This window comes from Hippichthys cyanospilos, chromosome 7 (genome assembly GCF_059441005.1).
Source record: "Hippichthys cyanospilos isolate Australia breed blue-spotted pipefish chromosome 7, RoL_Hcya_1.0, whole genome shotgun sequence".
NCBI lineage: Eukaryota > Metazoa > Chordata > Actinopteri > Syngnathiformes > Syngnathidae > Hippichthys > Hippichthys cyanospilos.
In genome coordinates, this window is record NC_142375.1 from 3836161 (window position 1) to 4079953 (window position 243793).

At 38.8% G+C, this 243793-nt stretch overlaps 6 protein-coding genes, 1 long non-coding RNA gene and 1 pseudogene across 14 annotated transcripts; 5 read left to right on the forward strand and 3 right to left on the reverse strand.

Moving 5' to 3' along the window:
* Positions 1-31500: 31500 nt before the first annotated feature.
* LOC148420725 (teneurin-3-like) lies at positions 31501-41298 on the forward strand. Its single transcript, XM_088419112.1, has 4 exons — positions 31501-31558; positions 31661-31772; positions 32916-32986; positions 41042-41298. The coding sequence occupies exons 1-4, from the start codon at positions 31501-31503 to the stop codon at positions 41296-41298; spliced, it is 498 nt and encodes a 165-aa protein (XP_088275238.1).
* A 14610-nt stretch (positions 41299-55908) lies between these two features.
* LOC148420726 (teneurin-3-like) lies at positions 55909-170590 on the forward strand. The gene is made up of 50 exons (XM_088418626.1): positions 55909-56046; positions 81281-81548; positions 88367-88540; positions 90046-90110; positions 93076-93195; positions 93822-93902; positions 94011-94135; positions 96603-96858; positions 98419-98520; positions 100128-100322; positions 103609-103809; positions 104850-105035; positions 113300-113446; positions 114990-115120; positions 115262-115350; positions 116937-117056; positions 117384-117516; positions 118648-118776; positions 119895-120026; positions 121239-121374; positions 122641-122784; positions 126886-126957; positions 128472-128649; positions 134248-134268; positions 135840-135964; positions 136148-136255; positions 137182-137336; positions 138046-138147; positions 138278-138451; positions 139380-139439; positions 139558-139720; positions 139869-140007; positions 140099-140204; positions 140337-140479; positions 140997-141175; positions 142459-142563; positions 147790-147920; positions 149461-149630; positions 151218-151344; positions 152685-152882; positions 153846-153905; positions 154024-154368; positions 154516-154760; positions 154840-155021; positions 156423-156625; positions 158392-158502; positions 158905-159047; positions 159163-159287; positions 162336-162466; positions 165176-170590. The coding sequence occupies exons 1-50, from the start codon at positions 55950-55952 to the stop codon at positions 165929-165931; spliced, it is 7788 nt and encodes a 2595-aa protein (XP_088274752.1). The 5' UTR covers positions 55909-55949; the 3' UTR covers positions 165932-170590.
* Positions 143693-144487, reverse strand: LOC148420727 (uncharacterized; annotated as a pseudogene).
* Positions 170591-173215: 2625 nt separating the features above from the next.
* Positions 173216-177264, forward strand: LOC148420728 (protein phosphatase 1 regulatory subunit 15B-like). Its single transcript, XM_088420589.1, has 3 exons — positions 173216-173656; positions 174711-175489; positions 176642-177264. The coding sequence occupies exons 1-3, from the start codon at positions 173500-173502 to the stop codon at positions 176867-176869; spliced, it is 1164 nt and encodes a 387-aa protein (XP_088276715.1). The 5' UTR covers positions 173216-173499; the 3' UTR covers positions 176870-177264.
* Positions 177265-180098: 2834 nt separating this feature from the next.
* On the reverse strand, positions 180099-193492 carry dctd (dCMP deaminase). 2 transcript variants are annotated; one of them, XM_088419029.1, is made up of 6 exons: positions 193201-193472; positions 192906-193002; positions 189751-189886; positions 187583-187699; positions 185331-185427; positions 180099-181054 (listed from the first exon to the last, which is right to left on the reverse strand). In XM_088419029.1, the coding sequence occupies exons 1-6, from the start codon at positions 193239-193241 to the stop codon at positions 180970-180972; spliced, it is 573 nt and encodes a 190-aa protein (XP_088275155.1). In that variant the 5' UTR covers positions 193242-193472; the 3' UTR covers positions 180099-180969. The 2 variants fall into 2 exon arrangements, with proteins under 2 accessions (XP_088275155.1, XP_088275156.1); XM_088419030.1 differs by lacking the exons at positions 180099-181054; positions 185331-185427 and adding an exon at positions 185455-186627 and having other exon boundaries at positions 187636-187699; positions 193201-193492.
* A 3156-nt stretch (positions 193493-196648) lies between these two features.
* Positions 196649-208799, reverse strand: cep44 (centrosomal protein 44). 6 transcript variants are annotated; one of them, XM_088419021.1, is made up of 12 exons: positions 208682-208793; positions 208464-208575; positions 205717-205783; positions 204427-204574; positions 204077-204214; positions 203439-203513; positions 202608-202784; positions 200453-200581; positions 200077-200175; positions 198989-199057; positions 198720-198757; positions 196649-197544 (listed from the first exon to the last, which is right to left on the reverse strand). In XM_088419021.1, the coding sequence occupies exons 2-12, from the start codon at positions 208537-208539 to the stop codon at positions 197484-197486; spliced, it is 1077 nt and encodes a 358-aa protein (XP_088275147.1). In that variant the 5' UTR covers positions 208540-208575; positions 208682-208793; the 3' UTR covers positions 196649-197483. The 6 variants fall into 6 exon arrangements, with proteins under 6 accessions (XP_088275147.1, XP_088275149.1, XP_088275148.1 ...); XM_088419023.1 differs by having other exon boundaries at positions 208464-208562; positions 208682-208778; XM_088419022.1 differs by having other exon boundaries at positions 208464-208602; positions 208682-208759.
* LOC148420731 (uncharacterized) lies at positions 204191-208574 on the forward strand. The gene is made up of 3 exons (XR_015866096.1): positions 204191-204520; positions 205701-205790; positions 208486-208574. It is a non-coding gene; the product is annotated as an uncharacterized LOC148420731 (long non-coding RNA).
* Positions 208800-209014: 215 nt separating the features above from the next.
* Positions 209015-231545, forward strand: fbxo8 (F-box protein 8). 2 transcript variants are annotated; one of them, XM_088419028.1, is made up of 8 exons: positions 209015-209220; positions 215576-215678; positions 216212-216295; positions 220083-220227; positions 220351-220477; positions 220654-220772; positions 224617-224813; positions 225768-231545. In XM_088419028.1, exons 2-8 carry the CDS (start codon positions 215576-215578, stop codon positions 225953-225955), a joined length of 963 nt encoding a protein of 320 aa, XP_088275154.1. In that variant the 5' UTR covers positions 209015-209220; the 3' UTR covers positions 225956-231545. The 2 variants fall into 2 exon arrangements, with proteins under 2 accessions (XP_088275154.1, XP_088275153.1); XM_088419027.1 differs by lacking the exon at positions 209015-209220 and adding an exon at positions 209520-209654.
* Positions 231546-243793: the final 12248 nt, after the last annotated feature.

Genomic DNA, 243793 nt, shown 5'->3' on the forward strand with positions numbered 1-243793 from the left:
ACATTATATTGCTCAAACGGTCCTCTCTTCGACTCCTGCAGTTTGTTTCTCTCCTGAGATATTTGCAAGTGAACCCCCCCCCCCCCCCCCCCCCCACACACACACACACACACACCAATTCAATTACATTCGAAAAGGTGATCATGGTAGCCAGCGTTTGTAAATTACAATACACAGACCTGTAGTCCTGTAAAAAATGTTATTTTTTCACATTTACCTGATTTAGCTCCAACTTTCTGATTTCTGCATGCAGATTATATTAAAAAAAGAGTAGAGCAATTTGTTTTCTTTGTAAGACAGAACTTGCTTTACCCCAGACACATCTCAAGTTTAGCCTACAAAATACATGCATAACACCCAAAGGGCGACGGACACCAGCCAGAGCTCACATTAGCAACAATGATGTTAACGTAGTAATCCATCGCAAATTTCTTTGTCAGTCTAAACTCGAGAACACTCCACCTTTCAGCAAGTCTGCGACAGACAACATGGGCAATGTTTTATTTTAATGTTATCATTAATTCAGCGATTGACAAAAGAAAACAGCACCTTTCCTCCTGATGGTTCAAACTAAGATTGCAGCCAGCACTTGGAACTATTTCCAAATACAGCAAAATAAAAAACTGAACCCATTTTTACGTTGTTGTACCATATCGATATTTTCATCTGCTCCATGCAATATTTTTAAATAAAAAAAGACCAACTAGATTAATTAATTAAAGCGCTAAATCTAAATTTTTCATACCTTGAAATCACCGTGCTCAGTAACTGGTTTTCTACCTACTGTATGCTGATAATCGATAACTTCCTTCTTCTCCATATCAATACCAATATTTTGTGTGTGTGTGTGTGTGTGTGTGCATGTGTGTGTGTGTGTGTGTGTGTGTGTGTGTGTGTGTGTGTGTGTGTGTGTGTGTGTGTGCACTAATGTTGTAGCATGAAAGAAAAAAAAAATCAATCCTGCTTCCTTTTTATGTTGCGGGGCCAGAGGACGACAAAAAGGTGATTAGCATGACAGCACTCATATATTTTGCTCATTTCTGAGTGGTTGTAACTTCAAACAGTGAAGCAATACGCTCCACTATGCGCTTCACCATTAGCTCTGATGCTATATATATATATATATATATATATATATATATATATATATATATATATATATATATATATATATATATATATATATATATATATATATATATGTCGAAAGCCGACAGTAAATAATAAATGATTAATTATATTGGGGGAATTGCGGTATGTCAAATAATACACCTACAATATGTAATGACATACTTCAACAACGGTTCACGAAAGAAGGGACTGGTGACATTGAGGAAAATTTAAATGTGAATCCCAGCCAGAAGGAGAGCTTTATTGGTTTATCTACTTCATCCACTCACAAGAATGTCACCATTGCCAGATGACACTTGTGAGTTTCAGACATCTCGAGAAACCACACCTCTGCCTTCTGCACTGAGGTGTCTACATAGTTGTTCCTCTGCAAGAATGCGAAGAGCCTCTGGGCCACATGACTGAAGAATATTTTTCCTTCCACATTCAGATGACTGTTCTGTCGGAACTGATCGATGGTTGAGCAAGTCTTCTCTTTGGGGATCAGGATTCCCCCTGCCCACCCGCCGCCACGCCTTTGGTATAGTGCATTTTTCCCATGCTGCTTTCATGAGGCTCCAGAGGTACTTCAGGACACCTGCCATGTTATTCAAGCTGTATGGAACGCCGTTGGGCCCAGGGGCTGAGGTAGTCCTTGCCCATTTTGCTCTGCTTTCAACTTCGCTACATGTCGGGCTAGGTGTCGAACTGCAGTCCTCGAGGACTGGCATCCAGTATGTTGTCCGGTTTTCGCTCCCCAACACACCTGATTCAAATGATTAGCTTATTATCAAGCTCGTCGGGGGCTTGAAATGGATCATATTCATTTGAATCAGATGTGTTTGAGAGAGAGAGGGTTTGAAAACATGCAGGATACCGGCTCTCGATGTAGGGGGTCTTGTTTCCATCTGATGCTCTGGTGGGTGGATCGGTGGCATGTCATCAGGAATGCTGGCTGGCACATGCCTTTGGTTGTCGGTTGTCGGGAGAGGTCTTTCTCAGGTGCTCCTCTGGTTCCCTTATGGGTGCTTTGAGGGTCCCAGTTTTCTCCTTGACAAAGACGTCTTTGACAAATTTATAGGGGTGTCTGTAGAAGGCAGTCCTTGTTCGTTAATTCTTCTTGTGTTATTTTCTTCGGCATTCCGCTCTTCGCAGTGTTCCAAGGTGTTCCAAGGTCCATGCAGTGCATCCATAATAACTCAATGTCTATATGAGCAACCTTGTTCAACTGTGAACACACAAAAGAAACAGGTAAAGCTTACTTTATCAGTTCATTCCCCATCTACGAATCCCAATCTCAATATTGATCCATATATATCCTATAAGGCGCATCATCAGCTTTTTAAAAAAACAGATTTTTAGTTGTGTCTTACAGTGCGGAAAATACGATGTATATATATATATATATATATATATATATATATATATATATATATATATATATATATATATATATATATATATATATATATATAGCTAATAGCTACAGTACACTTCGCCTCTAAAGCCATCAGGCAAAGCTAACACCTTGTAGCTTGGTTATTGAGCATTGCACTGCCTTCCTGCAGTGAGCATCCACTCACGTCACGTTCAACGTGGGGCCTCTAGTTGGCAATCTTATGACTCGATTGGCTTTTAAAGCTGTCTTTTAAGCTATACGGGCCTCTCAAATATCCATCTGTGCTTGTGAAGAAGCCCGCACCATGTTGATGTGATTGCCCTAGTGCCTCTGTGAGCAGGCAGATTACATGCAGCCTGCATAAGTTAGCTGAATTCTAATTGGCTTAAAACTACAACACTAGAAGGAGTGTAACCAAATGGATATAATATGACACAAAAAGAAAAGAATAATTTTATGAATTAAAAAACATATGTAATATATATATTTAGTAAACATGAATTTGAAATTAAATTGACTTTCATTATAGTTATTATCATTATTATAGTTTATTATGATAATGATGTCAGGCTATTTTATGCGAGCAGAGAAGGCTTTGCTGGCCCTGACGGCCAATCACTGTAGATACCATATGCTTCTTTTGAGCAACAATTTTAACTTGTTCAATCAGTTTGTGGTTGTTTCTACCAAATTAATCACATTACATAGGGCTTTAAGGAAAAATTAAAAATTAATATTGAAAAAAACTTAAAATATTTGAATTCATTTACATAGAATAATAATTTATTAATATCAGTAGATCATTATCACATTAATATCATAATTTGCTAGCAGAAACAAGGTAGTTTGACCTAGTCATAGAAATAGACAGCATGCCTTGAGCTGTCTTGTGATGTGCAAATCTTAACATAATGGAACTGTCTTCAGACGTCTCAAGACAAAAAAATCTGTTAGGGGGGCATCACATGTTCTGCTCTCTCATGTCATAAGAAATGGGTCGCAACCACACCCTGTGGCCTACCAGCCAATTGAAGCATCAAATATATATATATATATATATATATATATATATATATATATATATATATATATATATATATATATATATATATATATATATATATATATATATATATATTAAAGATAACCTCCGGAAAAGCATTCAAGTCCATCATTAAGTTAGGGTTCTACAGTTATACAATGAATTCAAGTTGCATTCCTATGAACACATTTGCGATGGTATTGAATAAAATAAGTGGCTCTCAACTACTAGGACAATCATCCCCGCATCTTCAACCGCTCTTCTTTTCCCTTTATCACAAAAAGATTGCCTGGTGGGTGGAGTGATGCCATAGAACAAGGTTGGACAGTAGACATCTTAAGGCTACAGGAGGCCAAAGCCTCAAACCTCATTGAGTGACCTGAGCACAATGTACCCCCTGCAGTATGATCTTAGGCTGGAAAATAATACGTGACGAGAGAAGCGCTGCAGAACTACCTCTTTGACACAAAATGGCTGTCTGCAGATGGGCTCTGGCATGAAATAGCAGTTGTCAGAAAGACACTGGCAGTGTTGAAGGGGAGCGGAGCTATGGAATGTTCAAACTGGATAGAATACTCAAAAGCAGAAATGTTTCTCCATATAGAAAGGACTGTCATATGTGAAGGTTATTTACAGTTACACTCAAATAAATGTCTTAAGACAGTAGTTTGCAGGGTCTCTTCAAATATTACACTGATTGACCTGCTCCATGAAAAGTGCACTACAAAAAAAACCCCTCTCTAATTCAATAATAAAAACCTATTAATCTTTTTTAAGTATAAAATTTGCTTTTTGAAAGGGAAAATGTTATTTAGATGAGTACATTCTATTAACAATATAGGTGGTGTTTTTTGTTTTTGTTTTTTTTTGTACCAAAGATGCAATACTTCTAAATACAAAATAAAAATCTAGAACATTTTATTGTGCAGAGTAAACAGCAGTTCCAATGTCTCAGGTTTAATATACTGTTAAAGAACACAACCAGACAGCGACACTATTCACTGAAGAGGGCTCTAGCAGAGGTGGGAATCCCTGTGGATTCTTGGGTACAGCCTACTGAGTTTCCCATGACCGTTTGTTAAGTAAAAGGTCAGAATTTTTTTTTTTAAGGCCAGGACCTAACACACATGGAAAAGCATATAGTGTACCGGTACAGTGCAACAGAGCTTGGAATTCATTTTTGTCATTGCCGAATATTTTGTGCAAGGGATGCATTTTGTATTGTTAAAATCCAGATTAATTTTTACAGGAATTATAGGCAAATACTTGTTTTGTATGATTCAGAATGAGGGACACAGGCAGAATCTATGCTTATGGAGTGTACAAAAAATATAATTTGGATGTTGTTGTTGTTTTTTTTACAGTAACTAATGTAACATACTGCTCCTCACTGTGCCTTGTACTGACATGGTAACATACTTACCCATGCAGTTAACATTTATATCAAGGCTGGATGTCTTTTGAGTGCAGACAGAAGTCCAACAGAATCAACGGTTGGCAACAGTGTCCATATTCTGTTCTCTTCATGTCATATTTTAACATTTTGGCTGCACTACTTCCAATATTGTAGTTCAAGTTTTGAGCTTATCAGAATTCAGCTTACTTGTGTCGTCAGGCTGTATGAAATATGCGCAAGCCTTCACAATCAACAGTTGCGGGCGTCTGTGCACTGTGGGTGAATGGGCACTTAGAGCTAATAGACATTTGCAATAGCCAATCAGATCACAACGTGGCAACAGTGAGGCCAGCTTGAAAGCCTCACGTTGAACGTGCATGTACACACTCTGTGATCGGAAACTCAGCTTGGGCGACAGTGCTTTGCAGGTCAAGCAAGCTTGGCCATTTGGCTGTGACAATCCATGTGTCCTGTGCGTCTGCAGAGTGGTCATTCCCGGGCTTCTTTAAAAAAGAAAAAAATTAAGTGAATTAGAACATACGATAAAAAAGTTTCTTGTTGGAACTGAAATGCAAAGACAAACTGTCCAAGCAAGTCATTGAAGTTTCCTTGAGGAAAGACAGAAGAATGGATTTTGTGTTGAATAAAATGTTTTGGGAGTGCAAGCATTTTATTTATGTATTTTTTTCATTTTTAATATGTTTTTGTCATTTTATTTTGTTCATATTCTGTTGTATATTCCTCATTGCAGCTAAATTGGGAGTGTAAGGGGTAGATTTTGTTTGTGCGTGTGTACTGTATGCTGGGGGGAAGGGGGGGTCATTTTTGCTCACTGGTTGTGGCAGGCATGTTGCTGGGCATCTAAACGGCTCCTATGAGGGGGCGTGTATTAGACTTGTTCACATTGTATTGGCGGGACGCATTGAGTTCAGGTGAGTTCACTGGAGTTGCCACGTTCGGCAGTGGAGTTTGTAAGAGGAATAAACGTGACATTGCTGAGTCATACGTATATGTCTGACAGCTCATTTATCTGAGCTGCTGTGTGGATGAAGTGCTCCAATGCAGACTCCTTGGCTACGCTGTAGTTCTTTTTCTTCTCAACATATTCAAGTAATGGTAAATAAATAAAGTGATATTCTTATATAAAAATGTGATTTGTAATTTAGCATACAATCTTGTTAAAGCTTGCTTGCTCTTGGTGGACTAAAACTTTGTGGAAAAGTAATTTTAAATTCCCTTTTAAACTTTTGACAATATCACATATAGTGAGAAGGTTTAATTACTGATGCGGGTTTAATGATGTTTAAATGCTCCGGAAATTAGCCTGTGTTGTACGATTAAGGTGATGCAATGCACAGTAATGCTTACGTGTACTTTTGAGGGGTATTTATTTGAGTCGGACATCACTGAAGGTATAAGTGTGAAATGCATAGACCACCACTTATTAAAAAACATTATTTTCTCTTCATTTACTGACATATGACTTGCCTGCGCAGCATACCATCATTTACAGGTTGTCATTATTATTATGTCAGCTTCTTTGTGTCGCTGTTGAAGTGTGGCATGTGGCATGGTGTTCCAAATATTTTTCGTTAAATGGGAAGGAAATACGGAGCTTCTACTTTTCTATTCAATTCACAGTCCACGTCGCCTCCTCTTACGTCCCAACACCTCCCTTCCAGCAATTACATGCATACAGCCTCACAGGGAGAAATGTCTCCATTTCCATACATTAACAGAAAAACAAGGTTGACAAAAGAACAGCAAAGTCACCAAGTAGAACACTATTGGAGTAAAAAAAAATTCCAACACAAACAATCCAGCAGTCAGATGAAAAGGAAACAAAATTAAACTTTTTTTCTTTTTTGTTTGTGTGTGGTTATTTGTGTGCATGCATGTATGAGTGACAACAGCAACACAAGGAAACATCAACCCCTCAAAGCACAGAGCAGTCACCCCCAAACATAATCCTTGAAGAGGGCAGGAAATCGCAAAATACTGCCCACCTGAAAAGTAATAGTGGTATCATTTATTGTGACAGGGGGCAGACTCGAACACGAACTCTGTGTCTTCGCATGGTCCAAGTAATCCTGACCTTTTCAATGCTGAGCTAACTTAACGATGGCTCTCTGTGGAGTCATTCAGACAAACAAAATCACCAACAGCATATGGGTCATGTCTTACTTTGGCATCAGAGAAGGATTTTTGTCTCTTGCTCACCACCTCGTTATTTTCCTTTGCTTGGTTAAATGCAATTCCCAAATGCCGGAGGACAGAATACGCGAATTCCATCAAGGGTTCACTGTCCAGGATCTCGTGCACTACTGAGCCCAGTAGCACCTCGACAGGTATCCGGGCCTCCCTGCCATGGGAATGAAAACAAGGTGTGAATCTAGTGCTGCAATATTGTAAGCAAAGGTAACTTGTGAAAGGAAAGAGTCCCACTCCCCTTCACATGACAAGAGTATTTTAGCTAACTCATCAAAAATATCCTTCCATCCATCCATTTTCTAGAGACGCTTATCCTCACAAGAGTCGCAGGCTTGCTGGCGCCTATCTCAGCTGGCTTCGGGCAGTAGGCCGGGGACACCCTGAACTGTTTGCCAGCCAATTGCAGGGCATACGGAGACGAACAACCATTCACGCACCCAGTCACACCTAAGGACAATTTAGTATGTCCAGTTCACCTGCCATGCATGTTTTTGGAGTGTGGGAGTTAGCCGGAGCACCCGGAGAGAACCCACGCAGGCTTAGGGAGAACATGCAAACTCCACACAGGAAGGCTGAAGCCAGGTGGATTTGAACCGGGACCAAAAATAAATAACATTTATTTTCCATGAATGATCATAACACCCCCATATATCACTGTGCATAGAAGGCCAGTAACACACTACCCGGAAACGTGCCAAAACCCGATCGTAGGCAAGGTGAGCCATCAGTGCCATTCCATGCAATTGTGACAGAACCTCAGGCACCAGCAGAAGCAGGCGACCGCGCTTTCACCAACTTGTAGCCAACACTGTTGATTAGCTGCACACTGTGGCGATCTGCAGGCAGCTGCCGTCTCGTCGGGAAAGAAAAATGGAAAACATGCAGAATACCGTTGAGGACCAAGTTTGGACATCCCTGATGTAAACCAAAATTCAAGCGTCGTCATAAACCACCATCCAGTCCGTCTGATATCTCAGGTTCAAAACCTCTTTCCTAAGAGCTTACGCGGGCACAGTTGTTCCGTTTTCTTGCCGTGGTTTAAACTTTACTGCCATTGTTCTAGGCCCTGTTTCTGAAATTTGTCAGTCCACTGGTATGTGTTTCGTGTGTATGTGTGTGTGTGTTACATATAGTCAGATGGGAACACACACACACACACACACACACACACGTGCTGACAGTGACATGGAGAAAGGTTTTGCTTGAATACACACCTTTGTGGCGCACAGCACACCACAGGCCGTGCTTTGGCGTGCATGTGTTTCACAGAGCTCCAGGGTATTCATATATACAGACTATTCCTCCAAGGCTAAAAGTCCTGTATTACAACCTTCAGCCCTTTCTCTCCCCATATGACTTATTTTTGTAGTTTTCAGAATTAAATCACATTTCAAATTCAATTTCATCCACTCAATTTTTCCATTCTCACTTTCACACCAGACTTGATGTTATGCTGTAGTAGTTCTTTTCCTCTGGGGTTTCCTTCTTTGACCCAGAAGAAGAATAACTCTGCATGATTTTACTTTGGCAATGTCCCCAGATGTGATGTGTCAGCATGTGACTGGATCAGATTAAGGACTGTCAATGAGTGTGTCAAGGTTAACACTAGATTGGATTCACTTGAGTGTACAAGAAGTACATTGGTATTTATGTTTAGTCAAGTGTTCATTGTGTAAAGGGTAATATGTTTTTGTATTGGTTGAAAATGTGTCACTACACTGGAAGTATCCCTCATACACACTATTTGCATGGACATAACATTTAAAGAACAGTTGTTTCAAGTGATAGAGAGTTGTTGTTGACTTGCAATGTTGAAATTGTGTTTTTTTTTTCCCTTTTTCTTTTCCCCTTCCATTGATTTTGTCAAAGTCTTGATAATTAGGTCAAGCAGGTGATGCCGTATCATGATGTGAATAGAAAATTCTATGAATCCTTCCATCATAATAACACTGTCGTTCATTACTCATTGTGCTTTTGAGTAAATTAGGTGACTTTGTAATGAATTGTTTTGGCATTAAAGTACAATATATGGTAGGCAAAACACATTTTCACCACCAAGCCTAAAACTATGCATACATTCTATAAAAAAAAAAAAAAAATCAGTTTTTGTGTATGGGCAGGGCACACGCAGTTGGTGAATTTTAGAGGTGCAAATCTCAAAGGATTCCTTCCTGGTTAAATAAAGGTCAAAAAAATTAAATAAATAAAAGATAATGGGTCAATGCAAAGTCTGCCGCCACGACAACAGGCCCTAGTGTTGCTCTTTTGGCTTTTTGAGCAGTGGGGTTTCAAAGCTACTTGGTACATGCCTGAATGACTTTATAGCTTACTTCAACACTTGTGTGCGCGTGTGCAGGAAGGTATTTCCACAAATGAGCTACTTAGGTTAAGGTACCGACTGTATTTAACTCAATACAATTCTTAAAGTGGAAATTCTACACACAATTCCTTTTTGTCATATTCATGTAAAAAATACATACATTCCAGTTAAATGGTAAATGGGCTTTCACTTACTGTATATAGCGCTTTTCTACCTTTGGAAATAAAATACATGTATTAGGCCCGAGCACTCTCAAGCCAGTTTTGACTAAAAAATAATAATGTTTAGCACACATGTTCTTGTGAGATTATGTGCCAATGTTTCAAACGTAATTAATTCTATAAAGTGTAGTTTCAATTTTTTTTCCCCAGCTGACTTTCATTACCCTAATATGTCATTCATGATCCTGTACTGTGATGCTCCCATAACAAACTAGAATAGAATAATAGTATAGTATAGTCAGGATGCTTTCTGTTGTTGACCTGTTAAAAAATCATTACAGTACTGTCATTATGAACATGCTCTAGTTTTTGAGACATCTGAAATAATAACACTCTGTTTAATTCTGTAGCATATCACACAGATAACCAGATCTCACACACATACAGACACGTCTGGAGAAATGTCAGGATGAAAGGGATACGCAAACACTGCTGCATCTCTTGAACCGAAAGCTTGGGGTCACATCATCAGGAGGAATAATACGTCCTTCAACACAGACCTGACATTTTATTTTGCCCGTAGAAGGACTAAAACAGCGACCCTTCAGTTTTCAAGCCCAAGGCTTTCCAGATGAGATATGCAGCCCAAGGTTGAGTCTTGTGGTTATAGGGGTTACTGTTTAGGAAACAAAATATCCACTTCTCAGAACAAAGGCGTGAAAGGTATTGCTTACTAAAAATGAAAAATTGAGGCAGCGGTGTACTCGTTTTTGATGGTGTTAAGAACACAGACCTACTACATTTTGTCCATTTTCATAGACCTCTTATCCTCATTAGTATCAAAGGTGAGCTAAGAAGACTCTGGGTATGAGGCAGGGTCAACCGTGGACTGGAAACATGTCAGTCACATGCCAGACAAAGACGAACAACTACTTATATCCACAGCCATGATGAAAATTCATTGTGCTACCTAAACTTTTTTGGCTGATCTAAATCGTAGTCAGTCTATGTCTATTTAATAGCTTTTTTTGTTTGTTTATAACTACTTAAAGACTATATAGACATTTTAAGAACAAATCAACTGCCTCCATATAAGCCTGTCTCTTGCATCCTCTTCCCTCACTCCAATTACAATACTTTCATGTCCTCTTTCACTACTTCTATAAACCTCCTCTTTGTTCCTCCTCTTCCCCTAGACCAGAGGTCGGCAACCTTTAATATCCAAGAGCCATTTTGACTCGCTTTCCATGGAAAAGACACCACTGGGAGCCACAAACACATTTTTTACATCTGAAATGAAGAATATATATACAGTGATCCCTCCTACTTTGCGGTCTCAGATATCGCGGTCTCAGTAGGCTACTTCGGGTTTTTTCCAGGAAAAAATAAAAATATTTCAAAATAAAAAAATCATTTAAAAAATGTGCAAAAATGTAAAAAAAATGAAAAAAGCAAAAAAAGTACAATATAAAGTACTGCATTCATCAAATAACGAAGTAATATTAGTTAATAACTATGTTAAGAATTATTCAGGCGTTAGAGTTCGTGGCGTTTTTTATCTTGTTTTGAAATGTATGCTTTTCATTTGTTGGGTCACGTTGCATTTCCGTTTCCTGTTTTACGTTCTCTGCGTCATTCGGCTCGGTACGGTGACGTAGTGAATGACAACGTAAGCTCAAATTTATAGTTTATTATCATTTATGTTGATAACGCACGCTTCTGCCTATGTTTAGTAAGCGATGAGTGTTTATTCTGTTTGTGTGTCGTTTGTGTAGAGGTTGCACTTTATAGTTAGTACTTGTTAGTTGTTGCTAACCCGCTAATGTCGGCTAAAAATACAGTAAATTCATAGATTAAGTGTTTATATGTTATTTGACTGACTTTAAGACTGTTGTTGGTTTATTATTCAACAGATACTACATGATACACCATACATGAGCCAAAATAAATATGAAGTTCAACGTGATGACTTGCGTACTCTTTCACCGGAGTCTCGGTGCAGATAACCAGTCCTGAGAACAAATTCTCAACAAACAAAGTAATATTAGTTATTTAATGAATATACAATAATGTTAATAAAGATAATGCAATGTTAAATAAAAGGAGAAAGGAAATAAAATACGCAAAAAATACCCCCCCCCCCAAAAAAAAAAAAAAAAAAAGGATTGTTTATGGTTACTGCGCCATACTGGGGTGTACATAGAAATCTAGGAACTGATACCCTACTTCGCGGGGGGGTTGACAGCCCCCATTAACCGCGAAGTATAAATATATATATATATATATATATATATATATATATATATATATATATATATATATATATATATATATATATATATATACTCACGTTAAGTATGGTAATGGGGTGAGTGGGAGGGTGGAAGCGAACAGAATAATTTGAGTGTCAACCGCAGCTTGTGTTAACCAAGGTTGTACCACATTAGTTTCATGAAAAGAATCAAGCAGACCAAACCAACATCTGAATACATCTGTGTTCACAAACAGGGACATTAAGATGAGATTTACTGTGTTAGAATTCTGCAACCGCTCCAGTTTGTATTGTTTACTTACCTATATTATCTTATTTTGAAATATGCTTTTTATGGTTCTGGAAGCCCGCATTGTATTTCCTGTTCGTCATTAGCGGTGTTCATTTTAACCAAGGTTGATACCTTCTTGGTTTCAAAAAAAGAACAAGCAGAATGAGACATTTAGCAGGCAGTTGTTTTTTTTAACTTGTTGGCTCAGAAATTAAACGAAACGTGCGGAGAATCTGCTGCATGTCAAGCCACTGTAAGAGAGGCCAAACGTTCTTTGGAAGCTAGACATTGCTTCAAAATAAAATGTGGGATATCAAGTAATGTATGAAAAGCATGGCCTTGCAACACTTCAAGATGGAGTTCAAGTATGTTTTTGTTAATGACAAGGCAAAGCTCTCTATTTATCAGCTGAAAGAATGAGATCCCGGATACAAACGGACGAAATGATTTTCCACTGCAGGGTGTCCGGGCTTTCCCATAGAGATAGGGTGAGAAACTGCTTGAACCGCTGCTTCGCCACGTTTAGAGGAGTCGGTTGAGGTGGTTCGGGCATCTGGTTACGATGCCTCCCAGAAGCCTCCCAGATGAGGATTTCCGGGCATGTCCCACCAAAAGGACAACCCAGGACACGCTGGAGAGACTATGTCTCTGGTCCGGCAGGGGAACGCCTAGGGATCTTCCCAGGGGAGCTGAACCAAGTGGCCGGGAGAGGGAAGTCTGGGCTTGTCTGCTGAGCTTGTACCAAGAAGATTCGGAGAACATCTACATTATTTGAATCAAACGGAGATCCTACTAATTGGGGTTAGAGTTTTGCCAGACACACTAAATCAACCCACCCGTACTGCATTTTGACCACGTAACATGACCTGCAGCAGATGCGCCAAAATCTGGCTGCTAGTTAATGTGGTTTGCGCCATGCCCTCCCCCCCCCTTTACAGCCCATGCCGTTTTGACTTTCGCCTGAGTCTTGTCCGCCATATTGTCTCCAGTAGCCTACCAGTGTAACGTGTCTAAGCGCCATAATTTTCTCAGCATCCCCGTTGTTTTTACCCTCCTTTTACACATCATGGCCCCAAAAAAGAAAGCATAATCTTCGAGCAATGCTGGTCCTTCCAGGAGGACAGTCATTACAATGAAAACGAAGCTGAACATCATCAAAAGGTCAAAGAAAGGCAAGACACCTGTATGCATGTACTTGGATAATTATTTGGATATTTAGGGGGGGCCTTTAGGCCATTTAAGGTGTTAATTCTGAAACACGTGGAAATTCAGGTTACGTTGCCAGGATGGGAGAGGAGCTCATACTCACATCGCATGTAGATGTCCTGGGTTCACCCCTCTGTGTGGAGTTGGCTTGTTCTCCAGGGCAAAAAATATACTCTCCTCCCAAATTCCAAAAACATGGACATTTGGACACTCTGAATTGCCCTCAGATGTGATTGTGAGTGTGTTTGTTTGTCTTTGTGTGCTCTCTTATTGGCTTACAGCCAGTTCACCCCACCGACCTGTACCCCACCTTCTGCCCCTGTTGGGATAGGCTCCAGCACGCCCACGGCTTAGATAATAATACAGTACAAGGAAATGTTTGCGCGCATGTGTGTGTGTGTGTGTGTGTGTGTGTAGGTAGTTTGTTTTACATGTTAACATATATACATAAAAAACTGTTTTTTTTTCTTCAAGATCATTTGTACGTGTATTATTCAGATATCAAAGTCAACAATTATGAGGAGTGAAAAGGAGAAACTGCAATACTAACATTCATCTCAATGTTGTGACTTAACGGTGTCTCTATTTCCCAAATATGGTCTTCTGTAGCACCTCTCAATTTAAGTTCATGTTAAACCTGATCCAGATCGTAAATATGTACATTACTGTGCGTCCTTTGAGAATTGTAAGTTTGAGTATGGAGAATTATTCGAAAGGATTTGTCATTGTTTTGAATGTGTAATATGAATTATTGTGGGGTTTATTCCATCGCAAGTACAGGCTGTTTATGTTTCATGAATAAAAATATTGTCTTAGTATACTAGTGAATTCTGATAAATTGTTCAAAGTAAAAACAGATTATATTATTTTCCAATCACCAACGATTTTACTGTGAAAAGGGACTATATTTGATCACAGTCGTAATAAAGTAAATTTACAAGAATAAAATATTTCATACAGTATCTCCTCGGAGTAGTGGATTAATTGTCCTCCAGATGGTCAAACTAAAGGTTTTTTTGTTGAGAACATACCTTCCACATTTCACCACTGAGAGCTGCTCTCAAAAGGCACTCCTGCTCTCGAGGCAATGGTACTCCAAAATGTTTAAATTCAATTCACTTGGAAGGAAAATAATGTAATTTTGTAAAAATGACCAATTTTACACTCAAAACATTTAGTTTGTAAAATAACAGTACATTTCTGGCAGCTGATAATTTACTGTTATTTTTACATTATATCTATCGTAATTTAATTCAACAGTACTGTATTTACAAATGCAGTACCATGTAGTAATTTAGCATCACCTTATACTGTCGTTTATTTTAACAGCACAACATTATACTTTCAATGACGGTATGGTGTTGTAATTTTACATCTCATCAAATGTCACTTTTTTAGCTGTACACTCCTTAAATTTTGAGTAAATTATGGTGTGCTTATTTTACACCAAATATATTACATAATATGCCTGTATTTTGGATATAATACACAATATTAGGATAACCATTCTGGTAACTTTACTGTATACACAAAACTATTAATGTTGAATGTGCTTTTTTTTTTTGCATTTAATTCATATAAAACCCCATTTAAAAAAAATGTAGCACAAGCGTTTGAGGGGAATTGCTACTCTTGAAATTCTAGCCTTAAGAGCAAGTTATTCTGGACCCATGTATTCATCCCATGCAGACAGTAGTTAAGTCTTGCAAGGCATGACTTTACATTTATTTTCCTTAAATTGTGAGCCGATCGCAAACACATCCAGCAACATTGCATCTGTGCACCACTGTTTACCGATCTGATTTTTTTTGCATAGTTTTCTTGGTACATGAATCATATCCAAATCATGCTTTGTTCTTATATTCATTAATCTAATTTGAAATAAGAACCAGTATTGATTTTCATTTTTCATGCTAAATAAAAAAGAGCAGGATAAGCCAGCAGACTATCAATTTTGAAAGGCTGAAAACAGAATCAGTTAGCGATAATCACATTTTTGACTGTAACTCTCCTCAGAGTAGAAAACGCTCACACAGACAATTTTGCAATTTCCAATAATAATCATCAATAAACTGATGTTGATTAAATGTTATTGCAGCTCTAACACTGAATAAAAATCAGATCAGACATTTAAACGGCAGATTTATGAGCCCCTGGTATAAGATGCAAGAAGATATACATGGCTGTATTTTAATTTGATATGATCTCTCTAATAGAACACCTTTGCTTTTGCAGACACAGATTTCATTGAAAAACCAGTTTAAATCAGGAAAAGAGAATGAAAATGAGTCGAGAGGAAGAAGACAGTGAGAGGAGTACTTGAACATAGAATTTGGCTGATTTCCTTGGTCACCCATGTGCCTGTAAAACAAAGAGACAAAAATATAGCGCCAAAACTTTGCTGGTGCAATGTGAAAATTTGGATCAATCCCAAGTATGGATGGAAAGAAACATAAGTATGAGAGCAGAGTACAGTGGCCGTTAAGTGTGAAGAACAAAAACAAAAGCAAAAAAAAAAAAAAAAAAAGAAAATGAAAAAACAAAACAAAACAGAAAAAAACAACAGCCTTGAATTTGCTGTGTATTGTAAAAGATCCCAAAAAACACAAGAAACACACTTCCACCCTAATCCTAGCAAAGGTCAACAATAACATTGATTGCAAACGTTAGCTGAGTTCAAGATCGCTATGTTACAAAGCTGACTTAGCACACATACAGTAAGCTTACTTAGCCCATTTCATCAACCAGGTCAAGAGAAACACTAATTAAGGAAACTGTTATTTATAGTCAACAGTTTAATAATCATGCAGAGAAAAAACAAAAAAAACTAACTTTACCTCTGTGCTAAACTGACTAGCTGAAGAAACATGCTGCTCTGCCAACATAAAAGATGTTATAATACTGTTATCTCATAGGGTGTGGGTTACAATTTTTTTTTAAAAATAGTAAGAAGCTTTTCTAATAGAATTATAACATGGCAACATGCTGTTAAAATGCAATTTTCAACTGATATGTTTAACAGACTAATTTTACTGTTTATTTCGATGCAATGGATACTCTTAACAGTATTTTACAATTATTGGGGTAAATCTGTAAGATACAGTTATAAATTCACCAATAAATGCTGTTAAATCACAGTTATCTCCTATTCTTCTGAACTGACAGGACTAATTGTTAATTTACATACTGTGAAAATATATTTAACAGTATTTTACAATTAAAATGAAAAACTGTGAGATACTATTGTAAATTCACCGGCAAATGCTATTAAATCATAGCTATCTACAGTTCTTTTGAACTGACACTGCTAATTGTTAATTTAAGTGCAGTGGACAGATGTTTGACAGTATTTTACAATTATAATATAAACAGTAAGATAATGTTGTAAATTCACCAGTAAATGCTGTTAAGTCACAGTAATCTACTGTTCTTTTGAACTGACAGTACTAATTGCTAATTTACGTGCAGTGGACAGATATTTAACAGTATTTTACAATTATAATAAAGAAAAACAGGACGACATTGTAGTAAATTCACCGGTGTTTTGCAGAAATAGGTTACAGCTTACTGTATTAAAGAAAGGGTTCTGACATTGTCCTTCAAAACCGAGAAAGAGTCCACTGCTTGATGCATTGCTTGTAGTTAATGACTTTAGGAGTGTAACTGTTTTGGATGTAGTGTCCTACAGGACATAGACTGACAGGGGCCCTAGGAAATAGTATACAAAAGTTCCTAAATTAAAAAAAAAAAGATGAATCAAAATGCTTCATCATCACTGAGCCATTGTATTCAATGGAATACAGTTTAGGAGCATTTCCAGGCCAAGAGTTTAACAGTTCATCAATTGCAAATGTATATCTCTTTTAAAACGACAACAGTAGTATATAACATAATTTGCAAGGGGGATGGACCCGAAGTGGTCGTCCTTTTTGTTTTTCTTTTTTTCCAGTGCACCCCTCACTGATTTGGGGCCCCAAATCCCCCAGAGGCCTCCTGAATATGCGCTGCATATCAATACGATGTTGGGTCAATTTACTCTTTCTCCACAACTTTTTCTGCGAGCAGGCTGTCCTCGACAGGCGGCTGCAACCAGATCAAATCTCGCAGGGAGCGTAAAATTGACCGGGGCCGGTTAAGCACATGTAGGTTCAATCCCGCTGCTGACCCCACCCCACTTGTATCTACCGCGAGCGTCATTCATAGACAGTCACGCACGCACACGCGGTAGTTCCCCGCGCACACGCCACCGCGGCTGGGGACGTCAGGATTGGACGCAGCAGGGAGTCCTCGGCGGTTCGTTTCTGCCTCGCTTGGCATACCGTCAACTGGAGGAGATGCGATTGTGCCGTCTCTTACTTGCAGAGGGCAGCACTCGCGCTCAGACTTTACTCAGGTATTCATCGCCCACTAAAGAGAAAAGAGGAAAAGTGGAACGTTTCGTTCACCTTATGAAACAAGACGCCCACATTATGCCCTTGACTCTTTCTTTGCGGTGTGGTTTAAATTGACAGCCGTTGGGACAGCGGATCAGCGCCAGCCACACATCATTGTTGATTCCATGTTTTGACAACCCCGCGCATCGCGCTGCTTTGGACGTGAATAATCACGCTCCGGCACATCTTTGATTTCTAGTAAGCAACATACTCATTCAAACAGCATTCAACGAAGACAACACAACGCGTTTTCCTCTATTTCATTAAAACAGCGAGGATGAATTACCTGGATCGGATTCATTAGTGTTGAAAACGCGGGCTCGCATTCACCTAGGCTGTTTACACGTGTCTTTTTTTTTTTTTTGTAATTAGCGAGGCAGATAATGACCCTGCTTACCTGAATGGAAGAGGTTTCTTGCTTTTTTTTCTTGCTTTTTTTGTCGGAGGAACCGGCCTCATTGCATCCAAGAAGAAGAGACCGCGTTGGGACCGACAGGTATGCCGACACTTGATCATGTAATTAAGAAATTGGCTTTTCAAGTTTTTGTATTGAGCTACGGCTAAACTACTTCGTTTGTTGGAAATTTCACAGGCTGTATCTAGGGAGGATGAGATGTCTAACCTCTCGGGGGAAAAAAGACGGCATTTCCCATTTATAATTACGAAAACCTGGTGCAAAGTGTATTCTACGCTACAATCATTCGCTCAGTCTGCCAAACATTTAGCACAGGTTTTCACGTCATATTTTCCAAAATATATTAAAACTGTTTCGTCGTTTCCCTCAAGGTCTTCCTTCCAACGGCGTTATTATTATTATTATTATTATTATTATTATTATTATTATTATTATTATTATTATTAGTAGTAGTAGTAGTAGTAGTAGTAGTAGTAGTAGTAGTAGTAGTAGTAGTAGTGGTGGTGGTGGTGGTGGTGGTGGTGGCCTATATAGTTAAAATGTGTTCTTGAGTGTACATTATTTCAAACTACAATCCAATAAAAACTAACTCAGTTGCAGACTTATTTTGAAATTTTAAATCAGATATCGTTCTTCTGTAAATCCGTTACTACAGACGCAGTACTAGTACACTACTGATAAATGAAAAGAACACACAGGGAACATGGATATATATATATATATATATATATATATATATATATATATATATATATATATATATATATATATATATATATATATATATATATATATATATATATATATATATATATATTGTATTTTCATATAATTGTGGAGAAAGCTAAAATGGTGTTGAAGTTTGTGAGTACGCACGTGCGTGGGTGCGCGCGTGTGATTATGTAATATCGAAAAGAAATTTTGAGCAGCAAAGAAAAAGATCGCTATCATTGTATTCTACTGTATTATAGCCTTTTTTTTCTCAAATTTTATATGAATTTCACGGACCTTCAGAAACTTAACTAAACGTGTACTGCTGCTGTGTTTTATTTTTTTTGTACATGAAATGCGCAATATAGCTCTTTGTGCACTATGCTGCATGAACCCTGGTGTTCTTAGTTTCTAATTGTGTATTTACAAAGTGTTTTGACCTGATATTGCGGACAAAATGGTTGAGATGCGGCCTACATCCACTATTTTAAAATAAACACACATACGCACACACACACACACGCACATCAAAGGGATGTGTCCTTGGTCTATTCTCATGGTGCTGCCGAAAATATTTTCTATTAAATGGTTATCATTCTTTCTGCCCCTCACGCTACCCTCATATAACCTTAAGACACGATTTCAGATCTTCAACACACACGCACGCACGCGCGCACGCACAAGCGCACACAGACACCCACATAGATAGATAGATAGATAGATAGATAGATAGATAGATAGATAGATAGATAGATAGATAGATAGATAGATAGATAGATAGATAGATAGATAGATAGATAGATCATTTGAAAGTGTGATACACATTCCCACACAGCTGCACACACACACACACACACACACACACACACACACACACACACACACACACACACACACACACACGCACACACAAACATTCCAGACCCTGTCGAGGTAAACTCAAGTATAGCATAGTTTTCAGTTTGCAGCATCTGGTTCCACTTTTTTAAAAAAAAAATAAGTTATGAATCCAAATGTATACAATAATCAGAGCATATAATTCTGAAGCGGGCATAAAATTAAGTTTGTACAAAATATAGGCATGATCAAATCGGCATAAAGACATGTAACTCATAAAAAACACAGCATGGTGGCATACTTATTAGCAATATACTGCTTGATGCAGTAAAGTGACAATAACCAAAAGACACAGTGTTCAATTATTTAATGTTTATTTCAATGTTATATCCAAAGCTTCCAACTTCACTTCCACTGAGATGATACTGAGATGTGCTTTGAAATATGAAACCACAATTGGAACTTTTACCTACATAATAAATGAATGTGCTGTCCATTCATACAGTATGAATTCAATTACAACTATGAAAGAAGTGCATCAGCTGTCATATTCAAATGATTATTTCTGTTCACATTGCTCGTAGTTCTGCTTTGGTCAAGGCATTTTTTTTTTTTAATTAGTAAGATTGATAATGAGAGTTGATCGAAAATTAGAGAACCGTTTTTAAATGGGGGAGAGGCTTGGTTGTTCATACTTCCATTCATTCACAAATTATTTTGCGGCTCAAAATTTCAAGAGGAAAAGCATTCCTCATTTTGGTCATGCTGACATTAAGCCAGGGCAGGAACTGACTTGTATCAATTAAAAACATAAAAACAACAAACAAAGTCATGACCGTTTGTTGTTGTGGTGATGTACAGTTGATGTTGACTCCTGTGTACTTCCTATACTGTGCTCAAAATAGTATGTTTCACAGATTGTGGTCACTATAAAATGATAATAACAATAAGAAGAACGTTTGAATTGGTGGTGAGTTTGTATGTACATTCATGAGCGATTCTTGTTTGGGTACTCTGGCTTTGGACGGTTGAATGGTTGACATTTGCGGACAAAAAAATGGTAATGGCATAGTAACCTTTTTCAAATATCAGGATTCTAACAAAGATTTTATGCTGACCGTTATTGGAAGATATTCGACTGTAATGCCATAGTACGCCGAGCAATTGATGACATAATTGATCGGTTTCACAAATGATATGTTTTCTGGCTTGGTCGAGGGGAAACATTTCACCTTTTATCTGCACAAGTGTGAGTGTTCATTTTCTGTATTTATAGCAATGTTTTTATTTTTATTTATAGGATTTAGTAATTGTAGTCTGTGAAGTAATTTGATTACGATATATTATAGACAATTTTTGCATCCGTTATTCACTCTCATTGGGGTATCCTATCCCCAACGTGCGTGAGGCAGGGTCTCAGCCATTTGCAGGACACTCTTCGTCTTGGTGAGGAAGGATAACAGCAAATGTTAATCAGATGGCTGTATGTGTGTGCGTGTGTTAAACATATTTTTGATGCTAATTAAAAATGTCCTTAGGCGTATGAGGTATTTTAATTTTTTGTACGATTTACAAAAGCCGTCAAAGGATAGATCGGGTGTAGCTGTGATGTTTCAGAAAACATTCCACCTCTTGCTGAACCTTACTCTTAATTCATAAATATTAATACATATTTTGCTACGTTACATATTCTATTTTTTGTTGTTGTTTGGCTTTTGGCTCCGTCACTCTGGGGGGCCTATTATTATTATTATTATGAAAAACTGATGAAGTGAAAAACAAGCAGAGATCCGGAATTGGCACTGAAAATGACTCTAGAAATGATTATAAAATGTAAACCTTTATTGGCTAGTATGTTTAGATAGCTTTGTTTTTTGGGGGGCAGGGAGGGTGTTAGGGTAAAAGTCTCATTTAATGTTCTTTCAACAAACTTAGGTGGAGTCAAGTGGTAGAAAACTAGTTTTAATTTGCTGGGATACTCTGCGGGGTGATTTTGGATTTTCTTTTTTTTTTTTAAACAAAAACTTTCTCTTTCTCCACTTCAGTGTCTTCTCTGCTCTCTTTGTCCTTACTTGACACGGGGTTATGACTACCATTGTCCCTAGCAGACTCACACTTTATGGAATACCAATGCATCCTTACGTCCGTCTGTCCATCCATCTCCGATAGCCGCTCATCCTCACTTGGGTCACCGGTGCCGATCCCAGCTGTCTTGAGGGAAGCAGGCGAATGGAGGGCACACAGATACAAATGATCATTCACACTCACAATCACACTCAAAGGCAATTGGAAATGAGCAATATAGCTACCATGTATGTTTTTGGAATGTAGGAGGGGATCGGAGTGCTCAGAAAAGACACACATGGGCACGGGGAGAAGATACATGCTCCTCACAGAAAGGCTGGGCGAGCTGGAAATGAACCCGGGACCTCTGAACTGTGAGGCAGATGTACGAAACAGTCTTGCACCGTAATACCCAATCATGAAATAGCTTGAATTTATTGTTCACTGTTGGCAGCATGATGGCATTCCAGCCAATTTCCCAAGATAACGCTGCATCATCACTGACTGATACAATTCATACATCCACCTCCAATTACGGAGTGATCATCTCACTGGCCACCGCTTTGTCTTTTCACAGCTCCCATCTTCATTTCATGCATTGACGTCAAGGCCAGGCTCCGACCCCACTTCGCTGTCGCACATCATGTTCCTGTTTCATGGGTAGGAGCTTGTGGCCGATTCCTGCTTTGACCGGGCATACCATCCATATTCAGATTCAGCATATGTGTGTGTGTGTGTGTGTGTATACAGTATATATATATATATATATATATATATATATATATATATATATATATATATATATATATATATATATATATATATATATGTGTACGTAATACGTACAATACTTACACTTATCTCTGCCATTAGTTATACAATAGTATGATGCGGAACAAAATTTATGTATTTGTCTGAAGATCCCCGAAAATGGCATCTGCGAAGAGACATGCTTATCACAGATTGTGGGCTATCAACCACTCGACATTCGGTGTAAACCGAGCATTCAAAGTGAAGTTGCGAGTGGCATGACAGTGATGGATGAAAAGTGGAATACACACGTTTACTAAGACTTGACATATATGTTATCTAGGCTAACGTATAGTCTTTCACTGTTCTGTGAGCTTTCACAAAAGCCGGCATACGTACTTTCTGAACAGCCAGCTGGGAACAAGAGTGACTCCCAGCAATTATGAGAGATAACCTGAGATGTGTGATGGCGAAATTGCTGAGCTCTTCAAGTTTGATATAGATGATGAAAACCTGGATGGATTTCTGAGAGAAGACTGATTACAAATAAAATTTTAAAAATTGCTATTGTGAAATAGTTATATTCCCCCCCACCGACCCCCCCCGTTAAACATGTGTATGGGTTAAGTCCAAAGATAGACCCCTTGAGACTGTACTTAGATCCGCTTAGTCAATATTTGCCATTTTATGCAGGATTGGTGAACTGCAGTATTGTCATTATTTGCTGAGCAATCAATGACTTAATTGATCGGTTTGGAAAATAATAAGTTGTATGAATGTTTTCAGGGGCAATATTTGCACCTTTATTTGCATGTCCTGGGTTCATTATACTTTATAGAGTTAGTGTATGCTCTAGCATCAGTTGCTTATTTGCAGTATTTAATTAGTGGTGTAAAGTGATTTATTCACAATACAGAAATAATGACAGTAAGTTTTTGATTCCATTATTTTCATCTTAGTTTGTTTTAATTTTACCTGATAATGTTTTATCTGTCCAGTTCTTTAATTGCTTTTCAGTGTTGTTTATGTGTTTAGTTTGATTTAATGATACAGGAACTAGAATGGAGTTTATAAAGAAAAGGATTCTGACAAAGCATATGAGGAATTTAAAACCATATTTAACGTGTTCTATAATAAAAACTGTCCCTTAAAGAAATACGGCAATATAGGTAAACTCCACGGGTCACCAAGGGGCTGCAAATGGCCTGCAAAAAGAAAATAATATAAAAAATATACATAAAAAAATAAATTGACTTATATTATCAGTATTTGTAGTAATATTATGAATATTATAATAAATTAGTTCATAATAAAATACAAATAAAAACAACACTAAAGGCTCACGGACTGTACTAAACAGTATCGTGAGAAATGGATACAAGACTACAATTCACCCGGAGTACTACACAGAAAAGGATAAGACCGTAAATAATGTGCAAGATGTAGTGAACAGTGTTAACCGATTATTTGTAAATGTGGCACCGGATTTACCAGAAAAATAAAGACACTAGTGACAACACAATATGGGGATGCGGAAGATTCGTGGTTCTGAAATCCACATTTTACCAAGTACACCTTTTCTAGGTGCGATTGATGAGGAAGAATGTTTGGGGAACTGTAATAAAGTGTGAAAAGAAAATCTCAACAGACTGGAATGACATAGACATATCAACCGTAAAGAAAGTGATTGAAGGAGCTGCAAAACCACATCTGCAACTTGTCTTGTCAAACTGGTACATTTCTAGACAAAAATGAAAATTGCAAAAACATTTTGATTGTGTAAGACTGGTGATAGACACAATTTTATAAACTATAGGTCTGTTTCTTTACTCTTTCAATCCTCCAAAATACTTGCAATTTTCGGCTTAAAACAGATACTGGCGTAGAACTAATAATCGACAATACTAAAACACAAAGAGTACAAGAAACTAAATTTCTTGGTGCGAGTCTGGATCATAAAGTCAACTGGAAACCTCATGGTAAATACATTTGAGCTAAATTGGAAAAGTGCGCTGCAATTCTGTGGAAATCAAAACATTTTCTCGAGTGGAAATCTTTGCACAGATATTGCCATATCTGAGTGATTGTGTCGAGGTTAGGGGAAATACCTAAAAAAAAAACACTCAGCAGCCGATATGTGCAATACAGAAAAGAGCAATAAGCACAATAAACATTACAGAGTGCAGAAATATATCTGGATGTGGTCAAATTCAAAACAACGCGAATAATGTACACTAAAAATTATTGCCAAAAAAATACACGGAATGTTTGCTAAAAAGATGGAGGTATATCCTCCATCTTTTCAGCAAACATTAAAAACATTAAAAACTTTAATTATTTTGAATGTTTGTGACCAGGGGTGGGACAATATCAGAATCTGACATTGTGATAACCTTGAACAAAAATATCACGGTATTGAAATGACAGCTCTAAAATGTATAAATTCCAAATCTTTTGGTAACTAGCAATTTTTGTAGATTACATAAACACTTTTGTTTATAGTGTTGTCCGTTCCCGTTCGTCTCGGCGTCGTGGCCATGGACAAAGGATACAGGGGAATTTTCCCTTCCAGGGCCAGAGTTGCCCTTCGGGATGAACAACAAATGAGACTGTCATGATTGTTTTAACTTTGAGTCCAATAATAAATAATGTATTAATACGTCATTATTGCCCTTTCATTTGAGATTCAAGAGTTTTATTGCCATGTGCACAGTAATACCACACACTGAAACTCTTATTCTGTTCGCTTTTCCGAGCGGACTACATTCCATAATCGAGCAAATAATGGGGTAGGCAATAAAACAAAAACAAACAAACAACAAAAAACAGTAAAAGAGCAAAAAGGGGAGTACTAATGAACCATTAATAAGTGAATGGAATTACGTTCTGAGCATACTATGGAGTAGGAGTGGAAGAAACTTATACATATTAGGATGATAGTACAAAATATCACATAGAGCAAAATATGATGTATTTAGCAGCTTTCCCGCACTGTGCAGGTCTTCTACGGTAAATGTGTGCATGTGGTAAAGTGACTGGTGATGAGGCGAGGGATTCGTTCAGAATCCTGAGAGTCTGTGGGTAGAAGCTGTCAAAGCTGGCAAAAACCCAAAGCTGGCAAATACACAAAGCTGCGCACCATCCGTGTTCCACCAAGTTTATGAATTTGTGATTAGTATATGCCAAAAGACCACAATTAATTAATGAGTCAAAAGGAATAACTTTCCATGTTTTCTCACTGATACACTCACTGATACTCAGCTCCTTGCCTTGCCACTCTTAACTGGATGAGCTGGAGAATAGATGTAGTGCCACCTAGTGGTTTAATGATTTTTTTTCAAAGTTTTTGTACAAATTAAAAAATGCATTTGTTAACAGTACATATCAAACATAAACCTAGCTAAAGTATTCATGTAATATCATATACTTTTGATTGAGAACAGTGTTATTGATGACCCATTTCAGCCACTGCATCAAAGTCTAGAGGTAATGTTGTTGTGGCAATTTTCAGGACAGATCGGAGGTCTTCATCACTCATAACACTCATTACACACAAAGCCAATCTGTGTCATTCAGCTCTGTAAAATTGTCCGTTTTCAAGTAGCTCCAAAAATGAAATAATCTCCTGTTTGAATCCCAAACATGTTGACATACTTTTCTTGAATTTAACCAGCGGACATTAAAATGGTACAGTAAATTTGTTCGATCAGCATTAGTTTCTTTGTGAAAAAGAATAAAGGAGTGACGGCGAACTCCCCTCGCTCAAATAAAGTTAACAGGTTTTGCAATGTGGTCAACCTGCAATACGGTTTTACACAATGCTTCCAAGTGAATTGTGCATTGCAGGAATATTACCTCTTGGCATTTTTCCTGTCATATTTGGAGATCCGCCTGTGGTAACGTTGACGAGTGTACTCCAAGTTAACTTGTACCTCTGTATGACCGTTAGTACACTCTTAAACAAGTCCTGTTTTTCTTTTCAGGGATTCCAAATCCAAAAAGTCCTCCATTATCTCGAAATGAGCACTGTCCTTTATATCAGTCATTGCTTTTGTCCAGTGCCAAAGAATATAATGAAAATGATGCCGCTTTATTGGTGAGCATGCGAGTTAAGTGCTTGCCAATTACGTCAATGCGGCAAGTCATTGACCTGCATGATAAGTTATTTTTTTCAAATGTGTTATGGCTCTGAGGACATAAAATACTTAGTCACTTGAATAAAGGTGTTTTGCTAAGCCTGAACGCTAGCTACTGTTGGAAGGCAAGCTTTCGTGTGTTCGTCCAATTCCAGGTTTGGTCAATAACTGGATTCCAATAGGCATGGAATCTGACAAACGAAGTTTTAATGCAGAATATTCTGGGCACAAATGTGATGCAGGCAAAGGAGCACATTCATAGCAAGTTCTTTTATATTCTTAGCGGGGAGGTACCGTAACTTATCGAAACAAAACTTAGGGTTAGGGTTAACGAAACTGAAACTTAGCAACTGCTTGGGTATTTTTCCACCTGGACATAAATCAGAGCAAAATTGGATACAGCTGGTTTGAGTGCACTCTTACTAAACCAAGGTTATACAATGTTATAAAGCAGCACACCAGAATAGCTAAATATGTTATGAGACAGTCTTCAATACCAACCTGTCAGTGGTTGCTCTACATTCTTGTGTTAAATAGTTGCTGGGACAATTAGACGTGTTGGTGGACAAGTGATGGCTGCTATTATATTCTTTTAAAACAACCACGGTTTGTTGCCAAATAAGATATACAGCCTTGAACCGGACTGTACTAAAAAATATGTTTATGTGTCCATTCTGTCTTAAACTCCAAGCACTCACTGTCAACTCTTTTTTCTTTGACATTGCTGCAGATGGGGTCAGATATGACCAGTAGAAGAGTGATAATTGCTTTCACTCTAGGTGTCTCTCATTCTTCCTCGAGGCTCTGCAAAATCATGTCATTGCGCCTACTGTGACACCTGGTGTTGGTAGTCTGTCATAAAACAAAATGAAATGAATGGAATCATGCAAACCAAACCTTAATTCTGTGCTGTCATGGGCGGGCCGGATTAAAAAAAACAATGGGCCGGATCCGGCCTGCGGGCCATAGTTTGCACATCCCTGTCTTGGGACATGGAATATCACCTCTCTGACAGGGAAAGAGGCTGAGCTGGTGTGTGAGGTGGAAAAGTTCAGACCAGATATAGTCGGACTCGCCTTCACACACAGCTCTTGAGGGAGGATGGACCCTCTTCCACTCTGGAGTTGCAGAGAGAGGTGTAGAGCGGGTTTGGGTATTCTTATGGCTCAGCGCCTGTACATCGGGGTTCAAAACAGTGGACGAGAGGGTATCCTCCCCCCGCCTTCGGGTGGGGTGGGGGGATGGGTCCTGATGATGGTTTGTGCTTGTGTACCAAACAGTTCAGAGTACCCAACCATTTTGGAGTCCGTGGAGGGTGTGCTGGACAGTGCTCTCCCTGGGGACTCACTCGTTTTGCTGGGGGAACTTCAATGCTCACGTGGGCAATGACATTGAGACCTGCAGGGCCGCGATTGGGAGGAACACTCCCCCCCATCCCCCGATCTGAACCTCAGCGGTGCTTTGCTATTGAACATCTGTGCTCGTTATGGATTGTCCATAAAAAACTCAATGTTCAAACATAGAGGTGTCCATATGTGCGCTTGGCACCAGGACACCCTAAGCCGCAGTCTGATGCTCGACTTCTGGTCTTGCCATCGGATTTGCAGCTGCATGTTTTGGACACTAAGGTGAAGAGAGGGGTGTAGCTGTCAATTGATCAGCACCTGGCAGTGAGTTGGATCCCATGGTTTGGGAGGATGCCAGTCATACCTGGCAGATACAAGCGTCTTGTGAGGGTGTGCCGGGATTATCTGGTGGAATCCCACGTCAGAAGGAGTTTCAACTCCTACCTCCGGCAGAATTTTTTCCTCGTCCCGAGGGAGGAGGGGGACATTGAGTCCAAGTGGACCAAGTTCCGTGCCTCCATTGACCAGAGTTGTGGCTGTAAGTTGACTGGTGCCTACGGGAGCGGCAATCTTTCAACCTGCTGGTGTACACCAATGGCAAGGGATACCGTCAAACTAACTGAGGATCCTGCCAATCCTCAGGCCTGTGGGACTCAGGAAGCAGCTGACAGGAACCCGCTGGCCGAGCAGAGTGCAGCTTCGCTGGTTACCGGGGCAGAAACTCAGGTGTGGGATGAGTTCAGTGAGGCTATGGAAAATAACGTCGAGATGGCTTCGAAGAAATTTTGGTCCACCAGCTAACGTCTCAGGAGGGGGAAGCAGTGCACCATTAACACTGTGTATAGTGGATATAGGGTGCTGCTGACCTCAACTCAGGAGGTTGTGTGCTCGTGGGCAGAATATTTTGAAGACCTCCTCAATTGTAGCGTCATGTCTTCCTTTGAGGAAGTAGAGTCTGGACACTCAGAGGGGGGCATTTCTATCTGTCACGTTGAAGTCACCGAAGTGGTCCAAAAAAACCTTGGTGGCAAGGCCCCAGGGGTGGAAGAGATTCGCCCAGAGTTCCTTAAAGCTCTGAATGTTGTAGAGCTGTCCTGGTTGACACATTTCTACAACATCCCATGGATATCAGGGACAGTGCCCCTGGGTTGGCAGACTGGGGTGGTAGTCCCCCTCTTTAAGAATGGGGACCTGAGGGTGTTTGCAACCACAGACGGATCAAACTCCTCAGCCTCCCGGGTAAGGTCTATTCAAGGGTGCTGCAGAGGAGAGCCCATCAGGAAGTTGAACCTTGGATTCAGGAGAAGCGGCGTGGTTTTCATCCAGGCCATGGAACAGTGAACCAGCTCTACCATCAGAAGGATCCTCGAGGGTGCATAGGTGTTCGCACAATGTCTACATGTGTTTTGTAGACTTGGATAAAGCGTTTAACAATGTCTCTCTGGGAGTCCTTTGGGAAGTGCTTCAAGGGTACGGCAAACCGAACCCCTTGATATGGGCTATTTGGTCGCCGTGCCACCTATGTTAGAGTTTGATCTGCATTGCCTGCGGTAAGTCAAATTCGTTTCAGGTGAGGGTTGCACTCTGCCAAGGCTGCCCTTTTTCACCGATTCTGTTCATTAATTTTATGGACAGAATTTCTAGGCACACCTGAAGTTTTGAAGGGGTCCGGTTTGGGGATCTCAGCATTGCATTTCTGCTCTTTGGGGATGATGTAGTGCTGTTGGCTTCTTCAGGCCGTGACCTCCAACTCTAACTGGAGCGGTTCGCAGGAGAGTGTGAAGTGGCTGGGATGAAGATCAGCACTTCCAAATCTCAGACCATGAGCCATAAAAGAGTGGATTGCCCTCTTTTGTTCGGGGATTGAGATCCTGCCCCAAGTGGAGGTGTTCAAGTATCTCGGGGTCTTGTTCACAAGTGAAGGCAGAATGGAACAGGAGATTGACAGGCGGATCGTTGCAGCATCTACGGTTATGCATACGTGTACCAGTTTGTTGGGATGAAGAGAGAGCTGAGCCGAAAGCTAAAGCTCTCAAATTAACCAGTCCATCTATGTCCCTGTTTCACCTATGGTCATGAGCTGTGGTTCATGACTGAAAGAACAAGATCCCGGATACAAGTGGCCAAAATGAGTTTCCGCTGCAGAGTGTTCGGTTTTTCCCTTTCAGATAGGGTGAGAAGTTTGGTCATCCAGGAGGGGCTCAGAGTCAGAGGGGCCAATTGAGGTGGTTCGAATTTCTGGTTAGGATGCCTCCTAGACGCCTCCCTGGTGAGGTGTTCCGGGCATGTCCGAGGTTCTGGGGACAACCCAGGACTCGTTGGAGTGACTTTGTCTCTCAGCTGGCCTGGGAACGTCCCGGAGGAGCTGGACAAAGTGGTCTTTGCTCAAGCTGTTCCCCCGTGACCTGACCCCGGATAAAATGGCAGTTAATGGATGGATGGAAGGAGTTTTTCTCCAGTAGTCATTTAACATTTTGATTCTTTTTCCCTAGGTACTTGTTGCTCGACTGTGCCAAAACCTTTTAAGTGTTTTTTTTTTTGTCTGTAACTGTCAAATTTTAAGCTATCGTCATGTTTTCTATCTCATTTTAAATGGAATTTTGAATGGATTTGAATATTTCAAAATGTCAATTTTCATTTTCGCGGACGGAAGGCTGTTTTTTTGAAAACCCATTATGTATATAAAGAACTGCCACACCAATGATTTCTTTCTCTTCAAATCAGACAAATAACACCTGATCTATACTTCCCAGAACATGATACATACATACAGTCCGTCTTTGCCGATGCAAACATAAAAATGAACACAACCAAACATGTTAGAGGCCAAAACCGTTATGTCTAACTCCTTTAAAAAGAAAAGAATTCTTTTCACAATCCACACTTTTCAAAATTTTTCCTAAACTTGTTTTTAAATGGACCACATTTTTACTTTCTGTAATGTCCACTATTGATGATTTTGCATTCTTTGTTTATTTCATTGATAATCTGTACTGTACTCACATTTTAGGGTGGTGCAAAAACTGAAAATGCTTTCTCCCTCTTACGTCCTGTCCGCCCTCTTTACCCTTAAATGTTTTTTTAAATTATTTTCTGGCAAAATGACAACAAAAAGCCTCTTGGGACACATAAAGTGTAGTTGTGATTATTCAGAGGTAGACATTTTATATCAACATTCATACACACTTTATACATATATTATTTCGTTATGGTTGATTGTGATTATGGTTGCACAGCAATACTGAATGATGATGATCCATTAGTAAGACATTAATAGTCATGAAGCCTTTTTTGTGTACTGTGTTCACAGGACAAGCTCTGCACTTTGCCTTCTGCACAGCATCTTCTTCCTTTACATCCCTTTTTATTCTTCTGTCTATCTTTCCTCCTGTCAAATTAGCTGCTAGACAGCATGCCTCAATGTTTGACAGCAACCCCAGAAAAAGCATTATGGAAGTGAAAGAACGCCGTCCATACTGTAAACGACTATTACAGTAACAACTAAATATCAACTAATGACTTTCCTCATTAAGAATCTTACCTTCTACTAATATGATATATCGACTTTTGAATTTTTCAGGTGACAGTGAAGATTGTGCTATTAGCCACCAAGAAGTTCGTGTCCCAACTCAGAAGTCTTACTCCTCTAGTGACACACTCAAAGGCTTTGACAAGCACCAAGACCAGACCAGGTGAGAAAAAATTTATAGTCAAAAGTCTCTCTTCTACTAGACATTTGTTAGTTGCCTTGTTACATTTGTACTTGTTTATCAAGTGAAGAATGATGCGTTCACAAGAATAATATTCCACACTTTCACTTTTAGCATTATTGTGAAAAGGCTGAGGCTTTCACACGTTATTCTACACCAACTTTCTTCCTTATCTTCTTTTATTTATGATTTGTTATTCACAGGGGCAGATTATATTGATGAACATTTCTGTAAATGCAGCAGAATTAGCAGCCAGAAGGCTAGTAGTCATCTGCCGTCCCCGGACAGATTTCACATTTTCTCAGGAGCAACATGTTCAGGGTCTTGCTTAAAGACGTTTAGACATGGTCACAGTGGTCGGGGTATCAAAACCACAATCTCTCGGTTGGGAGACAATCACTTTACCGCTGAACCATGCGGCCCCCTCTTATTCTTTGTCTTCCGTTTGATTATGAACCTGTAACAGGTGTGCATCTTGTGATTCCAAACATTTTTGTTTTACGACTTTTTCAATCCCAATTCAGTATTACGCATATACATCATTTAGGACACATACTGGTTGGGATGCCTGCCAGACGCCTACTTGGTGAGGTGTTTTGGGCATGTCCCACAGGGAGGAAGCCCTGGGACAACCCAGGACACCCTTTTATCTGGCCTAGGAATGACTTGGGGATCCTCCTGGAGTAGCTGGACCAAGTGGTCAGGGAGTGGGAAGTCTGGGCTTCCCCTCTCAAGCTGCTGTCCTCATGAGCCAACCCCTGATAAAGAAAATTCGGTGGATGGATGGAAAGTTCTAAAATTTCATGACTTCATTCATCTTTATCCTGTTTTTTTTGTTTTGTTTCTCAAAAGGTTTGTAGTCTTGTAAAGCTTGTACAACTCACTACCTGTAAAGTCAGTAGTAAAAGCTTTGGATGTGTGGTCAACACCTTGCCTGAAATGATCAGAATAGAGAAAATAGATCGTAACTAAAAAGAAAGACAAAATAAGGAGATGATAGTTGTGTGTGCATAAAAATAAAATGTGTTTTTTTGTAACATCATGCGGACTTGCACATCAGTTCAAAATTATCACAGAGTCACAAAGTCTTTATTTCTTAAACAAAATAAACTATTGTTTTGGCAGGTTATTTTATGGGACATTGAAAGGACATCAGGACATGGTTAATTTCGAAGAGGACAATTACAACATAGAGGGTAAGTTTGAATGTATTTGCTTACAGTACACATAACCTGTATTAGCTTCAATAATTGTATGAGGTTTGTAGCAAAATCAGTGACTATGTTTACATGCGATCAATATAAGAGTTAAGAACAATATTCTGATTTCTGAAACATTTAGAATAACTCAGTTAACATCAATTGGGACCGGACACCCCCCCATTTTAATATACACCCACAGAATTTTAAAAATATATATTTTTTAATTTTAAAAAACCTTTTTTTTAAATGCAAAATTTCTTCATTCTATGCATTTTATACACACACACACACACACACACACACACACACACACATATATATATATATATATATATATATATATATATATATATATATATATATATATACTTAAATCTTTGATTATTAAACCTTCTACAGTAACTGAACAGTTCCCTCTTTCCATCCTTTGAAGTCTCACGGCAGCTGCTTTCATATATCTTATAGAAGACCTTATAGTGACCTGCAAGACACTTAAACATGATTTCAAGAGGGAGATTGGCACTTCTGTACGACACTCCATTGGCTCCCAGCGCGACCTTTGACCAATGAGGACAGGAGTTGTCATCTAGTTCAGCCCCAACTCCCGTCTCAACAGCACGCAATCACAATCTCAACATCTCCGCAATATACATGTTTTTTTCCCCCCAAAAAATCTGCGATGCACTGAGAGTATGACAGGCGAGGCACGACAAGGGATCAATGTACTTATATATATGAAAAGATCCAGAACACTAACATTTGTTGTGTTCAATGGAGGTAACATCAAAGCGTATACATGAACAAGTATTTGAGTTAGAAAAGGCATAACAAAGGGGTCTTGTTTAGGTTTTTAAAAACCGGAAGATGAGCATCTTTTGCTCGTTCACTAGGACTTGCAAAACCTCTATATATTTGGATTATAAAATGGCAATCACTTGCATGAAATGTTGTCATTCTTGCATGGATGAACATTTTATTTGATTTTGTGATTTGAAAGTAAATAGCAATTTTATTTCTGGGTTAGGGTCAGGTCTGTGCATATCTTGAAAATGTATGAGAAAACTATCTACATTCCCTGACTGAAATACTTACATTCCATTCCTAAGTATAACACTATTTGACTGCATATTTAAGTGAACAGTTGTAATGGGGGTTGCAAAATAACACTTGTGAAAATATGCTAAACCTTAGAATTATTCTCCACTACTAATCAACACAACATTAGTTTGGAGAATTACCCGCGTCTTTATCATACTTTTTCTTTTTGGGGAAATATTCGAGCTGCTCGCTCCAAGTGAGCAAGAGAGAGAGAGACAGACAGAAAGATAAAATACACCTTGTTCTTCCTCGATTGATTTGTATACGCCTCGTGCGCTACTCGTTTTAGTTTTTCAAACCCGCTCCCACATTTTTGAGCACAGAATTGTGCCATTTGTCCACTTGTTGAGCACGTGCGGGTTGGATGAATGCGATCTGACCATTCAGACAAAAGATCGGATCTGGATCTGTTTCAGGACCACATACACGGATATGGATCTGTTTCAGTTGGAAAATACAGCACACCATACATAGTGACATTTTTTACATCCCTTGATTCGAAGCTCATTTTCATGTTGACATTTCCAATCCCGAGGGCGTCAACCAGACTGCCATCACCCAGTTTAACTCACTGTGTTGGGGCACCATTAAAGGGACAGTGTGTAAGATTTATACTGTGTTTCATTACGGACAGTTGGAGGTGCTGCAGGTGCTGCATTTCCCATTGTTCGTAGCTATAACAAACATGGCCGCCTCCGGAGAAGTGCCATCCCGCCATGTAATATAGTTTAATGATAACTAGACCTGTGATTATGTTTCAAACATACTGTTGGTCATTAAGAACACATTCATTTGCAAGTTTTTGACATTTACAATCATTTACTTCATTCATTTTTACTGAAAAACGATTTAAATCCTACACGCTGTCTCTTTAATTAACAGAAATGTACTTTCTCGAAAAAATACATTTTTTCCATACGTAAAACACATTTTTTACCTGTAAGATTTGGGTCTATTTTCATGTTATTTTAACATTTATTCAACAACACTTTCACATTTTAAAACAAATCACCCACACGTGAAAATGGTAAGTAAACATTCTATTACGAGTAATAATGTGTACGTTTACAAAAACATTCTGTTATTAGTTGGTTTTATTACATTATACTACACCTTTACCTTTTAAAACAAATCACCCATACGTAAATATGGTAAGTAAACGTTCTATTATGATTAGTAATGTGTACATTCCCAAAAACATTCTGAACTGGTTTTATTGACGTTATTTTACTGAGGTTCACAAAATAAAGTGACTAGTATATTAATATTCACAAATCCATCCATTTTCTATAGCTGCCTTTCCTCACAAGGGTCGTTGCCTTGCTGTTGCCTAGGTCAGCCGCCTTGGGGCAAAATTCCAGGCAAAAGCAACATTTAAAAAAACTAAAAAGTTAAAACAATGTTAATAAATCTGAATTTTAAAATTTTGTAGTTATTTTCAACAAAAATATCAGTCATTTAACATCTTATTCATACTGAAATTACTCTAATATTTCAGTACATTTGAAAAAAAAAATCCGTTTTTTTTTTTTATTGTTTTGGAATTTAATTTTACAGGTGTTACCCTTAAATACCTGACAAACATTTCTGAAATACATTTTATTAAAGAATTAATGTAGAGTATTTCTATTGTATTCATCTGTAAAATTATGGAAATCTGTTGTGTTGCCACAGTTAGTGATTTTACATTTGAAATATAAAATTGCTATCTTTTTTGGAAATTAAATGAGATTTTAAAAATACTGAAATAAAGTAAAATATGCAATAGATTTCTGTTATTTTACCACCTTTTTGTTTTTTTTAAAGTGTAGTCTTAAAGAATTTCTTTCTCCCATGTTTTGACGCTCCAGAATCAATCAACCATTCAACTTGTTGCGTGTCACTGTTTGCCTCTTGGATCACAAAGGCACTTTCACATGAGGAATCAACATTAACCTCACACATCATATGCTTGACTTTGTGGATTTCATTTTTTTGTTTGCTTGCTTTTCAAGCTTGGACAGTCACATTTTTATTCATCTTTTCAATTTTGCCATCAGGGCAGTGACGATTGTAGCATAACTTGGTGGCAAACTACCCAGCAGAGTGTTACGATCTGATCTTTCTCTTCAATTACAGATCCAATTGCTGATAGCTGATCAGTCAGCTCCTTCATTTGTATCAGCGTATAATCAATGAAAGCATCTCCTTCTTTCATTTCACATCCGGAATATCTCTTCTTCAGGAACAGTTTATTTGCCAAAATACACCAAAATGGACCCTCGCTACTTCGGGGTTCCACTATTGAGGATTCGCCTCATCACGGATTTTTTTTTCCGCATGACGTGGATTCACAATATCGTAGATTTTTTTTCAGCTACACATTCGATTCCCAGTTACGATTCACGACTTCAAGGAATTTTTTTCATTACAAATTGAACTTTTGCAATAGCTCCCAAGCGTGCTGCAGACGTTGGATTAAAGTCTAATCTGTATCAAAGATGATTACAATGGGGAGTTTACAATTGAAATACCATTTTGTTGTTAAAGAAATCCAAGGAAGAGGTTTCCAACAGTCTGGTGAACTTCGTCTTTGCTCCTCGAATGTCTCTGCGTCTATGGCGTTATATTTGTGCCACAATTACGAGCGCGCGAAAAAAAAATTTGAGTGGAGAAAATCAAACTGAGCGAGCGAAAACAGATTTTGAGAGCAAGAAAAAAACTATTGAGCGCGTAATTATAAGAGTTTGAGCATGCGCCGATGGAGTTTGAACACAGAAAAAGAAATTGCTCACTCAAAATTCCTTTTTGCTCGCTCGGCATAGCCCTCTCTCGCTCAACATCTCGCTCTCGCTCGCGATACTCCTCCCTCCCTCGCTCAACATCGCGTTTGCTCAACATTGGGCTCTCGCTCGCTCGAGTCGTCCTCTGCGCTCGCTCAGTTCTGCTCACGCGTTACGTTTGTGCCACAAAACCAGCCAATCAGAGCTTGTAAAAGCACTTTGATTGACACAGCTTAGTATCCAATGAGATTGCTTGTACATTATCAGTTGACGCACTCTCGTTTGCCCTGTGTTCAACCGAAAAGGGCAAACGAGAGTGCCCTCAACACAGACTTGGGCTGGAGAATTACTTTTAATATTATTATTATTACTATATTGTATCATTTGACAGAAATACCTTGTTAGTTTTTGTACTTTAATAATATAAGCCCACCCCTCCCGCCTATGTCGATGTGACGCACTCTCGTTTGCTCGTTTCCGGGTGAACACAACAAGCAATCTCATTGGATACCAAGCTGTCAATCAATGTGCTTTTACAAGCTCTGATTGGCTGGTTTTGTGGCACAAACGTAACGCGTGAACAGAACTGAGCGAGCGCAGAGGACGACTCGAGCGAGCGAGAGCGAGATGTTGAGCGCGAGAATGCTATTGCGAGCGAGCAAAAAGGAATTTTGAGCGAGAAACTTCTTTTCAAGAACTTTTTTTCTGCGCTCAAAATCTGTTTTCGCTCGCTCAGTTTTATTTTGAACGCTCAATTTTTTTTTTCCGCGCGTGCGTAACTGTGGCACAAATATAACGCCATATGCGTCCTGCTTGTGTGTTGACATCAACAGCGCAGGGGTGCGCTTCATGAGCTATACCGCGCGTGCCTGTGGAGTTTTAATCTACTTCCACCCCACCACCCACCCCACAGGCACATTGGTGTCAGTCATGAAGCGCACCCACAGCAAAAGGCACACGCACACACACGCACACACACACACACACACACACATTTTCCGGGCAGAGAGAGTAAGGAGCAAAGGTTCGCCAGACCGTTGGAAATGTCTTACCTAGATTTCTTTTATAATATAATGGGATTTCAAGTGTAAACTCTCCAACGACATCCTAATGACGTTGAGCGGGAGGGGGGGGGGGGGGGGGGCAGCTACGCAGTTTCTCTCTCTCTCTCGCTCTCTCACTCGCTCTCTCTCTCTCTCTCTCTCTCTCTCTCTCTCTCTCTCTCTCTCTCTCCCCATCAATTTCACTACTGTATAGTGTATTTAATAATTTAAGATTTAAGTCACTATGTGTACTGTAGTAATATTTGTCTTCAATCATATGTATAGCATGAAGACTTTTCAGATTTTAAAAAAATTCAAACTTTTTTTTTAAAGTGAAAAGTGGGGGCCCTACTTTGCGGATTTTCAGCTTCACTGTATCTCTCTCAAAATGAGCTTTCAACATAGTCCATGCCTCTTTGGGCGTCTAACAACTTGTTATCAGATATAGGCTATCCCTGATACACTGCAGCCATACTGTATAGCTGGGGTGTACTTACATTCAGTACTAAAACGGAGAATGCCATCTCTCTCTGTTGAGTTAATTCAACCTGCGCTGCTGCATTAGCATCTGCAGCTAGCATCTCCATCTTCTTTAGCATGCCTGATAGTCCTTTCGCAAGTGTTCCATCAAAACATCGATGTTGCCCCCTTTTCTGGTCTGCTCAGCCAGTCAATAAACAGCTTATCCTCCATTGTGAAATCCCACTGTTCATCTTCACAAAAAAAAAAAGACTTGCACAACAGCTTTTTAGTGACGATCTGGGCCCATAACCTAATATTTGACAGTTTTATTAACCAACTTGCACACACAGAGCTATCCAACACAATAGACACAGGAAGTTGTTCTTTTCTTCTTTTAAGGCAAACTGCAGCCATAGAATGAAACAGTGATGAAACAGTGCCATCGATTGGACAAACTATTGAAAACTACTGCATTACGACAGTAGTCACCAAATGACGCAGAGTTCCTGGTCTCTAACGTCATTTCACAACCAAGCTGTGTAACAGTAAACAATCATGCGACCAACAAAAGTAAAAAACACCATGATGTGATCCTTTTGCACAAGACTCACCAACCTTTTGTAAACGAAGAGCTACTTCTTTGGTACTGAGTAATGCGAAGAGCGACGAGTTTATGTGAAGATGGGATCATGTTAATTATTTCTTATAATAATTAAGGAAGAGCTATAGTAAATATGTAAATCGAGCATAATATGTAATCTAAATGTAACACATATAGAATTGTTTGTAATTGCTAGAAAATCACAATGTAAGTTTTTTATAGAATAGGCCTGCAGGCTACTCTCGGGGGCTACTTGGTGCCTGTGGGCACCACGTTGGTGACCCCTGCTTTATCACAACTTTGAACAGAACCCAGATGGATGTACAGCGGTACCAACCCCGTCCCAACACAAATACATTGCCGGACAAACATGCTGTTCCTCACCTTTCGGAAGGCAGATCATCATGTCATCCTAACATCAATGAATAATCCAAATGTAATTCATCGTCAGTTCTTGGGTGTCTTTCTTTAACAGGTCCATTTCTACTTTTAGTTTATTGCTTTATTTTGTGCATTAAATGAAAATGACTGAAACTGAAAACGTGAAGAAGCGAAACATGAGTTGTGTGGAAAAGGACTTGTTGGCTTTTAACGATACCCCATGTTTTATAATCCACGTGTGGACGCTTTCAAGGACACTCAGAGCAAAAATGAAGGAAAAAAAATAGTTGCTGAAGTTATAATTATGAAGGCAAGGGTCGGCATGGAATGACCTGAACGTTTTTATTACATTTTATAAATTTACACACAACGTAAGCAGCAATGTTTTTTTCTTTTTTAATTACTATTGTGTCGGTCAGTCAAGCCAACAAACAGGCTGATTAAAAAAGGATACACTAGTCATCAAGCAATATTTGAAAAATGAGAAATTATAAAAAATAAAGCTTAGAGATGTTTTGAACACATTTTTGAGTTTTGGTTTTTCCACGTTTTAGAAGTGCTTAATGTGCCCACCACTGGCAGCACGCACAACATCAAGCTCGTGAGTGAATTAGAATGCTGATTGCAGTTGTTATTTGAACTTTCCTATCGCCCATATTTGCTGCAAGTGATGGAACATAAACTTTGTCCTAAAGACAATTTTTAAAACTATCCCAAAACAAAAAGACACACTGTGTGGTCCAGAGATCTGGCAGGCCAAGGGCAGAGAGCGAGCTCCTCTCACTGCTGAGTCCTCATTTCATTCAGATAAGATTATTTCTTCCCATGGTCCTGGCAGAAGTTGAGGTTCCACCTCTTCCAATCTTGACATGAAAGATAGAAAAACAACTGCAACCAAAACAGTGGGGCTCCACATCCTGAAGCCTGTTTTGGAGAAATTCTAATTGGATATATGCTGTCCACACTGTCAGTGATCGCTGCACTCAACACTAGAAAAAACATAAAATACAAATTGGAAAATATTTTCCAAGCGTGACTTTTATATTGTGTCTTATGTTTTGCAAAATATCATGTGAGTTTGTTGGTGTGATCTTTTTAGCTCTTTGATAAATTTGTTCAGAAAAGATTAATTATTTCTTTTCATATAAATGAAACAAGAAATACAAATTTTCATTTGTTGTTTTTACACTCTGGGAGAAAAAGAACCAAATTGATTCAAATTAGGGCCGGCCCACTTTGGTGAATTCGTCCAAAATTTCAGGTTAAGTTTCCAAGAAAACTAACCAAGTTTCGGTTATATCCCTTACTCACAAAAGACTCTCAAAGGCCCGCTTCCGTGGTCAAAACGCTCCGATGAACGCTGAGTGGAAATAGATAACACATAATGAGGTCCTGTACAATGCAAACTGGAATAGAGTGAGAGTCCCTTTAAAATGATAACGCGCTCTCGGAAGACGCCTGAGACTTAGATACTAGGCAAAACAAGGCCGGGTTGTTAAACCTCCTTAGCAGTGATCGAGGAGATGGCCCTACTATATATGTTGCCTTGACTAATTCTACAAGTGTTCAAACTTGCCAAAATATATTTTAGGTCATCATTTAAGTCTTCATCAGGCAGGCAACAGTGATCCACCCTCATGTCATGGCCTAGTACACAGCTCTGAGATGGGCCTCCCCAACCGTGGGTTCTCTCTTACTACAGCACTGGACCGAGAAGTGGGCAGTCAAGCTGTGATATCGCCAGAGACAGATATGCAACTATGGGACCGCGGGGTCTTGGGCAAGTCATCTCTGAGGAGTTCCTGTTTGTCCAGCCGCTCCAACTCAGTGCTGACTCTTACTGATACAGATCATGAAAACAAGTCTGACAGTGACAACGGTAAGACTGGTCATTTGTCTTCTCTCATTATGCCTCTTACCCATCATCTTGAATATGTCCACAGTATGTCTATAGTATAGGTAATAGAGTTATCAGTCCTCATCCTGTAGGTCCCGGTTTGATACTGAAACCCCTATGTAACCCACCCGCAAGTCCCTGCTTCAGATAATGTGTCATCAGAATGCGAATGAATTGCGATTTGGTGAAAGAGGGAAGGTGAGATGCGTAAGCATTTGTAGTACTTCACTGAAGCACCTTCACTGAAGTTATAAATGTTTGCACCAAGTTAGGAATTGCAATACATAGTTCTTTGGAAAATACAAAGCATCATATAGAGATGCTCAAAAATTTCACTCTGGAAAAATTTGTGAGGTTAACGAAACCAAGAACTGAGTATTCCGTATACCGCTTGGTTTAAATGTATGTGTTTCCATGGGTATGCCTGTGGTTACGCGGATGCCTGTTCCGTATGCTCAAGGCGGTTTATTACGACAGTTGTGATTGTCATAATTAATAATACAACTGCTTTTTTTCCGTCACATGAATGCATTTTCATTTAGATATACAGTACTGACACACTGCTGAGTGGATCTTCATTAAGACATTGCAGCATTTTAACTCAAGTAGTGCATTCCTGGGGTGCGCCTCAAAAAATGTTTGGATCCTAACATGTACCTGTAGATGTATTCCAAAAGTAACAACAGAATATATGGTAGGAGCTGTATTTAAAAGATTGCTTTTCCCCAATCGTACTATATGACAATAAAACTTAAATTTAACAATGTCAAAACTTTGTTTTTAAGTAAAAAAGCAGTTTATTGAAAATGTTAAAGTCTGGTTGTCATTCTTAAAAAAACCTTTCAGAATTAATAAAAGATGAAAGCAGTTTTTTTGTTTGTTTTGTTTTTTACTTTTGTAAAAAGTACTACTTCCTGTAGACACTGCACCAAGCTAAAAGGGACTTCTCAACACACCATTGTTTTGTAAGTGCCACCCTTGTTAGGTTAATAAACATGATGGTTAGTTATAGCCCAGGGTTAAAACTCTTAGCTGGCTTTGTTCTCTTGTTACATTTATATTACTGTGTTGGGTTTCAATTGCAGAACCACAAACATGGTGTTCACTTTAAGTTTAAGTCCAAAAACAGAAAAAAGAATTAGTGCGAGTGCAGACAGAAGTAATACCAGCGTCTGACGAACGACGGACCGGAAAGAACATTGCTAAACATCAACCTCTGGTTGGTGGTGACAGAAGGCTGTGCAAAAATTAACTGACGGGCTGATTACAATTTCATTTGGCTTGAAAAAATGACGTACCGAAGATGACGGAAAGGGGGTAGGGCTCCGACGAATGTCGGACCAGCAAAAAATTGTAAGTTGACCACCCCTGTGATATAGACGTGCCTCTGCCGTGGAAGCAATCGCATCCATTGCCATGTTCAGATTTGTGCTGCTTTTTCCTTGGCTTCTGCATTTTTATCCAAACTATCCACAGTAAAATCTCTTTTTCTTCAAGAACCTTTGATTGTTTTTCATTCAAAAGAGCACTTGTCATTTGGTTTTGTCCAACTTTTGCATTTTTCTCAGAAGCATGGTGAAAATGTAAGACTAACCCCTCACTCTCTCACTGCAGCGTGAAAAATGAGCAGATGGCCTGTTGCCGTTTGGTCGATTTTAATAAGGCTAAATAATGCATGAAATCTTGTGATGATGGTGATTTCCAGGTATGAAAATTAAGTGGAGAAATTAATAATAATTGAACATTTTTAGTTGAAAGGAAGTGCATTTTATTTCTAAATTATATGGTTAAAAAATAGCGTTGATTTGTAGGTATTTAAAGCTTGCTCCCCAGAAAAGCACAGTCATCAGTCAACGTGGGTCAAAATAAGAGATTAGTCACTGCATTTTCTATTACGTTAGATCACGTTTTTATTAAATGACAGTATAGTGTGTATATGAGAGCTTTAGCGAATACCCCCACCCCAAAAAAAGTGAGTAGTCATCGAGTTTTTAATTGCTAATTGACAAAAATGCAGCTGATTCATCCACTTCACCCAGCTCCTCTGAGGGGATCCCCAAGAATTACCAAGCTACTGCTCTGCTCTGTTATTTACATTTTGTCAGCACAAAACACATCACTTCCATCTTCGTTGGTCTGTGATCCTATATATTAACTGCACTTCTGCCTTTGCGCTGTCATCCAACTAATGACTGCATTTTGGCCTAGTGAAGGTTACGCTGGTATATCAACACACTGAAGCTAAAATCTAATCGCTATCAACTGATAACCAGCTGACAGCACATTGGGTAAATGAGTTATTACACGAGTCCCCAGCATAGTCTACCGACTTTTCAAACCCCGGTCACGTGCCTACGTGCTGATCTGACATTTAAAGGGAGCACTTTGCTAATCTGCTTTGTTCCTATCATTAAAGTCTCAGAAAACGCAACAGAAATTCAAACCAAGTCTTTAATTAACACATCAACATGGCGTCCCCCTATATCGAACGTGTTTTCACAATAAAAAGGTCGTCTTTTTCTTCTTTGTTGCACGTTTTTTGCTTTCCTTTCACCACACAGTTGTCATGCACTGCTACCATACAGGTGGTAAGCACTAATGAACATTCGCTTGTAAGTTCGAGTTACCATTGGACTTACAACTCATTGTGACCCCTCCATCACAAAGAAGGCCCCGACACACCGAGTGAGCCAATGGACTCGAGGAGAGTGCTTAGGAGGCAGCGTCCGAAGAGGCACAAGAGTGGAGGGCTCCATGCTCAGATAACTGATGTTTGTGGCCAACATAAAATGAAAACTTTTAGTCCATTTTCTTCAATTTTATCCACTAGAAGTTGGTATTGGCGACAGAAGTGATTGGGCCGACGGACCAACACGTTTGGGTAAACTTCCAAAAACGACTGACCGATCACGACGGAAAGGGGTCCACATACCGATGGGACTGTAAATGACGGATTGACAAAAAAATGTAAATGCCCACCTCTGAGTACTATTAAGTAAGCCACTGAACCATTGTTTAACCCCTTTAATTATTGATTGCAACGTTCGCATGGTTTTGTATTGACATAATAAGATGTCCCTTGGCAAGTGAGAACTCTAACAATGCACAGTTTTATTCAAGCAGTGATCTGACTAGAAGATGAAAGCCTTTATAATATCATGCAGAAAGCTGGGTCTAGTTTCCAAAGTTTTCCATGTACATGAAATACAAATCACATAATGTTATGTTCTATTTTTCTCTTGACGTTTCCTCGTGTACTGGTTAGGGATTGTGAAGTACTTAAGGTGTGAACTTATGTTGAATCTCAAGCGAATGGAGTTTAGATAAGATTTCATGTGGTCGGATAATGGGAGTATTGATGAACTATCATGCCAGGACTGACAAAACCAACACCATAACATTTATTTCATTGTGTTATTCCTCCTTGTAAAGACACACTGTAAATCTGTATTGGTATACAGTGCTCTCTTGGTCTCTCACTCACATGCCACACATTCGCATAATCATTATTTTGTGGTGTGGTGTAATGGCTGGATCAATAGCGCTACTGTTCTTACAGGATCATTTGGCCTCTGAAGCAAGTGCTTTGACAGCCACTACATCATTTGGACATTGCTACCTCTCTTATAGTAACCCCACCCCCTAATGCTCCTTTTTCATTTGTTGTATATTTCCATATATCCTATGTCATGTTTACTCTAACACTAGCCAATTATTCATTTAAATCATGTAAATATGTAACAATACAAGATGCAAAAAACACAATGAATGAAAAAACAAAACAAAAAAATCATCAGTGGACATCACAGTTCAGTATAGTTTACATGTTCAAAGTGTGTAGGAAAAAGTAATAACACCCAGGTGTTCAATACTTTACTCATATCATGTTAATATACCTGTGGCTTATCTATAGACAAAAACACAATACAAAACAAAACATGCTCATTTCAACAAATGTACACATTATTTTGTTAGGAGTGTGCCATATAAACGTATTTAAAAAAATGACCTGTGCATACAGTGTATACCTTATTTTCTGTAGCTAATTTGTATATATTTGTAACACTGTTTCACATCTCTTTGAACACAGTGAGTGATTCACAACTTTTCAGTTCTATTTTATAGTTATTCCATAAATTAACACTTTTAACACACATTTGCTTTATGTTAGTTCTTAACTTCAATTATATTAAGCCACGCGTGCCCCTTAAACTATTACGCTAACCCTCTCTGATTTGGAACGCCTGAAAAATATTACAAAGTTGATTATGGTATGCTTTTGTACATTATTTATGTCGTTTTACATTTGACTAAGTCAAAGAATCTGGGAGTATTGTAGTTAGTAAACAATGGAAAGGTTGGTTCTGCATAATCTGTCTTTTTTTTTGTTTACAGACGGACTGGGTTTTTGTTATATATGTATCATATCTCCACAAAGCAGGTCAAGTATGATAATCATAATGAACAATATAATGTGTATATTGATTATTTATCTCAAAGATCTTTGGTTTTAAAGCGGATACCTTTTCAATGTGAGAATTTCAGCATGTCACGAATAAACTCCGAGCCAGAATGGGATAAGGACACCGACCAGACACACAAGGAGTTGAGTCAAAAAGAGTTTATTTGAACAAAAGGCGCTTGCCAGACGTGGAAAACAAAAGTATCCAAAAAAACGGGAATATACAAACAAAACTCACAAAGTACCAAATGAAAGAGAGACGAGAACGTCTGGGCAGGTCAGTCCGACTGGGAAGGAGGCAACGAGGGAGCCGAGTCTGCAGGAGAGCGACTGAGCAAAGTTACAACGGAAAACATCAGATGAGCAAAATTACAACCAGATCAAAAGTACAAAGCAAAGAATCACTAGGAAGAAGGACACAGAGCGGGAGCGCAGGTGAATTCACTTGGCGACGAGAGCATGGCGAAGGAATAACCCAGCAGCGCTCTCCTGCACTGGCCAGCCTTAAAAAGCCCTTGATGACAATAGGGAAAAGGTGCGCTAGGCAGGTGACTCGCCAAAGGTATAACAGGAAACCTAACAAACAGAAACATGACACAGTATGGTTTTGTGTCAATTACATAGCCAATAGATTTTTTCATTTCCATCTCTATTGTCAATAGAAATTTTGACTTGGTGTCTAGTTTTTCTCGTGTCAAATATTATAAACTTTAAAATTCAAGGTGCTCGACATTTTCCCAAAGAGTTGTGTCAGCAAAAACAACTTTAAAAAAAATAAACAGACACAGCAGATATCATTGATATATAAATATACAGTAAGAGGAGATAAGTATTATCGGATTATAAGGCGAATCCTCAATTAATGACATATTTGAAAACTTTTTCCATATCTAAGATATGGGGCATATACATAATAAGGGGCAACAGTAGAAGCAGTCAAACTTTATTAGTAGATTAGAAACCAGCTTTCTGACAACTCCATTCACTCCCAAAACGAATAAACGACTGTCTTATGTTTTATTTTATTAGTGTTTCCGTGACATGTACAGTAGTGCAACATTTATATCAGGGAACCTTTCCTCCAGTGCAATCACAATATAGTAATACTCAAAGTAATAACAATAATCACTCAAATAATAACTCTAAACTCACAATAGCATAATAACTCAATGTCAATATGACCAACCATGTTCAACTGTAAACACGCAAAAGAAACAGGTAAAGCTTACTTTATCAGTTCATTCCCCATCTATGAATCCCAATCTCAATATTGATCCATATTCAGTATAAGGCACACCGAATTATAAGGCACACCATCAGCTTTTTAAAAAAATTAAGGCGTTAAGGTACACCTTATAGTGCCAGTGCCGGGCCCATTGTCAACAAAGTAGCTTGCATTGAACAATTTCTGCTCAATGAACCAGCTAGTATTGCAGAAATATATTGATAATGTGCACTATATAAGCGTGTTACTATAGATCACACTGATTACTATGTATTGTAGGCGTTTGGTGATCATTTTCCCTGGCACGTTTATATTATTATTGTTGTTATAAAATACCGATTGGAAAAAAAAAAAAACAGGGCCTGTAACCTATAGAAGTGGGATTTAAAAAAAAAAAAAAAAAATTCCAAGTATCCATATAGTATCTACATATAAAAGTAATATATGCAAAGTATAAAAGTTATATATGCAGTATAAAAGTAATATATGCAATAAGTTTTATTTTTTTGGAGAAAAAAAAAAGAAGAATCGATAGTAAAAGGGCTAAAAGATTATGCTACTCTATAAATGTAGCAAATCTTTGAGAAAAAAAAAATCTTAGATTTTTGCAAAGTGTGGCAGCAATAACATTGGTCTGTAATTTGTAAATAGATGTTTCTCACCACTTTCATAAATCAGAATAAATTTAGCTGTTTTTGCTTTTAATGGGAAAACACCAATTTTGAAGGAGAAGTTACAAATATATGTGAATGGTTGTACTAACATTTTTAATAGTATTACTGTATATCAATGTTAAAGCAGTCAATTGACTTTAAATTGTTTAAAACAACATTTAATATTTGTAATATTACTTGAAGCCCTGAGCAAGATAGTGGAGGAAGATTTCTTCAGTTTATGTTTCTTTATTGTCTCAAAAAATTAATTCGCCAATTTACTACCTACATGTTTATTTTTTAATCCAGTTTTTATTTTTAGTCTTTTAAAAATATTCTGGAAGTTGCTATTTTCTATATAATTTAATTTATTCTTCATTTTCTGCATATTTTTCTTGTTTTGCTCTAATAATGGGTGATAATATCCTTGTTCTTGTTTTGTATATTTATCAGTGTATTTTTTTATAGTTTTTATAATTTAGCTCAGCATCCTGAGTCCCTCCTTTTTTAAATGTGTATTTCAACTGTCATCTATAGCGCAAGTCAAACTTATTTGTATTGCATACTATTACACTGGTTTGTTGTATTAGTTGTAATATCTCATTTATCTGAACACAAGAATGAAAATCTATATGTTCTTGATAGTACTTTACAGAAGTTGGTTTTCTTGTGACTAATAATAACTCTTAATCACTCACCACCAGCTCGAGGGAGTTATGTAGTAACTTCATTCATCAGCAATTACTGTGGCATAAGAATATCAAGTGTGCTCATCCTACAAAGATAATTAAATACACTGCTGAGGGAGTTGAAAAGTATGGTTGCTAATATATAGGGGCAGTGTGTGTGGGGGAGGGATGTGTGCATGCGAGTGTGTGTGTGCATGCATGCGGGTGTGGGTGTGTGTGGTCGTGCTTACACGCGAATGTGTATGTTGGGGATCTTGGTGACAGAATGGAAGATTGAGACGGCATACACAGCGATACTGGCACCGTCTATATTGGAGAATCCACTCACACACCGGGGCAAAGCCCACAGTGAGTTACAGCGTAGAAAGAGGCTGAACATGTATAAGAGGATTACAAAAAGCTTAAGTGTGCAATATGAAAGAGATAATACCTGAAGGGTGCAAGAATGGATAGAGAAATGGAGAAAACTCAATTTTTCACCTTTGTTTCACACAGACACAAAAAAAAATAGTTTCTCTCCTTTTCTGTTATTAAAATGTATTATCCACCACTTATAACCATAAAGGTCAAAGATCAATTTCTACTACAGTATTTTCCAAACTATAAGGTGCACCTTCATTGAATGGCCTATTTTAAAACAGTTACACGAGGCGCACCGCATTATAAGACACATAGAAGAGAAGCTACTGTAGTGGCTGAGCTTGCCTTACGCATCCACTAGAGAGCGCTGTTCTAAAGGGAATTTTAGCAAAACAAGATAAGTCAGTCAAACTTTTTAATCAGAAATGAAGAACAAAGATGATTTGTGGAAAGTACTATCTGAAAAAACGGAAAAAAAATACCGCTTTTTGGTCTGAAGAGTCGTTTCATGACATAAAATACCAAGACCAATCAAAAGTTGAGAATGTAACTATCATTCAATTAAACATTAAACTTATTTTTTTAATCAGAACCTTAACATATAGGTTTCGTGGATTTTAAAATCACACTCTCTTTGACAAAAAGTCCCATTTTTGCGCCGTCTCCATATAAATTGCTTCAAAATCGGAGCATATACAGCATATCAAAATTTCAAAGAAGGTGTTATAAAAAAAATTTGTTGTGAAAAAATACATTAACAGATGAAATGCAGAGGTAAAAATTGAATTATTACATGGCGATTAAGTTATTTTTTTTTATTTCCCCCCCCCCAAAATGAAAAATCGCAGTTTATGTGCTATATAAGGCGCACTGTCAGGTTTTGACAAAATTGAAGGCTTTTATGGTATGGAAAATACGGTAATACTCGTAAAAAAGTTAATTCCTTCCCTGCCATTGACAATTTCAATGGCAAATTTGATTTGGCAAATTTTCAATTCCATTTGATCACAAATCCATTTTATCCGGGCCGGCAGTGCATGATTCAAAAATGTCACTATTGTAATCTCACCTTTAAGATGATGTGATTAGTTGAAAGCATACATCTGCTCATCACACTAATGGATATGAAAATAGATCAGGTTATCCATGCATACCCTCAAGTGGGTGTGCATGTGTGTCTTACAGGAAAGGTGTCATTCAAAAACCACCTACTCATCTTCTGCTGCTCAAAGTGATAACCTGTTCGATTTCACAGTCAAACACACAACATTTTGTGGAATCGTTTTGTGAGGGCAACATTTAACCACACAACTCAATTCCAAATCTATTATAATGCTCTTCTGTGTGTGGGGCTGAAGTCACCGAGGTGGTCAAAACACTCCTTGGTGGCAAGGCCCCGGGGGTGGATGAGATCCGCTCGGAGTTCCTAAAGGCTCTGGGTGTTGTCGGGCTGTCCGGGTTGACACACCTCCACAACATCGGGTGGATATCTGGGACAGTGTCCGTGGATTGGCAAACCGGGGTGGTGCTGCCCCCTCTTAAAAAAGGGGGTACGCAGGGTGTGTAAAGAATTAGGGCTCCACGATTATGCGCAAAACAATATTTAATTGGTCAATATTGAAATCACATTTATTAATCGTGATTATTCATCATGTTTGATCAAACATGTCTATTCATTGCCTATTTTTCAACAATAAGTTCATAAACAAGGCTTCAAGGCTTGACATTGACAAATAATAATAAACTAAAATAAATAAAGTAAATCATATTTAAAACAAATTGAGCCAAAACCTGTCACACAGGGCAACACAGCTAACTCACTTGCTGAGTGCAAACCAATGAAAATAAATGAAGCCCACTTAGAACCAAGCACACTTTTTACTTTTAAGCAAATTTTAATCAATTAGCAGTCAAAATGTCATTTTTGGGGATTTCGAACCAAATGGATTCCAGTTTTTTGCCAATCCGATTTTTCGACATGGGTCTCATTCGACAGCTAGCATTGTATGTATTAGGAATCAGGTGAGAAACTCAACGTCCTTTCACACTGGTAAATAATATATTAGGGTAAGCAGAGGCTTTTTTCATGCAAACATGAGGGAAATATTGCCCCCTAATGGTATGATGACAAAGTGCTTGATTTGACATGTACTGTAGCTGGCTTTTTAAATGTTAATATCACAGAGGGTCAGCTTAATTAATCGAGACAGCCAATCTCGTGATCGCGATTAAAATTCTATTAATAGTGCAGCCCTACTGGGAATTCACCAAAATTTCAAACATGATTTTTTTTAGACCTTTTGTGGATGAAGTGCATGGGCCATTTCGAAAAGCACAAGCAGCTTTGGAGTATGTGTTAAGACTAGAGAGAGACTGTTGATTAAACTTGCATAGAAAAAAAAGACAGCACATAATTTTAGATGTGTGTGAACATGAGAGCTCTTAAAGTCCAAGTATGGGGCAAGTTCACATTCTTATCGAAAGCCAAAAGAGAACAAGAACACACAAAAAAAGAGAAAGTGGAAAAACAGGCTGATTAACTAAACTAAGGGATGAATTAGGAAAAAGAAGAAAAGTAATGAGCTGAGCATCCCCAAGAAGAGGGTAAGAACTCAAAGAGACCTTTCTATTTTGTTTTAATCCCCTTTTCGGCGTGTGGAGATTTGAGGTGAAAGAGATAATTCATTGTAACTGCCACCCCTCCGAACAAGCACGCACGGGTGTGTGTGTTAAAGGCTGGATTTTATGTGGCGTGATTAGTCAAATGCTTCACCATTTGTTGCATTGTCACCAGCCTGAAATTTAGAGCAATTTATCTTTCAACAATTTACTTTCTAGGCGTTTCAATTTTTCTACCCATCACTTTTTCCTCCCTTCTCACAAACATACACACATATTCACTGGCACAGAGGTGTTGGGAAGCTAGTGATATCGCGGCTGACCTCAGCATACGGCAACTTTCACATTATTTTTCATCTTTAGTTTGAATACAAACTCACAAGTTCTCACATTGCCTGCTTGTCCTTGCCAGCCATTTTAGTGCCTCCACTCAATGTGATGATGACAAAAAGGCTCTTTAGCTGTGTGTGGGTGTGAATGTGTATATGCATGTGTGTGTGTGTGTAACATTTGGTGAGACAAACACACCAACCCACTCAACAGGCACACACAACGGGTTGAATAGATAGATAGGTGGCAGGGAGGCCATATGGTTAGTGGTTTGACTGGGCTATCGCTCAAGTGCTGCTAAAGTACTGATGTAACTTTGAGCAAGACAGTATACAGGTCGCACAATGCACACAAGCCAGTGGTTCTCAAAGTAGGTCCCTGAAATAATTTGGGTTATTCATAAAAAAACAAACACACAACATACATTTGTGTTTATTTCATGTTATTTTATTAAATTGTAAATATTCATGTAAGTATTAATGACTCTTCAATAAAGCATTCAATTTAACCAGTTTAACTCATTCAATGCCCGGGACGTATTTTCAGTTTTTTTTTTGTTTTTTTTTTAAAGAGTCCAGACATTCAATTCTACATACTTAAGTATCAATTTAATACTTAATTATCTGGAAATTAAAGCACTTAATGTACTTAAGAATCGATTGTCTGGACTCATTAAAAACATGAAAATAGGTTCCTGGCATTGAATGAGTTTATTTTAAAAAGTATAATAATTTGTGTAAATGCATTTTGCTTCTTCAGTTGCTTGCTGAGGCCATGAAGCCAGCAAAGCTAAAGCGGCTTTTTTTTTTAAATGCTCTTTTTGTATCTGCAAATTGACCCAGTTTGTTAAAAGGAGGCATGCAATTTGCAATTTTTATTTTCTAAAGTTTAGTCCAGCTGAAAAATAACAAATAAATTTGTTGTTAAATTGAATACATTGGTGAATAAAAAAGCCACTTTATAAATTTAACAGCGCAAATACATCTTAAATGATATATATTCAAAATGTTTGAGAAGCCCTGCGTTAAGTAACCTGCAGTCATTATAATTAGACATAAATAATACCCCATGTACCAATTCAACACATGCATACTCGCACACACACACGCACACACACACACACACACACACACACACAGGTCTGAACAAGTGAGGACCAGCCTAAATGTCCTTCAAAATGTCCGCAATATGTTAGTAGAAAACTAAAATCGGTGCTCGCGTTGCCAGATAGGAACTCTCAGTGAGTGGGGGTGCGGCAAGCATGAGATGTTTGCTGACAGGAATTGCTGAACATAAAACACAGATGCACAAAGCATCTCCCATTTGACCATGCACACACCCAGTGAAAGGTGGAAGAAAAGCCTGAAAATTTGTTGGAATGATTGCGATGGAGATAAAGAAAATAAAGGCTGTCCACTGAGTCCAAACCATGTTCCCAAGCGCACTCATACAATCAGAGTGCACAGAATGTAAAATAATTAAATCCAAGGCTATATCTTTCTCTCTGCAGTCAGCATTTAATGTGGGTAAATAGCCCCTCGTCTCCTTGAAATAAAAATGAATGGTTTTTGGGCAGGGGGCAGGTTACCTCTGCATTTTAACATTTTACTTGTCTGCAATTGGCTGGAAAGCAGTTCAGGGTGTCGCCCACCTACTGCCCCAAGTAAGCTGGGATAGACACCAGCAAGTCTGCAATCCTTGTGAGGATAAGCGGCTATAGAAAATGGACGACGGATAGAAAAACGGAATTCACAACTAGAGTCTACGTGCAAAAAAGGAACAAGCAAAAATCTACATTGGAAACACCAATGTGAACCACTGCTGGGGAATCAACAATCCCGGGGAGCAGAGCCAGCAGAGGGATGCCATCAGAAGCGTAAACTAAGAAAAAGAAAAGAAAATACCATATTTTCCGCACTCTAAGGCCCACCTTCAATGAATGGCCAATCAAAAAAAAAAAAAAAATCGTACACTGTTTAAGGCGCACATTTGCATTCTGTTATGTATCCACTGCATGGAGCCGCTCAAAGCAATGTCAACTCAATGATCAGATAAGTCTTTCAAACTTTATTAATAGAATATAAGCTTTATCACAGCTCTGTTCACTCCAAATATGAATAAACAACAGATTTTTTTCTTTTTCCAGAAGTAATTTCAATGAGGTGGTGTTTTCATGACACAAATTGAAGGCTTTTAGGTGCGCATGGAATCAAAGCTACAGTGGTGGCTGGGGCTGCATTTGCATTCTGTTATGTATCCACTAGATGGAGCTGCGCTCAAGGGAATGGCTACTCAATCATCAGAAAAGTCAGCGGTTTATGCAGTCAGCGCATGATATGATCCTTATATAAGGCGCATTGGATTATAAAGCACACCGTCAGCTTTAAAAACATTTTTTAAAGGCTTTTAGGTGCGCCTTATAGTGCGAAAAATACGGGACTCACCAAGGAACCGAGGCTCGGAACAAGAGGTAAAGGAGGCGAGAATAACGTTAGCAAACTAAGATTATAATCCGACACACAATTGACATGATACTTATTTCTTAGGTTGTGAGCCATTGACCAGAATTCTCGTCACAAGGTTTATTTTTTTTTTTTTATAAAAAGGGTATCTGACACCCTTGACTAGTGCTTAATACCACTGTGGTGATAAACTGGGACCATCGGGTGGCAGTGTTGCTCACGTTAAGGAAGAAAGCAACACATGCTACACATACATGGAAATCAATCTTTCTTTGTCATGTATGACAGTTGTTCTCAAGCTTAAATAAATGAAAAATTGAAATATGGTTTCAGCCAAGTAACCCTTAATCAGTGTGCAGCATTTTGCTTTATATATAAAGTGTGAACTCTCTCTCAAAAAGAAATAATTATAAATAAATATTTGTCCACAGAAAAACGTTCAACTTAAAGTGTACTCCTTTGGGATCATTGTAGAGATCTGTTCCAAAAAATTAAATCATTACCTTGATAGGTAACAAGAGGTGGCACATGACAAGTGGAGCCATGCTAGTAAGGGGGGAGAATCTGTTTGGTTTTTTTTTTAAATGAAATTGAATAACCAACTGTCCATATAATTTGTTTTGTGAACGTATATTTTCCTGACATATTTAATTAATTAAATAATTATTTTAAAATGATTTTGTCATGTTTGTTGGAAATCTCGAGTCCCCCTGGAGTTCCTTCAAGTACCCGTACCCCCATTTGAGTGTACGTCATTAGGTGGGTGCCGCACAGTGTCTACAATGAGACAGTAGCGACATTAGCCTGTTCAATTCTTTGTCACGAGGTTGTACAGCCACAGCTTTTGACTACTACAGCATACAGTACTTGCATTTCAATTCAATCATTTATTTATTTTTAGTTAATCTTATATGTTCTTTTTATAAGCGAGTAGAAAAAAGCTCAAGGGATTTTTTTTTTGCATTTCATACAATTTAAGAACAAATGTTAAATTTGGTTACACATGGAGCCAAAAAGGATGTTATTTTACTTTTTTAAATTTACTTCACAGAAATATACCCCCCCCCCCCCCCCACACACACACACACACTCCGCAAATATCTACATATAACTGCTTCTGCGCTGAAATTAGATTGACACTGCTGCTCTAACCATGAACGCGGGCGTGCACGAACCCTGATACAGAAAAATCTGCGGAGGATAGACTTGCTAATGCACGTGATAAATTACTTACGTGCATTCTTGGATATCACTCCCACAAACACACCCACACACTCGCAAAGCAAATGCAAAGCGTATCCCACAAAGTGTGTGTACAAGTGCGTACGAGAGTTGGTGTGTGGAAAAAACGGAGGAGAGGGAGCAAAGAATGGAGGAGTTAAATCTCCCACTCGTTGCCTCGAAATGCAAAAAGCAAACTCCGACCCAGTGGTTCGGCAGCCAATCACTGTACCTCGTCAGCTCGCGTCTGTGGCTTTGGCTCCACCCCCAGAGCAGGAGAGCTCCACTATTTACCAAGGCAACTAGGGAGTGAGTGAGGGAGCGCAGCGGGTGCGCGTGCACACACACAGCTGGACTAGTAGGAGCAGGCGAGGCAAAACGCAAACACACACGCGCACACACCATTCTAATCTCTACGAAAGGTTGCGGCGGCCATGAGTAAAAATGAAGCGCGTGCTGAGATTTTTTCTGCAAACTGATAAAAGACGACAAAGCCGAGAGGAACGACGTCATCATTCCGAAATGTTCTCCCTCTCTCTCTCTTTTTGTGGGCTGATTTTTCAATAGCCATCTCTGGCAAGAAGTGAGATCTGGACACACCGAAGACACAAAGACAAGGAGATCCTGAACAAAAATCCACGCAGGCTTTACATTTGTTTCTGTCTTGACAGAAAGACAAAATAAGAGACTGCATGTTTTTTCCTGGCGGCTCATGGTCATGCGTTTCTGAAAGGATCCTATGTGTTTTGAAGAGCTCGAACCCCGAAACTGGAGTATTCACCATACAAGGTAAAGCAGTTTCTTCAATCTGTGCAATAAGTAGCAACACGCAAGGCGAGCGTGTCGTTCCGCGTGCACGGGGGCGACGGTCTCGTAAATTGTCTCTTGCTGTGTGACTTCACCGAAATTCAACTCACTAATAAAGCGAAACATTTATATATGTGGTTACAGTAAGTGTGAGTGAGTGTATTCGCCTGTGCTTGTCTTATAAAACAGTTAGGTCGACTCGTTCGAATTTGGTTATTGAGCTTCACAAAATACAGGCTGAGAAGTAAAATGTTTTTTTTTCGCAGAAAAGATTTGCATATGTAATCTTCTGCCATAAAATCTTCTACACAAACATACAGCATTTCATTATCTATTTTTTTTATTATCATTTTATTCTTTTGAAACATTCGCATTTAAAAAAACAGTCTCCATCCTTTCGCGATTTGTTTTTGGCTCTGATACAGGTTTTAGTTACTGCTTTCACGCAACAGGTTACAGCTGATAAATGAGCAAAGATGCAGCAAAGCCTGCAGTTGACCCCATGTCAAACAGCCTCGCACCATCTCATCTTACAGTATATTGATCAACATTTTTATTTGCTCAGTCAAAAGTCAGTACAAATGAACCCGAGGCCAGTTAAATTAACTTTCAGCAAAGCTCCTAATTACTTAATGTCATACTAACAATAGTAATACTAATAAAAATAATACAACATATTAATCAAATACATAATTGCATATATAACACATTTGATGCGTTTGGAATAAATTCAATCTTCAAGATATGCTTTCGATTATGTGGTTATTTTATTTGAGCAACAGTCAAAATGTCAATGGATAATGTAAATCATATTTGGGTACCAACCATCGTAGACAGCACAGAGATAATTCTGGACAAACTGCTTGCAGATGTCAAAGTGGTGTCAAAGTGACCAAGATGTATTTTATTGGCTTTTCTAGTTTGTGTGTGTGTGTGTGTGTGTGAGTGTGTATATGTGTTCATATATATGTATATATACATACATATACATGTGTGTGTGTGTGTGTATATATATATATATATATATATATATATATATATATATATATATATATATATATATATATATATATATATTTTTTTTTTTTTTTTTTTTTTTGTGGAGCATTTTTTTGCAAGTTAATAGCAGGGACCTGAAGCAAGGGTTTTTAAACAATAACTATCAATTGTTTTTCGTGTTTATTTTCTCAGCAATTTATATTTCTTAAATTCACAAGGTGTGCCGCTCGAAGGGGTATATGGACATTATGCGGCTCCTCCTCGTTCGAATACACCAACTGAATGGTGCACATAACCAGCCATTGCAGTAGGGATGGGCATCTTGTTGAGAACCGGCTCCTGATGTTTCAGTTCCTTGGTATCGTTTCGCATCACTAAGAATTGTCTTTTCGATATCTCGACGTGCGTGTTAACAACATGTGTGTTAAGTGTGTAACACAGTTAGTAGCACAGCATGGCTTCTCGCTGCATAAACCCCCAAAAGTTTGGTCACACTTTAAAGGGTGGTTGACAACAGAGCAAGTCGATATGCATATGCACACTCACAGAAGGCTGTTAAACTTATATTGGGTTATTATATTATTATTATATTAGATTGTCACTCTTTTAATCCCTTCTGGAGCGCTTGGCTTAGCTGCAACATTACCACGTCTTTCTTGTTAATACTTACAGTAGGTAATAGTTAAGGCTGTTTCGCCTTGTTATAAAATGTGCTCCTCTAACTATTCAACTAGTTTGAGCCTTGAATCAAATATAACGGTGTGTGCTTTTTATGGATGAGACGAGACACAAATTCCACCTGCTGATTTCACGTATATTGGTAGAACAAATCACTTGATCTGCATTGTATTGTAAAACTTTAAAGACAAAATTCAAACTCTGTTTTTTTGTATTTTAATCCCTTTCTAACTTAGCTTCAAAGCATAGTGATGCATTGTTTATGTTGTAGGCAAAAACAGTGCATTTTACAGTTTCAATGTTAATATTCAAATTCAAGATCAGTTGACTCGGTTAGAGACGTATGTTTAAAAAATAGATGGTTCCAGCGAGCCTACATCATTGTTATTGTGTATCATCTTGATACTTATTGATCAGAACTGTTTATAGACTTAATAATTGCAAATGTACAGTGAAAATTTGCATTAGCTTACCTTGTCATTATTGCTAGTTGCAACAGGGATCTTGCTGACAAGGTTTCCAAATACAGTCGGCCCCCGGCTTACGAGCACCCTGATTTACGAACAATTCGCCTTACGAGCGTGGATCAGGGAGATTTTTGTCCTCCGCTTACGAACAAACCTCTCGCCTTACGAGCAATTTGACATGCCGGCCATTGAGTATGTAGAAATGTTCTCGTTTAATTGCGTCAATAAAATCAACAGTAGCGACATCATCAATCATCAGTGGATACTTGTGGCAGTAACGTGAACGCTATTGGTCTTACAACGTCACACTGACTGTCTCACTCACGGTGTCTAAATATATTACCATTTAAGTGTAGTGTTTGTACAGCTAAAGGGAAAAACAGCTGACATGAAATTAAATGTGCCGATTGCAGGACAAAGAATTGTCATTGGTTTAAATGTGTGTTTTTTTTTAAATTAATTGTCAATACATTCCAACCGTTTAAAAAAAAAAGTGCGAATAATTATCAGTCAGTCACGGAGATGCGAATATGCTATTGGTCGATTAAGGTCACCCGGTCTCACTCACGGAGATGCTATTGGCCGGCGTCACATGTCAATCACAGAAATGCCGATATGCTATTGGCCGAACGCCTTTATCTAGCTTGAAGGGACAGGATGGAAGGAAGCAGAGAAAATTAGTGAAAAACGGAATGTTGTGAAGACTTTGCAAACTTTATCTGTTAGACATAGCTTCTAAAATTACTAGCAGCGGTAAAGAAAGAAATAAGAGGATGATGTTTTAGTATCTGCGTGATTTGCACCCTGACTGAAAGAGTTACTGTAACACTGTAAGACCAATAGCATATCTATCGCCGTGTTAACTTTGAGCGTTGGACTCTGCCCCCTATGCTTACACCCAGCTCAAGTCTCGTCGTTTCAAAGGTAAAAGCTATTTATCCAATGTATTTATCATAAAATGCAAGTGTACAGCAGATTATGTCACTCAATTTTAATATATGTATACAGTGTGTCGTTTTTACCTAAGGCTTCTGCGCGCGATGCACGCATTCACGAATTAACATGGGTTTGGATTGCCCGCTATACGAGCAATTCGAGACACGAGCGTAGCCGCTGAACGGATTAAGTTCGTAACCCGGGGGCCCACTGTACTGGTGAATCTACTGTAGAAAGCGGAAGCATATCTCCCAACGAATCTTCTAACCTCTTGATGTCGAAGTGTCTTCTATTCGCTAACTTCACGTTACTGTGGCCCCGCTTTAAATAGTTTGTCAAATTACTGGTCCTGTTTCGCAAATTGGAGAGCTTATTAGCTGTTTCGCACAAAGTGCACCCAACGATGATATTTTTCTTGTCTTTACTCCCAACACTGTATATACGGCAGAGTGGCGGCTATGTGATATGTGCACATGATCTTCTTCATTCAGCTAACGACGATTTGAAATTTAATACCGACATTTTGACATATACCGTAATACCCCAGCTGTAAGACACACTTGTGTATAGGACACACCCTTAATTTTGGGGTCAAATTATGGTATTTTCTATGATACAGTGTATACTGTAGATGCACCAACACTTTGGCAACAATGTAAAAACTATAGCAAAACAGAAAAAATATCATCTTTTGTTAACGCTTCATATATTCTAGAGTTCATATCTGTAAGTTATGTATTTGTTGTGGGTTAAGTTAACCGTTATTTAAGTTCAGCAGGCTCGCACTGTATTTTAGCTGACCGAAATTGTTCAGCACCCATGTTCCACCAAGTTTATGATTGTGTATATGCCAAAAGACCGCAATTAATAAACAAGTCAAATGGAATAGCTTTCCGTATTCTGTAACCTGTGCACACAGGGTCCATACCTTGCCTCTCTACATCAGTGCTCCCCAACTTTTTTATCACCACAGACCAGTCAACACTTGGGATTTATATTGCGGACTGGGGGAGGGGTTCTGGCTGCTCTCAAAACCACATCATCCTTCTCACTATGTATGTTCTCAATATGTAATATCGACAGCGGCCAGAGGCAGGACCAAAAAACAAATATCAAGCCCAAATAAAGGAACTGTTTAACTAAATCAGTTCCAAAACATTATTTTGGGTGCGGTTCACGCGGCTCGGTATAAGTTGATCCATGGACCGATACCGGTCAGGAGGTGGTTGGGGACCCCTGCTCTACATTGAATCAGCTGGAGACATCATAACTTTTACATGCTCCTCTCCATGTTAGTAATAGTCCTGTCCGTGAACGAGGATGGACTCGGCTGGTGGTTCAGTGTGCTTGCTTCTTGTTGAAGAGAATGCTGTAACGCGAGCTGCTTTTAGCTTGCAACAGGCACTTGTCTGATAACAGCCAACTGACATCCGCCCTATAGCTCGTCCCGTTATGGTAGTTATTGTAAGTAAGAATACGGCCAATATAAAAATGCACATCTCTGCGTCAAAACACCGATCAACGAATCAATCTTAATATTTTAAAGTGACTGTTTATAGGACGCACCCATACTTTTGGCCATAATTTTTTGGGAAAAAAAACCTGTGTCTTGTATTTGGGGAATTACGGTACATGATTTTTGGAACAACCGGAATTATAGTCTTGGTTCCTCTCGATTCCAGAATCTTGGTGCCCAGCCCTACTGTTGTCCAAAGGTGGGTTGTGGTCACAACCCAACACCGTGAAGGACCTTTGGCATTTGCCAGTCAACACACCAGGATGGGCAAATTTGCCACTGGCACCCTGTGCGCTTCACGGATGAGAGCAGGCTCACATTGAGTACATGTGACAGACATGACAGAGTCTTGAGAACATCCTTCGGCATGACTGGTTTGGCAGCGGGTCAGTCATGGTGTAGGGGTGGCATTTTTTGAAGGGTTGCACAGCCCTCCATTTGCTTGCCTGGGGTAAATTTACTGGACATTTGGTACCAAAATGAGCTACTCGGATCCCTTGTGAGACCATGTGCTTGCACAGTTGGCTTTGGGTTCCTCTTAATGCAGGATGATGCTAGTGACTAGCAGGGGGGTCACCAGGGGTCACCAACGTGTTGCCCGCGGGCACTAGGTAGCCCCTGAGGATCACATGAAAAGTCCGCAGACCTGTTCCGCAAATAGTTTACAAGTCATCAAACAATGTGATTTTGTCAGTTTTACTAACGATTATGCACATATGACATCCACATTACATATTACACTCGATTCAAACATTTACTCCAGATTTTTCTTAATTATTGTGAGAAATCAATAACATAATCTGTGTTTTCCCATAAACTGGTCGTCGTTGGTATTACTCAGTACCAAAGAAGTAGCTTTCGGTTTCAAAAAGGTTGGTGACACCTTGCAGTGTGTCAGATGTTCCTGGAAGGCATTGATGGGAGGCATTGAAGCGATGGACCGACGTGCCCATTATCCAGACCTGAGTTGGATTGAGCTCATCTGGGACATCATGTCTCACTCCATCCACCAATGCCCCATTGCACAACAGACTGTCCAGGAGCTTGCGATGCTTTAGTCCAGGCATGGGAGGGGATTGCTCCAATTCTTATTTTTCTTTTTTTTTTCAGTAGATTAAAATCTTTGAGGACTCATCATTTAAAGAAAACAACTTTTTAAAGATTTGCATGCAAAATTAAACACTGTTAAACACTATTTAAGCTATTACCGCATGGCTAATATCAGACCTATTGTTAGGGCAGTTCTTTCACCACATTAAGGTTCTTTTTATGAAAAATACTCATTTGCAATTTACAAAAGTAACTTTGCTCTGCCTATCTTTCGAACTTTCTTCCACTTGCTCTCAGTTCTCATCCTCTCTCCATCTCTCCGACCCTTCTGCCTGTCTGACCACTGATGGATCAGATCGTTTTTTATATTTTACATTGAGATTCTGGTATTGCGGCTTTACTGTATCGCATATACTCTTTTATTCATTTATAACCTTTTCCTGAACCGCAGGTTTACGTCGCTCTCTTTCTTGCAATTTTTCTTCCTCGAGGGCAGTAGACTGTATTTTCTAGGTTCCTCTCCCTAGATCACATGATTCAAATGATTAGCTCATCCACCAGCTCAGCAGGAGCTTGAAAATGATCGTAATTATTTGAACTAGTTGTGTTTGGAGGGAAGCATTGAAAATGTGCAGTATACCGGCCTTCAAAACCTGAGTCTATATTTTCTAGAACTTTGACACCTCCGGCCCCCAATAAGGTCTCATTGCCAAGGCGTGCATAAACACACGTTACACATGAGTAACGGCAAGGAGCTGTCTCAAGACCAGTGTAAACTTATTGTTGCAAAGCATAACAATGGCATTGGTACAGGGGCCTATTTGAGCTTCTGAATGTTCCTCAGAACATAGTTGGGCCCATAATTTGTTAGTGAAAGCAAAGCAGAGCACCGTAAATTTGCCTTGATCATGTGCTCCTCGCAAGATTTCTGACAGAGGAGTTCTTGGTAGTTGCGACATGTTTAATACTTATTTCAGCCGCTGTATAAGTAGTAGTTCTGTGCCAAATAGACCCAGAATCATTGCCGACAGAACAGATGCATAATGTTCTATTCAAAAGAGGCATACATATTTGAGTTAGGAAAACGGTAACCCCAGGGGTCATCTTTGGGTTTTCAAAAGGATGAATATGATAATATTCATATTTTTCCACATTTTTATATGGCCTTTTAAAACCTCAATACAGTATAACTCCTCTACAGAAAACTCATATTTGAAGCCAGAAATTTTTCTCAACAGGGGACTTGTCACTATATCACTATAGCAAATCTATGTCTCAGACATAAACATAAAAAAACGTGTTGCACAATCTACAATCTGATTGAAGTTAAAAGCGAAACCATCCAACCTTTAACAAAAGAAAGAAAGAAAGAAAGAAAGAAAGAAAGAAAGAAAGAAAGAAAGAAAGAAAGAATTGAAATAAGCATTCATTTTCACAGTTACAGTGATCCCTCATTTATCGGGGGTGACGTTCCAAAAATAGCACGCACAAATGAAATCCGTGAAGTAGTAAGCTTAATTTTTTTTATTATTTTACAATGCAATATACAATCTATTTCAAAGCTCCAAATGTATTTAAAACAATCAGTTGAATATAGTAATACAAGGTTGGAAACATTGTCACTCACATATTTCACAGTCCAAGCTGTGCCGCTCCGCTTTAGTGTCTGTTTCTACTGAAGGCGCAGGAGTCTTTCTCCGAGAGAAGAACATTGTCATGGGTCGTTGTTGGCGCTCTTTGTTTTTCTGAGCCAGAAGTGTTTTATAAACGGATATGCCCGGACATCGAATTAAAGTGAAGCCTCTTATACTATGATAACAATACACTTGAAATTTCAAATTATGACAAAAGAAATCCAGGTAAAAGTCCGATTTCCAAAGCTGTGCATTTCTCCATTGCTCTCTATGTAGGCACACAGACCGGGTGTGTGCGTTTGCTCTCGGCACGCCTACGAGTCACGTGATCGGCTCCCAGAGACCAAGGTGTCAATCAATGTGCTTACGAGCACGTTCTTAAAGTGTGCGCACACAGGCGGTTACAGGAGAGACACAGGAGAGACGAAAGCAAGCTTTTGGATCCTCTTGCCTTTTGTAATAAATTGAGTGAAAATTAAGTGAAAAACCAATACAGTACAGTGTCAATATTTTATTTCGAGACAACAGTAAAGCCCCTGAGCCAATCAGGATTTAAAGCACAATGCACTGTAAAAAATATCCACACTGTAAAAAATCCGCAAAGCCGTGAAAGATAGAGCGAGGGATCACTGTACATCAATTCTCGCATAATGTCTTTCACTTCATCCATCTTTCATCTTTCTTACTTTTGTTCTATCTTCAAGTGTTACACTTGGTTTAAGCTTGATGTGTGAGCTTGCAAAGGTGTCAAATGACGTTATTTCGGCTACCACGCCACTCCGCTCGTTGTCGGCGCGGAACAGATTTTCCACAACGCTTGTCTTCCGTAGTTTCTTTATGATTTACAACATGATGGACTTACTATTGCTTATGGAAGCTCGCCGGTAAAAAAAAGCCTTTATGATTCGTCTGAAAAGGATACCGTAATCTAAATAGTCTAAACAATTCCTGGCGAGCACCACGCTGGGGAGAAATGAGGAGTCTGTTTTAAAACGCTTGGAAGAATTTAGATCGTTTGAATTTACTAGGATTCTCTCCCTCTGTTATAGAGTATTGATGTTTTTATGCTGTAGAGTCCACCCAGAGCATGGGAAAATATCGTCTGACTGCGGGGGGAAAGCCGCTAAGAGTATAAAGTGGTGCAAAACGCGCGCCGGCACATCAAGTATAAAACAAACTAGACTTTTGCTGCAGGCTCGTTTTCGCCATAGTGAATTTCAGTGCAACGCAAATCCAGAAAAAAACATTTCATATTATGCAACAGGTTTTGTTTCCTTGTATGAGGACGTAAGAAAGAGGGAAAGGCTTCAATCCATGGACTCTTTATTTCACATCGGGGTGTATTTTTGCACATGCAAGATTCGAAGTAGAGTTTTACTGTATTCCCAATATTCTGGTGTAGTTAGAGTTATTGACTGCATGTCATACATGCCATTTTCGTTGTCTATTCTATTTTATTCTATTCTCTGTAAAGTCAGTCACCGTTTGTATTCTCTTCATTATAACGACTGATGTTAAACACACACAATTCCACACGACTTGCTTCTGCGTTATCATTTCATTCATTTTATTAACTTCACATTCGATATTACGAAAAACATATTCATGCGATAAATTGATAACCCTTATGAAAAACAGATCGTTGGCAATAAACCGATAACACTATCCAAATTAAATAAATGCATGAACTAATACCGGAACTCACGTCTAAATATGCTGTCCATCAGCATGCTATGGAAACGTGGATTAAATAAGAAAGAAAGTGAATAGAGGTTTTGGGAACATCTACTGCAGATCTGTCTTTAGCTGTTTTGAAAGGCGCACTGATGTATGTGGTGAAATGAGGGTAAGGGTGGACTGTGCTCCGCTGATCATACAGTGGGAGAGGAGATGGGCTTTTCTGCTTGCTTAATGACTTCCAGACCCAGATTTGCATTCCATTGCCATGGGTGGGTGTATGTCAGGCTCTCCCTCTCCATTCCCAACACTTACCTTTTCAATGAGAAACATAGATTTTGAGGCACTCCCCAAAAACATGTATGTGAATAACAAAGTCAAAAGAAGAGGTATGTCATGGATTAAAGGAATTAAATTGTCACTGTGAGAGGACGCATGCTTTTAAGAGAAGATCTTAAAAAGAGGAAGGCAGAGACAGCGCCGGAGACGTGAACATGTGCAAATGATCAAGGTTCGAGGGGCCTGTTAAAAATGATAAGATGCCTTCGAAAAATAAATATTAAGATGACATATATTCTTCCTGTGAATTGGAATCCTTGCTTTTCAAAGCTTTCATTCCTCATATCAAAGTAGTTGATAAACAGCTTTAGTGGGAAAGAATAAAAAAAGACTTGTTTGTATTTGTATTTTGAGTTGAAGTATTACAAAACAACTAACAACACCTATAATTATGCACTGTCAACAAAAAAAGTCTCATGCGCGTGACAAGATAAATTTCGTATGTCTGTCAAATCGATTTATATCGGCCTTTTATTTTTTTCCTTGTCTGGATTGTTTTAGTGGATTAGGATTTTCACACTATTTGAGAGGCAATAGAGGCAAGCACAGAAAGTGGTTGCATTCCACTGCCATGTACAATTAAAAATAATAAACAAGAGAATAAGCATTTTGAAAAGTCGTTATTTCTTACATTTTGAATGGAACAACGCATTGTAATTGAACCCAGATGAAGATACACGTATACAGTGCCTACCTTTTATGCTTGCACATTGTATTAAATGTAACACTTTAATCACAGTTTGATGGAAGAAGCAACGTAAATAGGCAGCAGTTAAGTCGATTAAAAGATGGTCCCAACCACCCGTCCATGGCCACGTACCGGTCTGTGTATCAACTGGTACCGAGCCGCGTGGGCCGGTCCCGAAATAATGTTTCGGAACTGATTTAGTTTGACCGTTCATTCATTTGTGCTGTTTGGCTCAATTTGTTTTTTGGCGCCGCCTCTCGCCGCTGTTGATATTACATTTTGTAGTGAAATTAATAGCTTTTGTAATTCAGTTTTATGAGTGACTTATGTACATTTTTGTACAACAAAATTAGCTTACTTCCTGTAATCATTTGTGTGTTCACTATGCTCAACCATCTATTAAATCTGACATATTTCCTAAAATGTTGTGCTCAATCTTACTATCGGTGCATGTGTAAATTATAGTATTACTAGAAAAGGGCAAGTTAGTGGCATTTACATTCTTCTATGCTATATTTGAAATTGAGTGTACAACTTTCAACCGCGCACAAATTTAAACAAACTTTATTGCCATTGAGTGGCAACTGCTGTCACATCTAATAACCATTTATTTGCATTGTCTCCGAAAGTATACTGAAAGTCATCATTTGCAATAAGCAGGACATGGGAAAATGGAACTATTTTTTTCCGAGATCAAAATGTGGAATGAAAGCGAATCCATTGTTGTTTTAGTCACTGTCTCACCCCCCTCCAACCCAGCGCCACCACAGCACCCCCCTGCAGGCATTTGCAGATCATACGAGATGCATTTGCGGATTAAGGTGACAGGTTGTGTGAAAGACTGACTGGTGGGGCAGACAGTGTGGCCAGCCAACCAGTAAGTGACCTGCTGGATGGTACCGCCGCTTCGTGCACAGTCTGTTTCATGGGAGTGTACACGTTCACGAGCGATCATTTCTTAGCTTTAGGAACAAAACGATCCACCGACACATGAAACCCCGCACCACTGTACGTGCGCTTTCGTTATCAGTGCTACATTTCTCATCCTAGTTTGCAGGCTGCATTTGTTGTTAGTATGTGACAGCACGTTAAGACATTTCTGGAGATCAAGATTTGCAGAAACCTGACTAACCTGTTGAAACTATTTATCATTTCAGTATTGTTTTTTAAACATTGAAGACAAATTTCCTCAAAATATACACAACTCAAAGAAAAAATTAATGTAGATTAATGACCTTTAGTACAGTTATATTCACAACTATCTAGTCCTACCCCTTTGTTTTCTATTAAAAGAAAAAAAAAAAAAAAAAATATATATATATATATATATATATATATATATATATATATATATATGATAATAAAATTGGAAAATCATGTTACCCACTAATTATAGAAAATAAAAGAAATATCTGTTAGTGGTGGAATGAGAATGAGCATGACATTATTGTATGATTATTAATGTTTACATTTGTCATGTCTTTGTAATATTACATTTTTTAACATCTTTTTAAACATCATAAAAGATTCACACTCTTTCATTTGTTTTCATAATTATTCCATAGTTGAACATCTTTTACTGAAACACACATTCGCTTTATATTGGTTCTTGTCTTTGTTTTTATAAATACACCATGGCCTCTTCAGGCGTAATAACTCACCCAAATTGTGAATAGCTTTTAGACAGGCTTTGTCTTGACCCATCTTCCAAAACACACATGTACGTACTCACTAAACACACACGCACGCATAGAGTTACACTTCTATATTTTACAGACATCTCTCATCTCATACTTTTGCAGGCCTTGTTGCTAGGAGATGGGAGTTTGTCTGGTGACAATATCAGAGAAACGTGTCTTACTGTATGTATGTATCTGTGTTCCATCCATCCGTTCATCCATCCATCCATCCATCCATCCATCCATCCATCCATCCATCCATCCATCCATCCATCCATCCATCCATCCTACCCTCACAAGGGTCACAGTCACGCTAGGGAGCCCTGATCTGTTTGCCAACAGCAGATCTGTGTTTCATACTTGGAAAAAGGTTAAAGTTAGAAAGGTTGAGGCTTGCTTCGAAATGTGTGTTTGGCTAATTTAGAGTTAGGGATTTTTTTAAAAATATAAGCACTTAAGGATTTACACACATGTAGATGCACCGCAAAAGTATCGTTTTCAAAATAATGTACAGTATTTTTCAATATTTTATCGTTGAAATCTGCGTGCATTTTGGAGTGTGTGCAATGGACTGTTGTGTATGCGCGCGCACCAGTGTAGAGTATATTACCAACTCTTTTCTCTAAAGTGCTGTAGGATATGTGCATCTCTGCAGAGTATGATGTGTTCATGAGATAGCTCTTCAGGTAAAAGTGTAGCACTATCCTTTCTCATCATTAATTCAAAAGGAAGACTGACTTGTCTATGACTCATCAAAATGTGGTCTCAATATTTCTTTGACTCATTCTGCAAAGTAAAATATGTTAATATCAGCATCCATTCATACATTGTATGTACTGAAGGACAGCTTGTCAATCGGTGGTTTTTCAGCCGTTTCAGGCCTCGGGTAGAGTGCCGCTGTTGCTGCCTCGCTGTTGGATATAAACCGTCTATAGGAGGAATGGGGGAACACAATGAGAACAGCTCCAATTCAATGTCTGTGTAAATTGGACAGGCAGAACAGCAGGCCAGATCATTAGAAGCACAAATGGTGTCATCACACCTTTATTATGGATTACTGGAACACATTTTAAATGATACACTAGGTCAGTATCACACATACGCTGCTACATTTTGAGTAAATAAGAAAAGCAGTGTGATAATGAAGTCAAGTTTAACCCTTTTATTGTTTTGGTGCCATTTTCTGGAGTTTGCAACTTTTTTGTGTTACATCGAAGATAAACCATTGGAAAAAAAAACCTACAGAGCTGAAATTTCTGTCGGAATGTCAAAGGAGGACAAAATTCAAAAGGGCACCAAGATCCAGTGTCTGTTTCACATTGGTGCTCAGAAAATGATACCTTGGAATGTGATTTAAATCAATTGTTGGCCCCATTGACACCCATTATAAATAGCCATTTTCCATATGTTGTCATGCATTTCTAATGATTACTGTATGAATCCCTTCAATGGGCCCTCGACTGTCGGTCAAAAATGAATTTGATGCGTTGAAACGTGCTATTATTCGTGCTATTATTTGAAATATAATAGCCGCCAATGAGTGCTTCTGTGTCCGTGTTTGTCTTGCTAATGCAAAGGTCCATGTCCGTGTTAGTTTTGCATGTGGAAAAGCGGGTCACCTGCCTGAGTCTTGATTTGGACTGAAATGGTTTGAAGTTGGGCCTGCAAGTCTTGAAAGCGGTTCGCAATGTCTGTAAAAGTGTTGCTCGAGAGCATGTCTGCTCCGCTCTTTTTAGTACTTTTAGAAGACGATATTACAGACTGTGTGCATGATGTGACGTGTCAGTCTGCTGACAAAAAGTGCCTAGTGACTGAAGCGTAAGCATCAACTATTCGTCAATTTGTTTGAATATTAATCCTATTGAATGAGGGTGTTTTCAAGCGACCAATAAAAACTTTGTGCACGACTGTAGTCTGCAGGTAAGAGGGCAGGCCTTTAGAAAAACTTGCCTAATGACTGGTGGGCAGGGCTGATAAACATAAATAAATAAATAAATAAATAAATAAATAAATAAATTGCCTAGTGATTTTTGTGTCAGCATCAACTATTATTGGTCCTCTCATTGAAAATGGGGCGACTCGTTGGTGCCGTGAATAGCACTTGCACCTCACAGTTCAAAGAGTTCATGAGTTCAAATCCACCTCGCTCCTGCCTTCCTGTGTAGCGATTGTATGTTCTCCCCGAGTTTGCGTGGTTTCACTCCGGCTTCCTCCCACATTCCAAAAACATGCATGTCAAGTGTATAGGACATACTAAATTGTCCTTAGGTGTGATTGGGTGCATGAACAGTTGTTCGTCTCTGTGTGCCCTACAATTGGCTGGCACCCAGTTCAGGGTGTCCTCTTCCTACTGCCCTAAACCAGCTGGGATAGGCACCAGCAAGCCTGTGAGGTTAAGCGGCTCTAGATAATGGGTGGATGGATGGATGGATTATTGATGGATAAATGAATGATGATTGATGAATGATTGAAAATAAATGTTATTGAATGCAAATGTTTGTAGTGCTTAGAAAAACTTTATTTTAAAATTTTCAAATGTATTTTTCAATTTTATTTTATTTTGGTATTAGCATAATTCTGCTATTATTGTCCATAAAGGCTATGCATTTTTTTTAATATCTAGATTTGTATAGATATGTTTAATGGCAGAAAATATTTTGAGTAGTTGAAAGTAAGAAAAAAAATCATCAGTGCCTTTGTTATGACATCTCAAAAGCAGAGCCATTTGATGGTGATGTGTTGTACTCTAGATATAAACTGCCCTTGTCAAAAACTGGGCATGCATAAACAAATTCTGTTGCTATGACTTATTGACGTATTCAGTGCTCTAATTATGTCATGTAAAAAAAAAAAAAGTTTACTATGTTTTTCACAAGCCCCCAAGGGTTAAGAAAGCATTGTGCAGTTTCAAAAAATGTTATTTTTTTTTTTTATCTTTTCACAATTACAATTGGCTTTAAACAGTTAATCTCAAGAGTGGGATCGGCCAACCCAACGTTGGGCCGTGTGGTCCCCTGCAGCGTCAGCCTATTACTTAGGCAGGTCAGCTCAGAAAAATCACTATGAACACACTGCAGCGACGTTAACTACTACGTACCTTTTGCGCATGTGTTTGATGTAGTGCTCGTCCGTGCCATCTGTGGTGATGATCACTGTTCCTACTGCGTGGTGTACATTTGGTGCAATGCAATGTGTGATGCCTGATGTCACGTCTGTAGCTGTATTTATTCACAAATAAACAGACTGCTTTTATTTTCACTAACGAAGGATCTCCTTATGCTCTTCTGTCCAGGTAGCCTTTATGTCAAACGCCAAAAACAAGATAAGAAAATGTGTATTGTAAAGGTTTTGACTATTGCAACACTTTTTTTCAGGATTCATCACTTAAACTTGGTTCATCCCTGACACATCCGCGAGCTCCACTCGTCAAAATGACATAATTTCGGCAACCACTTCCTTCCGGAATTTATTCTGCGCGGAAAACATGGCGAACAAAATATTGCTTACGGAAGTTCGCCGGAACAATCACCTTTGGAATTTGACTGAAAGACGACCATGACCTAAATATTTCTAAATAACTCCTGGCGAGCATGCACGCTGGGGATAGATGAAGAGTCTGTTAAAAAAAACCTTTGAAGGATTTAGATTATTTGAATCTGCTAGGATTCTCTACCTTTGTTATAGAGTAGTGTTGCTTGTATGCTGTAGACTCAGTTTACTGCCACCTATAGTATGGTAAGAATATCAGCTGACTGCCTGGGAAAGCTGCACCGAGTATAAAGTGCTGCAAAATAAACCTAGCTCGTCTTGCGCGCTATTTCACTAGCTAAGTGAAGGTTGTTCCGACGAAACCGACTCGATTCAACATGATGAATCGTCCCGAACCTCTTTTCAGACGCCCCAATGAACTCCGACGTTCTGACAGTGTTTAACCACACCAAGCTGACAGTATATGACAAGTTCTGACCATCTTAGTGTGTTGACGGCCTCACACTATCGTACTCACAACAGGCCTACAGGTAGTGGGTGTTCATGGAGACAATAAATGTCTCCAGTTGGCCCTACGGTCCCAGGTTTTTTTTTTATAAACAAAAAAAGTCTCTAAAAACTCAAAGTGGACATTTGTCAAATTCTCCGGATCCTTGCTTGCATCCCTCATCCCTCATCATCCCTCTATCTCTTGCCAAAGGCACCGACACCGGTGAAGTTCTTTTTGTTCCTTTTGATTGGACAAAATGAAACAGAACTACTGCCGCTTAGCGACTTTGCGTACATGTAAATAAAGAAACCCACACTATGCGGATTCGTGTATCAGTTTTTTGTTTTTTTTAATAAGCAAAGCTATATGGAAGGAATTTCGTTGCACATGAAGAAGGGGGAATTATCAAGGTTTAGATAGCTCTGGTTACATGTAGCCAAGGCCTCAGAACACTTAGAACACTTGTGCTTGACAAATATAATAAAATGTATTTTGGGAGTATTCAAATTAACATTCATGTCTGGATGGCATATCCAAGATGCAAGCAAAGAGGGTGTATGAAATGTTTCGAGCATCGAGTATAAGAAGCGCTGATGTATTGGGATAAAGGCGCTTCAGCGCTGTCGGATCAAGTGTTCCATGCTTGATGCGGGACAATGTTGAAAAATAAACATTAAAAATTCTTTCGTTTCTTGTAGTTTTTATGACGCTTAACATTTTTCCATACACAGCTCATATAGTCACTGTGTTGTGTTTGTATCAGCAAAAAATAAAAATTGAGATTTGTTGTACAGTCAATGCTGTTATTTATGCAAGCCTTAAAAAGGGTTTCTTGGGTCACATTGAGACCTTGATTAAGCACATCCCCCGATCACCCGGGCTTTCTGTGTGGAGTTTGGATGTTCCCCTCCTTCTTGCATGGGTCTTCTCCAGGCACTCCGCTCTCCTCCCACATTCCACAAGCATGCATGGTAGGTGTAATAGACACTCCGAATTGCCCTTAAGTGTGAGTGTGAATGGCTGTTTGTCTCTGTATGCTCTGTGATAGGCAGACATTCAGTCCATGGTGTCTCCCACCTACTGCCAGCACGGCGTGCTTGTGCCTAACCCAACCGTCTTCAGGCAGTAGGTGGGAGACACCCTTGCCTGGTTCTCAGCCAATCACACAGCATGTCTATCTATCTATCTATCTATCTATCTATCTATCTATCTATCTATCTATCTATCTATCTATCTATCTATCTATCTATCTATCCATCCATCCATCCATCCATCCATCCATCCATCCATCCATCCATCCATCCATCCATCCATCCATCCATCCATCCATCCATCCATATTGTCTAGTCTAGTGTACCAATGTAGTAGTGTAGTCTACTAATGACTTCAAATTTTTACTAGATATTTACTGCTTTGTCAATATAAGTTGCAAAATGATAGCTCGTATTCCACTGTCTTGCAATGGTATAATAAGAGTAGACCATGTCCAGGGGAACACGTGGACCTCTTGTGAGGTCAGCAAATGACACAAACACACACACACACACACACACAGCCACGCTGTCACTGTATTGTGACAGGGATGCAACTTGGAGGTCACTGTCAGCCCTCTGGCAAAAGTTGAGCATTCTCTTAGAACACAATGAGCAAGTATCTTGGACAACGTGCAAGAGTGAGATTGATCGAGCAAGTGAGTGCATGTGTGCGTGTTTCTGTGTATGTGTACACTTACAGGCATGTCTGACCTGGTTTATCAATGTGACAGTATTTTCAGCCGACATTTCTATGACAGGAACTGTTACTTGCAGATCACACAACAATGTGTGAAAGCTTGGTCATGGTGCATACTATGTTCTATTTCCATCAGGGTCATAAATTAATTTTTGGCAGACTGACGTCAAAAGTTATCGTTACAAAAAGTTTTCACTCTTTACAAAATAATAATTTGGAAGTATTCACAAAAGCCAGTCTCAAAAATGATCTTTCCTTATGGCTCATTTGTGCTCTTGTCGTACTTGAAAGGTAGTTGTTGCTCATGTGTCTGCCCACTTATCAGGGAGAATTTTGTTCAATTTCTTACTTTGCTCTAGGCAAAAAAGAAACATGAACTGATCCATGACTAGGGCCGCAGCTATCTAATATTTTGGTATTTGGATAGTCTACTGAAAATTCAAATAATCAAGTACTAAAACACAATTTCACTTCATATTAAATTACTTCATTTCATCTTTAGAAAATCATATTTGCTTTACTTAAAAGGGCCTGTAGCATTGCATTTTAGTTGTCTTGTCGGGATGTAAATGATTTTAGAGCATTTTTGGCCCAAATGAAATTCAATTTCTTATGAAACATGAATTATTTTGGTGGCTATATTTCTAACTCAGAATTAAGACACTTGTCGTCCTAAAATCCTGCCTCTCACTATGCGGCTGCCCCTTATATGATGTCGTCCTAGTACACCGCTGACCGCGACGAGTATATGGGCATGCGTTTATTCTGCATGGGTGGTACAGGAGCAGTACCTAAGTGATATCGATAAATAAGGATCCTATAGTTATCTCTGATCTGGACGGGCTAGTACTGACCGCACAATAATGAGCAGGAATTAGTGATGTAACTTTCATGAATGAACTAAGCGTTTTTGAGCTTCTCTTCACTGTGTAAGATGAGACTTGAGTTTTTGTAAGGAACTGTTCAACCCCAATTTCGACGTTCACATTGCCACACCCCCGCCCACCATTTACCTCTGTACAGTGTGTATTCTGCAAGGAGCGTCATCTTATTAGCAAGATACAGTTGTAAGTGGGATTTTTAGCTGTAAACAGTGAGAATTTAGATGATGGAAGGGGTATGTGCTGAGATTTAAATAGTCAATTTAAGAAGAACGACAAGACTGATTGATTGTGAGGGGTGTGTAAAAAAAAATGATTCACATACGGTAAGAATTGGGATTCTCAATCAATCAATCAAATTTTATTTGTATAGCCCTAAATCACCGAAGTCTCAAAGGGCTTCACAGATGAAAAGAGGTCATATGGAGACCTCCTTCAAAAAAGAAGTCGTACAGAGACATCCTTTCAGTGTAAGGTACACAACAGCATCCCCTGTCAAAGCTCCCAGAAGGGGAAGGAAAAACTCAAAAACCCCAATTAGGGGAAAATCAGAAACCTCCAGAAGGGACCACAGGTGGGAGGAGCCCCCTTCCAGGTCCACAGGTTGAAGTGGATGCTGCATGTACCAAATACAGACATACACATAAATAATATAAATGACAGAAAACATATTGTGCTATATAGTGCAGTGATGTCTTGACAGCAGGCAAAGCCATTGGGCAGGAACCATCCCACATTCCAACCAGGTGGACTGCAGACGCCCCATCTCCTAACCCGCGATGGTCGATCAGCGCAGGGCCCATTGGAGGCGGTCAAGTCAACCCTCACCATCTAGCTAGCCCCCTCTCCCAGCCGGAAGAGGGGGGCAGGAAAAAAAGAAGAAAGCTGCAGACAGGCTCAATTAACTAAATGCTTTTGAATATAAATGTGTTTTAGTCGGGATTTAAAGATTTCTACTGAGGTGGCTGCGCGAACTTCCATAGGTAGGGCATTCCATAGTACTGGCACGCGAATGGAAAATGCCCTTGATCCCGACTTCTTTTTAGCCCGTGGGGTCGATAGCAAACCGACATTTTGTGATCAAAGTTGTCGGGACGGGACATATGGTGATACTAAGTCGACGAGATAGGAAGGAGCTAAACCGTGTAAAATTTTATAAGTAATTAACAGCACCTTAAAATCACATCTCACGTGTATTGGTAGCCAATGCAGGTCAGCTAGAATCGGAGTAATATGATCGAACTTTCTCGTCCTTGTCAATAGTCTCGCTGCTGCATTCTGTACAGACTGCAGGCTTTTAATGTAGGACATGGGAAGTCCAGAAAACAAAACGTTACAATAGTCTAGGCGCGACGTGACAAATGCATGAATTAATGTTTCTGCATCACTAAGAGAAAGAATAGGGCAAATTCTCATTTACCCTTTTAAATCGTCCCCAAATCAACATTAGTTAAGTGAAAAAGAAAACGATTTGCTTCCTGTCGGCTTCTATTCTGTCTTGTTGGCACACAGTACCATGACGTCACCATGCAGCCTGTCCTGGAATGTCAAACCCAGCACAGGACGCACAAATCCAAACAATGGAGGGAATTCAATCTGCCCGTCCTCATTCAATTCAGTCTTGTAAAATTTGCATGATGCATGAAAGCCACGCGGCTTTGATCGTAAATTTAACATTTCACTCTGCTGATAAGGAAAGGATTTTGACTGTCACGGATCTGGTGATTGCATCAGCATTAAAAGTGGCTTGTCCCTATTTCGAGTCCCAATCACGTTGAAGAGATGATAAATATGTTTTCTGCCTTTTTACTAAATAGAATCCATTCAGTAGGAAAGCGGTGACACCAAAACGATCCTTGCCCTCTCACACATGCACATGAATTAAATGAGCTAATCAGGAAGAGCAGAAAGCAAATTGTCCATATTAAACAAAACACAAAACTACAACATGTCCACAAAACAAAATAAAACAAAGCAATATAAAACACAAAACAACGTAGGTAAACTCCAAATTAATTGATGCCCACATATTACCCACATACGGTAATCCCTCGCTACTTAGTACCTCACCCATTTTGCTCTCAGTGCAATGCAGATTTTTTTTTTTCCATGAAAAACAAAAACTATATTACAGAGAGAAGCACTGTGCTCGCGCCTTCGAACACCTCACTTTCAAACTGTCTGGTCCCGCTCCTCTGATCACTGCCATAATCTACTGCCCTCCCAAACAAAACCCCTCCTCCCTGTCTGATTTTGCTGACTATCTCACCCAGTTATCTGCCATCTCACCTTCCTCTCTCCTTCTGGGAGATTTCAACATCCATATCGACACTGACTGTGAATCTGTCACTGACTTTCTGAAACTGCTACTTTGCTTCAACTTCACTCAACACGTCAATTTCCCCACCCACAACCTCTCCAGCTTCAACCTCAATATCTCAGACTACCTGGTAATTATCACGGACATTGTCATCCCCATTTCCACTGCTAAGGATAAACAGGCAATATCTTCAGAAACCTCAAATCCATCCTCCCTTCTGCTCTTTCTACCTCTCTCAAAATATCTGCTTTCATTAACTGACAATCCCTCTGAACTCACCAAATTTAACAACGAAACACTCCACTCGTGTCTTAATCAAGTTGCACCCATCAAAACAAGAACTGTCTTTCACCAACACTGCCCCCGGTATACTCCTGAACTGCACAAAATGAAATCACGGAACCGACAGCTTGAAATACTTCACAAGAAATCCGAGTTAATTGTCCATCTACAAGCCTATACAGACTACCTTTAGCAGTACAAGTATGCTCTCAGTACTGCCCGGTCCACCTTCTACTCTCACCTCATATACTCTGGCTCCACCAAAGCAACCACCAAACCCTAAAGCGCTGTTTTCGACAATAAACAAAACTCCTCAAGCCCAGTGACATTGCGTTCAACTCAATTACCACAGACAAATGCAATTCCTTTCTTTCTTTCTTTCTTTCTTTCTTTCTTTCTTTCTTTCTTTCTTTCTTTCTTTCTTTCTTTCTTTCTTTCTTTCAAACAAAAATCGACACCATTTAAAACAACTTGTCCTCCATCCACTCCTGCCCGCACGGCCTGCACCCTCATTCCCTTACCTGCTCCACCTCTTCTCACCTACCAGTCTCTGTCTGTTCTCTCCCATCTCACCTGGGGAGCTTCTCAAAATCATGTCAGGCATGAAAACCTCTACATGCATCCTGGATCCCATCCCATCTCATCTTATCAATGACTCTCTACGAGCCATCTCCACACTCATCACAGAAATCATCAACATCATCAAAACCCCGGACTCAACCCTGACATCATGTCAAACTACCAGCCCATCTCCAATCTTCGCTTTCTGTCCAAAATACCGGAGCGTACTGTCACCATACAACTCAAAGCCCACCTCTGCTCAAATGACCTGTTTGAACCATTTCAATTTGGATTCCTTTCTCAACACAGCACTGAAACTGCCCTCCTGAAAGTCACCAACGACATCCTCCTCTCTCCAGACTCCGGCCACCTCACGATCCTCATCCTCTGAACCTCACTATTCTCCTCTCCCGCCTTGAGTCCTCCCTCAGTATCACTGGCACTGCACTCTCCTGGCTCAAGTCATACCTCACAGACCAACAACAATTCATCCACATCAACAACTGCACCTCCTCTATTGCTCCTCTGACTCAAAGCGTCCCCCAGGGCTCTGTTCTTGGTCCTTCTCTTTATACTTTACCTGCTCCCCCTTGGCAACATCATTTGTCACCATGGTCTCCATTTCCACTGTTATACTGATTATGTCCAGCTTTATATCTCCACCAACTCCATCTCCCCAGCCATTCACTCCACTCTCTCTCACTGTCTCACTGACATCCAATCCTGGATGCAGACAACCTTCCTCAAATTCAACTGTGACAAATCAGATCTAATCATTATTGGCCCCAAATCCATCACTAAAACTGCAGACAGTTTCCATCTCAACTTGGACAACTCTACACGGACCATCAAATAATAAGAATAAGGACCATCAATCCTTATTCGCAACCTCTGAGTTATCTTTGACAATAACCTCTCCTTTTTACATCATGTAAACCGAATCACCAGAACTACCTTCTTTCGCACCAAGAACCTAGCAGAAACTCCGCACATCACTCTCCTTCTCTGCCACTGAAACCCTCAGTCACACCTTCATCACTTCAAGAATTGACTTCTGCAACAGCATCCTCTAACTCCAAAACTCTAAATAAATTACAGTACATCCAAAACTCTGCTGCACGTCTGCTCCCCCACACCCACACCTGTGATCACATCACTCCCGTTCTCCAGAACCTCCACTGGCTTCCAGTTCCAAAGTGTATTCAGTTCAAAATCCTCCTCCTCACACACAAAGCCCTCCATAACCAGACCCCTTCTACCTCACTGACGTGCTCCATTGCCACAATCCATCCTACTCAATCCTTTCTTCTGATGCAAACCTCACAGCTTTTTAAAATTGCTTTTAATGTTTGACTTAGTCTCTTGTGTTTAATGTGTACTTCGTTTATAGCCGTTTGATGTTCTTTCTTATGTAAAGTGACTTTGAATATCTTGAAAAGCACTTATCAGATAAAATGTATTATTATTATTATTATTATTATTATTATTAAAGCATGTTATTCTTACCTTTATGGTACAGGTAATTTATGCCAGTGAGTAGCTGCGATGTACAACACTATTCTCTGCATTGCACATGTTCTACACACACAGGAACAATTATGTCATTTTTCACCTGCTTTCTTGTGGAATGATCATGCCTATCACAGACTAAAAGCACTTTAGACTGTAACACTTGATGTTTCTTGTGATGGTAAATGAATACAAGAAGATTGTTTATCAACCTTATATGGAACCAACTTCAAAGTAAACCATGACAAAGATTGATGCATAAAGTTCACACTAGTAGATGCTGGACCACGTAGGGCGAGACAAGCTGCCTTGTTCTGTCCTATCTAAAGTATATAGATATCTTTATTTTGGAGTGCATTGCCAAACCAGAGCCACAGTAGAGATTGAATAGCACTGACTTAAGTGCCTGTTGTACTGAAGGCTCCATCATAAAATAGGCACATCCTTTAACAGTAGACTAAAGCCCTACTTATTTTGACCACAGTCTTATTTATATGACTAGACCAGTTCAGTTCGTTTATCGTCATTCCTAAAATATCGGATTCATGCACTTGCTCCAAAGAGAGGTTCAATCCATTTCATTTAGTAACATCCTCTTTATATTACGGACTTTCTGTTTGAATGATAGTTATCAGCATACATCGTCATAGAAAACTGTTAAAACTAGAGAGATCATTTGTAAAAATAGGCAAAATCAAAGAAGCATGGCAGCTGACATGGTGGACACCACAATCTAATCCTCTACTTGTCACTCGAAATTTGTCACATCCACATGTGAGGGTGCTTCAATGAAAATCAGCACCTCAAAATCTGACAAAATGGCCCTCAATCAGAAAAGAGTGGACTGCCCTCTCTAGGTCTGGAATAAAGTCCTCCCCCAAGTAGAGTCGTTCACATATCTTGGGGTCTTGTTCATGATCGAGGGCCGGACAGAACACAAGGTTCCTGATACAAGAAGAATGGTTTTCAGACTAGATCGTTTTGGAACTGGCAAAGGCTCCTCCTCTTGCAGTTTCTGTCGACCTCATGAACCGTTTCAATACAGATGCTGCAAGTTAGTCCACCAAACTAGTACACTAGTAGAATGTGTTTGGAGTGATAATGTAAAACATTTTGATGACTTACTTTAGCTTCATAAAGATTGTTGATCATTGCTGGGACCTCATTGTTGTGGGGTCCACAGTCCTGATTTCATGAATTGAAATACATACTGTAAATGTACGGAATCTTGCTCAACACATTCATTTTACAGTCGGCAACAGACCTTAAGTAAAAAGCAATGCTTAGAATTAAGTTTTAAGAGATGTTTGTTTTGATTTACTTTTTGAGGGAATTTTTTGCCTGTCCATACCTCAGAGCAAAGCATTCTGAGATGCATGTCTGTTCCTGTGTGGCAAGAGGTAGCAGCACTTGCAAGCGACCTACAAGGAACCAATTGGCCCATGTCATGTCTACAAATGCACAAATGCTGCTTGCTCCGCAGTTTACATCCTTGTACCTCCCACTAGAATTTTCATCGAGGAATGAGGAGATTTAACAAAGGAGAGAGAAGTGAGACAATAGAATTGTTTTGGGGAAATGAGACGATCCTTCCTCAATGTTGTCACTTTTGACAAAGACCTCTGTTTTTCACAGTTACGTGTCAACAATAAGTGTTGCCTTCCTTTGGCAACACTTATTGACACATGTAACTGTTAAATACACAGTTTGCATTTATCATTTATTTCAAGTGGGATTAAAATAAAGCCCAGTAATAAAATATTTCTTAATTTTGCAAATACAAATATGAGCGTAACGGTCCGTCCCAAGCACCTCCATGCCCAACACACACAGTGCATATCTGGAAATGCATCCTGCTGAATGCATTTAATGAAAACTATGAAGAACCATGAAACAGTTTTGATCATGTGGCAAAGTTATGCATTTGAGAAATAGAAGTGTAATTAAAAAACTTCAGTGTAACTATGTTCTACTCTTTTTTTTTTTTTTTTTATGATGAAGTACTTCAGAGATGCTCAGTGAAACTCCAATACTCAAACTTTATTAAAGCAAATATGTACTGAATATGTTCCTCAATTCATACTAGCCAGTGGTAGCGCTTCAATGCCTGATCCTGAAGACAATGGAGTTGGCAGTGAGGAAATAACTTAGGGTTGCAGTTGCCAGGAACGTTGCAACCAAGAGACATGAGATCAGCCCACCTCTGTGGGCAAAGTGGTGCCTGTGCAAAGCACTCTGATTGGCTGTTAGCCAGGAAATTCAAACACATATTTCTTTCTCATGTTTCCAGAGCAACCATCCAATCACAACAGTTCTACTCTGCTTCCTGTGGCACCCCCATATCATCAGCAGTCCTCCATAACAGCGCTCAACCAGTCACTGGGCTCCACACATTACCCTGGTCAATCGCTGACTTCGACACAACAACTAACTCCTCCTACTCGAAGCTCGGCCCCTGTGGCCGGCCAATCGCTTGCCGAGCTGCAGACCAGACCCCCAGAGAGCGTCCCGCTGCAAGACAGCTGGGTGCTGGGTAGCAATGTGCCTCTGGAAACAAGGTAAATAACATTTGGTTTATGCAACTGAAAAGCTATGCAATGTCGACAAAGTTTTATGTCTTCACACGTGTCATTTTATATAAAATTACATTAAGTGAATCGTGGTTTGTTCTCTTTTCTGTTTGTAGTGAACACCATATATTAAATAAAAGATCTATTCAACACCATTCTTACTACAAACAGTTTTTAAGGACCGTAATGAGGTGCACAGAATTTAAAAAAAACAAAACAAAAACACTAACAGCAGGGCAGAATGGTGGCAGACTGGTTAGAACTGACTCACTGTGCAGATGTCACATGTTCGCTTCTGGCGAAGCTATGTCAACAACCCCATTTTAGCTTTAGCTTCTGACTCCCTGCTTTGTGGAGTTTGCATGTTCTTCCCATGCCTGTATGGGTTTTCTTCAAGTACTCCAGTTTCCTTCCACATTTCAAAAACATGTATGGTAGGTATATTGAACACTCAAATGTGTCCTTGACTTGTTGCAGACATCACTGACATCACTTGATGAATTTGACATAGTAGCCGTGCCACCGTGGTGTGTGTGTGTATACAAGCGGGTCATTCTCATACAAATCCTCCTTAGAAAAGTTACAGATGCAAGAGTAGTGTTTGCAACTTCATATCGATTTTCAGGCTGGTGATATATTCGCATGGAATTAGCTTAGTTTATCTAGCATAGCTTATCATAATAAAAAAAATTTAGGTTTTAGTCTAGTCTGAGTTGTCTGTCAGTGCCAAATCATTGCACCTCAAAAAATCAACGGTCATCCAGGTAACTACATCTTTGAGCGGCATATTCAATTTTAGTGAGTCTTGTGTCAGGTTGAGTACATACTGAAAGCCCTGGTTTTCTGGCTGTGGTTTCTCAGTCTGAACACTAGGGACCTTGTGTTAAAGCAGGGCATACTGTAGATAAGATATGCAAAAAATAAAAGATATGATAGGCAACATTTAAAGGACAGGGAATACCGTAATTTTTGCTGGCATGCAGCTGTTTTGATGCATTGGATGCTGCCGAAATTGAACAGAGAGGACAGCGAGGTCCAGGTCTGTTGCCTGATTTATGCCATGGGTAGTGAAGTGAAAAATATATTCAATTCCTTTAAGTTTGATGACGATGGACACAAAAGGGAATATGACATAATGTTCAAGAAGTTCTATGATTACTTCATTGCAAGGCAGAACTTAGTACACGGAACATATGGGGTCAGAATTGTAGCAAAAGTCACTAATACGCAACAAAAATCCGCAAATGTGCCACGGAAGTCACAAATGCATAACGAGAGTCACAAATGCGCAACAAAAATCCACAAATTCGCCCCTGAAGTTACAGATGTGAATAGAGAATCCACAAATTCGTGATGAGAGTCACAAATGTGGATGCTGATTTGTAAGGTGAATGCATACATACAGGTAGATCTGTAATTAGGGTGATCTGTAAACACTTGCCCCCCTGGGTTGGCTGTATGTTACTTTTGCTACAGTCCGGAGTCACAAAATGCGTAACTCGAGAATTGTGTGTTGCTCCATAGCAACTCATTCAGACCACCAGGGATGCTGCTAGTACAACTAAAAGTTGGCCGCATTAGCAGCAGTCTTTTTCACTGGAAATCAAACGTGTTTGTTTGGTTTTGTTTTTTCGAGAAAAAAAAAAAACAAGCAAACATGGACACATCTTCTATTGACCCATGCGTAAGCACCATTCATTTAATACTCTTTAAATTGGAAACTATGTCAGAATAAAATGGAAATTACAAGGAAATGAGGCTGTGTGTCAAAATTAAGTTCATGGTCAGTGTAACCAGAAGCTACCTTTGTCACCCATTGTCAATAATTGCAGCTTTTTAACATTTTATGTGTATGACTCCTTTGTGAGTATGTGTGCACCCACAGACTGTTTGTGTTTTGCCTTAAATTGTCTCCCATAAATTTTTTCATCAGTTATGTTATTGTGCTAACATTTTCTTGTAATTTTCATTTTCTTCTTATATGGTTTACAATTTCAAGCGTAGTAAATACATGTTACTTACCAATGGGTCGATATAAGATGGTTCTATGTTTGTTTTTTATTTAAAATACAAAAAACAAACAAACATGTTGGTTTATGGCGCAACACACCTTTAGTGAGCATGTGTTCACTGCCCTGTAGAACAAATAAAAACAATGTGTTCTTTCAAATTACACATTTATGACTCCTGTGCAGCAGGTCTGCAACAAGTCAAGTTTGTTTGTATAGCCCTGAATCACCGCTGTCTCAAAGGCAAAAGGTAGGCATAGATCTGTGCCTTCACAGGTGAAAAAGAAGTCGTACAGAACATCAACACATTTGACACGTAGTCCACATTCAAGTAATGAACACGCTGTACAGGTAGCAAAAGCTATTTTAAAACAGGAAGTAGAGAGGACGGCCTTCTCTACTTTGATGACATACGAGCTATCCCATCATAGTCCAAGGAAATTAGTTCTGCTGAGCTGTTGATGGGCCGGAGAATTACAACACCCTTCACGCCTTGTCCAAGAACTTAGATCAAAGATGGCAGTATAAAAGTTCAACAAAGGGACGCAGCTGCTAAGCAAAAGCAAGCTTACTTCTACAATCGCAGGGATGGGTTGCGAAATCCTTCACAGCTGAGTTCAGCGACAAGTTTCTTCAGAAACATGATAATGAAATACTATGGACAACACCAGGTACGGTTGTAGAGCAGGTTCTACGCTGTGATCATACTTTGTGGAGTCTACCCAATGAGGACGGTATAGACGTCATAGACATCATCCACCATCCATCCTCATGAGCTGTTGGGTCGATAGAAGAATTAGTTACGGTACTTTCATTTTTTTGTGTTCGCTTCTTCTCATTAGGGTCGCCAATCCCAGGTGTCTATGGGCAATAGGCGGGGGAAACCTCTGAACTGTTTGCCAGCCAAATGGAAGGCACACAGACACAAACAACCATTCACACACCCAATCACACCTAAGGACAATCTAGTGTCCATTTCACCAGCTATACATGTTTTTTGGAATGTGGGAGGAAGCCGGAGCACCCGGAGGGAACTCACGTGGGCTCAGGGGGAACATGCAAACTCCAGACAGGAAGGCTGGAGCGAGGTGGATTTGAAATCGGGTCCCTGATCTGTAAGCCCTTGCTTCCTAAATGATCTGCAATTTTCAAGTCGGTGTGTTTTATGATGCAATTCTTATCAAAGTCCTTGTTCATGGACGAAACAGCCAATGATTTGCTGGCTTTTAATTTGTTTGAGTGAGTTTTTGCTCATTTTGACTGCATTTGGCAGCTTTGATGAATGGATCATTACACTTCTTTGCACATAAAGTTGCTAAAATATTAAAGAAGGTGAGGAATAGCCATGATTTTCCTCTTTATACTGAGAGCCATGTGACAGCCACCTCTCCTGCCGTCCGTACGGGTGTTTTCTACCATTGGGCCAGTACTGTGAGAAGTGTCGAGAAATAGGCCAGAGAGATAGCCATCTTCCTTGGCACCTTGAATCTTATATAACATGTCCCATTGTTCGCGCAGCATACCATTTTTTTTTTTTTTTTTTAAGGAAAACTCTAATCATTCAAACAACGACTTTTCAATTATTTCGGGCGCAGCGTAGCATTCATTTAGTCCCCCCCCCCCCCCCCCCCCCCCCCATGTTTTACACAAAGCTAAAATGGGGTTGTTGACATACACCGATATGCATTTCACTTATTCGCTTGACTCCTTCCCTAACCATTTCGTCATGAGGCCTGATTGTTGGACAGCACTGTTGGATCTCAGCTGATGGACCTGTAAATGAAGAGTACCGTGCGCTGTAATTCTCTGGTCTATTGTCAAATTCATCAAGGCCCGAAATGATAAGCTTCAGTCATGCCATATACTGAGAAAATTGCTCTGAACGTGAAACGCTGATTGGGGTGGCACCATAAGGCGTAAGTGGTGACCTGAATGGATTGAGAGGGTAGTTCGGCTTTTCTTATTTGGGATTTATTTCACTTCTTTGTTGCTTGAGTATATTATGATTAGCTATGACAGCAAGACTGTCCTTATTAAGCTTTGATTGAGAGTCAATCGGTGGAAGCTCCAAACTGTCTTCATCGTAGGGATGCCATGTCATTAATCTGTTGGGTGAGCTTTCTCATGGGCGTGGAACGGTTGGTAACTGTAGGGCACGGAGTCTGTTCATTGTCTGTTGGGATCTTTGGTTGTATATGATGCTCTTACCTTAGTTGCCTTCGCTTTAGCTCAAACATGGATGACACTTACTGCAGATGAGTGGCCGGTCTTGGAACTGCGAATAGACATGTTACTGGATGCCAATTTGAATTTGAACCATAGAATGAGGCCTTTTTATAGTGATTTCAACAAGCATGTTGGTAACACCAAGATAAACCACAAATGAAGACCCTGGCATTCGTTTGCAGTTTTTTATCTGTCTTCATAAGTGAAAACTGGAAATACATAATTATAAAGTCAGTCAGTCTATACAGCACAGTACCATTACAAACGTGAAATGTGTTGATTTTGCTACAAAAACAATTAGATGAATAAATGCTTTAATAGCCATACTCTAATACAACCTATGGTCAAATGAAACTGGCTTTTCCGTCTGATAGCGTCCGTCTTATATTTGTGGCCTCCATTGCAACACTACATGCATCTGCAAGAAAGGTAATGTTTTGAAAGGGGTGGTGCAAACATGGTTCTGGTGGAGTTTAGAGGCATATGTTTTCAGTTAACTTTTTTTAAAGTTGGATTGGTCAACTCTTTTCCCCAGCCCAAGAAAAAATCTAGGATTTCTCAGATTACTTTTAAAACATCTAAAAAACACAGTTTAAAGAGGTAGCAACCATACATACATACACCCAGAAATAACTAGCTGACTGCTAGATCTTAGTCTTACTGAAAAGATTACTGTAAAAAATTGAATTCACATACTTGTGGTTTGAATGTAATCTGATGGCCGCAACAATTGGATGTTAACACCTACAGGCTGATCCTTCAATGAGATTGATGACTTTTAGACCGCACAGAACATACTGCAAACACTCAGCGCATTGTTAGGTGTATTGCCTCTGTTATGGGTGTTCTTCATTATGCTTCAGACCATTTAGTGTGATCGCCCAACATTTTTGTCCTCTTATCTCTCTTCAAATCTTGCTTAGAGGCAGGTATTATTTACAAGGTCCTTGTTGTAACCTGCTTATTTTGTTATTATTTTGTGACACTGCCTCCTTAGAGAGATTATGATTTCAATTCCAAACTTTCATCTGAAGCACTGTCATTAATGAGACACTATGACCGATGCATGCTTTTTGTAGTAATTTTCATCACTATGGTTTCCATTTAATTGCTCCCGTGAATGCCAATAATGGAAATCTCTTATTTCAGTTATACATTTTAATTAACAGTTGTTTTAATCAATTATTTAATCAAACATCTTAAAATTAAATCAAAAATCAATTAAATCAGTTTTTGTGTTAATACAAATCTATAGCCCATCTTACAGCCACAACTCTGATCTTCTGCCTCAACAATGGAGGAACATGGTCCACTCAGACTCAATGTCCACCACCTCCCCCGGAACGTGAGAGAAATTCTGCCTGAGGACATGGTAGTTGAAACCCCTTCTGACAGGGGATTCTGTAGACCCTTACGATACGTTTGGGTCTGCCAGGTCTGACCGGCACCCTCCCGGCCATCGGAGCCAACACACCACCATGCGGTGGTCAGTTGATAGCTCTGCTCCTCACTTCATCCGAGTGTTCAAAACATGCGGCCGCAAATTCGATGATACAACCACAATGTCGACCATTCAACTGCGGCCCAGGGTGTCCTAGTGCCAAGTGCACTTATGGACACCCTTATGTTTGAACATGGTGTTCGTTACGGACGGTCCAAAATTTTAGTGCATGATATTGTTTATGCATGCATTACGAGGCAGACAAGTTTGTGAGGAATTTGTTGAGAATCTGGATGGCTTGTGGCTTGATAGCAGCATTTCAAACAGATCATTTTGTGGGTGTGTCTTGTCTTTAATGGTGTTGCATGTTCTCCTTAGAACCCTGGTGTGATAAATGTCCTGTAGTGAGGGTAAGGCTGCTCCACAGATGCGCTGTGAGGACTTGATCACATGCTGGAGAGTCTTCCTGTCTTGTGCCGTGCAGTTGCCGTACCAGACTGTGATGGAGGTGGAGAGGACACGGGATTGTGTACCTGTAGAAGTTGTCAAGAGTCTTTGCTGGCAAATTTCTTCAGTCTCCACAGAGGCTAGTGCAAGGGACAGGTTCAAGATGTCTGCAAACCAATCAGCTAGCTCTGATTAGCAAACCCTGAGTGCGCGGGCCTTGTCTGGGCCTTGTATCTTGTATTTTTCCACCATATTTTATTTTTGTAGCTGTTTTGTCTCAGGTTTTTTTTTTTTTTTTGCATTTGTTTTGTGTTGTAAGTTTGCTTTTATTCAGACATGTTGATGATTGGCTTTGTTTTTTAGTGTTGTGTTTTGCATTGGGGGCTTTGTTTGTTTGTTTTTTACCGGGCATTTGTATGTCTTTTTCTTTTTTTTTGCCACCCTGTCAAACCGCCACTGACGCAATCCATATGTTGAAATACCACAAAAACAAGGACTGAGTTTCCATTTGTCAAATGGTATGGCTTATCCCCATACTCTGTGAGAGACTTGTAACTTTCAGTTGATCCCACCCCTATTCCTTCCTGTGCCTGTTATAATGGAATATTAGCAAAGGAGATTTTGGAGGTGTTTCTAGCTTTCATTATAATGTGACATTTTTTTCTTCCTTTTTCATCCCCTAGGCACTTTCTTTTCAAGACAGGTACAGGTACCACCCCCCTTTTCTCCACAGCAAGACCTGGCTACACTATGGCAACAGGCTCAGTGTACTCTCCTCCTACGAGACCTTTGCCAAGAAACACCTTGGCTCGCTCTGCCTTCAAGTTTAAAAAATCCTCCAAGTATTGCTCATGGAGGTAAGTTCACATTTAGTGATCTAAAGCAGTATTTCCCAACCAGGGTTAAGTGTACTTCAAGGGTAAGGGGAGGCAACTCTGGTACCCGAGGGCCACTATCCTGCATGCTTTCAATATTTTATTTCCTTTACTCTGATTGTTTTTTTTTCTTCCTTTGGATGTGTTCGAAAAATGTCTAAAATCTGGAGAAGATAGCATAACGTGTTCCAAGTTATTGCAGCTTTTATTGTCACTATAAATAATCAGGTTTTGCAATGCTGAATAGGCAGCGCTCTTTAAAGAAAAGTTACTTTATACAGCATAATTTGTGACCGAAGTCTTGAAGTATTTCTGACAATTTTTGTTGTTGTATTTGTTGGGTGGGCTTGGCACTGTACACAAAAATGCGAAGATACGTATTTTGTTGCCACTAGGTGGCACTTTATGTCTCATTGAATATTACCAAATCTGTGTCTTTGGACTATGTTCTGACGCAACTTAAGTCATTCTACAGTCTCAGTACATTGAGACATATATGTGACATTTTTTTGTGCACTACACGGATAACGAAATGCAGCGTTCCATCATTTTTTGCAGTTAATGGGGACCTAAACCCCCCTGCATAAAGTGAAATCCAAAAGTAGGACCTCCCCTCCATGAATTTTTATGACTTTTTTAAATGTGAGAAGTATTTTTACTGAACATATTTGAGAGTATGATCACAGTATGCATATTTACTTAAATCTTTAAATATTAAACCTTATACAGTAAATTTACTGTTATCCCTTCCCATTTCCGTCCCTTGGCCGTAGTCAGGGAACAGAGAGGGCTGGAGTTGCCCTTGGGGTAACGGCCCTCGGACGTCGTCCTCGAGTGGAGCCCATAGCTAACCAAACATAATAGCAAAGAAACAGAGTACACACTCAAAAATCCAATTTATTACAAAAGATTATTGGTGCTTTCTTTCATCCTCACTGCTATCCGTCTTCACTCGGAGAATGCTGTCGTCAACAGTCCACAGCTTGAACACAACTAGCCAGCCAATATGTCAATCAGCTCATGGCCGACAAGACGTGAATGGCTCCCGGTGCTACGTCGACCAATGAGGGCAGGCGTTGTAATCCAATATTGCCCAGGAGTTGTAATCCAACAATTTTCGCAGCGCTAAGCAACTGAGGCTGCCTCCCTCAAAAAGCTGTATGGGGTGCTACTGAACTATTTTGTAAAAACATGCACGATGATAAGGTTTTGATGATTTTGGCAGGACTTTTGTGCATGCAAAGCTTTACTTTTCATGCATGTTAAGACTGTTCGAAAGGCCCAGTTCTTTCTTGAACATCACATCACAAATGCATATTTATAGTCATGCATAAAATTATTTCAGCCACTTGAGTAACAGATTCAGTCAATAGCATGAAATCCTACAAACAAATTTCTCATTAACATGTGTAAAATTACCTTGAGAAGCCAAAATCTCAAACCAAAACATTTGCAAAACTCATCCATTGTTATGTGTTCCCTTTTAGGTGCACAGCCCTTACTGCAGTAGGGCTGTCCGTACTGCTCTCTATCCTACTCTGTTACTGCATTGGTAAGACCTTATCTGCACTTAAAACATGCTAAAGTGGGGAGTTGATCACATTCAAAATCATTTTCGCCGTTCCTTACTTTGCCTTGGTATCCATTATTTTACTTCTGAGTTATGCATCTACATTGTTCCTTATTCATTGCGGCTGTAGCTTGCACTTTGTTTTCTTGGTATCAGCCAAGCACATAAATTGAATGTCACTCTTTTCTTTTCTCTGGGACTTATCTTCTGTGACTGAATTACTCATGTTTTGGATATGTGGGTTCAGGTTTTTGGGGTTCAAAGTCTCTTTATTGGTTTTATCATGAAAGCTGTTATAAGCAAAAGCTTCATAACAAACAAGCATGTACAAGACCAAATTACATACCCTATCCCTTCCGTAGGCACATTTCTCACCAACATAAGGAAACATATTGCATAGTACCGAAAAAAAAAAAGAAAAATTGGATACCTTCTAGTTCTCAATCCGCAGATGGCAGTGGATACATTTGCAGCAACATTTTTCTCAGTGTCCTTGGATAACATCACAAAAATGTCAAACCAATATAAATTTAAAGAAGGGCAGAGCTCAAACATGTCGATAATCAGCCTTGAGCAGTTTGCACCGTCAAAAAACAGGAGAAACTGTCAGTGTGCTGTTCTCACGACATGTGTCTCATACATATATACAAAGACAGTCATTTCTTCAAAATGCAGCATAGCACAAAGTTCCGACGTTACTTTTCCTGTCTTGTCGGCTAGTCGGTCTCCACACTTGCGCAAACTGTAAAAGGAGGAACAATGACTCTGCTCACTGGCTGCTAGCAAAAACGATTCCCTTAGAAGGTTGTCTCACTCGTTTACGCTTAGCCTTTAAACTCTTTTTCTTGTTGATGCATCACGACTAATTATGAGCTCATTTAAGTTTTTAGGTGTTAGTAAATCAATCAAAATAAATTCACGGATGCCCTTGAACTAAAAACTTGACAGCCCTATAAATATTTATTCATACATGTGTTATTTATGTTTTTAAATGTGAGTAAATCATACAAAATAAATACTCGGATGTTCTTGAAAGACATGACAGTCCTAAATATATTTATTCATACACCTGTAGTCCATAGTATATAAAACCAGAAGACACTACACAAAACAACAGTGACTCACAAAACATCCATCACAAACGCTTTATATGCAGTACATTATATACAATTTGAAAAATACAGTACTAATAAGTGCAAGGCAGAGAGGACCTAGTTTGCACATACAAAGTGCTGGTTACTAGTGCTATTTATTAATAGCTTATATATACAGTCAAAAAATATATCCTACATTCTGAATGTGAAGAGTGCAAATACAAAGCGCTACTAAGAAAGTGCTATTTATTTGTATTTAAAATACATAATCTCAAAATATTTTCCGATATAACTTAATTGCGCCAATGTTAGCAGGTAACAACAATCTGATCACTAAGGCAAAATCAGCAATTGAACATTGGCATGAGATCTGTAATTGTGCAGTCCTTCTCCGTTCTCCTCATGCATGAGCAGAAATTAATGCCTTTTCTCCTTCTTTGTTTATAGTTTTTTTTTTTTTTTTTTTTTTTTTTTTTACAAATGTCTATTAGGTGAACCTGACAGTGATACAAGGGTCCAAGTTAATTAGTACAGAAAACATTATATGACCAAAACCAACACAAACCCTATCGATGTATAAGAATGCAGTAGTACTGAGTAGTACTGTACACTACTGTACAGTGCAGTGCAAGTTTTTTCCATAGACAGGGTTGCACATAAGTGTTATGCAGGTTTGCATGTGGAACAGAAATCACTGATGCTTAACGTCGCTTGATTCACTGCGCGTATATATGCACCTACTGTACCTACTTTCACTAGAGCTGTCCATAGAGCTACTTGCGTAGGTACAGTCTAAGTGTATTTATGGTAGTATCCATTTCTTATTTTACTCGCTCCATATGACTCTGTGACATTTTCAAATTGACTTTGACCTTAATTTTGAACACAATATGTTGTTTTACTTTCCGAAAAGTGTTCAAAGATCCGATGTTGTTTGAGTGTTACCACAAGTAAGAATCAATTCCTCTAGTGACAAAAACACACGCAGAAATATACACGATACTCTTGTCAATTAGAGGGCACATTCTCATGACCCTTTGCTCCTGCCCTCACCAGGACGTGTTGTGGGTAACAGACTGGCGCAGCATGGCTCTAATTTAATGAGGCTGAGTTGTGTGTCAGAAAAAAAATGTGTGTGTGTGCGTGTGCATGCATGTGTGTCTTAATATGTGTGTGTGTGTGTGCCCATGTATGTGCGTGCAAGTGTGCATGCGTGCGGGTGTAGTAGAGGCCAGCAAGGCTGTCTCTCGCAAAATATTTCCATGTTGCATTAGTAATTGGTCCTTGACATAACTGATATTTCAAAATGCCATGTGAGGTCAGTTCAAGATCTATAAAATCTTCTATTTTGAACCAGGCTTTGCTCTGCTGGTTTACGTAAAAATGCTTGTGCGCTCCAACCACATTGATCACTGACGGCATATCATAGACTAGAGAGACTTTCCCCGCTAGAGGAACGTGTCCGTCAGTCAGAGCGGAGTAATTTAGTGACTGTAGATGTGGCGAGTACAACTAATAGTGCAAGTCATAGCCAACCCTCTAGCCCGGTTAGCATCAGCCCAGATGCAAATACTGTCTCCTTTAGTTTTAGGTGACTCCATTACCTGAAACGTTAAGCTTAAAACCCCAGCCACTGCAATGTGTATTTCAAGAGCCAGAGCATCTGAAATTGACGTTAGTCTAAGGGAGGGGGTCCCCAACCATTTTATCACCACGGTCTGGTCAACGGTTTGGATTTTTATTTTGGACTGGTGTGATTTATCAATAGCTCTAAAAATGCCTGCTATTCATTTTGTAGCTCACTTTCTCCTGCTCTTTGCCACCACTTTCTCACTTTACTCTTTTTGCTCCAGCGATGCACCTCTTTGGTCTGAACTGGCAGCTCCAGGAGAGCGAGGGATATGGAACATTTGAAAATGGAGGTGTGGAAAGAGATACCACTCCTCCCACCTTCATGGTATCCACAGAAAATGGTGCGATAATCCCCCCCCCCCCCCCCCCCCCCACACACACACACACACACACACACAGTATTTTTGTTTGTTTGTTTGTTTTGCAATGAATGAAACCAGAAATTTTTGTTGTCATAACAATGGCCTGATTTGATGCTATACAAGTGTACCTCACACTGACTGGGCCAAACAACACATTTATTGGGTTAATTACATTAAATAATCAATTGGAATACTCAAACCAAATTATTGAACAAAGTGGTATTACTTGGTATATGTTACAGGTTGTCAGTCAGGTACGTCGTCTAGACTGGCGTAAACATGCTGCAGGTTTCACTCAATGTTGGTTTACTGCCCAAGTAAAAATGGTACCTTGAAAACTAACATCAGTGCCTCTTTTTCTTATCCTGTAGCCATTTGGCATTGTACATCCTATTTGTTTAGTGCAGCCTTTTCAAGGTCACACCACATCAGGGTACAGGGATCACACTGAACTGAGATGTAGTTTCTCTCTATTTGAGAAACGGGGCATGAAGCTCATTGTGTTAAAGATATACTGCTCAATAGGAATCTTACCTTTTTCATACCGTCAGTTCAATTGAATCTACCTGTTGAAGCTTCAATAGTCTTTATTTGCTTCTCTGCAGGGAAAATTACCTTGGAAAATAACACTATAGACACGGGAGAAGTTGATGTGGGTAGAAGAGCGATTCAGGATGTCCCAGCAGGTAAATTACCCTCTCCCATGATCTCGGTCTGTGACAATGTCATGTAACCACATCACTGTGAGTCGCTGATAATGACTCTCGGGCTTTATTCTTTTGTACTCTTTGTAGGTGTGTTTTGGAGGTCACAGCTTTACATTGATGGACCACGATTCCTGAAATTCAACATCTCAGTGCGGAAAGAAGCTCTTGTTGGAGTCTATGGACGCAAAGGATTACCGCCCTCACACACACAGGTAAAACCAGTTCCAAATTTAACCCAAAGCAAAAAAAAAACAAAACAAAACAAAACAAAAATGTACAACGCTATTTGACTCTTCATTAAGACTTTGACCCACTGACAAATTAAAGTGTTGACTAATTTTGCATGCCATTTAAGCGCCAATTTATCCGCAGGAATCAATTCAACGACTTCTTGATCTATGTATGTGTATACTCTACTCTTTTACTTACAGAAAAAATAACATTCCTGGTCAAGAAGGTGCCACTCTGGCCTTCCTAAATCCCGCCAAAATACTCATTTGTTTGTGTACCTATCTTGAAACATTGAGGAGGGCCTTTTGAGGTCCTGGTTAGTTGTAGAGATCGATCAATGTGCTTTTTTCAGGGCCAATGCTGACACAGATTATCGGTCGTCAAGGAAGCTGATTTTAAAGCCAATGTTTATAGGAAGGAATCAAGGAGTATTTCTTGCAGTAAAAGAAAACGTTTTTGAATAATACAAACCCCACCACTTCATTTAAATTGCTTGAGGTCGCTCAATCAACAGCAAAGCTTCTCCTGTGGCTTATGCATCCTTCACTCCCACCACTCACACACACACACACATGCACGCCCACATGCACAATCAGAGGTGCACACTCGCGTGTCAGAATACTTTTCTTTCATCATTCCTTCATTGTGCTTCCCCGGAAACCACTAACTTAATTTTACTCAATATCTGTCACAGTGATCAATCAGTGTTGAAAGAACGATGACGGCGCAAATAAAGTAGCTAGCAGCATGCACTTTTTACTCAGTATAGCTTAGCCTAGAAGGCTAACAGGGATTTAAGACAATCTTTTCATGGTTCCAAGTTTGGTAGCGTCTCTTACTCTCTTTAAACTTACCTTCCAACTTCCTTTTCACTTTTGTGTTTGTGTCTGACTGTGTTTATGAATAAAGCCATATCTGGCTTTCACTACTGATTAGCATGGCTAACCAATCAGATGCTGCTATGGACAGTACATCGCTAGAGTGAGGCCCAACAATGTGAAGTGCAAGGCTGGATTATTAGAGGCTTATAACGCCATCCGTATGATAAAAAAGGCTGATAAGCATCAATATGGCGAATATCTGACCCTTTAATCAGCCCGGCCGATAATCACTCATTCCTTATTACGTTGATTTGGGTGGGTGTGCTCTTTTCTCACTATTAGCAGCCATCCAAATGGGGACTCAGTAGCAGTTGCTTTTACTACTGTGGTCAGTTTTCCTGTTTTTTTTTTAATAATGGAAGAAGAGAGAAAAAAATGATAGCTGGATGGATACCGAATAAGCTACAGGCTCTCCTGAGTATTTATGGGGATGAGGATATCCAACTCCAATTAGCTTCATCAATAAGAAATGATAAGTTACACAGCAGGGCAATTCCTCTTCAAAGTGAAGAGTCTCTGACAAAACACCCGACTTTCACGAGTGGTTCTTTTAATCTGGACATGTGCTTGCTGTTTTCATATTAAAGGACATGTTACAAATGTTACTGTAAATGTAAAAGGTGGCACTACATATTCTGTTATATTTCTTCCTGTGAGTAGGGAGTGGGAAGTCTTGGCTTCCCTGCTAAAGCTGCTGCCCCTTCAACCAAAGTTTGGATAAGGGGTAGATTATGAATGGATGGATGCATAGGTGTCCATCAAATCCCGTGATCTTGAACCTGATATCTATAAAGAGAAATGATAAATTGTTTTAAATTATTATGAAAGATATAAAAGCAAGATCCTGGACAGACATAGACAACCATCCATCCTTCCATCCATTATTCTTTTGACACGTTTCATAACATGAGTTTATTTGTTGAAATGGATTTCAACCATTAGGCATTCCATTATATTATCCATACTCTAGATTATATCAAACCTTCAGTTTCATAGCATCTCAGACTTTCATCCACATATGATGCTGGATTATCCAACATGCACACCACATAAACCAAGCATGCACACATGCACATTATCTGTATCTCCATGCAAACTTGCACGTTACTGTAGATATCCTGTGCATTATTGTAGGTACATGTACACAGTCTACCCACTTACGGTTCATACCTGCGCTCTGTTAATTTGTTGTTATATACCTTGCTCTTTGTCTTAACGTAGTTTTTCTCTTACGACATTCATGTGTATGGCAAAATAAGAACTTCATTGTACGGAGAAACTTGTTTGTACACTGACAATGAACACTTTGACTTCCCTGTTCCTCAAATTCATTCAATCAATAACCATCTATTTTCATTTTTCAAACATTACCATTAAAGCTCTTAATTGTTCGCACAAAGGCATGTCCATGTATGACGATATTATAATGAAAACCTTTCAAGTTCTAATAATTTGTTGTAAAGTGTGACCTACAAGTTAGCATTGATGAGACTTTTGCTTAAAAATGTGTGATGAAAAAAACGTGACTTTGATTTGCTTACATTGCTCATGCACGCTTATCTTTCAGTATGACTTTGTGGAGCTGCTAGATGGAAGTCGACTCATTTCCAAAGACAAAAGATCTTTGAGTGACACAGACATGACTCATGTAGACTCACTTGGAGATATTCAAAAAGACCCAGAGGGGGAGATGCGTCACAAGCGATCCGTGAACATACATGAGGCCGGCTTCATCCAGTACCTGGACACAGGCATTTGGCATCTCGCATTTTACAACGATGGGCGCAATACAGAGCAAGTGTCTTACAATACTATTTTCCTCGGTAAGTCTTTGCTGAAGGTAATCTCATGCTCCAAAAAATACGGTGGACACATAAAAATCACCTCAACTACAATAAGGTTGAAGACATTAAAGTGCCCTTTGAATTTACTTTTACTTTAATTAAATTTTGGATCATAAGGAAAGTTCCTTTTTACAGGAAAACAGCTTGCGGCCCACAACTCTCTAAAAATCTTATAATAACACTGTATGGAAATGTCTATTAACTGTAAATATGTTGCGGGAAGTAGAAAGACCAAATTTACAGCAATGAAACTTTTTCTTATTGATTCAATGATTCTGTTAAATGTTTTTCCTCTATTTGTCTTTTTTGCAGATGTTCAAGCTAAAAAAATAGAGCAAGAATAAATAACCAAAATAAATTGAATCTAAGGTTACTCCTAAAATAGTCATAGTTTGCTTACTGAAGAGTTGGCAAGCAGCACAGTTCTGTTTGAATTTGATACTTTATATATAGCCAAGATGTTTCCAATGTTCCAAAAGATCGATTAACTTTCTGAATCAATCGTTACAAATTATCCGATCGCTCGTTGTTTAATTTCTGCCATCGCTATCATAAAGGCTGAGATTATAAACGTGGAAAACAGAAACAAAACACAAGGATGAACTGGGTGATGACAAAAAACACGAACTGCTCAAATAATTATTTCATAAAAAGTTGACCCAAAAAACAAGCAAAGGTGAAAAAAAAGACTGCAACAGCAACATCAAAATCATCAAAGACCCGACAAGAATCGAAAGGAAACAGGAATCTAAGTACACCTCAGACTGACGAAACAACGATGAACACCTGGACAAGAGACGAATGGTTTCAGAAAATGATTGATTAACACAAGGAAACAGGTTGACGAGGACTGGTGGACACTATCAAAGTAACACGACACTGACACAAGGGAAAATCAAACCATGAACTACAAGGAACAAAAGAAAACCACAGTTGCATTTGTAACAGCGGTTCTATGATCCCCGGATGAGCGCTAGAGGCGGTGCTGAAAGCGCGGAATAAGGCTTCGCGCAAGACGAGAATGCGTACCATCAAAAACGTCATGTATATGACACGGGGGACATATATAAGGCAGCGTCACCAATAGTCAGTCCCTCAGAAGCTACTCGCGCGAGCACCAACGAAAAACACAGATCATAACAAATAAAACGCCTTTATTGTCATCGTACATAGACGTACAGTAAATTGGGGACGCTGCTTTGATTGGTGCATATTATTGATGAGGGCAATAAATTGAACTATCATGTAATGTGGAATAAAAAGCCAAACACATCACCTGTATGTACTAAAAGCTCCCTACAACATTAAAGTCTTAACGTGCTTCACAGAAGACAGACAAAAATGGTGCGTGATGGCAAAACCGACGAAGGAAGCAGAATAATTAGTGTAGGTTCTCAAATCTGTCGACTGGATTTACTATCTGTAACTATAACAACCATAGCGGACAAATCATTGGATGTGCAATTTAAACGTGATGATATGATTGTATATCCTTGAACTTGTGCTACCGGACCACCTCTTTGCTTCTGTCTACGCCAGAGTCAATTATGGAGTGTCCCCAGAATTGTCATGCAAACGGAGATTGTCTCTCAGGAATATGCCATTGTTTTCCTGGATTTCTGGGGCCCGACTGCTCTCGAGGTATGCATGCACACAGTCTGCCTCCCATATGGAAGGTAATTGCCCTGGTGTTAATCTGAGAAGTGAGTGTGATCTGCACATGCTGAATGAATGCGTCTGTTCAATTGAATTATTATGGATGAATGATTCAAAGCTATGTTTCTTGACAAGTTTTGATATCTGCTGCCCCACTGCAAGTGGCTCCACCGCATCACCTTGCCCCGTTGTCAAATCAAAGCCATCCCACACCTCCAGCCCATTCTAGTCCACCTCCCCTAGTTGATATATTATTTAGAGTACAGTATATGCTGTATCTTTTCTCATCGAATAACACATGACATCTTGACAATGCAACCGTCATCACAATTTATTTGGATTACCACAGCCCAATGTATTATCATAATATATAACTCTTGGTTACAAAAACACTACACAGTAGCTTCTGTAACTTGAAAATATTACGACTGTCGTTTTAATTTGCATTAGAGTGAAGAACTGGACATCACCAAACTTCTCATTTAATGGACTAAAAACAGACACCCAGTACAATAATATGCATAATGTTGAACTAATTCCTCTCAGAAAATATAAAAACAAAATGAGAATTATCATTGTAATGGAAAATTTTAACAGCCTCTGGTGTGTTTTTTTTTTTTTGGTAGTTGATCAGGGCTAGAGATTTTCGACCGTCTCGCATTTCGGTTTGATTCTGATTTTTGCGTCAATTCAATAAAGAACTGTCAATGACATGTGCTTTTATTAAGGAATTTAATGAATTCATTTAATTAATAAACTTAATTTCTCTGCATGAGGGAATTGAGACCAATTGAGACTAATATTAAAGTGTCCTTTTTTCATAATTAATTTATGAGTTGTAAGGAAAGTACCACAAAAACAATGTATTGACCACAATTTATACTCTATATGTTATTTTTATTCATTAACATTCCAACCATGACAATGGAAGATGGAAGCTGTTATTTGATTAGCTATTGCAAATATAAGTGACGTGATAAACCATTTACTGTGATTAGGTTGAATATCAAAGTCATTTGACCCCCATTCTTTTGAATGTATGTCAATGTATGAATATGATGTTTTAAATGGTGGTGTGCTAATCTTGGCAGAGACTCCATGCGATAGCAATAGAAATGAAGTCGCGTGGAGAAACAAAGCTAGCTGCTAGCAACCATCGCAGCAAACGCCAACTTCAAAATAAAAGCGCATCATCATCCATTTACTGTATTTGTGTGGAGCGTATTTGTTTTGGTTGGCTTTCGCAGCACGTTGTTGATGTATCACATTGATTTTGGGACATTCTATACAAATTGTGAATAATAGTGAATGCGATTTTCTTTTGGCACACCTCGATGTCTCTTTCTGGGAAGTGTGTGGATGTATGAATACACATACAAATCAAATGAAAATTACGTTCTGTTTTCTCCTGTACGTTATTGTGAGAGTGTGTGATTCATTTTATAAAAAGTCATTAAATCTACAGTGTGGTGTCACCCAATGCTGAAATATGATCACGGCCAGCAATGAATAACTTTATTATTTTCCCACAGTATTGAGAAGAGTTGGATTATTAAGTAGCCAAAATAATTGATATTTCTGTCCTAAATTAGCTTCCTGTCCTATCCTGTGCAATGGGAATGGTCATTATTTCCGTGGACGTTGCCAGTGCTACAGTGGGTGGAAAGGCACAGAGTGTGACGTGCCCTACAACCAGTGTATTGATATCCATTGTGGAGGACATGGCATTTGCATTATGGGTGCCTGCGTATGCAATACTGGTTACCAGGGAGACAACTGTGAAGAAGGTAAATATGCAATATACAGCTAAATAAAAAAAAAAATACCCTGTGCTCGAGTCAAAGTATCCACATCATAAAACCTGTAATACCTCCATGGGCAATGTTTTAGTTAACACTTCACATTATTACTGCCATGTTTAAAAACATGTTTGAACCGCTGTTCATGTGATGATTAAAAAAAAATAAATAAAAAAAACAACTAACTTTTATTGGTCCAGTAAAACTCCTATACAATGAAACCTGCACGTGCAAAAAAAATCCCCCATTGGGAAAAAATCCGTTTGCATAATACAAAATGTTTTTTTTCTGAATTTGCGTCTGAAAGTCACTACGGTGAAAACAAGTCTGCAGGAGAAGTTTAGCTTGGTTTATACTTGACGCACTAGCACGCATTTTGCAGAACTTTATACGAAGCAGTGAAGCTTTTCCCGCGCAGTCAGACGATATTCTCCCATACTATAGGTGGCAGTAAATGGACTCTATAGCATACAAACAACACTACTCTATAGCAGAGGTAGAAAATCCTAGTAGACTCAAATGATCTCCACAGACTCATCATCTCTCCCCAACGTGTTGCTCGCCAGGAGTTGTTTACGGTATTTATATCACGATATTCCTTTTCGGTCGAATCATAAAAGTATTTTTTCTTTCTTCCATAAGCAGTAGTTCGTCCACCATGTTGTCCGTTTGTAAAAAATTCCGGAAGGGACGCATTGCGGAAAATCTGTTCCACATGGACCGCATGCGAAGGGGCGTGGTTGCTGAAATAACGTCATTTTGACGCGTGGAGCCGAATTTGATTTTCGGGGTAGAGAGTTACAAAAGAAAAAGGGAGTACTCTCATATGTGGTAGCCAATGCAAAGTAAATGCAACTAAAAATATTAACAAATGTTTTGTTACTGTCACCTTCATTTTTAAAACACTAATTTTTATCTTAAATCATCTTGGTCTGCTCAGACATACTCAGTGTTACTAATTGTTTCGCACATATATAAATGTTCATTGTTCACAATTACTGTAGCCCTTAAAGGGCTAGTTTTAGAGCATTTTTCATGAAAAAGGAATACATTAAATGATTATAAATATCAAAATCCTGCAAGTAAATGTCTTTTTAATGACCAACACTATATTGTCAAAATAATCGTAGGTTTAGTTATCATTAAATTATATGACACTGCTGTGTCCCCAGATTTAAATATGGCATGGAGGATTCCCATGAAAAATCTGACAAGTTGGATGACAAAAAATTGATATCTGTGATCATTACTGAGGAGAGAAACATTATCGCGTGGCATTACAGTATATTCATATGATGCAAGAATATGCAACTTATATGTTAGCTCATATTCTGTATACAGTATATGTATTAATATATATATATATATATATATATATATATATATATATATATATATATATATATATATATATATATATATATATATATATACACATATATATATACAGTGGGCCCCCGGGTTACGAACTTAATCCGTTCAGCGGCTACGCTCGTATCTCGAAATGCTCGTATAGCGGGCAATCCGAACCCATGTTAATTCGTGAATGCGTGCAACGCGCGCAGAAGCCTTAGGTAAAAACAATATATTAATATTGAGTGACATAATCTACTGTACAGTTGCATTAAATAACAAATTCAAAGGAAAAATGATTTTTACCTTTGGAAAGACGTGACTTGAGTTGAGATAAGCAGAGGGGAGCAGAGACGAAAGCTTAAAGTCAACGCGGTAAAGCAGATATGCTATTGGTCTTACAGTGTCACAGTAACTTTTTCAGTCAGGGTTTTCTCTTCTTCCTTCCATCCCAACCAGCTGTGCCATCAAGCTAGATAAAGGCGTTTGGCCAATAGCATATCGGCACTTCTGTGATTGACGTGTGACGTCGGCCAATAGCATCTCCGTGAGTGAGACCGGGTGACCTTAATCGACCAATAGCATATTGGCGTCTCCTTGACTGACTGATACTTATTGGCACGTTTTTTTTAAACGGTTGGAATGTATTGACATCTTATTGATTAAAACACAGTTAAACTTGTGACGATTCTTTGTCCTGCAATCGGCACACTTAATTTCAAGTCAGCTGTTTTTCCCGACGTGAATTGAGCTGGGTGGTGGCGGAGGGGAGGGTTTGCATGTGTTATATTAACAAGGCACCACACTTATAGATTGTTCGTGCATCAGTTTACTGTTCGGTTCAGCTCACAGTATGGCAACAATGGCGCTGCCCCAAAGCATGTTGGGAGGTTGCTCGATTGACATGACTTGCAATTATGTCAAGCATCTACTGGATGGTACTATAATACCACCCGTATCAGAGTGCAGACCTACGCTCGGACACAGCGCGCGTCGCTCATATGCTATTGGTCTTACAGTGTTACAGTAACTCTTTCAGTCAGGGTGCAAATCACGGAGATACTAAAACATCATCCTCTTATTTCTTCCTTTACCGCTGCTAGTAATTTTAGAAGCTATGTCTAACAGATAAAGTTTGCAAAGTCTTCAAAACATTCCGTTTTTCACTCATTTTGTCTCCTTCCTTCCAACCTGTCCCATCAAGCTAGATAAAGGCGTTCGGCCAATAGCATATCGGCATTTCTGTGATTGACGTGTAACGCCGGCCAATAGCATCTCCGTGAGTGAGACCGGGTGACCTTAATCGACCAATAGCATATTGGCGTCTCCTTGACTGACTGATAATTATTCGCACTTTTTTTTTTAAACGGTTGGAATGTATTGACAATTAATTTAAAAAAAAACACACATTTAAACCAATGACAATTCTTTGTCCTGCAATCGGCACATTTAATTTCATGTCAGCTGTTTTTCCCTTTAGCTGTACAAACACTACACTTAAATGGTAATATATATATATATTTAGACACCGTGAGTGAGACAGTCAGTGTGACATTGTAAGAGCAATAGCGTTTACGTTACCGCCACAAGTATGTACCAATGATTTTAAATGACGCAATTGCTGAATTTGTTGACGCAGTTAAGCGAGAACTTTCTACACACTCAATGACTAGAATGTCGGAATGCTCGTAAGGCGAGAGGTTTGTTCGTAAGCGGAGGACAAAAATCTCCCTGATCCACGCTCGTAAGGCGAATTGTTCGTAAATCAGGGCGCTCGTAAGCCGGGGGCCGACTGTATATATATATATATATATATATATATATGTACTGTGTGTGTAATATAACTTCTGACTTCACTGACAACGTCATTTATCAGCATCATGCTTCATTTTTGTGTATCTCTTTATTTGTTTGCCTTTAGTGGATTGCATAGATCCCAGCTGCTCAGCCCATGGGGTGTGCATTCATGGCGAATGCCACTGTCAGCCAGGCTGGGGTGGAGCCCATTGTGAAATTGCCAAGGCGGTTTGTCCAGACCAGTGTTCAGGTCATGGAACATATAACACAGAAACTAGAACCTGTACATGTGACCAGAATTGGAATGGGCCAGATTGTTCCTTAGGTCTGTATCATGTCATTGAATTACTGTAAGTATAAATGTAAATGCAAGTGGCTTATGCAGGTGCAAAAATGGTAACTTGTTTATGAGAATTCATTGGCACAAATTAAGCGTTATATCGGGGTAGAGGGGAGCGGGACTAAATAGAAATTGCACAGCAGACTGCTCTTTAGACAATATTTACCCTAAAATATAAATTAGCAGAACGATCAGGAAAATAAAAACAATAAAATGTATATACATAGTAAGGCTGCACAATTATGGCCAAAATAATAATCCCAATTATTTTGGTCAATATTGAAATCACGATTATTAATCACATTTATACATCATGTTTGGTCAAACATGTCTGTTTATTGTCCATTTATTTTTAAACAATCAGTATATAAACAAGGCTTCAAGGCTTGATACTTACAAGTAATAATAATAAAAAACTAAAATAAATAAATGAAGTAAATAATTATGCAACAAATACACCCAAGACATGGCAAAAACTTGCCAAATACTTGCTGAGTGCAAACCAATGAAAAAAATCAAGCGTACTTAGAACCAAGCACATATTTTCTTTGAAGCAAATTTGAATCAATTAGCAGTCAAAATGTCATTTTCAGTCATTTCAAACTGAATTAATTCCAATTTTTGTCCGGATTTTTTAAAATGGGTCTCAATTGATGGCTAGCACATTAGGAATCAGTTGGGAAACTCACCAAAGGCTTTTGTCATGCAAACATGTGTGAAACATCGCTCCCTAGTGGTAGGATGACATAATGCTCGATTTGACATGTATGGTAGTAGGCTTTTTAAATGTTAAGATCACCAAGGATCAGTTTAATTAATCGTGGCAGCCAATATCGTGATCACAACTAAAATTCGATTGATTGTGCAGCCCTAATACGCAGTATTTTGAACAAATAAGATTAGAATAGAATGTTAGTTTTAGCAAGTTTTTTTCACATTCTTGCATTCTACAGCTATAATGCTCTCTGAAAGTTAACAAAGGCACAATTCATAAGTCAACTAATTTCTTTCCATTTTCCTGACAGAGGTGTGTGAGGTGGACTGTGGGAGTCATGGCATTTGTTATGGTGGCTTATGTCGGTGCGAGGAAGGATGGACTGGAACTGTGTGTGACCAGAAGGCCTGCCACTCACTGTGTAGCAAGAACGGTGTGTGTAAGGAGGGGAAGTGCGAGTGTGACCAGGGCTGGACTGGAGAGCATTGTAGTATCGGTAAGTTTGATAGTCTACTCACGTGCACACGCACGCATTTATCAACACATCATAGACACCTTAATGATTTCTGATTTGTCTTAATCCGTGGGGGGAATTTTGACCCACCTTGGGCTTTTAGATGATTTGGATGTTTGATATCAAAGGTGAAGCATACGAAAAACACTAGAAGGCTTAATATTGCATGGATTGTCAAAGCATGTCGACTTTCGCTATGCCATCCTGCCGTCCCTTCCTGATGCTTGCAAATGGGGGGTCAAGAGGTACACCCTGCAGAGGTCAAATTTAGCCCATATCAGGCTCATTTACTGCCATTAAAAGTTGGAAATATTCTCAGTTTTTGACATCTTGAAAACCCGATGGTTCATCATGCATTTACCCCGATATTAGCATTAATGCTGTCAACGGCAACTCGTAAACGAGGCGCAATAGAAATGTTAGTGTTGAGAGCCCAAAACCACCAGGGGGCGCTAACAAACAACTTATTACCTTTACATTTAAGCCTTTCAAGTGACTTTATCGAGTGGCTTAGCCTGACTCTTAATGCTAGGTTCCTGCTATGTATAGTGGGACTTGGAGTTGACAAAAGACTTTGCTTGAAATGCTGCGGGGAAGCTTTTATTTTGCTCCAGGGAAGTTTTTTATTTCATGCAACACATTACATTATAACTGCATTTTCCCATCTGTGAAATCTGCAGCATTGAATAGCTGGTAACATTCTTTTTTCTCACAAAATGAAAAGTCTTCGAAACAAAACAGCCTTGGAATATGTATACAATACACACATGCAGAATGTGTTTCGTAACCTTAACCATCACAAAAGATTATCTAACTGCAACCAAAATCCAATTCTAACCTAAACCCTAAAATCAAACCTTGACTCTCAACAAGATGTCTGGACTCACGGGGGAGTTCCTTACACAATAATAAAAACGTGCTCCACCATTTAGGAAAAAACAATTATTGGGGACCTCTGTACTAGCATGTACAAAATATGATTTGGGATTTTTTTCTTTTTAATGTCAAATTTTGGCAACTTTTTGGATATTTACAGAACTACAGGGGTTACTCAAGATTAAATATTGAATTAAATATTTCAGGAAAATATAAGTTTATGAAATACATTTTACGTTCAGTAGGTTATTCATTGGATTTCATTATTTTAAAAACCCAGTTTCTCCCCAATACTAGAATGATTTGATCCACTTAGTCCCGTGCTACCGCTCATTACCTGCCAAGTTAATGATTTATTTTTGTTTTGTGAACAGATCTCTATGATGATCCCAAAAGAGGACAATTCAAATTGAATATTTTTCTGTGGACAAATACATATACATGTATTTATTTATAATTGTTTCTTTTTGAGAAGAGGTCTGACACTTCATGTTAATTATTTTTTGTGCACAAATAATTATTAATGAGGTTAATGATTTATTTTTGTGGATGTATCTAAACTGTAATCTCAAAAGAGGATGTGTTACATTTATTTTTTATCTCGTGAACAAATATTTATTTATAATTTTATTTTTTTGAGAACAGGCTTGACATTTTATGTTGTTTATTTTTTGTGGACAAATATTTATTCATAATCAAGTTAATTATTTATTTTTTTCTGAATGGATCTCTACTGTAATCCCAAAAGAGGATGCTTTATATTGAATATCTTTCTGAGGACAAGTATTTATTATTTATAATTATTTAACTGGTCTGATACTTTTGTTATTTTTTGTGGCCAAATAAGTTTTAAGAATGAATTGCTTTCTTTTTGAGAAAAGATATCTTCTATAATCTAAAAGAATACACTTTATGTTGATTATTTTTTTGTTAACACATTTATTTTGAGAGGTTCTAAAATTTAATGAATTTGATGGCATGTATTAAGTCTTCTTTTTTTTTAAGCCCTTCTTACCTACTTGTTTAGACTTCTTTGTGTCTCATTTAGTATTTTCTTCTGTCTCATGTTGAGTAACTTAACTAATATTCTCTGTGAAGATGACATTTTTTTTCCAACTAGCTACTACAGATTTCTACACTATTCTGCGAATTAAACTTCTTTCTTTCTTTCTTTCTTTCTTTCTTTCTTTCTTTCTTTCTTTCTTTCTTTCTTTCTTTCTTTCTTTCTCTTTTCAAAGCTCACAATCCGGATATTAGAGTAAAAGGTACTGTGCTGATTTTTTACCCTCCATCCACCGTGTTTTCCTTCATTATTCTTTGCTTTCCCCAATCATACACTGTTGACTTTTCATTATTTCAGCATGCAATCTGTAAATTAAAAAAAAAAAAAGAATAGCAATTACTCTTATGCCAATAGCTAATTTGTTAAATTTTTGACTCTGCGATAGATACAGAGGAACCTGACACAAGTAATTTTTTTTATGAATATAAAAACAGTGAACCTTCGCTACTTCACGGTTCCACTATCGCGGATTTGCTACATCGCTTTTTTTTTTCCATTATGCAGATTCACGACTTCAAGGATTATTTTTCATTACATATTGAACTTTTGCAATAACTCCAAAGCGTGCCTGCTCTCGCGAAGGCTTTTACTGAGCCTAAACGCCATCAAAAAATGATGACAATTGCTGAGAAGACACTTATAATAAGTGTCTCTTCCTCCTGCCTGTTGACAACAACAGCGCCGGGATGCGCTTCATTAGTTATACGGCGCGTGCCAGTGGAGTTTTAATCTACTTCCACCCCACAGCTGTGCGATATCGCAGCTGGGCGATACGTCAAAGGAAAAGGGGAACAGTTCACTACTGGTTTTTTTTGTTTGTTTTTTTTTAAATGTGAAAAGTGAGGGTGCCACTTACTTCCGGTTCCGGAACGTATCTACCGCGATAAATGAGGGTTTGCTGTATTCTTTTAGTTTACAGATTCGGTTCGCAAAGACAATCTCAACATGGAGTGCTCTATTCATCAGTGATTTTTATCGTCAGCACTTTTTTGAAGTTGATTCTTAATAACAAAATCTGTTTAAAGAGGCCACAATAAAACAGTAGATTGGACATCAAAGAGAGTTTTGGATCTTGTAATCAAACCATTAAAAAGGCGATTGATATTAATAATATTTGCAACTATATGTTGAGTTCACTTTGAGCACTTCTCTGGTCATAAGAATGTCCGTCATTATGCATGCCAACTTCAATGAACTTAATAAAGTGACACCTTACAGTTACTGCCCTTCACTGACCCATGTACATAAAATGATAAAATGATGAAACAGATTGTTGTCCAAAACAACATAGTGTTTTTTAAATCTGATGACTACGTTTACTCCTGTATTCAGAATGTTTTAATATTTGTCATCACAGTGAGTGTGACACTCATAAATGTGTAAACATAAATGACTATGAATTAGAGGTCCTAGATAATGTTATTGTTACACTTTCCACAGATAAACATGGCACATTCTTTCCTTATAAAATAGTTTTATGGTAAGAATATTTCTAACCAGGAAGCAATAAGCCTTGCTTTTCGAGGCGGCACCTCTTACCTTGTGGTTGCCTCGCCCCCTTTATGATGTCGTTCAATGCCGGCGAACACAAAACATCCCGAGGGTGAATTTTTTACCACTGCCGTTGATTGTCCGGCTGTGGCCTACCAAAGACACCTTTTCACCACTTTTTTTTTTACAGTAAAACTCTGTAACTACACTACAAAATATCATCTCCTCAACTCTGGAACCAAAACAAACCTAAAAAAGTGTCATGAAGGTCAGCGTCCATTTACTCTTGCGCAGGCAGTGCCAAGGGCGGTGAAGGGGAGGTAATAAATTCTTTTGCTGTCATCAGTGTTCTTCACGTCATATTTATCTGTTCGGGCGGATGACTACCCATGGAAGAGTAATGAGGATGTTTGACCAAATGATGAAGAGGAAGAAGAGAATGTCTGGGACTTAAATGGGAGCAGCTATTTGGCATGTTAGACAGTGATGATGATATTTAGGGCTTTTGGACAAGTAATATTCAGCAGTGTCTAAAAAATAAGGCATTCAAACTTCCAAGCAATTCATTGTTACAACATTAGTTTCAACATTAGCGTTTACATGCACGCAAATGTTGCCTTGCAGTCTTGTCTCGTTTCTGCAACCTCCATCGATGTACTATGTAGAAATGCCTCTAAAAGTACCGTAAATACCATAAAAACAAAAAACAAAAGTCAGGAGTAGACTTATACTTGTGTTTTTGTCAAATTTACTCAAATTGGCTAAAGTAACGGGGGGTCAACTTTCAAGCGACGTCTTTGTGTACTCGTAGAAATAAGGCACTCATACCGCTTCTTGTTAGGGCTCTTTGATTATTGCAACTTGCTCATTGCTTCATTTTTCATTATGATTTGTTTAAGCAAAAAACACTGATCTAAATTTATTATTCAACACTGAATTTACCATCCATTTTTCATGATCTGAATTTTTTTATCTCTATCTATCAATCTATCTATCTATTGGTCGGTTGATATGGTCAGGTCAGTGTAGTTCTAGATATGTAAAATTATCTTAGTGAGAGCTTTACGTAATTAATCCATCCATCTCACAGGCAGAGTTTCGTAAAGTACCTAAAATCGCTCAATGTGCAGGTGTGAGGTGCCAACCCAGATGTGTTAAGGAACACTGCGCAGCGGGCATCCACGATAATTCGAGGCTGACATGGGCAATGGCAGTGAACCCCCCCCCCCCCCCCCCGAACCCAAGCGATTATTTGTGTTTGGACTTCTGTGCTCGTCATGGATTGTCAATAACAAACACTGTGTTCAAACATAAGGGTGTCCATATATGCATTTGGCCCCAGGGCACCCTTTGCTGTAGTCCGTTGATGATAACTTTGTGGTCGTATCATCGGATTTGTGGCCGCCTGTTTTGGACGCTCGGGTAAAGAGTAGGGCGGAGCTGTCAAATGATTACCAAGTGGTCCTGATGCTTTGTTGGATCTTATGGTGGGGGATGATGCCAGTCAGACCCAAACGTATCGCGAGGATCTGCTGGGAACGTCTGCCAGAGTCACCTATCAGAAGGAGTTTCAACTCCTATCTTCGGCAGAATTTCTCCCACATCCTGTGGGAGGCAGAATTGTTGAGACTGCTGATTGGAGTTGTGGCCGTAAGGTGGTCGGTGCCTGTCCTGGGGGAAATCCTCAAATCCGTTTTAAGGGATTCCATCAAGCTGAAGAAGGAGTCCTATCTTGCCTTTCTGGCCGGTGGCAGCCGACATGTACCGACTGGCCAAGTGGAGCGCGGCTTCAGGAGTCGGGTGTGGGAGTTGGGTAAGGCCATGGAAAGCGACTTCTGGATGGCTTTGATGAAATTCTGGTCCACCAGCCGACGTCGAGGAAATTCTGGTCCACCAGCCACGTCTCAGGAGGGCAAAGCAGTGCACCATTAACACTGTGTACAGTGGAGATGGGGGCAGAGTACTTCGAAGACCTCCTCAATGCCACTGTCACGCCTTCCCCTGAGGAAACAGAGACTCAAAACTCCATAAGGTGGTCAAAAAACTCCTTGGTTGCAAGGCACGGGGGTGGGTGAAAGTTCCTAAAGGCCAAGGATGTTGTAGGGCTGTCCTGGCCGACCCACCTCTGCAACATTGCATGGACATCGAGGACAATACCCGAGTTCAAGTATCTTTGGCTCTCATTCACTAGTGAGGGTATGATGAAACCAGAGATCGACAGGTGGATTGGTGCCAGCTCTGCTGGAATGTGGACTCTGTACCGGTTTGAAATAAAGAGCTCTCTATTTACCCGTCGATCTATATTCCTGCTCTCGTTTATGGTCAAGAGCAGTCACCCTATGGCTGAAAAAACAAGATCTCGAATACAAGCGGCTGAAAGGACTTTCATCTGTAGAGTGTCCGGGCTCTCAGAGATAGGGTGAAAAGCTCTGTCATCCGGGAGGGACTCAGTGTCGAGCCGCTGCTCCTTCGTGTTGAGAGGGGCTAGTAGAGGTGGTTCAGGCATTTTGTTAGGATGCCTCCCATATGCCTTCCTGATGAGGTGTTCCGGACATGTCCCACCAGGAGGAGGCCCCGGGGACGACCCAGGACATGCTGGAGAGACTATGTCACTCGGCTGGCCTGGGAACGCCTGGGGATCCTCCCGGAGGAGCTGACGAAGTGGCCGGGGAGAGGAAAGTCTGAGCTTCCCTGCTGAGGCTGCTGCCCCCGCGACCCGATCCGAGATAGATGGATGGATCGGCGTTTGCAGTAGCGTGTTCCACTTCCTGCCAATAATCAACAATTTGGTACAGCCATTGACGCCACACTATAATCAACAACCAGATCAACAATACAAAAACATTATGTATGTAGTTTATGTGGCAAATGGTGTTCACGCCTCATATGTTTTTCCAAAACTATCCCATAACTATACACTATAGCACAAACTTTTGTTGTGGGTGGTCTATGGCACATTTTTTTTTCTCAAATTACTGCCTGATATTCCACCATACTTATGAAAACAGATTTGTGAGCAGTATTTGAGAAAAATAGGAAATTAGTGTTCACAGAAAGAAGTCTTGGATTTTTGAGGTAAGCACATGATAAACTAAAATAAACTAAGAAAAACTAAAAATGTCATGCTTACCTATTTTGTGTGTGAATGGCATCTTTCTCTTGTATGTTTTTCATATTTATAGTGAGTATGAATAGCATTTTTGCCTGTTTTTCCTTCACTGCTTTCCCATGATTCCAGTTTTTTCTGTCCTTTTATTTTGGCTGCAGATTCCACACATCTGTTCATTGCCAAGTATTTATCTGCTTTTGTTCAATTTACATTTCTCCCTAATTTTCCTCCTTCTCTTCCTCGTGCCCACTCCTTTTCTCAGGATATAAAGGTAATCTGTTAATGTCAAAATCTTCAAAATCGTTGATATTTTTGTTTCATTATTTTGGATTTCCTCATGTTATATGCATTTATTCATTTTTGTAATGTTCTTATGATGACATTTGCCTATGGTTTTAATTTCCCAGGGCTCTCTATTTTCAATCCTCACACACACACACACAGCACAAATTCTTTGCATTTTATGTGTTGATTTAGTTGCTAGTAGTTGCTAGTTGCTAGTATATATATATATATATATATATATATATATATATATATATATATATATATATATATATATATATATACACACACACACACACACACACTTCATCTTTCGTGGCCTTGGTGCCTTGCCTTTTTTTTTTTTTTCATTAAAAAAAAAAAAAAAACTATATTGCAGAGGGATGTACCGTAAAGGTTTCCTTAATGACAAACAGATTAGTTGACTGTAATGTAATGCATGCCATGGGGGACCCCTCAGAGTTTAGACTCGAAATTCAAATTTATTACAACAACGTTCTATTCTGTCCTTACTGTATTGGCTGCGCATGTAAGGTGGAGACCGCCTGCTGGAGATATAGCAGAGTTTCGTCAACATCGGCCAGGAAATCTGCCATTCAGCTCACGGGCACTCCTACAAGACACGTGATTGACTCCTGGCACGACGTCGACCGTCGTAATCTACTGCCCTCATTGGTCGATAACGCGCCAGGAGCTAATCAAATCTCTTGTAGGAATACCTGTTTGCTGATTGACTAAGTGCCTGTCCAGTCATGTCCGAGCTGTTCACTGTTGAGGACAGTACTTGAAGCATTCTCAGAGTGAAGCACGCACGTGAGTGAGACTTGCAGCACAGGAGTGAGGACGAAAGAAAGCTTTGGGACAATGTTAGTTGATATAGAGTTTTTTGTAATAAACTGGAATTTCAAGTGTAAACTTTGCTTCCCTGTTATTTTGTTTGGTCAGCTACGGGCTCCACTGTAGGCCGATGTCTGAGGGTTGTTACCTTGTGCACATGCATGAAATTTCTTACTTTGTTCCTAATTTATAGATAACACTTTTTGCGAGTTTTTTCCGTACCCCATCAATTAAAAAATGAGAGCACACTGTATATTCTTAATTTTTTAATTTATTCAAATCAGTCTGTGGGAACTTTGTAACCTGTGACGTTCATGATGCATTTTCAAAGATAAAGAAAAAAACAATTGCCTCAATATCATCAGAATCAATCGGTATAAACTTTTAAGAAGCTGCTAACTCACCTTGGTCTCTTTCTTTGCGAGAATTTTTCTCAACATGATTTTAGTACTGTTTATTAGGCTTTGGTGAGTTGAGGGAATCACTCTCATCTTCACATATTGATGAACAAATTCCTTTTGGCCACCAGCGATCCCATCCCATTGGCACTGCTCTAACTCTGGAAATGTGTTTTGCCCTGACCAGAGGGCTGTCCAGGTCTCTGCAACAACAATGGGAGATGCACCCTCGAGGCCAGTGGCTGGCGGTGCATCTGTCAGTCTGGATGGAGAGGAGCAGGATGTCATGTAGCCATGGAAACCCTTTGCACAGATGGCAAAGACAATGAAGGAGGTATGTTACGAAGACATGGTATGGAGTAAAATGTATTCAAGATATTTCAATACAGGATAATTATTTGGACACATTGTATTAGAAACATGATGCAGAAGGCAAAACACAGATAAACATCTGTTTGCTCTTTGCCCAGTTGGATATATTAAATTGAATTTTACACATTAGTCTTTTTTTCACCTATAAACCCAGAAACAATTATTTCCTATTAACATAAATTCCTGGTAAAACAAAGTGCCTATGGCTCAGCATGTTTACATTTCAACTGCAACTCATTGTTCTGTCGAAATGAGACTGATGTATTAGGCGGAGGTGTTATTATTCATGACTGATACCCAAGGGCTCTTTACCATCATTGCAGTAAACAGAAAGGGGAGGAGGAGAGTGATTATGTTAAATTGCTGAAGTATAGTGGAAGTAACAGTGCTTAAAAATAGTAACTGTTTTCAATTCAAAACAACAAACAATATTTTGTTCTTTTGATTTTCAGTTATTTCAATTGATAGGTAAATACATGGGACTTGAATAACACTGTTGTAATGCTTTTGCTCATTTTCTATTGAAATTAAAGCACATAGACACACCACATTTCTTTTCTCTTATGAGGTGGATTATCAAAACACTCATCACCCTTTGCTTCCCTCTGGTCAAAAAATTTGCCCACCCCTGGACTAGCCTGTGAAGTAGGATTGGTTTGGCGGTGTCGTTCCCATGCAAGGTAGATGGTCTGTTGAATACAAAAGTCTTTAGCTATAAATTATGTGTAGACCAGAATTTCTATGAAAATAAATGAAACTGAAAAGAAGCAGATGCTGCTCTTAACCACATCATTCATGGCAGCCATTGCTAAGTTTGATAGGAATGTAGCTATTTTAAGATCTGAAGAAACAATATTTAGGCACCAAAGGAGTAAACAGAGATGAGCCTGGGAGAGGATGTGTGTTTTATGTAAGTTTTTTTATGTACATGTAATGGTTGTCACAAGATGTACACTGGGCTATTGCAAGCATGCAACATGCATTGGCGTCCATGTATTATTTGGTGTGTATATTTTGACAATGAAGTTGATGTAGCATGTTGGTTATTTTATTTTTCTTGTATTAATGGGCATCAATTAAACATGAATGTAAGAATAGAACCAATCCACAACCATGTGTGGCCTGAACCATGGCGATTGTTCTGTTGGGTTCAATGAGTAAGTAGAACAAAACACTACAATGTTGAACACAAATTAACTTCTTAGCCTTTCGGTTTTTCCCTTTAGGGGTTGCCACAGCAAATCAACTGCCTCCATCTTAGCCTGTCTCCTGCATCCTCTTCTCTCACTCCAACTACTTTCATGCCCTTTACACCTATAAACCATCTCTTTGGTCTTCCTCGAGACCTCCTACCTGGCAATTTGAAAAATTTGAATTAAAAAAAAAAAAAAAAAAATATATATATATATATATATATATATATATATATATATATATATATATATATATATATATATATATATATATATAATATATAATTTATATCATCATCTTTTTTTTCCCAGATGGATTGATTGATTGTGTGGATCCAGACTGCTGTCTGCAACCCTTCTGTCAAAACCAGTTGTACTGCAAAGGATCACCTGACCCAGTGGAAGTACTTAGCCAGTCCCCTTCTTCACTGCCTCCTCAGCAGGTTTGCACAGCCAACAAAGTTTCTTATTAAATGAAAATGATTAAACCTCATATGAGTCAGAATACAAATGCAAAGCTTAAGGGTTTCTTTGGTGTATACGTTTTGTTCATGGATTTTGATTGATTTTCTTCCTTTTTACAGGCTTCCAGGTCTTTTTACCAGTCCATCTATTTCCTTCTTGGTCCTGAGTCCACTCATGTGATATCCGGTGATAGTCCATTCAATAAAAGGTAAGAATATGTGTCGTCATACATCTGTAGTAATACACCGTACTCCATAAGTCAGAGGAGCTCAATGCATCAATTGTAGTTGAACAGTCAATTGCCATGGTAGTATTAAATTGTTGGTGTATGCCAAAAAAAAAAAGAAGAAGAAAAAAAAAGAAGAAACCTTCAGAAGGGACCGCAGGTAGGAGGCGCCCCCTTTTAGGCTCAACAGGTTCCACTAGATGCTGAGTGTTAAAAATAACACATTGTACTGTATTAGGCAGGAAGTGCCCAGTGCAAAGGTGCCTTGATCTCAGGCCATGCCATCGGGTTAGATCCTCCTCATAGTCTGGTCTAGCGGATTCATCCTAATAAAAGCGCCGCGAAGGAGATGGGCTATTTCAAAAATTGCATTGGTCGATCAGTGCAGGTTCGCATGACATTGTTCAATTCTTTTCTTACCATCTATCCCCACCTCCTAATCGTGAGAAGGAGGCAGGAAGGAGAAGAAGAAACCTGCATTCACAGACCCAAGTAAATGTGTTTTTCGTCCAGACTTAAAGATTTATACTGAGGCGGCTGCACGAGCTTCCATAGGCAGAGCATTCCAAAGCACTGGTGCGCGAAAGGAAAAAGTCCAGGATCCAGCCCGCAGAGTCATTAACAAGCCAACGTTTTGTGACCGAAATTGTCTGGACAAAACATATGGTGATACTAAGTCGGCGAGATAGGAAGGCGCTAAACCATGTACACTTTTAAAGGTAATTAGCTACACCTTAAAATCTCATCTCAGTATTGGAAGGCAATAGTACAATTATCCAGATTCAAATTGGTATTCACTGAGCAGGGCCAATAATTAACATCTGTTTTACTGGGGTTGAGAAGCAGAAAACTGGAAGACATCCGTCGTTAAATCTTGGAAAGGCAGACTTTCATCTGACACCACTTAGGCGGATTTGTTTTTTCTAAAGGCTTGTATAGTTGGGTATTATCAGCTTACGAATGAAAACTAATAGCATGTTTACGTATAATATCACCAAGAGGGAGAATGTTCAGTAGATGTTAAACAGTAAAGGATCCATAAAGGATTTTTCACGTAAGAATCAGGATTCTCATTTCCTATGATTTAGATTGTCCCAAAATCAATATTATGAAAAAAAAAGGAAATTGATTTACTTTCTGACGGCTTCCGTACCACGTCAGGGGCGTGCGGTGCCATTACATCACCACGCAGTCAAGTCTACATGGCACAAAAACAAACAGTGGAGGAAATTCAACCGCCTCCGTCACGTTATGCAAACTCTTCTCACTTACGAAAGCTACATGTGTTAGGTTTTGGTTCCGGAACTCGGACATGTAGTGTACCCCAGACAGACAGAAACGTTTGATGACCGTCCAAAAAAATGTTATTAACAAAAAGCGCACACACGGTGTGGGTAAAACAAAAACCCCAACAGGGCAAAGTACAACAGAAACCTGGTCGATTATCAAAGTCTATGCAAAAGTCACACCGGGAGGCGGAGGGGAGCGGAGTCCAAAGAAGAAAGGGTTAGGGTTAGGGTCCAAGGCCCGTGAACCATTAACAAATTTCTTGATTTCTCTTTTTTCAGCTTGGTGTCAATAATCCGGGGTCAGGTGTTGACAGCAGATGGAACACCCCTGATTGGAGTCAATGTGTCATATGTCCACTTCCCTGAACATGGATACACTGTTACACGCAAAGATGGCATGTGTGTATATAAGCATACAATATACTACATAAATTAATTTTAAAACTAATATGAGTTATTTCATCTTTAGCTATATATTTACTCATTCACTAATAGCCATTGGGCAGCAAAAAATCATAAGGGAAAGTATTTAACAAAATCATAAATTAAGTCATTTCATTCACTATCAATTGAACGAATATTTGTAGTCATATTTGAGATGTTTGAAGCATTTTACCCTTGTTTTCTTAATTTATCGGGTGAAACTAGACACTAACCCTCAACGGAAATCAGTTTATTTACCAAACATTTTTCATTTGAATCATATTAGAATACAATGTGTTGCAGGTTTGACTTACTGGCCAATGGTGGCGCATCCCTGACAATAAGTTTTGAACGTGCTCCGTTCATGACCCTGTACCGAACTGTGTGGGTGCCTTGGAATGTATTCTATGTTACGGACACTCTGACCATGAAGAAGGTAAGCTCTGTCGGTGTTCGTGCTCACAACTGACTAAGGCAAGGATGCTTGAAAAAAGTACAGTACAAAAGACACAATACGGCGGTACTTTGAGATACAAAATTAATTCATTCCGTCATGGCTTTCCGATAGTGATATGTTTCGTATCTTGATTCAATTTTCTTTTGTAAACTATGCCCTTCATGCCAAGCTTGGAACCTTACCTTTCGAGTGAGACGCCATCTGAAAGCATTCGCCGAGAAGGAAGAGAGCAAATAGCAAAAAAAAAATAAAAAATTCGCTGGAAGTTGGAGAACGTTGATGAATTAAATTTCCTGGCTTGAGGCCAGGAGGGTAAGCAGGTGCATTATATAGCACCAGCAAACATTTCAGAGGGTATCGCTTATCGAGCAGGTAATATTCATTCACGGCCTAACCGAAACACATGTTCACTCGCTCTGTAAAACACTGTCTCATTACCTAAGCATCTGCATTAGCCACCAAATCACAGAAAGCTAAAGCATTAGGACAGCATTAGGCTAGCATTAGGACAGGAGCTAATCAATGGGGGAACAGAATGACAGAAATGAATCTACAGTCACGGCGCAGCAACTTTTCAAATTGTCAATTCTCAATTTCTTTTTTTCGTACTTTGCGTCAAAAAAGTCTTCAGATGCAGTTTCGTATATTAGTTTTTTTGTAAACTGGGACGTTCATGTCTCGAGGTACCACCGTGCCAAACTATAGCTGCAACCAAGAAACTCAGTTGCTCCACTTACTTCCAAATGACCCGTGTGGTGAAAATTTGGACTTTGCAGTTGAAAAAAATGTTGGTAAAGTAATGGCTAAGACATTTGGTAAAAACACTCCAAAAAAGGCCTTACTTCAAAGCACAGCATGTACTGTATATACTTTGTTAAACTATTCAGTAACGGAATAAGCTCAGCTGCCATTGCAGCATTTGAAAATTGAGCCTGTAACAGGACTGTCCTGATTGTTTACATTTTCATGCTAGATTGTCAATATTCCTGCTGTTAGCTAAACAAAAAATAAAACATTTTGAAAACTGGAAACTCGTTTATACGTTCTGACTTCTGGGTCATTGCTGCATAATCACTGAAGTGGTAATGCAAATACTAACATCTTTTTCAGGAGGAGAATGACATTCCAAGCTGTGACCTGAGTGGTTTTTCCAGACCAAGTCCTGTCATTGTCACAACTCCTCTATCAATGTTCTTCCGAAGCTCACCTGTGGATGGCCCCATCATACCTGAAACCCAGGTCAGAAATGGTGTGGAGGTTATATTGGACATACAGTATGAGGCAAGAATGTGGTCTTGGGTTCTCACTGTGCTCACGTTTGGATTGAACATTGGCTCTTACTAGAGATCGACGGATAATCGGCTGGGCCAATTATTGGGGCCGATATTTGGAAATTTGCCCTTCTTTTTGTCCGTCCGGCCGATATGAAGAAATCAATGTAAATGTGTTGCCTTTAACAGGATGTTTCTTGTTTCAAATAATGTTTAGAAAATATTTTCTATATTGTTACATGATTGTTGCATTTCGATGGATGATTATTGTTTTGTTTGTGTAAAGGAGAGTTTTACCAAAGGAAAGGTTTTTCCAATAGAAGTGCTTTTGGTTTTGCCGATGACACATTTCCCTTTCCCTTTCCGGGTTTGCAGATGGCCAGTTCATTCATTTGTGCTTTGTTTGACTTGATCTTTGTTTTGTGGCGCCACCTCTGGCCGCTGTCGATATTACATTTTGTAGTGAGAATGATGGTGTGGTTTTGAGAGCAGTCAGTCTGTGACGCAAACGTTGTATTGTCTCTGTGAAATCTGGCCCACGACTGTCTGTGAGTTGTACTTTCTTTGTAAGAATATTGATGTATGATAATATGGCCAAAATGTGTTTGTTTGTTGATCCAACAACATGTGACTGTGGTCAACATGCTAGCTAATATTAGATCGTATCTTCATCATATTATATACAGCGCTGCCCTGTATGTGTTTTTAAATTTATGGCTTGTGTAATTCAGTTTTATGATTGACTTCATGTAATTTGCGTACATGTTTGTACGCTTTGAGCCCCCCCACGGTCCGCAGTAAAAATATCAAGCGTTGACTGGTCCGTGGTAATTAAAAAGGTTGGAGACCACTGGTGTAGACCATGGGCTGGTTGCTAGATCGTTGCAGGGTGCATAAATAGTGAATATGTTTTGACTTTTTCTACCCAACCATCATAAACTCCCCCTTTGATGAAGTTTTAGTTGAACGGTACAAAAAACATGCACATTGAAAAAAGAAGTCTATCAAACGAATGGGAATAAAAAATAGATGAGAAAAATAGCTCACTAAGTTTTAATTGATTTTATTTCTTATTTTAATCCACAGGTTTTACAAGAAGAAACTACAATCCCTGGCAGTTATCATAACCTCGTCTACTTTAGTTCAAGAGCTGCAGGATACAAGCCAGTCCTCAAAGTCACCTTGACACAATCATCAGTTCCTTTTAACTTGATGAAGGTGAGATATGAGATATATTTCTGAAAGTATATTAAGGGCAATAGAACAAAGACCGTGGCTTAAAAACAGCCTCCGATTTTGTTCCATGATTCCTATTTGGAGTGGCGGTCAAAATTTGTCCTCAGAAATTTCTTCACAATTTTTTTTTTTTTTAAGTGTAAAAATGGTGCAGATAAGCAAGCTGGATTTCTCTAAGCTGGACAGCTCGAGTAAAGTTTTGATTATTTCAAAATTGAATCCAATTTTCTTCCACCTTCTCCCTGTTTTCCACGGACAACATATCATGAATGTTTCATAGTTTGTTGAAAAATTGTTTGGGTTTTTAGTTTGTACTTTATTTATTACAGTGGTACTTCTACTTTTGAACATCTCTTGTTCTGAAATATTCAGGTTACGGAACGCCTTTTCCGAAAAATACTACCTCTTGCTTTGAAGGAAAATTAATGATACCAAAGGCGAAAATTGTTGATGTACAATAAATAGATCCGAGACACCAGTGCTCACTCGAACAAGGCTGCAATGTAATACCACGTCTCCCATCCACTGCTGGAGCATACTATTAAGAGAGGGGGGACAATATTACAATCCGTATGACAAAAATCTTTTCCCATAATAATATTTGTTTCCCTTCGATTTATGAGCGGCACCAAATCTTTTATCACATACTAGCACTCATTGGTAAAGCACTAAGTACATTTTTTGTGACTTTTTTTAAAAATGTTAATTTGTCTCAGCTGTCAAACGTTTGCCTCTTCCTTTATCCCCCACCATCCTTTTGCTTCCCTCTCAAACTTCTCTTCACAGTCCCCCAACTCCAAAGGTAAATTAACATCGCTTTTATTATTCTTTACATGATGTTCTGATTCTCCGATTATTATGCATTAATACAATTGTAATATGTATTTATTACATTTTTGATACATTTTCTTTATAATTTATGAATACTGCATTATTAATTTAAAGGTTTTAGGAGCTTTTTTGGGGATTGGAACGGATTGGGCTATTTACATGTAAAAAGTGCTTCTACTTCACGTTAAAAATGTCTTCCGAATTAATTTCATAAGAAGAAGTACCACTGTATTTTAGATTAAACTAATGGCCACTCAAAGGGCGGCCACCAGTTTCCCATTGCAGAGTAAGGTATCTTTTCAGTGAAAATAATTTTGACAAAAAGTATGTTTTTCTTTTCTGTTCGGTGCTTCTTTTCTACAGGTTCATTTGATGGTAACCGTGGTGGGACGTCTCTTTCAAAAATGGTTTCCGGCTCAGCCGAATCTTTCGTACACTTACATTTGGGACAAGACGGACGCTTATGGCCAACGTGTTTATGGACTATCAGAGGCAATTGGTATGTTTTCCGCTGCGTTCACACTAACTGTGGAGAGAGTGTTGTACCACTTATCAAGGAAAATTAATTCTTATTTTGCAAAGAAGACCTCAATTGGATCAGTAGGTTTGGCTGCAAGACCTGAATGGAGTGTTTAAATGAAAAGAATCAATGGAATGAAAAACATTTTAGACAAACAAAAACTAAATATTCTATCGTGAACAAAAACACAGTACTTGCTGTTGCTCCCATTTTCTGGAACTCAAAGATCTAAAACTCATGCTGCATGTGCATTTCTGTCAAAAATTGTTCATAAATGTGTCTAAATCTGTGATAGTGAGCACTTCTTCTTTGCCGAGCCAATGTGTCCCACCTCACAGGTGTGCAACATCAAGATGCGGATTAGACAACTTTGATAGGTGCAAAAAAAACCAAACAAAAAAAAGTACTACTAATAATTATCCATCCATTAATTGTCTATTGGGTTGCGTCCTGGCAGCAACTTTTTCAGGGAAGCTCAGACTTCTCTCTCCCGGGCCACTTCATGCAGCTCCTCCAGGGGGATTCCCAGGTGTTCCCAGGCCAGCCGAGAGACATTGTCTCTACAGCGGGTCCTGGCTCAACCCTGAGCTCTCCTACTGGTGGGATATGCTTAGAAAACTTCATGAGGGAGGCATCCGGGTTAGAGACCCTAACCAGATGCCCGAACCACCTCAACTGGCTCCTCTCAACGCGGAGGAGCCCCCTGCAAATGTCCTAAGCTGTTGGCTAGCGTCCCCCGGTGGTTTTGGGGTCCCAACATAAAACTTTCTATTGCACCCTGTTCGCGAGTTGCCATTGAAAGTATTAATTCCAAAAATCGAGGACATGCACGGTAAAACATCAGGTTTCAATATGTTCAAAATTGACAAGAGTTTGAATTTTTAATGGCAGTAAATGAGCCCGACATGGGCTAAATTTGACATCTGCAGGGTGTATCTCTCACCCTCCCGTTTGCACGCATTTGAAAGGGACAGCAGGACGGCATAATGAAAGTCTACATGTTTTGACAGTCTCTGCTATATTTTAGCTTCTCAGTGTTTTTTTTTTTTTTTTTGATGCTTTCCCTATTATATCACACATCAATAACTTCTAAAAGCCCAATTTAAGTTAAAATTTCCCCCAGGGATTAAACAAGTGATATTCACTATTCTTTGCATCACAGGATGACACAAATAATCATTAGGTGGTAGCACAGTCCCACGAAATAACTGAGAAACTTTACCTTCACTTGGGTTTGTCTTTTAGTGTCGGTGGGATTTGAATATGAGTCCTGTCTGGACCTGATCCTTTGGGAGAAGAGAACAGCCATTTTACAAGGCTATGAGATGGATGCTTCCAACATTGGAGGATGGACTCTTGATAAACATCACATTCTGGATGTAAAAAACGGTAGGGGAGCCTGATCTGAATTAACATTGTAAATATGTACATTTGCATATACTGTAGCACATATTGTTGCGAATATGGTGACTGAATGGGATTTAGAGCAGTGTGTGACGTATCTGTGGGTAAGGGTTGAAGTGCTAACTATTAAAATGACTGTTGAAGTGTGAACCCCCTGTCGTCCTGTTTGTTCGTCTATACGGGCTTCGGGTTGGTTGACGTCCTATGGCCGCTATTCCAACGGTCATTGGATTGAGGATCTTCCCATTGATCCTGACTAGTCTCCCAACTGGTCAGGGAACTGGAATCAGACAACAATATATACATTTATTTACTTGTATTTCGGGTTCAATCTGTTGAAATTTCATTTTGGATTTGACGGTTGGGGTTACAGATTCCACTGTTCATGAAAACATATGTGGAAAATACACAACAGAGAGAGATTATAGTCATGGTGACCAAAAGCAAAGCACCAGAAACCCTTCAATATCATTTCAGGCAGCATAGTCCCTCTCACTAAAATCACTCATTTGCCTTTTCTGCAATGTCATGTAATATGAATAAATGACAAATAAATTAAATTTAGCCAAATAATGATTCCCAATGCAAATAACGATCCATTCTGCTAATGAGTCATGACAATCATTTAAATAACGTTTCAGTTAAAAAAAAAAAAAAAAACAGACAAAAAAAACTTTCAATATTGATAACTGTATAATCGAGCATGCTTGAATAAGAGGAAAATTTTAATCTCAACAGTTGTCAAACTGATTGTTTTGCATAGGCTTTAATCAACAGAGTGTAGAAGAGTTATTAAAAATATGGTGTGTGTGTGTGTGTGTGTGTGTGTGTGTGTGTGTGTGCGCGCGTTTAAGTGCGTGTGTGCCAGAGCTAAGAGCATGAGTGAGCGAGCAAGTGAGTGAGTGAGTGAGTGAGTGAGTGGGTGAGTGAGTTTTAAATAATCCCTTTTGCATTAGCTCAGTGCTTCCCAATTAATTTTTGCAAAGCCCACCCCAAAGAAAGAGAAAACATTTTGCACCCCCTCACTTGCTGCAGTGACGATGGAAAAGATCAGACTCATTTCAATTGTATAAGTATACCTACAATTGTATCCTTTTTAACACTAACAAAAGAAAAAAAACACACATTTAACTGTTTCAGCAAATATTCACTTAACTATTTACAGGGGTTTTTACATATTACATTTTATTCTAAATCGGAACCTAATTTTTCGCTGTTGCTGAAAACTTGATGTAAGTTTGTATTATAAAACACCACCAATATCAATGACTTTTTAACAGATCTTATGAAGATCTTATGAAATTGATTGAAACTTACCGACTGAAGCTATTTCCATGAGCAGAGTCCAGAGTGAAGTCAGATGTTCTTCATATATATATATATATATATATATATATATATATATATATATATATATACGAACTTAATCCGTTCAGCGGCTACGCTCGTAACTCGAACTGCTCGTATGACGGGCAATCCAAACCTATGTTAATTCGTGAATGCATGCAACGCGTGCAAAAACCTTAGGTAAAAACATCACGACATTATACACATATTAAAAATGAGTAACATAACCTACTGTACAGTTAAATTAAATAACATAAATATACAAAGGAAAAATGACATTTACCTTTGGGGCGACGTGACTTGAGCTGGGTGGAGGCGGAGGGGAGCAGAGACCAACCCGCAGAATTTATTGATTTATTTTCTTAAACGGGAACTTTTCTCAAAACTAGAACATATCACCGGCGATTTCCTTCTCTTTAATCCATTATAGAAGAAGCCTCTCAATTTTGTTGTCGATCGAGGTCCGTCCCCCGGCAAGAAAAGTCTTGCCCTTAGAAGATTGCCGAGCGGTTACGGCCATACTCACGAGCCATGCGTGCGCCTCCTTCGTATTTTGTTTTTATTATCTCCTGCTTGGTTTCTATTGTCATCATCCTCTTACTTCTTCCTTTACCGCCACTAGCAAATTTAGAAGCCATGTCTAACAGATAAAGTTTGCAAAGTCTTCACAACCTTCCTTCCTTCCGTTTTTCACTCATTTTCTCTCCTTCCTTCCGTCCCGACCAGCTGTGCCATCAAGCTAGATAAAGGCGTTCGGCCAATAGCATATCGGCATTTCTGTGATTGACGTGACGCCGGCCAATAGCATCTCCGTGAGTGAGACCGTGACTGACACCGTGACTGAGACAGTGACTGTGACATTGTAAGAGCAATATCGTTTTACGTTGCCGTGACAAGCTTTTACTGCTGATTTTGAAGACGTGGCAAAGCAAAAATACATGAACAAATACAATGGCCGGCATGTCAGATTGCTCGTAAGGTGAATGGTCTGTGCGTAAGTGGGGGACAAAAAACTCCGCGGACCACGCTCGAAAGTCGAAATGTTCGTAAAAGAGGGTGTTCGTAAACCGGGGGCCGACTGTATATATATATATATATATATATATATATATATATATATATATATATATATATATATATATATATATATATATCCTCACAAGAGTCGCGGCCATGCTGGTGCAGGGCACACCGAGACACACAATGAATGATTCACTCTCACTCGCTCTCAACTCTAATCCCATGCGATATTTTTTGCATGTGTTGTGTTTACCATAAAATTCAGTGACTAACACTCACTCATGTACAGTATCATTCACCCCCTGCCAAAAACAAAACTAAGTTGACTTTGTGTATGTATCTGAATTCAGTTCTTAGAATGGATGTTTGAGGTCAATGTCAAATGAACTCTGTTCTAAACACATTTACTCAAATTGCATTTCGAAAACTGCACTGCCCTCACCCAACAAAGCTGGAGAGTATCTCTCCTCTTGATATAGTTCCTCATCTGTCGATCTCACTCACATAGATGCATGCTCAACTGTGCACACTCACACACAGACATGCACTAACACACACAAGCGCACTTTTTTGTTGTTGTTGTCAAATAGTTGCTGTCAATGAGGACCACAGCTCAGCATGGGTCTAGCCTTGTCAGCTGTGCCCATGTTGATCAATCAACATCTACTAATGGAAGGAGAGATGAAAGAGTAGCAAAGAGAGGGCACAAGTGTACAGTACAGAGGTAGCAGTGTTCCATGCGGCTATTTATAACACAGCCACAAAATAAAACATGATAAAAACAATGACGTAGGAAAATAAAGGATGCAATTAAAACCAGATGAAAGCATGTCTATAGGAAAACATTGACAGAGGAAGAGACACGGGAAGCAGCAATTAAAGAGGAAGAAGTACAATTAGACAAGAACAACAACAAAATAAATGAAGACAAAGGCAACAAACTGATCAAGGAAGGAAAGATGAAACCTAACGATAATTTAGGCTAGCTTTCAGGTGGCTTAATAATGTTGTTGGTGACAAAAGCTTACTCTTTTATGTGTGAAAAAAAACACAAATGCATCATATTTCGTTTACCAGCTAATCTTCTCATCAACCATTTGAATTGACCACATTGCCGTTTCACATAGTGAATGGCTCCCATAGCCTACACCATTTTTCAATTGTGTTTTGATATGTTTTTGCTTCTTAATCAAAAGCTGAATGTAAGGTTAATATCATTTATTAATGTTTAAAAAATACTGGGCCTATAGTGTTTTAAGTGGTTCAACTGAACTCACCTTGGGTTCCACATTTTCTAGAATTAAATCCCCAGACCCCCAATACATGATACAAACATTGTATGTGTAGGGTGTACTTTGTCTACTGTAGAACAGTCATCAGGAGCCCATACCCAGCCTTTGTTTTTGACATTACGCTTCAACAACACACCCGATTCAAATAATCAGCTGATCAGCAATGTTTCCAGAAGTCTGATAAGGTTCCCGATCATTTGTGTATTGCACGGCAGTGCAACGGGGTTGCACGGCAAACAAGCCAAATAGGTGCTCTCAGAACTGTACTTGGGCCTGCCCACACTCCCTGGTATGCATTTCACATTGTGAAAATATTGGATTTACATTGTACTGATCATGCTTTAATCCTGACATCACAAAGTTATATTTAATGTATTCCATCCTGTTTTTTACCCTGTGTATTTTTAATGTTTTGTCTTTACTTTAGGTATCCTGTATAAAGGCAATGGTGAGAACATATTTGTTTCCCAGCAACCCCCTGTCATCAGTAGCATTATGGGTAAGAAAATGCTTGTGTGTTCACTACATTTCCAAACTTTGTGGACCGGAGTCTTTAGGCTTTTACAAACAAACCAACAAACAAAAAAATGAATAAATAAATATACACAGTTTTGTTTTTCACCATGATGTGGCAATGCACAGGACCTGTCACCTTCAAATTCAAATGGTTCCAAACATGTTATGAGGTCAAGAAATATAAGAAATATTAACTCTTGAAACTTGTTACAATCAAGGACGTCAACACAAATGTAATCAGAGACAGGTAAGATTGCTGAGTAACAGGAGACAGTGGCTGACTGTCTCACACACAGGCTTCGGAGGCAGGGACAGTGAAAGATACAAGACAGGGCAGATAGTTTGATTGTGGGGCAGGAACAATTTTGGTCAGGCAAGCAGAGCAGTTTTTCCTAACAGGGCAGAAGGCATTAGTGTAGTAAGGGATAAGTGAGGTCAAAATCTAGGTTGACAGATCAGGGCAGCAGGTGTGCAAGTTGTCAGGCGCAGGCAGAATTAAGACCCAAACATGCAGAGTAGGACTGAATGCAAGAAGCCTTGTAATATGGTGCAAGATGATCTGGCAAGGAGTGGCAGGAAGAGACAGGTTTATATACTGGTCTGTAGTTGTTTGCACCTGGTGATGATGGAGTGCTTGAAAGAAATGTAGTCATACTGGTGAGTGAGAATGAGCTGGCTGTGTCATTGCAGGTCATACAATAATATCGAAATCATGAAGCTGACTGAGAAAACACCAACTAGTGCAAAGCTGTTATCTGGGCAAAAGGAACCGACTCCGAAGAATAACAACTATCAAAAATATTCCTTTTTGATGAACTTTTTTTGGTATACCAAATAACTCCATCAATATTTATTCATTATGTCAATGATTTAAATATTATTCTCCAATTCAAGGGATTTATAAATAATGAGAAATTACAAGAGGATGTTTCAAAAATATCCCCCCAATCTGAACCCAAGTGGAGTTTTGTTATTACACTTCTGCACTTGTCATGGATTGTCCATAAAAAACTCAATGTTCAAACATAGAGGTGTCCATATGTGCACTTGGCACCAGGACACCCTAGGCCGCAGTTCAATGATCGACTATGGTCGTATCGTCGGATTTGTGGAGAGTCGGGTGAAGACAGGGGCGGTACTGTTAATTGATCACAACCCGGTGGTGTGTTTGCCCCGATGGTGGGGTAGGATTGCCAGTCAGACCTGGCGGGCACAAACCTTTCCCTCTTTTACTCAAAAAATATTTAATTTTCAATATTTTACTGCAAAACTGATAATATCTGTCCTCTATCACAACATTTTTATTTAGTTTTCCATCCTCACTTTGGAGCTCATTTATCTTCTTATATACACTTCAGCCCACTTTCCAGTTCACTGAATTCATCTAGGTTGCTGGATTGATGATATTGGAACTCGAATCACTGTTTGACAGTGCAGATGTTGTTTTTGACATTTATTTTGCAATCTGCAAAAATACATTCTAACGTCTTCTTGTAGGAAATGGTCGTCGCCGTAGCATCTCTTGCCCCAGCTGCAATGGGCAAGCGGAGGGTAACAAGCTGTTGGCACCCCTTGCTCTGGCATGTGGATCTGACGGCAGTGTGTATGTTGGGGACTTCAACTACATCAGAAGGATCTTCCCCTCAGGGAATGTTACCAATGTGATGGAACTCAGGTAAAAATAAATAAATAAATAAATAAATAAATAAATAAAGGAAAAGCTTCATATCGCAATCAAACCAGTTTCATGCAAGTGCACATCTGTCACAACTGAGACGACATCACACCATAATATTAAATGTTCTTTTTTTTTGCATGCATGCTAGGTTTTGACAAGATACACTGTCTGATCCAAGGGTATGTAGTTTATACATAAGAGAATATAAATACTTATTAGGGCTGTCTGTTAAATCTTTACCATCAATGATCCTATTGATTATGCCATCAAATAATCAACCACCCCATGTCACTCCCCCTAAAAGAAATTTTATTTTGTTTCATTAAGAACTTACTGAAAATTGACGTAAGTTTTGAGTGGTTATGAATTTGACATATTTTACACATATTTGTGTAATGAGACTCCAGCAAATCCAAATTTGCCTATGCTAAACGGTTAGTAATCATGATTGGCATTACATCTTCCACTTTCTGGTCAACAATTACTAACCGCCATTTAGTTCACTACATACTGTATTATATGTAACATTACACAGTATTTTGTCTTTAGTCAATTACAGACTATGTTTCAATAATATTCAAGGAGTAAACCTCATAGTGGAGCTGACTGTTTGCGACAATGAGGTCAATTTAAGTTGTTGTGGGTCTTCTTTTGCTGCTGCTTCCTATTCTCAATGAGCATACTGGGCACGTTTTGTGCTTGACTGCCCTTTCTAATTCCATCACCTAAAACTAAGTCCTAATAGGTCGATTGCAGTGACAGGATATAAACTCGAATAATACAGCCCATCTGCTTTTTGAGAAGTTCAAAAAGTACCCTGAAGAAACACACTCGGGCACAAGGAGAACATGCAAATGCTATGCGCTAATATATTCCATATAATATTTAATGGGTACGAAACTACTCAATCAATGTGTTTTTTTGCACACAAAGAGCACACTAGTACATTTACAGTATACGGTATATTTACATAGCAGATTATAACTAAGCGCGGTTTTGGGTACTGATAAAAATGTAACAGCTATCAGCCACCTCCTCTACATGGATGACAACAAGCTGTATGCAAGGGGTGTCCAAACTTTTTGCAAAGTGGGCCAGATTTGGTGTGTTAAAAATGTAGGGGGGGGCAACCTTGGCAGACGTTCTTTACATATAACAGCAATTAATTTAAATACATTTTAGCGAGCCGTTCTGTGTTTAACATTTGCTTTTTTATTTTCATTTCAGCTATCTAAAGCATGTGTTTTGGTTCATTTGAAACATGCATATCAAAAATGAATTGACATTAAATACTGTCATTGAATATTCACTTAACTTCACTTTTTTAACGCTAACTTTTTTTGCAACAGATGAACAGAAGTAATTGTACTCTTGGGTGCAAAATACATTTGAAACAAAAAAAAAATCTCATCATGTCAGTTTAATATTTATAGGATTTTTAAACACAATAACAGAGAAATGAACAAATAAAAGTCATATCAAAGGTGCAGGGCTCATTTAAAATATGAAATTAGTAACTATAAATGTTGATTCGATGTTTCAATGGTTATTATTCTAGAGTGAAAACTTTAAAAAAAAATGTTTTCAGACTTATCGTGAATGAAAAATGACTTGTCCGCATGAGTGTGATGGGTGAAACTGAGATCTGGAGTACAGGACGAAGACCAGGTGTGGCTTTATGGCAGTGGTATGGATGCGCAAGATGTCTTGTAAGTGAGAGTCAGATAGCCGTGTCCTCACATTGCTCTTATTTAAGCTCATAACCGAGAATGTCTTCTCACACAAATACGTCGAACCGAACAAGCTTAGCATTTTCTTACCAAATGCTGGAATCTTTCGGAAACTTGTCCTTCTCCAGATGTCAGTAAAGTTTGGCGATAGAAAGCTGCTGGTGCTGAGCGCAGCTCACAGCGTCACACTGCAGCTCAACTTTCCTCCTTTTGTTGATTGTCGGCATTTTAGAAAATTTGGGGCTCATACAGTCAATTAGTCATATACTAATTTGCTGTTCCTAATTGAGCCTATAGATGGCAGCATTTAGCACACGCAGGTAAAAGGGCATTAAATCTCCATGCGGGCCAGATGTTATTGATTTTATGACGGCGGCTGCCGGCCGGATGGAAATTGACCACGGGCCACATTTGGCCCCCGGACCATGTCTGCTGTATGCTGTAAAATTGATTGCCTGATTCATCCAAAATATGGATTAGAGACAGACACCTCCAAAGATGGTGGTGATAACCTCGGCGAAGATTCCTGTTAACTTTCAGATCCCAACTGGTAATTAATAAATAGCCTGATATTGGAGTAGTGGCTAGACATCAGAAGACAGCAGTTGTGATAGATGTAGCAATCCTGAGCGACAGCAATGACCAGAAACAGGAATGCGAAGAGCTGGAAAAGTACCCAGGGTTGAAGGAAGAACGAGAAAAAAATGGGACAAAAAACAGGGCGAATTGCCTTTAAACGTACACGCCATGGGATCTCCTACAAGATGTGTGATTGGCTCTCAGTGCAATATCGACCAATGAGGGCAGGAGTGGATTACACCTCTTTACACCTTCTTGGATGGCATATTTTCTCAAAATTCCTTTCCTGATCAGTTCATGTCACACCAGGAGCTAATCGTGTGTCTTGTAGGAGCTCCAATGATGGACTGGTTTTATCTGTTGAATACCTCCAGCAGGAATGAGTGTGATGCTGTTATAAAGACGTATGCGTGTTTAACCATTCATATCCGTGAGTGTTATAGATTGTGAGTACAACCATAAATTGTTTGAATTTCAATTGTTTTCGTGTGAGTATGCCTCTAAATTGTGTTTGATTTTTTTTTCTGTGACTATAAATGGAAAAGCTACAAGTGCAAAGTCTTCTGAATACAGCTCTCACTTACACGACTATGAGCTGACTAGACACCAGTTCACAAATCTGTTCATGAATCTCGTGAAGAGTCATAGCTGTGTGTGTGAGAGTTGTATTCAAAAGAGACTTTGCACTTGCAGGTTTTTGATTTGTAGTCACAGAAAAAAATCAAACACAGTTTAGAGTCATACATGAAAACGATCCAAATTCACACAATTTAGAGTTGTACTCTCAAGCTATAACTTTTATGAGCAGCCCCTTGTGCAATGACACTTTGTCATTTGTTCATTTTTTCCACAAACACTTTTTTTTTGTCCCAATGATGGTTGAGAGTCATTTATTGTTGTTCTCTTTTATAATCTGTGTAGTTTTTGTATTTAATGTAACTGGAGTAAAATTTAAGTTCCTTTTGTTTTTAGTATGTTACTATTTTGTAATGAGCATGCTGCAATCAATAATTCTTACCGTTCTTCATCACATCCATCCATCCATCCATCCATCCATCCATCCGTCCATCCATTATCTTCCGCTTATCTGGGGTCAGTTCGCAGGGGTGGCAACCGCTGCAGGAAAGCCCAGACTTCTCTCTCTCCGGCCACTTTGTCCAGGTCTGCTGGGAGGATCCCCAGGTGTTCCCAGGCCAGCAGAGGAACATAGTCTCTCCAGCTTGTCCTGATTCAGTCCTGGGGTCTTCTCCCAGTGGGACAAGCCTGTAAAACCTCACAGGGGAGGTGTCCGGGAGATATCCTTACCAGATGCCTTCAAACACCTCAAGTGTCTCCTCTCAACGCGCAGGAGCAGTGGCTAAAAACTGAGTCCCTCCCAGACGATTGAGCTCCTCACTCCATCTCAAAGGGAGAGCCCGGACACTCTGCAGAAGAAATTCATTTCAGCCACTTGTATCCGGGATCTCGTTCTTTCGGTCATGACTCCCAGCTTGTGACCATAGGTGAGGGCAAGAATGTAGATCGACCACTAAATAGAGAGCTTCGCCTTTCTGCCAGCATTACAGCAGACGCTGCACCAATCTGCCTCACGTTTCACCCTACCCTCACTCATGAAAAAGACCACAAGATACTTGAATTCCTTCACTTGGGGCAGGACTTCATCCCCCACAAAGAGGGGATTCCACCCTTTTCCGTTTGAGGACCATAGTCTCAGATATGGAGATGCTGTTCTTCATTCCAGCTGCTTCACACTCGGCTACAAACCCCTCCAGTGAGAGTTGGAGGTCACGGCAGGAAAAAGCCAACAGCACCACATCATCCGCAAATAGCAAGATGCAATCCTGAGACTCCCAAACCGGACCCCCTCAATGCTTCTGCTGCGCCTAGAGATTCTGTGTCCATGAATAGTATTAGTGACAAAGAGAAGCCTTGGCGGAGTCCAACCCTTACTGGAAATGGATTTGACTTACTGCCAGCAATGTGGATCAAACTTTGACATCGGTGGTACAGGACGGAACAGCCCATATCAAGAGGTTCGGTACCCCGTACTCCCGAAGCACTCCCCACAGAACTCCCCGAGGGACATGGTCGAACACCTTCTCCAAAAAACAAAACACATTTAGACTTGATGGGGTGAGGGTGTAAAGCTGCTCCACTGTTCCGTGCCCAGGACAAAAACTACACTATTCCTCCTGAATTTGAGGTTCCACCTCCTGACGGACCCTCCTCTCCAGCACCCCTGAATAGACTTTACCAGGAAGGCTGAGGAGTGTAATCCCTTCATTGTGGGACCACAGCCCGAGTCTGCTAATCCAGAGATGCTGTCCTTTATGTCCACGCAATGTTGAGAACAGCCCTACAGCATCTGAAGCGTTTAGGAACTCCGGAAGGATCTCATCCACCCCCGAGGCCTTGCCATCGGAGAGTTTTGTTGACCACCTCGGTGACTCCAGCCTCAGAGATGAGAGAGGGTTGTGTACTGCTCGTGTCCACCAGCGGGTTCAAGATTTGCTGCCACGACCGACACCGACCACCTTAAGGCCGCAACTCCAATTACTTGACAATGGAGGCACGGAACATGGTTGGCTCTGACTCAATTTGCCCTTTCTCCCTCGGGACGTGGGAGTAATTCTGCCGGAGGTGGGAGTTGAAACTCCTTCTGACAGGTGACTGTCATACCTTCCTGGCAGACACTCACCATACGTTTAGGACTGCCAGGTCTTACCGCCATCCTCCACCACCATCGGAGCCAACACACCACCAAGTGTTGGTCAGTTGACAGCCTCAAGTGTCCAAAACATGCGGCAGCAAATCCAACGACACAACTACAAAGTCTCTCCTCATCACAATTACAGCCTATTCAAAATCACTTCATCTGTGCATTTTATCCTCATGGTAATTGTGGTTTGATTGTAGGAAAACTTGTTTTTTTCCCCTTTACAAATACTCGTGGTGTGCTTCTTTCTCTCTGTCCTTTCTGCATGCAACTTTAGCTTTGACTTTATTGCTTATATTCCCTAGAGGCATACAGGTTAACCGTCTGTCTGCTTACTGTCGTGTCACAAAAAAACACAATTAAATCTCCACACTTGAGTCATAGATGAATAAAGTTCGTAATTACATTTAAAAAAAAAAAAAAAAAATATATATATATATATATATATATATATATATATATATATATATATATATCCATACACACCTTTCAATGACATATTTTGTAATGATCAACGGTTTACTAACTCCTGTTTCCTCTCTCTTCCTCCTTTGCTTGCGCTATAATAAGAAACAAAGATTTCAGACACAGGTGAGTGTGATTAATCACTTTTATTCCACTAACAAACCATATTCTTTCTTCTTTTTCCACGAGCAAGCGATCATGTTCTCATCCTTGTACGCTTTCAGAACAATGTAGTTCTTCAAGTAGTTCTTCAAAATCTGTCTTTCATTTGGTATCTGGTTCTGTTGTATAATAAACAAATAAACAGCTCTCTCCAAATAGACTCTCCGAGGGAAAAGGGTAGTAACCATAATTTTTGCATACCCTAGATCAGGGGTGTAAAATTCAAATGGACAGGTGGGGCAAAAGAAAAAAATAAATACAAGCCAAGAGCCGGACTGATTGAATGTTCAATTAAAAAAATTGTAAAAAGCCGCACATAGTCTAGTGCGGTGTTTCTCAACCTTTTTTGAGTGTTGTACCGCCTATGAAATATGCTTTCAGCCAAGTACCCCTTAATCAGTGCAAAGCGTTTTTGGGAGGGAAAAAAAGACTTGAAACATGCCATCATGTCTGATTTATTAAAAGTTAGGCTTTTTCAAACTTCATTTGTATTACTTCACAAAAAAGAATCTCTTTTGCATCAAAGAAGAAATCTGTTACCAAAAAAAAAATTATTAATATATATTTTTCCACAAACTGTTCAATAATATAGAGTGTATATATATATATATATATATATATATATATATATATATATATATATATATATATATATATATATATATATATATTGGTTATAGTACAGTCATCATTTCACAAAAATATTTAATATATATTTAAACTTAATAAAGATTTGTCCACAAAAAATAATCCTCATAATGTGTCAGAGCTGTTCTCAAAATCTGTTCTCAAAAATAAATCATTATATAATTATATCATTATTAACTAGCAAGTCTGCAATTGGCTGGGAACCAGTTGAGGGTGTCCCCCACCTACTGCCTGAAACCAGCTGGGATAGGTCCCAGCAAGCGTATGGCCCTTGTGAGGATAAGCGGCTCTAGAACATGGATGGATGGATGGATGAACATGCAAGTGAAACCGCCTGTTAGCTGTTCTGGGGTCAATAACTACTTTTTCCCCTGCTTCTTTTCAATATGTACTGTGGCCACGATTCATGCTTGACTCGCTCCTACTGGTTAAAAATTGGATAGTCAAAATGGAGGCACTATCTATTAGACCAGGGGTGTCCAAACTTGGTTCTCGAGGGCCGAGAACTCTGGAGAACCAAAATATCCTCGATATCCTGTACTTTTTTCCAGTTTTCTTTCCCTGACACAGCTGATTCAAATGATCAGGTCAGCGAGCTTAGCAGAAGCCTGATAACAATCCTGAAAAATCCTGGAAAAAAAACATATCTCTGGCAGGAATTTGAGCCATATATTTTTGCTTGACGTATTGTTAAAGTCTACTCACTTGACTTTGGTTGACATTTTTTCCCAGACCTAGTACATTCTGTGGCAAAACCACCAGTACAACATGTGTTCTGAAGGTCAATTTTGGTGAGGGAATGATTCCAGTGACAGTATGCAACAGTGTTCCTAAATCAAATCTTTGTTGTTTTTATCTCATCTTCATTTCCCTTACCCTTCAATTAGCAACAACCCTGCCCATCGGTATTACCTGGCAACTGATCCAGTGACAGGAGATCTTTTTGTGTCAGACACCAACTCACGAAGGATCTACAGACCAAAGAACCGCGGTGGTGCTCGGGACCTTATCAGTAAGTCGCTTGTGCTTTCGCACTTCTGCCAGAGGTTTGTTTTGGTCTATCTATGGGGACTCATTTGCATAATTCATATTTAATTCAAGTTCACTAGTAAGACACACAATGAGGAAAGATTTTAGCCATTCAGATAAGTTAGATGACAGTGTTTAATTTGTATGTGTGTGTGTGTGTGTTAAGGCAACGTGGAGGTTGTGGCTGGTACTGGTGAACAATGCCCCCCATTTGATGACATACGGTGTGGAGATGGAAGAAAAGCTACAGAAGCTCAGTTACTGGGACCCAAAGGTAAACAGGCACATACAATTTTAATAGCATCTGAGGAATGTTATTCGTACCATGTGTTTCACAACTTCATTTTTTCCTGCTCACTATCTTTACTGTCATCTTTTTTCTTGTTTTTTTTTTTTTTTTTGGTGTGTATACACAAAATGATCCGGAAACAGGTGAGCTGCATGAAAATAAAAAGACCCCCCCAAAAAATGGCACCAGGGCAGTACATAAATTTCTTGAACAACCACAGTAAACATTGGTTTACATTGTGTGTTTTTACATTTCTGAGGTAGTTCTACATATGGTAGTTACCCACCAGTAGGGAGGTTGACACTGCCTAAGAAATGTGTGGTCTTAACTGGTTCCAACTAGATTTTGTGGGCCAGAATGAAGATAGATTGGAAGATCAGGCCTGTCTATATGTAACTGGCTTATTCAAACCCGCATAGTTTCCCCCTCATTTGTTGTTTGTTTATTCAAAGAAATCGTGTTTATACGACCAGCGCAGTGTGGTTTCTTTCACTTATCAGCATGCCAAGTCGCTAGGCGGCAATAGTATCGCCAAATTCTGTCCAATCAGAAAAAACTTCCGCCTCTGATGTGTCCAATCAAAAAGAACCTCCACCTCTGACGTCACCAGTATCCGTGTCTTTGGCGGGAAAAAGAGTAGCGTGACCACCAAGGGCAAATCCCCACTTTGGCCGGAGATTTGGAAAGATTCAGTTTTGATGGAAAAAAAAAAGCCCAGCCACATATGTAAAAATATATATATATATATATATATATATATATATATATATATATATATATATATATATATATATATATATATATATATATAGACACACACATTTGTACATTCACTGTTTAGTTCAAGTCACCGATCTAATAAAGACCTAATCTTACACTGTTTTGGGCATGTATTTTTCGACCCTACATAGGAATTGCAGTTGACAAAAACGGTTTGATCTACTTTGTGGATGGAACGATGATCAGAAAAGTGGACCACAATGGGATTATCTCCACAGTGCTGGGAAGCAATGACTTGACATCTGCACGACCTCTGACATGCGATACCAGCATGCACATAAGACAGGTGATATAAAGTGTCCTTACTACTAAATATACTTCATTATGCAAAAATCAATGCTGAAATTCCTCAGTCCACCAAACATTTATGGAGATTAGCACATTTTGCGGGCGAGACGCGTGGACATTTACTGGTTGCAAACCATTGATCGGTGTCTTCATATAAAGGTTGCCCCTTGTATTACTCGGTACCAAAGAAGTAGCTCTCAAAAAGGTTGGTGATTCCTGCTGTATTACAATTTGATAGTGATATGATGTTCACGGACAAACAGAGTCTTTTGAACAACCTACATTGTTGACGGTCGACTCAGTGCTGGCTTGTTTTGTATAGAAAAATTGCTAATTGCCATCAGAATCTGTAGATAGGTGTGTAATGAACCGCTGGGATGCCATTTCATCTTATTGCCTTTCCTATACCCACTGCCATTTTTTGAAAAGCTGTGGGACACATTGTTCCAACGAGAGTGAAAGGGTTAAATAGCCAAGTCCCATCAGTAGGCCTTACGACGTTACTGTCTTCCACTCAGAAACATTAAGTTTTGAGTTGAAAGTTGGTTGTGTGAAAATAATAATAAATCGGAAAAGTGTTCAACACTTCTTTGTGCAACCTTAATAATAACTCTTTACAGAGCATACTGTGTCTAGGAAGAATATGTTTTAAGAGCATTATAGTTAATCTGAAATAAAACTTTCCACCTTGACACCTGCATATTCAGGTTCGTTTGGAATGGCCAACTGATCTAGCAATCAGTCCCATCGACAACTCCATCTATGTTTTGGACAACAACGTTGTGCTGCAGATCACTGAACAAAAACAGGTATTGTCTATATACACAACTGGCGCACTCTTTGCTGTATTTTTTTAAACTCAACTAAAAATAAAACATGAACTATATTCCTTAATTTAATTGAGGAATTTCACAAAGGAATATTTTTGTGGGTTTTCAGGTTCGTATTGTCGCAGGGCGTCCCATGCACTGCCAAGTACCTGGTATTGAATACACAATGGGAAAGAAAGCAGTTCAGACCATGCTAGAGGGAGCAACAGCCATTACATTGTCCTACAATGGCATTCTGTACATCACAGAGACAGATGAGAAAAAAATCCATCGCATTAGACAGGTAATTCTGATGCCACTTTCAGCAAAGTTATTCAAGAAATTACAATGAAAACTGTAGCATTGTTGATTGTAGTTGTGATTTAAGTGAACTTAAATGTAGCATCCGTCATCATCTCTTTCATATTGCAACTCATTATTACTGATATTACTTAGTCCATTCTTGTAGAAAAGTCCGCTTTTTACTCGGAGCGTTTGTTTAGCTTCAACATGCCTGTTTTGTTCCTCCACTTGATCCTCCGAAGCATTTTGTTTTTGCTTTTTTACTTCCTGGCTCATTGTTACCTGATTGTGTATTACTTGACCTGTCACTGAATACTTACAAAATTGCTGAGTTAGTTGATGTTGTTTTGGTCTTAAAGATAGCACTTTTAGGAGGCTTTTTTTTTCCACGATATCCTGCAGAAAAAATCTCACGATAACGAGATCTTGCATAAAAACGAGACGTGACCTGCAATAACAAAACTAATAAAGTTGTAAAAAATGTTCTTAAGTGGTCAAGTTTTGTCTAATAAAAGGGTAAATAAACGATTAATATTTTGATGACAAGAACCTAGCTTTGGGAATCTTTGACTGTCTCGTGACTTGAGTACGAATTTGGCATCTACTGTTCAATTCAGAATCAGTTTTTTGCTCTAAACAATCTTCAATTCAAAATGATTCGTTATAGTTCAGTCAAAAATGATTGGATTGATGGATGCACGTTTATTTGAAAGTACCTTTATGTATACCTTGCAAAAAATGTGGCTAAGACACAGTTTAACGAGAGCACTGTTAATGAAAAAAAAAAATCTAATTGCTTGATAGGACTCATACGATAGACATAGTGAGAGAGGGAGCCATTCTTATTTTTCCCCAATTTTTAAAATGTTTCAGAATTTTTCTTTAAAGATTTTCATATTCCTCCACTTTTTTTAACCGCTTGTTCCAAGGTGTCAACTGATGGAGAAATTACCCACCTTGCCGGAGCACCATCTGATTGTGACTGCAAGGTACTCCGCACAATTTCTCATTTACAGAATGCTGTAGCTGAAATGAGAAGACGCCTTAGCTTTAGTCTTTGCCTTAAATTGTCCTGTCTTACTTTCTGTCTCACTTGTCTACCTTCAGAATGATGCCAACTGTGACTGTTACCAAACTGGAGACGGTTATGCAAAAGACGCAAGACTTAATTGTCCTTCCTCAGTGGCCGTGTCCCCGGATGGGACACTTTATGTTGCCGATCTGGGAAATATCCGCATTCGAGCAATACGGTGCAACCAACCTCTTGCCGGTTTGTAATCTGAGTTGAAATTGTTAGCATAGGTTAGCACCACGGTGGGTCTCATTAGGTGAAAATTTGATAACGCAAGTTCAAATAGTGTTTTCCATTAACCAATGCCTCACACCTAATTTACGTCAAGTGTTGTGTGTTTCCACAGGGTCTTTGGCTTCTGGTCCCAGTTCCTATGAAGTGGCTTCTCCAGCCTCCGAGGAGCTCTATGTGTTTGACATGAACGGAACTCACCAATTCACGGTATCCCTGGTCACTGGAGACTATAAATATAATTTTAGCTACAGGTTGGTGTGGGTAATGAGATTTGTAAGCTTGTACTCCCCATACGCCCCCTGTCAGTGACATAATTTACATTTGAGACTTTTTTTCCGACAGCAATGAGAATGATTTAACAGCGGTGACTGACAGCAGCGGCAACACTCTCCGCATACGTAGGGATACTAACAGAATGCCCGTACGTGTTGTTGCTCCAGACAATCAAGTGAGTTAAGACCCAATACAAGAATAAAATATTCAGCTGTGCTTTCAAATATCAGTCAGGTGTTGTGTTTTGTCATGAAATAGTACCAAGGGGATGAAAACAAAACCCACATTTCCATGCTTCTATGTATAGGTCATCTGGCTGACCATCGGAACAAATGGGGGTCTGAAGTCTCTCACAGCTCAGGGTCAAGAGCTGGTTTTGTTTAGTTACCACGGCAACAGTGGCTTACTGGCAACCAAAAGCAATCAAATTGGCTGGACTACTTTCTATGAGTAAGTAAAATCATGATTTCTATGTTTGTGTCAACCTAAGCCCCCATTTCAGGAAGGGGCATTTGCACATATTGTCAAAGCCAGCAAATGTGAATTCAGGTTCGGAATTCACTAGAGTTCATTTAAGATTGCAAACATTTGCTAAACATTCTCCAAAAGATGGCCTTTCAAAAACAGTTTTAATTGAATTTCTTGTTGCAAGAAAATTTTGAACCTTCAACAAACCCTAACAAAAAAAACATTAGCTGCATTTGTAAACATGCCACAGTGTGATAAGGAGCTTTAATATGTAGCCTGTTACTCCTCATATGGTGAGTAAATTAGGGGGAAAAAACTCATAAATTCACGGTATTTGTTTGCAACCACAGCTTTCCGCTAGGTACACCAAAGATTACCTGAGACAGGTGGTTGTAGCCAATGGCCATTGATGTTTGCATGATTGACAGAGGAAACTCATTTGGAAACTCACTTTCTTCCTACTTTAACCCTCATTACCCTTCTTCTTCACTGCATGTAGTTATGACAGCGAGGGTCATTTGACTAATGTTACCTTCCCCACTGGCGTGGTTACCAATCTCCACGGTGACATGTCCTCCGGGGCTGTTGCTGTGGATATTGAGACATCAGGGAGGGATGAGGATGTTTCCATAATGACCAACCTGTCATCGATAGACTCATTCTACACACTGGTGCAAGGTAAGGAGTTTACATTTGAGAACTGGGTCTTGTAGTAGTGCAACTCACCTTCATTTTTTCAATTACATTCAAAAATAAATACTGCAGGCCTATGTCTTTAGCTTAGGTAATTGGATGAATTAAAATAACAGAACTTGCCAAGTGTTGAGACACTTTTAACAATGGCCCAAAAAGAGGATGACTTCCTTCTTCTGTATTGAACACAATTTTTATTTGACTCACAGCTCAGATGACAATGATAGTGCTGTATTACTGTAATACATTTTTTACAATAAGCTACAAATAATGGGAAAAGTCAATTGAGGACGATCTTTAAGAGGACTTCAATAGACATGAGATAAAAACACAATATATCATAGTTGTTAAACTATATTGATACATTGAGCTCTTATAACCCATAGACAGTGCTTACGTATGCTTACGTAAGCATATACAAAACTATATTTGATAGTGATGCATGAAAGAATAAGCAGTTATATAATGTAAATATTTACTATATGTACAGTACCATATTGACTATTAACTATGTGTACCTTATACTGAAAAGATGTCTCTGTACGACCTCTTTTCATCTGTGAAGCCCTTTGAGACTATATAAATAAAATTTGATTGATTGATTGATAAATGACGCATGATAGCAGTAAAAGGAGAAAGAGGTCGATCTGGTTTACTTGGCACACCATTTTCATGGCAGACCTTGGGTGTCTGCAACGGGCATAAAAAGTGTCATTTCTAACGCGTACAGTTTGGCTCGTGACAAACGTGGATTAGTTTTGGATGAGCTCATCTGCTTGCCATAGGTGTGGTGCCAGCAAAACAAATAAAAATACAATAAATATAATAATAATAAAATGGCGTGTGTTTGATGGGCCATGGATCCCAAAGGAAAAAAGAAAAACAAAGCTGAGGAGAACAGAGCGCATAACAGTTCTTGGACTGAATCATTTGGTTTCATTGCGATGGCTCAATAATTGCCTGCATGGTCGCTTTGTGAGATGTCAAATGACAAAAACATGTTACATGCCCAATGCTGTCAGTCATATCCCAAACAGAAGTCACATTAAATGGGCGAGAACACAATCCTGTCAAGCACATATTTAGTGCAAATATTGATTAGGCTCGATTAGCAGGTTCAAATAAGACTGTGAAAATTAATTGAACTATTTATCTTTTCTTTGTTCATCTGCTTATCATCTCTATGTCCCTTTTAACCCTTCTCAATCGTTTTTTATATGCCCTTTTATGGTAACCACATATCTTTCTACTTCCCCCCCCCACCATAGACCAGCTTCGGAACAGCTACCAAGTGGGTAACGACCATTCTCTCAGGGTCATCTATGCCAATGGGATGGATACACATTATCAAACGGAGCCTCATATTTTGGCGGGTAAGTGTGCTTTACGCCACAAACTGTGAATGTGAAATTCTATTATTTTTGCTCATACTTGCTGCAGTATGATTTATATTTAATGCAGGACTGTTTACTTTTAGTGAATTTACACATATATGCAACTGTGTCCAGGGTGCATTGTATAATCGAGAATTTCCAACACAAATATAGAAATTATGGGGCAAGATGAGACCTAGCCATTTGAAATAAGACAATCAGTATAAATGACAGAATGCTTACATTAAGGCAGGAAATACTGTACATCATTTCACTTCATGCGGCACTTCTAATAGAATCAAAATTCAAAGTGTCTTGTGCATAGTGTAGAGACAAGTGTTTCCCTACAATGAAATTCTTGTTTTGCTGTCCACACAAATGTCTTAAAAAAAGAATAAGTACCAAGTTAACACAAAAACAAGGTATAAACAACACATACGTAGCAGAGAACAAGTGTGAACCCTAAGTAGGTAGGTTAGGTAGACATACACCAACACTAATGTGCGAGCGTGCATGGTGAATAAAATAAGTGCATTCGTGCATGGTATGGTAGGTGTTGCTATTTACAAGTGATGTGCAAAGGAAGTCAGAAAAAAGTATTGTATTTGATCTTGGGATAGTCACGGCTGTATGAGATGTATGAGAGTGATATTATTAGCTATATTGTACAACTGGTGGGCGTTGAGGAGCCTGACCAGTCCTGGGCCATGGTCGGGTCACTTGCCTTATGCTTGTGCCAAGTAAATACCACCTATGGCAGCTTCATGCCAAATCCAGGACAAATGTCTTTGCTATGTGGGTAGTTACTGTACCTATTAAAAAATGTATTTAATAACACTAACCCATTGTTGCGCTGTTGGCATTTGAACTTCTCCTTTTGGCTTTTCCCTTCAGGGGTCACCGCAGTGAATCATCTGCCTCCATCTAAGCCTGTCTCCTGCATCCTCTTCTCTCACTCCAACTACCTTCATGTCCTCTTTAACTTTCATCTTTAAACCATCTCTTTGGTTTTCCTCTAGGCCTCCCGCCTGGCAACTCAAAAGTCAGCATCCTTCTATCTATAGGTATATATCTACCTATATGTTTACTATCTCTTTTTTGTAAATGTCCGGACCATCTCAATCTGGCCTCAGGGCAGTACCCTCTGACCTTCTCTGTACTTTTCTCTCAACATCCTCAAAGCTAATACTGCATACTGCACTACTTCCCTGCTACCTCTCCATGGCACTTCCATTCCTCTACAGTGAGGGCCAAGTGCCTTGCCACTCTTCATCCTCTTCAATGCCCTCTCATTTCAGCCTTACCCATTTTTGCGACTTCGTGTTCCAACCCCCCCTGCTCGTTGTTCTCTCTCATTTGAAGTATTATTTCCATCTTCCTATCACACTACTGGCATCAGTCAGGACATTTCCATTTCTATCCTTGATCATCCGGACCACCTGCATGTACTTCCCGTTTCTGTCTCACTGCTTTGCCAACCTGTATAGGTCAGTCTCTCCCTCCTTACTATCCAATCTAACATACAGTCATTGTGAGCCCTTTGTTTGGTGTTTCCCACCTCTACTTTCACCTTACGTTGCATCTCCATTTAACTGTCTTCTCTCTTTGGTCCTCTCAGTGTCCCACTTCTTCTTAGCTAACCTTTTTCTCTATATACACTCCTGCACTTCCTCATTCCACCACCATGTCTCCTGATCTATTTTCCCACCGGATGACACAGCAAGTACTCTCCTAGCTGTCTCTCTGATCGTACTAGCTGTAGTTGTCCGGTCGACTGGAAGTGCCTCTTGGCCGTTCAGAGCCTGTCTCAATTCCATCCTAAACGCCATAAACACTCTTCTTTTTTTAGCATCCAACATGTTCTCCTCTTCTATCTCTTTGCATTCATCTCCTTCATCATCAGGGTCATCCTACACACCACCATCCTATGCTGTACATTCACCTACCACTTCTTTGCAGGCATTGATCTCCTTAAGATTGCAAGCTGTAGCCTCTGAACTCCTACCTCCATTTTTATAGGTCACCTGTTCATGACTCTTCTGGAAGAAAATATTCACCACAGCCATTTCCATCATTTTTACAATGATCATTTTTCTATCTGACCTTCTGCATTCTTCTCCTGGATACAAAACCTGTGCATCACCTCTTCATCACCTCTGTTTCCTGTGTTAGGTTCAGGCAACATAAAACATTTAACAAGCAACAAAGCAGGGAGAAGACAAGGGCCATGTTCTCGAAGGAGCGTGGACAGGAACCTTCACCTTCTGAAAGCTCCTTTTAGTCTGGTTACAAATTCTGTCCATTTCTGTTACGAAAGTCATTGCTGCCCTGAAGGGTTGGAGGAGACCTTTGGTAACAATGTAAACAATTGGTTTATGATCGTGAGAATTGCAGTGTCCATGCTTGAATCTTCTTCCTCAGGAACATCAAGCACGACCAGTCAGGTCACGAAGCTGCCATCCCATTGCTGCTTTTGCCCTTTGTTTAGGTCACGGTGCCGGTCTCTTTCTTGCAGCTGCTTGAGACATGTCAATTCCTCTTCTTCACAACCCACAGTAACAGAAAACATTGATACTAGGGCTGCACGATTATGGCCAAAATAATAACCACGATCATTTTGGTTAATATTGAAATCCCAATTATTAATAACGTTTATTCATCATGTTTGGTCGAACATGTCTTTTTTGCACTTCTTTTAAACAAGCAGTATATAAACAAGGCTACAAGGCTTGATACTTACAAATAATAATACTAAACTTAAATAAATAAATGATAAAAAATGGGTAAATAATAAACAATTAAGACAAACTCACTTATGGCATGGCAAAAACTTGGCATACAGGGCAACACAACTAACTTACTTGAGGCAAACCAATGAAAAAAAAATAAGCCTACTTAGAACTAAGCACATTATTTACCTTTAAGCAACTTTTAATCATTTAGCAGTCAAAATGTCATTTTCGGTCATTTCAAATCGAATTTATAACAATTTTTTGCCAATGGGATTTTTCAAAATGGGTCTCAATTGACAGCTAGCGCTCTATATTTTAGGAATCAGGTGAGAAACTCAGCGCCATTACTTACAAGTCAGAGGCTTTTGTCATGCAAACGTGGAAAACATTGCAGTCAAAAGGCTTTTAAGGTGAATTGAAAGCTGATATCTCAGGAGGGCGCCATGAAGCCAATTTATTCCAAACTTAAGCAACTCTTCATCTCTCCCCAGTGTGAGTGCTCACCAGGAGATGTTTATAGTACTTAGGTGACGGTAGTCCTTTTCAGCCAAATCAGGTGTTTGTATCGGCAAATTTTTAGGAGCAATAGTTTGTCCGCCATGTTTTCCGTGCAGTAAAGAAATTCTAGAAGGTACGAGTTCTGGCAGTATGGACGCGGTTGACAAAATGAGGCCATCTGACATGTTCAAGCCTTGCTGCCGCCCTTCTCACCGTTGCTGCTGGATTTGCTCGCTTTCTATTTCTTAAGCTTAATGAAGTCTTAACATTGCGTCTGCCCCCTGGTGGTAGGATGACTGAAAGTGCTTGCTTTGACATGTATAGGTAACCAGCTTTTTAAATGTTAATATAACATATAATAATATGTTAATAACATATAATAATATGTTAATTAATCGTGGCAGCCAATATTGTGATCATGATTAAAATTTGATTAATTGCGCAGCCCTGATTCATCCTAATTGACCAATGGACTGATTGCATAACAAATATACTAACTGACTGCATAACAAACATACTGACTGCATATAGGATAACCTTCCTGTATATGCAATTATTCTAACATCCTGCGCCAATATGTCCATTGCAGTCTACAGCAATAACAACTCTCTCATTTCTAGGGATGCTTTGGATCACGTCATCAAAGTCCCACCAGATTTTTTTCCTTCTCCAACACATCCTGTCTTTGGGGCATATCCACTAACAACATTGAAAAACACAGCTTTTACAGTATTTCTCCCTTTAGAGTCGTAACACTATCGGATACTCTTTTAAGCTCCAAAACATTCCTAACTAAGGCCTCTTTCAAGATATTTCCTTCTCCATTCTCTTCCAATCTACACCATAATAAAAGAACGTAACCCCTGTTCCTAGGTTTCTAGCCTTGCTGCTTTTCCACCTGGTTTCCTGTAAACACAGTATAACTACCTTCTCTGCATCATGTCAACCAACTCTCTACCTTTTCCTGTCCGAGTTCCCACTTTTAAGGTCCCTACTTTCGGATTTAGGCTCTTCGTGTTGCTCTTCTATCTCTTCCGGTGAGCGGGCACACCTTCCTCCTCTCCTTCTTCCATGAACAGTAGCCAAATTTCCACCGGCAACCCGTAGGTGAACAGCACCGGAGGTGGTTGTTGTTAACCCGGGCCTCGGCCGATCCGGTATGGAAGTCATCGGTTTGATTCGCATTTTTGATTTGGCAGAAGTTTTACGTCAGATGCTCTTCCTGACACAAGCCTCTGCACTTATCAGGCTTGGAACTGGCACTAAAAGGCATTGTCTTGTACCCCCTTGCGGCTACATTCTGTTAGCATTTGAACTAACAACCAGAAAACAAGAAGCCAAATTTCAGCCGTTGGGACTAATGGGACTAATGTCATTTGAGTTGTGAGACACATAACAGGGTATCATATGTTGTTCGATATTATGGGCTGTCAACATGACAAATAGGCAGTTTCAAGAAACAGTGTATTAATTTTAAATTGGTATACTGATATTAAGTTAAAAGCACAACTAAATATGTGCTATCAAAAATGTATATTTATAGCAAATTTGACTTTATGTGCTGTACTTTATTGTATTTTTTAATGACAGTGTTGAACGTGAGATTTGCTTTTTTTTTTTTTTGACAGCATGGGATACTGCTTTACCCAAATTCTTTCCATTCATATGTTTTACTGTCCAGGGGAAATTGTAACTGCAAAATACTCTTAATTTTGTTAATTTTCTGTTGTGCATTACAGCTGGAGGTTTTTCTTGCATCGCACGGTGATACATTTATTCTGTCGCTCCCTAAATCTGTCTGTATGAGACAAAGGCAAACTGAAAACCCAAACAATAAACATATTGTTGCATCGCTAGCTCTACCAAAACTGAGCAATATTTGTAACATATTCTAGACACAGCTCCTGTAGCCTTTCAAATTTTGCGCGTGTACGTCAGGAGTTCATACTGCATATTTCCTGACATGGCATGCTGTGTCTTTTCTGTCAAAATCCAGGCGCCGCCAACCCGACTGTAACGCGACGCAACATGACACTGCCAGGAGAGAATGGCCAACATCTGGTGGAGTGGAGGTTTAGGAAGGAACAGACTCAAGGGAAAATTACCGTCTTCGGAAGAAAGCTTCGAGTAAGTAGCACTCAAAATTAGCCACAAAAGAGAAATCGGTAGGCGCCGTGTGTCCCGGGTTCTAAGATATCGCTAATTACTCTCCCAGCTAAAAGGATTCTTTTGTTTTTGCCGTAGACTCAAATCTTTGAGTTGGACATGCGATAAAAGATCAACATTGACCTTTTACTTACAGACATATATATCTGGAAGCAATACACATTTGTCCAGCCATAGGTTTTCCATAGAGAATATCCTCTTCCAAGCCACATCAAGCTGGAGCCTCACCCGTCTGACTTTGAGGCAAAAGGCAGATTACACATTGTAGTGCTTGCCATTCAATAGCAGGCCACATATTAAACAACTATTAGGACGCACATTCACACTATAAGTTCACCCGTGTTGCTTTTTGTTGCATGTGACTGAAATGCCCAAGTGTGGCAATATGTTGATTTTTGATGAAGAATAGTGCTAATTGACTATAGTACTAGTAGTTTCAGAATTCCTTGTGAAGAATACATTCATACTTGATGTATGTTGATGCTTGTTGTATATTAGTTTTGGTTTGTGTGATGCTGTCTGATTTCTCTTCACCTGTGAAGCCCTTTTTTTACAGTTGGCCTTTGCATGACGACGCTGGAAAGTGACTTGATTTGTCGTCTCTTCCTTTGTAGCGCGTGTATGGTGTATTTACACAGAAAGCGACTGTTTTATTTTTTTTAATTCATAAAATAATTGTTATATCAATTCAGAATTGCTTTTCTGTTCATCAATGAATATTATGGGGGTGTAGGCATACATGTTTTGAATTGAATGGTATTAGGGTGATGTAGGCTTATATGTTTGTTTGTTTTTTTCATTTCTTGTTTTATGACTGCATGTTCGGAACAAACTTGGAAACAAAATTACCATTGCTCCAGATTTTGTAATTCCCACAACAGTCAATAATGGCAGAAGGCAGTGCAACAGCACTCTTAGTAGTTCTGATGACGTTGCTCCAATCAATGAGTATATTTACTGCATCACTATTGTGTCTAGCAGTGTCATGTTGCTTAAATTTAAGACGAAGAAAAGTAAATATGTTTTTGACTCATGAATTTTACCTGTTAGTACATTTTTGTAGGTATGTGTGTGAAAGGGAATTTATTTAACAGTTGTGTAGGCTAGGCAGGTCACAAACGTGGGGTGTATACTACGGTCACATGTAAATGGAAACATTTTACTTTTTGCAGTATTTTTCATTTTTAATGTTTTTTTCACTGTTGTTTTTTATGTACAAGTGAGCAGTGTTATTTATTGCCTATGTTTTAAAAGAGCAAAATTGGGCCCATTTTACCTCATAATTTTTATTTAGAGTTCCTACCGGTACGCTTTTCGGTCAAGATTAATCAGCCACTTGTCTAAACTGTGTGTGTAAATGCCATTTCACTATGTATTAATTCATTCATCAGAAAGATGACACAGTCTATAATGATGACACAACCACAGTCCGGCAACTGCCTGTTTTTCTCTTGTAAGATGTCAACGTGTCTCTCTGATTATGTTTTATTTTCTTTCTAAGGTGAATGGACGGAACCTGTTGTCTGTAGATTACGATCGCACTGTACGAACAGAGAAGATTTATGATGATCACCGGAAATTCCTACTGAAGATCATCTATGACACCCAAGGGCATCCGGCGCTTTGGGTTCCAAGCAGCAAGCTACTCGCTGTTAACCTGACATACTCTAGGTATTGCACAAATTTGTACAGGGGTGTATTTGTAATGTAATTGAGTTTGTTTAGTATCAAATCACTTATTATTATTTTACACCTTTCATATTGATACCCCATTGATTAAACCAGGAGTTCTCAAACCTTTTTGGAGTCAGCGACCCCTTTAAGAAAGCAAGCTTTCCAAGGACCCCCATTGCAAATGTTTGGCGAAACAAACTAAAAAAATACCAATTAAGTCCCCTTTTTATTCAGAGATGTATTCAATTTGACAACAAGTATATGTGTTGCTTGGCAGCTATAATGAAGTTTACAAAATAAAAATTGCAAATCGCACACTTCCCTATAACAATAAAGGGTCAATTTTCCCCAAAAGGTTTGCCGCCAATTATTTAGTCAAAAACAGCATTATAAAATCAAATGCCATTTTAGCTTTGATGGCTTCATCGCCTCGTTAGCAGGCAATTGTAGACACAAAACAAGTGTTGACAAATTTCGAAATTATTTCATTTAAAAATATATTAAACTGCTTGAATGGATTGCTTTATTGAAGAGTCATGAATACTTTCACAATATAAAATAAAATGAAATGAATTATTGATTTATTTTCTTTAATTTAAGAACCTAATGTTCTGTCCTTCCAAGATGTTATAAATGGCTTCTATCTACAGACAGACAGCGAACAGCAATTGAGTGTTACCCCTCTTTAATTTAGTTGTGTCAATCTCACTCATTGATATTGTAAAACTGTCAAGAAAATAAATTACACCAAACATAACTGAGGTAAGTCCCATCAGCGAAAATTGCATATATACCTTATTAAATGTACACATACAGTATGTTATGTGCAGTACATATGGCCAGCTCAACTTTTAATATTAAACCAGTTGAGCACTATAGTGATTAACTGTGACCATTTGATGGCAAAAATGCAAGCTATTTGCTCACAAGGTGCACTCCTTACAGTATGTCTCATGGTTGGCCGAATGCTGAAGACGAAAAATATGGAGTGGATTCGGAGAAGTGGTAGATGAAGAGTCATGAGCCTCCCATGATAAGAAGTTACGACTCGATTTAGTCAGTCCTTTGAGTGTATTTAGGTATTTACTGACTTCTCCAAAATAAATAGATGAAATGACAAATGTTAGTCATATTTTTTTTCTGATCAAAAGAAACATAATGTTTTGGAGTAAAACTGGTCGCGGCCAGAGGATCTCTTTTTGAAATATCAAAGGTGTTTACTTGTCTTTGCTAACCAATTGCTAGGGGAATAAAAAATGCAGTTTATAGTTTTAATACATAGTTCATAATCCGTTTAATATTTGAAATTACATTTGGTGTCCTGAAAATGTAAGAAACATGAACTTACCAGATGTCAAAAGAGTAGATTTAACAGATTTGTGTTTGTTTTGTTGTAATTCTATCAAGTGTTGTGATTGGTGTTGTTATTGGTTAAGGACATCGGAAGAAAGGAGCTCTGATGCAGCAGTGGAAGGGGTGTAAAGTATTTTAGATATCGCAATTCGCGGAAAAAATGACTCAGGCAATAATGCTATTTGAGGAATATATATGTTTAAACTGGTTTGGGCTTCTGTGTGTTTCAAGTACCGGGCAGGTAACTGGCCTGCAAAGGGGTCCAACCACAGAGAAGTGGGAGTATGACCGTCAAGGAAGAATCATTTCCAGAGTATTTGCAGATGGAAAGACATGGAGCTACACTTATTTGGATAAGGTAAAGGAGAACTACAAGTACACAGTTACCATAGAAGAGATAGTCAGACCTCTTATTTTACTGATAGTTTGGTCAGAATCGTATGCTTTTCAAATTCAGTCAGATATATACATTCACATCTCCATGCACAGAAATCTAACCAACTCTGGGGAGAGAGAATCCCACACGCAACTTTCTCTCAGTGAAAACGGAGAGAAATGTCTGCCGAGTCATGAGAACAAGATAAATGGGATGAGTACTGTATAATTATGTCAAAAAGTATACAAATTTAAAACCTTTTTTCTCTATTGATTCCACACACAAAACAAGATTATCAAAGTCCATTTGTGAAGCAAAACAAAGCAAGCAAAACTACCGTATTTTTCCGCACTATAAGGCACACCTAAACGTCTTTTTTTTTTAAAAAAAAAGCTGATGGTGCACCTTAAGGTGTCCCTTATATATGGATCAATATTGAGATTGGTAGATGGGGAATGAACTGATAAAGTAAGCTTTATCTTTTTCTTTTGTGTGTTTACAGTTGAACAAGGTTGGTCATATTGACATTGAGTTATTCGATTGAGAGTTATTATTTGAGTCATTATTGTTATTACTTTGAGTATTAATATATCGTAATTGAAAAAGTTTTAAAATATGTCATTAACTGAGGGTGCGCCTTATAATCCGGTGCGCCTTATACAGGGAAAAGGTCTTAAAAGCGTCATTAATTGAGGGTGCGCCTTATAATCCGGTGCGCCTTATAGTGTGGAAAATACTGTAATTGAAGCCTGTCCCATTGTGGAAAGTGGACTGTCCCAAAGTTAGCAAGAGCAACAAACTGTGTTAAAATCGCTTCTCGTGACTCACGACTTAATAAGCCTGAGCACGTCTCACATTACACTTACAGTATAAGAACCTCTGTTTTGATTCTTCTGTCATCATCACGTCTCAAGTTATGTTTAGTAAGGCATGCTTAGAAATGCATCAATGAAGGAAAATAACACTTAAGAGGGCTTTAGGATGGGAAATCAACATTGTAACATAGTTAAAAGCTCAAAATAGTTGACTTTTTCATGATAGGGCCGCTTTAAGGCAATTGAGACCCTACTTTGTATGGTGGCGTGAAATCAACTTCCAGGTCGCATGCACTCTTGTGAGAAAATGTGGTTTCATTTACAGTTCATTTTTTACGCTAGTCGCCAGAGCTGAGGGCCAGACTTTATTACTTTTACGACAGAGGCAGCAGGCCTGATAACATTCAAGCACATTCCACATTTGGCCCCAGGGTCGGACATTTGACATGTTTTTCTTTCAGTTTGTGCGATCAGTATCTTACATTCTCTCCCCGTGTCTTTCAACAGTCAATGGTCTTACTGCTGCACAGCCAGCGCCAGTACATTTTCGATTATGACTCAGGGGACCGCCTGTCAGCTGTTACCATGCCGAGTGTGGCTCGACACACCATGCAGACCATCAGATCCATCGGCTACTACCGAAATATCTACACACCACCGGAGAGCAATGCCTCAGTTACTGTGGACTACGCTGAAGATGGACAGGTATGTATGCCAGTAACACTGACAATTAACTTTACTTTTAGGCCATTTGTTGGGACATCATTTTTAGATGAGACGCTCTACAATTGTGCAATAGATTTCCCCCTGAAAGCGGCTTCTCACTCTTTAAATTTTGTGTCGAAAAATAAATAGGGTTTTATGAAATGTACATTACGTTAAACACTTGTCCAAATACCCCAAAGATCAAGAATCTCAGTACGAAAAATAAATAGGGTTTTATGAAATGTACATCACGTTAAACCCTTGTCAAAATAACCCAAAGATCAAGAATCCCAGTACACTTAACAAACCCTTTGAAGCGGCCACTGTGTTTGATGCAGGTGTCAAAATAATTCTTTTGCAAAAAATGAAAACATTTGAACATCAGAGCCTCCATAAAACAGGATGAGCATCGTTTGTATTTTAACTTATGGAGCCAGACCCAAGCTGCCAAATAACACACACTCAATTATATCACAATGAACGAATCTGTGCCAGTTCATTTAAAGTTTTATTGTAGTGATAGCTGTGCTGGTGATTGCTTCCACAAACAGTATGTTAAAAAACACAACGGAATTGTCTTGGTGGAGCGACTTACTTGAGGGAGGAAAACATGTACAAATATACGTTATGAACATAAACACAAATGTCCATAATATGCCGAGTCAATAAGCAATATAAAGTGTCTAATAGTTCAGTTGTACAACAAATATGAAAATGATGCAAAAGGACGGCGTAAGAGCAATGAATACAATATTAATGGCAGTACAGCGATGTAGAAATTGTGTCTAGGAAATGTAAGGTCAACTGCTTCGGAAGTATGTTATTCAAAAACCTAGCACTTTCGGTAAATACTGTATTGAAAAAAATACATAATGTCATATATGTCTACTTTGGACGCAATCCACTAGGTACATGAATATGTTTTACTATCTCGAGGTTTTGAAGATTTTTCTCTCTTTTCAGCTCCTTAGAGTCGCCCATCTTGGAACTGGGCGCCGTATATTGTACAAATATCGCAGACAAGTATGTGTGTTTCATTTCATATTCCAAAGCTATTTCAATCTCTATCACATATTGTAATAGTGGATAGAAACAAGCAGGACTGTTGTAGTACTAACGACGTATTTTTCTTTCTCCCCAGAACAAGCTGGCCGAGATTCTGTACGATTCAACTCGGGTCAGTTTTACATATGATGAGACAGCGGGCGTGCTGAAGACAGTCAACCTGCAGACCGAAGGATTTATTTGTTCCATACGATACCGCCAAATTGGTCCACTGGTCGACCGTCAGATATTCCGCTTCAGCGAGGATGGGATGGTTAACGCGCGTTTTGACTACACCTATGACAACAGCTTCAGAGTCACAAGCATGCAAGCTGTAATCAATGAGACGCCACTGCCAATTGATCTCTACCAATTTGATGACATATCTGGAAAGGTGGAGCAATTTGGAAAGTTTGGAGTAATCTACTATGACATTAACCAGGTAAGACAGCTTTGGTAGATTTGAGACAATGTATGAAAGCCATACATTAAGATCATCTCTTCATAAACATGACGTGTCTGCAAAAAAAAGAAGAAATATTGTCTTCTGAGCACATTCAACTGTCTTCCTATCTCTGCACGCATTTAGATCATCTCCACAGCAGTTATGACCTACACCAAGCACTTTGACCAGCATGGTCGCATCAAGGAGATCCAGTATGAGATCTTCAGGTCTCTGATGTATTGGATCACCATTCAGTATGATAGCACGGGCAGAGTCACCAAGCGTGAGATCAAGATAGGACCATTTGCCAACACGACTAAATACGGTTATGAATATGATGTCGATGGACATTTGCAGACGGTCTCACTCAATGAAAAAAATACGTGGAGGTAAGGTCACAATATAAGGATTTAAAAAAGATCCCTTCGAAAGGATTGCTGTTAATAGTTTCATAAATTGGACTTGCAGGTATAATTATGACCTAAATGGGAATTTACATTTGCTGAATCCGGGAAACAGTGGTCGCTTGACACCTCTTCGTTACGACCTCAGAGACAGAATCACTCGTCTGGGAGATGTTCAATACAAATTGGATGAAGATGGTTTTTTAAGACAAAGAGGGGGAGAGATATTTGAATACAACTCCAAAGGTAAGAAAAATGCTTATGAATAATGACTTTACCTAAAATATATGTAATCCAGGACTCTATCCTGACTTTCACACGGGTAGCACCGGTGATACCAACGTTTTCAGTTGGTCGCACAGCACAAGATTTGGCCACACACTTTCTTGGAGCGACATGATGACTATATTCACTCATGTCACATTGAAATTTCCTAGGACATAAAGTTGAACAATTACTCAAGATATGATATCTGCTGAAAACGTGTTTTAATAACAACGGTTTGCACCAAGCAGTGTGTGGCTAAACAGGCCCTGAATGGACCTTACCAGGGTGGCTGAGGCGTGTGATCCCTCAGTTGTTGGAACACATTGTTGAAGCCGTTTTCCAAGTAATTGGCTCAAAATGTCCACAAATGGTTCAAAAAAATCTTCATTTGAGCATAATTACAAATGTGCATATATTATCATTAAGATTGAATCCTGATTGAAGCTCAAATTTTTCGTTGCCTTGCACCATTCTCTGCTTGACTAACGGCGGTGCAGATGACTCGCTGATAGACTTGCTTTCCCTAGTAGGTTGACCTGATGTCATCTTAATTTGCATATTCGACTCAAATCCAAGTGATCATATCAATGGGACTTACTATGGAAGTGAGCGAGGGAGCGGGGGCGGGGTTGCAAGGTAGGGGGTCGACGATGGAAGTTGACAGGGGCGGCGGAAGTTACCGACAGACCGGTCTTTGTCTGAAATTTCTTACATGAAATACAAATTTCAGCATGAAAAAAAAAATCGATTATGTAAGGGGAGCGATGCTCTGACGACTGCCCGGCCAGCAAAAAAAGGACATTGCCCACCTCTTGTTGTTCACATACAATTCACACACAATGAAACGTCCCATCATGCCAGCTGTCTTCGTCCTTGAAAGGTATATCAATTCATAAAGCTGAGCAGAGTTCAGGGTTCTTTTCAAGTAGCTTTTGGCTAAACTCTGACTTTGGTAGAGTTTGGTCCATGAGTGACCAATGATGCATCACAGAACCAGAACGCCGCACCCGAATCCTTGTTGTCAAACATGGTGGATGGCAATCCATGTAGTTTCTCATTTTCAAAATACTTCAGCAATGAAATCTAGGATGGATCTATGTATTGATTTATTTACCCATTTACGGTAGTTGTTTTATTTTTGTTGAAATATTTATTCTTTGTTTTATGTGTATGAGTGTTGCTGCTGAAACGAATAGATCTCCTCAAGAAAATATGGACAATCCATATACTTGGTACTTCTGATAATACCATTTTTTATGCTGTCCACAGTGTGACTGGATATGACATTCTGACACTTCCTGTAATGTGTTGTGGCTAAATTTACACATGGCATTTTTTACTTTTAACCTAAAGCTTTTTTTTGCCTCTTGATCACACTAGGTCTTCTTGTTCGGGTCTACAATAAAGAAGCAAGTTGGACCATCCAGTACCGTTACGACGGCCTGGGTAGGCGAGTGGCAGCCAGGAACAGTCTAGGACAACATCTGCAGTTCTTCTATGCTGACCTGAATTACCCCACCAAGATCACACATGTTTATAACCACTCTAGCTCTGAAATCACCTCCTTTTACTACGACTTGCAGGTAACAACTCTGCTGTTTTTGTTTTTGCCAAACAGCTGGTACACAGCACGATAGATACCTGCATGTAAAATATCGTCTTAAACAAAAGTATTTGAGAGGTAGTCCGTCATCTTAAATTTATCACTGACTTCACCCACAAACCTGATTAGGTTCCTTTTCAACAAAATACTGAACTTGGCTCATTCAGATATTGGTGAGATTGATCTGGTTATTTTTCCCCATGGCCACGGTCACTAAGTAAATAAGGGTGAAGAAAACGACTCCCTCTGTCCAAGCAAACCATTAGAACAGGGATCACCAAACGTTTTGAAACTGAGAGCTACTTCTTTGGTATTATAACTGGTGAAAAAAAGCATTCATGCTCAAAGGTACGTAAAGGTGCTGAAAACATACTGTATTATATGCTGTCAACCAAGCGGTCGTTTTTCAGAGACATGCCTCGTTTATTTAATTAAGTAAAGAGTGTGAGTAGTATACTGGCCAACTGTCCAGGTGTCTTCTTTCAACATGGTACAGCGCCAGCTAAAAGTGTCTCCCGGATAACTGAGCTACTCAACCTAGCTCTAAAGGAGAGCCCAGACATCCTAGGAACTAGTTTCAGCCGCTTGTATCAGGCATCTCGTTCTTTTGGTCACAACCCACAGCTCATGACCATAGGTGACGGCATGAACGTAGATCGATTGATGAATCAAGAGCTTACTCTTTACACCCAGCTGCTTCACTGCAGTCACTGCAGTAGTTGACAGCTCTGCCCTTCTCTTCACCTGAATGTCCAAAACATGTGGCCACAAATCCGATGACACCACCACAAAGTTAAGCATCAAACTACAACAGAGGGTGTCTTGTTGCCAAGGGCAACATATGAAGACAGTTTTGCATCAACATGGTGTTCATCGTGGACAATCCGTGAGAAGGACGAAAGTCCAACAACAGAACCGTTTGGGTTCAGACCAGAGTGCCTGTAAATCACGCTCTTCCAGGTCTCACTGTCATTGCTCACATGAGCAGTGAAGCCCCCAGCAGAACGAGTAAGTCCCCAGAAAAAAGCACCCTCTAACATACCCTCCAAGGACTCAAACAAGGGTCGGTATTCTGAACTGATTTTAGCTGCATAGGCACAAACAACAGTCGAAGGGAGAGGGTGGCTACCCGTTTGTCCAGACATCAAGCCAGGGGCAATAAGTAGGCCCACACCTGTTTGGCACCTTTCACCCTGGCAAACTCCAGACTAGAAGAGTGTCTAACCCCTCTCGAGAGGACTGGTAACACAGCCCGACCTATGTGTGGAGGTGAGCCCAACTACAGTATATCTAGTTGGAACTTCTCTTCCTTATACACCAGTTCCAAGTTTTTTCCGGCCATTGAGGTGACATACCCCTGCCTCGAGAGCTAGCTTCTGTAGCCAGGGATCGGACTGCCTTCGTCAGCCGCCCGGCTCACAGAGCACCGACCTCTTTGGGCCCTTCCAAAGGAAAGGGGGCCCATGTAGTCCTTTCGAGCTGAGCCCGGCTGAGCACGATGGGTGTAGCCTACAAGCTCCACATCCAGTCATGGCTCCTGAGAGGTGTTCCGGTTACCTGTGTCTGGGCAAGGGAAACTCGTATGTAAAGTTTTTATTCATCATGAAAGGTTTCTGAGCCACCCTTAGTCTGCCTCAACTCATAATTACAACTCAATAATGTATAAAAAAAATATTTATCATACAAGGCCTCATTTTTTTCGATTAACATTTTAAATTTATCTTTATCAAAAATGTTATTTTATAGGGCCATGTTTTTGCTATGGAAATCAGCAATGGAGAAGAGTTTTACATTGCATGTGATAACACTGGGACCCCTCTGGCAGTCTTCAGCAACAATGGACTCTTACTTAAGCAGGTATGTGTCAAAGTGGGGCATGGAATTCGACCTGGAAACTTGTGTTCCTACAACTTAAAGACAAAGTTGGAATGCCACATGCCGCCGTGTAACATTTAACACCCGAGAATCTGTTCTTTGTGCAAATCTCACTGCCACGCTGACAATGTCATGCAATGTCATTTAATCATGTTAATGGAGCACCTTATGTCAACTGTGTATTATGCACAAATGTTTCGTGGCAAAAAGCTATTTCGGTGAGACGTGTCTGAAAAGGACGGCCAAATAAGGCTTTATTGTGTATGTGTACATGCATGCGTGTTTGCTTGGGATATGATGAATTTTTAAAGATGTTGTTTGTGTGCTGTTTATCGCTATTTCTTTCTTCTGAAAATGATGGAAGACTTTTCTTAACATCTGTAGGTGCAATACACAGCATACGGTGAGATTTATTTTGATTCCAACCCAGACTTTGTGCTGGTAATTGGTTTCCATGGAGGCTTGTATGATCCTCTCACACGACTGCTGCATTTCGGAGACAGAGACTATGACATCCCCGCTGGGAGGTATGTTGTCCCCGATTTACTCTCTTTCACTTTTTTTCTGAGTATGAGATGTGATTATACTTTACATAACCGCTTTGTCGGATATTTGTCAGACCCTGATGTTTTTGTCTTGAAGGTGGACAACCCCTGACGTCAGCACTTGGACCAGAGTTGGTAAAGATCCTCAGCCTTTTAATCTTTACATGTTCCAAGGCAACAACCCCATCAGCAAAATCCATCAAGTCAAAGAATATGTGACAGGTACCACTGAAATGCCCACTACTACTACATTTAAGGTTAAAATGGAAAATAAATATGCACATGAAGGGCCAAAGCATGTATTGACAAAATTCTCAAAGCCATTTAACATTCTGTTAATTATGTAGAGGTGCACACGTTAACACATAAGGCTATGATTTCTAATGAGCTCTGCAGGTGAAGATCATGTAACCTGAATTGGGATTACCCAGACACATTAAGCATCCTTATCCTGAGCATCCAGTTGGATTGCTTTAGATTGCATTATTGTATGAAGAAATATGCAAGGATTAAATAATGTATACTGTTTCTATACTTGTGGAAAGAATTTAAAAATCCTTCTGAGACTGAAACAATTCATGTGTTTTGTCATTTTCTCAATTTTGTCTTGGCAAAACGACAAAAGGCCAGGATGTCCTCCACTGAACACACTGGGACTTGGTAGCATAGTTCAAACGGATCAAAAGATACTGTCAGAGAAATCTATGAAAGAAGACTAAGACAAGCCCAGCTGCTAAGCAGCAAAATAGTAACTCAGACCAACCAAGATTGACTTGGCTCTCAATCTCAAGTTTGCCAAAACCGTCCAAAGCCCAGCCGTCCGCGCCTGATTTTTATTCAGTCAGCAAAGCATTGCACATTACAAGACATAACAAAAAGTTCACACTTTTCTGCGTCAACAGCTTTATCTAAGAGCTGGGGCAAGATGAACTAGGACTGCATACGTGGATGGATAGCAATGCATGCTATTCTAGACAAGGAATAAACGCATAATGATAACAACCGAATATATGATTTCTTTCACAGATACACACAAATCAGTTCTTATAATATAAATGTTTATTCGCTAATGTACAAGGGACTTTAGATAGGTAAATCGCAAAGGCACTAACTGCAGCTGAAGGAGGAGCAAAGAATGAGAACTTAATAGGTTGGAATAACGTCCAAATAGTAGAAACAACAAACTTTTCAGGAGATGGTGTTGACTTTCAGAAAGGACAAACATGAGGCCCAATGTATCCATTTGGTGCTAAAATGGAGAAGCTCTTGGAAGTGCACCTGATTGAAGACCCACAGGCAGAGGCCAGATTGTTTGAAGAATTGCTAATGATTAACATCATTACATTCTTCTGAGCAAATGTGAGGGATATCGGGCGAACCAATAGGTCGCACAATGAAACATAAGTTTATCTATATAAAATAAGGTATCTTCAGGACTGGACTCATCAAGCGCATGAAATTTTGCCATTATATGATTATCTGGGTCAAGGTATAGCAACTTTTATAGTCACATTGACTCAGATTTTACGGCGACTTTTAGTTACAAGATTCAGCATGGAATGTGATCAACATTTTGAGGTTTACCTGGCAAATTATATTGATTTTTTTATCATCACTAGGTGGCACTATATGTATAACAGAATATTAAAATATAGATGATTCTAGGCTGCGACTCTATACATGTGAGGTTTGGATTTTTTTGCGGCTGTGCTGCTGAGTTATTGAGCAATTCGTATTTTATGGCAGGGTTACGAAATACAAAATGCTCCGCACCCTTCGTATGACATTTCAAAGTGTCTTTTTTTTTCCCCCAGAGTTGTTGCCCCAAGTTTTGAAAGGATACAGCCAAATATGAACCGTCCAGAAAAAAAGTGGTGTCAAACGTACGGCCCGCGGGCTGGATCTGGAAGAGGTTTGATCTGGCCTGCAAGATTTCATGAAGCATTAAAAACTAATAATAATAAAAATAATAGGAATAGGACCAAACACATTAGTCCACTGTCTATAATCCTGTAATGCTCTTGGATTCACCCAGTCGTGGTCAAACATGTGGTCAGGAGCTGCTGCACACTTCAATTTACTAACTTTCAGTCGTTCTTCGTAGGCTTTCTCACACCTGACAACGTTGAACATTACAATACACAAAAAAATCTTACTTTTACAAGCAATGCCACGATCAGCACTGCAATTTAAAGGTGGAAGAGAGCAGTAGCCATGCTTGAAAATTGGGCTAGCCCTTTGAGGTGAGCCCAATCGGCTGAACAAGACGTAGAAGAAAAAAAAGGAATAAGCAAAAGAGACACATGGCCTTTTTGCTGTCTCAAAAACCACTCCCAGAGCATGGGGAATGCTCTAGACATCTTTAGAGTAAATTATTTGTAAAATCGTATTAAAGTTACCAGTAATCCACTAGTTCCTCAATTAACCCTCTCACTCCCGTTGGTTGGGACAATGCATCCCACAGCTTTTCAAAAAATGGCAGTGGGTATAGGAATTGTAGCAATAAGATGAAATGGCATCCCAGTGGTTCATTCCACACCTAAATACATATTTTAATGGCATTTAGCAACTTGTCCATACACAGCAAGCCAGTGCTGGGCTCACTGTCAACGGGGTAGCTTGCATTGTATAATTTCTCCTCAATTAACCATCGATAGTGTGAAAAGATATTGATAATATGTACTATATATGTCAATATGTTAAGTGCATTTGCTCTTATGAGTAACATTTCATCAATTGAAGTGTTTAAAATAAACCCAGTGGGATGTATAATCCCACGGGGTCTATAACCTAAAGGGTCTATAACCTACTTTATGGAAGTGGTAATGTTTAAGCAAATTTGTCAAGTATCCTAGACTTATAACCAAACTATAGATGCTATAAATCCAATTTATTTCGAAAGAAAACAAAAGAATCGGTAGTGAAAGGGTTCATTTTTAACAATGAATGACTGCTGTTTCATTCACTGGTGCATACAAACAACTTCATTTTTCTATTCTGGGGTCCACTGCTAACGGAGAGTAGGCATTGCACTTTGTTTGCTTGACCGGCAGAAATGCAAGCCGTGTGAATGAAAGTTCTCTGAGGTTCTGCTAGGTCTTGTGTATTTGTGCTAACATTGCAGTGTTTTTGACACAAGTGGGACAAAATTTGGATTATTACAAAAGCAGCACAGTCAAAATCGTACCGCTTTGTCTTCTCAGTTGTGCTGTAAACAGAAGAAGTGTGTAATGTTTTGTTGTTGTTGTTTTTTTTGCTCTGTCTGTTTAGATATTAACATCTGGTTGGTCACATTTGGATTCCACCTTCACAACACAATTCCAGGATTCCCCATTCCAAATTTTGACTTGACACAGCCATCGTTGGAGATGAAAAAAAGTCAGCTGTGGGATGATCTACCTGTGAGTAAAATTTGCACGCCATCGTAACAACAATTATTCGTTTTGCCTCAAAAGGAACGATACCCATAGCATTTATAGAGATTTTTTTTTTTTTTTTTTGTTAAATCAAATCATCGGTCTTTAACTCCCTCCATGAGCTGTCACCTTACCGTTTTGGAGGGCTTTGCGTATCCCAATGATCCTAGGAGCAAACTTGTCTGGGGCTTTATGCCCCTGGTAGGGTCCCCCATGGCAAGCAGGTCTTAAGTGAGGAACCAGACTAAGCATCGCTCATATGCCCCTTATGACGAATAGAAATATCGGACACACGTTTCTCTTGCCTGGACGCGGGTCACCGGGGTAGAGCCGGGCCTGGAAGTAGGGCTCGATGGCAAGCGCCTGGTGGCCTGCACCCGAGAAGTTCGGCCATGCTCTGCCGGAAAAGTTAACATGGATCCCCATTTCCATGGGCTCTTCACCTTTGAGAGGGGACGCGGAGTGAGCTGGGCTGGGGCCAAGGGCAGAGGACCTTGGCGAATTGATCCCCGGTTACAGAAGCTAGCTCTTGGGAGATGTATTTACACCTCTCTGGCAAGGAGCCCGAGCTGGTGTGCGGGACTAAGAAGTTCCAATTATGACTATTGATACAGTTGAGTTACAACTAAGAGTACGTTTCACCAAGTCTGGCAAGACCACATGGCCGAATTTGGTATTACAATGAACTCAGTTTTGTCAAGGCCAATTCTGATTGGTTTCTTCAGCCTATTTTATTACTTTAATTCGACCTGGCGCATCTGTTTCATCAGCACATCACACCTCCCAATTTGTCCTGTCATTCATCCGGTAGTAGGTAAGCTCTCTCTCTTCTCACGTGCAGCTTTTGGAATCTATCCGTCTCTTTATCTATGGCATCTTTCCAAGTTTCTGCTAATTTCTCCTAATCCACCTGTAATCCACCTGTAACCAAAATATCTGTTGGAAAAGCCCTCTAGATTGTCCACTTTGTCAATTAATATTAACACTGTCACACTGTCTTGTTGAGATTTGCTTGCATAGTTTGACATTATTCTGCTTGTTAAGTTTGATTTTTTTAATGTCATCAACCTCCTGTGTGTATTCCTTTGCGATGCTATCAAGTAGTGTGCTATTTGAGTCTAGGATCATTTTAACAAAACCTTTTACTTGTTTTGAAGTTTTCCTGGTGTTGATTCATAAGTTTAGTCAACAGATTTCTTTGTTGCTGGAGCTGTCAAGTTACCTGTTTAATTGTCATGTGCTTGTCCTCCGGTTTTATTTCTGGCTTGTTTTGGCTTGTATTTTGGTAGCATGTGTTGGATGGAAATTGAGTGTAACCAGAAAACGGAGAAAGAAGAAGGACAGGAAGTCTCTGAGCTCCCGCTGTTGTTGCCATCTTCACCCGTCGACCTTAGTATACAAGGAGCGGCAAGCACTTGAAGTAAATTAATATAAAAGAAAAGAAAGAACCTCAAATAATAACTCTGATAAACTAATCAAAACAAATTAGATGGATTGAAGAGCAGGAACGGAGTCTGAAATTAACATGTCATTCCTGCTAGACATGGTGCTGCTGAGGAGCAGGAAAGCTGGACCCACCATGAGCCAGGGAAGCCAGGAGGAGATACTGTATGCTCAAAACAAGGAAGGATTTATTTACACTCAGGGGCTTGCTAAAACAAGACAAACTCAAGATACAAAGTAACAAAGAAAAACTTGAAACAGAAACCGAAACTCACGGGCAAGAAGACAGCAACAGGGAGGCAAAGGACTTCTCGGGGCAAACTACTTTAGACTTAAACATTGACAATGACCCGACAACTAACTGAATACAAACTGGGGACTTAAATAAAATTTATACTTAAGGAGGAAACACGAAACAGCTGGAGAGAGACAAAAGACATAGGAAGCTGATTGGAGGACACGAGGAGGGCAGGTACACATACAGGTGGAAATAAATCAACCTAACGAGGACAGACGTGAGGGAAGCTGAATAGGAACAAGACACAAGAACTAACAAACCCACAACTTGAAAAATACAACAAAAAATCTGGAAAACCAACACCAACCCACAACAAAACATGACAAAACAGCTTGTATGTGCGTTAATAGCGGAGGTTTCTTACGTAGACAGATATGATCCATTTTTATGCAAATATCAGACCTATATTTGATGTGGCTATCGGATCAAGACACCTCTAGCTCAGAGTTTAGGAATGTCATCAGTCTATTGCAGAAGCATTAAAGTGAAAGTCAAAACAAGGCATGGAAGTGGACGGCCTTAGAAAATGCAATGGTTCAAATACCTATGAATTTTGCACCTTCACCTCATTGATCAAATCGTACTGAAATAAAGATCCATATCCATATAACAATAGTAAAAAGAAAAATAAACACCTCAAACTTTGTCAAAAAGGAAGTGACCCAACATTTTGGGTTATTCATTTTATCCAAAACATTGGGTCAAACAAATACCACACTAAACGCTGACCCTGACCAACAAACGTCAAAAACATTGGATTGTTCTGTGGGTTTTGTTTCTCGACCGGCATTGGGCTGTTTTGTGAAAACAAAGCAAACAAACGTGTTCATTTTCAAAATATATATTTAAGGGTTAGGAAGGGTTTGCTTCCTCATTGCAGTGTGTTTTATGAATAGATGTGCAAGCATTTCAAGTCAAACTTAACTTTGTTCTTTTTGTCTCATCCGTGACAGTCCATCGCAAGTGTCCAACAAGAGGTGACTCGTCAGTCTCGGGCCTTCCTCTCTTTTGAACGGATGCCAGAAATCCAGCTCAGTCGGCACCATACGAGCCACACCAAACCGTGGCTCTGGTTTGCGACAATCAAGTCTCTGATTGGAAAAGGAGTGATGTTTGCCGTTGTTCAAGGCCGCGTTGTTACCAGCGCTCTCAACATTGCCAATGAGGATTGCATCAAGGTGGCCTCGGTCCTCAACAATGCATTTTACCTGGATGATCTGCATTTTACGGTGGAAGGACGAGACACTCATTACTTCATCAAGACGAGCCAGCCCGAGAATGATCTGGGCGCACTTCGGCTCACCTCGGGACATAAATCGTTGGAGAACGGCGTCAACGTCACGGTGTCACAGTCAACAACAGTGATGAATGGCCAAACGCGACGCTTCGCTGATGTGGAGCTGCAGTATGGCGCTCTGGCACTCCACGTGCGTTATGGGACGACGCTGGATGAGGAGAAGGCACGTGTGCTGGAGCACGCCAGGCAAAGGGCCTTGACGAGCGCCTGGACCCGGGAACAGCAGCATGTGCGAGATGGCGAGGAGGGAGTCCGGCTGTGGACGGACGGAGAAAAAAGGCAGCTGCTGAGCAGCGGCAAAGTTTTGGGCTACGACGGCTACTACGTCTTCTCCATAGAGCAGTATCCAGAGCTAGCTGACAGTGCCGACAACATCCAGTTCTTACGTCTGAGTGAGATCGGGAGAAGGTAACAGGAAATCAGCAGTGGTTACATTTCGACACCGCGGACTGTCAGAGACTCCGACAAAGAGATGAAAAGCAAGTTTGTCTTACAGTAAATGGAATTTACTGAACTGTCTTCAGAGTCAAAGGTAGACCCTGAAGCGCCCCCATGTTTTAAAGTCTATTTTTCTTTGAGGACGCTACAACGACAGTGACACAATCAGATCACTATAACTTATATGACGCAAGAAGGAGAGGTTTTGAATTTCAAGAAACCAACACAAACTTTGGTCTTTTGATCGATGCCTTTTTTTTCTCTCTTCACTTTTTTCTTTCAACAGACAGCATACAGTATGCATGCATACCTTGCCCTTTCACTATGTCACTTTGAAAGGCGGGGCTAACCTGAGTGCCGTGTGTCATTCTGTGCTTGTAGCGAAAGTAAAGACTTTAGGAGAGCCTGATAACTGAGCATTTCAACACCTCTGACGGCTAAAAGAATGGCTAAGCAGTTCATCGGTTCTAAACTGGCTGAGTAATGAACTAAACACCGTTGCAGATGTTGCCAGTTATATTTACCTGTGGATCAGATTTGAATCTCACCATTAGTCTTTGACCCCCATAGACAAAATGTCTATGAGGATGCTTTGCTTTTCCCTGGCTGGAGCAATCTTACAGAACTGTTGTGGACTCTCCAGGAGAGAATAGCACATAAAATGACTGATTCTTTTGTTGTTGTCAGTTTGACGATTTTTGTTTTCTGTTGTATCGAAACAATGTATTGCATTTGCGCTGGAAAATGGAGGGATATAAAAATGAAGAAAACGTGTTTACATACTATTACAGATTACACCTATGACTATAAATACAACCACTGATGCAGGAGTGGACCATGATTTTTACGTAAAAATGTCTTCTTTTTTTTCCTTGGTATCTATGATTTCAACATGATCCTATGCACTCCCTCTACAACAGCTCTATTAAGAAGATATGATAGTGCCATGGATGTTTGTGGTTCTCTTTGGATGGTCCTAGTTGGCCCCCCTTTGAAGTCCCACAGGTCCTGCAATGCTGCAAAATGTGACTCCGTTTTATAATCCATAGAAGTTGTGCTTTTATTGGTCAAAGTTGGTAGTATAGTTTGAAAAAAAAACTTGTCCCGGTTTTTTGATAATCCATAGAACTTGTGCTTTTATCAGTCAAAGTTGATAGTATTGCTTGCAATAGAAACGTGTCCTGGTTTTTGGGAGGCTGGGGAGGGTCGCTGTGAGTAGTAACTACAATATTGTTGCTTTTGAACATTTTTGCTTGTCTCTTTAAAAGAAGAGAGTGTATCGCCATCAATGACTTTGATTAAGAGTCAAATTTCAAGAATAGATGTATGTTTATTTTTTTCCAGTGACTTTGGGTATCAATGAGAGAGTTTTCTGTGTGTTTATTTTCAGGACTGGGAGGGCAATACAGTATGAGTTATTTCTAAGGACAGTATGCTGTGCTGTGAAAAAGTATTTGCCTTTTTCCTTATACCTGTTGTTTTCATATTTATCACTTACAAAGATTTCATTCAATCCATCCATGTTTTTTGTTTTTGTTTGTTTTTTGTTTTTTTTAGCCGCTTATCCTCCGCGGGTGTGCTGGATCCTAACCCGGTTGTCTTGGGCAGTAGGTGGGGTACAACCTTGAACCGGTTTCCAGTCAATCACGGGGCACACATAAACTACCATTTACACTCACAAATACACCTAAGGGCAATTTGGATTGTCCACTACACCTACTTGATAAGTATCCAGTATCCAGATAAAACCCAGACGGGGCACGGGGAGAACATGCAAACCCCACTTATGGAGGCCAGAGCCAAAATCAAACCCGTCAACTCTGCACTGTAAGGCGGCCATGCAAACCAATATTTCACCTGACGATAAAAATATCACACAAAGAAAATCCAAGGAAATATTAAATGCACATTCCAAATAAGGATTTGATGAGATCAGATCATTTTAGACCACTCTTCTTCTTGGTTTAAACTTTGCCATATTGGAGTTTTCTAGCATGGAGTGCCCATCGGAGGTCACGCCACATAATTTTAGATTAAATTCTGACTTTGACTTGGTCACTCTAAACCTGTCAATTTAGTCTTTTTGAGCAATTCTGAAGTGGACTCACTGGTGTTTTTCATAGCGTTGTCCTGCGTCATAATCGAAGAACTTTTGGTTGGACATTTGTCAGGCTCACCTGCTAGACATTTGTGAGAAACTATACACAAAAAAGGAGAAAAGCTATTTTTTTTTCTTTCTGATGCATGAGGATAACAGAGAAGGACTGCACAAGTACAATACTACTGCGTTCTGAAATGGCCTTTCTGCACCCTCTCTTTTCATTTGATCAAGAAGTCCCTAGGTATAAAAGTCATTCCTGCCATGAAGGATTGGGGGACACATTTGGCAACAATGTAAACAATTGGTTTATGATGGTGAGTAATGCAGTTTAGAGTCCATGCTGTTATCTCCTTCCTCAGGAATAGGATGCACGACTGGTGGGGTTACGAGACCCCCGTTGATCATGGGCCTGTCTCTTTCTTGCAGCTGCTTGAGATGCGTAAATTCCTCTTCTTCACAACCAACAGTAACAGAAAACATTCATTCAAATCTACCAACATACTGATCACATAACAAACATACTACGTGATTGCATGACAAATATGGGATAACCTATATGCAATCATTCTACCATTTTTTGTCAGTATCTTTTGGTAAACAATAAAGTTCCGTTTTCCTTTAACAGCAACTTTTCCTGATCCCGAGGAAGCAAAGCAGCCCCAGACCATCACACTGCTACCACCATGTTTTACTGTTGGCATCATGTTCCTTTGATCAATGCTCTGCCATTTTTATGCCAGATTTAATGGGCTGCACACCTTCCAAAATGTTCAGTTTTTTACACATCAATCCACGGAACATTTCTCAGCCAAATGTGAGACAAGCCTTTGCGTTATATTGTGACAATGGTGGTTTTTGTCAGGGAAGCCACCGATGGATGCCATTGTTTTTCTTATAATTTGGACATTTTTCAAGCTTTTTGGTGGTGATCTCCTGGGCAAGATCTACATTTGTCAAGCACTCCTGGTAAGGTGTGTCAATGTTCCCAGTTTTCTCCATTAGGGTATAATGGTGCTTACATTAGTTTGCTGGAGCCCCACAGCCATGGAAATGGTTTTGGAACAATTTCCAGATTAGTTCTTAATTCTTTTGAAATTTCTTTGGACTGTGGCGTGCTGCATTTGTTTAGATTTTGTAGCCTACTTCATTTTGTCTAGCAGCTTCTATTTCAATGATTTCTTGATTTGACAAAGGTGGTGAAGATCAGGTGTTGAGTAGCCTGGGAAATTGAACTCAGTAATCCAAAAACTGTGGTTAGTCACAGTTGTTTTATAATTTAACAAGGTTGGGCAATTATTTTCTCACATGGGTCACAGGTTTGTATTTGTTCCCACCTTGGTAAAGCAAATTATTATTTAGAGACCGTATTTTATATATCACTGGGCCTCACCCTGGGTACTCAGAGTAATATTAACCCTTGTGCACACCCATTGCAAACTATCCACATTGCATTTTCTTTCCTAATTTTGCAAATGCTTTTAAAGGCGTAATAATTAAAGTTATTCATATTTTTTTCCATCAGCCACTCAAATTGTTCAGTTGTTCAGCAGTTCTATCAATCCATATGTAAGTTAAATTTATTAACACCCACAAAAAATGGATGATTGGTATGGTCTCTCTTTGTAGCCTGTGACATGATGATGACACTTTAATTGGTCTCTACCGCCACCTACTGTTTTGAGGTGAAACACAAGCTGACAAAGAACTTTCTGTTTGCTGACAGTTTGACCGCCGCTCAACGGAATGTTGCAAAAATTGCAGGAAAATCAATGTCAGAAATCCTATTAAAATGCATCTCAGAAAATGTAATTATAATGGTTTTTTATGGCCCAAAATCTGGACAATTATTATTTTGGTACACAAAATGTTGCACCTCCAGCTGCAATCACATAGAAATGTCAGAATCGTTGCATTTGAAATTTTGAAATGTTTTAATCCTCTGCTGGAAATTTCATCTCATTTCATCTCATCATCCCATTGATTCTTTTATATCACCAAAAAAATCAAAGGAATTTCCATAATTTGTAACAATGTCAATCGGGTTAAAATTGCTTTGATGAAATAAAACTTTTACGAGTGATGAATATGCAAAAACCACAGAAATAAGGAAGAGGAAAAATATTGTTTAACGGCGCTGTACTTGTACGTAGCATTTATGAGGGGTGTATGAGAAGTTTTAAACATCGGTCATAAAAAGCGTTGATCCATGCCAAACAAGAGTTCTTCTCCACTGGGATAAAAGCGCTTCCGCTCTTTTGCAGCGAGTGTTCAGCCCACGATGTTGAACAATAAATGTTCAAAAATCTATGATCGCTTTTAGTTTTTCTGATGCTTGATCATTTCATCCACGCCTCGTATGCCACTTAATTGTTTTTTTTTTTTTTTAAACAAAATGAAGTTGATTTTAGGGGTTCATTCTCTATATATTGAAGGTTGAGAAATTCTTCTTGGCTGTACAACAATATTAGTCTCAGAGAAAGTAATTCATGTACAGTGTTTCTACAGCATAGAATAAAATCTGTGAAACTCCAACTTGTTTTATTTGTTGTGTTGCTTTGTTTGATTTAGATCATCATCATCAGTTTGTAATACTGATTAGACTTGTAAAAATGTTTCAAGCCAACAGCGTATTTCTTCATATTGGCTACCTCTCCTGCCATTGTCACCACAATGATCAAGATCCAATTTTAGAGGAGCCTCCCATGGTATTTTTTCCCCAAGTAACTTCTGATCTATAAACATGACTCAAATGTTGACTGATCAAATGTCACATCTGCAATGTACATTTATACCCTTGTACAATGTAATGCACACTGTACACAGACCAAGAATATTGCAATTTAGGAGTGTATCTTGAAAATAACCAGTGTAAATTTATTCAAATCTGTATATGCACATAACTGATAAGCAGGTACCCACACGCGACAGAAATCACTGATATGTGTCACATGAGTCTCTGCGCATTTGCATACCCTATTTAACTTTTACAAATGACAACAATCTGAGTTGATTTTTTTTCCCTGAAAAGTGGCCCCAATATGTGCCTTGGCTTCTCGCACTCTTATAATATTTTCCGCACTACAAGGGGCACCGAATTGTTAAGTGCATATAATAAAATCTACAGGAGTGGCTGGTGATGCGCTATGCACCCACTAGGTGAAGCTGCGCTAAAGGCAACATCAAAACAATCAGATAAATCAGTCAACCTTTATAAAGACATTGAAAAATGAAGAAAGATGATCTGTGGAAAGGACTATGTGAAAAAAAAACCTCTTGATTTCATTAAAAGACTGTTTGAATATAAGCCAAGACAAATCAATATATTTATGATTTAATCAAATATTAAACTAGAATTTTTTAATCAAATTTCAGTGAAAAACTTTGTTTGTTTTGTTGATTTAAAAACAGAATGTGTGTGTATATATATATATATATATATATATATATATATATATATATATATATATTTTTTTTTTTTTTTTAATACAAATTCGCTGTTTTTGTGCCCCCCCCCCCCAAAAAAAAATAAATTTCTTCAAAATTGGAGCATACATAGCATATCAAACATTCAAACAGGATGTTAAAAAATGTTTAATTGTAAAGAAATACGTTCATAAAATGAAACGCAGAGGTAACAGTTGAAGAATTTACATTGCGATTCAAGTTTTTGTTTTGTTTTTTTCCGGCCCCAAATTTCAAATTTATGGTTTATGTGTGGTTTATGTGTATGGTATAAGGTGCGCCGGATTATAAGGCGCACTATCAGCTTTCAAGAAAATTGTAGGCTTTTACACCTTATACCGTACACCTAATAGTGTGGGAGATATGGTGAATATGTTGTAAGATTCACTGCTCATGTCCTTCGCGAGCAAACAGTCCAGAGAAAACCTGTGTGTTTGATACAAGATTGAAAAGTTTCAGCCATCTTTTTTGACAAATATGATAAGAACATGTGAACGTGGCGCAACTTGTGGCTAACAAACAAGCTAATCGAGAAGCAATATCTAATCACCCTCTTGCTAGGTGGTGAGACATTTTAATGAAAGAAAGGATGCGTACAAAACACTACATTCTGGTACTCTTGTAACTGACGAAAAAAAATTATGTGCACTCCTGGCCAGAATTGATCTCTTGACTTCCTTGGACTAATTAAAATAGGTCCTGAACTAACTGTGTAAACCAAGGATTTATGGATTTATGAAACTAGAAAGGCATTTAAGTTTTTAACTTTGTCCGATTAAGAGATGTTGATCATTTTCACATGTATGTACACGCACACACATATTACTATGATTTTAGAAATTGCTGTTTTATTTCTGCAAGTGGTTGCAAAAAAAATAATTAGCCTCAAGATATATTTTTAAGTAGATGTACAATTCCAGCTTTATTTCCTTGTTTGAGTTGAAGTTGCATAAGAAAGTTATTAGTTTTCCAATTTATGGCATAAAAGGCAAATGATGTATGTATGACATCGTAGACAAATTATTCTCAAAACTCTTTTTGTTTTGTTTACGTATAAAGAGTGTTTGTCACAAGGGCGGAGTTTCAATGGGACACCATGACGAAACATTTTGACGGATTTTTCTCGTTGATATAGCGTGCCGACGCGTGGCCCGGCCAGGCTTTGAAGTGAATCTGACGTCAATTCCTCCTAAACAAAACACGCTCCAATAAGCGTTTCAAAACTTCCACCCTGAATTGCCCGCCAAATTTAGACTCGTTACTAGTTACTAAAAACAACTCTACAATTGTAGCTTTTCAATGCATTCGTTATTGCGATTGTCTGTCCCCTTTTACATAACACATTTCCCCTTTGGTGTAACGGTATTTTATTCCTTAACATTTTCAATACATTTACGTGATCGTTTCATGCACAATATTTCAAGGGTCAAGTTTTCACTTTTGTCTTGCTGTTCGGAGGATTTCCTCGGCGTTCGGGAAATTACGTGAACTTTCACACCATCATCGTGACGTTGGATAAAAGGCGCGGCCTATTTTGTGTGTGTAATGACTGACATTCATGCGGTCAAATCAGAAGGCGGCACGATGTTGAACGACGAGAAATGGCAAAAAGATGCGAACCAGATCCCGCCTTTGGACTGATTGACAGTTACCCCATCCAATCATAGCGCAGCCTGACGTATTCCTTGTATTAAACGAAGAGTCTCCGGACTTTGGAACATTCCCGACTACTAGAAGACACAAGAAGTACAACAACCGACAACATGGAGACACTAATGCATTAAAGAGTCTGACCAAGAAACACTTGCGGAAAAACATGGCGCTTATTTGGCTGAAAATTAAGAAGCGTCCGTTTAGCGACATTCAGCTTGACGCGGAGCCAACCGGTCTTCGACGAAGAGTACCAGAATACGTGATAAGATCTGCTTTTTATTTCTTACCCGCACCGTCAAAAAGCAAACAAAAAAAGGACTCCTGAGATGATTTGCGATCGGACAAACGCCACTACAACCGCGGCCATGGAGAGGTTCGGTACTCGGGGAATGGCACTCCTGCCAAATACCAAACAGATGATGACAGTGCTGTGGGAACACCTCTGGATTGTGACTCGGGTTATCTACAGTACCCTTTTGTTCGGTAAGATAAAAAATAAAAAGTGACCCCCTGTAAACGTTCCCGTTAGCACGACCGCGTTGCGTTTGAATGCCCTCGGAAACAGGAGCTCTCACTGTTTGTTACACAATGGTATTTATTTTTAAACTGTATGTGTGTTTTTTTGTTGTCACCAAATAATAATGTAATGATAGAACACAACTGAGCGTGCTTTAAACACTTATTTTAGATTTTGTAGCAAGACGAGAATAAAAGTCAGTCACCGCCCATGGTCCCATCTAGCACAGTGACGATTCAGTTCATTACAATATTCAGCTACACTTTACATTTAAATTTAAATTATATTCTTAATAGCTAACATATTTTAGTTTATCCACGCTGAGCTGTGTGTCTATACCACCGTGTATCCTGGGGAGATAAGCTGTTTTCTTTTTCCTAATTGGAAAACATGATGAAATACGTCACGTGTGGCATATGCAACTGAAATAGTTGAACACATTTTATTTATCTTATGATCAAAACCTGAAAACGTTATCTTAATGACATTGGTGCTGATATAAACTGGCTGATCGGTGATTTTAGAGCTATAAAAATTAACGAATTAATCAACAACTAATAAGAGATCAAAGTAATAAACAACTATTTTAATAATCGAGTAATAGTTTAGGGAAGTTTCTTTCTGCCATCTTTCGTTTGATTATTTTTCATTTAATCAAAGTAGGACACTTGATTTTACCTGAGAAAAACGACTGAATCGCTTTCACTAAGTGGAGTGGAACATCAATTTCTTGTGTAATACACTTTAGTTTTTTGACACTAAACATTAGTGTTGATATTTGTGTGTAAATTTATATATGTATCTATCTGTATGTGTGTATATATGTACTGTATGTATATGTGTATATATATATATATATATATATATGTGTGTGTATATATATGTATGTATGTGTGTATATATATATATATATTAATATATATATATATATATATTAATATATATATATATATATATATATTAATGAACCCTGTCATCTCCCCTTTTGTTTATTTTCAAATTTACCTTTTTTTTTCCCAGTGTTCCAGATATTTCGCTTTGAGGTACACGTCCAGATCAAAGACAAGATGGGCCAGCACAGCTCAACGGAGTCGTTCGTCTTGTCCTCGCTGTTTGACAGCAACGCCGGCGTGATTGTGTGCCACCCCAACAGCCTGTCGGACCTCTGCGGTAGCATCGCAGACGACGCAGAGTCACTACTGTCAGGCCTGACCCCCGACGACAGGGTCTACATGGGCTTCGGCGGCGTCCCTTACGACCTCTTCTTGAAAAAACCCAAAGCCGACATGACAGGAGGCAAGCTTGACGAGGAAACGTCGAGCCTGAAAACGTTAGGCCGCTCTGACAGCGAATCCAGCTGGTCCAGCTCGGACGTGTCGCTTGCCGATCCGGAGGAGAGCGAACGCCTGCTGGAGTTGTTCTCCAGGTCCGACGACCCCTACGACCCCATGTTCTTCACCGCCTGCGCCGCCACAAAAGCGTTGGATCCTGTCTCAGCGGGTAGCAACGATGAGGACGGCGGTCCTGTCTCTTCCTCAGAGGATGAGGACGATCTATGGAAGTGCCTGGAGCACAAACATGACCCTTACCATCCACTCAACTTCCAGGCCCATCTAAGCAATCGGCAGCCTCAAAAACTTGGCTTGAACACTCCCGCCAAGCTGGCCGCACCCAAAACACTCCAGAAATATTGCCATGGTATCAGCCGGCGCTCTGAAGATGTCATACGGGTACCGTGGAAACGATCCACCCAGAGATGTGAATCACCTGAGAGGCATACCCCTGACACCCCAAAAAAGGTAGGAGATTGCTAATGTACACTTCCTAAAAATAAAAATTTTTACATTGGTGCCGTGGAACAGAGGTCCATCTCTGTGTGCGTGTCCCTCCCTTTGCGGCAATACTCATCTGCAAAAAAAAAAAAAAGTTTCAACGTCGCAATCAAGTGCCGTAATTTGGCCTGTCACGGGAAGTTAAAAAATTTTGAATTAGGTTGCATGTCGCATTGCAACAGCCAATCAACTTCGGGAAGGTTCAACGTCTCAACATGGGTCAGAACTGAATCATGGCGACAGTTGAGTAGGTAGTTGAGCCAATTGTCATTTGTTTCCTTTTTGGTTGGCTAGCTAGTTAGGGATTTAGAATATCTTTTGTTTTTTTGTTTGTTTGCGCTCCTTCTGAAGACAATAAGAACTGCTGTTTTTGTTCAATGCTCTTTAGTTTCACGAGCCTTTTCTGGCGGTGAGAGGGCGGATGGGGGGAGCACACACGTTATATCCCAGTTCCCCTAGACTGGGTGTAACAGGGGCTGCATGGCTCGGTGGTAGAGTGGTCGTCTCCCAGCTGAGAGGCTGTGCGTTTGGTCCCCTGACCATCAAGACCATGTCAAAATGTCCTTGAGCAAGACACTGATCCCCTAGTTGCTCCCAATGCATCAGTAGGTAAACGACTAGTGTACCCAAGGTAGAAAAGTGCTACATAAGTGTATAGTCCATTTACCCTTTACCAATTGGGGCTCGGTGTTTGTTGGCTGGAAGGCCTTGTGCCTTGTTTGTTTAGTGTTTGGCGCCTTGTCATTCTGACTGTGGATGCCAGTCAGCTGAGACTTGTTGCCCGCTCCCATGCCCGAGTTGCGTCACAGACACTCAACACATGCCACCGCGCACAAAAATGAACAAATTGAATCGATTGGCATAATATTAAAGGGAGCGCTGGCCACGAGTGTCATCTATCATTCATTTAAAAAAAAATAGATCTCAATTCTTGTCATTGGCACTGAAAGAGTTAACAATAATAGCAAACAATAAATACGACATATTTAAAAAAAAAATAATAATAATTGCCGTAATTATGTGAAATCTCATGGGATTTGGGTCCTTTTCCATCTCTTATAAATAAGGCTAAGAACAAATCTGGTGGTCTCTGCTGACCTTTTTTTTATGTCTGTTTAGGTGCGCTTCTCCCCAGTAGTGGAGGTTCACCAGATGTGGGCGTGGCGTTTTGCCGCCGCCGCCTCCCGCAAAGGACCCTGGGAGGAGATGGCAAGGGACCGTGACCGATTCAGGCGACGCGTGGGTGAGGCAGAGCAGGCCGTAGGCTACTGCTTGGAACCTGCGCACCGGGCCAAGATGCGCACGTACGTGAATGCTTGCAACAACGTAACTGCATTTGCTATTTAGGACGCTCTCATCCATCGCTCTGATTACTGTTTTTTTTTTTTTTTTTTTTTTTTTTTTTTATAAAATTGACATTTCACAACTCCGCACCTCAAAGTTGGTGTTTTTCTTTTAGGATTTTTGCACTGACACTTTGTGATCACTTGAACATTTATGCTTGTTGCCTTGTATTCTGACCTGTAGGAAAAGTCAAATTGTGTTTTCTTTTTTTTCCCTTTAATTAATGTACAGCAGTTTAAGTAGATGAGATTAATAGCAAGGGCTTAATTGATTTTTCAAGTTTATTTGAAGTCTGGTACAATATTTGTCTTTGTCACTGAAATATTGTAATGATGTTTTGTTTTTTCCTACATATTTCTGTAATACTATCTAAATATAATAAAAAACCTGTTAGCATATGTTGTCAAGTTGAATGTCTATAATTACATACTTTTTTTCACTTTTTTCAACACCATTCTCAGAAGATTGATCCATCAGCCACATGCACACACAGGTATTTTAATCAGCCTTATTTTTACTTAACGATAATTGCTGTAATGGTACAAGCTAGAAGGTGGACGTCCAGTTAATAGAACACGAATGATGCACACCTGAGTATTTATGGCAAAATGAATTTCAAGTTGCATCGTGAGGAACAGGAAAAACCTGGTGCAGCGTTCATTGATCGCTAACAATGTGGGAAATCTTAACCTGCAATGAATGTTTAATTCATCGATGTGAACACAATATGAAGAATTTACAAAAGAAAATGATTCTGTGTTGCTACACTGTGGTACCGCTACTTAGGAATGCCTCTTGCTACGAAAAATTCCGGTTACGAAACACCTCTGCGGAAAAATATTGTCTCGAGTAACGAGAGAAAATTTAAGATACGAAAGACGACATTGTTGGCGTATGAGACACAAGACACTGATGCTCACGCCAACATGACTAATACGTTATCATTACCGTATTTGTTAGAGTATGTGATGCATTTTTATCATTTATCAATATGCTGGCTTTCCCAAAAATTAGACCAATAGTTTTTTGCATTGATGTCTGCTGTGGTCTTCCACGTTTCATCTTTACTCGTTTCATCCACCAACAATTTATACCGTAGAACTAACAAACATAAAATTGACATTAGCTACGGCTAACATTGCAGGTATTCACATACAGATACATATGTAACGTACGACTTTGGACTGTCGCGTTTGGCATCCACGTCGTTAGCATTTCACACAGGAAGCACTTCACATGACCCCAAACTAACCTACATGCTCAAAATAATCCAAAAATACATATTATTGCTCTTGGGGACTCATAAATGATTCCTGGATCACTGGAAGTGTAAAATAAAAACGTACAAATTAAACGACCTAAAAAGGTGTCTCTCCCTTCACTCATCACCAATACACCAGCACGATCTCAAGGCAAATAAGTGAAGTGCATTCATAAAGGTCAACTGCTACATTTAACAAGATTCATTTAAACGGTTTGGGAGCGTGTTTTTTTAAATTATTCTTTACATCATATTTTATTATGCGCTAATGTAATTCTGGTCGCCCATCTCATCGCTGCTGGCCCAGCCTTTTTGCGTGGCTCGTTGCCGCGGGTCAAGGCCTTCCAAACTCGTTGCTCATTTGCTGCCCAGCTTGTAACTGCTGGGCGCCCGTCTCGTCATTGCTCCTCCTTGGCTGTCTAGCCACAACTCACTACGTCGTAGTCTGGAGTATCATTTCTATATTAAGTAACAAAGATGTAGCAGTTATTCAAAGATAAACAACCTAGTTATCGATTGAATCGAGGATACACCTAGCGAATCATGGACTGAAATTGAAAATAAAGTATTAAAACTGTTTAAAGAAAAGCTACAGCTCAAAGATAAAATGGAGATGGGGCGAGCTCACCACATTGGAAAACTTGAACCTGGAAGGACCAGATCCAGGCAAATTGTGGTGAGACTTGAAGACTTGAAAAATACAAAGCTAAGCAAAGGATTTTACAGAGAACAAGACCTCTCTTCTCTCACTCCAACTAACTTCACTACATCTATAAACCTCCTCTTTGGTCTTTCTCGAGACCTCCTACAATGGTGATTCAAAAGTCAGCATCCTTTTACCTATATATTCACCATCTCTCTGGACATACCGAAACCATCTCAGTCTGACCTCTCTGACTTTATCCTCTAAAAGTCTTACCATGTCCCTCTGACGTATTCATTCTTGACCCCATCAATCTTGGTCACTCCTAAAGAGAACCTTGCCCTCTTCACCTCTGCTACCTCCAACTCTGCCTCCTGTCTTGTCCTCAATGACCAAAGAGAATTGCTGATCTGACCACAGTGAAACTGAAACACTACCACACCATCACACATGACACTTTTGTCCACCTATTCCAGCCACCTGCACGTGCTCCTTTGCCTCTTTTCCACACTCTCCATTTCTCTGGACTGTTGACTCTAAATACTTAAAATCCTCCACCTTCTTTAGCTCTTCTCCTTGTATCTTCACTGAATGAGTCCCCTTCATTCTCACATATACAAATATCTTGCTCTCTGTTCAACGGCCAACCCCCACCACTCTAGGTTCTATTCCACCTGTCATCTGCAAAAATCATCGCCTATGGAGATTCTTGTCTGTCCATCACCGTAGCAAACAAAAAGGGGCTCAGAGCTGATCCCTGATGCAGTCCCACCTACACCTTGAACTCTTCTGTCACACCTCCAGCACATCTCACCACTGTCTGTTCTCAACATGTCCTGCACTGTTCTAACATACTTTCTTGCCAGTCCAGACTTCCTCATACAATACCACAGCTCATATCAGTTGACAGTTTATTTACAGTGTCACCAACATGATGCCTACAGTAATTTTGGAAGTAATATTTCAAAGGTCATTATTGGAGATAAAAAGACAATAGGCACAATGTCATTATTGGAGATAAAAAGACAATAGACACAATGTCAATGTAATTGTAGTATAATTGCTATTTTGGAAGGGCTTCAAAATGGTAACCCTTCACACTACTAGTTATCAAGCTCAGTTTCAGAGAGACTTGAGCCCCCAGAACTAAAATGCTAAATGTGCCAGAGCATTGTTGAAAAAAAAGAACAATAAATCAGAACAATTTCACTAGTTTTATAAAATAACTGCAGTGAAGAGCCACCATCTTTAGAAAGGCACAAATGTACGTACACTAAGTAAACAGACATTCAAACAAAATCAGCTGTGATGCAATTGTCAAAGCACGCTTGGTTGTATGAAAATTTTAATCAGAACTAGTACAAGACAATGAAATCCATACCCAGTTATTGTTTGTCGTATAAAGTAGTCGTTGACACACTGACACAAATGTTACACTAATACATTTATTCAAGAATTAACTATCGGAGAACTCTAACCATGCGTTGTCACCACTAAGACCACCACGAAAGAAAACATAGTAAGATCATGACGGTGCAGCTCAAACTAATCTTTGGTACCCAGCATATTTTTTTAATTAAATACGTAAATAATACCAGTAAGGATAATAAATATTAGCCGAAGATAGCGAAAATATTATAATGTAACAGTCCTAAAGGAACAAGCTTTGGGCCGCACTTACAGTAAAATCAAAACAGAAGAGGGCAAAGCAAGCAAAACTAATTTGTGCGAGTATTGTACAGTCAAGAAAAAGATTGACACATTGTTTTGTCCCATGGTCAAATAGTCTTCACAACACTAACAGGAAATCTTAAGAGTTCAAAGTAGATTGAACACAGATTAAGGTTATAAAATGTGAGTTTCATTCCAGCTTCCATGATAAAACAGTGAAAAGAAGGTAAACAACAAAACTTTTGCTCGTGAATGCCTTTGAACTAAAAGTTAAATACAGTTTGAAAAATCTTTTCCCAATTAAAGGTATCTTTGAACTAATAACCTGTAGACACCTGTAGGTCCCTGCAATTACATTTTCAATCTAAAAGGTGAAAACACCATCTACATTTCCCCTGGTTAACCAATACGCAAAAGCGAGTCATTCAGAGTTGGTCAAAACATCAAAAACATCAAAAACGTTGGAGACACCACACCTTCTCTTCGTGTTCAGTCGTTATGGCTGCCCAATATCTGAAATCTGACTGGTTACTTTGTTGCGTTGTCCAGCGCTGTTGGGTTGTTGATGGAATTAAAATCAATGATAATTTCAGTCCGTTTTGGCTTGAATTGCCTAACAGAAAAAAAAAAAAAAAAAAAAAGTAAATTGGACCAATGTTGTACATATGCATACAAAATACAATTATCTACTGAATACCATGGCTCAATGAGTGGTTTTGCATCACTGTATACAACATAAATTTTGGACTTTGTGCAACTAAACCCATGGAATTGCATACATAAAACTCAATTTCCTGTTGATGGTCCCGAATGGTTTTTGAACATGCTATGATGCCTGCTGAATGATGGTTGGATTACTGCCAATTATTATTAACACCACATTTAAATGTATGTAATAAAAAGATTACATTTTTTTCAAACACTGAGTGTGCATGCCACCAAAGGCTACCCCCCAGGGAACGTATTGGGACACCCTGGCCACCACATACAAATACAAAAATTTCTTGCCCCGCCTGGACGTATACGCCACTAGAACATTAATTTGACAACTGCTTTGAGACAAGAATACACTGTTTGCGGCAACATACAATGTCAATTTAGTTGAGAAGATAATTGAGAAAAACTGTTAAAATCATAATATCATATTGCTTAAAAACCCTTGAATTAGGTCCCTGTGTTTAACCTGAATTAGAAATTTGCTCCTCAAATTACGTCAATGATTTGCAATTCTGCTCCACATATAAATGTTGTGCAAATCTGCTCCACATATAAATGTTGAGACTCTTTACTGTTCCATCAGTATTTCCTTTAAAATCAAACAAACAAAAAACATTGAATTTAGCCATTAAAACATTTAGTTTTCATTGATTATGGTACCATATGGATGGATAAACGTGGTAATGTTTTGCCTGATCAAAAAAAAAACAAAACAAAAACATTCCGAAAGGCCCAGCAGGCAGCGTTGTGAAATTCTGATATTTCCGTTGCTTGTCGCTTACATTTAGCCTGAATTAAATTTGTGTTCCCAGCGGCTGTTTCAATGATGAATTGCAATCTAATTTTGTTTCAACAATATCATACTTTCCAATGTGTGGTGCTTGTGTTGTCAGTGTAGGATTGGTTACTATCAAGCTGATGGCTATTATTACCATCAGTACCATTTCTCATCAGTAACATTATAGATGGGGGTGGTTGAAGAAAACGCAACATGTTTGATCCAAATTCACTATACAGTCGGCCCCCGGTTTACGAACACCCTCTTTTACGAACATTTCGACTTACGAGCGTGGACCACAGGGAGTTTTTTGTCCCCCACTTACGTGCAAACCTTTCGTCTTACGAACAATCAGACATGCCGGCCATTGTATTAGGTCAGATATTTTCGCTCTGCTGCGTCAACAAAATCAGTCAACGACTCTGGTCACGGCAACGTTGAACGCTATTGCTCTTACAATGTCACAGTCACTGTCTCAGTCACGGTGTCAGTCCCGGTCTCACTCACGGAGATGCTATTGGCCGGCGTCACGTCAATCACAGATATGCCGATATGCTATTGGCCGAACGCCTTTATCTATCTTGATGGCATAGCTGGTCGGGACGGAAGGAAGGAGAGAAAATGAGTGAAAAACGGAAGGAAGGAATGTTGTGAAGACTTTGCAAACTTTATCTGTTAGACATGGCTTCTAAAATTGCAAGTGGCGGTAAAGGAAGAAGTAAGAGGATGATGACAATAGAAACCAAGCAGGAGATAATAAAAAAAAAATACGAAGGAGGCGCATGCATAGTTAACCTTGCTCGTGAGTATGGACGGAACCGCTCGGCAATCTTCTAAGGGCAAGACTTTCCTTGCCGGGGGACTGACCTCGCTCGACAACAAAATGGAGGCCTCTTCTATTATGGATTAAAGAGTAGGAAATCGCCGGTGATATGTTTTAGTTTGAGACAAGTTCTTGTTTAAGAAAATAAATAAATAAATTCTGCGGGTTGGTCTCTGCTCACCTCCGTCTCCACTCAGCTCTAATCACGTCGCCCCAGAGGAAAATGTCATTTATCCTTTGTGTATCCATGTTAATTAAATTAACTACACAGTAGGTTATGGTACTAATTTTAAATGTGAGTGTAAATATGTGATGGTTTTATCTCTGATTTAACCACGCGTTGCCAGTCAATGTGTATGTACAATTGTCATCGTTTTACTACTTCAACGAAATCATCTGCTCACGCGTGACACGGAAACGCTGATATGCTATTGCTCTTACAATGTCACAGTCACTGTTTCAGTCACGGTGTCAGTCACGGAGATGCCGATATGCTATTGGTCGAATGCCTTCATCTAGCTTGATGGCACAGCTGGTCGGGACGGAAGGAAGGAGAGAAAATCAGTCAAAAACGTAAGGAAGGAATGTTGTTAAGACTTTGCAAACTTTATCTGTTAGACATGGCTTCTAAAATTTCCAGTGGCAGTAAAGGAAGAAGTAAGAGGATGATGACAATAGAAACGAAGGAGATAATAAAAAAAAAATACGAAAGAGGCGCACGCATGGTTAACCTTGCTCGTGAGTATGGCCGTAACCGCTCGGCAATCTTCTAAGGGCAAGACTTTACTTGCCGGGGGACGGACCTCGATCGACAACAAAATGGAGAGGCTTCTTCTATTATGGATTAAAGAGAAGGAAATCGCTGGTGATATGTTCTAGTTTGAGAAAAGTTCCCGTTTAAGAAAATAAATAAATAAATTCTGCGGGTTGGTCTTCTCTCCCCTCCGCCTCCACCCAGCTCAAGTCACGTCGCCCCAAAGGTAAATGTCATTTTTCCTTTGTATATGTTATTTAATTTAACTGTACAGTAGATTATGTTACTCATTTTTAATGTGTATAACGTCGTGATGTTTTTACCTAAGGTTTTTGCACGCGTTGCACGCATTCACTAATTAACATAGGTTTGGATTGCCCGTCATACGAGCAGTTCAAGTTACGTGCGTAGCCGCTGAACGGATTAAGTTCGTAACACGGGGGCCCACTGTATTAGCAGCAGAAAACTTAAAAACCGTCAAAACATTAAAGCCACATGTCTATGGCTAAATAAAGCCAACTGTTTGTTTTTAAAAGAGAGCAGTTGTACAGTGAGTGGTCTGGGAGTCATTTGGATTTGCTGGGAGAGAGAGAGCCTTCTGGCCCATCCGGGACATATGCTGCCGGATATGCCATCGATCCATGAAACAAGGAAGGTTTGTTAATCTTGTCCATAGAGGATTTGGATGACCTCTACATTATTATGTTATCTAACCAGATTGGAGAAGAAACTATCCCCCTTGAAGGCACTGGGCAAGCGAGCGACGCACAGACTCATGCTGCGAGTGACCTGACCTGTAAACTGGATGCTGTCCTCGAGCAAAACGGTTGTCATCATGAAGGATTTAATACTAATTTGGCAATTTGAAGCCCATTCAGAGTTTCATGCAACGGACGCAATGTCGATCCCACTTTTATCGTTCTGCTTCCAAAACAACCCCCATCTGGACTATCCCCCGAGGACAAGAAGTTCTCGAGTTATGACAATTCTTTAGTCAATGTCATGGTGGGAGCCAATCCATGTGTCTTGTAGGAGTGCCTGTGCGCTGATTGAAAGATTTCTAGGCCAGTCATGTTCAAGCTGTTGAGGACAATGGAGTATTCGGTAGAAGCAGAGAGGTGAAGACAAAAGAAAGCATTTTTTTAATGAACTGAAAATTTGCCTAAATCATTAGGCGTGTGTATTATAGTTAGTAGCATGCTGAAATTTATTATGGCTTCTATGATAAGAACGTTTTATACTTTGTTGTATTTGCACATCAATTTATTTAATAGTAGTTAGTCTTAACTAAGGTAAAACTGTCGTTTAATGTCAAACGTGTACTGAGTATTTTGATTGTGTAGTATTGTGTACCTGCTTTTATAAGGAATGTGGTAAGAGTTAATGGCTTTTGTTTGTCTTTAAGGTTTTTTACCTATGGCTAAGCCTATGCCTATGGCCATGCGTGTGGCTACGGCTATGGCCCACCTGTAAACACTCCTTTGCCAACCAACATAACACAAGGATGGAAGGAAAATCAAAATGAAAACGAAAAAGGAAAAACGAGTCTGGTCATTGAGTGGAACCCAGTTTGATGCTCAGCTTTTGGTACTACCCTTCAAGTGTGGGACAAGCACAGCGAAGAAGCTAAAACACTTGGCAGTAGAGATTGAAAACCATTAATTTATTTGTATTTTTTTATGGATTTATTTTTTACAACATTCAACATTACTTTGAATTTTCTACTTTGGGCTTGCTTGAGTAGTAGGAAGTTGGGAACACCAAAGCTCAAATTTGGAGGGGCAATATGATGTTAAACATATGAAAAAGATACTCACTGGAATTTTACTCCAGCCATGTTAAGTAGTCTTCTGGAGGCAGTCATCTCTGGTTTGTCATGGTATTTATCAGAAAGATAGACCACCAACTTAATTCCTGGACAGAGGATTAAGTGAGATAAAGCAACTAAACAAAAACATATATATATATATATATATATATATATATATATATATATATATATATAAATAAAAAAAATAAAACACACACTGTCCAGCTCCTCAACCCCGAACCTTGAAGCAAGTTTATTACCGGTACACATTTTTTATTTTTAGTTTTTTTTTTAGTGTATGTACCGTATTTTCCAGACTATAAGCCGCACCGGTATAATAAACCGCAGCAGCAAAAATTGAGCAACATTTTTGTCACGGATAAACTGCACTGGACTATAAGCCGCAGGTCATAACATCAGATATTTACCCAAAGAGATGTTATATAGAAGTTGTTTTAAAAAAATTATAGTTTTTAAAAAAAAAGAAGTAATTGCCTGCCAACAGCAACGTCCTCTTTTAACACTCTTTAACACTTTAATACTCAACATGCCTGCATATTTAGAACCAACATATTAATTCAAAAATGGATGGATTATTTTTCAACATAAAACAGAAAAAAAGTTAAATAGCAATTCAAACTCAAAATCAATTCTTTGATAGCATCTTCCTCTCTCCCAATGTTTAATTGCTAGATTATTTTAGTGAACATATAAACACATTGCAGATAATTCATACATACGATTATATATATTTAAATACAATCATATATACCTTATATCAAATTTACACATCAAACTTTTAATCAAACATCTTTTCAGTTCTATTTCATGGTTGTTCCATAAATACACACATTTGTTTGACCGGTGGATTGTCTCCTGGTGGCTAGCAAAAAAAAAGAAAAAAAAGAAAGAAAAACCCGATAACACGCAGGGGACTATAAGCTGCAGGGCTCAAATCACAAGGAAAAAGTCGCGACTTATAGACCAAAAAATACGGTATTTTATCTGTTTGTGGCTGTGTGTTATGATTTTGTAATTCGTGCTGTCTTTTAGGCTACTGTATGCCTCTTCAAATTCCCCATCCTTGCGGGTGAATATAGTATAAAGCGTAAAATAAATACAATTAATTCAAAACTGGAACAATAAATAGAACAGTGCGTCGATTTCAATGAGGCAAAGAGATTGACCTCTGCCAGCTGAAACAACAAATTGTGTGCCACCCACCCTTTGGGAGAGGCTTCACTGATTCTGGACATCCAGAAGATAAATTTCTCACAGAATGGCCAGGCGGTAGTCGAGCACACCTAAGAAGGCGCCAGATGGCCAAGAGTAAACGGATGAACATCCCTTTTAGTTTTTGTTGCTAACAGCCAAGGTGTTGTCCGAATGAACAAGCATGTAACCAGTAGGATTTGACATCATTTGAGTTTGGACGGATCCTGGTCAGATTCATGTTCTTCCACTTGATTCTGTTCCAAACAATCTCTGATTCATATTCTTTGACAAATCAAGTGAATGAAGAAAAAAAAGCAGTGTTGCATGTTAGCCTCTGTGTCTTGCGGCAAGTCCCTTGCAGAGGGCGGGGAGGCTGGCACAAAAAACCGGATAGAGGCCCAATCCCCACACCCTGGAAGTCCATGTCAGAGGCAACCAGAGAAATGCCATCATCACAGGTCAGGTCAGGTGTTTGAAGGAGAAATCTCACTTGACGCCGCCAAGAAGGTCCGGGTGAAGCCACTCCGGCAAAAGTGGGGACATCTCATGCAATCGAGAATGCAAAAAAAAAAAAAAAAAATCTCCCTTAACCTTTGGGGCAAGCAACTATTCTGCTGAGAGAGCCTTCTTGGAGGGAGTGGGTGAGGAAGCAAAAGCCCATTAGGACCCAGCAGACACCCATTGAACAGGGACAGCAGTGCTTGCCACTCCAACAAGCGCGGGTATGCCAAGAATGGGAATAGCCATGGACCAAGGAATGGTATCAACATCAACAAGCTGGCAAGCCTCAGCGCTTCCCGACCATGACCAAATACGTCACCATCATAAGCAAAGGCAAAAATACAATTTTGCAGCGGAGGCTACTTAGGACCTGACAATAATCATTAAAAAAAATTATAACAATAATAATAATATCTACAGAAACAATAGGTACCTCACAGTGTTGTAATTAAATCAATTACTAAGATAAATAATAGCAATAACAGGAATGACAAAAGAAGTCAGAGCCCGAAATGTTGTGCATTTAGTGTCAGCAATCCCAACCTGCTTGAATGATGAGTTTCGCACACTCGTTACAGGGGAACAGTGCTACATACATGGTGCAGCCCTTCACATCAGCGCTGTTCTTGTTCATGATGGCATTCAGTTCAGCATGGCACACTGCGGGTGACAACCAAGTGATTAACCCATTCAAGCCCAATTTTTTTCTGGACATGAAAACATCCAAATCACATACCATTGGTAACCCTTTGAAATGATCAAGAACTTTTTTTTTTTTAACAAAGTGAAACAGTTGATGAAAAGGTGTGTTTTATGACCGGTCACAACAATGTAATTACTCATTATGCAAAGACACCTGCATTTGGTCAGCTTAATTTCCATGTGTAGATAGATCCAAAATCAAAAAGCATCTTCTGAGCATGTTTTGTTGAAAGATTAATTGAACTGTCAATAGCAAAAGTGATACTGATTTAAAGTGTTCCTGCCAGTGCTGTATCTGACTGCAAGTCTATGAGCTCCAGCTGAACATCAATGTGGGTTATTTTTCGAAGAAACACGATCAATGTGCTGTGTTGATGATATCACAACCCTAATCCAAAATCAAAATTTCCCATTTCACTTTTTAGCTGAGATTGGAGATTCTTTGCGATGTCTTCCTCCCTTCTGCTCACTATTCGCCATTACAGCAAGACTTTTTCAAATGCTTTCTGCAGACAAATATTAATAATTAAGTAAATTATTTATTTTTGTGAACAGATCTCTACCGTAACTCCAAAACAGGACGCTTTATGTTTAATATTTTTACGTGGACTAATATTTACAGTATTTATAATTATTATTTTTTTAGAACAGGTCTAACACTTTATATTGATTATTTTTTTCTGAAAAAAATGTTTATGAATAATTAAGTTCTGTCTTTCTGACAACAGATTTCTTCTATGATCCAAAAAAGGACACTTTATGTTGATTATTTTTTTTGTGGACCAATACAAATGAAGTTTGGAATGATCTGAAGTTTAATAAATCAGACACCAACGGCATTTTATTATTTTCTTTCTTTTTTTAAGCCAACAATGGTTTGCATTGGTTAAGGGGTACTTGGCTGAAAAGATATCATAGGGGTAAATAATTGAAAAATGGTTGAGAACCACTGCACGAAGTCATCAAATCAGTTTCAGTTCAGTCTGTGAAGTGGGTTGCCTGCAAGAACTTTCAAAGTTCAGTTGGTGTCAGTATTTGACAACGCAATATCAACACAGTGTGTCATTGTGCCTACACGCTCCATAACACCTCATCAAAATCTGTGTGGGGTCGCTGGCTTGTTGGTGCCTATCCCAGCTGTCTACTATCACACTTCTTTAAACAATCCATTGCGCAAAACTGACTGCTGTCAACTTCTCGAGCACTTGTTCACTCCCAAACATTATCTGAAAAGGCTACCCCAAGAACGTCAGCCGATTGAGCATTTTCACTCATATTTCAAGGCTAACAGAATATTGTCTGCTATGTCTATGTAAACATGGGTGGTACCACATGAAAGATTGCATTACATTATTTACCTGGAAAAAGAATGGTTCTACTTTATTCCGTTCCTTACTAACCACTGTTTGATATAGGTAATTTAACTGACACCAAACTATTTTGCACCATCGTCATATCAGACCCAGCAGATACCGAAGTACCTTGAAACTCTCTAAATACAAAGCAGAGCTCTCAAACATGATGATAAACTAGCTAAACCCCAGCAACATGAAACATCTTCAAGGAATGGAACCTAAAAATCTGAAGAAATTGTAATCGTTCAAAAATCAACTATTAAAAAGGTTGATATCTCTCAAAACAGCACACTTATATGATTGTATTGAGCTTAAAGTCTGATAGACAGGGCTGCAATATAAAATCATAGCAATTTACAGGTTCATTACAACCTTAACACAAAAGAAGAGGGTATTGAAACATTGTCCCGAATTTAGTATGGCATTCCTTGATCCCAAAAGTGGGTAAAGTACCCTAACTTTGAAGAGCTGTAACAACTCGTTTGAACTTGAAGGCATAAACTTCAGATTACTTTGATGTCATAAGGCACCAAATGAATAAGAATAAAGCAAATTGAAGAGGTGTCACCAAAAATGATAAGAATACTTATCTTTACCTCTCTTTGATAATCTTTCTTAGACAAGACAATATTGCTTGAGGAAACAGATTCTCACCGTAGGGATATTTAGTATCTAGACGATCATCCGCTGACCGAGCCCAAGGTAACTGGTCATCATCACAGCCATTAGGCATTCCATTGTAGCCGATACCAACAATCTTATTTTCTTGGTTCACTATACAGGCTCCCACCTGTAATCAACAGATTAACTTTAAATCGGTATTACGGTCATTAGGTTAGACTTGCACATATAATAAAAAGGTGCAAAACAATGTAGCTAACACAAGATTTCAGAATATTGCATCTGTAGAAGATTTGAAAGTTTTTTTTGTTTGTTTGTTTTTGGTGTTGTGATGATTGTTGTGATCAGTGTTGCCACTCTTACCTTGAAAAGATAATTTAGCTGCGTTACTGATTACTTTTCTTAAAAAAATGACTACATCGATTACCATCCATCCATTAGCTAGCGCTTTGTGGGGTCGCAGGGCCAGCAGCTTGAACAGTGAAGCCCAGACTTCCCTCTCCCCGGCCAGCTCCTATGGGTGGATGTCCAGGCGTTCCCAGGCCAGCTGAGATACAGTATCTCCAGCGGCTCGCTGATATAACGATTCGTCCATTTCTGCAACCCGACTCCGGATAAAGCGGTAGATTATGGCTGGGATGTTCTTTGCCTTATCCCAGAGCTAATGAGAAGAGCCGACGCTTCGCGATCTATCCGGCTGACCGGATGTGTTCGCTGGCGCCGTAGAAAGCGTAAGCAAAGGTGGGGGAAATGCGAAGTGCTGATAGGTAGCTAGGTTAAAGCTATTTCGTCACATGTGTGGTCATTAAAAAACAAGATTGATGAGTTTCGACTTGGGATTACCGAACACAAGAACCTCACGGAATGCAATGTCATGTTACTCAAAAAAACATGGCTACACTATGGAATACCGGACAAGCGCTGAATGCTACTCGTGACTCCAGTAAGACGGAGGGGGACTGTGTATTCACTTGTACTTAAACTTCATTATACAGTACTACTGAATTCGTACCTGTCTACAAATGAATTCTTGATCATTGTATTACTCAAAAGTTGTCTTACTAAAAAGGGAAAATTCTACAAGACAAATTCACTGTCATTATGGCAAGTAGCAAGTTGCATTTGCACTCTTTAAAGACAGATTACACAATTATACGAATTATCTTATTTTTGTATTAAATAAAAGTTCTTACAAGTGTGTGTATTTAAATTGAATCTTGGGTGAAGTCAAGGGCTCATGAAGTTATTTCCAATCTACATCAGAGTATCAGCTACTTTCAAGCAAAAAAAATATTAGTCAACTAATTGGAAAAAATAATCGCTGATTAATCGACTGTTGAAATAATCGTTACTGACAGCCTAGTATCCCGGCTCTCCCTTAGGAATAGGGTGAGAAGCTCAGTCATCTAGGAGTGGCTCTGAGTCAAACCGTTGCACCTCTGAGTTGAAAGGAGCAAGTTGAGGTGGTTAAGCTTCCTCCAGGTCACCTCCCTGATAAGGTGTTTCGAGCATATCCCACTGGGAGGAAGCCCCGGAAATGACCCAGGAAATGCAGGAGAGGCTATGTCCCTGGGCTAGCCTGGGCAAGCAAGGGGATTACCCCGGAAGAGATGAACGAAGTGGCTGGGGAGAAGGAAGTTTGGGCCCGACGACGGTAAGAAGTCTAGAATGAATGAATGGATGGATGGCTTTGAATACTGAGCTTTCAATAGTGCATAACGCATCAATAATAGTTAAGGATAATCTGAACATTGAAATGTCTTGAGCTATTGAAAGTAGGCTTGGGAACGGTGAACCGATACGACCGGGTATCCGGTTTTACAGGTGAGCGATACGGGTGTATGGGTAGCAGACTAACCAATCGACAGTAAACAGCTACAAATCCTTAGAGGAATCGATTGTAGAACAAAGGATCGACCATCGTGAGAATATGATTCGGTTATCCGGGGCTTTACGGTTTTCATCTCTAAAATGATGTGAGAGCTGACGAAACAACTGTTGCGCATGCTCCGTAGCATTCTGTTCACAGCTCAAAGCTGAATGTAGTGGTAGTGACGAAGCAACAAGCTAAAACAATGGATTGACAACAAGAGCACCGACGTCAAACGGACAAAAGAGGAGGAGGAAAGGAAAGCCCAATTAAGAGGTAAGCTATGTCAACCAAGATTTGCTTTGCGTTTCTGTGTTATTTTAGGCTAATTGTCACTAACGCGAGCATTAGCTAAGTCATAAAGACAAAGCTAGCTAGATAATGCAACGTTATGAGCTATTGCTTTATTCATACAGCTTGAGATGAATGCTCAACCCTCACGTTTGGGCTTAATAGTTTTATTACCAAAAACTAGGTTACTACAATACACTTGCATTGCAGAGTTGCAAAACCCAAAGACTCATCATCATGCTTGCCTAACTTGCCTTGAATCTCAAAATTAGTAGCAGGCTGCACCATTATATCAGTGATGATGTGGCTACAGCTAGGGTTATCACCCATCCCGTAAAATACAGAATTGTCCTTTATTTGGCAGTTAACTCTTGCCTCCTGTATTGAACTGATATGGGACGTGATTTGCACCGTATTCCGTAATCTCTTTGTCAAAGAGTATTGAATATCACCGTTTCTATGCATACAAACATGTTTAGTGCCACTAGGACTGGCTGACTTTGTTAGTAATTTTGTTAAAACTGCACTATTTGACCTTTATAAATGTGAATGAGATTCACAAATATCTTGTTTGAAGATTGTTGTATCATTTTATTTGTAATTTTTTCTTCTTACCTCATTTAAAGAGTAAAACGGACTTAGTTATGAGCCAGAAAATTAGAAGAAAAAAACATGTTTGTGTTAATTCGTTGTGATGTTTGGGGCGTGGCACCCAAATGTCAATCTCGCTGGGGCACCAAAATGTGCAGGACCAGCCCTTAATGCACAGGTGTCGAACTCCAGGACGAGGAATGGAGTTCGACACCTATGCCTTAATGGATCTATATATGTCGACACATAAGACGCTTTGATGAAACCTGTGGCCCGTCACTGACGTAAACACACGATCACACCTATGTTGCGCACGCAACCATTTTCAGAGCTGAGTTGTTTGTTTTTTTGGTCATGTGTATCCTAACTAAAGCCTCGCTTATCAACTTGAGCACTTACAAGAATCGTTCTAAGTTAGTTGACACATAATACACACCTGTGAGTTTGGGTCTTTGCTTCGCTGAGCTGATAAAAAGGCCACAGCCATGAAGTAATCGGGCCATTCCAGGTAGTCTTCCCTTTTGTGTGTGCCCCTGTAAAGATAAAAGTCCATTTGCTAAAGTCGGCTTTAAATAGTTGAAAAAAAAAGGTAATTGCGACTCCCAATAAAAAAACTTGTGGGATACACAAGTGGTGTTAATTTATTAACATTACAATGGGTCAAAAGACAGCGTTGGTTCGTAAACTATGTCCGTAGTTCATTGTCGCCCGTCAGACGAAACACATCTTACCCATTGCAAATATCAGGCTTCTGCCCTGAAACGCTTTCCATTATCGTTAAACACGGTCAGCAAATCCAAAAATGTAACTTCTGACAGCTGGTTGACTCGCTGCACATGTTAACTTTACCCGGAAGACAGTTCCCGCCTGTACATTAAATAATTTACCCTGAGTTAGGTTTCCCAGTTGGACAAAAACATCAACAGATGCAGTTGCCTATGTTTTGAGGACATTTTGCTAGTCAAAGATATTTTCTAAAACCAAAACTTATTAAATACAGTCACAAGTATGAAATAAATGTCTAACTAAGGAAATGTCCCTTCTTGCACAGCAGTGCCTGTAAGTCTATTTGAGGAGTTTAATATATCAATTATTGCCGCTGTTCTTAAAGCGCCATCTAGCGGCCAACCAAGCGGCCTCGATGATTAAAAAAAGGGATTTAGTTATGTGCACACGAGAACATTCAGGAAAGACCATCAAGATTACAGCACTTCACATCTAAATTTTTTTTTAGGCTTGTCCTCGTCCCAGTTGAAGATTGTACAAAGACTGATTTTTCAGGGTTACAGATTTATTAGATACTCCCAGATTAGTTCACCCCAACCATACTTCTGGTTTGTAGGAGCCCACAAAATAAAGAAGTTAACATGTGTGGCAACAGCTCCCCTAGTGTGCACCCTGATCTGGGTATTGCTCTGATTGTAATGGTGTCTTTACCCACTAGACCAGGGGTTCTGAAACCTTCTGGAGCCTCAGACCCAATTTGGGAAAGCAATCATTTCCAAGCAGCCCCCAAACGTTTGCAGAAAAAAAAAACCAAAACAACAACAATCATTTAAGCCAAACATAAGTGTTCTTTTTATTCGCCAACAGATTCAATTTGACAAGTTTTGACAAGTATATGAGTTACTTTTCAGGAATACTGAAGTTTACAAAATAAAATTTGCAAATTGCACACCGGCTCATAACAAAGTGGGTCAATTTACTCGAAACATATCGCTGCCAAGTAGCTACAGTATTTAGTGACTAAATAATCAAGCTCTTTGATGATGATGTGGATTACGTGGGTCTAATAGAAACATTTCAAAATTATTTATTTCAAAAAATATACTAAATTGGTTGAATGGATTAATTCGTTGAAGAGTCATGAATATGTTCAATTTAACATAAAATAAAATTAAATGAACACAAATATATTTAATTTTTCAATAATAATCTCTCTGCAGGTGAATTATTTACAATTCACATTGATAGTTATCCCAAACAGTTTTTCGCCATGTCCATATTTTCTACAGTAAAACGTAAACTAATAAATGAAATGCTCTCTACTTGGCTGATTCGGCACAAAATCTCCCCTCTTCAACTCTGGAACCGAAATAAAACTAAAAGACGTGGAAAAAATTGACGTGTAATTACTCTTGCACGGGTTGTATGAGGGCTTGCTATCATCATTAGTCCTCTTGCAAGTCATGAGGCCGCTTTTAAAAATGCGGGTGGCTCGGTGGAGCAGTGAATTGCACGTCTGCCTCACAGTTAAAGGGATCTGAGTTCAAACCCACCTTGCTTTGGCACCTTCCTGTGTGGAGTTTGCATGTTCTACCCAAGCCCGCGTGGATTCACTCCGGCTTCCTCCCACACTCCAAAAACATGCATAACAGATGTATTGGACATACAAAATTGTCCTTAGATGTGATGGGGCGCATGAATGGTTGTTCGTCTCTGTGTGGCCTGCAACCGGCTGGTTGGCTGGCTGATTTGTGTCGTGCTTCCTATCCCACATGTTCTAAAGTCTTTACAAATGTCCATTCCTACACACGCTCATAAATCAATGGAGGCTGCTGCCATGTTAGGGCGCTGACTGGTCCAACGATAGCGAAATTGGGTTAACGGTTTTGCTCAAGGACACTTAGGCATGCTCGCCGGGGTTGGAGATTGGACACACAACTTTCCAGTTGGGAGACCAACACTCTACCTAAGTGAATGCTCCTGTGCGGACTTGCGCCAATCGACCGGGAAGGGTTTTGATATGGGCCACCTTTGCTGATGCGCTTCGAGATGGACCTACCGGGCCAGATGCGGAGGATCTTACATGATGGCATTTCTTGGGAGTCATATGGCATCTTCACACTTGACACTTAACTACTTAATATTGCGTCATGTGCAGCACCACGCAGCCATGTTAATGAATGAGAGCAGTTCCACATACTGCATATCAAGTCAAGTTAATTTTATTGTCAATTTCTTCACGTGCTTAACATACAAAGGAATCAAAATTGCGTTTCTCACTATCCTCTGCATTTTACATGTACAATAACAAAGTGCAGGTGCGCAAGACGAGACAATCCTAAAAACTAGATTCTTATCAATAGTAACGTGCTGTATGTTAGGGCTACTTTGCCTATTATTGCTAAACTAAAAACTAAAACAAGACAAGACATAAGTAGCAGCGTATGACAAGACAATCCATCAGTACGAGACAAAGCAAGACAACTCTGATTGTGGTTGTCCCAGCTGTGAGCATTTGAGGTAGTTGTTATAGTTCGAAGTGTAATCGCTAGTGCAATAGAAGTATAATTATAAATAAATATGTCAGCAGCAGGTCTGTGCAAATTTTGCAAGTGCATGGGCAAAGTTTCAGTTTAGGTGGGGGGGGGGGGGTCCAATGACCTAAACTTTGTCTGCCAGCTAGGTGTTTCTTCTGGCTGGGGCTGAGTGTGGGAGGAGGGAGGGGAGTGAGAGAGTTCAGCAGTTTCACGGGTGGGAAGGGGGGAGAGTTCACCTGTCTCAGAGCCTGGTGGATAAAGCTGTTCCTGAGTCTGGTGGTGCGGGAGCGGAGGCTCCTGTACCTCTTTTCGGAGGGCAGGGGGCTGAACAGCACTGGCGCGTCACGGCTGCACCGTTACGCTGCGGTTCGCCAACTTAATGCAGTACTTGAAAAATTTGATCCACCACAGTCTGCTGTGGGTAGTTCCTCAGTTCAGAAAGCACCAAACATAAAAAAATAATGTGATCTACATCTAGATTTACAAAGAAAAAGCACTCCATACAGACAAGATTGTCTTCTTTTTTGCGACGGCTTCTCTGCACTGTTGTCGAGACAAAAGGAGCAAATGCTTTCCTCCTGTCAATTGGCAATATAACGTGTGTATAAAAATATATATTACTGTATGAGTCACCAAACGATCACTTCACTTAAAAGTTAAAACAAATACTGTTATCCATGCAAATTTTCCACAAATGGTGCTTGGTTTGTTTATGGAAGTTGAGAAGAAAAAAACTATATATATATATATATATATATATATATATATATATATATATATATATATATATATATATATATATATATATATATATATATATATATATATTAAAAAACATTAAAAAAAATAATAACATCTAAATTGAGCATTAAGCCCTGCAGTGTGAATCTAGCCTAACTCATCTTTCAGACGCCTTGACAGTCTGTGCAGAATGGCATCATTAGCGCGGGTCCGTTCCAGATTCAGGCAGGCTCTTGTATGAATGATGCAAATGGTGACATGAATGCTTTGTGACAGTTAAATGCATCATCACAAGATTTCATTTTTAAAACATATGGTCTTTACTCAGTATTAAAAAAGTGTACAGTACAGTAGCTATTGTAAGCATTTAGAGCAAGAAAAAAAGAGAGTTTTACATTTGAGCTGGAAATTAAAGTCGATGAATTAGCCTTATTTTCCCACTATAATACTCAAAACATACTTATGTATGCTCTCTATAAGACAGACATACATTCTCATGTTAAACTTCATGATCTGTTTTGTGTTCAGACGACATTCTGATTGAATGCAACTCATGGGAACATGGCTCGTGTAGCAAAATATTTAGGGAGAGACTATCATAAGAAAGCCAGAAGAAATTAGATTTCGAAAAAAAATAAAATAATATTCAGTAGGCATTAATACTACTGAGTTTACAACAAATTTCTGAACAGTGAAAGTAGGGCCTTGACCAAAAAAAAAAAAAAAATAGAACACAGGCACACACCTGGCTACAAACCCACAACCTCTGAACTCTACAAGATGAATGTGGTTTCGCCTTCTGATCACATTCCATAAAAATGTTTAATTCTGCTAAACCAAATACCACCCAACTCCCAAATACCAGTTTTGCCTACACTTATTTAGTTTTGTCTTCTCCAAAAAGAAATCTTTTTCCGATGATAATCTCAAAAAGAAGCTTGATTTGACAGATTGAGGTGCTTCTCTGAATATATTAAAGTTACTCTGATTAAGTAAATCACTTCATCCATCTACTTGTAAGATGATGTAGATGAGTCTGTACTCTTCATTAGAGTTGAGGTAGTCTTCAACCTATAAATGTAAAACAAAGACATACTCAAAAAAGTGAAATATCTGTACAAATGAAACTTAGCTCATGAACACTCCGGTTTAGGGTTAGAGTCATTTTATGAATAAACATTTTGATGTATTTTCAAATATCGCTTTGGTTCACAAACTATTTTTCGGTTTGCAGTCACAGAATCAACCAAAAACATACTCAGAGTGAACTTAGTTTGCTCTGTATACTACTTATTTTATGAGGAATGTATCCCCCCCGTCCTTAGAGAGTATTGCACTACCAGCAGCGTCTGATGAAATATTGCTAGCAGGGCTGGCTTGATGCAATGTTCCCTGGATTCTGGGGCTGTAATGGTTACCATATTCCTTTGTGTACGAGTTTTTTTTTTTTTTTTTTTTTGGGGGGGGGGGGGGGGGGGGGGGGTCAACTTATACCCGCATAACTCAAAAGCAGACCAATTTTCTCTACATCTCTGTGAATAACATTATTTCGAATGCGAAATAAATAATATGTCATTTACTATGCCTCTAATCTGATATATTATGCATCCATTTCAGCATATTTGCACTTTTAAATGCACTTTCATGAAGCGCCACCTTATTGCCTCATTGTTGTCAACAATGAGGCTGAGTGAATAATTTTTTTTCCAGGGACTTTCACTCATTATGTAAAGGAAACGACGGCTTGACTTGTCCGCAGGTGGGGGGAGGAACACAGCAAAGAGCAACCGATCCACGCTTTGATCTCGCCATAGTCATCACTTGGGTAAAGAAGGCTTCAGCAAAGCATTTCACAAATTAGACAGGTCAAAAGATGACTACCCATGGAAGAGTAACGAGCATGTTTGAAGAGATGCCGAGGAGAAAAACGATCAAGTCCGAGATAGCCATCCATTGAAATGGGAGGAGCTAGATGGCGTGTCAGATAGTGATGATGACTTTGAGGGCTTTTTGACATTCATATTCAGCTGTGTCAAAAAAATAAAGCTATGAAACTTCAAAAAGTTTATTGTTGCAAAACTAAATCATTTGAAATCGTTTATTGTTATAACATTAGTTTCAGCGTCTGCGCGCGCGTACATTGCCTCGCACTTGTCTTGTTTCCGCCACCCCCATAACCGCAACAGTATGTTATTCGATACACTCTAAAGATCTCATGATGATGCTTGATTGAACTCATGACTTACATGTTGGTGATCCTCTCGAGTCTGTCTTTAATATCATCCTGGACAAAGATTCAAAGAAAGTAAGAAACATGACTTGAACTGAATATGATTATACTGTAGTTAACAAATACCATTGCAACATCTAATGAGATACAAAGGCCAGATGTATGACTGCTTTTTTTTCTTTAATTATTATTGCTAGTTCAAAATGGGAAGAACAAATTATCTACGGATTCACATCTAGATCTCTCTTTTCACAACAGAGTGATGTGAGTGATTTAAAGTCTCACCTGGGAAGCGTCAGATATGGAGCGCAAAGAGCAGAATTGGGCAGGTGACTCGCATTGTGGAACACTTGACTATTAAAAAAAAAAGGTAATGGTATTTTAACTAGCAGAAAATAGTTAAAGCCACAGTTAAAATATTCAAATGGTCTCAATCACATAAAGAGGTGAGGTAATTGAAGCTATTAACAAATTCAAGCAGTGAAATCTTGACCGAGCTGTGAACTATAAGTCACGGCAGGTCATATAACATAATCGGCATCATAAAAGCTGTTATTTGGCCATAAGGCGCCTACTTAAGAGTCTAAATTATTAAAAAAAAAAAATTATATATATATATATATATATATATATATATATATAAAAAAATAATTTGAAGAACATTTTTTGGAAACCAAATGATTCCATCAATATTTATTCATAATATTAAATATTAACATTCAGCTCAAGTCACCAGGAAAGGGTATTTATGAGGGTGTTTCCAAACTTTTGACTGGTACTACAGTCGCAGTACTTGCATTTTTTTTCTTGAGTTACCATACCGTACTAGAGCATATCCCACAACACACACACACACACACACACACACACACACACACACACACACACACACACACACACACACACACACACACAATAACAATGAAAAGTCATCTGAGTGACTGGCACTGTTGTAGTGCCTTTGAGGAAAACGCAAGCTCAACACTGCACAGGTGACCTGTTCAATTCTGGCCCTCGAGGGACTGTGTCTTACTTGTTTTCCAGTTTTCTCTCTCCAACACCTGATTCAAATGATTAGGATCATTTCCAAGCTCCCCCAGAGATTATTGATGTGCTAAGCATTTGGTTCAGTTGTGTTGGGAGAGAGAAAATTGGAAAACATGCAGGACATCGGCCCTCGAGGGCCAGAATTGCCCACCCTTCAACAACCCCATTACTCTGATGGGTGGTGCAATGCACCCAAAAATGACACTGCACATTTAGCTACTCATCACAGGTGACAAAATGCACTGCCCATTGAAATAAACAAAAAACACAACAGGTACAGCACATATAAAAATAGAAATTAAATCAGTTATTGGTGCACAAACTACCTTTGTGTGGCCCAGTTCCAATTTGGTTTCCAGTAATAAGATTCTACCATTTAGATTTTCCCAGCTCTCTCTTGATATTGTGATCAATTCTTCTTCCTTCTGAAATAACAAACCAATACAACTGAATAAGTATACTTTATGTGACATGATGTTACAGAATAAGAAAAAGAAAGAAAACAAAAAATTAAAATTTAGCTCAATACTTTCCTTGGCCTTTGTATGAGCAATATGACATTTTCTAATTAGCATACATCGGAGAGCAAACTATGCTATGGGTTTACGGAAACATCAAATCATCAACTCAATAAAGAAAGGAGGATAAAAAATGATGAAAAAATAAAGGCCTAAAAGTTAATAAAACGAAGAAAAAAGTTACTTTTTCCGTGTTAGTCCTGCTTGCTAGCTCCTCCAGACGGTCTTCCAGGGTACTGAGCTTTTGAAGGCCACAAAGGAGACTCTCGAGTTGAACTTCCATAACAGAAAGCCTTTGCTCTATTTTGGAAGACTGAACAACAGAATGATATTGTACATTAATTAGTACAATGTTTCTTAATTTATTGGGTGCAGAAACATTTTGAAATGGTGATGATCAAACGATCGGATACCATTTGCCTTTCTTGATGTTCAAACAACAACAACAGAAATATGCATTTTATTTCCTTTGTGAATTAATTTTGATAATTATTATTAACTTTAGTGAAAGGATGAGCAGCAGATATTGGTGGCCCTTTGAGAGATGGAATGGTGATTCAAATATCGATCCTTCTGACCGCTATGCTAAAATATAAGATCACAAAAATGATTAATAGTTAAAATAATTTTTTTTCCACCTTTATTTAACCAGGAAGAAATCCATTGAGATTTACATCTCTTTTGTAAGGATGTCCTGGAGAGGCGTTTACAGGAAGCAGAGTTCAACAAAAGTTTAGAAGGATGGGGAAGATTAAAGTGTAAGAAAAAAAAGAAAATGATGATAATAACAATAATAACAATATAAGGAATAAAGAAATAATATTTATGACTTAAAAATCTGAATAAAAGCAGCATTTCAGTCAATTATTTACAAGAACATCTAGTGACAAGGGGTTTGGAGACCGCAAGTTTGAAATGAACAAAAGGTATGAGAGAGCTTCGCTTCAAGTGGGCCTGCAGATCGTTACATGCCCAAGGACCAAAATAGCACAGAATCTTCCTCCCTAGCTCAGTCCTAATAGCAGGAACCTCATAACGCAACCAACTCTTTGACCTGAGGTTTAAAGTAGACTGAAACTTAAGTGAATTTGCAGCAGATGTATTGAGGGCGAGTACCAGAAACAGCTTGATAAATCATGTAATACCAGTGTGATAGTCTTCGATTTTTGAGGGATGATAGTCCTGCATAGGGTGCAGTGGTGGGTTCTGAAGGCTGAGTTTGTTATAAATCTCAGGGCAGAGTGATAACTAGGATCCAGTTTTCCAAGGGTATTGGGATATGCAATTCTGCAGATGCTGTTGCCATAGTCGAGCTGAGATTAAAAAAAAAAAGGTTGTGACAAGACGAGTTCGCATGGGAATAGAAAAACAAGATCTGGATCTATATAGAAAACTGAGAATGAATTTGAGTTTTATTGACAATTTGGATATATAATATTTGAAATTTAAGTCTTTGTCCAACCAAATACCAAGATATTTATATGAATCTACCGACTCAATTACTGTGTCGTGTCGGACTATGACTGAAGGCAGGTCGGCTGTTGGAGGGGGTGGTTGAAGAGCATCATTTTAGTTTTGTTTGTGTTCAGGACTAGTTTTGCATTGATCAGGGCATGCTGCAGAGAGATAAAATTGTGTTGGACATTGGCAAAAGCTGATTAGAAAGGTTGCAGAAATGTACAGAATGGTGTCATCAGTGTACATATGGTAGGAGGAGTTATTGGATCTGATATTTCTGTACCCAACCTAACTGACTGGACTCGCTCAGTTCGGTAACTTTTGAACCACGTTCATGAGTGATGACTGAATCCAATAGTTTGAATAATGTTGAGGAGGTTATTGTAATCTACCACGTCAAAGGCCTTAGCAAGATCAATAAATAATGCTCGAACAGAATTTTCTATGATCCGAGGCTGACTGTATTTCATCAAGCCTCAAGAGCGGCAGTAGTTACGCTATGTCTTGCTCTAAACCCAGACTGTAGCGGCTTAAGTAAATTGTTAGACTTTAGCAGTTGGTGAAGCTGGGCAAGAAAGCATGACAGCGATATGGTTAACAACAATGCACAATTATCAAAAAAAAATATCTGCTTGTTGCTGTAGTGCAGTGGATGTATGCATGTATAAAACAAAAGATTCAGTGATAAACATAATCACCAGCTTAAGTTACATTAAAATTCCCCATAATTTTCAGAAAAAGGCACCTGCTCCCATTTCAAAAATATATAAATATGACAAATTCAATTTTCTCAAATTTGTCAGATTTGACTGACAGGCAACATAGCTTGAATTCTGAACTGGTATTTATGGTGTGATGTTGGGTTTTAAAAAAATTCTTACATGGTGTTGAATGTGATCCTCCTCCTGCTTCTCTTCTGTCAGGTTTGTATTTCCATTTTCAGATGCTGTCAGGTTTGTATTTCCATTTTCAGATGTGGTTACTTCATCATGCATGGCCTGCACTATTGTCTGAGATGACAATGCGCTATCTTGTTCTTTATGGTGCACAACAACTTGCTAGTGACAAACATAAAAGTTGCATTGTTAATATCAATACTGCAACGCGTTACAGCAACTGTGCTTCGCAAACAGTATTGATATAAGTACTAAAAAGTTCATAAACAGGACTTTCTTCCTTTATTGGCTTTTTTTCCTCCTCGTATTATGACTGACACATTTAATCACTCTTAAAGGGGACATCAAACCCCCTTTTTTTACTATAATATATTGTATTCTATACAGCCACACAATTCAAAACATGGCAAAACCAACTTCACATGATTGCTTTTAAATTGCCAGTGTTAGAGCATAGGTCCTGAAAACAAATACGACTACATTCAATACAACATTTTAAGATTAAGCACAACTTTTTATTAACAAAAACAGTAAATTTAAAAAGTGGAAAGATCATACAAATGATTAATAGTTCAAGTAATTATTTCGAAACGAATTTCATGCCTAATGTGTTATATTTAGGTAAGAAAGCACGGCAACTATATGGCTACCAAAAAGACAAAATTATGAAAAACTATCAGCTTGTTGCTATAATGCAGTGCATGCACAATACTGTACAAAAGATTCAGTGATTACATAATCAGTAGCTTGAGTCTCTCTCTCTCTCTCTCTCTCTCTCTCTCTCTCTCTCTCTCTCTCTACGTACTGTATACTTACAGTAATGGGTTTAGTCGGTTTTGCGTTGTTCACTCCTCTTGTGTCCTTGTGTGACACATGATTCCTGACTCTAGGCTAAGAAAACACACCAAAAAGCTCAATGCAATCTAGTAAAATTGATGCTAACAGACAAAATGAGCAGATTAAGAAAACAAGACTATTCTGTGGCATTCTAAGCACAGCGGTTCATTAAAGAGGATTAAACACAGACTGTTTTTACCCATTTAACCCAAATTGAAGTGAAAAGGAAGGGGGGGAGGTCAACTTGTACTCTGAGAAATATGGTAGTTATGTAGATAACTGCAGAAAAAAACTCAAAAATATGCGGCTTAATTTGCCAATAAAGATGTAAGTGGTGCTTTTCTACTTTTTAATCTAAAGCAGTATACTGAAGTTCAGCTACATTTAACTTAGATATAACACTTTTGGGTTTTATATTTTGTTTACAAACATTTAATTGCATTTCTTAAATATTATTGATATTACTATTGATATTATTGAAAACAATTCTGAATTATTTTAGCATATTTATGTATATATTGATTAATTAGTGTATATTATTAAAATGGTTTACAAAAAAAAAAAAAAAAAAGACCAGTGAGAGTAAGCCCAATTGAATGGATGGATGGATGCTGTACCTTGTTCAGTTCCCTGTGTCTCTTCAGGACCAACTCAATGACATCACAAAGGATAGAAATCTTCCTTTGCACAAATCCCCTTTGAAGGAACTGTTGCTTAGAGAGTATTGGCTTATAATGGAAGATATTTTGGAGAACCTAGAAAAAGAAATTGTCAAGCTGAAAACAGACACAGAAAACAAAAATCCTACATTTCTATACAGATGTAGAAGGATACGGTGGCCTTGTGGCGGGCATTAGGACCTTGCCCCACACCCAGTAGGCAAGTTGAAAGAGATTTTGAAGCTTTCAACCTTGTGTTTTATTTCTTTGATGACTCACACAATTTCTTTGTCTGAGTGCTGTTGTACCTTGTAAAGTGTGTCAGTGAATCGCAGGTCAGTTTTCCCTGTCAGCTCCAGTCCAGCTGCCACTAGATGCTCAGCGAAAGGTGGCGAGAATGTGGTGAGAATGAAGTTCAATATTGGCAGAAAAGCACAGGGGTCCCCTTTGGAAAGTCTAATGTGAAACATAATGTAAAACATTTAAGTGAAAAATGTAGGACACACATACACGTTCTATTCAGTATATGTTAATGCTTTGCAAACAACTTTTTGTAAATAGCGGGGAATGTATAGATATAAGATTAAGACATGCATGTTGATATACGCATGGGACTTGCATACATTGTTTAAACGGTGAACAGCTCAATAAACTAGAGATGAATGCTTTGATCGTGTCACATATACTTGGATAAATGTAGCAAATTAAAGGGTCAGGTAGATCTCATTTACAGTCACATGTTGTAATTCTGTTGCAAAACTCAATAAAGAGAGTTGGACATTATCATTATCATCATCATATTATTGGAGGCTACGCGTAAGCTAAGCTACTTGCAAGATAGCGAAAACGGTGCAGAAATAGAGTCCATTTCACCGGCTCATGCATGGGTACTATGCAATGAAAGTCATCATTGACTCTTTGCTTGCCATAGACGAGAATTCACAACATGTAAAATACTCAACTTGTTTGCCAGATGATAATTCTTGTCAACTGTGTTTTTTTTGTTTGTTTTTTAATAAATAGGAGACCCTCATAGCCAGCTCTTCTCTTAATACTAATCCTGACTGATTAAATGTGACTATTCGATGGCAGCTTTGCTCCCGCTGGCCAAGAAATATATGACTACCCAAAACCAAGAACAAGAGTGTGAGCTAGTTAGGTCTAACTATGAAGACTGCTTAATCAAGTCATTCTGGTATCAAATACTGGCCCAAATAGAATAGCAATAGGAAAAAATTATATATTCAAACTAAAATAAAGACGGAAGGCCAAAAACAGAGTCTTAAGTATTAAAATGAAGTTCTGTGTCAAATATAGAGACTTGAGATGAGCCCCTACTTTGAATATATGCTGTGCACTATTTTTACCTCTAGATGTCAGTAATGCCTAAGGCATGGCGTTTAATGTGGCCATATTTTATGTAAAGTTATGGGCTGGCCCTGAAATCAAAAACTCCCCTTCGTTTTGATCTATTCCTAACAATACACGGAATTATTTGAAATTCAATTGAATTAATCTTTTTAGTATTCATATTAGATTATGATACAAAAAGTTAATTTGAAACCATGTTTGCATGTTTCAGCTGCTGTGAGGCATACCCATTAACATCTGGGACCACAGACCAGGAAATTGATGCCACAGTAAAAATATGGCGACATCTGGCTCCTGATGGGTAAGGTGGCAGGAAGGAGAGAGGAGATGAAGAGAAAAAAGGGCATGGAGAACATATAAATTTAAGAGCAAGCTGCATACCAGTTAGGGTTGGACTCAGTGCTCTGAAATATGAAATCTTATTTCATGGACCAAATGCTCAAAATCTGAATTATCCTGACTCCAAGAAAGTGTGGGAAAAAATGTGTGGTTTTCTACTTTGTACGCAGACCCTGCTAAAAATTCTGTATCCTCGTGAAGTACAGTGGATTTTTAAAATGTGCAGATGATCATATGAAATTGACGTTTTAATTGCCCAAATTCCTCATTTATATTTGTATGCAAATGTTATAAATGTATAGTTGTAAAGAATGACGTGAAGCTTTGGAAAATATTTTGTATTTTATTTTGCCAAAAAAATATGTGCTTATAAAAATGTATTTGTAGAAACAGTAACTTTTGTCTCTAAGGACTAATTTAGTAGATTTAGCAAAATGACTGGGGTGGGAAAGGGGGCAGTGTAGTTCCACAACTACAAGTCATTTGTGCAGCTGCAAAATTAATTTATACAGATACAAGCTATTATTTCCACGTAAAATTTTATAATTTTGTAACAAGTGCACATATCTTGGCTAGACAAACAAAAATATTAGCCGCAGCTGCAAGTATTTTTTGGTACCAGGAAAATTACAGAAGTACAAATTATCACCGTACAAGTTATTTTGGAACCAACTTTACCGCCATAGGTTCACATTGTCTGAAAATTATTATTATTATTATTTTTTTAAATAAAAATGTAGTTGTGGCTTTTTTTTCAAAAAATAAAGTTGGTTCAAATACGATAAATGAATGAAGTGGCTTAGTTAAGATTGAATTAATGCTGATATCTAGACCGTCTGATAATTGGTTGGCCCACCATAAAGCCAGAATAGGGCCAAGCTATGGTTAAACAATTTGGCTCAGATATAGGTCTTATGCAGCCCACATTGTGCATACCAGATGTGGCCCTCTAAAAGACCATAATTTATTGAGGTATGTGGGCCATCATTGGGCGACACCAATTTTGCGATGTATGTGTATATAAATTACTTTGCCATCAAAAAAACGTTTTCATTAATTTTGTCGATATGTTCTCGAATGAAAGGACTGTTGAGGTATTTCAGATGCCACTAAACCAAACAATAGTGTCAAAGCCACTGTTGTCCAGAAAACACATTTAAAATGCTCCCACAATAAAAACTCCTCTAAGTTTATGTGCTGACTTTCAATAAATTCTGGGGCGCCCCAACACTGTGAGAAGACAGCTATATTTCAGACATAACTAAAGGCCAAAGTCAAGCATTGTAATGTTGGCTGGCTTGATTTGTCACATTCAGCTGTCATGTAAGAATAGGTTCACATCAGTGTTGAGAGTAATGCATTACAAAATTAATGTGCAGTAACTACTGTAATGCATTACTTTTTGCTGCAAGGCAGTAGTGTAATGCATTACACACACAAAAACAGGAATATTTTTACTCGGTACAAATAAGAGTAACGCGATGCATTACAAAGCATTTTTAACCTGAAGGAGGTGTGTTTTTTTTTCCCCCAAATTCGCCCCAAACACTGCAAGACCAGAGGAGAAAAGTCCGGGGCAAAATGCTTACTTCCTGGATGTGTGCTTCAACAGCAGACCACAGGTTGAACATGGACAATATGTACACAAGATGGACATGCGGCCAATTCTTTCAGCTCGCCAGAGATGAAGACAAAAGTATATAATAGTTAGGTGCACTTTATGTGCAATACAATACCGATTAAATTATTTGCACTGTTTTTAGGCTTAAAATAACCTTCCATTGGATGTGTATGAGTGTAATGAGCTGCATTTAGAATGGCAAATCCCTATTTCCAGTTCCAGGAGTAACATAAAAATACATGTAATGCAATAATAGTGTAATGCATGACATATGAAATACAGTAATATTGTAATGTAACTAATTACTTTAAAATGATAGTAATAAGTAATAAATAATGCATTACAGTTTTGAAGTAACTTGCCCAACACTCCTTACGAAACATCATAGGACGAGGAAGGGGTGTGTGGCCATATTTCAAATTTCTAAGGGGTGTTTTGGAAGGCTTTAGGGTACTTACATATTTATTCAAAATACATCGATAAAATTGAAAATGCTTCCTAATGTCATATTGTTGACTTAAAAAATGTTAGTGAAAAATATACTATTATGTCTTGAGTGTCTAACTCATTCTCTTCCATTGTCGGATGTCTTAGCACAGGTGTGTCCAAACTTGGTCATCGAGTGCAGTTGCCCTGCATGTTTTCCGGGTTTCGTTCCATGACACACCTGATTCAAATGATCAGGATCGTTATCAGGCTTATGCTAAGCTTACTGATCAATTGAAACAGGCGTGTCTGGGAACAAAACCGGCCAAAGTAGACCAGGTTTTGACATCCCTGCAGTCCTTAACTGGGCTGAGCTTATACATCTGATCAGAAAAAAAAAAAGTTAATAACTTCATGAGTAGAAAGATCTTTTTTTTTTTTTTTTAACCTGGTATTAGTAAAATCATACGAATGAGAGAGAAACGTAAGCCCTAGAAAAATGGGTTTGAGAAATTAGCAAATCATGTCAATACTGTACATACATCGCGTTTGATACCCTTTAGAAATAATTAGGAATGAACATTTTACCCATTGTAATCCACATGTCCAGGGTACTTGACGACACGTAAGAGAGTTTCCAGTTTACGAAGACAACCTTGTACATCGCCAGTGGGAAGCATTCTTGCCCTGAAAAAATAAACTACGACGTCCAGGTATTTGTCATTTTCTGTAAAGTATTGTCCTACTTTCAGCAGCTTCTAGTAAGGAATGGCAAGTGCGTAAATGTTATCAATCGAAGTGCTTACCTTAACCAGCTTTTCAAATAAGTAAACCGACTCTTTTGAAAACCGCGTCTTGACGTCAACCCGGAATTCAAATGTTGCTTCTGCCGGGGCATCAACAGAACAAACCCGAATTGTCTCGTCACGTGGTGTGTTTGGTGACGTATGTTTTAACCCATTTATTCCATTACGGTCTCAATGTTGAATAATGTACGTTAAAAAAACATTAACAAATAAATAATAATAATTATAATAAAAAATAATAATATTGTAGTTGAAAATTCGATTGCGTTTATTGGTCGAGTCCACGTTTCAGAAAGGGGAGGAGAGGACGGCAGGAATGACGTAAAGCGAGGAGGAGGGTCTAACCAAATGATCTTTCGCGACAGAATGGAGGACTCCTGCAGCTCGAAGGAATAACTGTTTTAATCGTGGAGTCTTTTTATTTATTTTTTGTAGGTAGCTGAAGGATAGACAACTGAATGAATCTCACTCTCGGGCAAACTACATTTTCAGCTGTGCTTGTGTGCAAGCCGAGTCGTCATAAGAATCTTTGAACTCAGGTAGGTGTTTTAATGCCTGGTGCCACTCTATATAAAAAAGCTCGGTCTTATCAAAACAATTTACGAACTGAATCGCCATTGAATTCTGTAGTAATCGCTTAATCGACACGATATCTTTAGCACTATGAGAAATACCTTGCAATGCTCTGTCATCAAATTCAGAGCAAGTACGTGCAACCAATAGCCTTACAAATTGAGTGCGCATGTGACTTGAAGGTCGTTTTCCATTGGACGAAGGTTAGGCCTACGCGTCTACCTACCGATGGGGTTGGACCTCAGAATGTTGACGTTTGTAACAGACGAGGATTGTTTATGCAACTCAGCTGACGTTTTTGGCGAGGGAGTGACAAACACCGCAGTGAAGACTGGTTTGGTTGTTGTTTTCACATTGCGGTAACACCGCCAACATACGGGTTCTCCTTAAAGTAATGCTGGTAAAGTATCTAGTGTTTTTCTGATAGAAAGAAAAACAAAAATATTGGCTACACACAGAGCATTGCAAGCCTTTAAAGCACACTTTATTTGTGTTTCGTTTGCTTAATTTGCCAAGATATCTTTTCTACATCAACAGTCTAAAACGTTTTCACCGTCTTCTCCTTTTTTGGGCGAAGTTTATTTGCCATATTTTTTCGAATAATCAAATGATTGCAAATATCAGCAAAGTAACCCAAGTAAACGAAGTGAATTTATAATTGTTATAATTTTATTAATCAAAATTATTCAAAGCTACCTGCCCCAGTGACATAATTAAATCCCCCAAAATGTATTAAAGTTGTGGTCCTCACTCAAAAGCAAATGAAATCAAGCATTTTTTATAACTGGTAAAGAGAATTTCTCACCTTTAAATAGTATGCTTTGTTTCGGTTGAGCATATTTCAAACATTAAAAGTTGTGATTTGTTTGTTGTTGCTGAAAATCAAGTATACAATAAAATACATTCTCTAAATAGAACTATTTATAACACATTTAATAGCTTCCGGTGATCTGTGACTGGGTTAATACTTCAGCTCAGTGATTCTCATTTATATTTTGCAAAGGCCCCATGAGAAAAGAGAAAACCTCCCCCCTCCCCCTTTATAAATAGTCCAAGCACACCTAAAGCTGGAGCTCTTTTAACATTAACAACAAAAATCAATAAAATCAACTTTCAACAGCAGTTAATCTTTTTTTCATCGTTTGTACATATGAAACAAAAAATCATGTCAATCCTAATTTTATTCCAATTACACTTAAAAAACTAAGCCTTTTCCACGGGGTCATCCACACGAGCCTTGTCCCCAAGGGGCAGCCCGCCCCACTCTTTGAAATGGTTGATTTAGCTAAAGCTAAATGCTATCCTGGTTTACATGTCAACAGCACTAAACAAGTCAATGTACTCATCATGCTTAGTCACCTTCTCATGCTCAGCCTTCTGGTTCACCTGTGAGCTGTAAAAAAAAATAAGGCTGCTGAGCCCTGAGCATCCTAGGAGCAGCGAGCTGTGGCCACTGAACTAACTGTCCACTATCTAGATTAAAGGGAGCACCAGAAGGCCTATGCAAAGTCCCTCAGAGAGATGCAGTCCCATTTCTACGTTGACATAATCAACAATAGCCCGGGCAACTCTAAAACCTATCAATCATTTCCTTAAGCCACAAACCTCAAAGTAGAATGACATCATAAAAGAACAGTGCAACACATACCTGAACTTCACGCCAGCCAAAGTGGTTATTACCCGCTCTCTTCTGTCCGGCCTGGTCACGCTACGCATCCAAACTATTGTCCCACTGCCCTGTGGTTTCCCATCCCCTCACTTGCATTACCAACACCTCGCAGCAGGAGATTGAGGACATTGTTCATGGGATGAAACCCTCCACCTGTGCTCTGAACCTCCTCCAGACCACCCTGGTCCAAAACAACATTTCCTCTATAAGCTCTCTAATCACTAAAATCATAAATCTCTCCCTCCAGACCAGCCACATCCCTTCAGCTCTGAAAACCGCCATCCTCAACCCCCTCCTCACAAACCCTTGCTTGACCCAGATATGCTCTCAAACTACAGTACAGTACTTCCATTCTTCTCAAAAAACATGGAAAGAATTGTGTCCGCAGCTTCAAAACCTTCGCAACCGTGCTGCCCATAACATAGAAACTGCTCTGATCAGGGATCACTCATGACCTGCTCATGGCAGCTGACTCAGGCTCCCCATCCCTGCTAATGCTGGACCTTACAGCCGCATTTGACAATGTCGACCACGACATTCTACTCACCCCTCTTAAAAACATCAGCTTCAATAACACTGCTCTTACCTGGATCAAATCATACATCACCGCCTGCTCTGAATATTTGTCCCCAGGTGGTTCTAAATCATGCACCCAATCTGTCAGCTATGGTTAAGCATAGATATTTGATATTAGATCTTAGAATCTGGCAGTATGATCACCTCGAGCAAAAATATCACGGTATCGTGGTATCATGGTTTTGAAAATACAGCTCCAAAATATCTATTTTTCCAAATATTTTTTAGCTATATTCCTTTTTATTTTTAAACAAAATTTATAATACAGCATTTGTTACATTAACAAACATTTACCATACTAAATTAAAATACATAAAATAAAAAATGAAAACACACATTTTTACTGAGCAAAACACTCACCAATAAACATAACTGAATTTTTTTCTGATTGAACACATCCAATTTAAACTGAAACATTGGCATTCCATGTCCCAAGAGCTAGCTTCTGCAGCCGGGGATCAGAGTACCAAGGCCCCCGCTTTTGGCCGCCACCCAGCTCACACTGCACCTGAATCCTATTGCCCCTCCCATAGGTGACGAGCCCATGGGAAGCGGTATAATACCCTGCACAAAAATATTAAAGTATTGCGGTGTCACGGTATGGAAATTAAAGCTCCAAAATATGTAGTCTAAAACAGTTTTAGTGCATGGCCATTTTCCTACACATAAAAACAGTTTAGTTTTTAACAAAATATATAATACAGCATTTGTTAAAATAACAAACATTTACCATGTTACATTAAAATAAATATGTTCATAAAATCAAAACAAACCTTGAGTGAGCAATGCAGGTTTTTCTCACCAATAAATGTAGACTGTACATGAATTCTTTCTGATTGAACACATTCATTATTAACGGAATTATGGGCACTTAATATATAATAAGAACAATATTTTTAAAAAAATGATCAAATTAATCATTCAAGTATAATGTGGATCAATTAATAGTACCATTGTTTTGACTTCATGTCTGTTTATGAATCTATTTAGTGGGTTTGCCTATGTGGGTACGAATCTTTTCTGTGGATTGCCTCATGTGAGTACAAAGAACAATAGAAAAATTGGGATGATGTCACATCAAGCTACCAGCAGATCTTAGGGAAAATAATTAAGCCGTGAGTCCTCCACCCACGCGTGCCTCAAAAAGAGAACAAAAATTGACAATGGCATATACAGGGTGACACAAAAAATGAGAACGTGATAAAACCAAAACTGATAGAAGAAAATTATATCTTAATTCCTTCAAACATGCCAGTGGAGAAACAATGATGGAATTGTTAATTTTTGTTTTTTTAAATGAGGTCCTTTCAATGCCGTCCTTCTATACAGATGCATCCTGGAAATCTGCTGTTCGGATTGCTCATTGACCGCTGCAACATATCAGCTGGGCAACTCTTAATTTCCTCCAGAGTTTTGTTTTGACTAATTCAGAGGTCTTGGTTGAGTTGTTTACACTTTACTCTTAAGATATGCCCACAAAAAATGAACTAAATCAGACAAATCTGGTGATCTAGTGGACCATTACCAAATCTTGAGATCACACAGGTATCAAGCAGTTCTCATAAAGCCTCCATTGATTTTTATGCAGTGTGTGATGTTGCTCAATCCTGTTGAAGGCAGGTTCCTTAAAAGTTTGGAAGATTGTTGAATTCAGGTGTAACAAAGGAATGGAACATCACGTAACGGACTGGTGTGACAGTGACTGATCCTCTGTTCATTAAAAAAAAAAAAGTAATTGTTTGATCATCCTATGTAATGAAACAGCGCACAATACAATACTGTCACCTTACTAGCGTGGAATTCAGGGTGAAATGCTTAGCTGAGTTGTTGTATCTCAACAGCAGATTGGAATGCATTCGGACAAGAAGACGCCATCAAAAGGAGTTAAAAAAAAAAAACTATCATTGTTTCTTAAATAGCATGATTTAACATTTCCATTACTATTTATCTGACTTACCATATTTATCTTCCAACATTTGGTTTTATTGGATTGTTAAAAAGATCCTGTTGTTTTTGTCGCAAAGCATGTCACGCTTCAATGCTAAGGATAATGTACCTGTGTATGCTCATTCATCATGAATTTTTGATTAATCATTTAAGATAGTACACATAAAAGAATAAAAATAATACAATTTAAAATGCCATTTACAGCATCCAGAAGGATTTACTACCTACAGAACGTAAACTTGAATGTATCTTTTACTTATTGTTGTGATTTTATCTATTGTTGAGGCCGTGCTTAATGTTTTTTAAATAATATATGGATTTGGAGTCACAGGTCATTAGCTTGCAGTCTATAGAATGAGACAAAACCAGAAACAACATTTCCTGAGCCCATGTGGGTTCTCTCCAGGCACTCCGGCTTCCTCCCACATCCCAATAACATGCGTGGCAGGTGAATTGGACATACTAAATTGTCTTTGGGTGTGATTGGGTGCATGAATGGTTGTTTATCTCTGTGTGCCCTGCGATTGGCTGGCAACCAGTTGAGGTGTTCCTCCACCTGAAGCCAGATGAGATAGGCACCAGTAAGTCTGCAACCCTTGTAAGGATAAGCGGCTCTAGAAAATGGATGGGTATATAAAATATAAATAAATTGTACAGTGATGAGAGAGCGACACTGCACAAACTTCACAATGAATAAAATGAACATAAATTAAATAAAACAAAAATTATTTTTTTCATTTTTATTTTTATTTTATAAATTCAAATTCAGCTTCCGTGTGTGCACCAAAGGTTTCCCATGTTAAAGATACTTTAAAATCAGCTGCTGTGTTTGTTTCTTCCAGGAGTAGGCATGGGACGGTATCAGATTCTGACAGAATGATAACCTTGAGCAAAAATATCACGGATGGAAATTACAGCCAAAGAACCAAATAGTTTTAAACATTTTTGGGTAAATTGCCATTTTACTTTATAAAAATGAAACAATAAATAAAGAAAATGTTATCACTCACCATAACAAACAGCAGTCACAATTGTTCAGTGTTTTCAATATCTCCCAATTTTTCTTCCTCTCTCTCTTCATTGTGGAGCTCTCTCTTTCCCTGTACAACACTTTATATCCACTTGGGTGTCCCCATAAGTTTTTGAAAGCACCATAGCGCGTGTGTCCAGCTGTGCTTTGGTGTCTCGTTGCTGCCTTGGTTAAACAATTGAAGTTTGAAAATCCAGTGTGGCTCCAAACACCAAATTGGTCCTTTGCAAACAAAAGGCATTCCCGGCAGAACAATTTGCCAGGGTTAGAGCCCCTGATAGCCCTGCCAGAAAAATGGCAAAGTCCAGCTCACGCCCCTGGTAGCCGAAAAATTAAAATTACCAATTTGGACAGACTTAGGCATTTTTAAATAACTGTGATTTCTAAAACCGCGATGTTTCTGCAATCCGGTTATCGTCTCATGCCTAGCCAGGAGAGGTACCTGTTGCTGAAGCTTCAGAAGATTAACCTATTTTTGACCCAATGGCCCAAATAGTTTTGTGCTTCACAAAATTTCTTTTGACAATCTCTAAAAATAAGTCTACAATACATTATCCCTAACATTGAAGCATGATGAGCAATTGGCATCCACCATCTTCAATCCCTTCTTACAGCTCAATTACTTTCCCAATGAACTGCCAGGATTTGCCATGATGTCATCCCAATTTGCATAATGTGCTATGTACTCACAAGAGGCGATCCATAGAAAAGATACTGTACGTAACAAAATCCACAGCAGAGGTTCGTGCAAAGATGTGAAGTAGCGCGTAATTGTGTTAACAAGCTGAAGGTTTTCAAAATTTAATTTTAGAGTGTCTATAGTAATCTAATGTTTATGATGCATTACTCTGCATTATGGACTGTAACTGTCTTATCGTTAAGCACGCATGCATCTTACTGAGTATGATCTTACTTCATTGGCGAATACTTTTTAACCGTGCTACGCGTTTGGTCAAATGTCTGTAAACTGAGAACATAAATGTAAACAAGCTGGCCTTTTTTAAGATTAAATTTGAGAGAGGCTGTAGTAATCCTATATTTCTGACACATTACTGTGCATCATGCACTGTAACTAACAGCTTGTACTACTACCATACAGATGGGTCAGGCACTTTGGAGGCTGCCACCCAGACAACAGCAGCAACTTCAGGAAGAGCTTGTCGACCGACTGGCTACCACAGGAGGAGCCAGACGAGAGCAAGGTAATCTTGACATTAATGTATTTCAAACAGAGCTCGCCAACATACCAGTCCCTGTGGGCCTGGTATGAAAAATAGATCACCAACAAAGGAATACTGGGATGTCTTCTGAATAATGGAGATGTGATTATTTGAAAATATGAGATTTATAGAAATAGTGTTGCGTATTGATATTCATGTTTCCTTTAATTATTAAAAAGAGTTTGCGCCAATTTGTTATTTCAAGAGTGTGTGTTGAGCTGGTTGCCCAAGAAGAAGCTCTTATTCATGAAGGGTATTGACACTTGTGCTATAGTGTAGTCTGACTAGCTAAATTCTGTCACCTCCGAAAAATTAGTGCGTGCAAACTAAGTTAGATTTATAGTATTTTAATTTGTAATTAAATTCGTCTTAGCTATTTATTTAAGATAGGTTTGCTTTGCCATGTGTATTTTGTCTCATTTGCTTATTGTATAACTTTTTTGTGGTTTATGCATATTGATAATCCATGTATGTCATTATTAGAAACATAATAAAGCCAAATAAAATTTTCCCAGGGAGTGTGAGAGGGACACTTCGAAGAATCCCTCAACATTCTTATGGACCGGACATTTACCATCTGCTGAAAACATGCAGAGGAGGTAGGATGAAAATATTCTTTGTTACAGTTTGCTTTGCATTTTTGTTGATACCGTATATACACCGAGAAACACAGGGAAAATCGATTTACTAATTATTCACTTTGTAGATGTGGATTTTTTTTACTTTAAATTTTTTTCAACTTAATCCCAGTTAACATATTATGGAATTTACGAGTCTGATCCATTCCAGGATAAAACTCATCCAAACTATAGTTCCTGTACAGGACATTTTTAATTAGTATTTAGAATTCAGATAAAAAAAAAAATTAATAAAAGAGCAGCAAAACCCAGGTCTAAATTTAATCAAACCTGGCTAATGTTATAAAGATACATTAATGATATTAATGATAACAAGTGATTGGATTTTCTGGAGAAATTGCATGTGGGAGGGAATTAAAAATATGTGGAAGTATTTGTAAAGAAATTATGTTTCATATAATTCAATGAACTGGAATGAGCTTAACATTTTGAAGAAGGAATGACTAAAATCTGACTGTACATTTAGAAGTTGTTAAAGGATGAAAAGCATTGGAATAATAAAAACCAAGTAGCAAGATACAAAGAGACTGGAACACAAGTAAGCAAAAAAAAAATAAAAACAAACATGGGTGCAGGGAAACATGCCTACCAGTTTTTGTAAATCTAAGTGAAACATTCAGCTAGCGCTGCTTCCTTAAAAAATGCACAATAATGAAATGATAAAATATGTTGAACACATTCTAATTCAAAGGCACAATAACAACACAATATCAGTGTTGATATTGTATGTAATTTTTGCAGTTCTACAACTAAGATTAGTCAGAGATCACACTGACGACATCGAGATACAGTGGTACTTCTACTTACAAAATTAATTTGTTCCAGAAGTAATTTCGTGACATGGCCAAATCCATTTGAAGCCCCCCAAAATGCTACTAAACCCTTTAACTGAATATTGTTAAATTATAAACATGCATCCAAAACAGTACCAAATACATGTTAGAATTACATTAGTGCATAGTAATCAAAAGATATGTAAATAATAATAAAAAATAAAAAGCGCTCCTCAACCCTTTAATTTAATCATAGAGTTTTGTTGCAGTTGACAATGTTAATGCAGTTCACTTGTTTGCCTTGAAATGGTGCAGAGTGGGACACCCTTTTAGGGTGTTTAATTTGTATGTTTTTATTTTACATTCATCATAATTCCACAGGAGCAATAATATATTATTTTTCAGATTATTTTGAGACTGTAGTTTAGTTTTAGTTTGTGGTCATGCAAAGTGCTTCCAGTGTGATATCATTGCTAAAGTGCTAACTACGTGCTAACAACACTAACATCAGACGCGACAGCCCAAATTGGTATGTTACATACGTGTTTTCATGTGAATATGTACAATGTTAGCTGTAGCTAATGTCTTTAATTTTATCTTTGTTAGTTGTACAGTGTCAGTGGTTGGCGGGAAGTGTGGATAAAAAGAGTGAAAATGAAAAGAGGAAGACCACAGTAAACATCTAAAAAAAAAACTATTGTCTTGTTTGTGGGCAAGCTGGCATATTAATAAATCATAAAAATGCACAGTTTGTGATAACAGACTACATTCCAGTCATGTTGGCGTGAGTACTGGTGTCCCGTGTCTCATATTATATATGGCAACAATGTTGCCTTTTCATGTCTTGAATTTTCTCTTGTTACTAGAGACAATATTTTTCTGCCGAGGCGTTTTGAAATGTGAATTTTTCGTATCAAGAGGTGTTCATAAGTTGAGGTACTTCCCTGTTGAATGAACAGGGCAAGTGAGCGTATTCGTGGGAACATAATGAGGGGAACATGCTCTCACAGGCGAACACTTTCTGGATGGCTCCATCACTGAAAAACGTCCAAGACACTGAATGTCAAACAGCAAATACGCGTAGGGTAGATAATGCAGTGTTTCAGCAATCCTAAACACAATTTTTGCGCTAATGGTTCAACGCTCCGCCTGTCTGAAACGGGAAACAACAACCAAGAGAAACAGCAGAAGTGGGCAACTAACATTTTTTTGCCCGTCTGTCAGTGCCCAGCCCCCCATCCGTCATCATCGATCCACCTTTTTTTCTTTCTGAAATTGTAATCGTTGGTCCCTCAGACAACAGCCAGTCCGTCACTAAATTCTGTCGGTAACCTCCCCATCGTTAACAGCTCCATCCTCATTGAAAGCCATCTTGTCGCATTTTACAAACTCATGTGACACACAAAAGCCACACCAATGCGAATGTGTGAAAAAATGTCTGAGTCACTGTTGTTGATGATCGATTTAATAGATCAACAATGACACCACGGCTATCTTCGCACTCTCGCGTGCATGTGAATTAAATGCACCAACAAGAAACACATATTCATACAAAAACAGAAATAAAATGGTCCGTAATGAACACAACACAAAACTTCAGTATGTCCACAAAACGAAAAAATATTTAACAAAATGAGATAAAATCCAAAACAATGTATACAAACGCCAAATTAATTTCCAAACACATATTACTCCCGTACATGTAAATGAATGAAAATATGTCTAAACTCTTCTAAATAATACCGTAATTCCCCATATATAGGACTTATCTCTGTATCGGACACACCTTTAATTTTGGGGTCAGATTTTGGTGTTTTCTATTTTACCATGTACAATGTAAAAACTATAAAAAAACAGAATAAATCTCATCTTCGTTCATTCTTCATGTTTTCTTATCTTCATATCCGTAAGCTATATATTTGTTGCAGGTTAAGTGTTTCAGGTTTCCCACATTGTGAACGGTCGGTGAACGCTGCACCAGTATAAAGTTGAATGTGCTCAAATGAGTTGTTTTTAATTTGCCTCGCGACATAGCTCAAATTCTATTTGCCATAAATATCCCAAGTTGTGCACAGTTCGTGTTCCACCAATTTACGATTGTGTCTATATGCAAAAACACCACAATTATTTAATGAGACAATTGGAATAGCTTTCCGTGTTTTCTAACTGGTGCTCACAACTCCATACCTTGCCACTCTTAATTGAATCAGCTGGAGTCATCATAAACTTTACATGATCCTATCCATTTTAGTAATATTCCTATGTGTGAACAAGGATGGATTCGGACGTTGGTTCAGTCTGCTCTCTTCTTTTATTGAAAATAATGATGTAACAACCTCAGCTGCTGTTAGCTGCAGCCAGCACTGCCTGCTAACAGCCCACTGACTTCCACCTATAGGTTGTCCCGTTATGGTTATTATTGTAAGGAAGGCCGATATAAAAATGTGAATCCATCGTCAAAACTTCAGCTTATGTGGCCTACAGATCAATCGTGTTGAGAAAAAAAAATTAATCTTTACCGTTTATAGGACGCACCCATACTTTTGGCCTTCATTTTTGGGAAAACAATTGTGTCTTATATTTGGGGCATTACGATATGTTACAATTGTGACTGATAATGCTTCTGATATGATCCGAGTTGGAACAAACTAACACACATTTCTCAATTCAGCTGCTCGCTTGAAAAAGTTTATTTTCACATCTTGTTTGTCATAAATGTACTGAGAAATATTTGTATTTTTCATTTGGGCAACAGTTTACGTATGAGTAAACGTAATGAGTAACGTCTCATTAAAGATTGAAATATGTGCCTTTAACATGAGAGAAGTATGTACGTCAATATATTGCTATATCCATATTGTGTAAGGAGAATCGCAAGGTTTCCTGCTTGGAAAACAAATTAGCATTCTCAGCTTTCTGTACAGTATATGTCCTGTCTTCATTTAAACCTGTTCTGTAATTTTCTGTTGTTACAGGTAAAGAACAAAATGGTTTTATAGATCTGGAGATGCTCCCACCAGAGTTGGGAATTACCATATTGTCGTATCTGAATGCGACTGATCTTTGTCTGGCTGGCTGTGTGTGGCAGGACCTAGGAAATGATGAATGTCTTTGGCAGGGGTAAGGAAATTTTAGTCTGTTTTTTGCAATGGCATCCTGCCATATGTTTGCAGTAAATGTCTTTTTTGCTTTTTCTTTCCCGAAATGAGTCTTTATGATAACGCTTCTGTGTTAATTTTCCAGTCTCTGCAAATCCACATGGGGTCACTGCTCCATCTACAACAGAAGGCTACCTGCTGGTTTCTCATATAGAAGACTATATCTACAACTAGATGAAGGCAGCCTTACATTCAATGCAAACCCGTGGGAGGTAATGCATGCCGAATATCAAAGATCATGAGTCCCATGACTCCCACCACTGTGCACATGCACTTTTGTGTTTCTGTGTTTACGAGTACTAAGACTCATGTGTCTCTGTCTCTGTCCCTGCACCCCCCACCCCTCCATCCCCACCCCCCCTCAACACACCCTGTCCACCCTCAATAGGGTATCTCTTATTTCATGTCTAAAGGCATACTAGTGGATCACCCCACTGAGCAGGCTAAGTTCATCTTTTACACTAGGCGGCTCAACTGGAAGATGCTGAGAATTTATCTGGATGAGAGGTAAGCAGAAAGATGAATACTTACCCTAGAAAGTACACCAGTGCAATATTTCATGGCAGGCAAGATTGCCAACTCTGTGACTTTCTTTTTAATATATGTAGATACACAGGCGAATGCATACACTTATTTTATTGGCAAAGTAAACCCAGCATCTGACGACATATGTATTAAATGAAATATAATACTAAAACATGGTCATAATTTTATGATCAGTCAATGACAAAATTTAAAACTAAGTCACCATTGCCACAGATGGAAATTCTTGTCTTTGAAAATATTATATAAAATTATTATTCCATAATTTTTGATTATGTTGAAAGGGCCTGTAACATGATATTTTAGACTTTCCATAGTGTAATAAGTGCATATATATTACATTTGACACATTGGTATTTAATTTCTTATTAAATATGAGTTTTATAGTACCAATATTTCTAACCAGGAAGTTAAATGTCTTGTTTGCAAAGACTGCACCTTCTGGGTGCCTGCCTCACCCCCTTCATGATGTGTTCAATGCTGGCGGGCCACAAAAGACCGCTCATCCTCACGAGGCTTGTGGCTGATGGAGACTCTTCCAACAGCGTGAAGAATGGGACTAAAAACAGGCGTTTTACTAATATTGAAATGCAAAACAGCGATAATATACCACTCTTATCAACAGGCATTGCTCCTATCAAATCAGTCCCCGTGGAAACCCAGTATTCATAATAATAGTTCCGCCCGCAGGTGAATTATTTACGACCGACATTGATTGTCCGACTTTATGCACCCAAACGCACATTTTGGCCACTTCAGCATTTTCCATGAATGTAGCTAGTCAATGAAATGTTGTTGTTTGTTTGGCCGACTTGGCATAAAAACCGGCCTCTTCAACTCTGGAACCAAAATGAAACTGAAAGACGTGGACAAAGTCGGTGTTTATTTTCTCTTGCACAGGGAGGTGTAGGGAAGGTACAAATTGCTCCTATCGTTATAAGCGCACGTCAGGCCGTTTTCATCTCCACAGGTGGGGCCGGTGTGAAAGTGCAGAATAAGCAAGGACTATTTAGAAATGCATCAATGAAGGGCAATAACATTTTGGAAGATTTATGGTGAGCAATCAACATTGGAACATGGATAAAAGCTCCAAAATGGTAACTTTTGATGTTACGACGAGAATTCTCTTCAAATGCATTTTGTTTTTAAATTGAAGGGTCGCTGACCCTGACAGCGCTATTCTTATCAAGTCAATTGAGCACTGTAGTGAAAACTGTGATCATTTCAGACTAGTGTTGCTCACGCTGAATAAAAAAGCAAGACCAAATCCAGGCCAAGAGGAACTGCAGCCCGAGGGCCTGAGAGAGAATGAGAGGGAATTGGGAAGAACTTAAGCGATCAAGTTAAAATCAACCCACAATCAGCCTTAGTATGTCTGGTGGTAGGCCAAATGAGGAAGACGTAAATGATGGAGTGGATTCTTTAGTTGTGAATTCACGACAGACGCGTCATCAATAGCCACTTCCCCATCCAGCATGTACAGTGGAGTTTAGAAAATTCTTCTTCATTTGATGAAGTATCAAATGGAGAATTCAGAAAAACTGAGCCGGACACGACAGTTGAATGGATTCAGATACAGTTCCACCGATATCCGCAGGGATAAAAAAAACGAGCCTAATACCGCGCCAAAAAATACAATTTCTCTCAAATACACCGACAATGGAGGCAAACAAAGTCCGTGTGCAAATTTTGCAATATTCGCTTGCATCCAGGAGAATGTGTCACACATTATCATGTTGTTTAATGTGCTGTTTATATAATATATATGGAAATGGACATCTGTCAGAGAAATCTACAAAAATGACTTGAGACAAGCCCAAATGCTAAACAGCGAAATAGTCACTCAGACCAACCAAGATTGACTTTTCTTTGCCGGCAAGGGAGGACTCGGCTCTCACTCTAATTTTCGCCAGAGCCGTCAGAGACCAGCCGTCCCCGCCTGCTATTTATTCATTCAGTAAAGCATTACACAATACAAGACATAACAAAAAGAGCCAGCCGGGCGCCACCAACAGCTGGGCCAAGGTTTCACTTCACACTTTCCTGCGTCAGCAGCTTAATCTAAGGACTGGGGCGAGGTGAACAAGGACTGCATAGATGGATAGCAGTTCATGCTATCTAGACAAGAAATAAACACATAATGATAACAACCTCGTATATGATTTCCTTCACATCTGGAAATCTGGTTTTGTCATCACAAACAAATTTTCAATGTTTTTGTTCACATTTTATAGAAGGGAAGAGCGGATGAGAGGTTTTAGATGCCACCAGAACAAAAAAACATTGTTTTTTTTTGTTTGTTTGTTTGTTTTTGCTCAAAATACCTCCATGCCACTCAAATTACCGGTGCCTATTTTCAAACAATGATTACTTAACAATGAATAAGCTAGAAGCATTTTTTTTTCTGCTTGAAGAAAAGAATCTAATCTTTCATATGGTAGTCGTAGTTCACAATATTTTGTCGAATTTGAAAGATGAGTGAAAATGTTCTAGAGTAGTACAATTTTAAAACAACATCCCAAATGTTTTCACCATCATCAATAGTGTTCTGTGAAAAAACATGGTACATCTCTGTCTTCAACATTTAAGAGCACAATGACCTCACTAAAGTTGGTTGATGTGTTGTCTTTCTTCCATATCTCAGTTATTCCTTAAAACATTTCTTAGTCTGCAATTAATTGAAAAAAGGTGTTGTATTATATGGTGATTGAAAAATCAACAACCAGCATGGTGGAACACTGTGCATTGATGCCTAGGGTTAAAATCATCAAAAATGAGCAGAATTAGTTGTACGTATGGCAGTGGTTACTCCAGCTGCTAGTATTTGCCTCCATTTTAGCACAGGTGAAACAAAGCCAGGCATAAAGACATGACCACCAACCATATTGACCACACATGGAGCAATAAAGCACCATCTATCCACATGATCCAAAAATGCATAAACATGTCCTTTTCATAATTTTCACCACTAGAACAAATGGACAGTATTTATTGTGTCCTGGTAAAAATATAATGTTGTTTCTGATGTCCGAAGGGGGAAAAAAAGTGTGTGTGTGTGTGTGTGTGTGTGTGTATGTGTGTGTATATATATATATATATATATATATATATATATATTTCAATTCTAATTTATAACTCATACCACAATACCGGATACAGTTTTAGGTATACCACAATACAGTATAACAAATAATAAAATAACGAACATGTTCGAAACATCCATCTATCCATTTTCTAGAGCCGCTTACCCTCACAAGGGTTGAGAATGAATAAAAAAAATATCCATACAGCAGACAATGAATGAAAAAAATCCATACAGCAGACAACAATTAAAAAAGAAAATGTGTTGCAATCTTGGATAATAAACTGTTGAGTCAAAGGCAAAAATGAGACTTTTCTCTTTAGTGAGCAGTGGTGAGAAAGTGGCCGCAAGGCTCATGCAGGTACATTGGAAATTCACGGGCGAGAGAATTACATAGGAGGAGCATGTACTTTCATTGATTAAAAAAAACACTTAATAAACCATATCATAAATTGTTCATCTTTTTGTGATCCACAAGTAGCCAGTGCAGAACCGTATGGACTTGTGGATTGTGATGGCCTAATTTCAGAGCGGTCTTGATTTTTGTCAGCTGATGCAGAGGTGCGAACGAGCCATAGCGAAATATCAATGCATCAATATTTTGTCCAACTCTTAAAATTCAAAACGAGTACAGCAACGTTTGAGAAACTTTTTCTGCATGTTTACAAATAATAAAAGACATATACAGCCCTCAAACTGGCCTTTGTATCTTGTTTGTCTGTGCAGGCGAGATATTTTGGATGAGCTGGTGACACTTCACAACTTCAGCAATCAGTTCCTCCCCAATGCTTTGAGGGATTTCTTCAAACACATTCATGCACCAGAGGAGAGAGGAGAGTATCTGGAAACACTCATCACCAAATTTAGCCATAGGTTTTGTACCTGTAATCCTGGTCTTGTCCAAGAGCTGGGTCTCAATCCTGGTTAGTGTACACGCACTGTCATACAGCTCAACTCATTGCTTCATCTTAGTAATTGAAGATTTGTCGTTGTATGCCTATTATAATAATTATGTTGAATTTTATGAGGGAATTAATCAGCTGTTGAAAACAAATACTATCAATCACCTTTTTGACATGAAATAATAAACATCTGGACTGCGAATATATTCTACAACTACAGACTATAGGTTTATGACTAAGTAATTTGTTTTTCAACATTTTGGAGGAATGAAAAGGTTTTTTTTTTATACTTCCATTTTTCAAAAAATAAGAAGTGATTATTTGGACTAGCTACAGTGAAATGAAAACTTTCCATCAAATCTACAATGTATTTCAGTGTCGATTTAAATCTAAGTGAAATGTAAAGCGATTTTTTTTCAAAAAATAAAAGAGAATCAAATTGAGCATATCCTTTTTACACTGAATTATCAAGTAAAATAAAGGATTGCTAAATTATTGTTCATTGTCGTAAATATTTTTGCTTTCCTGCCTAATTTCTGCCCATTTTAGCGCTTTTTCTCATACTTCTTCCTTTCAAGACAAAAAGTGAATTACTAAATTTGTATTTTTACTCATATGTAAATGTCATGTAAAAACAGTGGGGAAAAAATATCGCCCTCTTAGCACCTTTGAGTCTGTTTTATTGTAATCAATTTTTTTTTATTTTTTATGTATGCAAGTTGTGCCGTCAGCTATTTACTGGTTTACTGTAACTTTGCTAAATTGTATAGTATTATTTTGTAGCATTATAGTTTTGAGATGAACAAACTTTGCTAAATTATATAGCATTATTTTGTAGCATTATTGTTTTGAAATGAACAATGTGGATCTAACGTGCTGTATTTGAGATTACAAAGTTCTCTCCAGACTAACAGTGAGTCAACTAGATTTTGTGTTTTGGATCGAGATCACAGTGTCCCTCTTTGCTCTTTGCAGATGCTGTGTATGTGCTTTGCTACAGTCTCATCCTGCTCTCCATCGATCTGACGAGTCCTCATGTCAAAAACAAAATGTCAAAGAGGGAGTTCATCAGGAACACTCGCAGAGCAGCCCACAGTGTCTCTGATGATTTTGTAGGCCATCTTTATGACAATATATACTTGATTGGCCATGTGGCTGCATAGCTCTTCTGACCAGCTGTCTTTTAGAAATCCTCACAATGCACTGAATAATAGGAAACAGTGATTTGCTTCCTATAGATGTCTGGAATGTTTGGAATATTTATACAGAAGAACAAACAACTACAATATACCACTGTACTGTGTATGGCAGAGATGCTGCCACCAAAATTCCATGAATGTTCATATTTTTGTAAAAAAGTAGGATGATTTTAATTATAACCGTGAAGATAAGCTCTGACACTGCACTGATGAAGTACCTACCACTACTAAGTGGTGAATGATCACTTGTCGAACAATTACCTTTAACTAAAATGCTAAACTGTGAGGCAGTAGCTACACACACACTTTTATTTATATATATATATATATATATATATATATATATATATATATACAGTATATATAAACACACATATATATATACACACATATATGTTAGTGCTGGGTATCCCGATATATTAGGTAATGTTTGTTTAGGCATATATACTAACAACGACCGAAAAACAGAAAAAAAAAAATAATAGAGAAATTCTATGTATTAATTATTTTATTTGAAGCCACACACCATTGACATTTATCTATGAGCAGACATTAAACATTATTTCAAAAAGAAGCACCATGTCCACTTTTTTTTCAAGAATGCCCTTGACTGTGTTAATATGTCCCTAGCGTTTGGAATGATTAACACAAAAAAAATTGATAAATATCAGTCTCAAGATTTAACCTACCGAATTTAAGATGTGCATATTTAGAAATACACATACTTAACCACAAATACACACAAGTAAAGCATGAAATGTGTTAGTAAATAAAAATAGAAATTATGCAATGGCAAATTTTGGTTACTTGTTGGTCAGCTCCTGGCCTTTTGCTGTCGTATTTTATTATCCTACTCATTAAATCAACTTTAAATTTCGATTGTTTGAAATCAACTGCTTACCCTAACCCAGTGCCACTTCTCTTAATTTACATATAGTCCGCTTTGTTGGACTCTACTGTATTTTGAAGTGCTTATTGTGGCTGAATAGTGACGTCCCCTGTGCGTTGTCAAAATGGTCCTTCACAGCTTGAGCATGCGTGTATGTTCGAAATGAAAACAGACAGCCACTTTTTCCAAGATGTTGTTGTCTGTCTTTTTTTTTTTTATTTTGCAGATTGGTCATTTTGCTTCTTATTCTCTCTTCTTTTTGGTCAGCCATTTTTTGCTGCTAAACCCCTAAACACGTCAGATGTGTCAAGTGAAATCTGTGAAGAAGAACCCCCCCTTTACTCCCTAGGAATTTTCATGCATGGATATGTGGTTACCAGACTTTTTTAAATGCAAGAAGTATTTATACATATTTAAGGCAAAGATTACTGTAGGACTAATGCGTTTAAAAATTACATTTTTAAATCTTATACAGTACTGTAACTGTACTATTTTCCTTTCCCGTTTTTATCCCTTGGCTCTAATCAGCGAACACGAAGGGCCAGACTGACCCTAACCCTCAGATATCGAACTAGAGTGGAGCCTGTAGCTGACCAAACAAAATACCAAACAGAGTTTATGCTTGAAATTCCAATTTATTGCAAGAGGTAACAGTATCCCAAAGCTTTCTTTTGTCCTCACCGCTCTCCTTCAGCTGTGCTTGGTGTGAAAAACCGAGTACTCTTTTCAACTGAGTGGGCAGGCAATCCGTCAAATCAGCTCATCACCTCACAGGGACTCCTACAAGACATGTGATTGGCTCCCGGCGCTATCATCGACCAATGAAGCGCAAAGTGCGAAGTATCGATATCATGGCCCAGCTCTAATGTATATGTATCCATGTACAAGAATATGTATTACGTGTGGATGTATGTATGTATGTACATTTTTTTCACAATCAGGCTTATGTCTTAAATGAAAATCATATAATTATGTTTTTATTGATAATAACCTGCAAACAATGTCAGAAGGTGGAGGAAAAAGTAACTGAACCATCACTTTTAATAGCTGGTTGCCCTCACTTTGCCAGCAATAACTTTAACCAGACACTTCCTGTAGGTCAGTGTTGCTCAAATAGTGGAGCGGGCCCCCCTGGGAGGGGGGGCACGGATGTATGTGCAGTGTAATTGTGATGAAATAAGGATTGGAATTTTTTTTTTTCAGGCACTTTGATGCACTTGAGATTTTCCTGCTTAGACAAACCTTTAACCTTTTTAAATGCTCTAAAAATAGTTAACAGTTGTTGAAAGTTTAATTTATATTGATTTTTTCTTGTGTCATTGTTCAAAAAGGATACAGTTTTAGGTATACTTAGACCATTTTTCTAGATCTCTTTCCTGTGGGGGCTTTGCAGAAAACAATTGAGAAGCACTGCTGTTCGTGCAGACCAATCTGGCACATCGATAAGGATCAATCTTGGGTCCAAAAAAAATATACGTATTGAATTTAGGGTTATACTAGTATTGCGTGATACTTGGAGAGGTCCCTTTTGCACACTGGTTGTGGCGGGCATGTTGCTGAGCAGCCAAGCGTGTCCTATGAGGAGGCATGTTATTAAGCCTGATGAGATACTTTAGTACTGGCGGTCTTCTGCCATGTGTTCAAGCTTCGAGGCAGTCGTCGTTAGAAAAGGAAATTAACAATGCAAAAACTTTTCTGTGGATGGTTTGAGGTGCCATGTTTGTCATTAGATTTTTGCAAGAAGAATAAAATTGCATTGCTCATTCATCCATGTCAGACTGCTGTATTTGGAGGAGGTGCTCCAGTGAAGCCTCTTTGGCTACTGCACAGTCCTCTCTCTGCGCACCAACAACACTAAAGCTACTTAATAATCTTTGGGTCCCAGAGTGAGCAGCCTCTGTTGTGACGCCCCAATCACATTCATTGTTGCTTGGAAATGAAGCTCAAGCTAACAATTCAGGGCACTACTAAAAAAAGCAGCCATCAGGCAAGGATTGACGTTTATTTATTTTTTTAAATGGACATTCTTTTTTCAATTGAATTTCTTTGTTTTTATTCCACATAACACTCCTCTTTTACGCCCATCCTTCCCCTTTTAACGTCCGCATCCCTGTCCTCTCTCATGTCCTTTTTTTTTTTTACAAAAGCGGCCTGTCAAGCTCATCGATGTTACTCAGCAATAGATTTTGGAACATGGTCGAGAGTCGGCAACCCCATTCCTAGAGAGCCGCGTACCAGAATTAGTACATCATGTTTTTGATGTCTCTCTCCTACATCACACCTAATTCAAATGATTAGCTGATCAGCAAGCTCTGTATAAGCCTGATAACCATCCTCATTGTTTGAATCAGTTGTGTTATAGAAGGGAGACATCGAATACATGCAGGATAGCAGCTTTCTAGGACCGGAGTTGCCTACCCCTGAAATAGGTGCACACATGACACAGCGCATCCATCATAAGACACCTCGTCGATTTTGGCGGTAATTTAAGACTTTTAAATTCCTCTTGTGGCAATAAAAATGTGCTCACCTTTTAGTACATGTGTGTTTTATACTGTGGTCAACAGTAATTTTTGTTAGACAGCCACTTAGGGAGCTAAGCGACAGTATGGAATTCTCTCCGTTTGTCGACAATTTCTCAAATAACGGAATGATCAAAATCCAGACTTTAGAGATGGTTTTGTAACCCAAGGGTGTCCAAGCTCCGTCCTCAAGGGCTGGTGTCCTGCATGTTTTTCAGGTTTCTTTCCCCGACACACCTGATTCAAATGATCAGGATCGTTATCAGGCTTCTGCTGAGCTTGCTGATGAGCTGATCATTTGGATGGACCGAGTTTGGACACCCCTGTTGTAACCTTTCCAGCTTTATATAAATCAAGTTTTTGATTGCTGGACAGCAGAGAGCTCTTTTTAAAGAGGCATGATGCACTTCAGGCAATGTCAAGACACAAATCTTAGCACAGGTCTGTATTTTATAGTGCACCAGGCAACTTTAAAAAAAACTCTTAAGTGATTGGACATTCTTTGACTTACATCGTTAGAAAAAAAATGTATTATAATTGTTCTCAACATCTGGGGCAAAAGGTTCAGTTTACCCTCCTTTTCACATTGTAGGCATGTTATTCTTATAAGCGATATGAAAACCTTGAACTGTTTGGGTAGTTTTAGCTGGAGCAGACACTTTTCTCAATTGTGTGATACTGAAAAATGTCAAAGCACATTTGATGGTGATTTTATGCAGTAACATAATGTGAGAAATTCCAAAAGCATCATATACTTTAACATTCTTTCTAAAATGGAAGGATGGAAAAAAAAGGATGGATTTTCATTATATTATCAGTACATATGGCTCAGTATGACGCTTTGTGCTGCCATGTCATGAAATATAAATATAGTATCATCCTCTCTCAAATTAACATTTGAAAATATTGCTGTTGAAATCCAGTCAGTGTACTCCCCTTACTTCTTATAAGTATTTAATACACTTTTAGCTACAGATAAAATGTGACTATGCCACAGAGAATATTCGAAAGACTTTGCAGTGCACTAATTTTGAAATGTACTTTTTTTTTTTAAATCGATTGTTTAAAAATAGAAGAAAATTACCTCTGCAAGAGCAACACAGCAGTAAAAACAAGATTAGTTTTAAGTCAGTGAGATGGTCTTTTTTTTTTCTTTATTAGGTTAATGGAAAACTTTCCACCTCAAAAATCATAACTGAGAACCATACTTTAGAATGGACATACTTACATATACATTTGAATTGTTTTTGCTAATGTGGCATTAATAAGCTTATTGTACCTACTATATAAAACTATTAGTATGAGCTATTAGTAAATTATAACATGTTTTGGTTGATGAGAAGTAGTTGTGTTACCTAACCGTTTACATTAACAGCCAAAGACCTGTTTTGCTATGCAGGTTTTTTTTGTATTTTCCTCATCATAATCATTGATGACAATAACCCCTTGGTGCGATCATAAATCAAGACTTACCTGCAATTTATTATATTGAAAATCCATTAAACACAAATTATGACAGCCATTGTTTATTGTTGTTATTAAGTATGCTTTGTGACTGACAGTGTGTATATAAGTTAAATGAATATGTGACTAGTTAATAAATCTTGCTTTTGCCTAATGTAGTTTGTAGTTTCTGTACTTCCATACCTAACCTAATACTAATATAATATAGTATTAATATATACAGTGGCCCCTTGCTACATCGCAGTTCAAGTTTGGCGGCTTCACTACATGACATTTTTTGAAGCTATATGTGTCAACAGCCATATTCTGACAATACCACCTGCCCAATGTGTTAGAATAACACTCCCACGCTCAGTCTAACGTGGAGTCTGAACCATACCTCTTAATATTCTTCCTTGTTTATATATATATTTATATAGACATAATATAGACACTTACACCACCGATCGCCATTCTACATCGACTGAGTCATGGCATTAACTGTTCTAATAAGTGTTGCGGGTATGGCGACCGAATGTGAGCAAGAGCGTTGTGTGGAATACATATCAGTAGGGGGTTTAATGCGCAAATCTGTGAGGAGCGCGGGAGGAGAAGTTGTTAGAGACCAGAAAGAGTGTTGCATGTACTCAAGAGAAGTGCTACCTGTTGAAATAAAGTGAATGTTGCTATGTAAACCCTACTTCACCATCTTGTTGTCTTTTTTTAGACATATAGACAGAATACTAACAATTACTTTTGAAAATGGCTAAATAAAGATGAAACACTTTTCACCCTTGGGGGAAATTTTGACCCAACTCGGGCTATTTGATGTGTGATATTAAATGAAAAGCGTACAAAAAAAAAACACTACGAGGCTGGCCCTTCTAAATGCTGGCAAATGGGAGGTCGAGAGGTACGCCCTATAGGTGTAATGTAGCCCATGTCTGGCTCATTTACTGCCATTAAAAATTGTAAATCTTGTCCATTTTGGACATACTGAAAACCCAATGTTTGATCATGCATTTTCTCCAATTTTTGCATTAATCTCTTCAACAGCAACTCACGAATGGGAAGCAATAGAAATTTTTGTGTTGACACCCGAAAACCACCGGATGGCGCAAGCGGCCAACTTATGACATTTCCAACCCTTTCAATGACTTCGATGGTTGGCTTAGCCCGGACTCCCATAATGCAAGCGTCTTCAAAAGTTATAATACTCTAATTATGACATAATGAATATTCCTATTTCAATTTCATAACTATATGAATATACAATGTAGTTACTTTTGCTATTATTGCATTTTTAACATTTTTGTACACAAAAAAATGTATGGAAAAGGCTGATGCCGTGGAACAATTTGAGGGGTTGACAGTAAATATATATTCATATTTGACAATGTTATGACCCTTTCAAAGTCAGCCCAAGTTAGGTGATAAAAAGGCCAGGCTCGTAAAAACTCCCTGTGTTAAAATCAGTCAGAATTATCCCATAGGCCGGGGCTAGGCAGCCCCATTCCTGGAAAGCCTCATACCTGCATGTTTTTGATGTTTCTCTCCCACATTACACCTAGTTTAAATAACCAGCTCATCAGCAAGCTCTGTAGAAGCCTAATATGGATCCTGATCATTTGAATCAAGTGTGTTATAGAAGGGAGACATTGAATACATGCTGGATAGCAGCTCTTTAGGACCAGAGTTGCCTCCCTTTGCCATAGGCCAAATAAACTAAATCCACTCCAGACACAATATGACCTTTGACACTTGACCTGTGTGTGTAGCGCATGTGTATGTGTGGCTGTGTGAGAGAGACAGAGCAAGAAGGAATATGTGTTTCATGCACACAGCAAATGAGAAACGAGTAGCGCAAGGATGCATAACCTCACATTTTCAGTTAGTTCATTTCATTTGTATTAAACATTTTAAAGGTTGACAAAGAAAAATACAGATCATAAAAATACAGAAGGAAAAGCAATAGAACACCACACATCTGAAGTTATGTAATATTTATATGTTTAAAGAATTAGATGAACATCATTAGATGGTGATAGCTTAGATTTTTTTCCCCTAACTTACTGATTATCTTCACAATGGTCCGCTTGTGATTTAAAAATTAAAAGCCACAGTATATACAGTAAAACGACCTGATATGTTGGGATTTGTATTAAATGATATGTATAGAAATGCAGGACAAGCAAATGGATGGGCTTCGGGTGTCAAATTAGTAATGTGAGCACACCGAGGAATGATGGCGAAATGACTATCCGACAGTCCCCTTCCTGATACATTCTGCATCATGAAATTTTAGTACTGTATATCTCAGACGTAACATTAGCAATCAACACTGTTTCTTACACCGTCCTGTCTGATGTTGTTGATGTTGACCCAATTATAATGATGACGATAATGATGATGATGATGACGACGACAAAGAGCCCGATGTTTATTCAGGCTAGCCCTGAGCGATGAACCCGGGTCGTCATTTGGTGGCGTCTCGGTCCAGAGAGGCACACTTAAGCCTGAAAGAGGTGATGGATAGCCTCTTGAGCTCTAAGTCTCTGCACTTCATCAGCGTGAGCTGACATTGAGGCCAAAACATGCACATACACAAAAGCACACACACACGCACACACATTTGGGCCAGTTCACATAAGTCCATCTCTTAAACACAGGATGTGTACAGCCACTGCTGCTACTGTGACTGACTATAGTTTAAAAGCTAACATTATTAAAACCCATTGTGTTTTGTCATTGTGCACGCAGTTTTTTTTCAATTATTTTTAAAACGTAAGTGATGATAACTTTATTTTATTTCACCCCACTTTATTGGTGTGTTTGAATAAAAATGAAAATATATTTATTTTGTTTATTGCACATCGGCTACTTATTTTTTGAATTCATCATAGAACCTATGGTCCCTCTAGAGCAGTGGTTTTATCACCGATCAACGCTTGAGATTTGGGGAGGGGGGTGGCTCAAAACGTACAAAAATGTACGCAAATTACATTGAATCAATCATAAAACAGAATTACAAAAGCTATTAATTTCAAGGGAAATACCTGGTGCCCAAACATGCGAACGAGCTTCATGCATACAGGGTAGCGCTATATAACATGATGAAAATAAGAACTAATATTAGCAAGCATGTTATCCACAGTCACAAGTCTTTGGATCAACAAACACATTTCGGCTATATTATCATACATCAACATTCTTACAAAGAAAGTAGAACTTACAGACAGTCGTGGGCCAGATTTCACAGAGACAAAACGATGTGTGTCACTGACTGACTGCTCTCAAAACCACACCATCCTTCTCACTAAAAAGTATAATATCCACAGTGGCCAGAGGCGGCGCCAAAACACAAAGATCAAGCCAAACTAAGCAAAAATGAATGAACTGTTAAAGTATTTTGGTTCCAAAACATTGTTTGGGATGCGGCCCAAACGGCCCCGCCTGGTGGTTGGGGACCTCTGCACAAGTTGAAATTAGTGTCAAACTCAAGGCCCGGGGGACAGATCCGGCCCGCCATATCATTTTATGTGGCCTGCATAGTACTGATTTGACTTCATGTTTCTTGCTAAAATACCAAACTTGCAAGTTGTCTTCAAATTTTAGAATTTTGGGAGGAAAATCAACTACCATTTTTGTTCCCAATTTCTCATTTTTTAACAGTTTCTTCCAGCCTCTTACGCAAAACTACGTAAGTGTGTGACAAACACACCTAAAATGTATTTGACTTCACAGTTATTCCGGCCCTCTGACAGAAACCATTACTACTATGTGGCCCACGATAAAATTGAGTTTGACACCCCTGCTCTAGAGCAGTGGCTTTCAAGTGTTTTGGAGTCAGGGACCCCTTTTAGAATGCAAATTCTAAAAAAAAGTTTTCTTTTCACTACCTTCACATTACTATGGCAACGCCCTAAATGGTTTGCCAAATTACTAGTACTATTTGGCGAAGTGGACAGCTCTTTAGGAGTTGTGCACAAAGTGCACCTAACTATTATATTCTTCTTGTCTTTATCGCTGATAATCTAAAATTAAAGGACAATGTCTATCTTGTGTACGCATTGTCCATATTCAACCTTCAAAGAAACACTGCAGTTGATTTGAAAGAACCCTCCCCTGTAAAACCTCTTGGTTTTAATGCACATACGAATGCTGAAGTGGCATCCCTTTAAACAAATGAAGGTTAATTAATTACAAATAAAGATTTGCATATTAATTGTTAAACTATTCATTGTCGCTTTTATGACAGACAGGAAAGAAAGAGGAAACAAGAATACCTGACATCATTGCTGTCCAATTTATATACATTTTTTTAATTAATATTTTTCAGATAATATGTGGATTTGGTATCATAGGTGCTTTAAAATTATATATATTTTTTTAACATCTTTGAATCATGGCAGACAGTACTAGAGGCATCATTTTTTTTCTGTCAAATTGATTGACAAAAAAGGCTAAGATCTTAGTTTTCAAAAAATACTTTGGCTACTCTACCCCAGTGGTTCTCAGAGTGAGGTCCGCGGACCCCCGAGGGTCCTTGGCCTGACTACAGGGAGTCTGTGAAATAATTTGGGTTATTAATTAAAAAAATATATATTTGTGTTAGTTTTATGTTATATTAAATTGTGAATTTATTCATGACTCATCAATAAAGCAATCAATTCAATCAGTTGAATATAGTTTTAAAAAGGTAATAATTTTAAAATATGTCAAAGTGACCCTCGGAATCTACGTCATCATCAAAGAGTAGGACCTCTTCTATCGACTAAGTAATGCTGGCTATTGTGTCCTAAAATTATATTGCGATATATTGCGATACAGTAAAGGTGCATTGCGATACATATTGCGTTATGTTTGGCTATCTTTAAAAAAAAACAAAAAAAAAAAACTATGGCTTCTATTTACAATATAACATTGTTACTTCTTATTAACAATGGCTGAAAAAAACCCAAAAGGAAATTATTAACATAGACGAATTCTTTTTTTTTTTTTCAGAAGTCACACATCATTGACATCTGAGCACACATTAAACATATATTAAAAAAAAAATATGTGGCCAATTTTTAACTGTGTTAATATGTCCCCAGCAAATGAAAATACTCATTCACATGACACTGATGAAGCAGGAATAAAGATATTTGCCACACGTGCCTCTCATTACTCACAATTTCGGTCTCTTCTTCTTCTGCCATTTTTGGTCTTCCAACTAAATTAACTTACAACAAAAACCAAGAAGAAATCCGTTGTTATAATTGATCAAATACAGTGAAACCTAGAGATATGGTCACATGTTTTTTTAATATTACGAAAATTAATTAGCATATAAAAGAAAACGAAATAAACCTAAGCAAATCACAAGGTCTCAAAATTCCCATTTGATTCAAACGCAATATGAGATTCTACTGTCCGTTAATATGGCTGCTCGTTGAGAATTACTGTAGTAGAAGTCAGATATTATCACGCTTCTCGGGAACACATACATGACCTTACATTGGAAAACCTGAACAGAAGAAGGAAGCTCCAGATAAGATTACAACGCCTGAAATGTAGAAAATGTGATCTTCGTATCATAAAGTTTTCTTTTTCTACTGTTTTCCCTGCTTCTGGGCCGCCCCTTTTGCTTTGGAACATGGCCTCACTCCAAAGGTCATGTATTGTAGCATTTAATGTGGTGGTTTTCAAGCGCTTGGAATGATTAAGATGTAAAACACGATTGATAATATGACAAAAATTATGAAATAAAAGCCACTCTGGAGTGGATTGATTTAAAAAAACGAAATATTATGAAAATAAGCCATTTAAAATAAACGAAAAGCTGCCCAAACAAAGAAATTACACACAGGACTACATCAAATTTGGATTTATTGCAAACAGTGATGAAAGACCAAAATAGCTTCAATGATTTTTGTTTTGTTTCTGCAAACATTTGCAAAGGGGGGAAAATTTGTTTTCTTAAAAGGGGTGCCTGAGTTTGAGAACCCCAACTCTACCCAGCCATGACGGCATGCTATGTTCTCTAGTCCCATAAGATGAGTCCGAATCAAGTCTTTTAGTGGATGAGTCTGTAATGAGTTGCTCTCAAAAAAATAGCAAATGAAGTTTGCAAGTCCCCATCTGGCTCATTGTATAATCAGTTGTTATGCAGAGCTTTGTGTGCTGGCTTCCCTGTCTCACTGCACGTCACATGTTGTGCAACGCTGAGCAGCAGATGGCAGAGCCCCACTGCTGCTTATTCATGATTCATTACTTATTAGTTGAAAAGTGCTTGTTGGTTGAAAAGACACAACTGTTAGATTGCTTTTTTTCCTCCGTCTGTCCTGTGTTCATCTGCTAGTAGATTTACTGCAGTGAGATCAGCTTCAGACAGTGAAGAGTGGAGAGCTTGTGTTTTCATCACAGACAGGAAAGAAAGAGGAAATTGAACAAGGTGACGACTGAGCGTTATGCGAATGGAAAAAATATGTTACTGGCGATGAGACAGACAAGAAAGAAAATGAGAAGACGATCACAGACAAAGGAGTGAAATCGACTACTCACAAGCGAATACATTCTTGATGTTTCATACTATGAAATGCAATACACACTAAATTAATAGAGGTGAGCATTTAAGAGCTGCATAGAGCCAGGGGGGAGCACAAAGGAGGATAAGATGAAAAAGCCTTTTCCTCTAGAGACGCTTTTCTGGCAGATCCACTCCAGACTGTTCTTTTCCATCACAGAAAGAGTGAGCTGAGAGACTTCAAAAGCTAACTCGTGGCCGCAGTTCCCCCCTCCCTAAAAACAGCCTGCTTTTACGGATGCCAATCAGGCAGTAAAAACTCTAAAGCATTTGACACTTCAGTTGTGATGTGGTCTTCAAATGTATTCTGCGCAAAAGGAATGTTTTTATACTTAAAAAAGACCCATGTGTGCCAAGTATGGTGATTTATTATCAAAATATCGTATCAAAGGACAATAACACAATAAAAGGTTAAAGAACAAACAACTCTTCGAGGGATTTGTTCATGTTTAAAACTAAAGAATCAAGTAAGAATCAAGTAAGAAATAATTAATGAATGATGTCTGCTGGCCCTATTTATTCATCTACTTGTCAATGTTTAATACAATGTTTAATACTGACACTATTTTTAAACAGCAGTCATGATTAATTATATGTAGATTTTACTTTACAGTTGTGTTGTCATTTGTATGTTTAATATATATATATATATATATATATATATATATATATATATATATATATATATATATATATATATATATATATATATATATATATGAACCAGGTGTTCCAAAATGGTTGACCCCATTCTAAAGGCCCATATCTCAGAAACTACTTGATGGATCTTAATGAAACTAAATACACTTTATGTTGAAGGTCATACGTTTTATTGGTTAAAGAAAAGTACAAATATTTGTTGGTTCTATGACAGAATTTCATAAATGTTAAATACAAGTGCCGCCTGTGATGGCCGTCCTGACGATTTAGGTATGCTTAAGCAGCCCTTTTTTTTAAATTTATGGTGCTAAGTCCTAATTTGTTTTGTAGTTGGTGCCTTCTTTGCAAAATTTGTGAAGAAAGCACGCTGCACTGTCTTGGGTGACTGAGTCTGAGCAAGTGACGGCATTTCCTAACCTGAAAAGATAGATCTGCCAAACGTTACACACAAAGACATGAAATGTTTCTACACAAGCTGTGAAAATTTGAGGTCATTCCAACAAAAATGGTCAATATTATTGGCCTACGAAATGGAGTCAAACATTTTGGAACACCTTGTGTGTATATATATATATATATATATATATATATATATATATATGTGTATGTATTGCAATACAAATTTCAGTTTACAATATTTTGTGTATCAGTTTTGAAATGCCTTTTTTTCGTAATGTTTCTTTAATCCTCTCTGGAGTGGCTTTCATATCATGGTTTTTGGCATATTATGAATTGTATTTTACATGTAAATCATTACAAGTGTTTCAAAAACACCACAACAAATTTTACAATACAAGACGGTTCAAGTGAGGCCATGTTCCAAAGCAAAAGTTGTGGCAGGGGAGGAGAGCAAACAGTAGAAAAAAGAAAATATTTCAGCCTCATAGTGTTCAATTCATCTGTAGTAAATTCCCAAGAATCACAATAATATCAACTCCTCAACGGGTAATCATATTAAACATCAGTACAATCTCACGTTATGTTTAACGCAATGGAAATTTAGAGATTGTAAGTTTTATTTTGTTTCACTTGGCTTTGTTTCTTATATATGCTCAGTAATTTTTGTTATATGAAGAAAAAACCTGTACAAAAGTGACCGTTTCTCAAGGTTTCATGTATGCCCTTCTTTGTTTTCTGCTGGTAAAACATGACTGACCTAGCTGATGGAATATTAAATTCCAGCTAGTCCATGCTCAAAAATGTTTCTCAAATGTTTGTGGGAACAGAACAAACAAAAAAATCGTTTAAGTTAAACACAAGTGCCCTTTTTATTCAGCAATATATTAAATATGATAACAAGTATATTTGTTTTTTTCAGCTAGACTGAAGTTTAGAAAATAAAAATTGAGCATTGTACACGTCTTTACAACAAACCGGGTCAATTTCCCCCATAAATGTTTGCTGCCAATTATTTAGTAAAAAGCAGCATTATATAATAAAATGCCAACAATTGCAGACACAAAATACAATTTGACAAATTTTAAAATAATTACATTTTTAAAAATATATAAAACTGGTTGAATTAATTGCCTTATTGAAGACTCGAGAATACTTTCACAACTGAATATAAAATGAAATTAACACTATATATATATATATATATATATATATATATATATATATATATATATATATTTTTTTTTTTTTTTTTTTTTTTTTTTCCTTCCTAGGTATTACAATGGCTTCTATCTAATGAAACAAACAGCGAACAGCAAATGAGTGTAACTCCTCTTCAATTTAGTTGTGTCAGTAGTATAGCACTCACTCATTTATATTGCAAAACTGTAAAGAAAAGAAGATACACCAAACATAACTCAGGTAAGTCCCATTTGCAAAAAGAAAATAGATGAATGTCATACTGAATGTATGCACATTTCGTAGATTAAATCAATCATATTACTGAATTACAAATGATATTGCTCTCAATACAAAACGTTTAATTAGATTCAAACGAGTATGATTATCAATGCAAAAAATTTGCATATGCTAACCAAAAGGAAATTCCTAGCAACACTATACAGCCATGCATCCATCCATTTTCCATGAAATGCACTATCAACAGTGGCCAGAGAGGGCGTTAAAAACAAAAACTAGACAAACAAGGCACACATTTGTAACTTTTAAAAGATAAACGAAATCAGTCATGAAACACCCAAATTATTTCACGGACCCGTTGCAACCAGGCCACATACCCAGCTTTGAGAACCACTGTTCTTCACAGCATATCCTCTTTACATTCATGAGTGTGCTTGGGCCTGGCTCAGCTGACTGACAGCTGGTGAGTGGCAAACAAACGGACTCACTGACTTTTGTGTACATTTTAAAAAACTGATATCAGACAATCAATAGGATTAAATTCTTCCTATAATAATAATTCACTCCTCATCCATGTGCCACTCACAGATTATTATGACATAAGAATGTTTTTCTACAAATTATTTGCTGACTAAAACTACGCAAACATCAATGAAAGTTGCGATACATGAAAGTAGTCACCTGCACACACACATTAACACCCAACACACATGCACACGCAAGTCGGCATGCATGCGTATGCACGCACACACAAGGTCAACCACTTGACCTCTTCATCCATTAACATAATTAATGTATTACGTGGGAATCAACACCGAAACATAATCGCGAGGTGACTTTTTTTTGGTATCAAAACCAAAATGCATCACCTATTATATTGCCTGTCACGGCTCTCTAAATATCCCAAACCCTAAAAATGTTCAGTACAATATTGTCTCTCTTGCTTAGATTTCTTAGACTGTAAAAAAAAAAAAAAAAAGTCATACATGACCTATCTAATGTGATCCAATTATTAATTAATGAGCACCGACGAATCCGCGTTAAAAGTAATACGATAACATTCGATAAAAAAAAACATCGTATAGTACATTTTTTTCCATTTTTTAAATTATTTTTTGTCACTTATGGCGTAAATATGATCTGCAGGACACATGCAGGCTAACGATCTGATATTTATTCACTTTTAATAATAATAATAATAATAATAACATAGACATGCACAATAACATTATAACAAACAATATGTTCTCTGCATTGGGCTGCCGGGAGTTTCCAGCAGCTAAAGTCCGCTGATCCTATACTCCAGCTCAACTGCTACTCGAGTGAGGATATAAGTAGGACATTGCTGTATAATAATAATAATAATAATAATAATAATTAAAAATAATAATAATAATAATAATAATAATAATAATAATAATAATAATAATAATAATAAGAAGAAGAAGAAGAAGAAGAAGAAGAAGAAGAACAAAGACATGTACTATAACATTATAACAAACAATATGTTCTCTGCATTGGGCTGCCGGGAGTTTCCGGCAGCTAAAGTCCGCTGATCCTGAAATTTAAAAACGTATAATTATAGTCAAAGAAAATAATTGTTTTGTTTTCCCCGCACAGATGAGTAATACACAAAGCGCAATCTAAAAAAAAAATTGTGCGGGGCTGCATAATTTCCTGAGTAGAGCGTTGACAAGGAAGATAAATTTGTTAATCGGAATTAAAATACTTATTAAGTCAAACGATATTCATCACACACACCCTCTCTCAATTCTTACCCTCTTCCGTTAACTCACAACAAATTTAAAAATGTGACAAATGTTAACTTAACGAAGAGCGCATTCTTTTTTCCGCCGTAAGCATCTTGCAAGGTAACAAATAAAAAGATGTTTCTTAATTTTTTATTTGTAACGAATGTGTTTTAAAGATTTATTTCATTTTCTTCTTCTTTTTATATTATTATTATTATTATTATTATTATTATTATTATTATTATTATTATTATTATTATTATTATTATTACACCGCACTAGTGCACTGTACTATTCCTTGAAATTGCTATTTGCACTTACTCAGACTTACCTTCAGTCCAGTCCTGAGATCCTTGGGACTTCCGTGCAGCAAAGCTGGAAGGCTCTGGAGAGTTGTCTGCATCATGATTGATAAAAGCACAAAGCCACACTAAGCCTTTCAAGCGACGGGGCTCAAAAAAGCAGCGCCACAGAAGACGCTTTCCTTTTGCAGATAAATGAAGGCGTGAGTGCACAGAGGTTATACTCCAAAGTCACTGTATACTGTTCTCTTTCTGCTACCCCCCAAGCCCACCCCTCCCAACGTTATACTTTTTCCTAACCAGTAAGCATAAATCACATACATTTTACTCTTGGCGTCCTGGAGTAACGTCTCTTTTTGCGGGAGCTACAGACAGCACAATTGCGCCCGCACTGCTGTTTACATATTTTATTTAATTCTGGATACAATTTATTTTGTGTCAAATCAACGTTTGAGTTCGTTACAAGTTGCCAACACATTTGAATTTTGACTTCAGTTTCTTGAGTGGACTTTTGCAATGCTTACATTATTGTTTATTATTATTATTATTATTATTATTATTATTATTATTATTATTATTATTATTATTATTATTATTATTGTTGTTGTTGTTGTTGTTGTTATAAAAAGCGTTGTCACTGTTCAATAGAATTATTACGACATTACATACAATGACTATGCGTATAGGAAAAGTGAAGTATTTCCCAAAGTTGTATATGCTGGTTGTGCGTAACTCTCTCCAATGTTTCCATGTGTGGTTTCTCCCCAGTTTTGTGCGCGCGCGCGCGTGTAAAGGGATATCCTCTCGGCCTTGGGAAAATTCATCGCGCGACAGACTGACAGAAAACAGACTGCAGCATCGCTCTTCCTCTCACCTAATGAATTCCTGATCACGTTTACACACACAGGCATAAACATACTAAGACAAAGGCCTAAGTGGTCGCTCTTAAACTCAGCATCACGCAATGTTATCTTAGGCATCTTTTTCGGAAATGTATTCATTTTAAAAATGCATTGAAAAAAGGGCAGCATTTACTCGGGTTGCGATTTCACAGTTTCTGCTGCGATTTTAAATAAAAGGTTTACGTATTGTGGCTCTTGCAAAGTTCTTGTCTTCCAGATAGTTGGACGTGATCTGATCATTTGAAGTAACTGAACTTGACAAAGAATGGAGAATAGGGAACGCGTCATTATGCAAAGCCCGCTTTAACCAACAGGGGGGAGACTGGAGGCATGCATGCTTATTGCCAATAAAAGAAACTTAAAACTACCAGCAACGCCGTGTCTTCTGACTCTTGTCTTTAGACTGTAGAACTGTCGAAGTTAGGAATTTGACAAGGACGTGAATCAAAAGTGCAGTCCCGCATTAATCGGGATTAGTGGTTGACTTGAAAAAAAGCGCCAATATGTGACCCAGCTTCGACCAGTCCAAAGTCAAATTTAAAAAAATGTGAGTTAGAAAAGGGCAAAAAAATAATAATAAAAAGAAACAAAATAAAATACATTGATAGCTATTTTAAGAAAAAATCATATGAAGTTTTCAGCTCTTTCATGTTAGGAAGATGATAGGGTCTAGGCATTCAATTCAGAATAGATTTTTTTTATTCCAAATTATTCAATTGCAGTCAATTAAAAATTATTTCTGTGTCAATCCATAAATGTGCAAAGAATCATCATACTTTTTCAGTCCATTTTGGAAGACAATAACAAAAGAAGACAATATCAAAGTGTCATTTTTTTCACATTTATTAAGTGATTTGTAAGGCATGCCTTTTCCCACAAAAATATAGTGTATTCACTGAAGTCACGACCTCGCGACTAGCCGCCATTTTGTGGGGCAAGCTTAAATCAAA

What these genes read in the sequence shown, in the direction of transcription:
- LOC148420725 (XM_088419112.1), top strand. Translation starts at nt 31,501, where the DNA reads ATGTTTGACAGCAACCCCAGAAAAAGCATTATGGAAGTGAAAGAACGC. An exon ending in GAAAGAACGCCGTCCATACT is followed by an intron (nt 31,559 to 31,660) that starts GTAAACGACTAT and finishes TGAATTTTTCAG; the next exon opens with GTGACAGTGAAGATTGTGCT. An exon ending in GGACAATTACAACATAGAGG is followed by an intron (nt 32,987 to 41,041) that starts GTAAGTTTGAAT and finishes CTCTTACTACAG; the next exon opens with CACTGGACCGAGAAGTGGGC.
- LOC148420726 (XM_088418626.1), top strand. Translation starts at nt 55,950, where the DNA reads ATGTTTTTTCCTGGCGGCTCATGGTCATGCGTTTCTGAAAGGATCCTA. An exon ending in CCAGCATGCACATAAGACAG is followed by an intron (nt 137,337 to 138,045) that starts GTGATATAAAGT and finishes CTGCATATTCAG; the next exon opens with GTTCGTTTGGAATGGCCAAC. An exon ending in CATCTGATTGTGACTGCAAG is followed by an intron (nt 139,440 to 139,557) that starts GTACTCCGCACA and finishes GTCTACCTTCAG; the next exon opens with AATGATGCCAACTGTGACTG.
- LOC148420728 (XM_088420589.1), top strand. Translation starts at nt 173,500, where the DNA reads ATGATTTGCGATCGGACAAACGCCACTACAACCGCGGCCATGGAGAGG. An exon ending in CTACAGTACCCTTTTGTTCG is followed by an intron (nt 173,657 to 174,710) that starts GTAAGATAAAAA and finishes TTTTTTTCCCAG; the next exon opens with TGTTCCAGATATTTCGCTTT. An exon ending in CCCCTGACACCCCAAAAAAG is followed by an intron (nt 175,490 to 176,641) that starts GTAGGAGATTGC and finishes ATGTCTGTTTAG; the next exon opens with GTGCGCTTCTCCCCAGTAGT.
- dctd (XM_088419029.1), bottom strand. Translation starts at nt 193,241, where the DNA reads ATGGAAAGCGTTTCAGGGCAGAAGCCTGATATTTGCAATGG. An exon ending in AAGCCTGATATTTGCAATGG is followed by an intron (nt 193,003 to 193,200) that starts GTAAGATGTGTT and finishes TTATCTTTACAG; the next exon opens with GGGCACACACAAAAGGGAAG. An exon ending in GAAACTCATCATTCAAGCAG is followed by an intron (nt 185,428 to 187,582) that starts GTTGGGATTGCT and finishes TCCTCTGTCCAG; the next exon opens with GAATTAAGTTGGTGGTCTAT.
- cep44 (XM_088419021.1), bottom strand. Translation starts at nt 208,539, where the DNA reads ATGTACAAGGTTGTCTTCGTAAACTGGAAACTCTCTTACGTGTCGTCA. An exon ending in AGGATCACATTCAACACCAT is followed by an intron (nt 200,582 to 202,607) that starts GTAAGAATTTTT and finishes TCTGTTGTTCAG; the next exon opens with TCTTCCAAAATAGAGCAAAG. An exon ending in CTCGAGAGGATCACCAACAT is followed by an intron (nt 197,545 to 198,719) that starts GTAAGTCATGAG and finishes TTACATTTATAG; the next exon opens with GTTGAAGACTACCTCAACTC.
- fbxo8 (XM_088419027.1), top strand. An exon ending in AGAATTTATCTGGATGAGAG is followed by an intron (nt 220,773 to 224,616) that starts GTAAGCAGAAAG and finishes TTGTCTGTGCAG; the next exon opens with GCGAGATATTTTGGATGAGC. An exon ending in AGAGCTGGGTCTCAATCCTG is followed by an intron (nt 224,814 to 225,767) that starts GTTAGTGTACAC and finishes TGCTCTTTGCAG; the next exon opens with ATGCTGTGTATGTGCTTTGC.